General features: G+C 41.1%; 1 protein-coding gene across 2 annotated transcripts; it reads left to right on the top strand.

Moving 5' to 3' along the window:
- The first annotated feature begins 27,918 nt into the window (after positions 1–27,918).
- Positions 27,919–203,414, top strand: SMOC2 (SPARC related modular calcium binding 2). 2 transcript variants are annotated; one of them, XM_073335247.1, is made up of 13 exons: positions 27,919–28,735; positions 85,647–85,818; positions 104,080–104,186; positions 105,396–105,495; positions 116,741–116,788; positions 121,833–121,883; positions 122,676–122,750; positions 151,345–151,531; positions 158,393–158,475; positions 190,483–190,585; positions 193,922–194,169; positions 198,355–198,395; positions 201,749–203,414. In XM_073335247.1, exons 1-13 carry the CDS (start codon positions 28,661–28,663, stop codon positions 201,770–201,772), a joined length of 1,314 nt encoding a protein of 437 aa, XP_073191348.1. In that variant the 5' UTR covers positions 27,919–28,660; the 3' UTR covers positions 201,773–203,414. The 2 variants fall into 2 exon arrangements, with proteins under 2 accessions (XP_073191348.1, XP_073191347.1); XM_073335246.1 differs by having other exon boundaries at positions 27,920–28,735; positions 193,922–194,196.
- Positions 203,415–288,358: the final 84,944 nt, after the last annotated feature.

Consider the following 288,358-nt stretch of genomic DNA (forward strand, 5'->3'; position numbering starts at 1 on the left):
GGAGGTAGGCAAGCAGATGGGAAGGTTCTTCTCAGCAGCTCCATGTGGGAGATACAGAACAGTTGGTCAGAGAACTCCCTGCTCACACAGAATTAGATCCTGCAAGGCGCCGAACGCTCTGGCCTCTTCCAGTGAAGCACTTAAGTATATGCTTAATTTAAAACACAAATCCCATTGAAGTCAAGCCCACAGAGGCTATGATACAGATAGTGGTGAAAAAGAAGTGACCCTACAGCCTTCCTGGGGCAATGGGCCTGTCTGCAATTGTCCTTTTGGGTCCTAGAGTAAAACGATCACAGAGTGACCTGCTGATCAGTCTCGGGCCCAGGCCCAAGCTTGTATAGTTTGTCAGTGAGATGTTATCTTGGATGAGACAAAGTTCGGCTTGCAGAAATGTTCTCTCTTGCAAGGGATGTCACGTTGTGAATTGTTGGTGGCAAAGGGGACACTCCCTATGTTTTGTTCTCATCCCACTGTTGACATCCGTGACGGGTTTCCCTTTTTCCCTTATGCTGCTGCTCAAAAGATTCCAATCCCTGGCTCTGCACATGTCAAAATGTATTTCCAAAGCTAATGACAAATGTGAGGGGCAATTAGAACTGACACTATGGTGTCGGAGACAATATAGTTCTTGCCCTTTCAGGGGAAAAATATCCCTCACAGTCAGTAACATTAGGTAGAAGGCCAAAAAGAATTGCAGAGGATGTGCCATTTTAGGAAGCTGCATATTCAATATTCAGCAAATAAGCTAATCTCCCCACTGCTGCCCAGGACCAGTCATGCTTTGTTCAACTGAGCTTCACAGAAATTGTTACTTGTCCAGCATCACATACAGAGCCAGCAACTGAAGAGAAGTGGGCACAGAACCAGAGAGTTCCAATTCCCAGTCTCTTTAACTGACTAGACAAGCTGCCTCTGTTAGAAAACAGTTGCCCTCTGACAGAAAATGACAAAATCCCAGAAACATATTATCCAACAATAAAAAGGAGAGGTGGTGGGATCACATTGACAGACTTGTAGACAGCTTTCTTTATACAGAGTTTTATTGGATCACAGAACCAATCTTGCAACATCCACATCAGAGGTGCTTGAAAGATTTTTTTCTGAAATTTTTTTTTTTCCAGATTAAACATGATTTTTTGGCCAAATTGAAAATTTTGGTGGGAATTTTTTGGTAGGATTTTTTTTTTGGTTGATATTTTCTGTTTATATATGTTTGTATATGTACATATATGTTGGGCTGTTTATATATGTTTTTTACATTTGGCTTTCAACCCTCCCCCCCAAATTTTAAGTTTTGGTTTTTCAGTGATAAAATAGAAACATTGCACAGGAAATAAATTTTTTAAACAATATTTTCCAAGAAAAATAATTGGCATTTCCTGACTAGCTCTTGCCATTAGGAGCTTCTCATGGACTTCAATGGGTGCAGGACTGGGTTTTATATAGCTTTGTAAAAAATCAGACCATTTTGGTGTGTTTATGACAGCAGGCAAGAAAACATCTGCTGCAATGATGAAGTCAATGATAATTCACTGGTTTTGTAAAAACATTTCACTGTTTTACCCCCCTCAACCCCGCAAGCTTTTTCCTCAAAATCTTTGCACATTTTTTGTAGTAAAAATGACAATGGTTTTGAGCCAAAAAGTAACTAGACGTTTTGGTAGAAATGGAAGCACTTTGCTCAAGTCCAAAACCTCATATGCTCAAAATCCCTATCAATTTCAGATTTTTTTCCAGTGAATAATTTCATGCAGCTGTAACCCTTCTGCCCGTCAGAGTTGGCAGCAACAAGGGCCGGGTTCAATATCTAGGGGATCCATTCCAATAACACAATGCAAACCGGCTCGAGGCCCCACCCAGTGACCTGGGACAAATATATACCACCCCCGCTGGGCGCCTCCCAGAGGCAATACTTCCCCTCTCGCACATAGTCTGAGTGTAGCAAAAAGCCTTTTAATAACAGAGAGAAACAATGTGGCATTATGTTGGGGGAACACCACCAACAGGATTTATAACACAACCCATGAGCAAAAAACCCACCCCAAGCAAATTGGGGCATGCCCCTTTCCCTTTGGTTCTTGCGTCCAGCAACCCCAAATCACCCAAAGTCCCAAAAGTCCAATGACCCAAAAGTCTCTGTCCCTGGTCAGGGCAGCCCCAGAGTTCGAAAGTTTATGTGCGGAGCTTTACCTCCCAACCTGGGTAGAGATGGGACAGGGGTAAGAGGCACCTTACATGATCTGAAGCTGACCGCCCCACAGCTCCATAGGCCTCCGCTCTGCTCCGCTCTGCCAGCCGCTCCATGAACTCCTTCGCTCCGCTCCGCAGCCCACAAGCAGCTCCCGCCGTCCCACGAACTGCTCCACAATATATCTTCAGGCTCCCCCACCACTTAACACAACACTCAGTGATTTCAGCTCTTAGTCAGTTCAGCTCTTTGGTGAATTCAGCTTGTAGTAGGGGAGCCTCAGTGCTGGTGCACCATTAGCCCAAAGTGAGCTCAGCAGCCTGTATCTAGACTCCTAATGGAATCAAAATTAGCTCCGATATTCCACAGTGGAGAGAGGAGGAAGTGCAGTTAGCATGTAAGGCCCTCACCAGAGGACCCATACCACCAAATACTAACACCTGTCCCCAGCCTCTCTCAATTCACAGAGTTTTAAAACCCATGACCCTTGCCTAGCGAGTGCTACTTAGTTGATGGTGAGTCCCTCCATCATAACAAAAGGCCCAGTACAGTTCCAAGCACAGTTCCCATAATCAGCGTAACAACAATTTATTCTTCCTGCCCCAATAACAGAGACACTGGGGATCCCACAACAGCCAAAGTGACCATTTGGGCAGCTATGGCCTCATTCTAGGCGGGGTGGGTGTGCCTATGCAAATGAGATCGGCCCCTGAAGTTCTTTTCCACAACTTGCCACACCTCACCACCAGATGTCAGGGTGGAGCTCATCCTGACACTGCTTACACAGCTCAAATCAACAGTCTACATTTTAATGTATTAGCTGAAACTTTTATGAACTATGAAATATATGCTCGGACACGTCTACACTACAAAATTATGTTGACCTGATTTACATTGTCAGACAGCCGCCACAGTTATTACATCCTTGTGTGTACGCACACTACGCTCCTCGTGTCAGCGGTGCACGTACTCCCCAGGAGCACTTGTGTCGATGCACAGTGCACTGCACTGTGGCTAGGTATCCCACTGTGCAACTCCTCATCATCCAGCCCAGGGTGTTATGGGAAGTTTTTGCAATGCCTGATGGGGCCAAAACAGTCACGTCAGGGTAACTGGGAGCAAGGGGTCAACTTCCCGTAATGCTGTGTTCCCCATCCCATAATAGTTTGCACCTTCTTTTCAAAATTCCTGCAAACCCACTTGTCCCGCCTCACTGCCCGCCCTCTCTGACAGAAGCATGGAGCCTGCATAGCTCTGCACTATTGTCATGAGCAGTCCAAGCACAGGGCGCTTGACCCTGCAGCATGTGCAGAGCTGCAAGGAGAACCGCGGGGAACAGGATGATTCCTGGGAGGCTAGTTTGCTGTGACACATCGAAAGAAACAATTCAAGCTTGGTGGTGGTGTTCACGGAGCAGCTGTAGATGGTCTAGCACCGGTTCCAGGTCCGAGAAACAAGCACTGACTGCCGGGATCACACTGTCAAGCAGTTTGGGGATGACGAGCAGTGACTGTGGAACTTTCGGCTGCGCGAGGCCACATTCCTGGATCTGTGTGCCGAGCTCGTCTCACCCCTCCAGGGCAGGGACACCAAAATGAGAACTGCACGTCTTCCTCTTTTGTATGGTGATAGTGGAACAGTGAAAGCAATGGCATGACTATAGTTGCATCTTAAGGTCTGTTATCTAGTCCAGAGCAGATAGGGTGGTCATATGAATGGCTGCGACTCCTCCAGGATAAGCATGGAGTGGACAATCCTCCGTGATATGTCCGACAGTTTGCACCACACCACAGTCACAGTTCAGTTCCCTTACTTTCCATCTATGGAGAAAGTATGTGCATCTTCCATGTTGGGTGCAGTTACGGTTTAGAGCTGTCCCTGTGTTCAATGGGGACGAGAAGCTGGCATTTGGACCCTTAGGTCATTGATTACATTGGCAGACGCTGGCAGACGCCCAGGCTTCAGACCATCTTCTGCAAACGTCCTTAACTTCTGCAAGGAGGGCTGTGGCATGAGACCAGAAGGGTTTTCTTGATTTAGTCAATGGCAAGGGGCTGTGTGTTCTAGGTAATAGTGATGCATTAGTATGGTATTTGCCACAATCTTTATATACCTCCTGTCATAGTGTCTCTGCCAATACTGGCATAGTTTTCTGCAGGCAGTGGTGATTTTAGCTGATATTTCACTCCTGAGGGTAACAGAGGCAGAGACAGCAGAGCTGCTGTTGGCATCCAGATGCCGCTCAGGTTCGTATGTTGCTAGCCTGTGCACTGCAATGGAGCCTGCTGAAGTGATCAATGAACAGTGTGTGGGAAAGTGTCCTACTGCAGCAGCAGAAATAAGGCAGCCCTCCCCAGAAACCTTCGGCAGAGGATTGCACAGTACCTCCGTAGAAGTTTCCTAGAGATCTCTACAGAGGATTCAGGAGACATCCCGGTGCACATAAACAAACTGCTCCGCGAGGCTCCCTCTACCTAAATCTAGAGGAGAATGAAAAGCCGATAGCAACTCTACATCTCTTTGTTGTCCGACTACTGCTTCTAACGTAAGTAAAATACAATACAAAAGCAAAAGCAGCAATACAAAATAAAAGAACAAAAAAGCAAAAGCAACAAACCCCCAAAAGATTCAAATATCCCATTAAACCAAAATCAAACGCTGCCAAATTCTGTATCCTCCTTCCCTGGATGAAATCTGATGTCAAGCTTCATATAGGAGTGTGTCATTGATGAGGTATTAAATCATTGAATACAGGGGATGTTGACTTATCTAATCTTTCGGTCTGAGAGATCACCACAATCTTTTAAATATCATTTTGAATCAACAAATGCATGTCAGACGTGACAACTGCTCTCCGTTTTGAGTTATTTCCTACTTCTTCTTGGTTATGCTTAAGTTTTGCTGTGAGAGATATAAAACAACGGAAGATGAACAAACGAGTGGTGTGTAAAAAATACTCTCAAGCTGAGGAGGATGCAAAAGTGGGCTGCCAGTCTACGTGCTAGTAACAGCTGTGTATCTAACTCTGCAGGTATACTTCATTCCACAGCGTTTCCAGCTGTGAAGGGAAAAATTGACTCATAACCCCAGGACACGCAAACTGAAAACACGCATGCACGCACACACACACGGTCTTAATTTTTCAAATAAAAGACTATATTTAGTGTCTGTGACCTGTTTATTTGTAGCACCTTCACCAACTAGGCCATCGGAGTACCTTATCACAAATGATGGGAGCGGTAACACGTTTTAAAAGTCTGTACACATTTTCTAAAATATATTTGCTAAAAGTCATATTGTTGTGATTTTAAGAGCTGATCTCACAATATGCCGACACTAGAAATGGATGTCGTATCTCTAATTTTTTCCACACGCGTGCAGAATGAATTTTGTTATGTGCACCAATATGGAGGTGATGTGTCACACCTCACCTCCATATTGGTGCACATAACAAAATTCATGTGGTGGGGGTGGGGCTGAGGGGTTCGGAGTGTGGGAGGGGGCTCAGGGCTGGGGAAGAGGGTTTGGGTGCAGGGGTGTGAGGGCTCTGACTGCCGGTGCAGGCTCTGGGGTGGGGCTGGGGATGAGGGACTTGGGCAGAGGGTTGGGGTGGGGGTGAGGCTCCAGCTGGGGCTGCGGGCTTTGGGGTGGGGCTGGGGATGATGGATTTGGGGTTCAGGCTGCCCCGGGGTTATGGCGGGGAGAGAGGACTCCCCCCAGCTATCTCTTCCCACAGCAGCACCTGGGCTAGGTGGGGATAGGCACCTCTCCCCACCACAGCAGGTCTGGGCTGGGGCTGGGGTTGGGGTTGGGCCGGGGGTCGATCTAAATTGGGGTTGGGGGGGAGGGGCATCTTACAGGGAACTTAGATCATATATCACTGCAAGCAGAGCCAGCCTTACCCTCTGTAGGTGAGCTGTTGAAACAATATTTTACTCTCTTTCCCCTCAAAACATAAATAGCTCCTGTCCGCTGGGATGACACCACTATAAAGGGGGTCTGAAGATTTATGGGAAGGTTGGCAAGGTGATGCATTGGGGCACCCAGAGATTACTGACTTATTTGATCTGTCATGTGCCTCTAGTTTTATACACAAATGTTCATCACCCTACTTATCTGAGAAATTCCTCTTAATATAAAAAGAATTTGGAGGAGGTGAGGGCCGGAATCTTCAGGTAGCCTAAAGCTTCCTGCTTCAGGAAGAGTGCAGCCGCACTTCTTGTGCTGGGGTCTGGGCTTAACTGCCACCATTTTAAAAAGTAGTGAATGGACAATTGTCCAAAGATGCTAGGGTTGGGAGGCAGTGTTCCTCTGTCACTGGAGGGAAGTGCATGCGTGCACGCAAGTAACTTTTAGCTGTTATGCAGACCTTTACATGCATTACCTAAGTGATCAGCAGAATGCCCCTAAGAGACAGGTACACAGTATTATTACTATTGTAGAGAAGAGGAAACTGAGAAATGTTAAGTGATTTGACTAATATCTCAGAGGGCAGTCAGTATCAGAGACAGAGTGAATGTACAGTGGTCACTTGGGCCCAGATCCTCAAAGATATTTTGGTGCCTAACCAGTTGAAATCAGTGGGAGTTAGGTGGCTACATACCTTTGTTCTCAGTTCTCTGCTTAGTCCACTAAACCATTCTGAGTCCTCGTGGCCAGAGATCACGTTGTCTGCTCAGGAGAGGAGCTGTCTGGGAAGGAGCTTTCAGAGCCCCCACAGCTAATAGGGTGGCACTCCCCCCACAGTCACAAATCTGACAGTGGTCATGACCCCAAAAGCAAGCTCCAGATGGCTGAAGGTGGACCTGGAGTTAATCCGTAATCTTTCAGAGAAATTAGTGACAAACTTTCCACTCTACCCAGGGTTGGCCTTACCATGAGGCGCACTGAGGCGGCCACCTCAGGTGCCAGACTGTGTGTGTGGGGGGGCACTAGGACCCAGAGTGTAGAAAATTGTGTCTGCTGCTGGTGCATATGTATTCTCTCTGCTTGAGATGCACAGAGATGGTGGAGTGCTGTGTGGAAGATGGAGGGCACAAGAGACATAACAGGCAGGCAGGAGAAAAGGTGAGAGGGAATAACAGAAAGCAGCAGGAGCTGCAGGAAGAGAGAGGAGGAGGAGTCTCTTATGTACCTCTCTAGCACCCCCAGGAGCCTGGACTGATTACCACCAGCTTCTCAGGAAGCTTCCTGTTTCCTGCTGCTTCCCTGAACCCACTTGAGGAGAACAGGCAGTCAACTGAAGTAGCAGGAGCCAGTTAGGCCCTTAAGACGCCGATATTTTCCCTCACTCAGGCCCTGCTACCAGCCTGCTTATTTGTCCCCTTCAATTGAGTGTAGAGAGCCACTATAGCTGGCACAGAACAGCAGTCATGAGTGAAAGAAGAAAACACCCCTCTGGGGTGGCATTCCGAAAAGAAAGAAAGCAAAGGAAGCTTTTCTATCTAAGCAGGAATCATATATATATAAGGTGCTCTCCTGAGATACATGGACACAAATGTTCACGGTGAGCCTTCCGGCCCCAGTGAGGATGTGAGTGGTGAGGAGATGCCTGATCTTCCAGTTAGACAGAGTGCAGGTGACCTGGCAGCTACTGCAGCATCCATATCTCCATTTCAAATGGATGTAACCATGCACATTCCTGAAGAAAAGTGTAGATCAGAGAAGAGTGTGGTGGAGGTGCAAAAAACAGCTGCTGCTGAGTTTAGTTTCTTAAGTCTAGATGATCCAGGACTGTGGACCCATTTGAGCAGTAGCCTGAAGGACTTCCTTGTTCTGCATGGGCCACAGCAAGTGAAAAACTTCACGTTCCCCAAAGACAATGAAAATAGAAGTTTCCACCCAACACGTTACTGGCGTGAAACCCCCAATGGTGACAAAGTGGAGAGGCCATGGCTTATGTACTCAAAAACCCAGAATGCTGCATACTGTTTTTGTTGCAAACTCTTCCAGTCTAATGTTCCAGCCACATTGGGTTCTACTGGAACAAAGGACTGGAAAAATCTGGCTAGAAATCTGGCATACCATGAGAAGGCAGCAAATCACCAGAGAGCATTCCTTAGGTGGAAAGAGCTTGAGATGAGACTAAGGTTAAAGGCCACCATAGATGATCAGCATCAAGAGAAGATTGTATCAGAGTCTCTTTAGAGGCAAAATGTTCTGAGAAGGCTCATTGCCATTGTGAGAATGCTTGCTACCCAAAACCTAGCACTGCATGGCCCTTCAGATCAGCTGTATGTGCCAAACAATGGAAACGTCCTTAAAATTGTGGAGCTGATGGCTGAGATTGATGCTGTACTCCAGGAGCATCTAAGAAGAGTCACCACCCAAGAAATGTACACACACCACTACCTTGGAAAAACAATTCAAAATGAAATCATACAGTTACTGGCAACAAAAGTCGAACAGAAGATTGTGGCAGATATGAAGTCAGCAAGATATTACTCTATTATTCTTGACTGCACACCTGACATCAGCCATATGGAACAAATGACTTTAATGATGCGTTTTGTAACAACAGCAGAACCTAGAGAAAATGTCCCTGCAATGGTGACTGCCAGAGAGCATTTTCTAGAATTTATTGACATTGATGATACTACAGGAGCTGGTATGACAAACGTGCTTCTTAAAAAGCTGGAAGATATGGGAATTGCGATAGCTGACATGAGAGCTCAGGGCTACGATAATGGTGCCAACATGAGAGGAAAGAACAGAAGAGTGTAGACACAGATCCGAGAGTTAAATCCTTGAGCTTTTTTTGTCCCATGCAGTTCTCATTCATTGAACTTGGTGGTCAGCAATGCAGCATCAGCTTATAGTGAGGCGGCTGAATTTTTTAATGTAATTCAAAGCATCTATTATTTTTCTCTGCATCTACTCATCGATGGCAAATATTGAAGCAACATCCGGGAACACCCTCTCTGACACTGAAACCACTGAGTGCCGCACAATGGGAAAGTCAAGTGGAGGCGATAAAGCCTATCAAACACCAAATTGGGAAGACAGATGATGCTATAGTTGCCATTATGGAGGATAATGCTATGACACGAACAGTTCGTGGGAGAACAGTGACAGAGGGAAATGGAATCACTAGAAACATACATAACTTCAAATTTCTGCGTGGATTAGTGTTGTGGCATGACATACTGTTTGAAATAAATGTTGTAAGCAAGAGACTCCAAAGGTTGACCTTGATATATCTGGAGCAATGGAACAACTGAACAAAGCAAAGTCATACCTACAGTCTTACCAGTCAGATGAGGGATTTCAAAATGTTCTAAAGCGTGCACAGAAGTTGGCAGAGGAACTTCACACTGAAGCTATTTTCCCACCCATTCAAGAATACAAGAGTCACCGAAGAAGAACACATTTTGATTACGAGGCACGGGATAATCCCATAAGAGACCCCAAACAACAATTCAAAGTTGAATTCTTTAACCAGGTGCTAGGCTGTGCTATACAGTCAGTTGAAGAACGTTTCATGCAGCTCAAGGAACACAGCAGTATATTTGGGATGTTGTAGGATATTCCAAAACTCCTCACTATACCTGAAGAAGGCCTACACCAGCAATGCAGGGCACTAGAGACAGTGTTGACACATGATGACATGCGCGATATTGATGCGAGTGATTTAGGTGATGAACTGAAAGCCCTTGCAAGATACATTTCAGCAGGATCAGCTCCAAAGGCTGTTCTGAAATACACCTGCACAAAGAAGATGACCTCCCTCTTTCCAAATGCCTTTGTTGTTCTGCACATACTTCTAACACTTCCTGTAACAGTTGCAGTGGAGAACGCAACTTCTCCAAGCTAATAAAGTTAAAGTTAATAAAAGTTAAAGTTAAAGTTAATAAAAACACATCTACGCTCCACAATGACACAGGAGAGGCTGGTTGGCCTTGCAACCATCTCAACAGAGCATGAGCTGGCCCAGATTGTGGACCTTCAGCAGGAAGCAGTTCAAATCTTTGCAACCAAGAAGGCACAGAAAGCACCACTTTGATTATTCAAACAGATAAAAATGCCAATGTTTACTATGCAGCCAAGAAAAGTTACATTTGCTGTTTAGGCATTTGAAAGTTAAGTGTTACATAAAATTTTTGAACAAGGCATTTTAAGATGTTAGTTCTCCTTTATTGGGGTAGGTAGCAGAGGAGTAGAACAGGAAGAAGGCAGAATTGAGACCTTTCAAAGTTTCGGCCCAAGTGAGGTGGAATGGGGACGGTCATTTGAGCTCCCCACCTCAGGTGCCAAAATATTGTGGGCTGGACCTGACTCTACCAGTCAGTTCACATTTTTAAGGATAGCTTCACAAAGAGAAGGGCCAGGAACTTAGACAAAAAGCTGAAATGATTCCTGACATTTCTAGTTCCAAAATGAGATGGAAGGTGGGGGGAGCCTATGGCTGCAGGCTTCAAGAGCTCCAAAGTCTGGCTCTGACCTCAAAGACCTGGAATTTCTGCCGTCTCTAGGAGTGTAAAGTAAGTTGAGATATAAGATCTTAAAGCTGTCAGAGGTACAAGACTGAACAGTACCACTGCAGTTACTCTTCAGTCCTTGGTTTTCTCTAGCTAGTCTGCCTGCAAAGGACTTTCCTCTTTTAGCATGGTAATTAGTCTTACAAGAAACCACTGATGGACTATGCATACCAAAAAGAGAAGGAAGTGAGGCAATAGCGTAGACAAGAAGGAATGGATCATCCCAGACAACATTCCATTAGATTCATGCATTTTGGGATGGAAAGAAATAAGACAGTTGAAATAGGTATTTCAGAAAGAATGAGATTTGTCTTTTTATTACTAAAAGGAGGAGACAGCAGTAGGCTTTGAGAGGGGAAAAAAAGCCGCATTACCAGCACAGGTAACTAAGCTTAATGCCAGTCTGGAGATGCTTTCCAGAGTATTTGTAGAAAAGTGTTCCTTTCTACCTCACATTGTTAAATCTCTCTGTGTTTCTGCAGAATAGCTGTTTGTAAAGAGTCTGAGAACCAGTAGCTTACAGGCTCCTCAGAGAGAAAAGCTAAGTTCTGCCTTCTGGAAAGGCAGAGACAGGAGTGAGCAACGGCTTTGAATAGCATAAAGAAGTAACAAGAGCCATTGTGAGCCCAAGGACAACTGAATGATCCTCAAAGCTACAAGGGACTGTCCTATCTGTAAACAGCAGTTCAGTGTTTGGCAGCAGCCTTGCGATCTGATATTGAACATGCTGATGTATCACACTGACACTGCTGTGGGGACAAAGTTTACACAAGCCTTTCTTGTCTTGTGGACAACAGTACGGATGTGCTTTTTAAGTTGCACTATTTGTGGCACCGTTATCACTCGATACATCGATAGAGCAACACGCGCTCTCATGACCAAGAGACTCAGCTTTGTAATTCCCTCTTCGCAAGGCAGCTCTGTCAGCTGAATTACGTTCAGAATACGATGGTACATTTTCTTGCTGCTTTGCACTACTGTGATTATATTATGCCTATTCCCATATTCTTTATGCTGGCTTCTTATAAGGCAGCAGATTGGCTTTTAGAAAGTCGCTATTGGGTTTTAAAGACCTTGCAATTTACCCTAGTCTTTGATCATTCAAGACCTTTTCCTTGACCCTTGTACTGATAGGATTCTGGTCACTGCTGCCACTTACCAAAATAAATCACCCCATCATTGGATCAGCATCCAATCACACTTTTTCGATAGGGAGCCCAACCGCATGGAACTTGTTTCCCTGGGAATCCATGTTATTTCATCCCTCCATCATTTTAAAAAGCCTTGTAAATCTTTTTTCATTTTTTTTTTCAGAATGGCCATTTAACCCTTTCTTTTTTTTGTATTTTATTATGTTTCCATTATATGGTATTTATTCTTTGTGTATTGTATTTATTTTCCTTTGAGTTGTACAGAGCCCTGAGTGCTTTGGCAGGGAATAGATGTTACTTAAATAATAATAACACTAGTTCTATTAAGATATTGTTTAGAGTCACAAGCTCTTGAACAGAGCGGGTGACAGACCTCTGTTCAAGATTTAGGGGAAATGAATATTTCCAAATGATACAAGCTATTCAAATAGCCACATCCCTTTGTAAACAGAAGAGACCTTGTTCAGCAGTAGCTGATATCAGAAAGGGAGTATGTTCTTTGATTCAAGGGGAAACAACCATCTTTCACGAAGGCAGCTATCACCACATGAAAGAAGGAAAACCTATAAGTTAAAGAGCAGGACCATACCATCTTGGGCTAAATTCTGCTCTCAGTTATACCACTGCAATGCAATGAAATCAATGGGATGGACAGGGATAAGGGAGAGCAGAGAATTTGTTTCTCTCTCTCTGAACTGTCATTTGGATACTGGCTACAGATGGGAGCAGCTGGCTGCAAAAGGGTCTGTGAGATGATTTATTTTGTTATGTGGTTTGCCTCTGTAACTAACTTTAGTGTCAGCCTAACTCTAGCAGAGCTTGCCATAGTGTTAAACTAGGTGTGTAATGCATTTACACGTCTGATTTTTATGGTTTTCTCTCTGTTTCTGAAAAATTGTCCATAAAACTTCTTTTGGTTAAGCCAGGTGTTCTCAAAGTCTTTCAAAGGCCTAGTCAACACTAGAAAGGGTTTGCTGGTAAACTTGGGCAAAATTTTTCGACCACAACTCTTTTATTTATTTATTTGGGGGCGGGGGAGGGCAACAAATGCACAATCGGGTCGATCAAAATATTTCACAAATTTGTGTAGAATTTGCCAATTTCTTTCAGTAAAAAAGCCAGAATGGTTTGTTTTGACGTTTTCAATATGGAAATGTTTTGATTCAAAACTTTTAGTTTTGAAATCTCCTTCAATTTTATTTTTAAAATGGTTTTGTTTGCCCCAAAATAATTTTTTTTAAAAAAGAACTTGTTGGAACTGCCAGCAAACAAACAAACAAACATAAAAATCAGTTATGTGCACAACTCCATTTGCCGGTAGAGCTACGCCAGCAAACCTCCTGGCCTCAGTGAACACACAGCTTATATTGGCAAAAGACCATTTTTGCTGGCATAGCACAGACCAGTTTCCAAAATGAAATAAGCTAATCCAACAAAAGGAATTTTTGCCCATATAACTGTGTCTACACTAGGGCTTTTTGCATGTACAAAAATGTCAAAAAGTCACAGCCCTACCTGACACTGCTATAGCAGCAAAACTTTCTAGTGTAGACCATAGATTGGATCACCACATCTTATCAGAGCTATTGTCTCAGGCCATCTCCCTTTCCATGCAAGATCACCAAAGCCATTACACTAATGATTTACATGGAACAATATTAGGAAAGCATTTAATATATTTTTAGCTTCTTTTAATGCAATTTAACAGCTGGAAGCAAACAGGAGGCTGACCAATACAACCAGTAGCTCCCTTCAGACCACCATCAAGTTCTGTGTAGACCACCAGTGGTCTATAGACCACAGTTTGAGAACCAGTGGTATAAGACAAACTGAATCGGATATTTGACAATTATCTGAGATAGTTGCTGGGTCTTGCACTCCTCTTAAGGAATGAAACTATCTGGTCCCACTGGAAGAATAACATATGGTCACAGGCTCAGAGAAAGCTGTGGACTTTCTCTGAAGCAGTGACACAGAACAGAAGATGAGAACTGTTGTGAGCACAGGGAGGACCAAATGACCTCATGAATACAAGGTGCCAGTTACCGATAGTGTTTCACATTCTTTTAGAGAAAATAAATCCTGAAACTATTTTTTCCCCTTTCTTTTTTTCTATATTTCTCCCAGTGCAAAGTACTTTATTCTTCCAGTGGAAACCAAACATTTGTTAAATATTTAATGTAAGTCATCTCTCTCTCTTTCACGTGGCCAATGTTTATACTTCAAAAGCAAGAATCTTCTTTCTCATGCCATAGTCACTCCACAGAAATAAATACAATCCACAGAACACACACAAATCTTTGCTCAGGCACACCATTTTAAACACCTTATGGATTAATGTTTATGGAGCCTGTCAGAGATTTAAAACCACGAAGAGAAGAAAAGGTGGAAACCAACCTTTTGTCTAACATCAAACCAAGCAAAGAGAGACTCTTGGCAGGTTGTTTATTTAAGCAGACAGGTCCCCATTCAATTGTTTGTGACTTTTTCCCCCCCACTTACTGTTAACCATAAATTCTTCTCTTTGCTACCCTCTTTTCCCTTCACTGTGGTGTGCTTTAGAGAAACACACAGCCAGCAGTTCCCCACTAACTCAACCAATAGCACAGCAGCCAAAAACTATAGCAACTTTCTGCTCTTTGCCTTACTTTAAAACAAAATAAAGCAATAATATTGTTTTTGCTCTAAAGTGGTAAAACATCACATGCATAAATGATGTTTTGACATTACGTTATGGGTCCTATTAAAGGTCTTAACAAACCTTGGGGCTTATCAGCGTGCTCTTTTTAAAATTATGATTTGTTTTAATTAATGTAGTGATGGGGATAAAACGGGTGGCAGTTGGTGCTTGATCAAAGTCTATTGATGTCAATGGAAAGACTCCCATTGGCTTCACTGGGCTTTTGATGGGGCCCTAGAGGCTGAAGCAATTGGTTAACCCAAAGGGCAAGTACAGTTTAGGAAGTGGAAATAGAGGCTAACTCATGGTGCCTCTGGCTAACAGGCCTCTACCCTGCCTCTGAGGGGGTCACTGGCCATATATTCACTATTAATTACAGCTGGTCAAAAATAGGAAAACAGTTCAGTGAAAAATTTCAAAGTTGTTTCCATCTTGTACAATTCAAAATTGACCACTTTCCATTATTCACAAAAATCTTCTTACCCCTGTCCCCGAAACAGTAACTGAAATTTTGATCAAAATAGTTTTTCCTTTACTGAAAGCCCAGTAAGGCAATGTGGCTCCTAGTGGATGAAAAATGTTGCTAATAATTTTGAAAAGGATTTTGTAAAAATGTTGGTAAAGAACAATGTGGAAAATATTTGCAAAAAACAGAACATTTTGATAGTGATGACAACTTCTTGTAAAAAGTTTCATTCATGTAAAAAAGTCACTTTCAACAAAAAGTTTGTGTGGAAAATTTTGACCATCTCTTCTACTAATTTAGGTATATTACAATTAGTTGGAAAGAGTAACAAGCAATATAGAGCAGTGTGTATATCAGAGGAGGAGTACAGAGGCGAGTGCCACTCAGCAGCTACAGTATAGAGCTCTCACTTCCTGTAAATGTATTACAGTACTGTACATACATCAGTTCAATACCTACAATCGGCAGCTAGAGGCCTTTGCAACCATTGCACTCTGAAGGTAGGGTGCGATTTCCAAAAGCACTTAACATTGCCTTTACTCTGTTTCTATTGAAATCATTGACTCCTATCAGCTTCAGTAGGAGTCCTACCTTTAGTCCTCCTCACATTATCCTCTTGAGATTCATGCATTAGCCTCCCAAAAGAAGGCATAATTATATTGCCCTCTTCTTCATCCTACACCTCCCACTGTCATCATCTTCTCCTGCTGATCTTATACTTCCACAGCGAGCCCTTTATCCACATTGCATTGCTAGGAGCCTCTATAATGCTATATAAAAATAATAACTGCTCAACCCTTACACATTTTATACAAAGCCCCATGTACTCCATGCATCACACAGGAAAGTCCACTGCAGTGTCATTGGAATTAATTCTAAATTCCATTTAATCTCATTTGAGGGTTCTAATTAAACAGGAAATGGACAATACAATAAGTTCTGTAGACCATGTGCTATTTATCTTGCTATTATATTTATTTTACACTGACCCCATATTTTTCTTTTCATTGTGCCATCGATTTTTGAATGGACAACACACAGACGTTTCAGGGGGGAACAAGGAGGTTTGGGCAGCTGGGTAGGGATAAATTGGAATCTTTGACATCCAAGGAAGTATGGGAGGCTGTTTTGGGAACACACTATCTCTTCCTGCTAATGAATGTAAATGCAATAAGTTAACAATGCTGGCATTTAAATAGTCATCTTTAACTTTCAGAGTTAACATACAGACATCAACTGGGCACTTCACACCTCCCAGAGCTTTAGAGGATTAGATGGATTAATTTACCACTATAAGAGCTACAAACTTGCTTTAAAAGAAACAACACCTAGACTTTGTAGTACAATTCTGTCAACAGGGGTGGAGACTGGAGCAAATTCTGTGGCTGTAAAATGTACAGAACCCTAACAGTACACTATACTTGAGAAATAGAGGCCGTTTTGGTGCAAATCCAAGTCTCTCTAGCTGTACAACCCTTTGTGTTTCCTTTGGCCCCCTCCCCTTCCCACTCTGCTATTGTGTATTTTTAGAATGCTCTGATTCTAAAGAGATGTGTCCTGAATAAAATGACTCAATGGTGGGTTCACCCCCCCCCTCTTCCCCCCCCCTTCTCACTGCAACAGAATTTCTCCTAGAGGATCCTATGGAGTCCACACTGCAGCAGCAGTTCTGTTACCTTTTCAAAGGGTGCAACTTGCCATTGCCTTACATGGTCTCTTCCCATCCCTTTTCCGGCAGCTAGAACCCATGGGGACTCAGTAGAGAACAGAGTCTGCATCTCCCCAACAGGATTATGACCAGCTCATTCCTCACCACTGCCCTTGCACACCCTCAGCTGAGCCCATTGTTTGCTGGGCACAAACATGCATTACGTTCCCATCTGGCATAGCAGATTTGTTTCCACTTTGTTTGGAGAGTCTTTGAGGTCAGGGAGAAGAAAATATAGCCCTACTGTCCTGTGTGACCATATGGTTAACTAGGGTTTTGAGGGGGCAGGGCTAACCTTTGTTTGTTTGTTTTTCACACTTTTTTTCCTGCGAATTAGTATTTGTGAAAGGTGCCAGATTAACAGCCCTGGAGACTGAAGTCCTCTGTTTATGCACAGAACAGGTACAGTATGGGTAGTGGTGATGGAAACTTCCCCACATTGCTCTGCCAATGTGCCTCAATCCTGTCCTGGATTGCTCTCTAAGTGGTGAGGGTGTAGTTCAGTCCCTATGCCCGTATAGTGCTTGGCACCTGTGCTGAGATTGCAAACAAAGGGGTCAGTTGCGGTGAGAGACTTTGCAAATGTCCTTGTCCCCATGAGACTGGCTCAAGCTCATTTTACATAAGGCCAATAAACAACCATTAGATGATAATGATTTTTACTAAAGATCTGGACAGGATTTACAGATCTGAAGTAGGGACCAATTATGTAACATATATCTCAACATAGGGACTGAAAATAACAAATATACATGTACATTGCACAGCCACTTCATACCCCATGTTTGGGGCTTCAGTAACTTTCTACTACCGAAATGTCAGTGTAGTGGTAGCCATCTCCGCTGAGCCCCAGCTCGCCCCCGTACTACTCTAAAGGGAGTAACGTACGTAGGGTGCTGAGGCAGTGTACGCTTGACAACTGTCCCGTGTCTTTGCTGTGATCATCTGTACCTTTAAAATCAGTCCACTATTTACACTCCATTTAATACAAATTAGTTAAACCTATGTCCTCCAAAAGACAACCAGCTCTATGTCAGATCGATTATGATGATGACGACGACAGAAGTTCTGATAAACTGTAAGAAATCATATGAAATAAGCACATTCCACGTTGTCTGTTCCATTTTTTCTCATGTTTATATCATTATGTAACTTACCATCCGAGGGTCAGAAAGTCATCATTTTATTTTGTGTTTTATTTTTCCTCTCCCTGTTCCCTATTTGTTCCCTATGTAGATTGAGTCACTCCACTAGTGTTCAGAAAGAGTATTACAGCTAATACTTTACTTCATGTAATGGCTCTAATTTCTTGAATATTTTTGCTTCATCTTTGGTGCAAATCCAGGGACTCCAACAGGGATCAATTTGACATATTGATAATGCATATAAATACATACACAGGCATCTATTATTATGTATGTTTTAATGTGTCACCATAAATATATTACAGGAATGTACAGTAGAACTTCACTAATTATCACTTTGCTAATCCACAAATCTGATCCTTTTCAAGAACAAAGAAAAGTCTTGTCAGTCTCACCTCATTTCTCAGCACAGATTTAATAAAGGAGTGTCACAGAGATAACTCATTCTTGTAAGATTTCATTAACTTTACAAACATGCGACAGTATGTCCACTAGCAGCTAAAAAATACCATCAAAAATAAAAACAAATTGCTCATCAAAATAAGTTAGTAACCTACATTTAGGTTTGTGTATCCCTCGGTGGTTTTCTGTGTGTTATGTTTGCCCAACAGCTAATTTGTAAAACTCGGTAGTCAACAGAATATCTTGGTAATTAATGAAAATAAATTGGATTCTACAGTAGAATTAGCATTATGTTTAGACAGACAGCAAAATAAATCCCAGCTTCTTAAATTATCTCTCACTACAATTCTTTCCGGACATTTGGGTGGTTGTCTTTTTTCAAACAAACTTTCACACACTTTTAGTTCTTGGGCTGTAACAATGAGTGTATTCATTAAATCAAAAATGTGCAGAACTAGGAAAGGTATAGATCCTATTGACACTGTTAGCGTTAACATACTCATAGTCCTTATGGAAATTCCCTTTGGGGAAGGAAGGGAGCTCTGGGGTGCAATAGCTTGAGGAGAGCAGGAGTTATACTATCAAAGGGCCAGATAAGTCTGGGTAGAGCTGGGACCAGTGCAAAGATAGGCCTTTGCTAGCACAAGATATAGTGGTTCTGGGAGCCAAACTTCAAGTCACCCCCATTGTTGTTGTTAAGCAAAGAAGGCAAAGAGAGAAATTCTGCCTCTAAGAGAAGAAGAATTCTGTGCAAACTCCACAAGTGGAAACTCAGAGTTTCCTGTCCCCCATGCAGGAATACCCCACGTAGGGGACCACGTGGCCCTTGTTTAACAAACTGTTATATATTAATTCAGAGACAAGGTGAGTGAGGTAATATCTTTTATTGGACCAACTTCTGTTGGTGAAAGAGAGAAGCTTTCAAGCCACAGAGAGCTCTTCTTCAGGACCTGACCCACATTGTCTCTAACATCCTGGGACTGACACAGCTACAACAACTCTGCATACATACTAATTCAGTCATTTCCCACAGCCTTTTCATTCCACCGACCACTTCATAAGAGAGAGTCTTTCACTGACCCACCTCCCTTCCAACATTCCACACCCCCACATTTGGGTCTCAGAATGTTTCCTTGTACAGGTTACCAGCGATGTGCGCGTGGAGCACTGGTGTTCCTCAGACCCCTGTACGAGAACCACTGGTTTAACAGAAATAGCAAAATACCAACCAAACCCTCAAACAAGTCACATCTAGAGACACTGGGCCAGCTTCTCAGCTGGGTGTAACTAGCATAGCATCACTGACATCAAGGGAAATACACCAATTTACATCAACTGAAAAACTGGCCTACCTACTTTTACAGCATTTTAAACAACCCAGTTGCTGTATGCATATGAAGTAAAGTCAAATGTGTAATGACTGGGCTGGTTATCTCTGACGCACATTATGACGGAATCATAGAAATGTAGGTCTGGAAGGGACATCTAGTCCAGTCCCCTGCAGTGAGGCAGGACTAAGTATTATCTAGACCATCCCTGACAGGTCTTTGTCTAACCTGTTCTTAAAAACCTCCAATGATGAAGATTGCACAACCTCTCTAGGTAATTTGTTCCAGTGCTTAACAACCCTGACAGTTGGGAAGATTTCCCTAGTGTCTAACCTAAATCTCCCTTGCTGCAATTTAAGGCCATTACTTCTTGTCCTGTCCTCAGTGGTTTATAACAACCTCTTTATAACAACCTTTTATGTACTTGAAGACTGTTATTGTGTCCCCCCTCAGGTTTCTCTTCTCTGGACTAAACAAACCCATTTTTTTCAATTTGTCCTTGTAGGTCATGTTTTCTAGACTTTTAATAATTTTTGATGCTTTCCTCTGGACTTTCTCCAATTTGTCCACATCTTTCCAGAAGTGTGGTGCTCAGAACTGAATTCAGTACTCCAGCTGAGGCCTTATCAGTGCTGACGAGAGTGGAAGAATTACTTCTCCCATCTTGCTTACAACACTCCTGCTAATACATCTAAGAATGATAGCTTTTTTTGCAGCAGTATTACACTGTTGACTCATATTTAGTTTGTGATCCACTATAATCTCCAGATCCTTTTCTGCAGTACTTCTTCCTAGGCAGTCATTTCCCATTTTGTATTTATGCAGTTGACTATTCCTTTGCAAGTGAACTACTCTGCATTTTTCCTTATTGAATTACATCCTATTTATTTGAGACCATTTCTCTATTTTCTTCAGATCATTTTGAACTCTAATCCTGTCTTCCAAAGTGCTTGCAACCTCTCCCAGCCTGGTATTGTCCACAAAATTTATACATGCATTCTCTATGCCATTATCTAAATCATTTATTATTATTTAGAATAGAATCAGACCCAGAACTGATCCCTGCGGGCCTCCACTCAATAGATCCTTCCAGCTTGACAGTGAACCATTGATAACTACTGTCTGAGCACTCTTTTCCAACCAGTTGTGCACCCTCCTTATTGAAGGTTCATCTAGGCAGTATTTCTCTAGTTTTTTTAATGAGAAGCTCATGGTGTGACAGTATCGAAATCCTTACTAAAGTCGAGATGTATCACATCAACTACTTCCCCCTACCACAAGGCTTGTTACCCTATAAAAGAAGAGTATTAGGTTGGTTTGTCATGATTCATTCTTGACAAATCCATGTTGATTGTTAAACTTATCATCTTATATTCTTCTAGGTGCTTACAAATATTGTTTGATTATTTGCTCCACTATCTTTCAGGGTACCAAAGTTAAACTGATTGTTCTATAATTCCCTGGGTTGTCCTTATTCCTCTTTTTATAACTAGGTACTATGTTTGCCCTTTTCCAGTCCTCTGGGATCTTTCCTGTCCTTCACGAATTCTCAGAGATAATCGCTAATGGCTCAGAGATCAGTTCAGCCAGTTCTTCAAGTATTCTAGGATATATTTCGTCAGGCTCTGTTGACTTGAAGACATCTAACTGGTCTAAGTAATTTTTAACTTATCCTTTTCCAATTTTAACCTAAGATCCTAACCCATTTACACTGATGTTCACTATGTTAGTTGTCCAATCATGGCTAACTTTTTTGGTGAAAACTGAAACAAAAAGGCATTTATTACTTCAGTCATTACTGCATTTTCTGTTTTTGCTTCTGTTATCCCATCTGTTATGGGGCTTCATGACAGTGCTGTAAAATTAAATCATAATAATAAAAAAGCCTACTACCCCAAATTAACGTCCATAAATTACTTGAAATCAAGTGGGTCACGAACAGTTATGACTTTGCTAACAGGTGAACATGTTTTTCACTTTTAGCATCCTCATTATATCTTTGCTGATGACATTTAAACAAATCTCCATGTCTTAGAATAATACTCATGAGCAACAGTGAAGACTCCATCACAAATACATGCTGATCCAGGTATCATTTTCAAAATTACATTCAACAGTGCAAATTAAATGACACCAAATAAATAAATAAATTGGGCAGTGAAATTTATTTATGATATTTGGTATTTTGCACCTAGAGACTGCAGTTTTTACACATGCCTAAATAGTTAGATCTATTAGACTGGGAAACCATCTCCCAAGCAAAGCAAGCCCCTTGCTAGGGAATTTTAAAAGTAGCCTGGAAACAGCACTAGAAACTGTATTTTAGAGAAAAACCCTGCATTGACAGAAAAATGGACTAGAAATGGGTCTCCTCCATCTTTGAATTCAATGAGTAAAATCCTTGCCCTACTGAAGTCGATTGGAAAACTCTCACTGACTTCCGTTGGATGGAGATTTCACCCTATGTCATGGCAAATAAACAATACTTAAATAAATGTGATATTAAACAGAGAATTTCTGATAGCACATCCTCTGCTCATATGCCCTGTTTATACCACACATCTTTATGCATCTCATGTTCCATCAATGTTGACCTCAGCACTAAAGGAGGAGAGTGGACCAGAATGTTAAGTGTGTGGGCAGCATGGGAGGAAATGCTCAGTGTAATTGAAAGGTTTCTTTATTACAGTATCACCTTTCATTACTTTTCTGTCTGTATGAATTGCATCTGTGTGGTCCATGCTGCCAAGTGCTCCTGGCAAATTGTGTGTCTGTTGCTGTTTTTAGCAGTAAAGACACAGGTTGGTGAGACTATTCAGTAGAATGGACCATTCAAAGAGATTTGTTCATACAGAGAAGGGTTAAAGGCTGTAAAGAATGACACATTTCTTTAAAGTTTGTCAGGCAGCAATTTGAATTTGGAATCTTTCAAACAGTTCTTCCCCTACCTCCTGTCGCAGATGATTTTTAAATCATTCATTGACTGATTTTTCAGGGCCTGTGATTGACGCTAATCACAGTGAGCTTAAGTTTGCACACAGCTGCAATGAAGGAACTCTACCGACTACAAGGGAGTTACACCAGTTTTACCCTGGTATAACTGAGAGAAGAATTTACCCTATGGTGAATATATTAGCGGTGACAAAAATGCGACATATATCAGAAAAACATGTAGCAAATATCCCATCTCCCACTAGGAAGTGAAAAATAGCATCCCGCACTGTTGGCAGAGCACATATTAATAACTCTGGTGTCATATGGGCCAATCCTGCCAGTTACAGAGCAGCACCAATGAGAGGCTGTGTGCCTTCAACTCATATTGACCAAGCAGGATCAGGCCCATAGCCTTGTACTAGGACATCGTAAAAGTGTGACATAACATAAGACAACGGACAGGATTTCAACCAATAAGAATGCAGTGGGTTAATCACCTAAAATCTAATCAAAGGGTGAGAATTTCAAAAGCACATAAGTGTTTTAGCATAAGACTCTTTGAAAGTCAGTGGGATTTAGCTATAAAAGGCCTCAATCGTACAAATACTTACACAAAAGTTTAACTTTGTTTCCATGAGTAGTCCCATGAATTCAGAAGGGGTGGGAGGGGGTGCGGGCTCCGTTTGGGGGTGTGGGCTCTAGAGTGGGCCTGGGGACAAGGGGTTTGGAGTCCTGGAGTGGGCTCAGAGCTGGGGCAGGGTGTTGGGGTGTGGGTGGGGGTTTGGGCTCCAGCCGGGCAGCATGTACCTCAAGTGGCTCCCGGTTGGTGGCGCAGCGGTGCACCGCCATTCACAACCCCATAGTCTGAACTACCGGGCCGTGCAGCCAAGTCCTAAGTCCCCAGTTTTGCACTGAGAAACACATTCAGCCTGCTGCACCCTTGCAAGGCCCCAACCAAATCAATTAGATGCTGAACACAGTGGTCCATCTTCATGATTTCAGTGCAGCATTGGGACCCAAGGTATTTTACACCTGTGATTTTTAAGATTTAAGAAATGAACTGGTTCCTTTCCACAGTTGGTCTTGGTGGATTTCCCATGACCCCATCATGATCCTTCATGGAACACTGCTATAGAATTTAATATAGAATGCTAAACTTTCTATAGTCTTTTAAACCAGCCTAGATAATTAATTCCTTATTAATTTACGTGGACTAATTTAAACTTTCTATAGAAAGACTTTCATGCTCTTCTAAATCCTATCAAATTTTACAGCATTTCCTATACAATCTTACTGGTTTCTTTCCTATTACATTGCATAGGAAGTGCCATAAGGGATCACTTGTGTAAGCAGCTTGCATTTCTTTTTAACACTCACTGAATGGGCAGTCCAGAAATGACAAGAGAAGGAAAGGAAAAAGCATGGTTTTGCAGTTAAAGCATAAGCTTAGGATTTAGAGCTGTGCAACTAACTGATTTTTTGGTTCATTTTGGATTGACTGGAAAGTAACGTTTTTTAGTGAATTGTTTTCGGTTACTTATAACTTTGTCTGTTTGGGATGAAATTTTCCATGTCAGGTATCTGACTCAGGCTGAAGTTATTTATTTATTTATTTTGAAAATTTCAGCTGAAACGGCTCAGCCATTTCCAAGGATTCTGGTGACCTTGTCTTTGAAAAACTCTAGCACCTCCATTCGTTGGAACAGGGACTTGAAATTTGACAGTAGTGGCCTTTGTGTCAGGCCTTTATATCAAAATTGCAGTTTTGAACGTGCTCAGTAGACATGACTTAAGATTTTGGCAGCTAAATTCCCTGAAGATTCTGTCTGCACTGAGCATGCGCCAGCCTGGGGCTGGGTAGGAATTTCCCTGCAATTGTAGCTCCGGGCTGCTACCAGTTCTGCTGGGTCTGGAAATATGAATTGAAAGCAGAAGACCTCTCTGTCCAGGTCTCCCAATGACTGCCTGGCTGAGCCCAGGAAGTGCGAAGGATCAGGCTGTCTGATTCAAATGCAGAGGGGACAAGTGCAAGAGCGGTGGTGGTGGTGGCTGGAGTTAGGAGCTAGAGCAGTGGATTGGGACAAGAAACCTGGGTGTGAGATGGGGGGCAGAAACTGGGACTGAAGCCTGGCAGCGGGGAGAGAAAAATTGGGACAGGGAGCTACGGGAGGTGGAGACAGGGACTGCAGGCCGAGTTGGGGGGAGACTGCAACGGTCTGGGCAAGGAGACTGGGAGACAGAGAGGGAAAGGAGGAGGGGCAGAAGAGTAGGGAGATTGAGACTGGATAAGGAGCCAAAGGGAGACTGAGACAGGCTGGGCAATGGGACTGGGACAAGGATTGGGGGAGGAGCACACATACATTGGAGAAGGAGCCCAGGGAGGGAGATTGGAACTGGGAGCCAGTGCTGAAGGGGAATGTGGATAGGAAACTGGGGCTGGGAAGAAAGACGGCTTGGTTGAGGAGCTGGGAGGGAGGGAACTGGGACTTGCTGGACAAAGAAACTGGGACTGCAGTCAGAAGCCCAAAGCGTGGGACAGCCTAGGTCAGGGGTGGCCAACCTGTGGCTCTGGAGCCGCATGCGGCTCTTCAGAGGTTAATATGCGGCTCCTTGCATAGGCACTGATTCCGGGGCTGGAGCTATAGATGCTAACTTCCAATGTGCTGGGGAGCGCTCACTGCTCAACCCCCTGCTCTGCCCCCACTCCACCCCTTCCCCAAGACCCCTGCCCTATCCCCCAAGCCTGCCATGCCCTCGCTCCTCCCCGTCCCCTGCAGAGCCTCCTGCACATGCGAAACAGCTGACTGTGGCAGGCAGGAGGCGCTGACTGGTGGGGCTGCCGGCAGACGGGAGGCACTGGGGGGCTGCTGACGTATTACTGTGGCTCTTTGGCAATGTACATTGGTAAATTCTGGCTCCTTCTCTGGCTCAGGTTGGCCACCCCTGGCCTAGGTGATGAGAATGGTGTTAGGAGGGGGAGCTAGGGGTGGGAAAGAGACAGGACTGGGACCAGAAACAGGTTTGAAGGGATGATACCAGAAGGTGTCATGTTAGGGGGCAATGTGCAGGAGAGTCTGTGCCAACTCGAGCACTCCCCTCCTGAGCCTGGAATGGAACCCAAGATTCCTGAGTGTCACCCTTCCTCTGCTGTCAGCATTATCTGTGAAGCCCATTGGAAAGGTGTGCTGGGCCATACTAAGGATGATGACGTATTACTGCTATCAGTTACTCCATTGGCTTAAAGTGGCAGCGGTCTTTGTGGTTGCTCTAAAGGTTCTAACCCTGCTGATGACCCAAATGGAAGTCAAGATGACACATGATGAAATTTCTGGTTTTCAGTTTGCTCTTTAAAAACCTAGGAACTCTCACACACAAAAACTTGATTTGAAGAACACTATTAAGATTGCAAAATCAAGCACTCACAAGTTAGGAAATATAAGAATTAAGGTTGTCTATGCAACTTTAACTTAGGCCCCATGTGCATTATAATACATTCTTCAATTATATTATCACAAGCTCTTTTCCCCACAGCCCTGCCTCATTTAGTGCATGGGATGAACCTGCTCGGAGGAGAAATAAGGGCTGAGTAGTAAAAAAGGCTCTTGTCTGTAGAACCTCTGTCTCATCTGTTGCAGAAGCAGGAAGGTGTGTAGAGAATAAAGCAGGAAACTACAGGAAGGGAAAGGAGGGTCTCAAGGTTAAGACAGATGAAGGCTGCCCTAAAGAACTGAAATCTATCCCTGCCTTTGTCATAGAATTCCTCTGTGATGCTGGGCAAGTTGCTTAAACCACATTTTTCATAGATTGTCACTAGTTGTATGGGCCTCATTTTCTGGGTGCCTGACTTGGGACTCTAAGACCTGATTTGCAGAAGTGCTGAACACTCACAGCTGCAACTGAAGTCAGTGGGAGCTGTGCTTCGAACATATGAAATGGTCATTACTCTGAAAAATCAGCTCCTTAGTGTTCATATTGGGCACCTAAAATTAATGGATACTGTTTACTACAATCTTTCTATGCCCCTGTTCCCTATCTTTAAATGGAGCCAATAATACACACTCATCTCATAGGGGAGCTGTGAAAATAATTTTTTTTTGTGAAGCACTCAGATACTAGCTTAATGACCACTACAGAAAAGCCCATGAGGATATTACTAATTCTGTCGGCAGAGCAAGGTTTGAAAGCAGTAAATAAGGCTCAGGGCCACACCCTGAACACCTGGGAGAAAAAAAAATAGTGAATAGCTTGCTCATTAATTGAGCACCACCTGTTCTGTGCACTGAATGAGGCAGTGTTCTTGGGGGGAGGAGAAGGAATAGTGTGTGAAAATACAATTAAAGGTTATCATAATACCTATGTACAAGGGGACAGAATTAAATTTGCATAGGCATTCTTAATTCTGGCATTTCATAACGTTTGAGTGCCTGATTTTGCAAACTTATTAGTGCTATTTTAAGGTAGCTCTTTTGTGTATAATATGCATGTACAGTGCTTAGAATATTGAGACTCCAGATGCTAACATAATGTCAGCAATCACTATAAATGGCTTATTGTTTCAATTAGCATCCGGACCATTAAACCATGGAGATATCTGCAGCTGTAAAGCTCAGAGAACCGCTGCTTGCTATGGGATCACTCCATTAAAAAGAAAGATGGTGTGTAACAGTTTCTTGTACCTATCCTCAGTAAGGAGTCTCTCTGTTGGTTTTAGTAGGAGATAATAAACAACATTCCTTTACACGGTTCCCAAAATATAACCTACAAGAACGCAAAGCTAACGTTGTTACTTTAATTTAATCACCAGGCATTTCTTGAATACAGGCTGATAACCAAGCAGTTATACTGTATTTCCCACAGAATCACATACCAAAATCCATACAAGGCATGCTTTCGCCAAATTCTTTCTTCCCCTCTGTGGTACAAGGCCTTTCAAGTAAAATGACAGCCAGTTGCCACTGTGCTCGAAAATAGTAAAGGTTCGGGTTTATGCATCCGATGAAGTGAGCTGTAGCTTATGCTCAAATAAATTGGTTAGTTTCTAAGGTGCCACAAGTCCTCCTTTTGGGGGGGTTCGTGTAAGCCCGCCACATTCGTGTCCTCCCGCCCCCCCCTTTACAAGCCAAGGCTGAACGATTTCAGCAATGTTGCACTAAAAACGATGCTTTCCAGCGTCAGGGTGCAACGTACCGAGCAACAACAAAATAGGCCGGTGGCTCTGAACTGGGCAGCAGACAATACGCAGGACGCAACTCTGTGCTCACCTTACCCCTCTGCGTCGCGCTCATTGGGGAGTGTAAACCCACCCGCACACGCTCGCCTAGCTGCACGTGTTGTTGCACAGTCTCCAATAAACTGCTGCAAACCTCAGCGCTGAGCGCGGACCAGAAAGAATAAAAGCGACGTGTCCCCCAACATTATTTTTAAAGGCTCTGGCGGCCACGAAGATGACTGGCGTGTGCGCGCGTGTCCCCTGGAGCTAAGCTGGCTGGGTCAGTCAATCAGCGGAGGATCAGCGAGTCTGGGAGGAGAAGCTGGGGGCTGGGCGAGGGAGAAGTGAAAGGCAGAACGCAGAGGAAAGAGAAATAGAAGATTTGGGGCGGTTCACACGACAGCAGCAGCTCTCGGGCTGTGTCCTGCAGCTCCAACCCCGCCAGCTGCTGCTGCAGCAGCGCGAGAGGGCACGTGCGAGCGGTGCTGCCCGAGGGGAAGACACATAGGAAGGGGGCAGGCTTGTTGCTCGTTTTCTCCTTCCTTTTTCATTGTCCCGTGGCTGCGGCCGGCGACCCTCCGGGGCCAAGCGCAGCGGAGACGCGGGGCTGCATCCGCTCCGCTCGGCTCCAGGGAAGCCGAGAAGCGGCACGCCCGGCCCCGGAGCAGCAGGCGAAGTTTCCCTGCAGCGCGTTGCGCGATCCCAAGGGAGCCCGCACCAAGGCTGGGGAGGCAGCTCCCGGGCCAGAGGTGGGAAGCGCTCGAGCAGCCGGCCAGGGGAGGGAGCGCGCTGTCCCCCAGCCCCGCACTTCAGGGGGTGGGGAAAGAAGCCCTGGGCAAAGGGACCTCCCCGCAGGAGAGACTGAAAAGGAGCCAGAGAAGAGGGGGGGGAGGGAAGCGAGAGCCCAAGGAAATTCCCCCTCCTCCCCCACCAGCAGCGACTTTGCGGCTGTCCCGGCTCCGGATCAGGATGCGGCTCCCGATGCTGCTGCTGCTCCCGGAGCTGCTCCTTCTGGTGCCGGCTCAGAAGTTCTCCGCGCTCACGGTAAGGCAGGCGCTCCCCGCAGGTGGGCTTACCAAACAAGACAACCCTCGGAGCTCGCTACTTGCGTCCCGCGGGAGCGAGTGTGAACAGTTTGGGGGCGCGTAGGGCGCCCCCAGAAACCAACAAACCCTGGACCTGGTCTGATCTCTTCCCTTCCTCGGTCAGGCTAATGCGGAGGTTGAATGAAGCGTCCAGGTCTTGGGGGGGGGGGGGGGTGACTTAGGCTCCAGGTGACGCTGCCCATGTCGGTTCTAACCTGTTCTAGTTCCTGAGATCAAGCCTTCCCAGCCTGTCCTAGGACAAGGGCTGATGGATTGCTGTCTATTTCTGTAACGCGGTGGAGAGAGAAAAGGAGACCCCTTTCCAGCTGACAGTCAGAGATCAGGGAAGCTGACTTTAACCAACGTGGATAAACACAGCACTGCATTTTGTTCACCTTGCCTGTAACACGAGCACTGGTTAGAGAGAGACGCAAGCTGGAGAAACTAAATAAGAAACCTGTTAGTGGATGATTTGGAAGGGTAAAGTGTGCGTGTGAAAATGATTTAGTAGGGCAGTAGCAAGAGAATTCAGCACTCGAGTTTAGCCATAGATCGGGTAGGCATACAGGTTGAATGGTTGCAAGACAGATTTCTTCCCCTTTGCTTGTAATGTGCTAGGTAACAGTGCTGCTGCTGAAATGCTTTTCTGAGTCTCCCTGGGACAAGATAAAGTGATGGTGGGGGAAAGAGGAAATAAAACCTCTCCGTTTTCTTGTATCTATCTTAGATATTGAAAATTCTTCAAGGCTGTCTTTATTTGTGTGTATCGTACAACACAGAACACATAGGTAATACTCCATAAAAATGTACCATTTGCATTTTCCAAGGAAAAAGATTAGCTATTATAGTTAAATGGAAGTTTACTGTGGGTCTCCACAGAGGTTAGTTTAATATTATTGCCTTTCTTATGCTGCAGTGTAATAACGTTGCACTGAAGGCTGCATCTGGAAAGGTGTGGATCATCTTTGGTTGACTATTTATTTTTTTTAATTATAAAGCCCCATGAAACGTCCCTCCTTGGCTATTCTGAGGCCCCTGATGCTAAACATGGGACTATGTATAGGGATGGCTGAGCCAATTCATTAGGATTGCTAAATAAGCCATAATCACTTCTCTAGCCAAGACCTGAGGTTTGCAGCTAATAGCTCAGTTCAGTCTTCTTGTAGAGGTTGCAGTGTTTGCAAAACTATAATTAATGCAATCTGTAGAAATAAAAATATATTCATTAACTATATTTATTCAAGCACTCATTTAGAAACAAAGAGCAGAATACACATTTTCAGGCTAAGTGTTTTGGTAAAGAATATTCAGTTTGGAGGTTTGCAAAGGGAGATGTGTTCTATTTTTATCTTAGACTTTCAGACAATGAGTGTTTCTGTAAGATAGTAAATGTTACATAGTGATATTTTCAGGGGCTTGGGGGTGTTGCTTATACCTGAAATTCTTCATAAGAGAATTGTCTCCCTGTCTAATTTTATTGAAAATTATTTGTAGATTAGAAACTGCTAACTGAAATCACAAAGCTCACTCCAGAATTTCATAGTGTGACACTTTTGTAAGCATAGAACACATGAAACCAAGTGGATAATATCCTTTTTACTCTTGGAGTACTATAACACCACTTGGAAAGACTGGTTTTTAAACTGCTCTCTCGTGGTGAGAGGATTTTTGGGAAAAAAAATAGGACAAGGTGATTTTTGGCACTGAATTCCAAGTTTGATTTCAAAAGCACGTTAGAAGTTGAGTTAGTTGGTTACATGAACAAGGTTTACAGAAACCAATACTTTGTTTTCTTTCCTTGGCCCCTTAAACATTTTAAATGATTGTGAATTAGGCTACCAATCTTAGCTGTTCCATGTAACAGAAACTTCTGTTATATAACACCTTGCAGCCCAAAGGATCCTAAAGCATTTTATCACTACATATATATACACTGCCACTGAAATGCAGCCATCTCTGGGGAGATGGATGGTAGCTCTACTGAAGTGGAGGAAGTGAAAGTTTGGCCAAGGAGACTGGGCCAAACCACTGTCTTATAAAAATGTAATATGTCCATACAAGGCAAATATAACTTTGGTTTCACCTGAAAGACCTCCCTCCCCCAAATAAACTGTATGGCACTCAATTTATATACCTTGGAAGGATGAAGAGTTAAGTCAATTCTGATGGCATTTGAACCTGGGCTTCCAGAGGGGAATTGAAGTTTGAAACTTGATGCTTAGGTTTGATCTACACTGGGGCTTCCTCACTGGTGGCAACCAGCTCTGGTATAGCTGCAATAGTGCTAACTTCTGTAGGCAGTGAGCCTAAGCCAGTTCTTCACAGCACTCCCTGTGGATGTGCTCTCAGAGAGCTGGCCAGCAAACATGTCACTGTTTACATTAGAAACCCTTAATCCATAAAGTAGGTAATAAACACCTGGATGCACATAGTCTGCAAACAGAAAATGTTAATCTTGTAAAAATTTCCCATAAAAATAAACCTTGGCTCTTGAGTTTGGTACCACGTGGGGTGGGGGAGTGTTATTCCTACAAAATATTTGGAGACATTCCTTATTAAAATGGAAAGTGAAGCATCACAGCAACGTGTAGCTCAATACTAAATCATCCTGTATTCTTCCTTACAGTCATTTGGCGTGTAGTTCACAGAGTGTATCAATCTGAAAGTTATTTTTCTCTGGTTATGTGTTCTTCATTCCTTATTTCCTAATACATTAGGGAATTGACTTCCCTGAGGTACTAACACAAAGGGGTGCATTTTCATCTCTAACACGTCTCATAAATGTTAATAGGTGTTGTGTGTGTGAATCGAACCTGGGGTATTTGGGTCAAGACGTGAGTGGACGGGAGTGAAGGGAAGTGTGTGTGTGTATAGGTGTTTTTTTACCTGCTGCATCATTCTACAATGCTAGGTTATCTTCCCCTGCATATAGAACACCCATCTCTGTTCCCTGTGGGAAATGAGAGCTGCCCGCCAACAACACAGCTTGGAGAGTAACTAACAGAGGCCAACATTTTCAAAAGTGGCCACAGATTGTAGGTATGTAACCTGACACACCAGGGACCTGAGTTTCTCAAGAGCTGAGTACCAACAATTCAGAATGAACTCAGTAGGAACTGAGTGCGTTCAGCACTTTTGATAATCAAACCTCAGGTGTTTTAGGCAAAAAATCAGAGCATGCAGAATCAGTGGCAAGTTTTAAAAATGTGGCTCCATGGATTGGAAAACTCGCTTTCTCTCATTCACATTATGAGCAGCTCTAAGGCTCTAGATTTAGAAGAGAACTTGACAATGTTGAGGGTCAATTTTTATGTTTGGATCTGGCAAAATAGGAGTTCTGGGCTTTTTGTTTTAACTTACTTCCCTGGTAGCCCTAGAAGCAGAGCAAAAATTGCTTTCAAACAAGAGTCTATTGTCTGCTTCCATTTAATTAGGAATACATTCTTCAATTAAAATTCCCTTGGGGGGAATTAAAAGCCCAGGGCTTAAATTAAATGGAAAAAATGATTTTGCAAAACTTGAAGTTTCACAAAACCCCAAAGGGAAAAGTTCTAAAGGTTTCACACAACTCATAACTCCAGTGGGTTCGCCAGTCACTGGTAACCAACCTCATTTGTGGCTCCAGTGCTGAGCCACAACTGGCCTCTAGTCATTGTATAACTATGTGGCTTCCTACTGCCTTGACGCTAGCAGCCAAACTGATTTCTAATGTGCACAGGAGTCAAAGACTCCACCACTGCATCCAAAATTATAATCTGGTCCTTAACGTTATTTCAATCCTGCAGAGCTCTTGGCCTGTTCTCATTCTAAGACTGCCTTTGCCAAGGTTGCTCCTGAACTCTTGTCTCCTGTGAAGCATCATGTTGCAATGCCAGCGCGTATGAATAAAGGGGGGGAAATATCTATCATATTAAACCACTGTCAACTACTAGCTGAGCCACTGGGCTGGGGGGAGATTTTTATGAACAAAAGTTGGCAGCAGAACACTTTGGGAAGCTGGGGTGGGAGCTATTTCACAAGTACACTATTTTAGGGGACATCTAGATAAGAAACTGTTGAATGTGGAGGGGCTGTAGCCAATTTAGCTCCCTCTCCCTCTGTCAAACACCACTATACAAAGTCTTTACCATCTAAAAAGAACTAAATAACTTTGTTCTGGAAACAAGTCTATGGAACGACAGATGGGATTCTCCAACTCTTACAGTACATCACTAGAATATTTTCATGATGTATTACTTTTGTTACGGCACATAATATTTATTTAGCATCACAAATCTCATATCTATATCTATACCTATATCTATCTTCTTACTGAAATATATTGGTAGATGAGAGAACAGAACTTGATTGGCATGATTCCAATAAGGGAAGTCACATATTATGGATCTAGGTACTTTTGCATTGAAATACAAAGCTTAATGTACAGTCCATCTTTCTCTAAGTTTAAGTGAGACTTAGATTACTGCACTGATCCTGAACTGAAAACATGGGGCATCTTTTACACTGTTTTTAGAACTATCAGTGCAGCTTCTATCTCAGCTGGAGTTGTGTGTGTGTGTGTGTGTATATTAATAGGATGCAAGTGTTTCTTATTTGAAAACATTTGCATTGCTCCTAATGTACCACGAATATTTAATTTTATGCCCAAAAGACATGCAGAATCATGTTTGTCTTTCAGTCGAATATCAATCTTGGATCCTAGCAGAAAAGAAAATTCTTTTTTGCATCTGGAAAAATCTCTTACTGAAACGTACAGCTCAGCCTGTCAAACGTTTCTTTCATCAGATGCTGAATATTTCAAGGAACAATTGTTTTCTTTTTCTCTGTTGGCACATGCTTTGTGAGTATTCAGTAGCATTTAATGCCCTGGATAGGTTCCACAACACTCACCAGTATAAGATGGACCACTAAGGTAGTTGAGTAGAGGGAAGCTAAACACAGTCAAAGCTTTCCAAGTTAGGGACCCAGTTGAATGGCGCCTACAAAACCCAAATATTTGGAAAAGTTACTTTAATTGTGACTCAAAACCAAGACCATAAATAAAACTGTAAGTGGCTCCAGATCCTAACAGCATTGTTAGAGAAAATGGGCATTGATGCAACAAAGGGCACATCAGTTCCGAAAATAAAACATTCTCAGCAATGCTTCCCTACAATAAACTTTCAAGACACTTCTCATTGTAAAAAAAACAAACAGGGTTATTATTAAAAGGGTCAGAAGAACTTGAGGTTGTGTGTTAGAAGTCACTTTTATGCACGCAGCCAACAAACACAGTCCCATTTAATGTGAAGTGAACAATGTAGATGTCAGGTTGACAGCACACTGGGAGCGTTTTAAAACTGAAAGGGTGGGGGGGACAGAGGGGGTGGTTTACAGGAAAAAAACATACATAGGAAGATACATTTATGAAAGGCCCTCCAGCCCATTTTGCTGCCTTCATTCATTCTTTGCCCTGAGGGGTAGTCCAAGGAGCCATAGCACTAGTATCTAGTATATTCTTTGTAACAGTGGGCAAACCTCCAAAGCTTTGGAGGTTCCGTTCATTTTGGAGGAACATCCAAAAATTTAGATACTTATCCAAAACGTATCTGAACCTCATTGGTTTGGAAATCAGTCTAGAAATCTCTTCAAGCTCTGGCTTGCTCAGGAGTTTGCTAGTGTTTCCAGTATTTTGGCCAGGCCAGAGTTACCACAAGAGCAGCTGTTTTCACGATATTTTGGTACTTCACCTTTCTGTCATGCTCAAGACCTGAAAGTGGAGAGGGGCCTGAAAATTAGTAACCAACCTAGGAAGTCAAGAGAGCTATTTTTGGATTGCAAATGAAGGTTTGAGTTTGGTTCAGGTGTGTCAATTTTTATCTGAAATGCTTCATATGGGCTTGACAGAGCTGTGTGGAGAATGGTAATTGTGTTTCATGAAGGAGTTAGGGATTTCAAAATCTGTTTTTATTCTGATTTGGAACAAAAACTGAAAGTTTTGAAATTCTCTGTGTAGGAAAACTGCAAACATTTGTTTCAAGTCAATCAAAATCTTTCATTTTGATTTAGACTTTTTGATTTTATATTATAATATATAAAATAAAAATGCTTTGCAATGACAAGTAGTTTCAAAACAAAACAAAAAGAAACTTTAACTATCATGTCAGAAGAGGATTTGCAATATTGTCAGAACTTTTTTCTTCTTTTTTTAAGGGGAGGAGGCTCAAAATGAAATTCTAGCAACATTGACCCAATTTTGCAAAAGTGTTTAGATTTCAACAGAATATCCTATTCTAATGGAATATGGTTCCATCAAAGTTTCTCTGACTAGCTCTACTTTCTGACCAGTACCCACCCCTTTCATTTCACTAGCAGAACTGAAAACACCCTCCACATACGGACACTGATTATTGGCTCCAAAAAAGGAAAAAGTTGAGGAAAAGCTTGCAATCTGTTATATGCTGACATTACATGACGTAATAGGTACTAAAGACAAGGAAAGATGACTGAAAATGCAGCAAAAATTTAGAAATATTTGTGTAGATTACAGACTAGCAAACAACCCTAGCTGGCTACAAGATCAATAATGGCTGAAATGGGGGCAAATTCTCAGTGCAGACAAGGCCAGAGAGGCCATGTCTTGGAAGAGAGGCTAGTGGAATCTCCATGCCCATTCATTCCTCGGCCTTGCTGTCAAGGTTGTCCATTAACCATGTCAATTGATTGTTTTGTGTTATGTGGTCAGCTAGTCACTTGGTATTGGTCTGAGTTTCCTGACATCACAGCTCCAAATAATAAATATGCTTCGGAGAAGAATAGGTAACACAGCACCACTCGTTGGCACAGAATAACTAGGGTAAGATTCTTAGTGCCATAGGTGCAATCAGCAGCCTGAAATTTTAATCAGCATTTGGAGAATAGATTTTTATTTTTTTTGCAAACCTTAAACTTAAGTAAATAAACTGATTTAAGACAATTATTTTTAATTTTAGTTTTAAGAGATGAGTTGGTATTTTATCAGCTGATGAAGATTCAAGATAGCAGACACAGAATCATTGCTAGGGCCACAAGGAGCATAAGAACAGCCATACTGCGTCAGACCAAAGGTCCATCTAGCCCAGTATCCGGTCTTCCAGCAGTAGCCAATGCCAGGTACTTCAGAGGAAATGAACAGAACAGGTAATCATCAAGTGATCCATCCCATGTTGCCATTCCCAGCATCTGGCAAACAGAGGATAGTGACACATCCCTGCCCATCCTGGCTAATAGCCATTGATGGACCTATTCTCCATTAATGTATTTTTTTTTTTTTTTTTTTGGACCCTGGTATAGTCTTGGCCTTCACGACATCCTCTGGCAAGAAAAACACTGACTGAAGGTTATCCATGCTCGTTCACCCTTGGAATTCCCTAATGTATTGCTCTGCCCAAAAGTTCACTCAGGAATATTTACCTAATATCCACTGCAGTGGTGGGCAACTTGCGGCCTGTCAGGGTAAGCCGCTGGCAGGCCACGAGACAGTTTGTTTACATTGACTGTCCATAGGCATGGCCGCCCGCAGCTCCCAGCGGCCGTGGTTCACTGTTTCCCAACCAATGGAAGCTGTGGGAAGCAGCGGCCAGCACGTCCCTGGTGAGATGGACCAGTGAATCAAAAGCAGAGTAGCAGGCTGCAGCACAAAAGACAAGTGCATCTTGGTGTGAGGCGTGTGTCACTTTTATCAAGGAGGGAGTAATGGGGAGGGGGTTTGGGGGTTAGGCTTAGCAGAAGAATCTGGGGCTCTGTCCATATTCTGGGGGAGTTGAAGAGATGGGCAACACTTTTCTGGATTCACAACCCATTTGACCTTAATCCACATCTGCAAAGAGAAGTGAATTTACCCAGTGCACATGTACTGAACTGTCTCAGTGATGGGAAGGTGCATGTAACCAGTGTAAGCTGAGCCATATTTTCTGAATACTGGATGTACACGTTCAGTTGCCTACATACCAGAAATGCTTTGAGATTGGAATTAAAGTTCTAAAATAGGCGATTTAAAAAAGTAGAATCTTTTTTTAAAGTAAAACCATTGTAATATGTTTAATATAGACTGAACTATGCTTTGTTTGCTTTTCTCATTTCCTGCTGCAATATGAATACATCTATTCTCCTTTTTGAGATTTGGAAGTGAATTTAGTGCTTTTGAAAAAAAAAAAAAGACAGTGTTAAAGCCAGGCATGGCTAAAGAAGATACAATGGAAAGCTTTACTAGACAGCTCCAACAGTTGATTTAAATCCTCCTCAACAGCAGCCCTGCTATTCCAAGTCTCAGATGACAGTTAGACTGCCAAATACACTTTGTTGTGTAATTTTTAATTTAAAAATGCACAAAAAACTAAGATCTTGAGAGCGAAAGCACAAAAATCATTTGTTCCAGGAAACCAAATAGGAATCAGACAGTGCCTCCTAAAGTGTAGGGTTCGTTCATTAGTCTAAATGGGGCCAGATTCCAAACACATTCACACCGGTGGCCACTGTAAATCCAAAGTAACTCCAGTATATCTGGTGTATGGTCTCTGCAGAGTTCTATTTAATGAAATACTGTCCTGATGGACACACGGTGTTGCCCCAATGGTGCTTCATAGTCTTGGTCCAGACAGAATGTGCCAATTACATGTGCTGAGATTATATGTGAGATTAATTATTCTGATCATTTTTTTCAAAGTCACCATTTATCAAATGTTTAGATGAACATTATCCAATCAGTTCTAATTATAGTACATAGACTATAATAAATATTATAAAAACCAGTACCCTTAGAATATGCAGAGGGATTAAAAACACAGAGGACTTTTGTGATTGGAACATACATGTGTATGTGTTATGTTACTTATCTCTGCTATATTTGATAGGATTTCTTTTTGGAGGTAGATGTCAAAGACCTCAGAGACTAAGGATAAAGTCCAAGGGGAGTGTGATTTTTGCACACACCCCTACATTCTAAGACAACATTTCCCCTCTTCTTACCCACTGCCTCCCAATATAGCCAGGTGGTATCACTCATCTAGCATCCTAAAGGGCAGGCAGGTCTCACACATCTTCCTTTGAAGCCAACATCTGTGGCACTTCATGAATCAGCCACTGGAGGGAACCCAAGAACAACATTGATCAGCTCAGTCATCTGTGGGGGGGGGCTAACTGTCAAAATTCCTCTCTCCACAAGGCAATAGGAGTGCCAGAGACACACCTCACTGGGAACCTCAGTGCCCAGTACTTGCACCTCCACTTGCCATCAAGTGGGACACACAAAAGACAGTATCAAAGGAATCTTAAAAATGTGGGATTTCTCTCTTTAAATAGAAGATCTTCTGTAACTTTAGTGCCACGATTCCCCCGAACATGAATCATTTACAGTAATAAGAATGCTAGTGTGGCACAGGAGAATTACGGTCTAAACTGAAAGCGGTCCCTTATACTGTGCTACATTTTGAGGTGTTCAACCTACCGAAGAGGCGTTTGGCTGGCTCGTAAAATGTTTATTGCATGTATCATTTGGCGTTTGTTTTGAAGCATTTACTTACAGGACTTTTAGTGAGCGTGGCAAGAGAACGAGAACTTATTTTCCACACTGCATTTAATAGGGTTATGTTTCAAGCAGCGTCCTCTCGGGAAGGCAGGTTTCAAGCATGTCAAAATTTTTGATGGATTGCAGCCTGAGTGGATTTAGTTGCAAATCTGAACTTTGCACAGGAGGGTTTAACTTTCCATCACTTTTCCAAAGAGGCGTCATAAATTACATTTCTGGAAAAAACAAAGTCTTTTGAAAGTGGAGTTCATCTGGTAAATTCTTCCTCTAAGTTCCCCTTCCCTGTCCTGGCATGCTATGCACTACACAGATAGCGACATAAGCAGATGCTGAAGGACTCTCCAAGCAATGCCTCCGTCATTACCTGATGATAGAACTTCCTAACACAATTGTTGGGCTTAGTCAACATACAAGCATTGACTGAGCTATTTCCTTCGAAAGAGGAAAGGCAAAACTTAATGAGCGCGATTCTCCATTGTCCTGCACCTTGTCCAGTCATTTACATCAGTGCCAAATAGGTGTAAACTACTTCCACCATTCTGATGTGGTAGCATTTTACACCCACTTGGCACTGGAGCACCTGCTCACACAAGGGGCACGGTGACAGAGAATCAGATCAGGCCCTTTAACACTAGATGGCCAGAAGCAGAATTGATATCCAGGTGAAATAGTTTGAATCATCCTGTTATGGATTGGTTTGTGTCCCCCTATGGCTCGGGACAGACCCACAGAGGCAGCACTGTGGAGTTGGAAGTAGGGCTCCCGAATTGGTACAACGAATGGAGAGATTGCTTTTGATTTGTCTGCTGATTTTTGGCAATGCACCCATTTTATTTTCAACTATAAATTAATGCAAATCCCAGTCCTTATTGGTAATAGCCTCATGTCCTGGACAGTGAGGAATTTACAAGAATCCCAGTGGAGGAATGACCGGTGTTGAGGTCCCTTTTTGCAATGAGGAATGCCATTCCAGACTCCACCATGTCACCAACCTCCTGCCAATGATTGATTTCCTCCCTGCTCAAAGCAACAGAGTTGTTTTTTGGCCAAGCCTGTTAGCCACTTCTCTTTATGTCTTTTATACAGAATATGAGGTTACTTTTCCCATTTAGCAGCCATCACTGGTATTTTTATTTCCTGTGATGAAGATTTGCATATAATGTTACTGATGGTGAAATGGATTATACCATACGATAAAGAATTTATTGATGAAATACCTATTGCAGAACTAAATCTAGCCTGAGTCCCTACTAGTGGTAAATCTGCTTGGACTGGAGGGTTCAACAGCTCAAACAGCCTTTAACCTCTAATCCACTGCTGGTCCGCAGCAGGCCAGTGCAGATGAGGTCTAGCCCAGGAGTAGATAGTGGGATCCACTGTTCCAGTTCCTCTTCCAGGCAGCTTTGGTTATTGGGCCTTCTGCAGAGTCCTAGCCAGATTTTAAGGTTGCCATCCATAGAAGAACCTCCAGGCCATGGGGAGGCAGGCAGAGAGGAGTGCAAATTGCCCACAGTGGTAATTTGTCTCCAACAGGTTTGTTACAGAGTACTTGCACAGTGTCTTCTATAGCCAAAATTGTTGTCTCCTCAAGCCAGAAATTACACCTGCAGCACCAAATGCAGATGCACCCGAATAAAGACCCTCCCAAATCAGCTGGTTGATTTTTTTTGAGAGATTCAGCCCTGTGCAGACGGGTTAGCAAAACGGCTGGACACCAATTAAGTCACATTTCAGGCCTAAGTGGAACATCAGTTTTGCATTAACCTTGAGCTGGCTCCTCTGCACAGGGGCAAATTTCACTCTTGTGTTTTTCCAACTTCTGAGAGCTTGATTTCTCAACCTAATCATTGCATGGATGTGATCTGTCCGATCTCTATGAGAAGTCAGGTATTACTAAAAAGCATATCCCTTGTTCATACAAGGAGCCACAGGCTCCAAAATAACATCTGCTATCCTTTGTTTGTATGTCATCTAATAATATGTATCCAAGAATGCCATCTCCTCTCCAGGACAATGATTCCAAATTTAGGTTTGAGCATACTGTGTGTATATTTCACCTCTACATTGCTATGCAAAGTTTTACTGCTCATTTTGCTTGTCAAGAATGATGGGGAAAAAACCCACAAAAGGCTCAGAGGTTCAGTTCAGCAAAATTCCAGAATTTAAGATTTTTTTTTGGAAGTTTATCCAAATTATGTGAAACATTTTGGTCTAAGAATCTCATAATAGTTTTGATTTGACAGGATTTTGAAAGTATCCAGGTTTTAGCCACATTGGAAATACTGCAGGGGCTGCTGTATTTGGTAGTTGATAAATTTGCAGAGGTATCTGAAATTTAAAAAACTCCCCAATCTCATTCCTCCAAGCAAACAAAAATTCAGATCAGGTTCACTTCCTGATTAGGTTAAGGCAAACATTTAATACTTATTACATTAGCCTGCTTGTCCACCATCCTACATTTCTAATGAGTGGAATACCGTACATTGTTTTAATATCTGGGACAATACAATGTACAGTACCATGAGTCATATTGTAGGAATAGCCAAAAGTTTCTCTGTTTGCCTGCCTGCAAAATATATCATCCCTTGAAAGCTAGTTTGTCTCTCTAATACCCAGGGGGTGAGGAAGCTCCAAAGTGAGGTTTGTTTTACAACTGTGGCAGGAAAGAACATTTGTTTAATACAAGCAAGAAGCAATTAAAAGCTTTCATTAAAATTAGATGGGTACAAATAGGTCTAACCACAGGTGAAAACTCATTACTTTCATTAGACTGCGGTTAAATGAGTGTCATGCAGATGCTAGGTTCAGTCCCCCGAGGGGAACTTTGTATAAAACAGAGGGACATACATGGAAAAGAGCATGTTTGATGGATGGAAAACCTGAGTGAAATGTCAAGTCGTCAGCGTTTAAGAGGTCATAGTTCATATTCCATAGCTAGTCTCTGGCATGCAGGATGTGTTCTCAGGAAGAACCCTGAAGCAATCAGTGTTAGGCAGAGGGAAAGCAGGTGTGCTACTCCACTCATGTTTGAGAAAGGGAGTGCTAAGCTAATATTTACTTCCAGTGCTTGGCCTTTCTTGTTCTGAATTGCTTCATGATTTTTAAAGCTATTTGCATTTTTTAAACCTTTTTTTGCCAATGATATTGCAATTTACTGTAGCTACATATAGAAGGTTTTGCAGATGACTAATAGTCTTTTTTCAGTACTTTGTAATTATAATGTGGCCTGAAGATCTCGTATATAAACACATGCACACACCATCCTGTATTCTCAACTTGGATATTGTTCAAGACCTGCTGGTGTTTTGTGCCATGCATGTGAATGCCGCTTAGAAAGCAGCTGTGTCTAAAGTAGGAATTCTTCAACAGTCCATTAATGGGCAGTGGCCTTTTCAGAGGAATTACAGATGGAGATACTTAAACTTAAGTGAGTGCTGTAGAGTTTACACCATTGCAATGAAAATTGTTTGAGCTCCTTCCTTTTGTTTAGAATGGACTCAGCAAAACTTTTACATTAGAACCGGCATTCTTTGCGTATCCCAAATGCCCATGGAGGTCAATGAGAGTTTGGTGTGTGCAAACCCTGCACAACCAGTCCTCTGAAATGCAACCATCTAACCATATACTTCTGGATGATGGAAGCTGTCCATTTGGTAATTAACTGACATCTGAAAGCAGATAAACTTGTGAGATGATGTAGTTTTTTCCTCAGCATCAGCTCATCTTAGAGTAACTCTGCAAAGATATTAGAATCTGTAATTCAAATTGGCCTTGATATGAGAATTGTTCAAATGGACTGAGAATTAGCTGAATCAAAAGATTGTAAGTAAAAGCAAATGGCAACACTTCTGATTTTTGGGCAGGGGGTAAGTCCTGGGGTGAGGAACTGAAAAGCATAGTCATTACATTTGCAGGGTGTTACTAAGCTGGTGTGTTGGAAAGCATAGGGGACAATTTCCTGGTGCAAGTGCTAGAGGAGCCAACTAGGGGGGGAGCTTTTCTTGACCTGCTGCTCACAAACCGGGAAGAATTAGTAGGGGAAGCAAAAGTGGATGGGAATCTGGGAGGCAGTGACCATGAGTTGGTTGAGTTCAGGATCCTGTCACAGGGAAGAAAGGTAAGCAGCAGGATACGGACCCTGGACTTCAGGAAAGCAGACTTCGACTCCCTCAGGGAACAGATGGGTGGGATCCCCTGGGGGACTAACATGAAGGGGAAAGGAGTCCAGGAGAGCTGGCTGTATTTCAGCCCTGTTGAGGTTACAGGGACAAACCATCCCGATGTGTCGAAAGAATAGTAAATATGGCAGGCGACCAGCTTGGCTTAACGGTGAAATCCTAGCGGATCTTAAGCATAAAAAAGAAGCTTACAAGAAGTGGAAGGTTGGACATATGACCAGGGAAGAGTATAAAAATATTGCTCGGGCATGTAGGAATGAAATTAGGAGGGCCAAATCGCACCTGGAGCTGCAGCTAGCCAGAGATGTTAAGAGTAACAAGAAGGGTTTCTTCAGGTATGTTGGCAACAAGAAGAAAGCCAAGGAAAGTGTGGGCCCCTTAATGAATGAGGGAGGCAACCTAGTGACAGAGGATGTGGAAAAAGCTAATGTACTCAATGCTTTTTTTGCCTCTGTCTTCACGAACAAGGTCAGCTCCCAGACTGCTACGCTGGGCATCACAACATGGGGAATAGATGGCCAGCCCTCTGTGGAGAAAGAGGTGGTTAGGGACTATTTAGAAATGCTGGACGTGCACAAGTCCATGGGGCCGGACGAGTTGCATCCGAGAGTGCTAAAGGAACTGGAGGCTGTGATTGCAGAGCCATTGGCCATTATCTTTGAAAACTTGTGGCGAATGGGGGAAGTCCCGGATGACTGGAAAAAGGCTAATATAGTGCCAATCTTTAAAAAAGGGAAGAAGGAGGATCCTGGGAACTACAGGCCAGTCAGCCTCACTTCAGTCCCCGGAAAAATCATGGAGCAGGTCCTCAAAGAATCAATCCTGAAGCACTTACATGAGAGGAAAGTGATCAGGAACAGTCAGCATGGATTCACCAAGGGAAGGTCATGCCTGACTAATCTAATCGCCTTCTATGATGAGATTACTGGTTCTGTGGATGAAGGGAAAGCAGTGGATGTATTGTATCTTGACTTTAGCAAAGCTTTTGACACTGTCTCCCACAGTATTCTTGTCAGCAAGTTAAAGAAGTATGGGCTGGATGAATGCACTGTAAGGTGGGTAGAAAGTTGGCTAGATTGTCGGGCTCAATGGGTAGTGATCAATGTCTCCATGTCTAGTTGGCAGCCGGTGTCAAGTGGAGTGCTGCAGGGGTCGGTCCTGGGGCCGGTTTTGTTCAATATCTTCATAAATGATCTGGAGGATGGTGTGGATTGCACTCTCAGCAAATTTGCAGATGATACTAAACTGGGAGGATTGGTAGATACGCTGGAGGGCAGGGATAGGATACAGAGGGACCTAGACAAATTGGAGGATTGGGCCAAAAGAAATCTGATGAGGTTCAATAAGGATAAGTGCAGGGTCCTGCACTTAGGACGGAAGAACCCAATGCACAGCTACAGACTAGGGACCGAATGGCTAGGCAGCAGTTCTGCGGAAAAGGACCTAGGGGTGACAGTGGACAAGAAGCTGGATATGAGTCAACAGTGTGCCCTTGTTGCCAAGAAGGCCAATGGCATTTTGGGATGTATAAGTAGGGGCATAGCGAGCAGATCGAGGGACGTGATCGTCCCCCTCTATTCGACATTGGTGAGGCCTCATCTGGAGTAGTGTGTCCAGTTTTGGGCCCCACACTACAAGAAGGATGTGGATAAATTGGAGAGAGTCCAGCGAAGGGCAACAAAAATGATTAGGGGTCTGGAACACATGACTTATGAGGAGAGGCTGAGGGAACTGGGATTGTTTAGTCTGCGGAAGAGAAGAATGAGGGGGGATTTGATAACTGCTTTCAACTACCTGAGAGGTGGTTCCAGAGAGGATGGTTCTAGACTATTCTCAGTGGTGGAAGAGGACAGGACAAGGCGTAATGGTCTCAAGTTGCAGTGGGGGAGGTTTAGGTTGGATATTAGGAAAAACTTTTTCACTAGGAGGGTGGTGAAACACTGGAATGCGTTGCCTAGGGAGGTGGTGGAATCTCCTTCCTTAGAAGTTTTTAAGGTCAGGCTTGACAAAGCCCTGGCTGGGATGATTTAATTGGGGATGGGTCCTGCTTTTGAGCAGGGGGTTGGACTAGATGACCTCCTGAGGTCCCTTCCAACCCTGATATTCTATGATTCTATGTTCCAAATACTAGCAAGGAGAAAGAACAATTTTAGAATGGACTTTGAATTGTATGAGATATGGGAAGGGGAAAAAAATAAAAGAAAAATAAGTTAAAGATGGAGATACTCCTAGTAAGTCATCAGAGGAGAAATATCCAAAGAGACATTTAGTTGGAAGGAGACACCTGGAAAGTGGTAATGCTGAAAGAAAGAGACTAAAGAATGACAATGGACAGCAATTTTGATATGAGCTTCTAATGATATCAGCTGGGAAAAAAACCCCAGAGCAAATGTGGGCTATTTAGGCAGTAGTGTCAGGTAACAGTGTCAGGAGGTGATAGCCCTTCTATTATTAATTATATACACGCATTGATAAGACTGTACGTGGCATAATGCAGTCAGTTTTGTCACCTCTTTACTAGAAAAATTGACAAGCAGAGGAGAATTGAAAGAGGAGAGCACAGAAATTATTAAGCATATGGAAGGGTTGGCTTTTGATGAAGGAGTAAACCAACTAAATATGTGTAACCTGTTTAAACAACTCACACCTAAAGAAAGACATTTGTGATATTGAAAAAAAAATGAGGAGTCCTTGCGGCACCTTAGAGATTAACAAATTTATTTGGGCCTAAGCTTTTGGGGGCTATAACCCACTTCATAAGATGCATGGAGTGGAAAATACAGTAAGCAGGTATGAATGTACAGCACATGAAAAGATCGGAGTTGTCTTACCAAGTGGGGGGTGTCAGTGCTAACGAGGCCAATTCAGTTAGGGTGGATGTAGCCCATTCCCAACAGCTGACAAGAAGAGGTGAATATCAACAGAGGGAAAATTAATTTCTAGCATTGACAAGGTCTTTACCAGTCTCTGTGTATTATGTAAAATATAGTTGGTGGGTCTACTCACACTCATTTTCTGGAACAAAATAGAAACCTGATATCAGCCTCCTGTACTTAGATAGCTGTGAGACAATATTAGTCAACAACAAAATACTAGTCTGGCATGTACTGTATGGAAGAAGGAATCAGACTCCTTCACCTTGCTCTGTAGACTGGCATTAATATCCCGAAATTATTGATGTCCAGTGAAATACACTTTGTTTAACTCCATTCTTATATCATGTTAATATTTATCATGCGGTTGTAAACAAATAAAAGGAAATTCAATTGGTTTTCTTTTGAAATGATAGACAAACTCCAGTCTGATGAAACGACACTTGAGAATCTACCTTTCCTTCTATAATACAAATGCAGCTTACTCTACTGCTGCCCAGAGGGCCCAGATTCCACTTCCATTAAAGCCATGACTTCTAAGTTGCCCAGCCCAACTTTCAATGAAGAGCCCATTGTTGACCCCAACAGCAATGGCAGTGTGTCTTTTGGGTCATTGCCTGGCACACTTAAATTCAGGCGTGGCCATGTGTGTGCTTCAGAGTATACTGTCCACCCCAAATATTGTGAAACATGAGGTTGGTAGCTTGAGACAGAGAACAAGGGATGCTGACCTCCCAGGTAGAGCTCTTCAAAGTAAGGAAGCTGTGAAAAGAGGGGAGAGAACAGGGTCTATTGAAGGGGAAGAAGAGAGTAGCAGCCAGCCACCCCAAAACTTTGGAAGAAAGCAATCCAGGTCTTATTTTTTTCCAAAGAAGCCTGCTCATCCATAAATAAAATGAACTGATTTTTATAGAGTTTTCTTCCTAAAGTCAAACTATTACAAGTTCTTTATATTATATCAAAACTATATTAATTTCCCTAACATAAAACTTAGTTAACTTAAAGCTAAGATTGCGCAATCGTATTACATATCAATGCAATAACTAAAAAATATCAAGGAAATGACCAGTTAAAGCATCACAAACACTCAAGCAACAGCTGTTCTCCCAAAACTCCCTTATGCCCAAGCACACTCAAGACTCCTTAGTTCCATGACAAACTCCATTTTCAAACCCACTTACAACCAGCTCAGATGCAGCCATCCATTTCATGGCAATCCCACCCAAATGCATATCCTGCAATCCAGTCTGACCTAAATTAAGATATTGGGCCGACTTCTCATCAGAAGTCCTTTGAATTCAATGGAGCGATGCCGATTTATACCAGATGAGAATACAATCTGTGGTCTAAAGGCATTGATGTATGTGTAACAGTCAGCTTTAAGGTGTTGCATCTCCCACAGCTTGCTTTCCCTCTGCAACTGTACAATGCACGGAAATAACTAACAGTACATTATTTAATCTAGCAATGTAAATGTTTCTCAGGTCAATTTACTTGACACTATAATCGGTGGAATCATGAAATAGAATAAGGGAAAAGTCTGTTACTCCAAGGGTGACTCATTTTGTACTTGAAGCTCACCTCCATGAGAGCTTTGGCCTTTCCTATCACAGATATTGTTAGGGCTGATGGTTGCTTTGCCTCTCTCAAACAGCTGTACAGCATATGCTGTATTTCTGAAAGATATTAATTTTTTGCACAGCTTGCATGTCAAAGGTGAACCCTTGCACTGTTGTCTGTGCATCTTCCAGCTACAGTAGGAGCTGTGCCATGTGAATCCATTTAACTGCTATACTGAAACAGAGCTTTTCAACAGTGCTGCCGCTTGAATCAAACAGAGGCAGGTGTAGACTGACGGAGAATCCAGATGTTATCCCTCCCCCTCTCACCACCTCATAAAATTTAAATCCAGTAATTTGTAACCCTTACGATCATATACGGTCATCATTCAAAGCCATTATGGAGTGTATCCTGCCCCTGCCTCTCTGTGGCTATGGAAGCTGCCTACTGGCAGCAGATCCAACGCAGGCCTACTGTGCAAAGTAGGTGCTGAATATGGGGGAGTGCACATGCTCTGTAGACACAGAGCTCGGCTCCTCCAGGTCCTCCTGAATGCCCAAATACAGAGGATGAGCTAGGACAGGGACAGAGCCAGCCCTGTGAGAGATGGGTCTGGGTCCAGAGGACCTTTTGCTAATGGACCCTCCTGTTCTTCCCTTTCCCACTTGCATAGATCTTGATATCCTTATCCCCTGCTCCATGCAGGGGGTACACTGGGTCTGTGGAGGCTACTGAAGCTGCAGTAGTGGCCAGAGCAGCTCTGTAGCCATGTTAGGGACTGCATGCATGTCAACAACAGTTCATAGGAATAAAAAAGGATAGATCTGAATGAATGGGCATGGATACACGATTCTGACCCTTCGCCAGAAGGAGATCATGAATGACTGCCACCAGAGCATTTCTGTCCCCTACACAGGCCTAAAGCCAACTCACGGAACTGAAGCAAATCCACGGTATTGCAGGAGCTGCTTTGCCACTCCCTGCTCACTTCACTACCTAGTTTTGAATTACTTCTATTCATCAGGGAGCCAGAGGAAATGGAGTTGATTATGAGGATGCTTCTCTTGTCCAAGAGAATTGTCTGTCAAAAGATCCGTGAGACCTTTACCTGAAATACAGTGAGACAAAGCCACGGACATCTGCCATGGAATGGACTGAGCAGAGAGAGGGGGAGGGAGGGAGGGAGGAGTCATTTTAGGTGTCAAAAATACATACATACATACATACTTGAAGGATCAAAGAGTTTCACAAGAAAAACACATTTTAATTAAAATCATATACAAGATATCCATCTACCCTGGAGCTCTTTGGGGAAAAAAAAAAAGTTCACCTCTTGTTCAAATCCTGTACATGCATGATATACTCTCTTTGCTGTTTTAAACTAATCCTCTACTTTCCTGGATAAGAGGCTTTTTATTGTCCAGAGTTTAAGCATAATTGTCTCAACAACATAACAAATAGAATCTCTACCAACCAAACTGACTAGGTGGACAGGTAAATGTTTTCTTTAATGATAACAATTACATAAAACTACAGCATCAGAAACCAGATGATCATAAATGCATTGTGAACATTTTTCAAAATAGAAGACACTAGATAAGCTGGGCACACAAAGCACCTGAAGAGAAGTTCACTAGCGAAATCAATAATGGCATAGTATTGAGTATCTGTCAATTTACAGCACAAGCATCTTCCAATTAAAGGTCAAAGCCTGGTTCCTTTTTCTAAATGCAAACAAGCTTTGAACAGGGAAGAAACAAAATGTGGACAATTTTTTTTTAAAAAGCAGCATTTTCTTGAAAAAATGTGTCAAAATGGTCTTTTTTGAAATATGAAGAAAATTTAATTTGAAAATTTCCCACCAGTTTTGAAATCTGCTGAAAAAAGTAAGCCCATAATGTTGGTATTCTTCAAAAAAATAAAATAAAAATTATGTATATTGTACTGCACCCTGTAAAGTACAATCACTAAGTGTTTGTTTTAGGGCTAGTCATAAAAGGGGGGAATTTTTTTTTTAAGTTTACATTTTTTCCTCAAATTTCAACCAGCCTCATTATTTTTCATGTTTAATGTAACAAATGGACACATAGGCTACTCGTAGTTGTGTGTGTGGTTTTGTGGTAGATCAGTTACTGCAACTACATACTAGTTAATATACTTAGAAAAGTTTCATGAACTCAGACTAGTTTTGTGAACCTTTTCAGTTCAAAAAGTACTCCCAAAAATCTGCAAACCATCTTGTGTCAGTAGCAAAGCAGAACTCACTGCCAGCACGGATAGTGTTGCCTTTGGTTTTTCCCCAATTATTCTCCTTTACTACCTTCAGAGTATTCATCCAAAGTTTGATTCATGCTACCATACTGGTTTTGGATAAAACAAAGATAAGAAGTTTCTCTTCCTCGGATAATGGATTTAGCAGATGGCATAGACTTTGTTCTTTAAAAGCCAGTATGTTGAGACCATCCATACATGCACTTCAGTAGCCTCCATTTCTGAGATTTGGGGCCAGTTTTTCAAAGCTCTGTGCAGTGTGAGCGACACTCAGAAGGCGCATTCAGCTGATATGTAGGTAAAAATCTCACTATTTTGCATGTAATCTAGAGGGCTCTGTGAATAAGCAGGACTTTGTGCAGGCAGTTACCGGTCTTACATGTGCAGATGAATATTTGTGTGCATAGTTGTGGGAGTTTGCCCAAACTTCAGGTGTACATAATATTTGCATGGTTCTGCCGTTATGCAGAGTTGAAAAGTCTGGCCTTTGATATTATTTGTTAGTATTATTCTCATGATCTTAAAAGGGCACTTTTTGCTTGTTAATCATGGTATATAACATGATTATCAAATAAGACATTGGTACTTTAGTCTGCACCCTATCCTCCATTATTTACTTATTTCCTTGGTTGCAGTTCAAGATGTATAGTGTAGGATTATTGTGCACTCTGCATCCATTGGCTGAAACGAGTGAAATAAGGTTTTATTAACCTAGTGTAAACAAGATACTGGTGGCCACTGGCATACCAGTGTTTTAGCTACTGATGTCCACACCAGTTTTGAGCAGGGTTAGGCAATGTAGTGATTAAAATGCTAGCAGACTGCCTGCTTTAGTACTCCTGCCCTTGCTCCTGTCAGTGAAGCTGCAACAAAATCATCCATAGTGTAACACCAACGGTTTTAGTAGATTTACACCAGATGAATTTGGTCCAAGATATTGGACAAAGCTACACAGTTATGGGCCAGATCCTCAGCTGCACTAAAAAGTGGAGGTGGGGGAAGAAAGCCACCTTTACTTTCTCCTGAGTCTTGGGATAACAGGGGTCAAAATGGCCCCTGGCATATTTCAGAACAGCCCACGGACTTCTCTAAATTATTCCAGATGCAGGATTCCTAAAGATACTGGTCTCCTGGGTGAAGACTGACCTGAGTGCCCCTGCCGGCAACACCCCCTCCCCCAATAAATGCTTCCCCTGCCACGCACGCAGAACACAGCCCTTTATGAAAAGCAGTGCTGCCTGTCAGTCTGGTTCTGCCTGCTCCCCACAACCTTTGGGGTCCACAAAGGATAAGAGACAGAGCAGTCCCTGCACTCCCTGCAGCACAAAGACTGCAATTCTTCCCGCACAAAAAGATTGGTCTTCCCACCGAATCAGTCCTAAGCTTTTAACCAATAGTATAAACTACAGATAAATAGCACGAATGGGAAAATCCACTCCTGTGAAATAAAACCTTTCCCTTCCACTTTCACCCCTGCAAGCATTTGCCCCAAACTTGATAGAATCTCTCTTGACATTTTAAAAGGTTCTGTTAACTTGTAAACATTATTTCTTATTTTTATACTTCTCTGCACTTCCAGGGTCAGGTCTGGACTAGCAGTAGAAATGCTGTTAGAGAGGCTGTCCTGCTCCAAGTGTATAGACCCAAAACTTTTTTTTTCTTCTTTTTTTTTTGGTAGTTTGGATACAATGTGGTAATGACGCAGATTTTTTGCTCTTAAAGAAATGAAACCTCTGAGCTGCTTCTTCTATCACTAATGCAAAGGTTGTTTCACTGAATTCAGATCCCTTTTCTCTTCCCACTTTAGCCTCCGGGATCATTTTTGGGGCTTGTGGCTACAGATTATGGGGTTAGATTCTCCACTGATTTGCACCTTGAGTAGTCATTTATACCAATGCAAAGACACTGGCTGACACCACTACCCCAAGCAGAGTTTTGATCCTAGAAAGAAAGAAGGGACAGAGACTACATGAAGGCCACAGTGGCTTCACTTCTGATTTTCCATGGAAGGTGTTCAGATACTGTGGTGGTGGGCGGCATCCGTATTAACCTCTAAGATACTAACTTTGTACCCACTTTGTAAAGCTATAGGGGACAGCACAACATGCAGGATAATGGAGAATCTAGATTTATTTTTATATCACATTTAATTTGGGCAATCTGAAAGTGCTTTATTATTCATTTCATTACTGAGTGAGGACACTTTGCTTAGAGTGGTACATGCATACAAAAGGATGCAATGCCAAACTTAAGGAGCTCAAAATCAAACAAAGATAAAACAATTCATATAAATGTGCACGACCTGAGAGCAAGCACTTAAAAAAATTCTTATGGCATGCATACAAAACCTGTTGAGCAGTGTTTCTCTACCTTTTTGCGCTGGCAACTCCCTTTGGACTTAAAGTGGTGACCTCCCCCCAGAATTGCAACCCTTTACCGTAAGCTTGGGATAAGGGGCGTTAGCCCCCCCCCCCCAGGTTTGGAACACAGGGCTCTGTGCTTCAGCCCCCCTCGGGGCACGGGGCTGAAACATGTACATTAAGCTTTACAGGTGCCCCTGTAGCGAGGAGTCCTAGGCAATTGCCCTGCTTCCTACCCCTTAATGCCAGCCCTGCTTGTGACCCCCCCAAACCTCTCCTGTGACCCCCCTGGAGGTTGCAATCTCCAGGTTGAGAAACACTGCTGGATAGGAATCACTGATTCAGTGCTGGAATTCATCCACATCTCGGATGGAAGGCTGTAGCCACTTGTTGAGAATAGTCAATTGCATGCTCCAGCCTAATCAATTTCTGTAGCTAAAAAGCACAAGTCTTTGAGGGACCCTGCATTCCAAGGACCATATTTCTAAGGTACCTGTCACTGTACTGTTGAGCCATCTTAACGTTCATGACCATACCCAACGTGCTAGCTAGCATTCAAACAAGGCTCACCCTTCCACAGTTTTATCTGACATAAGCAGTGACCTACAGCAGGAAATGAATAGCTACTCTCCTCTCTTTGCAAGCTGCCCATTGGCTCCACATCCTGCTTTTCAGTTCAAGTGAATGGTCAAAGGCAATAGAGTCTTATAAATGCCTGGTGGGTTGCCATAATCAGAGAAGCTGCAGGCAGGAGGTGACCTTGTATATGTTTTATCTTATATGTGTGATGCGTAGTGGTGGCATGGGCAGGATAGATAGTCTGTGTACTGTGCCTAACGCTTCAGAAAGCCTAGGGCCAGCCTTGTCAGCATTGCTACAGAGAAGCTTTTCAAGCTGGGAAATGAAGACAAAAATGACAGGAAACACATACATACAACTTACAAAAAAAACAATTGCTTTGAAAATTTTCTTCCCGTGATTGCCTGAGAGGGACAAATTTCCAAGATCTTGAAAGTCCTCCCCAGCAGTATCTGGAGGACCACAAGCCTCTCCAGGGAAGCCTAAACTTGCAGACTCACTGAAAGATTGAATTTCATACTCACAGCTGCACTAGTGAAACAAAGTATTCTTGCCAGCACTGTCTTTTGTGAGACAACAATATGATTTATCAAGACCACTTCCTCCACCACCAAAACAAGAAAATAAAAATATAACGAAAGAAATCCTTTCCAACTTCTTGGCTTATACTCTGAAAAATATATTTTCCCACATTTGGTCTTAGATTTTCTTCTTTTTTTTCCCTGTCCTCCACAAGTAACTCTTGATATAAAACGTATTTGTATATTGATTCGGATTAACTATCAGCAGATCTGGCAGTAAAGATGGCACAAACTCAGATCCAGTTTCAGAATTTGTGATGGGGATCACCATCCATAGTTCATCTCCTGGACTCAGATTGGACTAGTAAAAAGATGGGAACGAAACTCCCAGGATTCTCCATGAAATTTTACGGGTGGGGGTGGTAGTAATTTTCTGGTGTTGTAGGCCAATGTTACCCCCCCAGACCAAAGTCTTTAAATGAAGACTGGCTATCTAAGATATGCTATAGGTCAAAAAGAGATTACAGGGTAGATGCAGAAATTACTGGCTGAGGTTCTATGACCGATGTTATGCAGGATGTCAGACTAGATGATCATAATGGTCCCCTTTTGGCTTTAAACTCTGTGAATCAAAGCACACAGTTCCTTCCTGGGATTGTCCTTGGGCAGCAGAGCAACATGCCACCCCATACTATGGACTGTGTCCAGAGCTGTCCCTTGGGTAGGGTGAATCGGGGTGACCCCCTGCCCCCTAAGCTTTGGGGGGCCCTGCACTTCGATAAAATCAGGTCTGTCCCGATATTTAGCCCTTTGTCGTGCATCCCGACGGCTGTACGACCGGGACACCATTTGTCTGATATTCAGGTGAGGAGGCAAACGGGGAGGTGAGCAGCAGCCGGGGGGAGGTGAGGAGACAGGCGGTTGGGCAGACGGCGAGGAAGAGAGTGGCGGTTGGGCGGACAGGGAGGGTGCGCCAGACAGACAGCGAGGAGACTAGTGAGGAGGCTGATTTCTCCTGGGCCCCACACCCCTCTAGGGACAGCCCTGTCTGTGTCCTTGTGACAAAATCTAGCTAGCTCCAAACCTTTCAGTAACACGTGATTAGAGCTTTTTAAATTTACCCACTGTTGGCTGACATATTGAATGGATTGACATATGCCAATCTAGGAAGATTATCGTTATGCTGCAGGTGGGGCTGAAGACAAGGGAATGGAATGACCTGTAAGTACTGAAACTTCAGGCTGCACAACAGTGTCTTATTACTGATCTATGTTACACTGTATGTGATGCTTGGAACTAAGCTCATTGAAGAGTTTCCTCCACAGCCCTGCAAGGACCAGAGAAACTAACAATTTCTTCTTTTGGCTTGAATGGGAAGTTTTTTGTGGACAAGGCATCTTATATCAACAAAGGAAGCATTTTATCCCAGCACAGTGCTTTTGGCTAGTGATTGTCATACACAAACTCTAAGCAGCATATGATCTCTGACTGCTTAAGTGTTCAGGTTAAAAAAGGAATGGAAAAAGAATGTGACTTTTAACATTTCATGTAGAAACAATAAGTAATCATTTCTGTTTTCAAGATGGGGTTCTTTTTATAGTGTGCTTAAAAGCGAAATAGGGTCCTCCAACTTCCCCCTTATTTCATTAGCCCTTCCAAGAGTTCTTGAAATAGAGCTTAGCCTTAATGTTTTTACTGATCTAGGCGTAATGGAAAGTGTCAACTATTTGCTGCTTTTGAAGGCCATTTGCACAGTCAATCTGGCCCTACTTCTGGGATGAGGATGAGCCTGCCTGCAGTAACTCAGCCCATGAGTTTTCCATATTACACTGTTAACTTATCTGCTCGTTGAGAAACTGTCAAAACTCATGGTTGCCCTGTAACGGCACCTTGAAATTTTCAGATGTTTTGTGTTGAATCAGGAGTGGAGTTTCCCTTGGAGAAGGAAAAATGGGGAAGGGACGGAATGATTTTTATTGTTAAACTCCTTGTGTAGGTAGATTCATGCAAAGATGATGATACCTTGCTCATCTCTAACTGTGAACAGTTCTCTAAGATGCAGAAAAGCACAAACCTGCAAGATGAAAAATATGGATTGCTAGTGAACATATCTGTCTGGTGGTTCTCAGGTACAAGAGGTGATGCAAATTATTCAGTCATGATTGTGTTCACTAAAGAGACAGATGCATTTCTCTTGGCGGAATCTCAGGAGCTTATGCTAACACGTAACCCTATTTAATGAGATGTGTGGGAAGATGTGTGGTTTATCTATTCTGGGCTCTGCCACTGACTTGCTCTGTGGCCTGAACATAGCATTTAAATCTCTGTTCTTTATTATACCCATCTGAAAAATGGAGAGAATACCTACCTCTCAGGGAGGTTGTGAAGCTTGCTTTACTGGGGGCTACTGGTCTGTTATCAGTATGAGTCCATGGGAGATGTGTCCCTCAGATCACAGGTTTTCTAGGTGCTGTAGCCTTAAATGGCACTATACATTTGTACATACCATTAAACCACTATCTGCCCTGGTACAGGGCTAGCAAAACTGTGCATGCATGAATAATTCATGATTGAAGAATTTTCCAGTTCAGTTATTCCTCCTCGGCCCAGTTCCTGATTGTACCAAGCAGGGTAACTCAGTGATGTAAAAAGCATCAAATTGGAAACATTCAAGCTCCCTGAAAACATGCTGAAATCCTGGCTAGGTTAACTCAGCCCTTCATTCTTCTGAGGTATGTAAATTGACTCCATTGCGCATAGGTCTGTTGTATGAGAACCTGAGTATTCATGGCCTTATCTATCTTTATCTTTGCTATTTAGTGATTGCATGTATTGAATATCTTCATGAGTATATTGCTGTAACCCTTCTCTTTCTCACCACCTTCCCGTCTCCCTCAGTGGTTGTCTTTGGGGCAGGGACTGTGCCTACCACAAGAGTAAAGCAGGTCGGTACAGGCGAGAGAGCTTTCTTGGATGGCAGTGTGAGACTGGGGAACAAACTCTCATTACAAACCTCATCACCTTCTGTGCTAAATGTAAGGCACACTCTGACCAACACAAACCCACAACAATGTGGACATATGGAAGAAAAACACCATTCCAAAACAAAACACACCACTGCATAGACAGTTATCCCTGGGGGGAGTTGATGAGAGAAAGAACCACACATGAGAAGTATTTAGTCACATCACTTAATGCACTAGCAGAAGGCACTCAGATATCATGTGATGAGGGTGATATAAAAAACAACTTATAGAATAGCACAGAACTTCACCTTCTAAGAAGCACTTAGCACAAATCCGGGTACTATAAAAATGACTTTAAAACCATGGCCGCATCTGCTTTCCATGGAGGCTAAAGATTAGAGAACTTTTCATAAGTCAGAATGCTTGGCATTGTTGTAACAATTTGTATGCCCAGAGCACTGATCGGACATTAAATCTCAACTTCCCTGTGGAGAGGTAGGTGGGTAAATATTAACTCCATTTTAGAGATGGGGAAGCTATTAAAGAATGTTGAAGTGACTTGCCCAAGGCCGTCCAATGAAATAGTGGTAGGTGCAGGATTAGAACTGTAGACCTCCTAACCCTGTTAAGGCTGGAGTGGCTTTGTCCAGAAATGCCTTTCCCCATCTGTGGTGCCGCACAGGCAGATGTGTACTTGGCTCAAGCTGCTGCCATTTATTCCCAGTCTGACTGTATTGCATTGGCACTGTATGTACACTGGTTTGTATCATTCCATCTGTTTTTCAGCAGAAATCTCAACTGAAATCCCTGGGTAGTTCTGCTGAGAAATCAATGCAATGACATGGCTCCATCCTTTAGATGCTTCCTGACAAAAACTGCTATATACACGCATCAATTTAATAATATTGGGCCAAATTCTCCTCTCCATTACACTGGTGTGACTTTATTGCAAGCAGGGTGGTTGCACAAGCGTAACTGAGAGAAGAATTTGGCCTATGGTGTCTACAAATGGCCTAACAATGATAGTAAACTGACATCTGCTATTTATTATTTGTTAGAACGGAACCAGATGCCTTTATATTAAAAGGGTATACTCCAAGGAAAACTTCTAACAGTGAATCCTGATGTACCTCCCACAATCCTCACATTGTTGTCAAATTGTTCAGCTGCAAGAATGAAATCAAAATAATAATGTAAAAACACTCTACGGCATTCTATGACAATGATTTCCCCAAACACTACAGATTATAAGGGGACTATAATGTTTGGGATCTTTTACTGTAGAACACTGAATTTTTTTTTAAACCATTTTAGGATGAAGTGTCCAGCTTTAACTGAAAGATATATTGCTTCAGGAAAGACAGAACACATTCCAGCCTGTGTTCACTGCTTTTGGGACTCACTTGCATTTCAAATGAGTCCTCTGAAAGCATCACCAGCCCCTTCAGTTACTTGGTCAGTTAAAAACACCACAGAGATGCACACTTAATTGGTGCATGAAGATCCGAGCTATTGAAAAGCAAGACCCAATTGTTAACAAACACTTTACTGACTTTTATAAACTGGATTGGATTCAGAAGTTCAGAAAAACACTAGGATTCTGTCCAGCACACTTTTACATTAGTAGAATCTAAAAGGCTTCGATACCAGATAAAATAGCACATTATGTTTTAATCTCCTGGGCTGCTGGTGGAGTTCCTGAAGTTGATATTAATTATTATTATTAATTATTTGCATTTCCGTAGCACCTAGGAGCCCCAGTCATCGATCAGGATCCCACTGTGCTAGGTGCTATGCAAACAGAATGAAAAGATGGTCCATGTCCTCAAGAGCTCACTCTAAGTATGATGAAAGACAAGAGATGGGTCAGTATGAGGAAACAACGAGACTTGTATTGGTCAGGAAGATAGGCAGGAGACTCAGCATATCAGTAGCCTAACTGTTAAGTTTTCTGTAGGCATCCTGGTAAAGGAGTTTTTTTGGGGGAAGGGGATGTTAAATGAGGATAAGGAGTTAGTTTTGCAGATATTAACGTTTGTAGCACAGTTATAGCACAAACTCAAGTCCACAATAAAGTCAAATCCAGTACTACAGTTTGCAATAGTAAGTAACCTACCCATGCTTCACAGTTGCATTATGTTTATTGCCAACAATGTTCACTGTAGTCATTTACATCTTATCGCTAATAAACAGTAATATAAAAGTGAAGAAAGGATTTTAAAAAAATACGTACAATGGAATTAAATATTTTAAAAATGAAAGGAATACTTATGAGGTGTGAATTTATAGCACAGAGAAGGACCTACTCTCAGAGTGAGAGGTTAGGTCATTCTTCATAGACATTAATTTCTTGACCTCTGTTGTGATGGCCCGCAAGGTTGCTGGCTGTGATGTTAAAACTTGTCCACCTGGACACAAGTTCATTTCTCACCAGCCACTAACCTATCATGGCAAAATGATGGCAAAAACATTTGGTGACTGATCTGGACTGGAAGATTTGAACATTTGACCTTGAAGTGAAAGTCTCTTGAGCTATCAAACCTCCGAAGCTGGGATATTTGCCTTAAATTAGTAAATCATCACAACAACATGCACCAAAGAATAAACCCGTCAATCTGGGGTGAATAGCTACTGATTCACAATGAAGACAAGTAGTCCAAAACCAGGTTAGCACAGCAGCCAGTAACCTGATCAAGCTACCTAGGCCAAAACACAACTTCATGAGTAATGGGCTCTTTTCTATGGTGCTGCTTGGGACTTTTGTATTTTGCAAAGAAAAAACTGTCACCATCATGTAAGAAGAATTAGAACTTTAATGTATGTTGTTCTGTTGTGGTATAACATGTTGTTAAAAAATTAGACCCAAAGGAACAAATTTCCAGTGGTGGATCATTTTTGCCCACGATGTTTGGCAGTGTGTTATTCAATTTTGACAAAATATTAGCTCTTTCGCACATAACAAATGCCCAAATATCTCAGATACATTTAAATCAGAGAATTCTTAACCAGATCATGACAATAGCAGTAGCCCATATTTCAAAAATAAAGAATGCCACCAATTTGGAGTAACACAGAAGGGCTGTTTCATTTCAGCATTGTATTTGTACACATGGAATACTGATAAAGCTTTGCAAAATTTAATTTGTACTCATCAATCATGAACATGGCTGGGAATCCAGCTCCCTGTTCCTGTAAGTCATCAGTAATAGACCACAAACAGGCTTCCGCTCAATCATTTACTGTTAGTGTGTGAATTTATCATTCTCGCTCCTGTCGCACAGGAATATTAAGAGTCTGCCCTCTATGGCAGATTGAAGAATCATCAAGAAGCCACTTGGATTTCCTTAACAAATGCTTATCACATTTAAACACAGAAAGAAAATTCCAAACAGCTACAGGTCAGAAACGTCAGATTCAACCATTTCCAGGAGCCAGTATTTTATCTGTGCTGCTTTGATGATGTTCTCAGTAGACATGCCCAGATTGATACTGGGCCCCATCTTGCTCCCAGGGAAGTTGATGTCAAAATTGGTGTTAACTTCAATATTGAAAGTATTGGATTTTTAATGAAATTCTGTAAGAGCAGAATGATAGTTTCAGCTCTGTATCAATCTTAGATGAAGCCAGCTATTCTTGTCTACAAGAAGCAAAGTAGCTACATGTGTTGTAATTAACCCATGTTCAATTGGCTTCTATGATTAACTCAGTTTGCTGGATTAACTGCCGGTGCAAAGCATATATCCAACAACCCCAATTCCATTATAAACACGTGCTTAACTTTTCTGAAGATCAGGAGGAACATGATAAATATGTGAAAGAAACACAAAGATTTTTTTTTTTAAATTAAATTTACTGATGGGACAAATTGACAGGCTTGGGGAGACTAAATTCTTCTCTTTAGTCATATAAAAATCACAGTGAGGATATAGTGCTTAGACAACACGATTCAACCGTCACTCAGAAGACATACCCAGTATCTGTAGTTCAGTCTCCATGCTTGCTCAGTCCTTGGCATCTTTTATGCCCCCCACTAGTGCCATTATGATAGCGTTTTAGTGTATTTCGACACCTGTGCACTAGGTTCCAGTGCAATGCAGGATGCAAGGATCAAACCTGCACTTACGCACACAGACTGATAGTTTGAGTCAATTAAAAGACAAAATGAAACATAGAACACAGCTTCCCCAATTTAAAACTATCAGCTCACTACTGCAAAAACAGACAAAAGCATCTGAAGTGACAGGTACAGTAATACTTAAAAGGCTCTGGCAAAGCAAAATTTTTTAACATGGATTAATTTGAGGAATCAGATTTAGTTTATGGATACATAGGAACAACTCTGGCTCTGGCAGTTTTCCCATCTGTATGCTCAAGGCTCACAGAACAACTCTTGCCATAAGTGTGTAAATGCAGAAGAACATATGGTTCCAGCTCATTTCCCTCCATTTATCTCCCATGCAAACAAAAAATTCGGAGGCTTGGTATTGATACATTTCAATGTTCTTATCCAACACATGTGGCTTTGGTTTTGTGCCACTGTTACACAAGCACATGGCACTTGGCAAGAGAAGAGGGAAGTCCTAATTTCTTTTAGCTTAGTGCTCAAAAACCTAGAACAGCTGGATCAACATAACAATGAATGAAAGAGTGAATGGAAACCCTTAGAGCCTCAGTCAGATTGGTCCTGATATTTCTGACTTAGATGACAGTAACTCCCACTCCTGTCAAGAGACGAACAGTTGCTGGCTGGAGGCAATGGAGCGCACCTTTCACTTAAAGGGAATGCACTTTCTTCCTAAACTTAAGATCGCAGTGTGACTTCCAGCAAAGAGAGCTCCTTCACAGAGTTAAGTGCATATTTTGGATGCAAACATTAGTCTCTCAAAAAAATGAAAGGCTAGTCCATTATATTATCAAATACCAATTACTTCTGACATCACTTGGTTTCAGTAAGCAAAAGAATGTTCTACCTAGAAGGAAAAACAACAAGGAGTCCTTGTGGCACCTTAGAGACTAACAAATTTATTTGGGCATAAGCTTTCGTGGGCTAAACCCCACTTCATCAGATGCATGGAGTGAAAAATACAGTAAGTGGTATATATATGAAAAGATGGGAGTTGCCTTACCAGTTGGGGGGTCAGTGCTAACGAGGCCAATTCAATTAAGGTGGAAGTGGCCTATTCTCAACAGTTGATTACTTTTGTAGTGCTAAAGAGGCCAATGCAATCAACGTGGACATCGCCCATTTCCAACAGTGGACAAGAAGGTGTGAGTATCAGCAGAGGGAAAATTAATTTCTGTAGCGACCCATCCACTCCCAGTCTTTATTCAGGCCTAATTTGATGGTGTCCAGTTTGCAAATTAATTCCTGTTCTGAAGTTTCTTGTTGAAGTCTGTTTTTGAAGTTTTGGTGTGGCTGATGTGGTTAGGTCCTATGATGGTGTCCCTTGAACAGATATGCGGACAGAGTTGGCAATGGGGTTTGTTGAAGGGATTGGTTCCTGGGTTGATGGTTTTTGTTGTTTGGTGTGTAGTTGCTGGTGAGTATTTGCTTCAGGTTGGGGGGCTGTCTGTAAGCAAGGACTGGCCTGTCTCCCAAGGTCTGTGAGAGTGAGGGATCGTCCTTCAGGATAGGTTGTAAATCCTTGATGATGTGCTGTAGAGGTTTTAGTTGGGGGCTGTAGGTGATGGCTAGTGGCGTTCTGTTACTTTCTTTGCTGGGCCTGTCTGTAGTAGGTGACTTCTGGGTACCCTTCTGCTCTGACAATCTACAGATTGACAGAGCCAGAAGAGTACCCAGAAGTCACCTACTATAGGACAGGCCCAGCAAAGAAAGTAAAAGGACGCCACAAGCCGTCTTTCCGATTTGCTGAAATTTTTCAGTTTTGGTTTTAACCTAACTGAATTTCCTTTTTTTTTTTTTTCCAGAACTGCCAGCAACTGGAAAAATTAGTTATTTACTCAGTGTTGGGTCATGGTAAAAGTATTAGTGCAGTAATAACACTTAACTATTTAGGGTCATACTTCTTTTTCTCTCAAGTTTATCTGTCAAAATATGGGTGGTTTTAAAAGCAAAGGCAATGAAGAGTTAGAATTGCAAAATGTCTGAAGGAAGAGGAGGAAGTAGTATCACCTCCTTTGTAACCTTTAGCCCAGTGGCTAAGCTGCTCATCTGGGATATGGGAGACCTGGTGTCAACCCGCCCCCACTTTTTCCTATGTGCAGAAGGGATTCCAACTTGGGTCTTGCGCATTTCAGGAGGATGCCCTAACCACTGGGCTAAAAGTTAGAAAGGAGCTGCCACCACCACAAGCTCCTCCACCTTTTCTGGCTGAAATTATTCAGTAAATTTGTGTTTCTTTTGATAATAGTTTTTGATTGACCAAAACTGCATTTTTTTGGCAAATAAACCATTCACCTGAACAATTTCACCCAGGTCTATAGCATGCTGAAGATCTTCACATTCTATGTTGCAATTCCCAAAGTTCAGCTGTAGAATAATGAAGTTTTCTTATTATTACGTGAAGATACGGTTGATATCTTGCACATTAGCATCCACTGTCTGACACTCCCGGTGAAGAACAGTGAAAGTTGGTACTGCAGTTGGAAATAAAAGGCAACTTCCAGTTTGACAACTCTTTCTTTTCCATATTTTTTAATCCAATATTTAGTTACTATATATTTTCCCACAACCTAATTTACCAGTTACCACAAAACCTGTATATTAACAACTTGATGTTGGCTATACAGTAGGGTATATTAATATAAATCACAGCATACTATAAATTACTACAGGGATACAGAGGTGGGTCCAAATCAAAACCCTAGAACTGAATACCCTCAGACTTTCAGAAAGTTTGGATGAAGATCCAAACTCTGTGGCTTGGACTTAATCAAATGATATTATTAAAATTCATCTTGTGTGCATAAACAAACCCAGCTGTGCAGGGAATTTCTGTGCACATTTTGGGCCTCATTCTACTCTCACAGGGGTATAATTCAGGAGTAACTGCATAGAAGCAAATGGAATTACACTGGTGTAAAAAAAAAAATAAAACAACCTGTGTGAGATTGTTCTTTATGTGATACTTTTATTAGATTAGCATACAAATGAGGCATATGCACATTATATAAAATCTGGAAGGACCAAATGTTTGTGCATATTTACAAGTAGCGTCATGGCTGGTGGTTCTCTCTAGATACTCCAGTGTGTGCAAGCCTTAGAACAAGAGTGCCAGCCTCCTGGAAGACATTTGAACTAGAGATAGATGAACAGATAGGACAAAATATTGATCTTCACTCCACAACCTCCCCTCTAAGGAAAATAAAAAACACTTTAATCAGAACTCCAGCTGAATTCCAACTTAAGTCTTTATTTAGATTCAACAGAGTTTGTGTAACTTATTTTGTTTTCCATTACTTTTGTGTGCACATCCAGTTCTGGCTGAAATGTGGCTGTTTTCATGGTATTTCTGTCCTGGCCAGAAGGAGGAACTCCTGGAAATTTTGCTAGAAAATCTTTTCTTTCAAGAGTCCCTGCCTGGTTTTTCAGACGCCCTGAAACAGAACTTTGTATGTTTTGAGATTAACATACCACTAATCACAACGTCAGTGAATTCCCTACCCCTCATTATCTCTTTACTTTGGACATAAAAGAGGGAAGTACAAATGATCAAGGAGGGGTCTTGATTCATCATTGTTAGTATAAGTAGTACAATTTGCAACCCCACGTCCCAGCAGGGAGCAGCTGCACCCCATAGGATTTCACTCTCAAGTTACAATAGGTGGACTTTGCACTGTTCCCCTTTTCTGGAGTTCTCCCAGAGGGGGACACAAGTTTTAACTTGTACCACTGGGAATCAGCAACAACGCATCTCTGATTGCACCAGCCAAAGACAATATAAAATGAGATGAAAGAAGCCCAGAATCTGTGCACTCAGGATACATTACCAGGAGTTGTTCAACAATAATATTTAGTGTGTGACTTAGATTATCATCTACAAAGGGATAATGGGATAAAACCACAGGACAGGCCACTGAAATTATTTGTTCTGGAATTTTGTCCAGGAGGAATTGGTAAGCCAAACAGCTATAGGAGGGCAACAAATACAATCAAATATGAGCCAAAGAGGTATATGGAGTTGTAGACCTTTCTTCCTCGATGAAGTATGAAAGCACCGGGACTTGGCTTGGCAACTAAAAGTCATGACTCCTCTCAGACTCGCCATTCAGATGTGTTTGTCATTTTGCACAGAGCTAGGTTGAGCTATCATGGACTCCTTTCCCTTGAGAATGGCAGATTTCTGTAGGTTGGACCAAGTGTAAATCTTTGGAGGAACATTCAGAATCCTATTTTTGTCAGTAAAATACGTCACTAGTAAAGTCTTAGGATGGCCTGTGGCGAACCTAGCACAGCCTAGTGATAAACATCAACTTTCTCCTCCATCTCCCAAATCTTGTTTAAAAAAACATCACAGGAAAGGCCAGTTCCTGGCCTCCAGTTTTTATCCTTGTTATTTTTCTGTTTCACCAGAGAAATGCTCACCTTCGAACCAATATTGCAGTTTATGCTGAAGCAAAAAAAAATTTGAACCTTGTAAAAAAAAAAAATGAAGTTAACATACGGAACATTACCACAAAGAGGGGTTTGAGCAGTAAGCCAAATGGGAAAGCTCCATAAACATCCCAGTGCCTCTTAAATTAGATGATTAATTTGTGGTAGTGAGATAATATAGCGTGCTCCCTCAGTCCAAGACTTTCTCTTCTGTGGAAATAGCTGGGTAGAAGTCTGTTTGTACTCATCCCATCAATACTGGGGCACTCCTAGTTAAATCTTATGTTAACTAAGTCCTACCTGTTAGTCAGCCAGTCAGAACACTGGGGTTAAGGTACTTATGTTCCACCTATTTTATAATAAAATTCATACTGGATATTCAAAACTCCAGCATCTGGCTCTAGTTTTGCCAAGTCCTAAGAAAAGCATCTTTTGTCATTTTCTGTGATCTTGCTTGTACCTCCCCTGAAAGAGGTTGGAACAACACTGATCGGTTTCTCAGCTTGAGAAATGGGCCCTTGGGTGAAGATCTGGTCACATGGAAGATTAAGTCCAACTTTCAAACATCATTAATATGATGTAACTACCTAGACATAAGAGAAAAGTACCATATCTGCCTGTTAGTATTGTTTTTGTGTACAGTGTGCATGGAAGGTTGACACAATATTGCAATTTCATATATGCAAGGGTGCAATGCTTTGGAATATGCTATGTCTTTTCTGGATTGCTCTTTCATAAATATTCGGAATGAAACATACTGTAGCAGAGAGCAGAGTTTTCTCTGGACATATTTAGCAGTAAGAATGAACTGTTATTTATCATATTAATTTCAGAGTTGGCTCAGGTCATTTCACCTCCCCAGGCCAACGTTGGTTGGTTAAGATCATATCCAAACCAATCATAATACACCAGCCCAAAATATTCTATTACTGATTCACTGGTGAATAAAAAAAAATCTGACTCCATGTTTAGTTTGCTTGGATCTGATTGTGGCTCAAACATACAAAATCTTCTCAACTCCAAGTTGAGTCCAGCTTCTTTGGTAAAACTTTTGATATAAAACTGAAGAGGAGATTAAGACCTCAGATAATGTAGAGCAGCATTCATCATCAAGCAGTTAGCACGAACAAAGACCCTAATTATATACCCTCATACTGCAAATTGGTGAGTAAATGGGGATTTTCCACTGTCATTTATTTTCATTAGCTAACAGGCAGTCTGATATTACAATCCAGGTGCATCACAGATAAAAGATAAAATTATTAAGTCACTGCTGTGATGGAAAAGAGACAAGGAGATTAAAGTATTTGTGCAGGCCAAAAAGTACATCTTTTGAGGTTTGAATATTTTCTATCTGGAACCATGGAAGATTCTTAATCACCTTTTCATTTTCCAGGCAGGAAAATTTATCTGAGACATAGCTACCCAGAAGCAGCACGGTACCATATACAGACAACTTTAGGTGAGCTTTAGAGCTTGGAAAAAATACTCCTTGAAGACACACCAAAATATACCTTCTGCCTCAACATTTCCATAAAAGCTGTGCAGTAGTGTTAGTTACATCGAGTCTTGTTTTTGATTGGATGGAAATATTAACAATACTGTACATTATTGTTGCTACACAGCTTTGACTCAAAGACTCCTGAGTGTTACACAAAGAATGCAACTGAATACTGAACATTTCTTAAGGCTTATAAAATCCAATAATGGAATAAAACACTGAACTAGGCTAGCACAGAAAATCCTAGTCACTTACCACTCAGCCACAAATAATCCTGACAAAACGCAAACTTCAGTCAAATCTTTGGCCTTGTCCAGAGGGTGACAAAAACTTGTGGCTTTAGCACTCACTTAAATAATGCACAGCTCTTGTATAGCATTTTTCCACGCATAGAGTTTACAAAGATAGGCAAGTATAATGATCCTGATTTTACAGGTGAGGAAACCGAGGGCCAAAAGAGGTGAACTGACCTGCCCATGGGCATTTAGGGAGTTAATAGCAGAGCCAAGAAGAGAAGTCAGTTCTTTGAGTGTTGACTCCAGTGCTGTGTTTTCTGGATGACCGTGGTTCCTATCAAGGGGGAAGTACATTACAAAACATGTATTATACATACAAAACTTATACATACACTGCTAGTCTTTTATCCTCTTCTGTGGCTCAAAAATGGAGAAACGTGTGGATGAGAGAGAACCTTGAATTGGGGACCAGGGGTGCTGGAACTAGGGGTGTTGAGGGTGCAGCAGCACGCCCAGGGTCCATCATATACAGGTTTACAGCTTGGTTCAGTGGCTTTCAGCACCCCCACTGCAAAGTTGTTCCAACACCATTGCTGGAGATGCTCCCTGAAAGAGTCAGAGATGTAAAAAAAAAAAAAAAGATAATTCAGAACACTTTTTTTTTTAAAATAAAAAATGCTTTGGCATGCAGATTCACAGCAGCTTACTTCAGTCCCTGCTTCTCCCTTGGAACTCCAGTCCTGCTCCCATGAAAAACACATTGTTGCAAAGAACGGAAAACCAAAGATCCTAATTTTAGTTTACAAAACATCCCTAAGCATTTTTTACAGCAAAATCCTTCATGCCAATTTTGAAAGAGAAACTTTATGACTCTTGCCATTGCTCAGCTTGGCTAACAAGCAGGCCTCGTCCAGCCATGGCTAATCCTTCCACAGGGAAAAACCTTTGGAGTGAGAATCTTGTGGTTAAGACATTAGATGGGGCTTCAGGTGTCTTGGGTTCCTTCCCCAGCACTGCCACAGACGTCTCGTGTGACCTTGGATAAGGCACAGTCTCTGTATGATGAAGTTTCCCATCTGTAGAATGGGGATAATGGAACTTCCTTCCTCAAAGGCAGGTTGTTATTTATTATTTGTATTGTAGTGGTTCCAGGAGCCCAAATTATGCTCCAGGACCCTACCGCGCTAGGTGCTGTACAAACACAGAACAAAAAGACAATCCCTGCCCAAAGAGCTGACAGTCTGGTAAATCTGTTAATGTTTATGAGGCATTCAGATACTATGGTAACGGTGACCATCTCAATATCTCTTACATATGTATAGGGGTTTTTGGGTGGTTTTTTGGTTGTTAAAATGCTTGGATCAAGTTTATTTTCTCATGCCCGAGTAAAAGGTAAATAATATTCTTTGATTCTGACTGATTTTTTTTTAAAAGTTGGATTGATATGAAAAGTATTTAAATCTGTAACCCATTTTCAACAGATTCTTCTAATAAATAAAGTTTACTGGAAAATACCGCTGTAAAAATGGAGCTATATAATAATAATCTGCACTTTGGCAGCTCCGTCCCTCTGAGGATCTCAAAGCATTTTACAGATGTGAATTAAAGTAGCCTCACAATAACCCTGTGAAGAAGGTGGGTATAAAGCTGTAAGGCGGGCAAACTGAGGCACGGAGTGATTAGAACTTGGCCTGTGTCTCACAGGAAATCTGTGCTAGAGCCCATAAGAGAACATGGATCTCCTTGTTTCTAGTCCTGTGCCCTATTTAACATTGTGGGCCTCATCCCATGCTACCTGTATGGCCCTGAGGATGTCACATGGGCCGCAGCTATGTGCTGATTGGGCCACAGGTTGAGAACCACTGCTCTGGACCATCTGGTGGGCCAGCATGGTTCTGCTCAATTGGATAAAATAACAGAAGTGAACCTTCACTTAAAGTTCAGACAAACCCCAAAGTCAGCCCCTTTCAGGTGTCAACATTTGATTAACTTTTCCATACAGAGAAAGACTTTGAAATGGGTGCCCCACGTCCGTTACTGCTTTGGATCAGGACTGAAAACAGAAGTACTGAACGTATTAAGAATGGGTGAATTGTACAGTGCACTTGCCAAAGAACCTGACTATCAGCCCTATTTCCCTGTCAAATATTTGTAAATATCATTCCAAAAATATTCTGCTGCTGGATATTCATCTTGACCATTCCTTAGTCTCCTGCTCTGGGGAGCAAACCTGAGCTAGGATCCCAGTTGGCCAGGCAGAGCCAAAAATTGCTCGCAGTTCTGCTTGACTGGGCACACCTCCCATATGATCTCAGAGACGGAGGGAGGGGATTGAGGGTTCTCTCCTAACAACTGCCTAAAGTTCCCGTTCTCCAGGCAACAGCCTGAGGGGAGTAAAGAATGCTTTAGCAGCTACCCTACTGCCCCCACAAGCTTCCTTCTCTGGGTTTCAGGGGACAAGGCGTGAAGGTTAAGCTCTCTAGCAGGTCTTCCAGTGATCTCCCCTTACTCTAAGGGGGTAGGGATAGCTATTAGGGATTTCAGTGCTGGCCTTTCTAACAATTACAGAATTTGTAGAAATGGGTCTGGGGCCAGTCCAGACTCCCTGATCCTTAGAGTGATTGGGGAGAGAAAATTTGGCTTCAAAAAAAGATGACTAATTTCATACAGGCCCAAGGAGAGGTAGATGTTTTCATCTGGATATTATTTATAATGGGGACGGGAGTTCAAGGGGTGGGTGTGTGTCCATGTCCAAAAATATCTTGAGTGACAGAATTCTTGAATATCAGAGCTGGTTGAATACTGTTTATTGAAGATATTTTTCAAATGTTGCCATTTTCCAAAATAATTTATTAGAGAAGCAACTTTTCTCCCCCTCCAGTGTTCAACAATCTTTATAGATATCGCAATCAATATTTTTCTGGTACCTGACCACTTCTGTTAATTATTATCCAATCCAAATTACGAGAGTTTTATCTATTCCCTAACGAAATATGAGGAGAGAAGCTGTTCTTGTGGTATTTCCAGAATGATTAGAACCAGGATGTACCAGTCAATGAACAGAGCTAGCATGAAGACAGAGTTCATAGTATATTTCCGCAGAGGTGTGTCAGTCAGTAACTCAGCCAGAGGAGATAGGTCTATTGCAGGAGTGGGTTGTCAAGGTTCTGTGGTCTGCAATGTGCAGGAGGTCAGACTAGATCATCACAGTGGTCCCTTCTGATCTTAAAGTCTATGAGTATGAGAAACTGCAAGAAGAGAAGTTGTAATCCAAAAATTTGCATCCCAATTTTGTAGAATCAAGATGTTCAGATAAAATTGAGATCAGCACCTGAGCTCTTTGAGCCCTAATTCTTCACTGCAGGGTGCAAGGAACTCCTATTACAGTTGATTACCTGTACCTTTGGTTTCAGTTTCTTTCACCTCTTGTGTTTCCAAAGTGCCTGACACGGATTGCCCATCACTAACTGAAGGTGACCCTACTTCCTTGTTTCCACAGCAGTGTTAATGCAGGAAACTGCTCAGACTGCATCTCACATCACCTGAAACCCTGTATTTTCTCACGGGGCTTTTGATACTATCAGAGGCTTCCAATCAATTTGAAATGGGCCCTCTTCATGTCCATTCTCTGCTCACACATGTTTAAAGAGGCAATAAGCCTTTTCTCCTGGAGTACAATACCTTCTTCTGTGCTGGCACTCCTTGAAGCCAGTCTGAGTCTTGTTCCTTTTCCAGTCTTTGTAGCATCTCCCGGGTTCAACCCACACTTTCATCTTCTTGCTGTCATTTATAGAACTGTAAAGCTTAAATACTTATTTTTACAGTGTTATAGGTTCTTCACTTACAGGCTGGAGAAGCTGGAGTATTAAGGCCCGCTCTTCAACCATCTTTCTGTCCTGTGTTTGTACAGCTCCTAGCTCAATGGGATCCTGGTCCATAGCGAGGGCTCCTCGGTGCTACCACAATTCATATAATAATCAACTCCCCCATATTCTATTTTTATGGGCAAGCCTCATCTGTTGTGGCTCATGATGCAAAAGGGATAGAATAGGCTGCCATGTTATGTTTCTTTCTCCTTTTTTGATGTCCCTAGGGAACACTTATGCAAGATTTCAAAGCAATATGCCAGCCTATATCTTCAAGCCTGGCAGCATGAAAAGTACAGCAGGGGAGAACTCATTTTACCAAATTAGGAACCTGTTTGAAAACAACAGAGCTGAGATTTAGAGCACAACTCAAAAACTGAGGTATGAAGTCTGGCTCTGGTAAAGCGCGAGTTCTGGCTACCGCATGTTTTTCTGTTTTGCAATCCTTAGTAGTTCTAGAAGCAGAACAAGAATTTATTCCAAATACAAGATTTTGTTGTTTTGCAAAAGCACAGGCTTCAATTTCATTAGAATTAGATGGCTTTTTAATTACTTTTCCTTGGAATATAATGGTTTAAATTACAGAGGAAAAATTTTTGTGCCACACAAAAAAGTTCCATGTAACCAAAACTTTGAAGGGAAATAAAACCACCAGTGGTTCTGCAAAACCCCAAACATGACCAGGCTCACGCATCCCTAATGGAAAGGGGTTTATGGACCAGACTACAGAATACTTATCTCCACGGGAAGAAGGCAAGCAGCCATGTTTAGTGTGGCCAGTTGCTCAATAGGTTCTGAAAGTCAGTAAAAAAAACACACACACAGAGAAATAATGAAGGATTTGTTCCTTACAATTCTGAAGCACTTTGTCCAGTCTAATTTTATTTTTCTTATGTGATGGGGCTTTCACAGTTTCCACTGGTAAGTGATTCCATAGTCCAACAGAGCTCTTCAGTAGGAAATTAGGACCAAGCCATCCCCTAAAGCTCTGTGGGAAACAAAGGCTAGCAGATACAAAGTCAGGAGAGAGAAGAAGGATACCAACCTAATCTCTTCTCCCACTTTTGGAAACCATGGAAGCTCCTGTGCTAAAACTCCATCTTCTCTGGGGAGTGGCACACATTAGTGGAGCAGGGGGGCCAGATACTTTCCATATCAGCATCTCCTGCTGGCACAATGGATTTCTGATCACAGACCCAATGGGGACACATGGCTGCTTGTTGCTAACTCTTGCTGGGTGTTGGCTACTACAGTGTTACAGGGGACTCTGCCAGTGGCAGCGTAGCACAACACTGCCAGGAGAGGTAGTAGGGGTGGGAAAGAAAGCAAAGCAGCTATACGTGGGTGAGGAGGTCCCTTCTCCATGGATCCCAGGAAACTGCTGCATCGGGGTGGGGTGGGGGATATTTCTCCTGCCTATCTTTGGGGAGAATGGTTTGAAACGAGATCTGAAAGTTGATCTTCAGAGTTTCCTTGGACATCCCGTCAGTGGATAGGGATGTTTTTGGTCCTTTGATGATTTTCAGCTTACTGTTTAAGTTGCATCCTATTACTCTTAGTTGTACCCCGTTTAGGAAAAAGAATGTTTGTGTTGGGACAAAGGAATAGGCATACAATGTGTAAATGTCGTGTTCTAATAACTGGATTTTTTAAAAAAATATTTTAAAGTAACATTTTCAATATTTTAGAAATCATTTAAACAGGCTTAGAATATCTTGATTTGAGCAAAACAGAAGTCAAGAGTGTCAATCTTCTAGAAATCATAATAGTTGGGAAATAGAGAGGCAGCATAAACAAATTATCCCACCCGTGAGTACATTTAGTTAATGGGGTGTTTGTGTGTGAATCCAGCTGTATTCTAAAAGACGGGTCAGGAGTCATGAAAAGATGGAGTGAACTAGTACGAAGACAACGTGGCCTACTATTTCTCTGATTTCTGGCATCTGAGAAGAGACACTGTAAATGACTGCAACCTGGCAAAGAAAATAAATTATGAAGAACAACATCACAAGAATGAAAGGGCACAGAATTACCAGTGATTTGGGGATTATGATTCAGTGTTAACATGACACTTCCCTTTGCTTAGAGAACTGGCAGATGATATGCAAACTAGAATACTTTCCTGTCTGAAAACTGTTTTGGCTTGAGTTCCAATATCAGTGCATGATGGATTTTTTTGTCCACAGAAGTCCAAAACCCACCCATCCATAGAAGCTATGTGGCTGCCATGATTTCATTATCCCTAAGTATTTTACTGTGATGACAATACTCCAAAACCAAAGTAAGAGTGTCACTGGTCTAAAAATATATAAGCAAAAGCTATATATTTGCTAAAGAAATAAAAAGGTCAGAATCTCTCCAATTAGTGGTTGCTTATGCATACAAAGGACATCACTCTACTGATAAAAATTGGCCTCTTTCTTCACCACATCTATACCAGTGCTGCACAGCAACACTATACTTAAGGTTCTGTCATGCTTTCCACCCTAATCCACAGTTTAATTTTCAGGCAACATATCACAGCAGGCTGAAGTTTGGCTGGCATGCCAACAGTTTGGATACAGTTTGGGTTTTTTTCCAGAAAAAATGGTGTAAATCACATAAACCAATTCTTTAAGTCACACAATGGCTCAAAATAATAAAATAGATAATACCTGGAAGGAGTTTTGATCATAGAAAAACTGAATTAGACTTTCTGGACAACACAAACTTACACTGCACAGTCAGTTTGTCCACACACTGTGCATGCTGGTATTTTTAAATAGCAGGACTCTAAAAGGCTATTTTCACCTACTGTGTACATACAAGGCCCAGTTTTCAAGTGTGGGTGACTTAATGGAATTTGGGACGCTCTGATAAGAACATTGACACATCTAACAAACGTTTAATGTGGTTATAGGTGTTCATCACATTGTGAAACTCGGGCTCCCCCTATATTTTATAACTTGTTCACTTTCAACAGTATGGGTTCAAGGCCAGCAAACATTTCACAGCATGGGCCTGATCTTCAGATCCTGTGGCTCCCATTGACTTCACTTGAAGTGGTCATTCAGAACTTCTAAAAATCATATCCTACTAGCATATGACAGGAGGCAGTTAAAGATCTTTCTGAAAGGATAATACATCAAGTCTAATCCTTCTCTCATTGAAGCCAGTAGGAGTTTTGCTATTGAGTTCAGTGAAGGCAGGAACAGATCCTAAAACTGTGCTGGTCAAAAGAACAGAACCTCCTATAACTGCAAGGACTATTAATGCACTAACTAGGAACCCAAACTTGGGACAAAATCGATAAAGGATAGTTGGGTTCTCCATTGCTTTAACGGTTCCATAGCATCTTACCATATTTCCATATATATTCCCCCCTTCAGACTGCTTTTCCACCCCTTCAGAAACAAAAGGGAATCAATTCTGCCTATACAAAGCAATAACAAGCAGATATAGAAGAAGAAACATGAGATTAAGTGGCACTTTTGAACCCTTTAAAATGTCCCAGTTCTTCCTCTGTTGCTTGTGCCACTTTTATTTTCCTTATTGCATGATCTCCCCAACAGAGACTGGGAACACTGCTAATCATAGGCCAGATCCTTGCACAGCCAAAACATCCAATGAACTCAGTGAGGATTACCACTGGAGATTTTGAGGGAAGAGGGACTGCAGGAAACTGAGTCTGGATTGATGAGCAGTTAATTTTTGTCCCTTTCTTGAATTAGGATTGAAAAAGAAAATGTCATTAGGTTTGATTGGGGCGAGGTTCTATACATCTGGTCCACATGGATAAAGAAGCCAGATTTACACATTCGTTGAACGGCAACACGGGAAGAAATGAATTTGCTGGCATACATATTAGCCATACATCCATCAATATAGCATAATACAGCTCACTTAACTAAATGCCTGTTAAAGCAATAAACATTTTTTAAAACAACCACACCAAAGCATAACATATCAATCAAAACAGAGCCCTATTTAACAATCAATTTACTGTGCTGGACTCAACAAGCTGATACTGTAGTTTAGTACGTTTTCAACACCAGAGGAATGCAACAAGCCTCTCTGGAATCCCTGAACTGCAGACACTGATGAAGTGAAGCAAAATAAGGTCCTAATTGATAGGCAACTTGGAGCTGACCTTGGGCACAGACCCAAGGCTGCTCTGCAAAACCATCTTGACTAAATGAAATCACATACTGTAGCTGGTTTATCAACCATCGCTGACACAGCTCGCTTAGAAAGAGGGCTGATGGGTAAGTCACACCTGAAGATTTACATGTAATGTACTGAGGGAAAGAGGTGTCTGTGCTCAGAGGTTTAAAAGGGCCCCTTTCAGCAACACCACATTTTAGCAAACATTAGAAAGACCAGCCCATTGACAACTTATGGAGACCCCTGGAAACCTTCTGTTAAAAGATGATTCTTCAGGAATAACAGTATATTTTCTGTTTTCCTTCTTGAGATATTAGTGTGGAAACTGATTTAATACATTGCAGTGTAGACCAGAAAAACAGCATCGTGCTGAGAAAGCAGTCTTTTTTACTTCAGGGGCTTCTTTGCAAGAGCAATGACTGAGAGGGGTGTACTACCTTCTCAGGAATAAACAAAACAGAAAAGCACAATAAGAACCAAGAATACTCACTGATTTGAGGGGTGGGAGATAACCTACAGCATTCAGATACAAAATGGCAGCTTTAGGCCTGCAGCTGCTGCTCTCTCCTGCATTTAAAGGTTCAGCTCTGAAACAAGCATGCTGGGAAAGGCTCTTATCAGATAGTGAAACCCCCACACTCCCTGAGAGCTGAGCTGTGACTAGGCAACTAGGGAGTAGCTCCTAGGGAAAGTATTGGATTCCTACCTTTCTAAGGGCTGGGGATAGCCCACATGTTAGAAAACTAGAGCTTGGTGTTTTTGAAATATTTGTGCCCTTCTGTTGTTCTCTACCAATATGTTTCTAAAAAATCTAGATCTTTTTGGACATCAGCTGTTTCCTGTGCTTGAATGTATCCCTCAAGAGCACATGATTACAATAATATTAGAAATGGGCTGAAACTGTGAGGTTCGGATCCAAATTTCCCCCAAGTTCATAGTTGTTTGGGTTGGGGATTCCAGTTCAGGACCTTTATAGAGACAGCCCTGGCCTGTGAAATCCACGGGTCTGTTTAGATATTGATTTCTGGTTTGCATCTCACTCTAGTTAGCATAGCAATACATAAGTAAGTTCTACCCTGTCCAGCTAAAGCCAAAGCCAGGACATATTGCTGTAACAGGATTTGTGTTTCTTAAGAGTTTTGCTGCTACTGCGGCTGCTTATTGTCCTTTATAAAATCATAATCATGTGCTTGCTACATCATTGGGGGGAGGGATAGCTCAGTGGTTTAAGCATTGGCTTGCTAAACCCAGGGTTGTGAGTTCAATCCTTGAGGGGGCCATTTAGGAAGCTGGGGCAAAAATTGGGGCTTGGTCCTGCTTTGAGCAGGGGGTTGGACTAGATGACCTCCTGAAGTCCCTTCCAACCCTGATATTCTATTGGTAGTTGCTATGTAGATTATTATGATGCCATAAACAGCAAATCCATTTGTGGTTCTGTAGGAGCAGCAGGAACAAATGATTGTCCAGGCAACAAGTCTTCATTTGCAAATATATCTAATAAAGGACATTAGAGGTGAGAATCTCAGCTGGTGTAAATCAGCCTGGCTCCACTGATTATTCAATGGTCTATTTTATTAGTCACATGAGTGGTGATGGGAGTTAATGGAACTATGCTGATTTACATCAGCTGAGAACGTGCTCTAATGAGAAGAGAAAAACAGAAATTATTGATCTTGGTTCTTCACTAATGCAGCTGTAAATCCATATAAACTCCACTGACTTTACAATGGTGTGTGATAGTAGCAGAATTTGGCACACTACAGGTAGTAGAATAGTTTTTAATAGAATTTCCTATGAGCTGACTTTTTATGTTCCATTGGAGAGGCATCTTTCTAAACAGGACCTCCTTACAGATGCTGTCTTATATGTGTGCATAGAGAATTGCATTATTATCTACAGTAGCTAGCTCTGAGTTTTCCATCGTTGTATTTATGAAGGATTAGCAGCTGTAGAGGGGTTGTTCAAGATCTGCTGTTCTATGGAAGATATGTTAAATCCAGCAATCATTTGGAGCCTGCATTTTGGAGTTTAACTGTGATAATGCTGCCCTAAATCACACAGTAATGAAAATAAACAGTGGTAAAAGCAAAACAAACCAACTGTGACCCTAACTCCTGTCCCTTCAGAGTGAATCCTGAACTTAGGGTGTCTGTACTATAAACAATACATTATAAGACTGTTATGGTATGCTCCCTTTCTGGCTGAGACCCATGGGAATTAGGCTCCTAAATACCTTTGAGGTTCTGGGCCTGAGATGCTACCCTATGTAAAGAAACAATCTGGGGGTTGTTTGTTATGTAAATGTGTTTTAGCACTTCATCACTTGTCTGGTGAGTGATAAAATGGAGGGCTTGTCCACATGAGGAAAATAAGTAGGTTTTAGGCATGTGAGCTAAAACAGTTCCATGGTCATATTTTGCCCTAGAATAGACCATGACCAGCAGACGTTTTAAAATAGTACTGTCTTCGTATACACTGGAGGCCAAGTGGTGTTTAGCCTTAGCATAGAGCCCTGATTTCTATCAGTTTAGAACACATAGTACAAATACAGATCTCCTGTGCATGGAGTGGAGAAGTCAGAATATTCCATTCAACATCCCACAGTAAACTGATGCAGGATAAAGAAATTTCTTTCAAAACTTTACGACAAAGTCATACGCTTTTCCAAGGAGAACAGTGGATTTACTTCTCTCTCTGTCATGCTTGGTTCTCATATTTTCTACTTGCAGACAAATTGCCAACCTTTTGGTTAGGCATAATTGAATTGTATTTTACCCCTTAAAGGACAAAGTCAATTCCATATAATTGTGCACTTTCAGCTCTCTGTTTCCCCAATGGACAGGCTCTATCCTGTTGCCATTAAAGACAATGGGAATTTTGATGTCAGTGAGAGTGGAAGCTGGTTCTGTCTAAGGCCTTGCCTACATGAAAGGCTTACTTTGAGGTGTGCCACTATAAATCCTAATGAGTTCTTGTGTAGCCTGTCCACTTTAAGGGTTTAGGCTGGTGTAATTAAATCACTTCAGTTAAATTGGTGCACATTTTCTTAGGGTAGATAAGGCTTGAGAAAAAAGACATTCTTCTCCCCTGCCTAGCTCAAATTAGAATCAGACAACAGCAGCTCCTAAACCCAAAGGTACATATTTTTCCTAAGATGATACAAAATACATATTGCATTATTTCACATAACGTAGAGTAGAATTTTCCCAGTTACAATTTAAAACATTGAGCCAGATCCCACAGCTAATCTTTACACTTCAGTTTACACCTTCCTGTTATTTATCCTGCCCTGACCTACAAGATGCAGAGGATCATGCAACTGCCTCCATGTAATATTGGCCGTGGCCTCTCTGCCACCTTGCACATGGGACTTTTGACAAGCGGATGCACCTAGCTGTGGACTCATTGGCCGTATACCACTTCTCCACCCTCTACAACCTCCCCTCCACTTTACTCAAGTGAGAGTTGCTGCATAGCATTGCCTTGCAGAGTACAAGGTGTGTGAAATCTCCATGCTTGATCTCTTTGAAGCCTGCTCTCATTGAGCAGTGGAATTGTAGTAACTCAGCTGCATTTGAGTACTTTCTGGGCCCAAGAGGTGAGGTGTGGGCAGGAGGTGTCCCCATAGGAGTGAAACAGGATTCCATCACAAATATGGAAAATCTAAGCTAAATAGAGGATATGCATGATGAGACACCAGTCACAGTTAATGAGTTTAAGAGAACTTGTCTCTTGATGGACAGTTAAATCACACAGTCAAGTAATAACCTAATGCCTATACTTAAGGTATTGGAAAATCTTTCTAATGGACTGGCGTGCTGCTTGTGGTTGAGGAAATAAGCATCTGCACCTTCCAAAGACCAGCTGTGGGACCACTGACAAGCATGGGTTACAAAACCAAACTGAGAAACAAAGCAGAGCGGGAAATGCAGATGTAGAAATAATTTTCTCAGTTTAAAGTACGGTTTCGTGTATCTGCAGTTCCATAATCCTGCAGTTCTAATGTTACTGAATTACAGCGGTTAAAGAAAAAAAAAAAAGAGAAGAAACATCACCAGGACTGTGTACACTGGAGGAGAGCAATTTACAACCAGCATTAAGAACCTTTTACACAAGAGACAGTGAGAGAGTTCTATTGGAATACCATGTGCTGGGGTTACAAGATGGCAAATAATGGCATTTCATCATTGCTCAGAGATTTACAAAATTTTAAACTAAAATATCACACTCTGTGAGTCGATTTATAATGGAGACCATCTGTTGTATTAATTGAGGTATACTAAGAGACTCAAGACTTCTCCAGATCTAGTACCATCTTCATCATTACTTCTTTGTAGCAAATGCACACTGTAGAATATTTGTATACTTGGCGATGTTAAGTTGTAAAATACAATGTATTGGAAAGGATGAGACACTATTTCCCTGAAGATTCAGATACAAAGGTTTTATTAAAAAAACTTTCATATTTTAAAATGGTTTTCTTATGTTGCTAGTTTTTAATTTAAAATCACCCTCATTTTAAGGAGTCCGATCTGTTAACCTACAACACAAATAAGCTAGAAATAACCATTCTCAACACCTATTGCTGGAACTTGGCTACTGCTCACTTCCACTAACATTAGCAGGACACAGGCTCTATTAAAATTCCACCCTGACTAGTCATCTTTATAAGGAGAGATTAACCATAGTCACCAATCCAAAAGGATTAAACTCCTCCTCTCATTGGTCAAAAATAACTGCGCTTCAATTTAACCAATCAAACAACAAGTGGCCACTTAGTCACCCACATTTTTAAGAGGGGTGTGAGATTCAAAGCTGAAGTTCATATTGCCCACTTCAGATCCTTTATGCATAACATTCTAATACTCAGTTGCCCACTTCAAGTGACCACCTTCAACGTGTTGCCCCTTTTGCTTAACAATCTGTCCCAACTTGTACTTAGCTCAGATGCTCTGCTTCCTTGCCCTGATCTGACGAAGAGCTCTGTGTAGCTCAAAAGCTTGTTCCTTCCACCAACAGAAGTAGGTCCAATATAAGATATTACCCTAACTACCTTTTCAGGTACAGAAAACCCCAGTGGTTGACCATATGTGCTACTGTTCTAGAAAGCTCTATTGATTACCCTGCATGTCCTTGTTGTTTAGTTTCCTATATCACTCGTGGCTCTGTTGTTGCATGAGAAAACACACAATTTATAAATAACTAAGATAAGCAATACAGAATGAGATAAAATAAATACATATATTGGTACACGTTCCATCAAGCCCCTGTGGACTATATAATATAGTAGTATCTATATAATCAGTCTCTTTTCATTATCCTTCTCTAGACATATCAAGCAGTTCCTTTTACAGGGAGAGTCCTTGCCACATGGTAAAGTTTGCATGTTTCAGGATTACTTCAGGTTAAGAAAAATGAAGAAAAGTCTGTTGGTTATCAAAGAAAATTCCTTTCACACCCATCCTACCATGATTTTTTACCCTCCATATTGGCAGTGACTGTATTTTTCACATATGTTGCTATGCAACCAGTCAGTACATGGATCATAATATTTAAAGCAAGAGTTTAAGTTGTGCATCATCTGTGCTCAACAAATGATAACTAGTAATAAGTTATAAACAGTTCTTATCAAACTAGCTAGCGTCTCCCATGCCTCACAGGATGCAAAGAAATGTCAAAGTATTGCAGAGATTATTGTGAAGGAGTCAGAAAAATACAGTGACACATTGTCTCGCCGAGCAAATTCCTATCTCCTCAATCCCTTGCAATCTGAAATGAAGCAACAGAAAACTGTTGGAACTCTACAAATATGGCCAATATATATTCTGAAAACATGAACTTTTCTTATGAAGAAACTGCCACAGAATAATCCTTATTTAAAATTATGATTTTTCACAAAATGTTATTTGAGGCTTGTCTTTCAGTGCATCACATGATTTTATAATAACTGTTTTGGTTTCAAATTATCTTAAAGTTAGCGGTAGATGATCCAGCTGCCTCCAGTTACTGCCAGGAATCTGCTTAGGCCACATTCTGGTTCCCCTGCTCATGTTTAATATCACCTTCCTCCATAAGGTGTTCCAATGAAAACAGCAGGACTGCTTATAGAGTACAACTCGAGATAAGAGTACACAATTTAGCACTTTGCACATAAATATGGTACCAGCTTCTGTGGTACTGTCTCACCCATTAAGACAGGAAAATGGGCAGAAATCTTAATTTAAGGATGGATCTTCTAGCCCTTACTCAAGTATTTCTGTTGGGTTCAACAATATTTATTAACAGTATTTCTATTGGCTTCATGTGAGCAAGGGATGCAGGGTTGGACCATCCTGCGCTGCTATAGTGTGTTCTGTCTAATTCTGTGCATTCCTTTTACTCTTTTTTTCAACAGACCATAAGTGAACATACTAATATGCCTCCTATAAGCTATCTTTTCTGGCAGTTGTTTGTCGTTTTGTCTTCCCTACTCTTAAATCCCTTAGCTTGCTAGCTTGGTGGAAACTGTTTAAGTGTACAACACAAATTCTCCACTGAGGTTTGGCTACCCAACAAGTTATTCAAGTGGCTTTGTCTCATGGGGTTTCTCTTCATCCTCTGCTTTTCCAGGTTACTCCAATATCCTTGAACCTATAATTTATCATAATCTCATCTAAATGCTTTGAAATAATAAAGAGCTTAAATTGAACTTTTTTGGCTGAATGCCCTCCAAAATGTAACTTCATCAGTGAACACTCAGTATTCCAAGAGGGTGGGTTCTGTTATTCAGAGTTTAAACAGCCTTGGAGATTTTCAGTCTAGTTCGGTGTTGTGAAATTGATGTCTGCCTGCTGTAATCAGGCATATTGGCCTTACCTCTCTCAACAGGTTGGTTGTTTTGGTCTGCCTTGACTTACTTTAAGATACAACTTTCCAATGACACCAAAGTAATTTGCTCTCAACACATTTACTTTGGCAATATTACAGAGATGGATTGTGATGGTGGTGTTGGGGGAATGTTGTTTTCTTGGTTTATTTCTAAACTTTCGTAACATGACAAAAGACAGGGAAGCTCAAGAAAAAAATCAAGTGACAAGTCTAGAAGTTTTCACATTTCACGTTCCAAATGAATTCAAAGACTGGTAATGGCGAAAAAGGTTTGGCAAAATCTTGCTAGAAAGACTTTAAATGATCAGTGTCCCCACTACCTTGAAATCAAGGCACAGAAAGTACATTAAAACATGAGCTGGGGCATGGAGAACCTGGGGAATTGGTGATGAGATAAAAAGTTACTGGTTCAAAAGAATAAATGGACACAAATTGGACCTCAGGAATGGTAACATACAAAAGCCAGTGGGAGAACACTTCAATCTTCCTGGACATTCTATAACACATTTGGAAGTAGTTATACTTGAACAAAAAAACTTCAGAAACAGACTTCAAAGAGAAACAGCAGAACTAAAATTCATTTGCAAATTTAACACCATTAATTTGGGCTTGAATAGGGACTGGGAGTGGCTGGCTCATTACAGAAGCAGCTTTGCCTCTCCTGGAATTGACACCTTCTCATCTATTGTTGGGAGTGGACTGTATCCACCCTGATTGAATTGTCTCTGTCATCACTGGTTCTCCACTTGTAAGGTAACTCCCTTCTCTTCATGTGTCAGTATATTTATGTCTGCATCTGTAATTTTCACTCCATGCATCTGAGGAAGTGGGGATTTTTACCCACAAAAGCTTATGCTCAAATAAATCTGTTAGTCTTTAAAATGCCACCGGACTCCTTGTTGTTTTTGGTTCAAATCCAGAGCAGGTTGGAAGTGACCAAAATTTAGTGTAATCTAATGGCTGTTCAGTGGCCATTTCAAAATGAGTTTGGTAGTCTCAGTCCAGTTACTAGTGGCCAGGATGTCCTCATTGGTCTTGACTCTAATTTTTCCCTTTGTAGGCACTCTCCACAGAGAGATCAATGATTGAGGGCCTGAACCAAATCATATTATTTAATTTATTTATACAATGGCAGGGCCTAGAGACCCCAGCTGACATGAGGGTCCTGGTGCACTGGTTACTAAACAACCACACAGTAAGAGCCCCATAGGGCTTACACTCTCACTAGAAAACAGAGAGAAAGAGTTGGAGAAGGATGGTATAGTTGTTAGTGTGGTACTTTGGATTCAGTTCCTTCCTCTGCCATAAGTTACCTGTGTGACCATGGGAAATCACATGGTTTCTCTCTGGCCCAGATCCACAAAGGTACTTAGGTGCCCAAGTCCCAGTTATAGGCTCCACCGCGATCTGCAAAACTCCCACTTGGGTGCCTAAGGTCACTCGGCAGCTAAGTTTTTGCAGTAAAAGTTTCCTTTTTGCCTAAGCTTCTGCCATTGGGCACAAACATGGTTGCCTCCCTCTAAGCGTCCAGACACCTATCTCCCATCTAAGCCTCAGAGCAATCCACAAAGTGAGGGAAGATACGTGGTCATCCACCAAACTTGCATGCAAGGTCTGGACCGTGGATCTCCCACCTCAGTGCCCAAACCATCAAGCTTCAGAGTTGTTCTTGCCCTCTCTCTGGGTCAGTGACTCCTTCATTGTTTATCCACAGTGCTCAAATCCTTTCTTTCCCTATATGTAGAGGGGGAAATTACACCCAGGTCTTCCATGTCCCAGGTGAGAGCTCTTACTACTGGATTAAAAGATATAGGCTGGGCATCACTTCCTCCTCTGGCTCACTTATGTAGAGCAAGGCAGGTGCTTAGCTCATTCTCCCTCCCAAGAAATGAGTTAGGTGCCCAAGCCACCAGTCGCCAGAGGAGGGATTCCTGGCTGTAGATCACTGCAGCCCAATCTTCAGTGCCTATTTCCATCAGCGGGGTGGGGCTTAGTAAACTCCCTTCTCATCAGCATCTCCCATAGGCTAGCTTAGGCAGTTCCCATCTCATGTGCTGTCTTTTGTGGATATCATTCTTAGGCACATATCTCCCCATCCATTGTGTAGGTAGCTTAGGTTCCTAACTGAGGCTTTGTGGATTGTAGTGTTGTTCCTGTGATTTTTGTAGGCTCCTAAAAGTTAGATATTGCTCTGGATTGTAATCTCTAAATCCCTTTGTGGATCTGGGTCTCTACATCTCAGTTCGTAATCTGTAAAATGGGGATATAGCACTTTCCTATAATGGGGGGTTGTGAAGATAAATATGTTAAAGCTTGAGCTGCACTCAGATGTTACAGTAGTGGGGGGCATGTGAGATCCATAGAGAAAAGAAGTACTATCATCCACATTTTACATATGGGGGAACAGCGTGACAGAGATTTACTGTGGCTTTGCCAAGGTCACACAGGAAGTCTGTGGCAGAGCAGGGGCTTGAATCCAAATCTCCTGATTCCCCTTCAAAAGCCCCAGTACATTCTTTTTCTCTTGGGATGTCTTGTCATTGACTTCAAGGGATCAAGTGCTGGATGAGGATGGAGACCAAATTACCCTCTCATCCGTATTCTCCTCAGGGTGGACGAAGATTGCATTACCACTGTTTTTTCTGTTAGTCAATAAAGTAAGATTAAGTCTCTACAGCTCCCACTTTATTTATCTAGGTATTTATGTAGCTCTTCCTGTCATCATAGTATCTGAGCACCACTCCAGAGAAAAAAACACACACACACAAATGACTATGAGGGGGAAGAAAATCATCGCTAAAATGCAGACACAAGGCATAGATTTTTCTCTGTCAGTTGATGCATCTGCTGCTGAAGCTAATTACTATTAAAAAGGAAAAAGCAAAACAAAAGAGTGTTGTCAGCAGAAAAAGAATGCTTTTATTGTTTGTGAAAATTACAGTCAAATTCCAACTATATGAATATTAGGGTTTTTTGTTTTTTTAAATGGAAGCTGTGAGGTTGTCTCTCCATTTACAGAAAATGATAATTATCATGTCTTACCATAAGACATCTGCATTTCCTACTTTAAATGCTAGGAAATGCAAACAAACCACAGTTTAAGCATGAAAACTAAGTGGATTTATGACTGGGTTTTTTTTCTTCACTAAAATAGAGGTGAGCTATATACAGCCAACACTTTCCTCCAGAAAAGGGAGGTATGCAAGTCTGGAGGCTTGTGTACTTTGGATGCACAAATTCTGCTTTTATTTCTCTTCCTTGTTCAAAGCTTTACCCTCTCATTAGCCTACATACATAACCTAAAGCTTTAAACTTTGCTGTATCTGACATTAATCGTAATAAAGCATCATTGCACAATTTGTAAAACGAAGCCAGCATTTCAGCTGGTTGATGACATTTTCTAAGGTCCATTTCTCTGTGACTTGTAATGCCCAGGAGGGTGATTATCTCCTGGTAACTACATGCCTTTCATACCTTATTGGTTATTCAGAAAACAGTAAAATGATAGAGAAAATTGTTTGAGGACTTAATGGTTTCATCTCCCTGGCGGCACCAGCCCTTTTGATGCTTGGAAAATAAAATGCCTTAGTGCTCATTTCTGTCTGAAAGTGGCATAAAAACTAGTTAGGGTTAGGGAAATGTGTTTCAGTGCAAGCAGATCCTGCTTTTCTCAATTCCAGGAACAATGGTAAGTGTATATGCACCTGATAGGAGACTAAAATCCAAACTGAGGACCATTTAGCATGTTCGAAGTGACTCGGGAATTAAATTAGAGAGAGAAATATTTTTTTCCCTCTAACCTGTTGTGACTCCTAGCTAGAACAACCTGACAAAAGACTTCAACCATGGCCTATATTTGCTTCCCTCTACCTCCATTACTGGAGGAGGTTGGATGACACAGAAGCGGGGATCAGATGTCCTTCTTTGTGGTCTCTGTCCCAATGTGCCTGCAGAAACCACTCCAGTCCAAATCTGTGGGGGGGAGGGTGAGTAGTCTCTGCAGAGCAGGAAAGGGTATGCTGAGGTTGGGGATCATGGAAGAAGTCACAACCCATAACATGCCTCTTTCCAACCCTGGCAGATATATATCCTGGAGTTTAGGCAGCATTAAGTAGCCTGACATTTTACCCTGGGTGAAATTCATCTCTGTGCAGTAGGGCCAGAAAAAGACCCCTGCATGCACCACTTAAGACTCACATAACCCTTTTGAGGAATTAAGTTGGATGTTGCTGGCATATGGGTCTGTGCTGGCTGCTCTGCACAGAGATGAAAGGATTTTGCACAAGAAGACCAGTCGCAACAAGGCTCCCATGCTGGATGGAGGCAGGTCCAACCATTATCAGTCAGATACACCATTAGCTCATTATTGCAGAATGAAGCTCATGTTTTATGTAAGTACCCAGACTGAATCTGAACCTTTCAAAGTGTTGCGGCTCACCCATGGCTCCTATAAGTAGCTAATGGATCACAGTAAATCCTCATTTCTGTTTTGAAGGGGGTTTCAATTTTCCAATATCAGTATTTTTGCCTGTAAAGGCTCTGAGCAACCTCCTTTCTCTCCAGAGTAATTGTTTAATGTTCAAAGTTTCCCTAACTAAAATAATAAATTAAGTATGCACTGCAGAGATGTTTTAATTGCTAGTATTTCACATTAACGGCTGAACCATCCAAAACCAGGACACACCAAATTATCTATTATTTAGTATACAATTAAACATTTTTTGGAGCGCACTTGGGTATATTCTCTGGCGTAGGTGATCAGGAAGTGCTTTTCATGCCATTGATGACCACTGACTGTTGGAGTGAACTTCCCAAAGTCTCATGCCTTTTTGGTTTTGTTTTTATTTTTAGTTTTTGAGAGTGGACCAAGACAAAGACCGAGAATGCAGCCTGGACTGTGCAGGATCCCCTCAGAAGTCACTTTGTGCTTCTGATGGTAGGACTTTCCTGTCCCGTTGTGAATTTCAACGAGCAAAATGCAAAGATCCTCAGTTGGAAATTGCATATAGGGGCAACTGCAAAGGTAAGCACTGCAAAGCCTGGTGTGTTCAGTATGTAGAAAATTAAACTAAATTAGGGGTGTTGTACTCTGATAATCAGCAGGAACAGTGGGGTTTTCAGGGAATGGTTTCAACCCCACTAGACAAGAGTTGACCCAAATATCTCTAAGTATGGTAAGAATGGGAGGTCTAGATCCTATTCTAAACTCTGCCACTGGGAGATGGGGCCTGATGCAAAGCCTATGAAGTCATTGGCAGTCTTTCTGTTGATTTCAGTGGGCTTTGCATCAGGCCCATTCTATGGGATCTGGTTCAAGTGTAGCTTGGTTTTCCCATGTGACAGGTTGGTGGGGGAAGTTGGTAAGGTGATGAGATGCTCATCGGAAAGATACGCTGTTCGGGCAAGTTATTATATATGAAGATACATCAGTCAGTGCAACAGAAATAAAATAAACCCAACTCCTTACAAAGCACCTGATTTTTATTTATTGCTTCAGAGGGCTAATGTGATGTTTGGTCTGGATTCTGCAAGCTGTCCTTTGCAAGTGCAGATGGCCATTCATACAGTCCAACTTTCAGGATCAGACCCTCTGTACCAGTGTTTTACTGGCTGATGAGTCTTCACATTAATTGTGCTACAGTGAAAAATTCACTAAGGACCATTTCCATGAGTAAATATTTGTCTGAAGCAGCCACTTGAAAGTATCCCCCAAAGTTTCCAATACAAAATGATTAAATCTTGAGTTGAGAACCTTCCTCTGCTAGACACCAGTATTTTGGTGATTTCCCCTGACATCTCAAGCATCCATGTGTTTGGCTGGGCTGAGCATCTTTTTGTTTAATAAGGAAACTCAATTTTGTGAGATTAATTCAAATATCAGGTTTCAGAGTAGCAGCCGTGTTAGTCTGTATTCGCAAAAAGAAAAGGAGTACTAGTGGCACCTTAGAGACTAACCAATTTATTTGAGCATAAGCTTTCGTGAGTCCCTCACGAAAGCTTATGCTCAAATAAATTGGTTAGTCCCTCACGAAAGCTTATGCTCAAATAAATTGGTTAGTCTCTAAGGTGCCACTAGTATTCCTTTTCTTAATTCAAATATGTTTTTCTTAAAATCCCTAATTTTAAGAGACAAAATTGGTTTCTTCTAGAACTGGATTTGCAAAAGTGTCTAAATAAGTTAGGAGCATATATCCCATTGAAAACTTAGGAACTGCACTCCTAAGTCACTTGCGTGCTTTTGGAAATACCACTCATAGTCCCTATGTGGTCACTTCTTCATCTAGGGCCTGCTCCAACTTTCATTAACTTCAGTGGGAGTTGGATTGGATCCTCACTGTTACTTTCTTTGGCCTGATGCTGCTATTTATTGTGTGTGGGTGGACTGCCATGCCTGGAAAGATCCCTTTTGAAGTCAGTAGGGCTCTGGGTAGGCGCAGCAGTTTGCCTGTGTGCAAGATGTTGTAGGATTGAGGCCTTTGTTTATTTCCCTCCAGTTCTTTGCAATTTCCTGAAGCAAGTGTTCTTACGCCCTTTGCATATTTATTTAGACACATAACTGCACCTCTCTTGAAGCCTGATTCTGTGAAGTGATGAGCACTCACAATTCCCACTGAAGTAAACGAGAATGGAGACTGACCCAGCCCTTGCTGGACTGGGTCCACAGTTAGGATTTTCCTGCGTGTTCCTCAGAAATAGGAACCAAACAGATTCCTGTCTGAGGCTTCCTGCCTACTGCCTTAAGTACTTTCCATTGAGGCGGGCAGGCTCATTCTTCTACTTCTTAATTACATTCCTTTTGCTAGAAAAAACATGTTTGTTTTGATTCAATTTAACAAACAAAAATAATCACCCAGGAGGTAAATCCATGGGTTTAAATGACAAGAAAGAAGTCTTTTAAATTTGTGTTCATTTTGAAATCCAGTGAAATAAGTTTGAGATGGTAGCAAAACCTCATTCTCCTTCCCTAGTTCCTTCATTTGTTCTATCAGTTCTCCTTCTCCCCTAAGTTCAGAGACACTGGGCAATGGGATGTCCCAACATTTCAGTTCTATTATTTAGTGATCTAAAACATGCACGTGCTGGTCATAGAGACGTTGGGCTGGCATGCTTAGAGAAATGATGACATGCTTCCTCTCTTAAATGCAGGGCTTGATTTCCTTCTCAGTGCTCTATTTTATTTATTTATTTATTTGTTGAATATAAGTATAACAGTGATCACAAAGACTTACCTTCCCTTACACTCTAATAACAACAACAAAAAGTTTGAGACCACCCAGACTCAACCTCTTGGAGACAATTTTCTACTTCATCTCTCTCTATTAGCTCCGACAAGCCTCTAAAGCACCCAGATTGCTCTAAGAGACATTCTGTCTCCTCCTCCCCCTAGACGAAACATCATGCTAGCATTGTATTAGCTGATGGACCTACTTCCTTATATGAACAAAGAAAACATAATGGAGTGACTTGAGCCCAAGTGCCTGTTGCTTCCACTAACCACAGGAAGAATTATTGTAAACACTTCGTGTTGTGTACTCTGCATATTTAAAACACTGTGCACTCTGTGAAGTAAAATGTTTTTGCATACTTTTTTCTTCATTATTTCTCCATGCAATTTACCAAATGCACGGACAATGGCAACTACAGAATGCTTCTTTCCCCCATAAAAATATGTAGAATTTCCCGATGCAAAGCCTGTGGGGATCAGTTCTAGCAATGCTTGCAAATTTTTGCAGCAGTTGGTGATATATCAAAGTTTGTGGAAGTACTTTATTGCTGTGTACGTTTTCACCTATAGCATTTTAGCACAATTGTACTCCTGGCATCTGACCCCCCAGCTCTACTTGGGCAGCTTAAGTATTACCGCTAGTTGCCACACACAGCTCAAGGTAGTGCTTTTTGTCTCTCAGCTCAATGAGCACTAAATTCACTCAACTTTAAATTTTATTTTTCTATATAGATGCTATACTGCTTTGGGGCATAAGTGCTGGTTGTACTCCTGATGAATATCAGTGAGAAAGAGACTACTCCTATTTTCACTTTTAATTTCATATTTAATTTAATCTAATCAAAACAGCCTTGGGGTGTTCAGTGACATGCCACTTCACTCCTGCCCGTGGCAGCAATCCTCTGAACTAACTCAAGCTGCGCAAACAAGTTGGTGCACAGAAAAAGGGAGGCCAACTGGTCTCACTGCAGTTTCAATCTTTGCCTCCCACCTTGCTACACTGTCACCTTTGATAACCCCAATCAAACGTTCTACTGAAGGTGCTGAGACAGACTCCACTTCATCCAACGGCCAATGAGGAGCGGAGCTTGTTGTTGCAGGTGATGGATTGATTAGTTAAAGAGCAGAGATTTTTAGTAGAGCTGACTGAGAACATTTTCATGAAAATTGAATTCTGTTTACATGCCTGTTTTTGGACCAAAACCTGAGAGTCTCGATTCAGGAACGGGGGGGAGACTCAGGTTCAAATCCATACATGCCTGATTCCGAGCGGAATTTTTCATCCCTGATTACTTTGAATCCGGCAAAGCAGGGACTTGAGCCTGAGTCTCTCTCTTACCTTCTCCCCCAATAACTTCCCAACTAAAACTTCAGCAAAACTGATACATCTCCATGAAATATTTTGGCTTTGATGCAATTTCATTTTTGTCCAAAATGCTGTGACCAGCTCTGGTTTCAGGTCAGCATCCACACTGATCTCTTGTGGCCGTCTCTGCCATCTTGCCTCTCTGAATAACTTGTAGTCAGTATTTTCTCTTAAGCCTTTTACATGCCTGTTTACACAATCAAAACTGGGATATTTTACATACACAATAAAGTTTGAATCAAATTCAAATTAATGTCTCCTCACATTCTTTTCTCCAAATATTAGCCCCAGACATATCTCTCCTCCCGCAAAAGCCAAGAATTCACAGTGACTTTCTTCTTTGTCCAATTCTGTTATCAGTATTTGCTTGATATATTTATTTTGAGACTGTCAAAAGACTGGAATTACAGAGATACCGTTGTCTTAAAGAACTTATTGTTTTCTCTATTGTTTTTGTTAATTGTTTAGGTTTCATTTACCAGGAAAAGTTAACATTTAAGGGAATTCGTTAGCACCATGGGGGAAGCTATTTTTAAGTTTGGATTTTAAGTGAGACAATAAAACCTATTGACAGAACTTTAATCCCAGTCTCCTTTCTCCCACTTCTGTCCCCTGTGCCCTCATGCCTGTAACAGGCACTTAAATAGCTGTGTGTGAATTTTTGTTTTTTAAGATAATAAAGTAAAGGGAGGATGAACTGGTCTGAAATGAGGTACTTCATGAGCCCCACACCCACCTTTGACCAAAATTAGAACTTGCCTAATGGACTCTTTTAATGTTAAGAAAAACAACAACCCTGCAATTCATTTTTCTCTCTATTATTTTTCATTTTTGTGCACTCTTATGCTTCCAGGCAAGGCTGGAACCAGATGCTGAAGTGCTGGAAACGTTATGAGAAGTCTGATTCTTGTAATATTTCCAGCCCACTTTTGTAGCTTCAAGAGGTTCAGCTAGTTTGAATAAACTTTAGATGAACAGCCACATTTTTGGATGCTTCTCCAAACCAAACCTAAACTCTGAACTTCCCTCACTAGAAACAGACATTTGGTTGTGCAAGAAAATTGGTGCGAGCTGAGAAGCATTATTATTTGTGTTACAGTTGAACCAAGAAGAACTAATTGTGATCAGGGCCCAATGTATATAGACATAGAAGGAGACAACCCCTGCCCTGAAGTGTTTACAATCTAAATAGACAAGAGTGGGTGAAAGGAATAACAATAGTTCCTATTTTACAAATGGACCACTGAAACACAGTGAGATTAAGTGACTAGCTGAAGGTCACACAGGAAGTTTGTCACAGAACCAGGGATTGCACCTAGATTTGGGACAGTAGTCCAGGGCCTTATTCACAAGACTGTCCTGGTATACTTTACTTAAACCTACTGTTATAACCAGTATAATCTGGAACTCTACTCTATTTGAGGCTTGATCCTCTGAGGTGTTGATCCTGTGAGGTTGACATGCCTCAACTTCTGTTGAAGTCAGTGGGATTTGAGGAGTCTTGGAACCTCGAAGGAGTGCTCCATGCTTTTACAGGATTGACTCTTGATGCTCTGTAGGTAAATATGAACCATCTGAGCTAAAATTTCCTGACCCTGACCAAAACGAGTGCCTGAGTACACCCAAATATGGCACTTAAAAAATAATTTGAATAGAAAAGTCACATAATTGTCTACAAACAACCTCGAGATCCTGTCATCTGGACCCTTGAGTCATGCAGAGCCCCTTTATAGTTAGTAAAAAGAAAAGGAGTACTTGTGGTACCTTAGCGACTAACCAATTTATTTGAGCATAAGCTTTTGTGAGCTACAGCTCACTTCATCGGATGCATACTGTGGAAAATACAGTATGCATCCGATGAAGTGAGCTGTAGCTCACAAAAGCTTATGCTCAAATAAATTGGTTAGTCTCTAAGGTGCCACAAGTACTCCTTTTCTTTTTGCGAATACAGACTAACACGGCTGTTACTCTGAAACCTGTCTTTATAGTTAGTGGAGCTTTGCTCAGCACAGGAATCTGCTGTCAGGATGCTGCCAAAGGGTACAATCTTGTAGTTAATGGGAGTTTTTCTCAACTAAGAACTGAGCCCAGATCATCCCTTAAGGTTTGCACTTGTGGAGGGATCAAAAGTGGCTGGCCTATGTGGAAGTGGGGAGTTGCACTGACATAATCTTTAATCCCCTCATAAACTTCCCAAAGACCTTGTGTTGTCCTTGGAGCTCTATGGTTTCTGAGGAGTGAAAATGTGGGGCGGAGGAAGGTCATAGGGTGATGTGAAACTTTCTCTCCAGGGCTTCATACCCTACCAATCCTGCCCAGAACTCCTCTGCATTTAGATTGCATGGATACTTTCTCCACCCACAGAAGCCCCCCGAGAGTTGCAGGTGGGGTTGCCATGGCATCAGAAATCCACCAGAGCCGTGCTGCCAGGGAGGGTGAGGAGGGAGCCTGGGCTACCCGCCTTCTACGCTTGCCCACAATGAGACACCTTTCAGCTTGTCTGACCCCTCCATTTCTCTCCCCCAGTCTTTTCTTCACATAACAAATGGACATGCAACGTAAATGTGTGTTGCCTCTTATAAATCAGAAAAAAAAAATCATAAATCAGGGGAATGTAAGTGACTCATGATAGCGATGGATCTCAAGTGCTGACTTCTGTTCAGGCTGCTAGGAGAGGACCTATTGCTCTAATTCTGCTTTGATCTGATCAATGGCATTTTCACAGTTGAAGCACAAAAATCCTGAGATTTTTTTGAGGCAGGTTCAGTTGGAGGAGGAGGGATCCTAAAAAATCTCATGAAAGGCTGACGTTAGGCAGTAATGCCTTCCTTCCAATTCACACTGCTGTGTCGGTTTCTATCTGGTGCTCAAGTACGCACTGCACTCCAGCCTTTGGAGGCCAAGCTTTACATTTAACGGAAGGAATATTGTCTAGTAATTCGAGTGTGGGACTGGAGATAAGACTTCTGTGTTTTATTTCTGGCTTTGCATCTACTTTAAGTATGACATTGAATAACTCAGTGTGTCTGTCTCATTTACCCACCTGTACGATGGGCACCTAACAGTACCTAACACAGATATTGTGAGACTTCATTAGCATGTATAAATTGTTTCGAGAGCTTTGGATGAAAGATTTTGTATAATAATAATAATAATTAATAATGGGGCATAACCTGAACTTTTTAGTCCACCCTCAGGCAAAACTTTCATTGCCTTAAGTGAATTTTGCCTAAGTAAAAACTTGATGATTTCATCTTCAGAGTCTGGATAGCCAGGCCCAGAACCAGCCAAACACTTAATCACATTTTTAATTGTAAGCATATGAGTAGTCCCTTTGGCTTCAGTTATACTGCTTCTATGCTTTAAGCTAAGCATGTGCTTTGCTAGATCAGGGCCTTATTTCTTATATTTAATTTGTATTTATTTATTTATCTGACAATACATAGGGCTGTATATTTGTGGCAGAAACTGTGCTGTATAATAAAATCTGTGACAGGATTTTTTTCATAAAAAAGTCATGGCCTTTCCCTTTGGACTTTTCTAAATTTTCTGTAGGTTTTTAGAATCATCCAGTAGCATTTAGTAGATAATCATACTTCTGCAGTAAAATTCTATTGCCTGATTCAAAAATATATACAAAAGTTGTGCAAATTCTCTATTAGATTTTTTAGGGGTTTTAGAATAATTTCTATAGAATTATTGGTTTCATCTCTATAATACTGTATAGGACTTTTGCATTAGTCTTATTACTCTGGTTAGCCCATTACTGAACATGGCTCCATCCATGAATTTTGAAAATGTGGGTTTATATGTTTCTAGTGTCGTGGTTTTCAAACGGTTTTAGGTTTCAGAGTAGCAGCCGTGTTAGTCTGTATTCGCAAAAAGAAAAGGAGTACTTGTGGCACCTTAGAGACTAACCAATTTATTTGAGCATAAGCTTTCGTGAGATGAAGTGAGCTGTAGCTCACGAAAGCTTATGCTCAAATAAATTGGTTAGTCTCTAAGGTGCCACAAGTACTTCTTTTCTTTTTGCAAATGGTTTTAGGTTACTCAAATAATTTGTATTGTAAAATTATATTATTTGTTATAATTTTCCATGACAAACAATAAATGTATATTAATATTTAAACTAAAATTTGGGTGGGGAGTGACGGTTTCTGCTACAACACTTTCTTTTTCCATTTTTTGGAGATGTCAAACAACCATCCTTAGTCAAAAGTAGATTAGTGGGAATCTTGCTCTGTTGTGAGAGGATCAATAATTTTTTTTTCCCAGAGACCAGAAACTGTTAATGTCAATTGAAAATGAACATTTTAGTACTTGACGGACATCTCTTTATCTCACACCTCAGCTTCTTCAAGTATCAAGTCTCCAAACACTGTCAGCCTGCTATATCTTGTCTCAAAGTGAGCAGTATCTAAAACAGAAGTGTCCAGTGGAGAAAAAACAGGTTTTTCTTTCTGGTGCATTGTCAAGAGAATAATGAATAATTGACAGCAGCAGTTCATTTTTCAGTTTTACTGATGCTATAAGGGTGGATTGAAACAAGTAGCACTCTGCTTCAGCCTGCATCAGTTGAGTGTTCTTTAAATATTCAAGGTCTCTCTACATAAGTTATTGGAGGTTCAGGCAATTGGGCATAAGTAGGGCCGTACCAAATTCACGGCCATGAAAAACACATCACAGACCATGAAATCTGGTCTTCCCCTCCCCAACACCCTACCATGAAATCTTGTCTTTTGTGTGCTTTTACCCTATACTATACAGATTTCACTGGGGGAGACCAGCATTTCTCAAATTGAGGGTCCTGACCCAAAAGGGATTTGCAGGGGGGGGGCACAAGGTTATTTTAGGAGTGTCATGGTATTGCCATCCGTAGTTCTGCACTGCTGCTGGCAGAGGCTCTGCCCTCAGAGCTGGGCTCCCAGCCAGCAGCCGCGGCTCTCCAGCTGCCCAGCTCTGAAGGCAGCGCCGCCGCCAGCAGCAGCAGCAGCGCAGAAGTAAGGATAGCAGTACCGCAAGCACCCCTAAACTCCTTTTTGGGTCAGGATCCCTACAATTACAACACTGTGAAATTTCAAATTTAAATAGCCGAAATCATGAAATTTACGATTTTTTAAATCCGGTGACCATGAAATTGACCAAAGTGGACCCTGAATTTGGTAGGGCCCTAGACATGAAGAAGCTGAAGAGAGTAAGCGATGTTTGCTTTTGAATTCTGGACACCATGAGAACTTTCAGTTTAGTTGTCAGCGATGGTACACACAAGCTCATATGGGGCCAGGTCCTGGAGTGCTTACTCAGACAAACTCTCATTGCCTTTAATAGGCGTCTGACTTGAAAAGGAGCTGCAAGATTTGCAGTTATGCACTCAAGATGATAATTATTTGTTTTTCAGTAATGGCAAGAAGATTATTTTTTTCCTCTTTCTATTTATTTTTAAGTTAATGTGGCAGATAGTGATTGACTAATAGCCTGTATCCATTACACAAGTTCATTCTGGACAACGGCAAAGCAAGTGTGCCTACACAATCCTGCTAAAGTGCCTCAGCTCTGTCCTGGAGTTCTTCAACACCCATGAGGTGGTAGTTTGGGCTCCAGGCATAGCACGTATAGCTATATTCATTCCTTACAATTCATTCCTCACTGCTAAATAAGCACAACCCAGAGAGCCACCACAAATAATATTGTTGCTATTTCTCTGTAATGATGTAGATCCCTTTCTCTATGGGAAACCCTATACAGCTTATGTTTAGCTTAACTAATTTATGGTATCTTAAAGAGCCTTACTGTTTAAAAATGCCCTCCTTTTATGGGCTATCATAGACATAACAAAAGGTACTCTCTTCATTTTCAGATTCACATAAAGAATTGAAACACACATAAAAATGTGTGGAATTTCACATAAAATAGTTTGCTATTTTCCCAGAAAGAGGGATATACAGCATTTCAATAACACTACAAGAATTAAAGTTCCTGGCAGTGGTGAAAAAAGTTTGTCACTCTTACTTATTAGTTGTAGAATGCACTCCTTGCAAGTCTCCAAACACAGGGATATTTACAGCATACACTTCAGTAAGGTAAACTTTTCTCTTCAGATTCTAATACTACTACTCAACTGTGACATTCCCTACATGTAGGAAAAGCAGGATATCACTGCTGAGTGTTTCTCTGAGGATGTGAATTTTTTGCTACTGCATTAACATTATGAAAAATAAACTTGGGCAGAGCCATCCAACTTTACCAATCCTTCACCTTCTGCTAACAGCCTGACTAAAAAGCTAGAACTTGCATGTTGGCTTGGTAGGTCAAACAAGTCAGGCTTTGTTAGACCAATGGGGAGAATTCCAAGGTTGATGGCCCTCCAATGAAAATACTTTGTAGTCCTACGACAATCAAATGTAGGAACGCTTAACTGAAGTGATGCTGTTGCCTGTTAGCTGATGAACGAGCTAATAGGAAGAGCACTGGTCTCCGAAGATCTTATTCTTTTAACGTTTAACTCAGTAGACCGAGGACTGGGGCCAGATAGGGTTTTTGTAGGTTACCGCAAACACCTGGTATATCAAAATGGAAGCTTAGCATATTTTCCCAAGCATAAATGTACTATACTTCACTTCTTGCATTTTTTCTTCCTTTTCTTTTCCCCTCCATTCTTTTTACTTGTTTCTCTCATCCTTCTCCCACACCCAGCAAGTTTTGGGGGGAAAAAAATCAATTTTTGAAAATGACTGGGGGGAAAAGGAAAATCACAATGAAAAAAATTAACAAAAAATTGAAAAGACATTTTTGGAAAAAAAAATCCATTTTTTTTAAAAAAGGATATTTTATATGAAAAAAATGTTGTTGGCCAGTTCTTTCTAGAAGTATTTTCCTATTGGAGGTAACTTTCAACTGTAAGTTGGTGGCACATTACAGAATTCCGATCCTGATTCAGATGCAGCTCTAAACTTCTCTGTATTCTGTTATTGGTCCATCTCATTCTCAAATGTATCATCTTTTTCATAATGCTATAACTTCATGCAAAGATTGTTAAAGTCAGTCAGAATGCACAGGACTAGGGGGTAAAAAAACCCTCTCCTTTATAGTCAAATGTACTTTCAGCCATAGCCACAGCTCTGCAAAGTTCAACAGTTCCACTTAGTAGAGGTTTGTGCTAATACTGGCTATTGATTTCAATCCATGTCATTTCACTTTGAGTTTCTGTTTCTGTACAAAATTAAAATCTCAAAGCAAAACTAAGTTGAAACGACCAGGACTGAAGCCCCAATGCAGCAATGAAGACTTGAAAGCACACGTAGTTGTGAATTTTTCCTGATTTTTGATGTAGAATCATAGATGGGCCCATATTCCTATTAACCTGGTCAGGCTCATTCAAAACCTTTGTGCCCCTTTCAGAATGTCCGGTCTGTGTTTTGGGTTTGTATTTCTGTTGTTTCAGATTTTACTATGAATACTTGGTATGCCTCTAGGCACATTGTATCAAGTCAAAAGAAAGAGGAATATTTTTGTGCCAAGGAGGATTCCAGCCAGCATTCCTTGTTTTATCTTATAGCTTAACTATCTAAGTTGCTGGGTGGTTGCAAATGTGAAAAACACAGTGCCTGGCTCCATTAGATGCCAAGAGAAGAGGGTTTCAGCTAAGATAATGCTGCCTTCTTGTTAAGATCCAGAATGCAGCAATAAAAATGAAAAGACAGAAATCATCGGGTGATCATTACCAGCAAGTACAAAGTCTTTATGTTGCAAATGTGTCATGTTAAATGTCTCTGCAGACATCCACCCCCCTCTTCACTCTCAAAATGTGGATGTGTCTTCAGATCTTTGAAGCAAGGAGATTCAAGCACAAGTGACTTGATACATATTTCCTATCACTCTAGAATACTGATACATATGTCTTTTAGCCTAGTGGTGATCAGCTCTTAGAGCTGTATACAGCCTTAGATCCAGTGTCAGTGGCGATTCCTGCATGGACTGAGGGCAGTATATACCCTTACACACCAAAGACAAGCCTGTTACATTGAAAACACTTTTAGCACAGAAATAATAATTTTATCAAGATAATGTTGAAGTAAAAAGAAAACAGTACAGAGTTTAAGCATAGAAGTTTCTGGTTATCAGGGAATAAGGTACAGATTATCAAGGGGTGCGAAATTCGGTTTAGGAATGGGTGGCGAAAGGAATGCATAATCTGCAATCTCCCCGATTGGGGGTAAAAGTTTAATGGGTCAAAGTACAGACATTGAGATATGGGGGTATGTTGTCCATATAATGGCTATGTTCAGGTGTGGAGTATAATGAGTGGATACAATGATGAGGATGGCTCTACCCTCGTTTGGTGGGATTTAATGTTCAGTGAGTTTATGGTTCCAATTCATATGGTCCACTGGAAAAAGTCTCTCAGTCCCTTTCCCATAGTTGATGCACGATGTCGTACCGGCTCACACCTCCTGGTACTGTCGGTGGCCGATGATGTGTTCGATGTAGATGTCCCTGGACCATCGGATGGTGTCCGAGACCATGAGGCGCCGCATGAGCCGTGCGTAGCGTCGACTGATCCCACAGGTCCGCAGCACACGCACGTTGCAGGGGTCCCAAGCGCCCAGGGCTCTGACGATCAGGGCATCCATCTGCACCTCGTAGTCCTTCGCTCTTAAGGTTTCGGCCAGGGGGGCATATTTTTCCAGCTTACGAGCTCGGGCTTCGTGGAAGGCCGGGGTCCTGTTCTCGAAGGAGACCGTGAAGTCGACGAGGATGATCTTTTTCTGGGCCTCGTCAGTGACTGCCATGTCAGGTCGCAACTGGCTGTCAGTACCGGGGATGGCGCAGTTCACGGCAACCTCCCCCAGGCACGGTGCGATGGCTTTCACTAGGCGGTCCTGGATGGCCTTGTGGCGCAGCTGCCAGGCTCTGGAGTGGGGCTTGCAGCTGCACAGGATGTGGGGCAGGGACTTGTTGGAGTAGCCGCACTTCCTGCAACGCTTGTCTTGGTTCCCATGGCGGACGGCTCCGCTGAGTGGGACGCAGTTGAGCCGGGTGCGGTGGATGAACCGCCAGTCGGCGAAACGGGTGAAGCCACCCCCGGCGAGGAAGTGGTTGCTGGCGTCCCACTTGCTGGTCAGTTCGAAGTCTTTACCCTGGTCTGGTTTACGCTTCAGAGTTTCCATGTACAGTGAGTGGATGGCTGCCTTCAGGGTCCTCTCCAGCATGCCCCTGGCGCTCGGGGTGACGATGGTATTGTCGTCGGACCTGATCTGCGGCACCAGGACTCCCAGCTCCTGGCGCTCCTCGCATCACTCCCAGCGGCAGACGATGCGCTTCCCCAGGCGACGCGTGGCATATTACATTCACTGATTAATGCATGTTCTTCCAAAATTAGAAGTACACCAGATGCACATAATGCATGCGCTTACCAATTAGTAAAAGAAACAGGGAAAGTAACAGGAAAGAAAAATGAAAAGAAATAACATCTTCATTCCAGCCCCAATTCAGCGAGATACATAAGTATATGCCTAACTTGAAGCATCTGAGTAGTTCAATTAACTTCAATGGGCCTATTCAGATGCTTAAAATTAGGCATGTGCTTAAGTACCTGGCTCAATCAGGGCCTCAGTTGCTGCTGATGTCTACACAGTGTTATACCGAACACTTCCAAATGACAAACAGGGGGTGATTTAGGGAAAAGTCAGATTATCCTGGCACTCTGAAAGATAGAAGGAGCCAGAAATGGGAGCCTTCAGTAAGAGTTAGAGTTATCTAGATTACATGCTATGCTAAACTTGCTTGTTCAAATCTTCATGGATTTAGGAAAGCTTTCTGTTCAGCACAAGAACAGTTAAGCATCTGTGCAAAGCCCTCAGGGTTTTTTTTTTTAATTCAAATAATTAAGTTTAACCATTTTTTAAGTGGTCTTAACAAAGTGATAAATGTTACTGTCTGTTCAGTGGGATTTTCAATCTATAATAAAATAAATAACTAAACAAACCGTTATACTATTTTATGTATAAATATGTAACCTATGTCAAACACAGTCAGCGCCCCTAAAAGTAAGTGAAGCTCAGTGGATTGGGAAAGTAAAATTTTTGTTAATCTTACTTAACACACATATTACCATCCAACAATGAAGAAAAAGTATAGGATTGACTAAATCAAACCCCATTTGCAGAACATGTATTTATTTACTTATTTTGGCAATCAGTTTAATTTCCAATGAGAGAATTTGGATTAATCTTCCCGTGGAGCCCAAAATTTGTTGTAAATTTAATTCATATTGGATGTAGTTATAGAAATACGGTTTGCATCCCGGTTAAGATTGTGTCATTGTTTCCATTATAAACCTAATTTTTTTTTCTGCCAGGTTTTTTCTCTCCATGATACATTATAGCAGAATTGCCAGCTGTATTAAAGGTTTTTTCCCTTCCTCTTAGACTGCAGGCATCAAACACTGTTTTATTGGAGGCAGGACAGTGGATTAGAAGGGGGTGGCAATCTGTTCCAGTCTGGGTAATTCCGCTGTTAACTATAAGGTTGATCCTACATTAATTTCCTTGCATACTTCAAATTCTCATTGATTTCAGTAGTATTTTGGTTGCACAAGGAACGAAAAATAAGGCCCTATGTTTCTAATTTTCAAAAATGTATTAGAATTTGGTCCCAGATCCTGTAAATATGCACATGCTTTCCTTTACTCACAGGAGTAGCTCCATTGAACCCAGTGGGTGAGATTCTATGCTGTGCCTTTAGGGGTATGCCTACACTGCATTGTAAACCAGAGTCTGTGGGACCTAGGCTTGTGGACATGGTGTTTCCAAGCCTGTGCTTGAGCATCCACTCTGCATTGTAAACCTGGGTTAACAATTGCTAGACCTGGGTCTTAAAGCCATGCTTATGCGTCCATATTACACTACACATCTGACTCGGGTCTGCAGTTTGAGCTGTGTCCACACTGAAAAATGGCAGGGCTTGAACTTGATTCTCAGCAGGACTTGGGCTGTGACCCATGCCCCTACCAGAGTCCCAGGACCTGGATCCTGAGTGCTTGCTGACCCTAGTCAGACTGATCTGTGTGTGGATGAGAGGGGGACTTGGGCTCAAACCTGAGTCGGAGCCTGGGCACTGCCCAGAATCTCTGCAGCACTGTGTGCTGCTGCCCACTCCCAGCCTGCCCCTCTTGCTCCCCACCATGCTTGCAAAGGAGTGCTCAAAGGACAGCCTGCTGCTGTCTTTCCCAGTTCCTGTGCCAGGAGAATTCTTCCCCGGCCACAACCAGAGCTTTTAGGCAGCCTTTATGGTGCTCCAGCCCATGTACCTCAAGTACAGAGGCCAGAGCAGAGATAAGAATCGTACCCAATGACACAACTCACTTGATTTAAAATTACATGTGTGCATAAACTGTTTGTGGGTATCGGGGTTTCTATTGTCCGAATCTGGGCAGATAAGGCCTCAACATTTTACAGGGGCTAAACCCAAATGATCTTTCACCCACTCCACATACTGAACTCCACCTTGGGCCTGTCTACTACTATTGGATTGGTTCCCAATCCATACATGAGACAGGAGCTAGACTGAGTTCAGTGGGGAACCACTCACAAACCAGCAACTGATTCAGACCTTTAGTGTTGAGAGGATTTGTCATTAAATGTTTTCAAAAAGTTAAGTGAAATCAGATTCTTTTAAAAAATGTTTCTCTTTGTAGAGCTGGAAACCCAAGTACAATAGCATTGTGAGGGTGCAAGATTTGTCTAAAAATGCTACTTAGCATTATATGATGCTTTTCATCTTCCACGTGCTTCACAGACATTGACTTGATGCTGATCTCACACCAGTAGGACACCATTCACATCAGTAGAGTTGTTCCTGATTTACACCAGGCATAGCAATGATTAGAACCAGGCCCATGAAGTAATTAGTCCTCCGAACACACCTGAGAGATAATTACCATAATATTTTAACCTAAGTTCACAGTCCAAGATAGGTGAGTGTTTAAATCCAAAATCACCCTGTTTTAGCTCAAGCAAAAGTATGATTTTGGGTTAAAGACACTGGACGAGTGGGGTGGGTGGAAAGGAGACCTCAGCGCTGCTACAAACTTCCTGTGTGAGCTTTGACAAATCATTTGACTTTTCTGTGCCTCAATTCCCCCTCTGTAAAGGGGCTAAAATACATCCTTGCTCCCACTCTTTGTCTGTCTCAAGTATTGCCCTTCTGTTTCAAGGCCTGCCTCTTGTTATGTGCGTACACAGCACATTGCACTACAGGACCCGCTTTTTGGCTGAGGCCTCTAGGCTTTTCCATAATAACACTTTAAAAATTGTGTAATAATATGGCTTCAATGAAGTTGCACTTGGGATGAATTTAGTCCATCTGTTTTGATAATCGAATGTGTCATTAGTATTACAGATATGATATTCTGATATTTTTATCTCGCCTATCCTTTTATAGTTCCTCACTTTTATAAGTTTGTATCACATCCCCAGCTTTAACTGAATCACAGTTCTTCCATGTGCTATTGTAAATCTTGATAAATGAATAAAGCAGAATAATTTACAAGGATGTATCTGGAATAATAGTTTGACTGTTTCCGCTGGTTAACTTGATAAGAGAGCTTTCTACCAGGTTTGCTTTGGGGTTTAGAGAGGCACTGTAATTCCATGCCACTAACCTTCAAATGTTTCCTATAGCTAAATAATCCAAGAAACATTAGACTTCAAACTTGAGTTTTCTATTTCATTAAAATTGATCACTGTAAAGTCTAGGAGTATTAAATTGACTGCAAATATGAAGGCTTTAGAAGGCAGAGATGTTCAGGAACAGGGTGGCAGACAAGGTGTTTGGAGAATTTATCTGTCTCTGGCATGCTTTTATGATAATTCAAATATTGGAGATAATTTATAACTCTATCAGTATTGTAGTAGAGACCTTATGTGCTGGAATTTATATCACTTTTCCTTTTAGACATTTAAACCACATGTTGTGATAAAAAAATGAGGACAGAATTCCACCAAAGGAGTGATTTATTTTCAGTTTAAAACACTGGCTACATTAAAACCACATGTAAGTAAGTACTGTATAACCAAACCAAGCTCATAATAAGGCTTAAGACACTGAAGGTAGATTAAATATTTTTGGTTTTTAACTTTGGCAGAGCATGGACTAACATAATCTACCTAAGCTACACAGTACATTAACCAGAATGGAAGTACAAGTTCCCTTGGTGAAAATCTAAGAAATTATTAAAGTACATATACAAAACAATTTAGCCTCTTGTTAACTAAGTTTTCCTATGTATCTGTGAAGGGTGGAAGGTTTCTGTCCATTTGCTAGGTGACATATTGGGTCTCTGCAGATGTCCCTTCTGAAACATCATAATGATTCAATGTTTAATCTTAATACTTAACTTTTTATAAAGTCATAATGATTTTCACTTCTAATAACTTTACAAATTTGATTAATCCTCTGAACACTCCTATGAGATAAGTATTATAATTTCCACTTTACAGAGACGTAAACTAATGCATAGAAGTTAAGTGACTTGTCCAAGTCCAGAGAGGAAACCAATATGAGAGCAAAGATTAGGACTAAGGGACTCCTAATTTCTAGACCAGCACTCAGATGATAACTAATATTACTTTACACTTATTTAGCACTTTCGAGGCCAGATTCTCTGGTCCTTTTACGTCAGTTTAGCACTAGTATCATAGAATCATAGGACTGGAAGGGACCTCGAGAAGTCATCTAGTCCAATCCTCTGCACTCATGGCTGGGCTAAGTATTATCTAGACCATTCCTGACAGGTGTTTGTCCAACCTGCTCTTAAAAATCTCCAATGATGCAGATTCTATAATCTCCCTAGACAATTTATTCCTGTGCTTAACACCCTGACAGTTAAGAAGTTTTTTCTCAGCACAAAGCTTCCCTAAACCTGGTGGATGTTGGCCAGTGAAGAATCTGACCTGTGTTCAGAAATCGTGCAGTTCCATAGAGCCTGCATAGTGGCTCTAACACCATTCCCCCACCCCCAGCCTTTGGCACAGAGGGTGGGGTCAAGGGAAAAGGGGGCATGGCTGGGGAATCCAAGTTTGCCAGAATTAAAGTATGTTTCAGTTTTCTCGAATCCCATAAACCACAGCTGACTTGTTAGCTATATTTTTAGCATCATAGAAATTAGAAATAGAAAAGATGTATTAATTATTATACACACTCCTTGCAAGTGAAATAATTAGTCCACGTATTGTACAGTAGATTATTATTAATTTGTATTACCGAAGCACCTAGAGATGCCACTAAGAGCAAGGCCCACTTGTGATAAGCAATGTAGCAATGTGCAAACACAGTGTGTGAGAGAATCCCTGCTCCAAACAACTTGCAGGCTAAATAGACAAATGTTGGGAGGAAAAACCTAATAGTAAGTGTACTGCTGGTAGACCTACTACACTTAAAAGAAAATAGATACATTTATTAGATGTATATGCAGGATCGTACCAAAGAGAAGCAGTGATGATATAACTTCTTTGATTTTCTTTAATTTTTTCCCTATTTCTAAATACTCAGGTAACAATACATCATCAGGAATGAAAGGATCCAATTCTTTATTTGGGTCTCTGAACCTTCTTCCTTGTTTATACTTTGGGCTATCACCTATACTCTCTTTAATGTTGCATCATTCATCTTGTTTGTTTTCTCCCTTTCCTTAGATGTTTCCAGGTGTGTGGCAGAGAGGAAATACACCCAGGAACAAGCCCGCAAGGAGCTTCAGCAAGTTTTCATTCCCGAGTGTAATGATGATGGCACATACAGCCAGGTTGAAAAGTTTTGGCTCAGTATTTTTATGTCTTGTTGTTCAGCATGCTTGTGTGTTTGTGATGCAGCGAGGGAATTCCATTAACACTGAAGTTTAGAAGTGGGAGAATAGTTCACGTTTTGTACCAATTTAGTCCTTGGCCTCTCTTCAGAAATGATCAACAAAAGAGCTGCATGTGATGTTGGTTATTGTGATGTGCACCCCATTCCACTAGGGTGAGACAACCAAGTCATTTCTCATAGCTCTCTGACGAGTCATCAGCTGGTAAAATGTGTATGATTTCTGTCCTGTTCCTGATCCTAACCAGTAATCTTGTGGTAAAAGAGTCCATATTCTATTGCCAAAGACATGAGTCATAGAGTAATCCTCCCTAACCCCTGCTGAATCTCTGTTCAGGCATCATGGACTGAGACTGAGTTACTCAGGCAAGGACTTCGAATCCAAGAGGGGTACAATTTGAAGCTTTTATCACAGTCAGATACATACTAAGCAGGACTGTCTTCTGCTACCATTATAATAAGCTTTAAAGGTAGAGTCATGTAGAAAGTTACCGTAGTCATTTTTAAGTGTAGCTAATAGTTAACATTTACCATATAAATATCAGTATGGTAGAGAAAGTGACATTAGACTCCAGGAGAGATGTTAAGATGTTGGGATTTATAAAGCAATTAATGTAAAGTAGGCATTCCAGTAGTTTGCTCTCTGAGAGCTTTGGGCATGAATAATACAGGAAAATGTGCTGTATCCTGTTGTTACTGTGCGTGAGATGATATGTTGTCTATCTGGAAAAAAGCTAGAGGGGGCTTACCTCAGGAACAGAGATAGTCAATCCACGTGTCCCCTCGGGAGCTTCTGTGAGCTTTTCATAATGCCTGTATCTTATTCTTTCAGTATAGGACATACTACAAAACGAACACACATTAATAGCTTTCTCCTCAGTTCTCCACTGAAGCACCTACTGTAGAGTGCTTGAGGGAAGCTCTGCTTTTATGCTTTAAGGATATTCATCAGACTTGAATTATGGTCTATTAGTGGATTATCTTACTAGACACAGAAAAAGACATTTGATATCTTTAAAATATATTCTACTGGAGGACTCCATTGTACTCAAGAGACATATATAAATATAGACTCTATGTGCCATGAACATTTCAATATGGTCAACATATGTCTCATAGATTTCTCTCACTTGATGTAATTTCCTGACAGGTTCAGTGTCATAGTTACACAGGATACTGTTGGTGTGTCACTCCCAATGGACGTCCAATCAGTGGTACAGCTGTAGCACATAAAACTCCACGATGTCCAGGTAAGTAATGATTTAGTTTATCAGTGACATCCATCCATTTTCTCTACCTGTCTCAGTTTTTAGGATTTTGTACAGTGCTCATTAACATGATACTTATGTGCCAACATATGGTGTCATGCAACAGCATTGCTGAAATGATTATTTCTGTATCTTATAATTTTCTTCCTTGTAAACTCACTGCAAACATTCCATAGAGTTTTACTTTTTAAACATTTTAAGTATTAAGAAGAATTAAAAAAAACAACAACACTGTCCAAGGTTTGGTATTGTGAAAACAAATTCTCACCAGTAGCCAAATGGGGGGGGGGGCAAAGTGTGGGGGGGAATCACCACACACCCTGTTCAATAAAGCTAAAAAGTAGCATTAACATCAACGTTAAACCTTTGTTTGTAGAAAATGAACAACAAACAAAGACTGCAATTCCCACAAGTTTTTATTTTAAACCAGTGCACATGAACAAATTAACCAGTTTTTAGAGACTGCCTTTTAGCCTCATTTCAAACATGTCAAAAATGTATGGTAAATCAGAATTGTACAAGCAACTGTACCGATTACTTTTCCAGGTGGTTTAGGTCAATACAACAGCTCTCTGTCTACAGATATTGAAGCTTTGTGAACTGCAACAGCAGTACCCCCTGCACTTTAAACTTCTTGTAGTGGAAGGATTAATTGACACCTTGGCTCCCTGGAAGATAGTGTTAGGCAAAAAGATTCTTTCCCCCAAGAATCAGGCAAGCCCAGACAATGCTAAAGGAGGTTTATTCATGGTACCAGGAAGACTGATAAGCAGCTTCCAAAATATGGTGCTACAGTGGCCTGTTACATACATTCTTTTATTAATTTAGTTGCATTTATTTGTATATATTGTTACAAGTTAAAAAAAACCCTAAACAAAAATAAAAATAAAAACAGTACATACGTATAGAGGTCATCCTAATTGCATTAAGCATCTATGTCTACCTTGCTGGGGGGGGGAAAGGCGGGGTGAGGGTGGGGTAGGGATGAGTGCTTACAAATATCCGGTGGGCTGTGAAGGGAGGGTTTGTTCTGTTTTAAGAGTTAAGTTACTGGGCAGGCATTTAACCATATAAGGTTATTAAGTGTTTACATTTGTCAGTGCCCTTGGGCTACTGAAGCATTTCTGCTTGATCTGTGGTTTCTGTCTTAGTTGTTAGCTAAATTTTAATTTTTGCCTGACAATAGGCAGAGTTGAAGAAACTGAGATATGGCTTCTGGTGGGGCTCCCTTACCCAAACCTTCCCTATAGTTAAGCAATATTTTCAGAGCAGAAACCTTTATTATTATTATAATAATTACAAGAAGGGAGACGACCAGAGAAGAAGTGAATATGTAAGAACAAAAGAACTGCTTTTAAAGCCCTGTGTGACTTAAATGATGTGGAGAGCCTTCCAAGTGTCTGTCCTATGGTAGTTGTTACCCCAGGATCCATAAAGTTCAGTTTAGTTCAGTGATCTAGTCCAATCTAGCATATATGCTGAAGACTCACTTTGGAGTCAGACAGAGTTGCCAAGAGCCACATAAAATGTTCACAAGTTTTAAGATTTAATAATATATACAGAAGTGTATTTTAATGTAATGATTGATAAAAACTCTGACCCTGATTCAGGACCATATTTAAATGCTTAAGTGTTATCCTAAATAGGGATGTAGTTAAGTGGTGCTTAAGTGCCTTACTTAATTGAAGCCTCCATCAGGAGTTTTGCAATATCAGTGATCATGAAACCCAGTAGCTCCCTCAATTTCACTAACCTCAACAAAAAAGGATTATGCATGTGCTGAAATCTCAATAAATAATTGTCTAATAGCTCTGCCAAAGTGCGTGGCATTAATTTCTGGTCCACGGTTCTGCTGAATTATTTACTGGACAAGCAGATTCATGGGATTTTTCATGTTCATTGTAATCAAGAAAAAAATGTAGTTAGTTTCAGATGCTTTAACTGATTAATCAAGACACAAATTGTTCAGTTTCTTCACTTACACCGCTAAAGTGTTTGCTTTGTTCAATCAAAGTCATGATGTGAGCCGGAATATAGCCACAGGAAACCCATCTTTCTTCTATATTCAGGACCAAGGCCCCAGTTTTGCAAAGACTCATGCATGTGCTCAGCTTTACACACATCAAGTAGTCCCACTAAAGTCAATGAGTCACAGTGCATAAAGCTAAGCATGTGTGCAAGTCTTTGCGGGATCAGGGTCCAAATCAGTGCATAGGACCCGATTCTGCACCACTAAAGTTAATGGTTGTTTTTCCATTTATATCAGCGGATGCAGGACTGGGCTTGTAATGTCTCAAATACCTAGGAGAGGATTTTGAAATGCTGTGATGAAGAGCTCAATGTTACTTAAAGAGGACTACACAGCCACCTACTACCATACGAGAGACAGTGCTACAAATTTTACAAGAAGTTATGCAGTGAAATAACACAATCCCCTGTGCTAATTTTGCAGAATGACATTCTTGCTGAAGCAGAGCTGCAGCTGTAGTCTGTTTCCCAGTCTGTTTCCAGGATCACCATCTGTCAGGACTGGAGAGATTTTTTTTCCAGAAGGAACATTGAAGTTTTCCATTACATCTACTATTTGCTTTTATCTTTTTTCCCTTTTCTATCATTATGCCCAGGAATGATGCCCAAAATATCATTACTTACACAGAGTTCATACTTGCTTCTTTCTTAATTAGTTCTTTTGGGATATCACAGGCTCTCAACCAAGCCAAACTGATAAACTGTGCCGTTTCTGGCCTATTCTCAAGAATTCCCTTGCTGTTACTTAATATTGCAAGTGCACATCTTACAGCAGTGGAATCTGAAAACTGAACGGTCATGTATTCTTCAGTTGCCTATGCTTTTCTGGAGACAGAATGTAGTGGTTAGTTACAAGGAGGTCATTGATTATTCCAACATTTACACATACAGTTTCATCACCTTGACTTTCATATGAATGCTTGCATGGCACCACTGTTATCTGCTATCTCACATGGCTTACTTCATGGAACTTTTGCTAATAGATGTGTTTCTTCTTTATTTAAGGGTATGGATTTATTTGATATGTGGATTTACTTGCACACGAATATTTGGCTTCCAAACAAAAATGCTTAATATCAAAAAGTACATCTCTCTCTTGGGTTGATCTTTTGTGGTGGGATATTAGATGTGGAGTCCTGAACAAAAGAACACTTCTTTATCCATTCCTTAGAAAAGGTCTTGCATTCCTATTCCTATTTATATTTCTTCAAACTGAGCATGGATTTTGAAGTATTTGATGGTTGCTTTTTCACATTGTGATTTTTTTTCAGCTTCTGTTTACATGTTCAATCAGCTCATAAAATAACAATTATAAGCAGGGAACTCCTTACTCAGGCCTGTAGTATTCTAGATGTAGCCTTTGCCAATCCTGAGCCTTTTCTTCTCTCTTACTTTACTCAAATATATAACACATATTTATTGCACTTCTTTTTGGTTCTTCCCGATGGATCCCCTTGTTTTGTATGTAACAGTACAGAGGATCATCTTCCAGTCCTCCATCCTTCCTGCCTACATTTTTGCTCTTGTTTCTTATTACATCCCTTTCCCCCTTCACTCCCTGAATGAGTTTAGCCTCACTGATCCCTTCATTTCCTTCTCCCACACTCCTCTGCATTCATCAGTGAGTGTCACCAGTTAAATCTGGAACACATTCCGTATCACAGTGCTCCAGGGGTGCACCCTCTGCATTAAAACCCTCCCTGAAAGCTTACTGTACTTCTTCCCAAAAGCCTACAACTCTAATCAACACCTCATGATACTGCCATCCCCACTCCTCTCTGTAGCTAGTAAAATTATGCTCTCACCAGCTGAGACTCCCCATGGGCTCTTGTCTTATCCTTGTATTGACTGTAAATTTCTTGGGCAGCTACTATTTTTTTTTTCATTTTTTGTACAGTGCTGACCACACTGTCAGTGTAATAACCCCCACCAGTTTACACCTGTGACCTTTGACACTTCACTTGAATCCAAAGTAGACACAAATCCTTTAAGCAGATTCATACAGAAAGATGCTTGCTCCCATTCAAAATCCCATTGACTTCAGCCCTTTAGACTTCAACAGAGCATGGTGTGGAAGTGGGAGTCTGCCTTTACAGATCAAATAGCACGGTCCTTAGCCTTAGTTAGTATTTCACCCTATTTAGCGGAGATTTTCCGAAACTCCCTTGGCTATGCCTGCTACCATGATGGTAGAGTCTTTTTCTGCACTTATATTTTATTGAGGCAGCTACTGTTAAGCCCATTTAGTTTATAGTGGTTCACCCATGATGCTAGAAAAACACAGTACCGGAAATTCCGAATAATACCTAATAATACAAGTATTCCTAATATGAACAATTAAAAGTGTAGCTCTTGAGAACCTAGTGGCAGTTTGCTGCTCAGCCATTTATTTTCTGTTTTGGAGGCTTTCAAATCTGCATGCCAGATTTGTGATGTCAGATAGTTTTTCTCTGGCAAATTTCCTTGTCTAAACTTCATGTTGAAATGGCCATCAGTTCAGTATGGTAAACAAGACTTTTGATGCAGTGATTCACTTATTGAAATCCTTATTTTAGATCAACAAAAACATTCTGCAAGATTTTTTTATTTAATTTTCATTTTAATTCTCAGGGAATTTAGCACTTCTGAGGGGAACGGAATTGAGGCAAGCAACTCATTTCACATAGGCTGCTGAACAATTGTCAGGTGTAATGGTTTTTCATTACTATCAACCTGGGTAACAAGATCTGAACTGGTGAGAAGTGATAGGCTTTATATTTCTTTGACAAAGCAGATTGAGAGGTGACTTGATCACAAAGTATAAATACCTTCCCGGGGAGAAAATACTGGGTACTAAAGGGCTTATTAATCTAACAAAAAACAACAGCTGGACATTAAAGCCGGACAAATTCAAATTAGAAATAAGACACACACATTTTTAACAGTGAGGGTGATTAACCACTGGAACAAACTACCAAGGGAAGTGGTAGATTCTCCATCTTTTGTTGTAGGTTCACACTGTACTCTTCTTTGGGTGGCCGGTAGAGTACATACTCGCATAGCCCCCTTAGCAAGGGTATGAACAACACTGTGACCAGGCAGGCACAGCTTTAGGCTAATAGGGTAAAAGATGAGACTGAAGGGTGTGAGGATGTATGCAAGTACATGCTCTCTACTCACCCAAGCCATGCCTCCCTGTCTACACTGCTGTTTTTTAGCTGTGTATTGTCCCATTGCCTACCTGAGCTGAATCCCCAAGAGGAGAAAGACTATGGCAGGTGAGAGGCAGTGGAGAAAGGCGTAGGCAGCTACCCACTGTGTAACCTTTCTCTGCCACAGGAAAAGGTAGAGGAAAAAGGCTTTGCCAGCTCCCCACTACTAGAATCCTTCCCCTGCCACACAGAGAGGCTCCAGAAGTGGGGAAAGGCTCAGTCAGGCTTGGATGCAATGTGGACGCAGTCCGCTTTTCTCTGCGGCATGTAGCTACAGATACACTGATGTAGATGTATGCTTGACGTCTTCAGACCAAGACTGAGTGCCTTTCTGGGAGATATGATTTACCCATACACAAGTTATTAAGCTTAACATAGGAGTTACTGGGTGAAATTTAATGGGCTGTGATCAGATTAGATTATCTACAAGAGATCAGATTAGATTATCTAAAAAATTTCTGGCCTAAAAACCTATGAGCAAACCTCAGAGCTGTGTAATCCACTTCATATTGCTTTTTGCAATCACAGTAGCACCACTAGTAATAATTGCTAGAAACTCTAGCTGGGATTTTCAAAGACGTCTAAGAGATTCAGGTACCCTACTCCCATGAAAACTGAGTAGGATTTCGACACGCAAATCCCAGACTCCAGTCTTAAAAAACAAACAGCCATTAACATAAATCTTTCTGAAATATGATTAGATGGGCATCACATATGGACTAATTCAGCATCACATTCTATTGCTTCAGAAAGACTGCATTAATTAGAGCTCTTGGTCTTAGGTTTGAAATGAATTTGCACAGAAATTCGAGGTGATTGTGAAAAAAAGTCAACATTAGAACTGGTCAGAAAAAGTTATTTTACCATTGAAAATTTCAATGAAATTAAAAGTAATGATTTTGGCAAAATGTTCCACCAAAAAATTGACTTTTTGGCAAAAAATCTAAACTTGACAATTTTTGGCTGAAAATTGTTAATATTTGGTTTAAAACTTTTAGTTTAAAACTGAACATTGCTATTGGGAAATGCCATTATGACCATTTACACCAGCTGACATTCTGCCCCTAGGGTTGTTATAATACCCCAAACTGGGCAAAAATCATCTTCTAATTTTGGGGTTTCATTGGTATAAGTTTCCAACTATTCCACTTTTCAAGGCTTTTTATTACCGATCTATAATAATCTGTCTATAGTTTCTGCAGTATGACTTGCTGAAAATGCACAGTTTCTCAGTGTTTTCTGCCAGGTGATAATACAATAGATATTTAAGTTGCTAAATCTATCAAATCGTAACTTAATTTAAATTGAAGTTGTCCCCATTTTGCATAACATTCTAACATAATAATTCCTCATGTTATGATAATGGCTCTTCATGAACTGCTCCATTTCTTGTTTTTAATGTATATTCAGTCTGATACCAAGAAAAAGAAATCAGATTAAACCCTCACTTTATTCTGAAACTATTTTTATAGACGAGCAATAATAAAGCATTTAGTAATTTTTGGCAAATGTTTAATGAATGATAAGTTGGCTCAACTAGGGCATGATTCAGAACTCTTTGAATTAATTGGATTTTTTAAAAAGACTGTCTGTTTAGTTTAGGGTTTTTAATGCTGCCCATCCCTGTAGTATCTAAGTACCTTCCATGTAAAATCAATAACAATTGAAAAGTCTGAAGTGGACGTCATGGAGCTTCTGAATCGCCTCTCTTCATGGTAAAAACTGTACTTAGGGTATTTTTGTTTGCTTGCTTGTTGTTTATTTGGCTTCTCTTGGTTAATTTGTTTGTGTTACAGGTTTTTACTTCTATTTTTAATTTTAAAAAACTGGGGGTGGCTGTTTATTTGGGTAGATGGGGCTGTCACTACTGTTAGTGTCATTCTTGCTGTGGTGGAAAGGCTTTTTCAAAGAGGAAGGACTTGCAGTGTTTCCTAAAGATGATCAGATTATGTATTTACCTAATGTGCTCTGGAAGTTCGTTCCACAACCGGATCCCCTTGACCAAAATTGTGTTGTCCCCAGCTCTCACATGCTTTATGTTGGGCTTTTTGAGGCGGAAGTTAGGTTTTACACAGGTCTGCTCTTAATTTCTTAGAGGACAGAGCCCTTTTAGAGGACAGAGCCTCTGTTAATGTCAATGTTTATCGATGACACCACACTAATCAACAGGTAGGAGTAACAATTTTGAGTTGTTTCGTTAATTACTTGAAGTTAAATGGGAGTGACAGAATTTGCCTTACCAGATCACGTACAGTCACTGGGATACCCTCTCTCTAGGAGCGGTCATTATCTGATGTTTCAGAGGAATCTGGAACTGTCACCCTAATGTGAACATGGCCAACTATAAAAGGTTGTACATGTGTATGTGAAAAATCCCTCCTGACCTCTGTGGCCATCAATTAACACTCTGGAGCATGAGATTTATCTTTATCTTAGCCTCCATAGTAACAGATGTTACAACTGGTTATAAAATTTCACAGCCACAGGATCTGATTACATTTCTTTTACTTATGTCATACATTTAAAGGGAAGGGTAAACACCTTCAAATCTCTCCTGGCCAGAGGAAAAACCCTTTCACCTGTAAAGAGTTAAGAAGCTAGGATAACCTCGCTGGCACCTGACCAAAATGACCAATGAGGAGACAAGATACTTTCAAAGCTGGAGGGGGGGAGAAACAAAGGCTCTCTGTCTATGTGATGCTTTTGCCAGGAACAGAAAAGGAATTGAGCCTTAGCACTTAGTAAGCAGTCTAGTTAGATATGCGTTAGATTCTGTTTTGTTTAAATGGCTGATAAAATAAGCTGTGCTGAATGGAATGTATATTCCTGTTTTTGTGTCTTTTTGTAATTTAAGATTTTGACTAGAGGGATTCTCTATGTTTTGAATCTGATTACCCTGTAAGGAATTTACCATCCTGATTTTACAGAGGTGATTATTTTATTTTTTCTTCAATTAAAATTCTTCTTTTAAGAACCTGATTGCTTTACCAAAAGGTAAAATAGTTTGTACCTTGGGGAAGTTTTAACCTAAGCTGGTAAAAATAAGCTTAGGGGGGTTTCAAGCATGTCCCCACACATTCATGAAACCCCCCTAAACTTATTTTTACCAGCTTAGGTTAAAACTTCCCCAAGGTACAAACTATTTTACCTTTTGCCTTTGGACTTTATTGCTGCCACCACCAAGCATCTAACAAATACATAACCGGGAAAGAGCCTACTTGGAAACGTCTTTCCTCCCAAAATCCTTCCCCCTTTCTTGGGGAAGGCTTGATAAAAATCCTCACCAATTTGCAGAGGTGAACACAGACCCAAACCCTTGGATCTTAAGAACAATGACAATAGCAATCAGGTTCTTAAAAGAAGAATTTTAATTGAAGAAAAAAGTAAAAGAATCACCTCTGTAAAATCAGAATGGTAAATACCTTACAGGGTAATCAGATTCAAAACATAGAGAATCCCTCTAGGCAAAACCTTAAGTTACAAAAAGACACAAAAACAGGAATATACATTCCATTCAGCACAGCTTTTTTTATCAGCCATTTAAACAAAACAGAATCTAACGCATATCTAACTAGATTACTTACTAAGTTCTAAGACTCCATTCCTTTTCTGTTCCCAGCAAAAACATCAAACAGACAGAGAGAACCTTTGTTTCTCCCCCCCTCCAGCTTTGAAAGTATCTTGTCTCCTCATTGGTCATTTTGGTCAGGTGCCAGTGAGGTTATCCTAGCTTCTTAACCCTTTACAGGTGAAAGGGTTTTTCCTCTGGCCAGGAGGAATTTAAAGGTGTTTACCCTTCCGTTTATATTTATGACAACTTATGATTAAGGTTATGGTATGGGTATTTTAGATTTCTCTGAACAAGTTATTTGCAATATTACATTTTAAAAGATGTTAATGTTATTTAGGTTGTTATTAAGTGTGCAAAGTCAAGCACTCAAAAATTAGGAAATGGTAGAATTAAGGTAGCCTGTGCAACCTTAATTTCCCCCCTTGTTTAAGCATTATGGCAGTCTATAATTACATGATAGCATACTATTTTTCCCCAGCACCCATGCCTCATTCAGCTAGCAATGATGCTTAGTTACTATCAGCCTGGGAGAGATTTCAACCATTAATCTACGGCAGTGGTGGGCATTAGGGCCCATCCACCCTGATGGCCCATCAGGGTAATCTGCTGTGGGCCACAAAACAATTTGTTTACGTTGACTGTCCAGAGGCACAGCTGCCCGCAGCTTCCAGTGGCTGCGGTTCACCGTTCCCAGCCAATGGGAGCTGCAGGAAGTGGTACGGGGTCGCCACCTCTTTCCACAGGTGCCATTGACTAGGAATGTCAAACCACAGCCACTGGGAGCTGCGAGCGGCCGTGCCTGCGGACAGTCAATGTAAACAAACTGTCTTGCAGCCCGGCAACGGATTACCCTGATGGGCTGTGTGCAGGCCGCAGGTTGCCCACCACTGATCTAGTGTGAGCAATTCATAGATACATAAATTCATAGATTTTAAGGCCAGAAAGGACTATCAGTTATCATTCAAAGTTTCCATATCTCATTAGCAATCAGTTCTCCAAGCCATCCAGTGCCCCTATTTCTTCTTAACGGGCAGGACTTCCTCTCATTTTTATTACATGGATGTTTGATAAAAAGAACTTTTGCCGGTTTTAATCAACCAATTTTTCAATTTTATCAAAATTTTGCCATCACAAAATTTCCAAGGAATTTCATGACAAAGCTCAAGAATTGTACTCGAATGTAATAAGCCTAAACTGGAAATTAAAGTGAACAAATAAAAGTAGTTGCAACATAAAACAGATAATTGTGCAATACAATTTGCTGTTTCCTATTTTTCAGTTGTGCAGATAAATACACTGTGATCCACCAAACTATGCAATTTGCAGTCTAAATACTAAATGCCACAACAATGAACAAATCTTTACAAATATTTTGTAAAAATTACTGTATTTAATTTTTCATTTTGTTTCCTCTTTTACATATATTAAATGAGAATTATTTGAAGTATACAACTACTGTCAATTTGGGGTCCTGGATTCACCAGTCCATCAAATTCACTTTGTGATGCCTCTGCCTTAAATCAGCCAGAGATTTGCCCTAGAGAGTTCCCCCTGTGTAGGGGGAACTGATGTAAAGCTAGTGGAGGTAGCTGTGTTGAGGGGAGGGTATGTTGGGGTCAGAGTGGCAGCAAGGCAGAGGGGAAGAGAGATGGTATGGTGAAGCAGTGCTCTGTTATGCCCATTTCTCCATCAGCATAAAGTCCCGGGAGTGGGGGCTTACATCAGTGATATAAATTAAAGCTGTCTCCTGCTACTTTAACATATGACAGCACTGGATAAATGAGATCAGAGAGCCTTGATTGGCTCTTATCAGTCCCCCCTCTCTGCTGTGTCCAGGAAGATCTGAGAAACCATGGACAACAAATTATCTATATGAAGTATCAGAGGGGTAGCTGTGTTAGTCTAGATCTGTAAAAGTGGCAAAGAGTCCTGTGGCACCTTGTAGACTAACAGACGTACTGGAGCATAAGTTTTCTATAAGGTGCCACAGTACTTTTTGCTGCTTTTATCTATATGAAGGGTTTGATCTTGCAAATGGAGCCAGCGGGACTCCTATACCCAGGCAGAGCCCTATTGAAGTCAATGGAGTTTCATACAGGTGTAAAAGTCTGCAGCATGGATCTGATTGCAGGATATTGGCCTATGACTGTGACGTGCATGAGCATGTTTTCTTGCATGTGTATTCATCTACTGTGCCTGGGTTCTCTTTGACTTAGGTGCGGTGGTGACCAAAAACAAACACCTCACCCTAAGTTGATCATGAGCAAATGTCAGTACCGGGCCAAGCCAAAATCCATTGGCTTACAAAGGAAGAAGTGTCTGGTATTTATGGCTGACAGAAACAGAGGGGAATAATTTAGACTAATGTGTGTCACTACGAAGGTGAGTGGATAATGAAAATAATTTTTTTTTGGTTTACACTTTTTTCCACTTCCAGGGTCTGTAACTGAGAAGTTGCCACAACGAGAAGGTGCAGGAAATACAGGTAAATGTCTTAGAATGTTGTGAATTTTTTTTTAAACTATGGAAACTAGTAAACTTGCAGGATTTGAAACCTTGATCTTTCACAAGTTTGAAATGTCAGTGCATGTTTTTTTTGTGTTTTTGTTTTTTTTTAACTTGTCCAACCTCATTCCTAGAGATTTTGCTGCATTGGGCTAACTGGAAAATAAACTCCCTTCCCAGCCCATTGCTACCCTCCCGGTAAACAGCTGTTAAGTCTTTTATTGCCCCTAATATTCTCTAGCCCTGGGTGGCAGCCTGTACTGTCTGTCTGGTAAAGCCAGCACTGTCTAGCCCCAAGATCCAGGGAACTGGTACGATTACTTCATCTCCATTGCAACCTGGACTTGACTCCTCTGAGGCCTGGCACTTTGTTCTCTACAGTGATGAGTTCAACTGATGACTCACATTCATAGCCAAAGAGTTGCTGCTATTAAAGATACAACCTCATGTATGTATCCTATAATAATTCACGTTTCTGGGGCAAATTTTTATGTGATGTGACTCCACCAAGGTTGGAGGAGTTACACCAGGCATGAATTTGTGCCCTTGACTTTATTTAAGATAGGACCATGCTCAAATAAATTGGTTAGTCTCTAAGATGCCACAAGTACTCCTTTTCTTTTTGCGAACTAACTAACTAACACGGCTGTTACTCTAAAAGAAAAAAATAGTAATTCTAAAGGCAAATGAAAATATTTAACCAAATTATACTCTCTGTAATGCTGGTTTAAATGGGCTTTAAAGGAGTTACTCCAGATTTATGCCAGCATAAATAGAAAGACTATTTGGCCCCATGTAGTTATAGTTGACTTATGATTTTGCAGGAATTTTAGCAATTTTATATTGTACCCTGATTTTAGTTTGACCAGTGTAAGTGGTGCTATTATGTTGAGAAAATCAGTAGCTGTTCGAAAGTTAGTTATTAAAAGATATGTTAATGAGCAGGGGAAACCGTTCCTTCATGTGTTTACCAGATAGCCTCTGGGCTCCACTGACCTCCAGTTATCCTGCTACGGATCCTGCTAGGGAAGCTTGCTGTGGGTCATGAATTTTATTCTCAGCTGTGAACTACATTAACTGTACCATGTAAAAAACCTGTCTGGATCTTGGAAGCCTTTGTTTTTGTCTTTGAGCCTTTCTTCAGAGAGCTGAGCAGTGGTGAAGATTAAATAAATTAGCCTTCATGTCTACATTCAACTCTGCTTGATATATATGGGCTGAAACCAGGCATGAAGGGAAATGTTGTAGAACACTGAAGCATCCAGTTGTGTTCTTTGCTGTTGAGGCCAACCAGCTGCCAGTACTTATCTGGCTAAAGATGTCAGACTCTTTTTTAGTTTCCATGCCTTATTACAGACATACCTTGGGGTCCTATTTCTCAATCATGCCCAGAGTGTTCTTAATCAACATTTTCCATATTTTAAGATTTTGTATGAGTATCTTCATCTTATAGCCAACAAACCTTGCAAAGTCCTCTCAGCATGAGAGTGAAATTTCCCTTCAGAGATGAACTTATTCTCTTTCTGGCTCTGGTGGGAGGGGGGAGGAGAAAAGTGTGTCTTCATCTGAGATGGGTATTGATCTGCTGATACACCTTTGTTGTATATTATTTAATACTTTCCTCAAAACCCTAATGCACTCATGGGTATTATCATCACCTAGGAGATGTTCTGTTGTGAGGTGGCAGTCAGATTTTAAATTCCATAAAGCCAATGCCGTAGAATGCCAAAAGCCTAATGATTATTGATGAGGATGTATGTGAGAGCTGAGTTATTTGCAAAGCCCGAATGAACAGCATCTATATCACCAGGGGTCAGAGATAAACAGAGTGCATGTGTTATGTAGCCTTCTTCATCAAAAATGTTTGCTTTTGACATTACACAGTTACTGTTGACTTGTGCCTTGTTTTTATTCACCAGCACAACTGCAGCACAAAGTGTAGATGTCCTGTTTCCCAGGAGGTTCCTGATTCTTCCTTTTCAGTAGCTGAATCCTTCCTCCCCACCAACCCTTTCTTTCAAGCTTGCATTTTGCATTAACTAGCACTGTCAAAAACATCAGAACAGATCTTGGGAGCACTACATAACTGTACTACCAGATGAGTGACAGGAATTTCAGATCCATCTTTGGTTTTACAATTCATACAGTAGAAATATTTTATAGTTTAAGAATACAATAGGACTGGAGTCTCTGAGACACTCCCTTCCTCCAGGAATTCCTTGAAGAGTCAGAATCCACAGAATAGAATAGAATAGAATAGAATAGAATAGAATAGAATAGATAGCTGACAGGCCATACCTAGATGGCCAGCAAGATTCCTATGTTATTTCTAAGTCCCACACGAATGAAGCTTGTCTTCTGCTTTGGTTATTCCAAGAGTAAAGCACGGCGGGTGCAAACTTTCAGGCCTTTGAAAATTAGGGTCTCTACGGGACTGAAGCTGTGCTGCTGCAGTGCTCTTAAACTGTGGAGGGAAAAAAGGCTTCAGGGACATTTCCTAATCCACTTTCCTAGTGGCCCCACAATCCAGAAATTTAACCTCTTTCCCACTCAGGAGAAAAAAAAAAGCCTGTCTTAGCCACAAGTCCTCCTGTTCTTTTTGCGGATACAGACTAACATGGCTGCTACTCTGAAACCTATCTTGGCTGAAGAACACTGTTATCTGAATGACGGCCGTATCCCCATCCTCTGATTTTAGCCAGGGGCATGGCAATGTTTTGAATAAGTGAGATCTGAGTACCAGGGCTGTGTTTAAACATACACATTCAGTGTGATCTGCATGAAATATTGTGAATTTGGAAAACCAGTTCAATTAGAACTGCTCTGATTTTATATCTTGATGATGCCATATTGCTTCTTATTCTGAACAGTGAATTACTGTATATCTTCTTCCAAACACTAAATGTTTTTTCAGAAACAGGTGGATCTGAAAGAGCAAAAACAGGAAATTACTGATGCCCCAATGGGATTCTTCCCTTCAAGTTAGGTATGCCTCAGGTGTGCCTGTTGCCCTGACCCCACTTCTGTGGAGAGCTAATCTTTTTCAGATTATAGGGATATCCTCAAATCAAAGATCTGATTCATTAATCACCAGCAACAAGCTTCTCTCTCTTCCCAACCCTATGCCAATTTTTGGACAAGGCCTTTTTTGCACCTTAGCTCCTTTAAAAAATATTGTTATGGACTAATGTTAAATGCCACTTGAACAAAGATATTCATAAATGGAACAAGGCTGCCACTAGAATATTTTTCACTGGGCTGCTCGTCTGTAAGGTTTCCAGTAATATAGCTGAATTCAGACCATATCACTTCCAAGAACAAATGCCCTATCTAATGAAAGGGTATGGGGGAATACAATTAGAAAAGTATAATCAGATTGAATTTATTTGTATTATTTATTATTCACTCACCCCCCCCCCCCAAATCTGGAGATTTTTCTGAATCAGATAGTGGTAGACAATTTGATAGTAAGTCTTGAATTCATACATAATTACATGTGTTTGGTGTCCTCTCTGAAATGAGTTGGTGGCTTCAGTCCACTTTCCAGAGAATATTACAAAAAACACTGGTCAAACTGACAGTAATGTGCACTCTTGTCATCCATCTCAACATAGTGACCAAATATTAAATGGATATGGAGAATGAATGACTTGCTCATCTAAACAGGAAGTCCCCCACAAGTTTAGATTGAAGCATATTGGTTGGGAAGTTTCCACTGTTGCTGCTTTGCTTTACCTGTTCTGCAGAGAGAGGACTTTAGGATAGCATGACTACCCGTCTAGTATTTATCAGCAGTACTATGTTCCTGAGGAATAAATTGTGGTCTCGTATTGGGAAGACAGATTATTTCTCATTCCCTTGCATGATCTACATAAAGGCAACATAGTGGCAGCCCGTGTAGTGGGGACAAGGGAGCAGGCAGAGGCAGCTATTGAGTTGCAGTGGCAAGGAGGTGGATGGTATAGTCCATTTTCACTGTTGCCTGAAATCATCCTAGTAAAAATAGGTACATGAAAAAGCTATATTCTGTTATAGCTTCTATGCAAAATATTGGGTAAACAATCTGGAAACGAGATTGCGATCCAGAAGTGGTAACTTCAAGGAATTCTAGCCAAATCCTGCACAGAGGCTATTGTTTCTGGTGGGGCATCATAATGTTGCAGGCAGTTCTGTTTCACAAGAAATGCCAGCAACTGGCTGATATGGACAATTAAGTTATGTTGCATACTGTGGCTCATTCAGCGTATTAAAACATATAAACAGCCCACCCCTTTAAATAGCTAAAAAATGGTCTTTGGATTGAAAATATGTACTACTGTTTCCCAGAGATTGCTCATTTGAACAATTTTTTTATAGTGAGATTTTCTAGCTACATGTATTTCTTGCAATGCTTTTGAATAAGTTGAAGATTTATCCTTATCTTTACTGTATTCTTTCCGGTACATTTTACTCCCTCTTCTCTTGCAGTGGTGGTTGGTTGCAACGCATGGGGATGGCTGACTGAAGGATGATAGCAATGCAAATGATTATCTGGTTCTTTAAACTAAGGAACTTGTTTGTGAAAAGAGCTGGCGTATCAAATGAATTTTGCTGGGCCAAAAGAAACCCTGGTTTTGTTTTAGGCTGGAGAAGGACTACATCCACTCACTTGCCCAGATTGCTTTTGCTTTCACAGGGCTTACCTTTTCTATGTCTATATCAATTTATTCTTTTGAAAATATTTGTTTAATTAGTTATGTTCTATAGGAATCAATGCATAGTATTTTTTTTTAATCCCTGGCAGTGTATAACTCACTGACTGATGTCTCAAAAATCTTGCACTCAGGTCATTCATATATATAAACAGTAACCTTGAATGCTGTAGATTTATAAGCTGTAGTTTATGTGTGTGATATAATACTTATGGTGTTTGTTAACCGGCCGGGGCTATGTGCAAATCATTAGCATCAACCATGTATGTACACTTATTTAATTTACTCTCATAATTGTAGTCTCCTTGCAAATCTTTTCCATTCTGAATTCAGATGATGCCTCAGCTCCTGCGCTGGAGACTCAGCCTCAAGGTGATGAGGAAGGTAAGCATTTTTAGGAATGGTAACAGAGTAATGCCAAAATGACATATTATATACCATATACTGTAGCATAACTGTTACCTTAGAGAAAGGGCTCCCAAACGTTACAGGATTTAGCATGCTTTTGGTGATTTGCCAAGAGGCTGAAAGCTTCCATACCTGTTTCCAAGTGGGACAGCCAGAGTACAGCAATCTTACTTGTAAAAAGTGAGCAAATTTCATAGGGACCTCATGGAGACACAACTATGGAATCCCATAATGCCAAGTTCACAGTCATTTTTCAAGTGAAGATGCACTTCAGACTTGAGCTGTTAATTTTAAAGCGTAAAGGGCCAAATTAAAATGTTAAAGACCAAATTCTGCCCTCGTTATGCCCCATACATCCCCTCTGACAACAGGGTAAGGTCCTTATTCTGCCACACTTCCTCACATTAGGTGATAATCAGCCCTGTGCTGAAGGCCAATACAATGCCTACTTGCCACATCAGCCCTATTTTGCTGTATTGGGCCTACACTCAAAGTCAGTTATTACTCATTGTGCGTAAGGATGGCAGAATCTGGTGTGAAAATATTAAAACATAGGTGCCAGATTGTACCATATTTTTTCACTGCTGCTAAGTGCATGAATGTAGCTGTTCTAAAGTGCTGCAATGTGTCCTTTTCTTTGTTAGACACGTACCATAATATGCTGTCAGCCTTATCTTGTTCATTGACCACTTAATATTTGTTTGCTACAGATTGTTTTAGTTTTTAAGATTATAATAATGTAAATTTTGTCATGCTTGATTTTTCTAGATATAGCTTCTCGTTACCCTACATTATGGACTGAGCAAGTAAAGAGTAGGCAAAACAAAACCAATAAAAATTCAGGTAAGATTATTTGGTCTCCTTGCTTTGCAAAGTTGCTTGGAAGCGATTTATTAATTCATATTCAAATTGCAGTTGTGGAAGCGAAAGTTATTTTTATACACCAAAACTTATACTTCCATCTTCCCACCACAACAGTGGCTTAAAGATTTGTGATGAAATGTAGAGATTATGTAATATGATTATTATATTTTCCTTTTTTATATTTAAATGTTTTTGGCCAGCTCCTCAGCTGGTGGAAACCTTTGAAGTCACTGGAGGGAGCCATGACAATTTGAACAGCTGCAGATATGGCACATTTATTTTTCTCATCTACATGAATACTTTGGTTTTTTTGTTTGGAACATGTATTTTTAATTGATTTGGTACAATATAGTAAGTATGTACTTAGAAAAAGATGGTGTAGGGCATATGTGTGAGGGGAAATCTGGATGAGACAGATCTGAAAGGGAGAAAGAAATTGCTTGTCCGTTCAGAGAAAACTGGAAGGACAGATTTCTCAGTTTTTCTTTCTTGTTTTATAAATGTGCCCTCTGCCAAATTATGATAATTTGTGTGTTAATTGTCAAGGACTAATTTAAAATGGGTTTGATGACATGGATTTGTATTTTATTTTTAAAGTTTTGACCTTACTCTGTTTGTTAGTCTATCACAAGTGAGCTTTCAGAAGGGTGGAACTGGGCTTCTATGCAGATGTCTAAGACTCACAGTGAAATCTCTCAACTGCTGAGAAATCTGCTGCTTCGGAGAGCCATAAATCCTGCCCCCACGATAGGATGATCTGTAGAAAACTCTCCAAGTAGAACCTCACTGAGTTGCGTGGCCCTCATATGTTATTTTCCTACTTCAGCCATTAACTGAGCTCCTATGTCAGGTAATGTCCTATGCATGAATAAGAGATAATAGCAAGGGATATTCAGTTGGTACAAAGCATTTATACAAAACTGAGGTATTGTTAATAAAGCCCCTGATTCAGCAAAACACTTAAGCACATGTTTAAGTCCCAATGGAAATTAAGCATTTCCTTAAAATTAAGCAAGTTAAAGTGTTTTGCTGAATTGGGGCCAAAATGGATATAAGAAGATGAGCAGTGATCAAAACAAAGAAGGGTATATTATTGTAGGGCCCCACAAATCTCCACATGTTAACTCTATGGTTTATTCATAGCACCAAAACAATACTTTCCAATATTTCCCTTTTCCCTCCAAGAGAGTATCACAAAGACTTAGAAAGGAATAGGCCTAAAGAGAACCTTCAGGGGATGTTCTAAGCCAGTGGTGTATAAATTGGGCGGTCATGCCCCCTCAAGAGGGTGCAAGAGTTTCCCGTGGGGGGTGAAGAAACTTCAGCCTTTTGACCTTTTAAAAAACAAACATACAAATAGAAGTGCAGGCTGGGTTATTTTCAACAATTTGGTAAGTTTCATAACTACAGTAGGCCTATGATGCCTTTCAAATGAATTTTGATTCTCATTAATTTTAAAACTCATTTAATGATTAATAATTGACATTAAAAGACCTAAACCGGCAACATATATAATAATAGTTGAGAGCCCAGGACCCCTCAAGTGAGTCAGATGCTCTAACACTAAACCAAAGGAATGAATAGCCTCATCTCTGTTTCCCCTCCACCATCCAGTGCGACCTTCAAGTCTAGTGCGTGCACAATCTACTCAGCAATGCACAGATTATGATGCCATAAAAGGTGCCAAGCAAAGACTCTCGGACAGTCAGTATCAAGTGAACTGTTTATGTGTATGTTTGCACTTTGTAATACTTTGTGTTTACTACTTCCTAATAACTTTTACTAGTCTTATAAATTTAGTAATAAATATACATTTTTCATTCCTTCCACCAACTTGCAAAAAAACACAATTTTTTTTCCAGATTACATGTAATGGAGGGAGGGTGTGACAAATTTTGTGAATGGTATGGGGGAGGGGGAGCAACTGGAAAAGTTTTCACACCACTATTCTAAGCAAATGCTTTCCATGCTGGAGATTTATTTTGTTGTTTCTCTGTGTAACATCAGCCAGAAAGAGCAAAATTCTTCTGGAAGTGTAAAACAAACAAAAAAATCCAGTCTCTAGAAGTACTTCATTTTTAGGGGTATTTATTTCATTTTTATGATATTGGAGACCAGTTTGGGCCAAAGCAAAAGTGTTACTGAGTTTGGAACAAATAGGAGTGATTCAAGATTCAAACATGAAGAAGCATGGGAATTCACAAAAGAAAACACTGATGAATGTTACTGGCTGTTAATGAGTCCTTCATGAACAGTGAGATCCAATACATCAAAATTAGAAGGAAACACAGCTATCTCTGTTGTTGCTTCTATTACCTGTACAATATGATCGTACTGATGGGGAAGCTTCAAACTGTTTAAAATTAGCATACTTATTAGCTGTGTTAAGTATTGTCATTGTCCTAGCCTCCACCTATGCACAGCACAGCACAGCACAGCACAGGTATGGCTTCCCTGCAGCATTAGTCTGGGCTATAGATTGTGTGTTGCCCCTCCTCACAAAATATTCTCTAACCTGGGTTTGAGGGTACATTGTGCCCACGCCAGCAGACAAGGCTGTGGGTATAGGATGAGCACAGGTTTCACTTCAGCCTGGACTAGCAACCCACCTACTTGCAGTGCTGTTGGTCCTCCAGTCCTATCCCACAATTCCACCTGGGCTTTATTTCCTTGTCTTACTCCTCCCTTGTTTTGCATTGTGTTTGAGCCCCAAGTTTGGCTGCTCCATTTCTTCTGTACTTCCACAGCATATGAACAAATGTCCTCCAAGAAATCTCTTTCCTGCGCTGCCAGTTGGCCAGAAGCTGACACCAGCTGTCTGGTAAAGTTGTGGTGTACCCACAGGAGCATTTCCACACAGAAATCCTGCAAGGACAGACACATTCTCCCACAATACACAGCAAATGAATTCAGAAAGTGGCCCAGTTTAATGCATGACTAAGAATAATGAAATATCCTGCTAGAAAGTACCCACACTTTTGATGGGTTAAGGACTACAAATGAATACACTGTATTTATTGTACCTCACCCATAACGGGCTTGTAAAATATTTGCTGTTCTGTAAGTGACCTGTCACTTATAATTAGCCAATAAAACCTGTGTTGGCTTTTAGTAACTGCAAGACTGAAAATAATGGCTCAGGAAATTCCAGTTTATATTAGTTACCTAATAATTTGATTTTAAAAAGTCTAAATGAATTTAGCACAAATAACTGGAAGATTTACAGATGCAGAGCATGAAATTGCTGGATTACATTTCAGTATTATATAACAATTTCTGGTGCACCTTCAGTTTGTTGGTTTGGGGAAGTAGACCTTCGCTGGTTAAAAAAAGGTGTTTGAGAAGTAATGTTTAGTCTATTAACTTTTGTCGACAAAATGTTACTCCTAGCAGCAAACCATTACCATCAGGGCTTATGATGACTGCAATTAGAATGATTTCTGCTGTTAGAAACATCTGAATATTTCCATTTTAGTTGTGTTTTTATGTTGCAAATGATTTTCAAAAATGATTTTCTTCATAATTTTCCTGCCTGGTGGCATTTATCTAACTTTTAAAAAAGTTTGTATGTGCTGAGGTTGTATGTTTTTCAAATTTCCTTCTATGGCCTTATAAAAAGTCCAAGAAAAGGTCTTTTCATGTGTTTTTTCTGCATTTATTAAAATAATGTTTTTTTTCTATGTGAGATTGACCAAAATATTAAAGGTCAGATGTAAAGCTGGTGTAAACCAGGGCAGCTCCACTGAAGACAATTTACAATAGTTGGGAACCTGGCTGACAATATTTACTATAGCTATTCATATTCTATAATGTATAGCTGTCAAACAGCATATTCCAAGACATTTTGGTCAGATTCCCAATTGGTGTAAATCAGAGAAGCTCTATTGACTTTTTATGGAGCTATGCCAGTTTACATCAGTGGAGGATCACAACCTTATTGTAAATTAAACAAAAATCACACTCCTTGTGTGTGTGAAGTATGTAGTTTTGTATGTCAAAATACAGGAGAAGGAAGAGTGACTGAAAGCCTATGTGAGTAAATAAGTGAAGTTTAGCATACACCTGGTTAGATTCATGATTCTTGTTTAGATTTCTTTTAGTGGGGAAAGATTTTCCATAGTCTGTTTTGGGAACACTTCTCTGGGAAGGGGGATTTAACTGAGGATATATTACTAATGCTAGAAGAAAAACCCTCAAATTATTAAGTAATTCAGGTGCACTCTACCATATACATACAAAAGTAAAAATAAATGACCCCCAACTGCATGTAATTTCACAGGCCCCAATTCAGAGCCCCCCTCACCCTGAATAAAGAATGCACTTAAGCTCATGATTATGTTGTTTCCTGAATCCAGACCATCAAGAGCCATGTACTACAAATTGGAAGAGTCAGACCCAAATAATATGTCTCCAGAGTCCCTAGATACAAAACCACAGTCTTATAAACGTATAGGTTTAATTTTATGTATGTATTAATAGTAATAACTTTGTATTGGATTTCATTAAGAAATAAGTGATTTATTGTTAGCATAGGCATTTAGGTGTACCTTAGTCAATAGCATAATACAGAGTTTTTATAGAGTGATTTTAAATTATTTTTGTTCATAACTTAGTACTATCAACAAAAAAAGATGCCTGAAAGAAATTTTAACATTTCTTCACCCCTTAATGAACTTGATATTGATTTACATGCCTAACTTTAAGCACATGAGTAGTTTCATTGACGTAATGAGTGAAAATGTTGGCCGCATTTAAATCAGTGGCAAAACTCTAATGTAATTCATTGGAGCAAGGATTTCACCCAATTTGCTTAACTTGGGGGCATTATTAGTTTTACATATGCACAGGGAGGAAAAGACCATGTTTGACATTTGATTTCATTTTCTGAAATAATGTATTGGTATTTGATCAATACAGTTTAAGATTACATTGTCAATTTCAAAGCAATAGACATCTGATATTTATAAATGTATACCCCAAATTAAAAAACATAGTAAGAGAACCAAAAAATGCCACCGTGGCTAAAAAACAAAGTAAAAGAAGCAGTGAGAGACAAAAAGGCATCCTTTAAAAAATGGAAGTTAAATCCTAGTGAGGAAAATACAAAGGAGCATAAACTCTGGCAAATGAAGTGTAAAAATATCACTAGGAAGGCCAAAAAAGAATTTGAAGAACAGCTAGGCAAAGACTCAAAAAGTAATAGCACATTTTTTTTAAAGTACATCAGAAGCAGGAGGACTGCTAAACAACCAGTGGAGCCACTGGATGAGCAAGATGCTAAAGGAGCACCTAAGGACCATAAGAGAAACTAAATGAATTCTTTGCATTGGTCTTCACGGCTGAGGATGTGAGGGAGATTCCCAAACCTGAGCCATTCTTTTTAGGTGACACATCTGAGGAACTGTCCCACATTGAGGTGTCATTAGAGAAGGTTTTGGAACAAATTGATAAACTAGACAGTTATAAGTCACCAGGACCAGATGGTATTCATCCAAGAGTTCTGAAGGAACTCAAATGTTGAAATTGCAGGACTACTAACTGTAGTTTGTAGCCTATCATTTAAATCAGCTTCTGTACCAAATGACTGGAGGATAGCTAAGGTGACACCAATTTTTAAAAAGGCCTCCAGAGGTGATCCAGGCAATTACAGGCCAGTAAGCCTGACTTGTGTACTGGGCAAACTAGTTGAAATTATAGTAAAAAACAAAATAGTCAGACACATAGATGAACATAATTTGGGGAAAAGTCAACATGGTTTTTGTAAAGGGAAATCATACCTCACCAATCTACTATAATTATTTGAGGGGGTCAACAAGCATGTGGACAAGGAGGATCCAGTGGATATAGTGTACATAGATTTTCAGAAAGCCTTTTACAAGGTCCCTCACCAAAGGCTGTTAAGCAAGTAAGCTGTCACAGGATAAGAGGGAACATCGTCTCTTGGATTGGTAATTGGTTAAAAGATAGGAAACAAAGGGTAGGAATAAATGGTCAGTTTTCAGAACGGAGAGAGGTAAATAGTGGTGTCCGTCAGGGGTCTGTACTGGGAACTATTCAACATATTCATAAATGTTCTGGAAAAAGGGGTAAACAGTGAGGTGCAAAATTTGCAGATGATACAAAACTACTCAAGATAGTTAAGTCCCAAGCAGACTGCAAAGAGCTACAAAAGGATCTCACAAAACTGGGTGACTGGGTAACAAAATGGCAGATGAAATTCAGTGTTGATAAATGCAAAGTAATACATATTGGAAAACATAATCCCAACTATACGTATAAAATGATGGGGTCTAAATTAGCTGTTACCACTCAAGAAAGAGATCTTGGAGTCATTGTGGATAGTTCTCTGAAAACATCCACTCAATGTGCAGCGGCAGTCAAAAAAGCTAACAGAATGTTGGGCATCATTAAGAAAAGGATAGATAATAAGACAGAAAGTATCATATTGTTTCTATATAAATCCATGGTACAGCCACATCTTGAATACTGAATGCAGATATGGTTGACCCATCTCAAAAAAGATATATTGGAATTGGAAAAGATTCAGAAAAGGGCAACAAAAATTATTAGTGGTATGGAACAGCTTCCATGTGAGGCGAGATTAAGACTGGGACTTTCCTGCTTGGAAAAGAAATGACTAAGGGGGGAATATGATAGAGTCTATACAATCTTGACTGGTGTGGAGAAAGTAAATAAGGAAGTGTTATTTACTCCTTCTCATAACATACAAACTAGGGGTTACCAAATTAAATTAATATGCAGCAGGTTTAAAATAAACAAAAGGAGGTATTTTTTCACACAACGCACAGTCAACTTGTGGAACTCATTGCCAGAGGATGGTGTGAAGGCCAAGAATATAACAGGGTTCAAAAAGGAACTAGATAAGTTCATGGAGCATAGGTTCATCATTGGCTATTAGCCAGGATGGGCACTGATGGTGTCCCTAGCCTCTGTTTGTCTGAAACTGGGAATGGGCTACAGGGGATGGATCACTTGATTATTACCTGTTCTGTTCATTCCTTCTGGGTCACCTGGCATTGGCCACTGTCGGAAGAGAGGATACTGGGCTAGATGGACCTTTGGTCTGACCCAGTATGGCCATTCTTATGTTCTAAGGCAATATCAATCTTCTATTGAGGGCTCAATCCTACAGCAGCTTCATTCACAAAACTCTATCACATAGTACAGCTACAATATATGGTACATAAAAGATGTGGTACCATTTCTATTGTAAATGAAGGTTTTACATGTAGAAAAATAACAAAGTGTTTTTAACATAAGTTGATGCAATTAAATATATATAATATTTAATTGGACAGGCAGGTAAGACAAGCAATTCTCTTACTCAGTGTATATGTATATATAGAGTAAGATAATTATCTTAAATTGGACAGGCAGGTAAGACAAGTAATTATCTTATCTATCTATCTATCTATGCCAGTTCTCTTATATTTCATTCAACCTATATATATATATATACACACACACACACAGGGTAAGATAATTGCTTGTCTTAGACTCAAACTGGACAGGCAGGTAAGACAAGCAATTATCTTACCCTATACAGTATATGTGGGTTGAGTGAAATATAAGCGAACTGGCTAATGTGCACACATACTTTTGGCACTTGTTTTTCTTTCTTACAAAATGTTCATGACATGTTCTGCTTTAACAGCACAACTGTGATCAAGACTGAAATTATTTTAAATATATATAGGGTAAGATAATTGCTTGTCTTACCTGCCTGTCCAGTTTGAGGCTATCAGCAGAGGCTGTCAGTGAGTGTGATTAATGTGACAGATGGGTATTACAGTGTTTGTACAAAGTTTTCCTTAACTGGTAATTTCTCCAGGGTTAAGTAACACTTATGCAACTGGTTGCCACTGAATTTTTTGGTGGTGATATTATTACAGAAAAGCCCAAAGGCCCTGATTCCACAGGTAAAATTCACTCCGGTACAGATGGCCCCACAAAACGTATGCTACATTTATGTTCTTATACTTGCCCCTTCTGTATGAGGCTAAAACTTTCAAAAGGAGTTTTGCAGGTTTGAGGGCCCAAACTAACATTTTCTTTCCTTTGAAATTAAGAACTTGTTTCTCTACCCCATCTAATCATTTCCACTGGCCACTCCTCTAGAAACATCAGGAAAATAAATAACTAGTAGACGGGAAAATGAAAAAGAGTTCTGTGCCTTTTTACTCCTTCTCACATATTGTTGCATTTTCCAGATGTGGCTCTTAATATTAATTCAAGAGTAGTTTTGTGCAGCTAATGATGTGAGACTTAGCAAAAGAAAACTAAGACCCAGACAGCTGAGTACTTCCAGTTACAGGTGTCTTAAGAATTCATTATGAGTGTTCTTAAATATTTAGAATCTAATATATTCAGACTCACTTTGTACTGTGGAGAATTTAGGTGTGTAACTCTTGTTCATGTTAGCACATATTAGATATGCACATCCTAGTGAACTGATATTAGAACACAGAAAGGACAGGCGAAATGGAATGTTTTCAAATCAATAGATTACTTTAAACATTTTTTTTTGAGTTTCCAGACAGTTACCTTACTATAGAAGTGGAACCCAGCTGCAGAGTTTGGATCCAGATTCTACCTTCCCTCAAATGTGCTTGTATTCATTGTGGTGGTTCTAGTTTAGTTGACGTCTACCAGAATACACATATGACAGGTTTCAGAGTAGCAGCCGTGTTAGTCTGTATTCGCAAAAAGAACAGGAGGACTTGTGGCACCTTAGAGACTAACCAATTTATTTGAGCATGAGCTTTCGTGAGCTACAGCTCACTTTGAAAGTAGCTCACGAAAGCTCATGCTCAAATAAATTGGTTAGTCTCTAAGGTGCCACAAGTCCTCCTTTTCTTTTTGCAAATACACATCTAGACTTAAAGGGCTAGATTCACCAGTATACTGGGGAAGCTTAGTGCAGATCCACTGAGACAAAGCAGCCATAAATCTAGTTTAAAAGACCAGAGTTAAAGGGATTCGCATAGCTGCTTTACACCACTGGAGCAGTGCAAAACAGTCAGAGTTGTCCTGGTGAATCTGGCCAATTAGTTGCAAAGGAATGTATTTTGAATGTAAAATCAATTGGGTTTTTTCTTCTTTGCCAATGCTTGGATTTAGGACCTTGGTTTTTTGTGTTTCCTTGCGTCAGCTGAAGACATCACTGACATCCGAAGCAGGGAGTTGCATTCCCTATGCTGCAGTATAAGTTAGTGATGCCATCAACTGTAGCAGGAGAAACTTAGAACCTTGAGGGCCTGAATGCAGGTCTTGGCAGGTAAGTAGAAGAAGGAGGTACTTATTTTAAACAATTTCCTCTTAAAACATATTTATTTGTCATTTTTAGCCCGCAGATGTATCCCATTAGTGGGATCTCAGTCTATTAGAGATGAACCTGAGCCTAAACCTAAACCCAGAATCCAAACAGTGCCAAACTTGGGAAAAGTTCAGATCCAGAAACACATCTGAACTCTGAAGCTTGGGCTGATCTCTAATTTAAACCACACACACACAAAGCATTTCTATTTTCTACATGACATGCCAGAAATAAAAACGTTTTGTGACTGCCACAAACCTGGCTTTAGTGACTGGTGAAACTCATGGCTATTATAAGACCATGGATTCATGGAATACATTGCTTGGGCAGCCGCCAGTGGGTGGAAGAGGGAGTGATTTTGAGGGGATCTGTGGAGGAGGAGAAGTTGAGATGATGGTGGACTGGGGGCTTCCAAGAACAACTGCACTGGAGCCTCTCCAAATTCCTTATGCTGGCCCTGACCTGTAACTTACAGCACAGTTACCTGTATTTAACTGATCTACTTGGAGTATATTATAATTTATGACTTTTATTTTTTGTAAAGTCAGCATTGTTAAGAAACTGTGGTGGCATGTAGGAGCCACCCTCATATCTTATTATACCTCAGACCTTATTATATATTTTTACGGTGAGTTATTTTGAAATTCTGGGGATTTTTTTTAGCCTTCAGTCAGGAATCAAAAGGGTTTCAGAATCAAAAAGTCCAATTCCAAGGTATGTCCTGCCAGCTGAAAGGCAAGCTGTTTGCTAATGGTTTGGGAATGGGTCAGCAGAAACTTCTGACCTAATATGCCATTAAGGCAAGGCAGTAAATTGGTCACCATGGGTTCTTAATGGTACACCATTATCCCAGTTGCCACTGGCAATTTTTAATGCAGCCCTAGCTTTCATTTTGTTATTACAGAAATAGGACATAACGTTCTCCAGCTTCCTGATCAGTGAAGACAACTACTCTTTGTCCTTTTTTCTGTTTGTTTTTTTTAAAGTCCTAAATTGGTAAAGTAAAATCAGTGTTTTCTTTCTTCTCTCTCAGCCTCTTCCAAGAAGATAAACCTTTCCAGACCTCCCCAGAGAGCTTGTATATTATGACACATTCTTAAATTACAGTCTGCTGGATTATACCCATTACAGTATTACCCTATCTTTAATAATCCTTCTTTTACAAGCATTTTCATTTATCTTCATTTTAATTTTACATATTAGCTAAAAACACGTATAAGCCCGAAGTTCTGGCATCTCCAACTTCTTCCTCCCACCATGGAGAAAGATCCTCCCATCCTAAACTATTAAAAAGAAGAGTTCTGTTTTATATCCAGTTGATATCCTTTATGTTCAGGATGTTCCACAGTTTTATTGGACCCCCACAGTGAAAAAAAAAGTCTGCTTTATGCAAGGTTGATAATTTCTGTTTTACTGCAAATGTTAAAGTTTGGTGCCAAAAGATACTAATCTTCACTGAACTATTTTTAATTATGTCATATTGCTTTCTGCAGCAACTAATGACAAAACAGCCATGTCTTCGTTCTTTCATTTTCAGATGCACGTCCGTTCCACCCCCACCCCGGCCCTGCACAGCTAACCAGACATCAGACGGAATAATCATAAAAGCCTTGTTAGGCAACATAAATCCAACCTGCATGTCAGTCTAGCTGTTTATGTTTTAATAGAGAGATAGAAAAGGCATGTGTTAATGCAGAGATACGTATTTATTCATGGACTATATTGTATCCAACCCTGGCTCTGCTAAAGATTTGCTGTGTGTTCTTGGGCAAAAGACGTAGGCCAAAATTTTCAAACTCTTTGAAACAGCACTATGTTAAAGTGCTTCTAGTGAACACCAGCAGGGTCTATACTGACCAATTAGTGTGCAACACATTAGTGAGCTTTAGGAATCACACCTCTGTAGTGTGCATTGCTGTAGTGTGTAGACAAGCCCTGAAACTGTATCTAGATCTTCAGCTGGAAGGTGCTAGATACGTGCTAAGTATCATTATATTATTAGTGGCCTTCTTTCTCCTCCACTGAACCCACTCCATCTCCCTCTTTTCCTTACAACTGTGTTCCACGTAAATGCTAGACGCTGCATTGCCCCTGTAGTCTACAATGCCTGAAAATAATATTAGCTGCCATTTCCAGGTTGCACTAGATTTTTGTTACTAGAGAAAAAGCAGAGACTGAAGAGTAAAGCTAGTGGTTTTCATTAAGCTGTTTCTGGTATCTGTTTTAGTTTAGAAAGGGAAATCCAAATTTCTACATTCAATGACAAATAAAGTCATGTTTAAAAAAGAATAAGAATGTGAATTAAAATTCTGGTCTTAAATTCTGCAGTACAAAACATAAAAAGGAAGAGAGAGAGGGAGGACAAAAACTAATATCTAGAGTTGGCCAGAATTCCCCTCCCCCCCGACTTTTTGGCAAAAAAATTAAAATACATTTTCAGCTGAAAATCTACATTTTTTTAGCCTGAAACCTGTCAAAATGATGCCTTATGGGAGCTGTGGTTTGGAAGTCTCCTGCCTGCATTCTCCTCTATGGGCTGGACTATTTAGTTGGACTACATCTACCATGATGCATTACAGTTTACAGCTATAAAACAAAAACTTCTTGATATGTTTGATATATGTATTAAACTTGTCAACAAAACTGAACTCCAATATTGGAGTTCAGTTTTGTTGACAAAGTCAATTGTTTTCATAGAAAGCAGACACTTTTAATGAAAAATATTTAGTTGAAAACCCAATTTTTCCATTAAAAACAGTTTTGACAAAAAAATTAAACGAGCCTTATTAATATCATTAACAATTTCTGTGGTGTTTAGGAGAGATTATCAACCCAAATAGTGAAATTTCTTTGTTTTGTGTGGGTTCCAGTGAGAACTTAATGGTTAATGTTATTTAAAGTCTAGGGTAATTTTTCACTTCCATTGCTTTTTATTAAAAACTTCCTTCTTGGGGTCTGAAGAGAGGCTAAAATGTAGCCTAAGGTGGATTGAAATGAAAATACAAGCCCACAAATCTATACGATCTTAAACCATTAACAGAACACATTTGGAAACGGCGCCATAGTATGATATTTTATTTGAAAAGAAAGCCAAAAGGTTTTATTTATCTGCTAATGCAGTTCTTGCATGTTTTGGAAGAACTGATGGTGTCACACAAGCAACTCAAGCAGCACCAAGAGCTGCTTTCTTTACCCTGCATCCAGTGTTTGTAACATTTACCAATTCTTTCATAAGAGAAGTAGGCCCTGAACCGAGGTTGCTTTGTGACATTCCACTGTGGCAGCCATAAAGGCAACATGTGGGGATCCTCCAGTGCTGCAGAACTGATACTGTGGCTCCTACAGGATTCTCATTCCATGTGGTTGGCACAGTGGGCATTCCTGTGACCCAGTGATCTCTGGCAGCCGTAACTGCCCCCCTCAGATCCTTGCCGGCGAGCAAAATTTAGAAGTTATGCTGAGCGACTGGACCGGTGTATGACCAGTCCGGGATCAAGAGAGTGTCCAGGTGAATTAAAGCCTATTCTGAGGTGCACTTAGCACTTCTCAGCCACAGCCAAGGACCTGAGCCAGCAAAACTGGAACTTCAGTCCTGGCAGGAATGTACAGGAGAAAATTATTTGGGACCCAGTCCTGCAGGCCTTACTCAGAGCCTAATCCTGAGACGTGCTGAGTGTCTGCAACTCCCACTGGAGTTAAAGGCTAGGTTCAGCTCTTAGGCCTGGGATAGAGCTATGGGCAGTGAGTAGCTGTGCTGGAACAAGAAGAGCTCTGCTGGGGGGTTGTGTCTCAAAGAGGTGTCCGTACTTCCCTGCTGCTTCCTTTGTCTCTGGACAACTAAGGCTGTGTCTACACTGCGCACCTTTCAGTGGCTCAGCTGGGCCTCTGCAGCCATGCTGCTGTAAGGTGCGCAGTGTAGCTACTCTTTATCGCTGGGCGAGAGCTCTCCTGCTGACAAAATAAAACCACCCCCAACGAGGGGTGGTAGCTGTGTCAGCGGGAGAGTGTATCCCACCAACAAAGCGCTGTTCACACCGGTCCTTTTCATTGGTAAAACTTTTGTTAGTCAGGCGTGTGGTTTTTTCACACCCCTCACTGAAAAAAGTGTTACTGATGAAAGTACAGTGTAGACATAGCCTAAGTTACTTCACCCCATTTCATAGGCTGACCAGGTGTCCCGTTTTTAAAGGGACAGTCCCGTTTTTTGGGACTTTTTCTTATATGGGCGCTTCTTACCCCCCACCCACTGTGCCGTTTTTTCACAGTTGCTATCTGGTCACCCTACCATTTCAGGATGCAGCTTACTGCCCCTAGATTCCTGGCCAGCTACTCCAGCTAGTGAGGGGGTTTGGCTGTGGAGCCAGTGTGACTCCCAATCTGCACTCCAGGCTGCCACTTCCCCTCCTACTTGTTCACAAGGGATGGTACTGGGCATATAACTTCTGATCTCACTTCCCCCAAACTGGAGCCACTATCTAGGTAGCAATTACGAACAAGGGGGAGCCTTACTCCCCACTTCTTGTGTGGATGCCATAGAAAAAGAGAAGAGCAGAAGATGTCAATATGAATATCAGTTGTTTGAAGAGTTTCTTCTTCCCTATCACTGAAGCATCAGAATGATGGAACACGGCCCTTTAAAATAATCACACATCCCATAGTTTATGCTCTTAAAGTAAACAGTTTAATGTAATAATAGAAAATGACTATTAGAGGGGACTGTTTAGTTTCAATGGGCTAGATTCTCTTCTCAGTAATACCAGGGTAAATCAGGAGTAACTCCATGGAAGGCAGCAAATTTATTCCACTGTAAAACTCATGACATGGGAAGAGAATCAGGCCCAAAGCTTTTGTAATTTCTGTTTGCTTTTCCTTTGAATAAAGGTATTCAAAATATTAGGTATTATAATATTCAACCCACTCCGAGTATTACTTGGTGCTACCAAAATGCATATTGAGTAACCTGGTTAATTTGCAGCCTGAGAATGTTTGTTGCCCAAGTACATTTAATAACATTTTGAAGATGTTTATGAACCTGCAGATTCCTTGAGCTGCAAGTTTTGCATTATTAGGAGCAATTAAGAAGCATTCAACATCAATGCTTCAGGTAAAAAAAATAAGAAATTGGTGGAACATCACCACTGTTAGGAAGACAAGAGCAGACCTGTGAGAAATAAAAAATGTATGCTTCTTAATGATTTTTCCCTTTGTCCCTCAAACATAGTCAACCCAGTTTCCCTAACTCAAGCATCTAATATGTGATATATTACTCTTCTGGATCAGCAATGGTGCATATCCATAGCCCAGTCCTGCACCCACTGCATAGACTCAATTCCTTTTGACTTTAGTAGGAGTAGTGCCTACGCTCAGGTCTGGTCTACACTAGATGGGCGGGGGGGATCGATCTAAGATACGCAACTTAGCGGTCTAGACTGGACACGATAAATCGACCCGTGCTGGATCAATCACTGCCTGCTCAGGTACGTCTACATTCCCCGCTGGATTGACGGGCAGCAATCGATCCCGCGGGGGTTGATTTATCACATCTAGTCTAGACATGGTAAATCGACCGCCGAGCACTCTCCCGTCGACTCCGGTACTCCATCAGGGCAAGAGGCGCTGGCAGAGTCGACGGGAGTGTCAGCAGTCGACTCACCACAGTGAAGACACCACAGTGAGTAGATCTAAGTACGTCACCTTTAGCTACATTATTCATGTAGCTGAAGTTGCATATCTTAGATCGATCCCCCCCACTCTAGTGTAGACCAGACCTAGTTTGACCTTTAGCTTGTGTTGCCAACAGAAAGAGAGAATAAAGCCTGATAGTTTTCTCTTTATTGCCTTCCTGAACAACTTTATCCTCTGAGGTGTAATAATGTGGAAATACATTTTAAATATGCTTGGATCCTTTTGCCCCACCTCTGTGATGTTATTTTTTTCAATTTTTCCACATGTAACATTTTTTCGGTGCTGATGGTTCTTGCTCTACAGCTGTCAGTGTGAGTAGAACTAGTTGAAAATGTTTTGATGTAATTTTTTTCTGTCAAAAATTGCTGGGTTTGTGGGAGTGTTTTTCAGAAATGGATCAGTTTAAACAAAAGTATCTCTCAGGCCCATGATTTTTTTTGCGGGGGGGAGGGCAGGGACAGGGTAGGTGGAAGGGAACAGGGTACAGTGTGAGAGAGGGCAGACCACCTCCTCCCCAGTTCCAGTTTTGGAACTGCCCAATCTTCTAATAGTGTAATGTGCTTTGTGTCCTGAATTTTCTCTTATTTTTAAACAATCAAGCACTCTTTAATCTCCCCAACTAGCAAAGTGGTTAGGGTTCTCACTTGGAAAAGGAGAGACCCCAGTCCAAGTTTCTACTCCATTTGAATCAGTACCTTCAAATTGTAATTTTTTCGGGACAATGACTGTCTCTATTTATACCTGTAAAGTGCTTTGCAAACTTTTATGATGTCATATAAATATGAAATAATAATAAAATTAGTAGAAATGCCCATCACTATCACATCTTTAACATATATCCTGTGCCAGTTTTTCTTCTTCAGGAACTCATTGATGAGAAAGTTTAAGCAGCTTACAAAGCATGGTATGTGAAAGCATCTGACATTAACTACTGCAGAGAAGCAGTGTGGTCTAATGGCTTAAGTTGATGGCGTGTAGCCAGCCACTCCTGAGAGCTAATCCTGGCTCTACTTCTGGGAGCGCAGCTGGAGTTTGGACAGATTGATAAAGGCATGAGTAAAAGTTTCAGCAGAGGAGTGGTTGAGATAATATCTGGTACAGGAGATGTATCAAATATAACAGTAAGCAGATTTACAAACCTGGATGATATTGGAAGAACAAGAGAGTTTGAAACTGAGTGAAATGTCTAGGTTCCGAGCAGTAGAGAAGACTGTGAGATCTGATCTGAAGGAAGTAATTGTGTTTTGGTTGTGGATGCTCTTGGACTTTCTAATTAACATGGGGGGGGGGAAGAGAGGAGAATATACCTGTTTCTCCCTCTTTGTGTCTCAGTTTCAACTTCTCTCATCTGCTGTTTCTCCTTTTCGTCTTGCTTCTTTTGTTATATTCAGATAAATTATGACACCGTGTTCACCCTTTTTCTTTGCAATTGACTGAGTGCTTCAAAGAGCCCACCTCCAGAAAACTGCATTTAATGTAGTGTAAAGAGAGGTAATAGATACATAAGGCCAGAGACAAATCAGAGGATTGGCTGTCATGTGAAAGAGAGCCTTTACAAAGGCTCTCTTCTGTGCTGTCCCCTTCTGGGTAAAGTCAGATGAGTATGACACACTCCCAGATAACCCATGACACTGGCTGCAGGTAGAACTGTTCTGTAGTTACCCGCAACTGGGACCAAAGGCAAGCAGGTCTGCAAATACACAGGTTTTTCTATCCCACTTTGGGCTGATGGAAATAGTCCCACTGCTAAAGGCTTTTGCAAGTTTAATTAATTCTGTCACTGGCTGATCAGTCTGGCACACACGCCTTTAGAACAATATGCAGGTTTAATCTGCAACGGGCTCTGGCTTCAGAACTGCCCAACCTCCTTGGAGCCTCATGTGCAGCGTATGCTTTGTTTTTTGCCTCTTATTTTCAAACTATCAAACAACCTTTAATCTTCCCAAATGAAACAGAAAACAGCACACAGAAAGTAATTGATAGAAAGAACCACAGAGCTGCCTTCACATAAACTGTAATAGAAACGTTACCTTATTAGGGGACTGGAGGCCAGCATCACTGCTTCCTGTGATGCTGGTTATCTGGCAAAGTTAAATATTTAGAAGCTGTTTTATTTGAAGAGTTCTGCCAAAACCATCCCTTTGGATTTTCTCTCCATGTCACAAAGGGCTTCAAACTAAACACATGACTCTGAGTTCTGGGGTAGGTGGCAGTGGGGAGGAGGGACGGGGAGAGATGAAAACATTTTTGGGAAATGTGCTCAGCAAACACGTATAGAAACATAGCACTTTCTGAAATATGCTCCCTACCCTCATATGCCATGGATTATTAAGAAGGATTTATTTATGTAGGGTTTTTTCCATTGATATAAGTTATTTCCGTGGCTGGTTAAACACTTAAAAGTAATTATCCTCTGAGCGGTTAGTGTAATCATATGAAACACTGAGCTGTAAAGGATTAAGCATAGTGGTTATACATCCTTGAAAACTATGATTTAACTGATTCAAGAAGCCTTTAACCCGGCTACCATGTCTGATCTCAGACTCCTTTGAGAACTCGTTCAGTGCATGCCAGGGGCCAAATTTTCTGCTGGTGCAAGTTGGCACAGCTCTATTGTAGTCAATAGAGTTTCAACAATTTGCATCACCAAATGTGGCCTAAGATCTTCAATAGCTTAGTGACCTGACATCCTTCAAAAGGATGTGGGGGTTTTACTGATGCACCAAGTTTGCTGGTCAATACTGACATGTACCATACTTGTGCATTTGTGAAACTGCATGGACTACAATGGAATGTTCCTTCTTTTCATCAGTTAAAGATGAAGGTGTGGTGGGTTTTTTTTAATTTGCATTTCCCTTGTTTTACTCACAAAGTTTTAAGATAGAGCCAAGCCAAAGGTCTGGCTTTGTTCAAGAAACCAAAACACAAGACGAGCCATTTGAGCTGACTGTAAACATATGAAAAATAGACTGCGTAAAACTATATAAAACCTTGCTGGAGCTGAAAAGAAGTGATTTTAGAATATTCTTACTGACTTTGCTCTTCTGTGGCTCATCCCTGTTCCTGGATACAGAACTCTGCCAAAATCAGTCGCCCATCCTAACCTGGTTCCAGCTTGTGTTGGTTTTCCTACCTCTACAGTTAAGATTACTAACTTCCTATGGTCTAGACAGTGCACTGTGGGTGAAATTCATCCCTGTGCAGAGGGCCAGCACAAGACCTCTGCAGGACTTAATTTCACATAAACCTTCACAGTAGGATTTAAATGATGCATCAGACTTGTGCTGGCCCTCTGCACAGAGACAAAATTTACCCTATATACAGAATCCCACATTGTGATAGTGCAGTGCTTCATGGGGAGTGTTGAGAAGCACTGTGCCTCAAAGGGAGACAGTGCCCCCCAGAGCTCCCTGTTTGTAATGTCCAACTCCTGGCTTCTCATGACAGCAGTCACGATGCCCGTTCCCCACAGATCTGAAGTCCCCTAGAGAGGAGTTAGGCGGCAAAGCACTCCGAATTTCCACTGCACCAGGGCCTTCAGCATGCCAGCATAGCCCCCAAAATGTGCAACTCTGGGCAGAAAGAGTATATAGGCAGAGTGTACATGTTGTGTGCTGAACCAATGCATCACTTAGATAGCCTCTGCCAGTGGTGGAACTCCAGCTACAAGCTGGAGCTGTCCTGCCTGCCACTTGGAGAGCCCATGGCAAAGGATGGAAATAAAAACACTGCCTGTCCTCCCCCAGGGCTCACTTTGGGGTGCCGGGGGATTTCTCTCTTTCATGTCAATGCGAGAAGTGAGTTGAGAGTGTAGGTTCTAGATTGTCCTGTCTGACAATCCAGTATATAATAAATTGAAACAATTATTATTTTAGTCCCGTCTTGCATGCTGAATCAGTAACTGACTGTCTGGAAGAGCTGTTGGCAATGTCCTTGGAAAGCCAGTAGTGGTTAGAAGATAAAATGTAGATGGAATGCTACCACCTTGGATTAGAACTAAGCACGAAGGCTGGAAAACATTGGGTAAGGCTGGGATCCTTAGCATTGTAGCGTGATGGCAGAAATGTGGCACCAGCTACAGTAAGTGGTGCTTCTAGGCACCTTTGAAATTAAAATAATTTAGGTGCCTAAAGTTAGGCCCCAAATCCATATTCAGGCACTTACGTGTCCTGATTTCCATTGATACTGGGTCCTAACAACTCCTTTTGTATTGAATGGAAGCTGTGGTTACTCAGCATTCCTGTAAGTTGAGTTGCTTGGGTAAGTGCCTAAATATGGCCTGTATTTTTTGGTAGAGCAATTCAAATAAATTCTCACCACCAGCTCACCTGGCAAAGAATTCCAGTTTCACAGGTTTGTGGAAAAACTGAAACAGTTGTCTTGAAAATGTTTTGAAAATGAAAGAGATTTTCCATTGACAGAAAACTCCGAAGTTTACTTGTCAATAGACTTGCAAAGTAAACATGGCTGTCTTGCACAACTTTGGTTAATGAAGGAGCCTTTAGATTGTTATGGGCAACTAAATGGCCAGCTAGCTATTGTGTTCGGAAAAAGTCAATCATTTTCAGTTGTAGTAGTTTTCCCAACTGGAAAGCTATACGGTTGCTCACTTTGGGAAAAGTTATACAACTATAACAAGCAACAGATAGAAGCCACCACCTCTCCTTTGTTATTTGTTCAATGGGATACTGGGTTTCACAAAATGAGGGAAATTTTGCTCTCACTTTTGCCCGTACAAGTCAATGGTGTGGGCAGAATTTGACTTTACTTACATACTGGGGTCCACAGAACTCATGATGTACAAGAGCACCAGGAGACTATAATTCCCTCCTTCCTTATCTTGGGTCTGATCTCACTGACTGAAGGGGATTGAAGACACTCATCTTCTCACAAGAAAGAACCCTTTGTGATGAGAGCTTTTCAACTACTTTGGATCACTATTGAGCCTGATGTCACATCATTGACCAATGGCCTAAAAGAATGTATTATCATTTTGATGATTATTTTATTTTGTATTTTGGTAGCACCCCAGGGTCCCGTTGTGCTGGTGATATGTAAATACACAGCCTTTGGATCCAAAAGTTTATAATCTAATTAATATTCATTCATTTCATCTGCTTTACCAAGAAAGCTTTCTTTAGTTTTCAATTTGTTCTTACAAAAAATCAAACAAAAAGAGATTTGGCAAAAATGAACTACTGTCTTTCATTTCTGAGATGTTATATGACAAGTTTGATCTCAGATCTTCAGGACATAAGACTTACTTTAATGCAAAATGGCTATTTGAAAGAGATCAGATTTATAAGCCAATTTATAAACACTTCCAAGTTTTCAACGATTGTATTAAATGATAATCTTCCAAACCATCAGAGCCAAGTTAGGCCACCCTCTAATGGGGTATATAGATCCCAGATGGATGAGGAAGCTGGCAGAGAGGCCTTGTGGGTAGGGCTAGCCCCACCATTCCTGCTCTATCAATCATATATGATAGGGAAGAGACCTTTAAAAGGGAGGACATTGCAGTCAGCGGGGGGTGTGGAGAAGCAGGATTGCCTTAAACAGCAGAATACAAGGGTGACTATTGACGCTATAGAGGGAACTCCCAGCCCGGAGACTTCTACCCTGACCCTATAGAGAGTGTAATGAAATCCCAAAATAAGCTGGACTGACTAAGCCTGACTCAAAAGCCCAGCCAGGGAGATTTCTTAAAACCTGCTATGTAAGTGCTGTATTGTTGGCAGTACTGTGGACTCCCCCACACTTTTGAGGAGGCCTGGGAAGAGGGTATCCTTGAATGTGTTGGGGTTTGTGACTTTCATTTTGATCTGCCATCTGGAGAGACTTAAGAAAGGCCCATGAAGGGCAGACCCCTCTTACAAGGAGTAAGGAATTGGGGGGTGTGCTGGAGCCACCCAGTGCAAATAACTGAGCATGATCAAGTTTTCCCACCATCTGGGGAAAGAACTGCAAGGGACTCTCTCACGTAGCCTTACTCTCACTGAGTAGTAGCTTATTTTGAGAGTGGTTCCATCATTTTCAGTGGGACTATTTACAGAATAAAGATTCACTCAACATAAATAAAGATGGCAGAATCTGGCTTTGATTTTTTTTTGTTTGGTTTAAGAAGAGAGTCAGTGTAATAGATAATTTGGTCTCTTACAAATTGTAATAACATACTACAGTGTGAAAACTTCCGGAAAAAATAGCAAGAAACCATACTTTTGAAGGGAAGTGCAGTTCATTAAAATTATTATTTAAATTAATGATAGCTGGTGATAGACAAACTTCAAATGTTTATCCTAACTTTATCCTAATATCTTTGATTTAGAAATAGAGCTGGAAATCTCTCAAAAACAGGGCTGTACATTAAATTTTACAGTGTTCCTAGTTCCCTCCATTTTGGAAACATTACAATAATAGCCTTTCTCACAGTATTTCTGATATTTCAACTTTTGGCTGAAATTTTGAATTACAGTTGCGTTCAAAAAAGAAAACAATAGGTTAGATGAACCCATTTTTATATCCCTATAGAGATGTGGGATTGGATTATGGACACATTTGCTTATTCTCATTTAAGATTTCTGTCTTAAGGGCCCCAAAAGTTTTGACCATGGGTAGTACAGGAATTTATATAACATGAAAATTTTGATTTGACCTACTGCCATTAAGTACACACACACACAAAGTTACACTGGCGATAAACATAGTTTATATAGGAAGTCACCCTGTGGGGGTGATTATGTGATGTCAACAAGAGGTTAATGTGGGTTATGAGTATCCTGCTTTTAGCACTTTGTGTAGGCTCAGTGCCTTTCCAGATGATCAGCCTTTATGTACTGCAATATCACTGCATATGAAACCGCATAGATAAATGACATCTGTATGTGATTTAGACCCCTTCATTCAGTGGAGTGAAGTAGTACATAAATTTGCCTTCAGGGCTGTGTTGAAGCCATAGTCCACAAGCATGCACATAAGTTCAAAAAGTACAAAATAGTGACCAAGTGTACATGGGAAATACCCTGCAGACACAAACAACAGGACCTTGAATGTTTGTTTCCCATGCGTTTTCATGAACAATAATGAGCATGGGTAGGAAAATATCCAACCTGATACAAGACTGGATGGATACACATTTGTGTTGAACCCCACAGCTGATGTCCCTTTGAACATGGATGTAAATCAAAACGTGGTGCCATATGAGTATTCACACTGTAATTCAGTCTTAGAATTTAGCTTGATTGTTTCATCTATTTGTCCATTTTTTAAAAAAGAAATGTCCTTCACAGTTGACATTTGATCCATGTACAAATACAAGGCCTGATCCTGAAAACACTTATGCATGTAGCTTTACTCACTTCAGGCCTGATCCAATGACCACTGAAGTTAATAGGAGCTATTCCACTGACTTCAATGTGTAATAGATTGTGCCCATGAGTAGTCCCCATTCAGTTATAAATAAAAGGTTTCAATGTAGTTCCAGTAAGGACTGTTCATGAGAAAAATTGTTCATTTATTGGCCGCATTGGGTTGCACTGAGTTCCACTGTAGGCAATTGTATTTTCACATGGTCATAAGGGTTGATGCAAGCAAATGCTTGCAGAATTGAAGCCATAATTCTTAGGAAGGAGGTGGTGCAAAATGTCCGTATCCTGGCCAAAGGTAGGTGGCTGCAAATTTTCCCTGCATAAAGGAACTCTGCACTGGCATGTAGTTGGCAGAGGCATGATAACCACCTCTTACACCAGCTGTCCCCTCCACCTCTGACACAGGAGACACATCAGGGGAGGGAAGGGGCATGCTGAGGGTAGGAGTGGGTTTTGGGGAATGGAGGTACACCTATCCTTCACTGATGTAAGATCATTTAGGGACCTTATCCTATTACCATAATTTAGGGCAACTCCTCAGCTGCTCTACCCTATGTCAAGGACACTGTTTTTGGGATATGCAACTGGCTGAGTTGCAGGGGGGAAATCTATACTTCTATCTTGAGGAGACATTTTCTGGAGTTAGGAATAACAGTTGAGGAAATTATCTGGAGTGAGAACCCTCTTTCTCTCCCAGATCAGCAATCCAGTCAATATAGATTCACCTTTAGGAGGACTATAGTTTGTATACAGAGCATATTGAATCCAGTTGCCCTCCTGAAGTGAACATTTTAATTAAAGATAGAAATAAGATCTGGAAGATTAAGGTATGAAATGGAAATGTTTCATTGAATTCAGGAATAACATGATAAAATCAAATTACATTGTAATCAGCTTCAGCAGTACATGTTAGCTCCATCAGTTCAGAGAAGATTAATTATAACTTAATAAGCCATTTTTTTGTCCCAGTCACAGCTGACTGCAATAGAGGCTACATTGGCATAAATGAGAAGATTACTTGGCCCATCATACGCAAAACTTCAGAAATATACTAGCATCAAATCAGATGTAACTAGATAAAGTGTACTAAAATGTTTAAACTAAATTAGGTTTAATGAACTGGAATATTTTGATTATTTTGGTACCATTTTGAGTAGCAGAATTTAGCTTTTATGCAATTTGATGAGACTATGTACTGAAAATTACCTGTGAATACATGACTTCTGTATATCCCCAGGGAAACACCAGAGAACTGCAAAACTCACTTTCTTGAATGCTAGACGTACTAATACTGCACTACTCAAGAGTGGTTAACATATATCACTTTGCAGGGCATTTTTGTTCATGGGTTTCTTGTTAGTGACTTTATGTGAAGCGCATTGAGCTTCAAGGCCCAATAAAAGATCCTTTTTCTCTGGAAACCAGCCCTGTCTAATTGTCCTTTCATGGCCCATTACAGTAAAGAGAAAGGGCGGGAGGGGGTATCAACTGAAAATAGAATTTCTTGATGTGGATTCCATTTATCATGTATATGTTGTTGGGGTCAAAGAAATTGAGAGGAAGTGTTTATGTAGCAGCAGGAAATGTAAAAGTAGCACACAGGCGCCTTTGTAATTTTCTGCAGATTTGACAACTCGTTTCTGCAGGAACACACTAAACTCGAGCATATGTGCATACAGCATGTCACGTTCAAGCAGAAGCAAACCATGCATGTTTGCAGCTGGGAGAACTCTGGTGGGAGAACATGGGGAGAACATGTTTGCCACTGTGAGAACTCTGGTGGGGTATGGTTCATCGCCAATGAAAACTTAGGAAGTGAAGGATTGAAATACCCAGTGTTACAAAGCTAACATGATGTGTTATGTAAACATCTAGATAATGCGGTGATAGGGACTTCAGAACTACTAAAGACTGATGGACAGATAAGCATTTCTCCAGGATTGATGCACTCAGAAATGATGCACTGCTCTTTTCCCATTTTAATATCTGAGCCTGCAAATATTTACTCATGTGAGTAATCCTTGCTTACATGAAATATCCTCATTGACTTCAAAGTGACTAACTCACTTGAAAAAAGGCTTTCCAGGATCAGGCTATGGAGATGTTTGCATGTGAATGCTGATTGCATTAATTTGACTGCATACTGCTTTTAGGTGTTTGAAATAAATAATTGGCAACAAGAACAGACCCATTTGACATTATCTGATTTATTTCCTTCTCCCTCCCCCGGTTTTTCTTCCAAAACAAAATTCTGGCAAAATCAACCTGCTTTTGGTAAAGCTTTCAGACTCAACACAACTACATATTCCAGAGGAATACAGTTCTGTCAAAGTGTCTTTGACTAGCTCCAATAATGATGCAAATATTTATATTGCTTTTGCTGTGGTATAGATTTTTTTGGTGATGTTCTTTTTATGACTTTCTGGCATCCATCTGTTGCAGGCCCTAATCCCAGTAGTTGTCAGATTGTTTGGACAAACCGTCAGGAGCTTTGTAAACTACTGACATTTATCACTGATCCTGCTAGCAAACTAAGGGTTGTTGACCATATTCCTCTGATACTATGACAAGAATTATTGGAAATAATGTTAATTATATGACAGAAGCCCTTAACCAGTCATGAGAATGGAGTGGAATCCTTCAAGTACTCCTGTTCTAATAGCTAGAGTAATTGAAGAATGAGTTTGGATGGGAAATGAACAGTTGCTTCAAAGAGGAAATTAAACTGAGGAGTAAAACTATGGTCTTGGGGAGAAGGATAATGGGTGAAAATTTCATGGTGCTATTGATTTCACTTCTGCAGCACTACATGGTGGGAGGACTGGTGGAATAGAAGGAATAATGGTGGCAACAAATTCCCTTGAGGTGTCAAAGCTACCCAACCAGCAGTGTTAGAATCTGTCTATGGGACAGTTGCTCCCCAAGTTGCTTGATGGCTGATCTGGCCTTGTGGCGGAATGTAGTCAGGCAGCTCGTAGCTTGGACTTGTCCGTCGGCTCTGCATGTCACTCATCCTTGAGTCTCTTCCAGAAACCCCACTCCTGAGCAAGGTCATTGTTCCCTGCGGGAATTGGGTTCCCGGGATCCTTTCTGAGCCTAGTTACTTCTGGTCCCTGGCACTGCTCCTCAGATCCGGCTGCAAGGTACTGATGGAGAGCTGATGCCCGGAGCCCCTCTCTGGGATGCAGTATCTCTCTGCCCTAAACGGGGGTTGGAGGGAGAGGGAAGGCTAGTTGCTGCCTTGGGCTGGGCTGCCCTGGCTACTGGGCTTCCTAGCAGTCTCTAGCAACCTCTCGTCTTGGGCAAACTTCCCCCACGCTGTGGTCAGCTTCACCCTTTTAAATTCCCCTTCTCTAAGTAGAGCATGCTCTTCAGGTGTGCTTAATTGGCACTGTCGGAGTGCAGGGCTGCTCCTTAAGCATGCTGTCAGTGGGTTGGTGGCTTGTCCCATCACGGGGAGACCAGCTCTTATATAAGCAGAGGAAATAATATTTCTAGGGCATTTGGTAAAGGAAACTGAACTAGGGCAGTAGATTTGAAATATGGTTTAGCTATCTAATAGAAACAGAAATGACACCACCAGAATCCTCCTCCCATGTAATAATAATATAATAATTACAAATTGTCCAACAAATCATTAAGAGCACTGACTGGTTGAGAAATAGGAGACAAAGGGTAGGAATAAATAGTCAGTTTTCACAGTGGAGAGAGGTAAATAGTGGTATCCCCCAATGATCTGTATTGGGACCTGTGCTGTTCAACATATTCATGAATGATCTGGAAAAGTGAGTGAACAATGAAGTGGCAAAGTTGGCAGATGATACAAAATTATTCAAGATAGTTAAGTCTAAAGCAGACTGGAAGGAGTTACACATGGATCTCAGAAAACTGGGTCACTGGGAAACAAAATGGCAGATGAAATTCAATGTTAAGTGCAAAGTACTGCATACTAGAAAAAAACAATACTAACTATATATGTACAATGATGGATTCTAAATTAATAGTTACCACCCAAGAAAGAGAACTTTGAGTCACTGTGAATAGTTCTATGAAAACTTCCACTCAATGTTCAGCAGTGGTCAAAAAGGCTAACAGTGTGTTAGGAACTATTAGGAAAAGGGTAGAAAATAAGACAGAAAATATCCAAATGCCAGTACATAAATCTGTGGTGCACCCACACCTTGAATAGTGTGTCCAGTTCTGGTCGCCAGATCTAAAAAAGGATATAGTGGAACTGGAAAAGGTTCAGAGAAGGACAACAAAGATGATCAAGAATATGGAAAATGGCCTCCATACAAGGAAAAAACTAAAACGCTTACCTACTACAAAGCTTTTAAACAGACCCTCCATCCACAGTATATAGATCCTCTAATTATGGTGTGGTGTTCAAGTTTCAAGATTTTAAAATCTTTTTAATATCATTTTATGTTAGTGCTTAGACCTAATAAAGGAAATGCAAAACTAATCAGGGCACCGGCAGCCTTCTGTTCTCCGGTTGACATGCTATACACATCTAAAGGGACCTTGACCACAGCACTAAAATAAACATCAGTGCTGTGCAATCAAATCAGCAGTTTTAGCTTTTCACATTTCCTGGAAACTATTCACAGTGATCTTGGAACATGGCCATCTCAAAGCTAGACTTGCCTGCTATTTAGGGTATCAAGGTGAGATATGAACAGAATTTACTGGTTTCTTTTTCACCATGCCAAAGTATAGCTTGATGATGTCTCTCAGTAGCAGGAGGACAGTGATGGAGCTAGAACAGCATTTTGAACCATAGGTGCCAACTTTCTCTAGACTGTGCCTCCAGTGATAAAGCATTTCATTCACACAATGGATGACGCTAGATGAGATTAGGTTGAAGCCATAACCCATTGTCGGCGGCTTGAAAATCCAGTCAAGGATTTAATTACAGCAGTCACAGGTTAAATTGTAAAAAATAGTGAAGTCTGCTATAGTTTCAAAAAAAGAGTTGTGCCCTTCAGTCCTAATTCACTTGAAAAAGGAAAATAATTTACTATGTATTACATTTCTGCTGCCACCTAGAATAGAGACTGGATATTTCACTGGACATGGATAGTTTAGGATTGTTAGAATTTCAATCTATTTTATCAGGAATTCCTATGATTGTAGTGCATTTACTATATATGTCATTAGTTTCTAACCTATTCATTGTGTTTCGTTTTTGTTCACTAGATTGACAGGAATATCACAGAACTAATACTTTATTAACCCTTTAAACATTGTGAGGTCATGCTCCCAAATACAGCATGATTTTAAAGCTCCTGGAGGACTGAATTGGTCAAGTTATTGGCAATGAGATATTTTAATTTCTCAAGTCTGAATCTGGACCAGTTTGGTATTGATCAAAAATTATCATCATCTAATGGCTCTGTAATGGCAAATGTGAAGTAAATTGGTGATATCAGTTCATTTCCTAATGAGCAGCTGTTCACAAACCAGACCCATCTTGGGCCCCCTTGTTCACAGTTGCAGCAGGAAGGCCAAGGACTGAATGGGCATGAAGACAGAGCTACCCTCATATTTCTCCAAAGTGTGGACCCTCCGGAGAAGAACTGTTGTTGGTGCAGTGTGGGAGGCTTTTACTGCCTCTGCTTCCTATGTGGATAACCAGAGGTCTTTGGTCTCCAGGGCTGCTAATACATCACTTTTCATCAACAAGAAAGAAAAAAAAATCTGAAATGTATTTTAAGTGTCTCTTTTCATTCCTTAGCCTAAAGCAAGGAGCAGAATATAAAAGTACAAAGAAGTGAATTCATGTACGTGGAATTTTAAAAATTGGATTCTGGCACATTTCCCATTGATCTGTATAAAGAAAGTTTTACCCACCTTCACTCCCCATCCCCGCAAAAAACATTCCAAAAAGTGGCAGTAATTGGGTATCTAAAAATTCCCCCTGGCAAAGGAAAATCCTAGGGTAGTGTAGAGCTGTCGTGGTTTGGGCTGTGGAGAGGGCATGCCGGGGTGAGAAGGGGCAAGGGAGAGTACATAATGCAGCTGAAATCTGAGTCCAGTAAATGTAAAGTATTATTGCAACAAGACTTATCAAAGTCCTTACATGTAATAGCACATAGCTAGGGGTTTATCTATCCATCACTCCATTGATCCTGAGAGTGCTTTCCATATCCTCGTCAACATTTCATCTATTTCTTTCTGACAGCATCGTCATGTGATCAAGAACTTCAGTCTGCACTGGAGGAAGCTAAACAACCCCAAAAAGACAATGTGTTCATTCCAGAGTGCGCTCAGGGTGGCCTTTACAAGCCCGTGCAATGTCATCCTTCCACAGGCTACTGCTGGTGTGTTCTTGTAGACACAGGACGTCCCATCCCTGGTACATCAACTAGGTAAGGCATTAGGAGTTATGATGTTTTCATACATCCCCAAATAGGCTTATGGGGCCAGAAGCTCAGCAGGTGTATATTGGCATAGCTCCAATGGCAATGGAAATAGACTGATGTACACCAGCTAAGGATCTGGCACTCTGGATTAAGAGCTGTCAGAGCATTAGACTAGGTGTCCAGCTGCTGACTCTGACTGCAATGTCGTGGGCAGCATGCGGGTATCTCCGATCTTCCCTTCCCCTATGTTCCTCTTAATTCATGCTGAGAAACTACAGGGTGGAAGCTAGGAAAGAGTCAGCACAGAGCAAGCCCCACTTTCTTGCAGTATGATGATGAAAGAGCCAGTTGACATTGTCTATGTAAGAAACCAAAACCAACATCAGAAATGTTTCTCCAGAAGTCCCCACAGCTATTTTCATCGGACAAGCTTCAATGGAACAATTGCCTTGAAACCACTAGACAGAGGAAATATCATTTTAGTATGTTATTAATAGAAGCTTGGAATTCACTCCTCTTAGCTGAGCCGAATACATGGTAAAGTGTTCTGAGCCACATTGAGCAGATACATTCAGGATGAATATCGGATTCCATAGGAAGTTATTTAGGCCACTTATTGAGGTTTGGCTCCTGCAGGAACACTACAGAAAGCTCATTTAAAACCAGGGCAATGTGTACAGCCTGATGGAAGCATTGACCTTTTCATGGCTTGGTCAAAAGTTATTTTTTGACCGTTACATAAGATGTGTGGAGAACAATGTTTAAGAAACTGATTGCTCCCTAAGAATGTAATGCAGTGCAATCTTTTGTCTTCTTGGAGCATTGATTTATTGACAGTGTATAGAATTGTTTTGATGTCTGTTTATGCAATAGACTAGACCACGCCTGCACTGTGCAGACACTTAGCTTACGTAGGAGGAACCTACGGTCACTGGCAGTCTCCTATTTCTTATCCCTTGCAAGCTACAGTCCTTAAACTGTCAAATTGAATTACCAAGATTGCCCTTAAACTGTATGATCAGCACTTCTGATGTACTACCTGTAAACATGTAGTCTGCTCAGAAACAGCCCTGCTCTTGGTCTCTCTCTCTCTTTGTTTCTTGTTAAAAAATCATTTTGCCTTGATCCACTTGTTGGTGACATTTCTGTTTTGTTTTAACTTTGGGGCCAGTGCAGTTTTCTTTGCCTCAGCTCATACGTACAATCCATTTCCGAGGACCTTCTTTATTGCTCTCTCCAGTCAGAAACTGAAGTTTCTACACAGCTTCAGGTTGGATTAACCAAACCTAATCTTTCCGGGATCTTTCTGCTAATGCTTCATGTGACTTCTGCTTCACAGGGTAGCCGTTACATTTTATTCATATTGCTTCCTTTCATATTATATTTTTCCTGTAGCCAAACATTTCATGCAAAGCTCTCCTCTCCCGACCCATTGGTACAAAATGTGCCTTTCATATCTTTGGATGTTGGTCCTATTGCCTCTCTGGAAAAGAACGGAAGAGCACTAGCAGAACTGACGGTTTGAGCGATGGGGATCCTTTTCCTCCATTAGTCTGGGGAGTCTTTAATGAAGTGAGCACTGTGCACAATCAGTAAGAGCTGGACAGTAGGCAGCTTTCTTTATTCCATGATTTTCTTTCTATAGATTGGAGTGGAGAGGGGGAGGGAAATCAATGTTCTTCTGACTCAGGAGCTCTTTCCTGAGGCATGCAACTGGATGGGTAGTAAGGACTTGTGAAAAATGGTGCATCTGATCTTCCCATCAAACCTTTCCATTGAAAATGCAAATCAGAGGAACAACTTATAAGAAAGAAAATAGAAATCCAAGACAAAGGGCTAATACCAAGGACAGTATGCAAGAAAGAAAAACACTCTTTGAAAATCTGTAGAGTTGTTAGTAGAGAATAACACAGAATACACTGGAGCTGGCAGTTGTTGGCATAGCAATTTGATGCTGTACTTGTTTGTGATATGAATACAAGAGTTTGTGAATGAGTGCTTCAGTGTTTCACTTCTAATGCACCTAGAGTACTTTGGTCACCACAGTAAATAATAGTCTCATTAAATCTGTCAGACAACATGAAGGGATGGAGTAAGTGCACGTTACCCCCAACGATTGGCTGCCCCCATCATTTTGAAGCCAAGGAATGACCAGTTGTCAATGAAAGCGTTCCAGAAAAGAGGTAGCATTGTTGAAATAAAACAAAGATGGTGGAATCAGTGGTGAAAAAAGTAGGTAAACTAACCTACCCTAAAATGCATGTTCTTCAAATGCAAATAAAGGGAGTTTATCCATTTCTCATTTACCCTTCACTATGTTAGTGGGTGGAATGGGAAATTAACAAAAGAAATTAAAGACAAGAGCTTCCTGGCAATAACATTAGTAAGTCTGCTGCAAAGAAATGCAAAGGACTCAGTGAGGCTGAACACGAAAAACTTGCTAGGACAAAACCTAAGACCAGTGGAAATGTCTCTGGTTTAAAAATTAATTAACCAAGTGGAAACAGGGTTTATAAACAAATAAACATTCCCTTAAAGTTCTTTCAACCCATTCACTAAAAAAATTGTGCTAATACTTGAAATGAAAGGAACTAACAAAAGACTGTAAGCAAATAGGAAACTGACTACACTATTACATTTTCTACATTGCGTTAAGTTCACATAAAAGAAAACAAATATCATAAACAGTGAAAAAAGGCCTTGACCCAGCAAACACTTACTTAAAGTTAAGCATGTGAGTAATAGAGTAGTGCATTTTAATTTATGACTTTTAACCTGGCAATGTCCCCTTTCCAATATAAACCTGTCATTCCATCCCTCTGCCACCCTGTTGTCCCCAGCTTCTGGTATTTAATATCTTCTTTCATTGGGTCTCAGTGCAGCTACTTTTCTGTCAGCTCAGCTGGGACATTTAGTGATAGATTGACAAAAGAAGGTGACAGTTTTATTGCCTTTTGGGGTTAAAATCAGACCTTTCATGCTACAGTATTTTAACACTTATTTTGCTTTATAGATTTAGATTATATACGATGTACTGCATTTGTATTTACCATAAACCTAAGCCAATAAGGCAAAAGTGCAGATGGCAGAGGAGAAAGTAGGCAAGGGGGAGGGAAGGGGAGGGAGGAAATGCAGAGTGGGCTATCAGATTAATCAGGGATCAGGCTAGTTGCCAGGTACTACATTAGCGTACACCACTCAGAGATTTCTCTTTCACTCTTTCCCTGGCTGATTGAAGAGGTCATCCATCAGATAGCTGAATTCTACCTTGCCATCAAAGCAGCTTCTATTCCTGTTGTTCAGAAAAAGGGCCTTTTTCACTCATAGGAGACACACTCACATGGGCATGAAATCGCATTGCACCTTCCTGGAGCAAATGCTTTATCTGATGGGCCACTAGACAATTCAATAAACTTTCATCAGACACTGTGAAAATAAATTAAGCACTGAAGGGGAAAAAATCCCTCACTGTTTCATCCTGTCCTGTAATGCAGAGTCAGAATGTTTGTGTGGTGTTCTCGCAGCTAGCAGAACTTCAGGATGTTGCAAAGTTTGTGATGCTTTTAAAATGAACAGTTTGTTGATGAAAATCAGATAAATGCATTTCAATTAGACCTTTTAAGATATGACTGGGTTTATATGGTCACTGGGAGCATGTGTAACGTGGGTATTTCTTATAAGTTGAGCAACCATATGTAGCATTAAATCTAAAATGTTAGAGAGGCAGAATGAGTGTGTGCAAGTATGGACGGGGAGGTAGAAGTGTTTTTTTTTCAAAGCCTTATTTAAAGGCACGCTTGTTTGTTTAGAATTTAAGCTTTCCCCTGACGTGCTGTAAATTCAGACGTTGCAGGTATGAACTAATGCATGAGAATCTGAAAGTATAATTCCCCAGAAATAGCCCTCATCTAGTTTCTCTGAGCTGAGTGAAATGTAAAAATTAAACATAGAGCACACAGTAAAAGATGAAAAGCATACTAGATTTTAAAAAGTAATTGTAATCTATGAGCTTATTAGTAATAGAATAATAGAATATTAGGGTTGGAAGAGACCTCAGGACGTCATCTAGTCCAACCCTCTGCTCAAAGCAGGACCAACACTAAATAAATCATCCCAGCCAGGGCTTTGTCAAGCCGGGCCTTAAAAACCTCTGAGGATGGAAATTCCACCACCTGCCTAGGTAACCCATTCCAGTGCTTCACCACCCTCCTAGTGAAACACTGTTTCCTAATATCCAACCTAGACCTCCCCCACTGCAACTTGAGACCATTGCTCCTTGTTCTGTCATCTGCCACCACTGAGAACAGCTAAACTCCATCCTCTTCAGAACCCCCCTTTCAGGTAGTTGAAGGCTGCTATCAAATCCTCCCGTCTACCTCCCTGCCATGCTTCTCTTCTGCAGGCTAATGATTTTTTTAAACTATGACCTTTAATCTTACCATGTCCCCTAAAATACAAAGTGAGATGGATGGGATATAAACTAACAAAATAATGGGATTTCTGAGTTAAGGCAAAGCAACCTGAATATTAACCTAGTTTTGCCTTGTCATTTCAACCTATGGCCTTGATCCTGAAAACACATAAACCTGCTGGCATTTACTCACATAAGTAATCCTATTGAAGTCAATGGGACTTTTCACATGTGTAATTGTGTCCAAGATTGAAGCCTATAACTATTGAGGACTTCAAACACGATGGAAAGATTTTACCAATTCTAGGTAACTTTTAAACAACTAGACTATAGTCAAACGAATCTAAAAAAGCGTTTGTGGGTTCAATTCAGAAAAGCAGCAAAAGGTTCTTTGATCACCAAATGGTGCTGAAAATCTACTGAGAACATGCAATGTTTCAGTACAGTAGAAACTACTAAAATGTCAACACGTGCCAGCTATTACACATGTACTAAAGGTGCCTCCCATATTGACTATGTTGAACCAATGAGGTGATCTTAGACACATGCAACTGCTATAAATGCTGATTCTTTTTTAAAAGAGCCTTTGTAATTCCTCCTCCATGTCCCAGCTGAAACAAAGAAGTGGAGAGGGACACAGAAATGAAAAGAAAGCAGCCATCTCTTGTCACACCTCACGTTTCTTGGATTGTCATTCGTGAAGGGGGACTAAATCTCATAGTAACTGCTAGTGAATCAGGTCTGACACTGCTACGTAATCCACAGCCAGCAGTGTGATCAAAGCCCCATTTTCCTACATTGTCTGTGAGCTTTCATTTGTTGGGATTCCAATGGCACTTCAAGAGTTAAAGACAGGTAAAAGGGAAGCAGAAAGAGATCCTCTTTTAAATAGAATTTAGATAAGTTTCTTATCCGCATTTTATGTTTAAAATGCGTAGGACTGGAAGGGAACTTGAGAGTTCTTCTAGTCCAGTCCCTGCACGCGTGGCAGGACTAAGTATTATCTAGACCATCCCTGACAGGTGTTTGTCTAACCTGCTCATAAAATCTCCAGTGATGGAGATTTCACAAACTCCCTGTTCCAGTGCTTAACCAGGCAATTTGTTTCAGTGCTTAATCACCCTGACAGGAAGTTCTTCCTAATGTTCAACTGAAACTGCCCTTGCTGCAATTTAAGCCCATTGCTTCTTGTCCTGTCCTCAGAGGTTAAGTAGAACAATTTTTCTCCCTCATCCTTGTAACAACTTTTTATGTCCCCTCTGAGTCTTCTCTTTTCCAGACTAAACAAACCCAATTTTTTTTAATCTTCCATCACAGCTCATGTTTTCTAGACCTTTAATCATTTTTGTTGCTCTTCTCTGGACTTTCTCCAATTTATCCACACCTTTCCTGAAATGTGGCGCCCAGCACTGGACACAGTACTCCAGTTGAAGCCTAATCAGCGCTGAGTACAGTGGAAGAATTACTTCTTGTGTCTTGTTTACAACATTCCTGCTAAAATACATACTCCTACACTGCAGGCTGTGTCTGCTGTAACTGTGCTAATAGATTGGTAGTAGCAGCAGGAAGCATCAAGACTCACAACGTGTTGCATCTGAAGATGGGGATGGGGCTGTAAATGCAGAATAGATATACTTCATCATATAGCATCTTTTACAAGACCATGGGGAAGACAGCACAGTTGGTGGCATTTGATAAGTCTACTTGCAGAGACAATAGAAATAGCACAGGGTTTTCTGCTACTATCTGTGACTCATAGACTTTCCTTAATTAAATGTCTAAGAAAGAGACAAGATATATCATGTATCAAGCAGTAACTGAAGATCAGCTGAGTCCATTCCACTCTCCAGTTCAAACCATCTCCTCGTCCTCCAGACTTTTCTGTAATTGCTGGTGATTAGTGGTCAGCCTTTTTTACATAAGCTAATGTTTGTTCCAGTCATAATACAGTAATACACAATTTTAGTACTGTAATATTTACCAAGCACAATATGAGGTTGTTGGGGAGGGGAGGGGGTAAAATTGTTTTTCAGAAGCATCACAACCTGAACAACATGCCAGCTGCCAAATGTGTTATATGGTTTACAGCTTTCTACACCAGTGTTCTGGTAGGTGGGAGGAACCTAATTTTCTTTTTGTATTGGGTTTCCTAATGTTTCTTCACTGCCTTGGTTCCTCAGTTTCCCTATCAACATAATGGGCTCACTAATACTTTTGTGGTGTTGAGGATGAATGAATTAATATTTGCAATGAGGTCTTTGGAATATCGACACTATATGTCTCATTTCACTTCTGTCTATATCCTTGTGTACAACTGTAATGAGAACAAAATTACACAGTTTAGTCTCTGAACAAATGAGGTATAATTTCAGTGTAACCATATAGAGTTCGAAAGAAGAATAAATCGAAATTAAGTTGATTTCAGTTTGTTTGTTTTCTCTTTGCTTTCCCTGTAGGTATGAACAACCTAAGTGTGATAACAGCGCCAGAGCTCATCCAGCCAAAACAAAGGATTTGTACAAAGGACGCCAGCTTCAAGGTCAGTGTAATAGATGAGTTTTGCAGCACATGTTTCAATGGTGTTTAAGAACTGGAATAACTAGGGGGAGTTCCTTACCATTGGCCTAAATAAATGCCAGGGTGTTGCTACATTGGTCTGTCATTGACTGAAGCCAGAGAGTGGAGGTTTGAATTGAGGTGGCTGTAAATAAGGGGGTAGACATTTTGTAAGTTGCAGTAAGATTTGCTTTCTCAGGTCCTGATTCTGTGGACACTGACATCAATACAAGTTTTTCCACCAATTCAGGATCAGGCCTTTGTTGTATTTGTGTAATATTAGGTCAGACAACTGGGTTTTGTGATATCAGCTGCTGTAAAAGGAAATTGTGGATCATTCTAAAGTAGGAAATCAGAAACAAGCAAATCATTTGGGGGATTTATTTTTGTGTGTGCTATGGGAAACTTCTCCGTTCACCATTCACAGAAATTTCAAAATGCTTACTGTGTCAAGAATGTCATTCAATGCTGAAGTTTATCTTCATTAAAGTGTGCGTTAATACTGCCTATCTAGAAAGTAAATGTAATTGCAAAGTATAATTTGAAAAGAAATAGACGCAACAAACGCAAACTGTATCTGGTTAGACTTTAAATAATTATATGTTATGCTCTTTATGGAAGAATGTATATAATGCATGCTCTTTTAAAACATTCATGGTATCTCTCTATGGTACAAAAACCTGATTTGCAATGAAATTTGAGCCTGGAGTATAATTTCATGACTCCTTGCAAAACACCCTTACTCTGTTTCTTTTATGAAAATGGGCATGCAGTGTTCAGGTTTTAGATGGGAGCGTTTAAGTGCCACATAGGATAAACATTGAAATTCAGCACAAGGTCCTCAAATAGCACTTAAATGGCGAATAGGTCTTGGGCTAAACCTACTGATTTAGTTGGGGATTGGTCCTGGTTTGAGCAGGGGGTTGACCTCTTGATGACCTCTTGAGGTCCCTTCCAATCCTGATATTCTATGATTCTATACTTCACAGTCGTGAATTTCACACATAGGGCCACATTCATCCAGGGTGTAATTCCACTGAAGTCAATAGTTACTCGGGGAATTATTTTGAGCCATAACTCACTAGCCTGCCCCTATTGAAGCCTACAGAAGACTGGTCATTGACTTCAGTGGGGCCAGGACACCAATTACTCCAGTATTTAGTGACTCCCAAGAAATTAAATTTGAAGTAACAACACTCTCACCTTCTGCTTGTAGGTATAAAACTTGAATAGTTAGTAGATTGTGTGTCTTTTGCATATTGTGTCTGTGTGTAAAGAATATATTCTGGATAGCTAAGCTGAAGAAATTGATTTTATATTTAGTTCTGAATATGGTGGCCTCTGGTCATTCTGATTGCTAGCAAAAATCTTTGAAGAAACTTTTGCTCGGGGGGATAATGCCGGCTTTCACACTTCTCTTCTTTACCCAAACCGGCAGTGTGTTTACGCAGTGCAATAATGAAGATTTGACCAAAGACAGGAACTTTCTGCCACTGAGACTATTTAAGAGAGCTTTCCATGCTGTAAGCATCTACCCAGTAATTTCATTTTGGTTTAGTAGGCAATGAGCTTTTGATTCTTTCCTTCCACCCTACAGTATTTTGCATTCTATCAGCTTTAACCCCACAAACCACTGCTGCAATGTCAACTCATAATTACTATGAATTCTGTGTGGCACAGATTTGGTTGCCTATATTTATGTTGTTTACCCTTAAATAACCTTTGGCTTTCAAGTGCTTTGTGCTATAAGACAAGGAGTCCTGGTGAAGTCAGTGCAACTACTCACAATATAAGATTTTATCAGCTGCATTACTATTTATTGTTTCTCTACATCTGTTAGAAACAGTTGGCCACCTCCTCAGCTGGAATAAATCAGGATAGCTCCATTGATGTCAGTGGAGGTATGCTGATTTACACCGTTCCAAAGCAGGTGTTGCCTCAGACTGGCTAGGCATGCAACAGAATAAGGCTGATGGTATCTGGAACCAAGGCTTTAAACTCATGCTTTCCTAAAAGAATGCCAGTTTTTACATGTCAGCATTTTCTCCACCCACTTTTAAGGAGCGTATGTAGTATACCTTGATTAAGCATAGAATTTGCTTAGGCTCAGAGTTCATGTAAACAAGGAAGTGATGTCATCATTGAAATTACAACATAGGGCTAGGTTGGTCAACCGACGAGTAGATACCCTTGCTGTCCCTAATCCATTTCAGCAATCAGTTTCAGTAGGTATAGTGCTCCACAACCCCTAACACTGAGAGACTCTCATGATACCAGCTGCCCCAGCGATGGCTGCTCACTTTTGCCAACCCTCCCAAATTTTCCTTCTTATATAGCTGTCTGTTCATAATGCTGGCCCTGTCTCTGCTCCTACCACCCTGGAAGAAAGTACTTAGATGAGACACAAACTTGGATCTAGTAGCACATTGAGCTAGTGCCAGATCGCTGCAGGTAGCTGGCCTTTAAGGGCCTAGTTCTGCTCTCCTTTCACTTACTGAGAATTTACACAGAAGTTTACTCCCACTGAACACAGTGGAATTATTCATGGAGAAGAGCTACTCAATTAGAGTAACAACAGTAGAACTGGGCCCTTTGTGAGTATCAAAGAAACTCTGTAATCCTGTGTACAATTTTATAAAATGTATTATAGCTTCTTCCAAGAATGTTCTGCCTTTACATAACTTGTATTGATGTCACAGGGGCAAAGGACAGGAAGAAACCTCCTGGCTCACTGAATCTAGTCCCCTGCTTGTCACAGGCAACCTCATTGTATAACCCTTCATAAACGTATCAAACTCTATTTTAAAACTAGTTAAGTTGTTGCTCCCACTATTCCTACTGAAAGTCTGTTTCAGAATTTCACTCCTATGATGGATAGAAGCCTTCTTCTGATCTCTAGCTTAAATTTATTCATGGCCAGTTTATATGTATTTGTTCTTATGACAACATTGTCCTTCAGCTGAAATAGTTCTTCTCCCTACCTGATGCTTGTCATTACATAACTCAAAGCCTTTTGATACATAGTTTCCAAATGTGACAAGTTAACATTTCAGAGTCTGATAATGAAAGAAAAAGAACAAATATGATAACCCATATAGATGTGTTAACTTGCTAATTCATTCAGGATGTTTTCCTTGAGTGATCTTATGAACTAGTGCAGCAGCAGTGCTGTAACTTTCTATACGTGGAAAACCCATTTCCAGAGTGTTCTTCACAATATCATAGGAGTTGCAGGGGTGACCACATTTATCATTTATTGGAGCTGGGAAAATGGTTTGAGCAGTAATGCAAAGCTACATCAAGAAGTTGTGTGGCAGATTCCAGTACCAAATATTCTGGACTATCAAAAGTTGGCAGTTGTGTGACATTACAGCTGAGTGTTGCTGTGGGGAATGAGCACTCAATATGCTCATTTCCAAAATGTGGGTGGCAGGAGCCTTTTGGTTTTAATGAACTTTGTACAGAACTCAAACTTGAGGTGCAGTAGTCTTGCCTATCTGCCAGTCTCAACATGAGGTCAAGCTTTATCTCATACATGTATCAACACGCTCCACATCTTCATATGGACTTATGTAGGACATAAGATGTGCATAGTCCTTGTACTGTCCTCTATAAAGGAGCAAATGTACCCTGTGTGAACACATGTTAACTTGAAATACAATACATGATGGTGTGGAAGATGCTTCTGAACACAGCTGATGGAAATTTTCCACCAACACTTTTTTTTGGTCACAAAATTGGGTCTGACTAATATTTCCCCCCAACCACAAAAAGTATCTGCTTTCTGTGGAAAGTGTTTTGACTTCATCATTGGCACCTGAAAACTAACAAGCAAGAAGGTACACCATGAGAGAGACTGTCTGGCTCAGGATTACATTTCTTAGCTAGAAGTAACATTATCTTGTGAAGGAAAAATAGTGAAGCACACAGTCATGAACTAAGAAATATAATTAACCTGGATTTTCAGATTTAATGCTTAATTTCTATGGTTTTGTGGCTTTAAATAAGACCATTAATATTGTTTACATTTAATTTTGGTTTGCTTAAATTTCCATTTTCTTTAACACTGTTTTTAAAGTTCCTATAGCCATGATACTTCCCCTCATAGCAAGGGCTAATTTTGGGGGGGATTTTAGTTTGAGAATTACCCTAACTGTAATACAATCTACTGGTTTGAGTTCATATGCAGATGTGGTAAATCCATGTGCTAAAAAAATCCTGAAGGTGCCTTTCTGATTTGTGCTTTAATATTTTAATCTAATTCTTCATTTCCAAATATTTCCTTAGGGCCAGATGATGATCTCAGTTACACCAAGAAATCAAGACTAGCGCACTAACTTCATTTCAATTATTCTTGATTATTGTTAGTTTAAATGAAATCAGTATTTCACCTGTAATAGTTTTACCCTTCCTGGCTGTACCTTGGCTCTCCTAAAAGACCAGTTCCAGATGCTTCCTGCTAGCATATTGGCTCCTGATTAGGTATCAGGTTAGTTTGAAGAAAGGATCCTATGACACTCCTCAGAAAAGACCAATATTTGTCTCTAGATATAAGTGGATTAACTGGCACCTGAAAGGTTTAGTGTTTAATATGTGGAGTTCATGCAAAGTCACAGCATAAGAGGGATCTGAGCTAGTAAAATTTCCATTAGATTTCTAAAAGTTCTCCCTTAGATTAAATTCTGAATTCACAGTTTGGAAGTGAAATATGGAGAAGGGAACAGTATGTTCTGATGAGGGCCCCAAACCCGTAGTTCATATTAATTGAAAAGACAACTCTTGGCATACAATTTTTCACTGGCTCTACTGGTCTAATGTGAAAAGAAAAGGAGTACTTGTGGCACCTTAGAGACTAACAAATTTATTTGAGCATAAGCTTTCGTGAGCTACAGCTCACTTCATCGGATGCATACTGTGGAAAATACAGTGGGGAGAGTTATGTACATAGAGAACGTGAAACAATGAGTGTTACCATACACACTGTAACCAGAGTGATCACTTAAGGTGAGCTATTACCAGCAGGAGAGCCGGGGCGGGGTGGTCGGGGGGGGGGACTTTTTGTAGTGATAATCAAGGTGGGCCATTTCCAGCAGTTGACAAGAACGTCTGAGGAACAGTTGTGTGTGTGTGTGTGGGGGGGGAATAAACATGGGGAAATAGTTTTACTTTATGTAATGACCCATCCACTCCCAGTCTCTATTCAAGCCTAAGTTAATTGTATCCAGTTTGCAAATTAATTCCAATTCAGCAGTCTCTCGTTGGAGTCTGTTTTTGAAGTTTTTTTTTTTTTTAAGTATTGCCACTTTTAGGTCTAACGTGGTGCTTCAAGTCCTAGCTCTGAACAGCTTATACCATGCAGAACAAAACTCATGATCTGAGTTTTGGAATGCTGCATAGCTAAGTACAGCTTTTTTTGGTTGTTGGCAATTTGTTTTCATCCCATAGTTTCACAGGGATAAGTTAGTCTTCACTTTCTTTCCATGTAGAATGGTGCCAGCATTGAGTGGCAGTCAGTCTTCAGACACATTCTTAAGTGTTTTAATGCTTAATGCTTTGCTTATTTTTAAAGGCATTAATTAAGTGAATATCTCTGAACACGGAGCATATTCCTATAAGCTTCTGATTGTCATGACAATTGCTCAATATGCACACTTCTTTCTCCACTGAATTGTGAATTTAAGAGGATTATATTTTTATGATGTAACCAGTGTTTTCACTGACTGAGCTAATATTTTAAATATCCCTTTCTGTTATGAAGTCTTAAGCTCTGAGGGGCCAATCTAGAAGTTATCTGGCAAAACAGCCAGTGAAGTTGATGAGAGTTTTGCCTGAGCTCTATACCTATCTTCCTGAGACCTATACCTATCTTCTTAGCAAGACAGGGAGGGATAGCTCAGTGGTTTGAGCATTGGCCTGCTAAACCCAGGGTTGTGAGTTCAGTCCTTGAGGGGGCCATTGGGATCTGGGGCAAAAATTGGGGATTGGTCCTGCTTTGAGCAGGGGGTTGGACTAGATGACCTCCCGAGGTCCCTTCCAACCCTGATATTCTATGAAGTGTCATCTTCTATGAAGAAGAACCAATAACTTGCATAACTGGTAAATGCTGTCTGTGATTGAGATGAGTCTATTGATTTAAAAGTTGGAATCCACAGCTATAGAATGTAGTGACAGCTCTACCCTTTGCACACACTAAAACTGGGTACAAATGACATGAACGGCCAGTTTGGAATAGAACACTGAAGAAAATAGGGGCAAGATAGGTATGAAATATGTGGTTTGGTTGCAGAGGCAAATGAGGATTGTGGAAATTCTGAATGCAGTAGAATAAATGTTTCACTGTGCCGGGTGGGGTGGATGTGGAGAGTCTGCACAGAGCAGCCATACTTCCTGGAGAGTACTCTGAGCATTGCTCAGCCAGGCTCCGTACATTATTTGTGGAGGGGAAGAAGTAGGCTGGAGACAGGTGGATTCACTGGCCAAAATTCCCGATAGTGTGGGAGTGAAGCAGCCATAAGTCCTGCATTTTCTGAGTCTGCAATAGTAGCTCCAGAGCAACTGAACCTGGGGAGAGGATTCTAGCCTCATCAGCCTATGCCTGTTTAGCTGGGCTTTGTACTGGGAAGAGGATCTGGCTCTAATCTCATTAGCTGATCGTTATTTTCTTGATCTTACCATGGGCAGATCAAGGAGGACTACATGAAGAAGAGAGAGAACAGAAAATACAATAACAAAACAAGATAGAACAAAGTGTTACTATTTTTTTATACAATACCTGGATTGTAATAGCAATATAACACAACAGGCTTTAGGTTATACAGGAAGCCAAAGCCTGTAGTTATTTTTCAAGGCTCAGTAACTCTCATTCAGTATTCTTGCATCCTGGATGTCCTGTCCTGATCCCCTTAACCCATGCTGGCCTGGCCATATCACGTCATAGGCACCAACTCAATGAGTGCTCTGGGGCTGGAGCACCCATGGGGAAAAATTAGTGGGTGCTCTGCACCCACTGGCAGCCAAGCTCCCCTCCCCTCCCCGCCCCACCTCACCTCCGCCTCCTGTCCTGAGCGTGCCGTGTCCCCACTCCTCCGCCTACCTCCCAGCGCTTGCTGCTGCCAAACAGCTGTTTGGTGGCGTAGCAAGCTCCGGGAGGGATGGGGTAGGAGCGGGAACACGGCACACTCAGGGGAGGAGGTGGGGCCGGGGCAGGGATTTGGGGAAGAAGTCAGAATAGGGGCAGGGAGAGGGCAAAGTTGGGGCAGGGATTTTGGGGAAGGGGTTGGAATGGGGGCAGGGGTGGAGTTGGAGCAGAGGCGGGTTGAGCACCCACCGGAGCAAGTAGAAGTCAGTGCCTGTGTCACTAGTGATTTATCTCAGCCCCACTTAACATTCATTGATTATTAAAAAAAAATCACCAAAATCCTAACTAACTCAAGAGCTGTTTAATGCTTCCAGTTTAGTGACTGTTTGGTCAATAATACAACGTGAAATTTACAGTAAAAGCAATTCAGCTAGCAGTAAAGCACCATTGGAAGACAGAGCTGTGCCAATGGTAGCAAAAGAGTAAATCTGGCTAATTAAAATGTGATATTACTGGCTTGGCCACAGCGTTTCCTTCACTGTTCAGTTAATAACCTTTTAAAAGTGTTACGTAAATTTTAAAAGGGCTAAATTGGGAGCAATAAATTCTCACTGCATTTGCTTTTCAGCATATTTTTAAAAACTGTATTTGTATGGAGTGAGGCAGCAATTTGTCAATTCTTCCCTCCCGCCTTCCCATAAGAGCTTTTCATACTGGACCTCCTGTTGAATACGGCAGTCTTCCCAAGTGCATGCTGTTCTGTTCCATAGTTAATGTGTCTGTTTTGGAGGACAACTAATATAGTTTCAGGAAAATGACCTTACAAACAGATGAGTGCTAACACAGGAAGCCTTCAGTCATTTATTTGTCCTTAGAATGGAAGAGTCTCCCTTTAAGTCTACAGCTGTGATCCCTCATATCATCCTCTCTCCCACCCTCTGATAAATGAATTTCTGGTTGTATTTTTGGTATAATAGCCAAATTATGGTTAAGTAAAAGTGTGTTAGTCCTGGAAAATAAAGGATCAAACGGACATCACTGAAGCTCCATTGAAGTAAATGGAGCTATGCTGATTTACAGCCATTGAGGATGTGGACCTAAGGAGTAATCCAGGCCCCGCTGAAGTCAATTGGAATTTTGCCATTGAGTTAAATGAGGCCAGGATTTCACCCCTAATATTTCTGGGTGGGGAAGATGAGCTAATAGCTCTGAACTTCCATGATAAAGGTCTTGCAATAAAAATTTATAGCATATTGCTATTTTTCCTTGGTGAGAAGCCTGGGCTAAACCAAATGAAGCCTCTTTCGCAATAAAACCAAAGCATAAGTGCAAAAAACAAACAAACAAAACCTCACCACCAACACACCCTCCAAAACAACAAAAAATAATTCTGGGAAATTTCTGGGTGGATGTTGTGATGGGTTTGGTCACAGAGACCCCCTTGGGACTGTCACCTGATGTGCTGGAATTACCTCTGAGCCTGTTTTTCCTGCCAGCTTTGGACTTCAGAACCCTGCCTTGTTGAGCCAGACATGCTAGCCTGCTTCAACATAGACCCAAGTCTGGTCCACACCCGCAAAGCTGCAGACTTTAACCAAAAACTGCTCAGCAGGTCACCTATCTCCAGCACCCAGGCACCCAGCTCCCAATGGAATCCAAACCCCAAATAAATCCATTTTACTCTGTATAAAGCTTATACAGGGTAAACTCATAAATTGTCTGCCCTCTAGAACACTGATAGAGAGAGATGCACAGCTGTTTGCTTCCCCAGGTATTAATCACTTACTGTGGGTTAATTAATAAACAAAGTGATTTTATTAAGTATAAAAAGTAGGGTTTAAGTGGTTTCAAGTAATAACAGAGAGAATAAATTTCAGAGTAGCAGCTGTGTTAGTCTGTATTCGCAAAAAGAAAAGGAGTACTTGTGGCACCTTAGAGACTAACCAATTTATTTGAGCATAAGCTTTCATGAGCTGTAGCTCACTTCATCGGATCCAATGAAGTGAGCTGCAGCTCACGAAAGCTTATGCTCAAATAAATTGGTTAGTCTTTAAGGTGCCGCAAGTACTCCTTTTCTTAGAGAGAACAAAGTAAGGCACTAAGCAAAATAAAGCAAAAACATGCAAGTCTAAGCCTAACATTAAGAAACTGTTTACAGGTAAAATCTCACCCTCAGAGATGTTCCAATAAGCTTCTCTCACAGATTAGGCTCCTTCCTAGTTTGGGCCCAATCTTTTCTCCTGGTGCAGTCCTTAGTTCCCACAGACATCTTAGGTGTTAACTAGGGGCTTTCTCATGACTGGCAGCCCCCTTTGTTCTGTTCCACCCCCTTTTATAGCTTTGGTACAAGATGGGAATCTTTTGTCTCTGTGGATCTCCCTCCTCCTTCTAAATGGATGGATTCAAGGTTTAAGATGGATTCCACCATTCTTCCTGGGCTGGCTTACGCGAACACAGGAAGGCTTGCAAGTAAACAGAGCCATTTACAACCAATTGTCCTAGTCAGTGGGAGCCATCAAGATTCTAAACCACCATCAATGGCCCACACTTTGCATAATTACAATAGGACCTCAGAGTTATAGTTTATATTTCTAACTTCAGATTCAAGAATGATACATACATACAAATATGATGAGCACACTCAGTAGATTATAAGCTTTGTAATGATACCTTACCAGAGACCTTTTGCATAAAGCATATTCCAGTTACATTATATTCACACTCATAAGCATATTTCCATAAAACATTATGGAGTGCAATGTCACAGATGTCACATTAAATGTCTCTGAAATGTCACATTAAATCCAGAAACTAGAAAATAGTACAGGAACAGATTTCTTGTTGTTAGCCTGTACAAATTTAAAATGATATCCTCCTGGAAAACAGGATGGGGATTTCCATTTTTAGAGCTGGTTGAAAAATATGTCCATTTTTCCCTGATTTTTTTGAAGGGGAGGGGGGTAGTTGAAATGTTGAAACTGTTCAACGACTTCTGTTAATTTGTGGTTCATATTCTGCAGCTACCTACTTACATACACTAGAATCATGTTGTAAGAATCAGTTTGAGTAATCTGATTTAATTGTGACATCTGAATGAGCACTACCATCAACATCCAAATCAGACAATGGTATAGAAGCATTATAATGCCATGGCAAGTCAGTCAACAACAACAGGCTGTAACCAGCAACTCCCACAAGCTGTACCACATTGTACATTACCGGCTTGGCAGCACTCAAAAGGGTCTGAAAATACCCATGAAACGCATGAAAAAACAAATGATATTCAAGAAAAAGAGAAGGAAAGAAACATCCTTACCCACTGAAAAGGGGTGAAAAGGAACTTTCAGTCTATGTAAGTGAATGATCACTAGAAGTGGAGATCATGAAAACTAACTTCGCTATACACCACAAAAAGTGAGAAAGAGAGATGGTGCTCCTCCTAATATCAGTGAAGCTGAGTGGGAGCTGGATTGAAGCCAATGTCTCTTCTTCCAGAAGTCCAGTGATGAAAAGTGAACAACTAGCTCACCAATGGGGGGTTTTTAGTGGAGAAATAGTTCCAGTAAACCTAAAGAAGCCATTACGGTTTACTGGAAAACACATGAATATAACTGTGGCTCTTTTGAAAAAAAAAGCATATTGCCTACACTGTGGTTATGGGGGAGAGGGAAAAAAAGAATAATGGCCCCAAGTACCATTTAGTCTAATGAAGTCTTGGGTTTCACTCCCCCCAAACCAGCACTTCTTGGAACCGACTTGGCACTGTTTACTGGTGACAAGTACTGAGCCTGTAGAAATACTGTTGATTTTTTAAAAGATTCCTGTTAGTCAGCGTTGAGCTGCCTAAAAGCATGGAGCACTTACCTCTCTCTGGAGACAAAGAAGCTTCAGAATTCAGGACAGTGTCCTGCACATTAAATTAGTCATCATTTGCTATAATACAGGAAAAAAGGAAATGAAATTGTGCATACTATTTCTATAGGGGAATCTAAAAAATTATTAAGGAATCCAAGGAGGATTGAAAGATGTGTGTTTGATTTTTTTTTTAAATGTGGACTCAGAGGAGGTTATGGGGAAAATCAAGATGGCTCCTTCCTTTTGAAAGAAGTCTGTATTAGAGAGTTAAAGGACCACAGAGCCCTTAGAAACAGCTGCTTGGAAATATGACTGTAGATACTGGGGTCTTGTCTGTGCTGGGCATAAAATCCTAGTGCAGAGTGAACCCAAAAGAGATTAAAATATCTCCCCCCCCCAACAAACTTTGACACTCTTTCCGCTAAGCTATTAAGCTTTGAGAAATGCAGGAAAAACAGTTGTAATTTCTGGTACAGTGAAGACATGGGAGAGGTATCTCCTAACAACCAGGGGCAACTAGGGTGCAATTCATGGGTGAGGGGCGGGGAACAATAAAAGCTAAAAAGGTGATGCAGTCTACATTGAATGTTTGCTGCCAAATAGATTGAAATGTTTATCAGCTGAATCTGGAGGATGGCAGGAAAAGCTTGAGGGGAAAACTTGACTGACTTGAGGGGAAAACACAAACATTTCAATCAACCAGTATGGTAATCATTATGAAAAAATGACACGAAGCCTTTTTAGAATTTCTTGGGAGTCACACAATAAGATGTTGTTCCTTTTAAGAGGCTTCTCCTTTATACCTCTGATAGGTAATTATAATGTGCTCTATAAAAATAAGCCATTAATTGATTTCCAAGGCTGTTGATCAAATGCTTTGAATTGCCTTGTTTTGATACTATAGGTCCTGCTTGTTGTGGCACTTTATCTGTACCTAAAATTAACCTTCAGCTAAACTGCTTATGTAAGTGTTCATCTTGCATCCAAGTTTGAAAATCTTGGCCCCATTTTTTTTTTTGAAACATTGAATCATGGCATGAAATTTCACTTCACTGACACTTTGGGTAATTTAATATTTAAAGCTAAAATGACCTTGATTATGTCTGACTGACATAAAATGTCATGCAATGAGGTTTGCAAACTCCATGTTAAGAGAAATTAAGTAGACCATATCCGAAGTAGATACTCTGAATTCTGAGCATTAAGTGTATTTTTCTAAATGAAACATTTGGATTCTTTCTTGTTGTATTAATTGTTATGTGCATTCATAAGACATCCATAACTGCAGTTTTTGGAGCAAAAAGCATTTTCCCAAAGAGAGGGAGTATATACAGTGCTCCCATTCTCTACAGATCAAAACAACTAGATTGAGAAGACCAGTGATGGATTTGTGATACAGGAAAGCAGCCTGTAGACTGCATTGCCATAGATTCCAAAATCTGCAGTTAGTGCAAAGACTGAACAAAAAGGTATGTGCTCTCGCTCTAGAAGTGCCCACACTCAGATGCATTATTAGCAGGAGCAATTTCCATTGGTAGGAACCCACCATTGAAAAAGCTTTGATCCAGTACCTAAAAGTCCCCCTTTGGGACAGATCACCGAAATGTTCCTGCAGACGCTGTGGCAGGGCATGAAGAAGAGGTAGGCCTGAAGATACCTGACCTAGACCATCTAGGGATTTATAGATGGTAACCAGCATCTTCAGTTTCTCTAGAAAGTGAGCTGATAGCCAGTGCAGAGTGTAAAGTACGAGTGTCCTGTGTTCTCATTGTGGTCAACCTTATTCAGAAAGTGCATTTTGTGTTAACCAGAGTTTCCAAATGAAGTTTAAAGGTAGCTCCAGGTAATACTTGTCCAGCCATGGCATGTTTGACCATGCAAAGTCTGCCCCTGTGAGGAAACTTTGCAATCCTTTGACCAGCCAAGATAAGATAGCGTATCTAGCCACCATTAGTATTTGGAACTTTGAGAGCAGAGATGAATTTAGGAAATCTTTGTGATGATTATTGATATTACAGTAATTCCTAGGGACCTCAGCTACAGACCAGGACCCCATTGTGGTAGGCACTGTACCAGTACATAATAAAAAGACAGTCCTGGCTCTGGCTGAGGCTATGTCTACACTACAGCCTATGTCGGCATAACTTAGGTCGCTCAGGGGTGTGAATAAGCCCCCACAACAGTGACATAAGTTACACTGACATAAATGCTCTTGTGCACAACACTATGTCGGCGGGAGAACTTCTCCTGCCAACATCATCTCCACAAATGGCAGAAGCTGTTTTATTATGCCAACAGGAGAGCTCTCCCCCATCAGCATAGAGCATCTTCACCAGATGTGCTGCTGCAGTGCAGCTGCATTGGTTGCAGCTGCACTGCTGTAGCGCTGTTTGTGTAGACATGCCTTTGCAAAGCACTTGGACAACAGGTGGACACAGGTCCTCTGTTGAAGAGGCAGTGAAAGTTGTGCCAATTCCTCAAAACATTTGTCTGCCAACGTGTGTCCCTCTATTTTACCCAGATTGAGCCTAAACCACTGGCTTTCATCCACATCTCTCTCTGCATCAGGTATTTGGAGAGCAGGGACAGTGTTCTGTCTTGGTTTAGTGAGAAGACATAAAACTGAGTATCATCATGCATATGGAAACCCTAACCTAGTTCCTCACAATTTACCTCAGTGGCTTCAAATATATGATTTTACTCCTCTTGTTCAAGATACCTCATGGGATTCCACAATGTTAGATGGGGTGGGATCTGAGTTACTACAGAGAAGTCTTTCCTGGGTATCTGGCTGGTGAATCTTGCCCATATGCTCAGGGTTCAGCTGATCGCCATATTTGGGGTCGGAAAGGAATTTTCCTCCAGGGCAGATTGGAAGAGGCCCTGAGGGTTTTTTGCCTTCCTCTGTAGCACGGGGCCCGGGTCACTTGCTGGAGGATTCTTTGCACCTTGAAGTCCTTAAACCATGATTTGAGGACTTCAATAGCTCAACATAGGTCAGAGATTTATCGCAGGAGAGGGTGGGTGAGATTCCGTGGCCTGCATTGTGCAGGAGGTCAGACTAGATGATCACAATGGTCCCTTCTGACCTTAATATCTATGAATCTATGAACTGATAGACTTAGAGGTGGGTAGAGCATTTGCTCAATACAAACGTCTAAGAACTTTCTGAAAAGTTTCAGAGCACTGCACAGGATTCAGAATGCTTCTTATAACTCTGCAGGAATGCTCCTATCAAAATATTCCTAATGTTAGTGTATAGCAGAAATCCATGAATTAATATGGACAAATAGCTTATTCAGTGCATTTCTCCCTTTTCTGTTTGTGAAAGTCTTGTATTTGTTCATTATCTAGATATTTCTTCTGTGAAAACTTCTTGGCCAGCAGATCATTTGTGAGCAGTTCAGTGTGAATGTTCATAAATCAAAATCCAGACCTTGTTGGGCCCTGATCTTGCAAACACTGATGCACAGGCTTAATTTTTCTATCATGGGTAGTGTTGTTGAAATCAGTGGGTCTGCTACTCATGGTAGTAAAGGTAAACATAGGGGTAAGTGTTTGTAGGATCGGGGTTGTGCTGGTTACACAGGGCCTGATTTTTCATAAGCATGAGGTACTTTTCAATGCGAGTTGTAGCTGCTCAGCACCTGTGAAAAATTAGGCCTATCCAGTCACACGGTATTGTTTTTGATCCCTGATTGGTTGTTTTTATGTAACTAGTCAACAGCAGTTTGAATTTCAGATTGTTTGAGTGTATAATTCACAGTTGCTGGTTAATTAGGCAATTTTAAATTAGCTTTAGGAAAATATTCAAATGAAAATCAAATACTAATTAATCAAATTCATTTAAAATTTGGAATAGGCTATTTTTTTCCATTAGAGGCCCAGCTCTGCCATAGTTTTCATGATGGTGGAAGGTACCAGTGAGCATACCAAACCTAGATTTTATAGCAGTCCAGAATTATGATAGGGGGATGTAAACTTGAGCTGGGCAAATTTGTTCACACAAAATAAGACCGTGAACTTATTAATTTTTAGCAAATATTTCAAATCAAACCTTTGTGTAGAAAGCAAAGTCTTTATATAATTCTTATTGCTTCTGATTATGTGTTTCACTATATCACATATGAAGGTGGTCGCAGTATAAAAAAATTGTGGAGCCATGTGATAAACTGCATTTGTTCCAAACCTCTGAGCAGTTCACTGGCATTCTGGCCATTATTAATCTATTTCTCCCTGGATTAATCCAAATTTTCAACCCCCTGAGCTGCTTCAAAGAGTTCCCAAAAAAAACCTTCCACATCACACACTACCAAAGAATTCCTTCCCACCCCCAACTGGGCAATATTCAACCCTGCATTAGTGACAGATAAAAAGTCTGGTTTCAGAGTAGCAGCCGTGTTAGTCTGTATTTGCAAACAGAAAAGGAGTACTTGTGGCACCTTAGAGACTAACAAATTTATTTGAGCATAAGCTTTCGTGAGCTACAGCTCACTTCATCGGATGCATTCAGTGGAAAATACAGTGGGGAGATAAAAAGTCTGATAATTAACTGGAAATGGGAGATTCTCGGCTTCCCAATGATGCAAACTCCTACCCCTGGAAGTCCTCAACATATTGGACAGTGAAGACATGAAATTTTTAATGCATAGAAAAGCTATTGTAAGTCAATTTTACATGTTACATTTATTAGCTATGCTTTTTCTCTCCCTCTGAGCTCTACAGAGTTGAGCTCACAATAACAAAGAAATGTTTTTTTTTTCAAAAAGTCATAATAAAATGTTTTAAAACTCTCTCAAATATTTATACAATAGTTTTTTTGTGCAAAACACGTGGCATGTACACAGTATGTGAGGATGGTCTGCACTGTTGACTTAAAACCTTTATACCACACCATACATATCATTGTGTGTGCGTATATGCCTGTGTATACACAGGCAGACAAAACTCACACACAGCTTGTTATACGTCCTAATTCATCCACAGATGAAAAGATGCTGAAATTCTTAAACCTATTCTGATAATCCACAAACATAAATCAGCCCAATAAAGAGAAATTTTCTCCTGGATTGGGCAGAATTCAATGTACTGTATTAACTGATCTACTTCTATGTACTGACCTATGACGAAAGGTTTAAAAAAAAACTGGATATGTTTAGACTTGAGAAAAGAAGACTTAGGGGATCTGAGAAGTCTTCAGATATGTTAAGTGCTGTTATAAAGAGGACTATGATCAATTGTTCTCCATGTCTACTGAAGATAGGACAAGAACTAATGGGCTTAATCTCTCGCAAGGGAGATTTAGATAGTTTTCCCTAATATCTAACCTAACTATAAGGGTAGTTAAACGCTGGAATAGGCTTCCAAAGGAAATTGTGCAATCCCCATCACTGGAGGTTTAAAGACCAGGCTGGACAAACACCTCTCAGGGATGGTCTAGGTTCACCTGATCCTACCTCAGCACAGAGGGCTGGATCTGACCACCTCTCGAGGCCCCTTCTAGTACTACATTTCTATGATTCAATGTTATTTCTCCCCTTTATCAAGAACTGTGACATGCTTTCCAGAAACATATCTACAGATTTTCTTTAATCTTACTCAATTTATTAGTTGAATGTATCCATCCAGATTTACAACAGTGATTTTGCTACCAGCTTTTTACAAAATGTCTTATATACGGGATTTTTTTCCTTGTCAAGCCTTATTTTGGAATACAAAGAAATAGACGCTATTTCCTCCAAATCTACTTAACATAATCCACTTCATTTCTCACATCACTTCTCAACTCCTTTTCCCATTTTCATAGGATCAGTGTCCATGATTTTTGCCACTCCTTCTGGTCCATGGCATGAGTTCGTAGGTCTTAGAATTCCAGTCCTTTTCTCTTTAAACTTTTCTTGACAGAGTTTTTCAATCTTATTTTTGGTCTTCTATGCCCTTTCTTGATGTCTTCTTCCTTCCATGCTTTCTTGGCTCTTCATTTTTCTCCCATTCTTATCACATGTCCAGTCTACCTCAAATGGGCACTCTGCAATCTGTCACTCAGAGTTCCAAGTTCATCTTCCCCCTAATTTCTTCCATGCATACTCTGTCAACCCTCTACTTGCTTGCCATTCTTCTCAGTATACTGTTTCATGCTACCGATATCTTCTTTTCTTCCATCTCCTTAAAACCCACCATTTTCAAACCACAGAGCAGGCAGGGACAAATACTTTACCTTTCAATTTGTTACTTAGTTGCAGGTGTCACAGTTCTCCTGAGACCTTTTTCACTGCTGCCCATGCACAATCCTCCAGATCTCTCTCCGATGGCACAAAGTGTACTTTCCAGGTACACACTTTTTTCTTTCTGACTCAGCTTCTCTCCTGAAACTTTAATCAAGAGCTCTTCTTCCACCTTCCCTATTTGCACAAGTTCAGTTTTCTTTGTGTTTACCTTTAAGCCATGATCTTCAAACACAGATGCCTACTCAGATACCATATTTACCTATTCCTCTTTGCTGTCAGCCAAAAGGGCCGGATCATCAGCATACATTAGTTTTCTTATTGCCCTTATATAAATCCATGGTACACCCACATCTTGAATACTGCATGCAGCTGTGGTCCCCTCATCTCAAAAAATATATACTGGCATTAGAAAAGGTTCAGAGAAGGGCAACTAAAATGATTAGGGGGTTTGGAACGGGTTCCATATAAGGAAAAGTTAAAGAGACTAGGACTTTTCAGCTTGGAAAAGAGGAGACTAAGGGGGGGATATGATGGAGGTATATAAAATCATGAGTGGTGTGGAGAAAGTGAATAAGGAAAAGTTATTACTTGTTCCCATAATATAAGAACTAGGGACCACCAAATGAAATTAATAGGCAGCAGATTTTAAACAAATAAAAGGAAGTTCTTCTTCACTCAGTGCACAGTCAACCTGTGCAACTCCTTGCCTGAGGAAGTTGTGAAGGCTAGGACTATAACAGAGTTTAAAAGAGAACTGGATAAATTAATGGAGGTTAAGTCCCTTAATGGCTATTAGCCAGGATGGGTAAGAAATGGTGTCCCTCACCTCTGTTTGTCAGAGGGTGGAGATGGATGGCAGGAGAGAGATCACTTGATCATTACCTGTTAGGTTCACTCCCTCTGGGGCACCTGGCATTGCCCACTGTCGGTAGACAGGATACTAGACTGGATGGACCTTTGGTCTGACCAAGTATGGCCATTCTTATGTTCTCTGTATCACAGCTGTCCTACTTATTAACTCCATTCCAAGATTAAAGAGAAGTGGACTCAGCACATTGCCTTATCTCAAACCCACCGTCACCTCAGAATTCTCAGAAATTCCATTTATTGTTACCACTTTAGCTGGGCCCTAAATCCAAATGATTATAAAATATATGTAGACAAGTGTGTGAATGTGTGTATATATATATATATACTCTCTCTCAACAGTGGCTTTGTAATCAGCTCACTAGATATGGGTTTACTGGTATGCATGGTAGTTACTTGCTTCCAACTCGCTTTTTATTTTATATAATCCACCCCATTTGTATAATTATCCTATTCATTTCCACAGTTATAGAAATGTAAAAAGTATGGGCTAAATTCTGCTTCTGTTTGCATTTCTCTGAATTGAGAATAATTCCATTGTAGTCAGTGAAGATGCTCAGGATTTGCACTGGTGTAAATGAAAGCAGAAACTGGCCTAGTATATGCAGCCCTCCCAACAAAGATCCAGTTATAAACAGTGGAGGACTCTGTTATATTCACTGTATCTGCATCAATTTTCACAGTGAAATATTCACAGAAAGCCAGGAATAAATGGGATCATTTTGTGAACCTCCAATAGCACAGTTTGTCCAGAATTAGAAGGGTACAAAGCAAACAATGCCTCAGAAAAAGGCTGCTAATTTTTTATTTTATTTATTTATTTGCAGTGGTGGTGGTGGACTTTGGAATATCTACGTTGAATTTTCCAAGATTTAAATATACTGGGCCAGGCTCACTCTGTGGGTTCTGCCAGCTTGTTTTAGCAGAGATCAGCTTGCTGGCCTCGAACAGTGGAAAGTTTGCCTGCAGTGGGATTATAGAGGTACAAGCCATCCACAGCTCCTGTTACAGCAGGGGGCTTACAGCCAGTCAGCACTTGCTCCAAATATGGCTCAGGCCAGCCTGGGCATGAGCAAGGCCAGGTTGGCTGAGAGCTGTACTGATCTCTGTGTCTTCCGGGGAACCTCAACCAAAGGGGCTCCCATGGAGCCCCAGATGGGAATTTAAGATGCTTCCCCACTAGGGAAGGCATAGGAATATTATCTATAGGCACTGTGTTCTTGTAGGCACCATTGGGTGCACGTTGATGTTTCTGCACTTGTTTCTGCAGGCATGAATCTGTCCCAGTAGTGTTTATCCGCCACAAAGTACAGCTTGATTGGTGGAAACCAATTAACAAAGGCCGGCATATTTAAGTGTGGAGGTGAATTTAACATTCCAGTCATCACTGTGGCTTTCCAACATTTTTGTTTTTAGTTAGAAGTCAGGAACCTCTCTTCCTAAAAATATGAGCTGAGGCTTCTAATAATAATCTGTGCACATGGAAGGAAGAACGTGTGTGTACAACATGAGGCCTGGTAAGCTCTTGGCACTCAGCTAATTAGGAAGTTTCTCAGAACTCTAACCCGCCCTCTTTAGTCATTTAGTGGGATCAAAGGTTTCATAACTGCTTGAACAAATCCTATTTCAGTACCATTAGAGCGCCAGCTGGAATCCTAGGGACTGAGATTATTGGAACTACATAAACAGCACCTAAGGAGAGTCCATGCTCTAGCTGGCATTGACGTGGCCATATTGATTTTAACCAGAGTCACAGATAAAAATAATTAGCATTAAATATACAACCCTGATGTCAAATTGTCAGCTTGATCCAGCTCCCATGGAAATCAAGATACGTTCCTAGGCTTTCCTGCCAAAATCAGTTTTTGTTCCCTTAATTCCTTTTTTCTCTTCTTAATTTTTTCAGGAAAAAAAACCGTTTTCTCACTCTGAACAGTGGGGTTGACCTATTTACTATTTTTTGTGGACAATAAATTGTAGTGACAGTTGTTGAAATATATATTTTTATGTGCCAGCAATCCTCCTCTTTCTGTGACATGCCCTTTGAGGTAATTTTTTGTCCTTAGTTTTCTTCTCACTTTGTTCTTGCTGCTGCTGCTTCTTTTTTTTAAGAATCAGGGCAAACAGAGCCATCAAACTTTATGTGGCCAAATTGTTTACGTGGCCAGTTCATTACCTTCTAGTATTCTGCATATCTAATTTACATGAATGTTTTAGAAAGGATCTATACATGTTTTATGGGCAGGGTTGTGCAGATTGAGCTCACTGGATATGGAAGATTTTGTTCGGGAAATATGTTGTCCTTGGGAAATGTTTAACCCAGTAGGGAATACACAAATTATTTGTCTGAAGTATCCATAAGAAGGAATCTTTTGAAATATACATCTTGACTCCTATATTAGCACTACACACAGTTCTATGGGAGTGAAATTGCTGGATCAAATCCTGTACTGCACAGACATACAGCTAACTTGGCAGCTGAATCTATAAAAAGATCAATGGACGATACAGCGGCAGTGAATGTAAGGTCCAGAAGCCATGTTTTTACGTATAGCTCTCTTTATGGCTTGTTTAAGAAAAAATGCACTACTGTGGTGCTGGCATTTCCAGTGTTTATAAAAACCGGGCTTGCTGTTCATCTCAAGTTGTATTTACTTTTGAAGTTCATTAATTTCCCTGACAGAGGCAGGTGGCTTGGTGAAACCAGGGTCATTTGGGAAGCGTGAGTGTTCTGGGAGAATAAAAACTGGCTGCTTATTCTACAGTGAAACCTTGTTTTGTCAAATTCCTCAGCTGCTTGTGCTTTGAGCTTAGAAACCTCACTAAGCATCTGGGTGAATGCTTTATTGTTGCCAGCTATCATTCATCTCGAGCTGTGGGGTGTCGCATAGGCAGACTTCACTTAATAGTCACTTCATGTGGAAGGTTGGAGGGGGAAGAGGCAATGTGAACAGATGCACAGTGATCTGATTCTCTAAGGTCAGCCCATGCAAAATCTCCCCTGGAAAGCAGAGAATAAAACCACAGTATTCTGGAGAAAAGAAACATGTATTTCTTATCATAATACTGTTATCTGAATGGTTTATTAAATCTGGACTCCCAATTCCAAATAAAAGCGTTTCGAATCAGGATTAAACTTCATGAAAAATTTGACCATTGGGGCCTGACTCTATAAAGCTTTAGAAATTCCTTAATGCAAAAGGACTGTTTGAATACATACAAAGCTAGCTCACTGTACATTAGGTAAGGTACAGTAACTGCCTTCCCCCATATGAATGTATTTGAATACAGACATGAAACCACACCAAAAAATTGTGTACTGAGAACTGTAGCAGCCTGGAGGGGAAATAAAGATGGTACAAATGTGAAGGAACACATTCCCCTCATCCCCTCCAGTAGTTGTGCCAATGAATATATCGATTCTTAAATGTCTGGGTGTAAATGTATTTTTTATTTAATTTAAAAAAAGGACTAACAGCACTGGCCTGTGCTATACTTGGTATAGGCAGGCATGAGGCAAACTTCCCCGGTGTCTCACATCTCACGTACTTATATAACTATCTATTTGACTGCTGACCTTTTCTTGAGCAGAGACTAGCGATACCAAATTGTGTGGGTCTGGGAGACACTGACAAATGGGAATTAAGATGACTCAGCTGGCTTGTGATCAAAGCAAAATTTGAACTCTGTTCTCCAGAAGTGAAAGACTCGTTCACCAACCGCCCACCACAGCCACCCACAATCCCTGTTTTATCTCTATTTATATATAAGGCAGACCACATTAATATAGCCAAGATAGAATGGAGTCCCATTTTATACCATGATTAATACAATATGATTTACCGGTAAATAGGTAAAAAGTTTGTAGAACAGAAGAGTCATTTTTGATTAAGGTCTGCTTTAGAAGATATAAAGATACAGCTCTTATATAGTGTTTTCCTTCTAAGGATTGCAAAGCACTTCACAAATATTAATTGAACCTCTCAAACTCTTGAGAAGTAGGTCAATATTATCCTTGTCACACAAATGAGGAAATTGTGACACAAAGAGACTTAATTACCGTACTTTTCCCCAAAGTTGCTAAGAAAGGCACTGGATGAGTTGGAGGTAGAACCTAAGTCTCCTAAGTATCAGTCCTCTGCTCTTGTTACTAGAGCATCCTGCCTCTACTTTTATATGCCCCAAAACCCACACTGGACTCTAATCCAGCAAAGCAATTAAGCTCATTCATTGGAACTACTCATGAGCTTAATATTAAGCATATGCTTAAGTACTGTGCTAGATCAGGCCATTTAAATTCAGGATGGGTGAAGCTTATGGAGTTGCTGTTTGCAAAACCATTTTTTCCCTGAACTCTAAAACCATGAATATTTTTCCAAGCTTGATTCAACTAAATAAGGCCAGAAGGGAGTACAATGATCAGCTGGTCTGACCTCCTATATAACACTGGCTGTAGAACTTTCCCAAAATAATTTAGGAGAACATCCAAGCTTGATTTAAAAATTGTCAGGATGGAGACTCCACCACGACCATTGCTAAATTGTTCTAATGGTTAATTACTCACTGTTAAGAATATATGCCTTGTTTCCAGTCTGAATTTGTCTAGTTTCAACCTCCAGCCGTTGGACCATATTATACGTTACTCTACTAGACTGAACAACCCATTATCAAATATTTGGTCCCATTTAGGTACTTATAGACTAATCAATTCACCGCATAATCTTCTCTTTGTTAAAATAGACTGAGCTCCTTGTGTTTGTCACTGTAAGGCATGTTGTCTAATCCTTTAATCATTCTTGTGACTCTTCTCTGAACTCTCTCCAATTTTTCAACATCCTTCTTGAATTGTGGACACCAAAACTGGGATCAGTGTCAAACCAAAATACCTATAATTTCCTGGGTTGTCCCATTTCCTTTTAAAATATCGGCACAACATTAGCTTCCTTCCAATCTTCTGGAACTTCCCCAGTGTTCCAAATCTTATTGAAAATCAGCATTAATAGTCCAGTGAGCTCCTCAGCCAGCTCTTTTAACACTTAGCTGCAAGTTATCCAGACCAGTTGATTTTTAAAATTTTCTAACTTTAGTAGCTACTGATTAATATCTACCTTAGATACAAGTGGAATGGAAAGAGTGTTATCATGACTACATCTTCTGTTTTCATCTTAAATACAGAAGAGAAATATTTATTGAACACTCCTGCCTATTCTGCATTATTATTGATAATTCTACCTTTTCCCTCTGGTAATGGACCAGTACCATTATTAAGACTGTTTGTTTCTAATATACTTAAAAACCTTCTTCTCATTGTCCTTAACTCTGCTTGCCATAGATTTCTTCTTCTGTTCATTTTTCATCCCTTATCAATTTTCCACAATTCCTACCTTCTGATATACGTTCATTTCTATCAACCTCCCCTTTCTTCCATTTGTTAAATAATATTTATTCTTTATAGCTGCCTTCCCTTCCTCTCTAAATCAGGGGGATGTTTTTTGTTCGTCTGTTTGTTCTTTGACCAATATAGCTTTCTGGGCACCTAGTAAATTGTTCTTAGACAATTCCCAATGATCATTCACATTTTTCTGATTAAATTCTTCCTCCCAACTGATTGATAACATGTTAATCCCTTTAACTCAATGGCCGCACTGCCAAGGGTGTCTGTATTAGAGCACAGAATGTCTTTCTGCTGAAATTCGCTTGGAGCATGCAGTACTTCTCTACCTTTTTTACTCCTCCCTCTTGCTTTCCGTGCATGGCCTCTCCCTTTTCTTTTGTTCCTTTGTCCTCCTCCTTCCTCCTCTTTATTCTCCGTCGTCTCTCTCTTTCATCCTCAGTTGCCACACACCGTTCTTTCCCTTTTCCCCTTAAATCTTTGGACTTGTCTATACACAAAATTTGCACCAACTTAATGTAAATCTGTTTACAAACAAATCTACTTAAACCCTAAGCAAACCCTTTTTGAACATTCTTATATTGGTTTAAACCTCACTTGCCCCTGTAATTAGCAGGCACAAGCTAAACTGAAACAAGTCATGCTTAAACATGTTTAAAGGTTTAGGGGCTTTTGCTGATTCTCTATTGCTTCTGGCAACTTCAGTTTTTGACCAAGGAGTAGATTAGCTTTTGACATTCCACGACCTTGTGTGTAAACATTCACGGCAGTTTAAACCTGGCTTGTATTGGTTTAGCATGCGCTTGTGATTTAGGGCTTAAGTACATGCTGAATGGAACCAAAAATATCAGTTAAAATTTCACACCCTGAGTAATTTCAGTTTAAATCTGTGTGGATACCCTTATTTTGGTATTAAAATGCCTTTATATTCATTAGTTAAGTTGATAAAGGGTCAATGTTAACTAAATGAAAAGCATTTTATACCAAAATGAGAGTGCCACTCTTTCATGATTTCTCTGTCCTCCACCCCCACACAGTATGCACAACTCAGTTTTCTCCTTTCTCTCTTTCTTCACTTCCTTTCCCTCAGTGCCGTTGGATGTTGCCCCTGCCCAGCAGCACTGTGTTTGAAGGTGCTACCAGTTTTAAAACTGCTACTGTTGCTGAAGGTGTTGGGAAGGTGCTATTGTGCACACATGCAGGAATAAATGCAACAATTGGTATTTCTGAAGGACGTTCCCACTGAGAAGATGCAAGGAGCCACAGTTAACCTAACATACAGATTAGTGGTCCAATGGAGAAAGCATCCTAGTAATCCATAATGGATTGCCATCATGTAATTGGATCATCCTACTGTAATACTATCTGAGACATTTAATAAACAAACTGCACACCGTAAATTACTTCACATTAAGTCAGCTGCACTGCAGACTGGCAGGCATACACTTTAGAACCATAATTTCATTCATCTCCATCTTTAATTTACCTTAATGTGCTTCTGTCATTGCAGGATCTTAGCTGCCAAATATTATGTATCCATTTATTTCATTCTTATTGCACAGTAGCCAGGTTAAGGACAGTGTCAGATTTAACTCTGAATTTCCCTGCTTTTTGTGGGTAAAAGTCAGACACCCAATGTGATGTAAACATCAGTTCATTGTTTAATAAAGTACACTATATTGTATTTGGCTCCAGGGATCCATTCTACACAAATGCCAATTTTCAAAGGCTAGTTTGAAAGCCCAACACAACCACCCAGACCTCTGTTAGTGCCCTGCAGTAGTTATTTAGATGCTGATTAGTTAGTTGATCTTCATTTTTTTTAAATGAATTCTGTCTACTGATGTAGTCCCTGATCCCACAACATGCCAAGGCACCCTCAACTCCCTTTGACCTCAGGGGGAGCTGAGACAGTCTCAATACTGCATAAAATCACATCCTGTAAAACCACTGCACTGAGCAATTATAGGACTTTTCTTTGTTCCTTTGTTTTAGTCATTTCACAGTTTCTTTTCTTTAACTAAAGATTAGCCACTGAGACCTGAAACCACAAGCTGTCAAATTTAGCAACAGGTATCCATGAAGGTAACACAAATGCCAGCTCCAAGCAAGGCTATATCAACACTTCAGATTTCCAAGGATTAGCCCGTTCCATGGTAAAGTAACATTTTAGCGGTTCCTGCTAGCTCTTGCTTTAGCTCAGTTTCTGTCAGCATTTCCATTTTGTAAACCCCCATCTTAATCAGTGCTGCAAAAACTCACTATGGATTAAAATTCAGTCTATAACTCACTGGCCTGGGAGCAGTGTCCCCCTTCCCCCGTGCTATGATTGAAATTGGTGGGAATTAAGTTTCAGATGTCTTTTGGTCTGAGAAATGGTTTCAATTTTAAAACATGAATTTGAGGAATTGATTCATAACTTTGGCTATTTTAAACATTTTAACATAACTTAAACAGAAAGTTGGCCAGGGTATTGAAGTTTATCAAGTGGATGATGTCTGTCCTTCCCTTCTCCCACCCCCAGGGCACTGTGTGGCTCCCACATACCTCTTGTCTCACATTTGTCTCCCCAACTCACCCTACCCCATTCCTAACTACTCCTGTCCAATAGCGTGTTTGGAATCCACATGGCACAAGGTGTGAACACTTTCTTTGTTGACTCCAAACATCCTGCTTCCACTTTAGCAGCAGAATTGCACCCATTTTGCTGCATCTGTGGAACTCCCCATTTGTGGTGTGGGGCAGGGTTTGCCCCATATCTGATTTGCATTCACAAAAAAGGCAGTTCCTAAATGGGTCTGAAAACATCCATAAAACACCCCCCCCCCCCAGCCTGCTGAGGTATCACAAGCATTCTTTAAATCGTGGCTGATCTGACATGCCACACTGTACCATGCTGCAACACATGGGGATCATAGCTAGTAGGAAGGCTCAGCTTTCACACAGGACATGTTTCTAGACCGCACATCTTGAAAAACAGCTACCATCTATGCAAATGTGTCTGGGCTGAATCAATTTGAGAACCTTATTCTGAGCTTCCTCCATTCTGTTGGTTTAAAGGCAGATGATTACCAGTATCTGAATACAGTCTTTTGTGGCTTGTGTTAGCAAAGGGTGGGTGCAGCTGGGATTCTCACGTCTGCAGAGGAAAAAGTCTTGCTTAGCCAGAGATATCCAGGGAGGTAAAAGTACAATACCAGTTTGCAGCAAAGACCACATTTTCCCTGCTTAAGTAGTCTGCTTAAGCTAATTAATGAATGTGGTCGACATCCCCAACTTCCATTTTTGCATTTCCCTACAGAACTGTGCACCTTGCTACTCACGTCATTTCCAGAATTACGAACTGTTTTGTAATTGCTTTTTTTCCTTAATGGATATTTAAATTGTTGTAATTTAATGTGGTTATTTTATACTCATCTCCTAAAAGGAAATAGCCACATGATGAAAATACCTAAGCAACTTAAAAGTAGTAGATTGTTTTTAATTGAAATTTAGTCGGTGTGTTGCAACGCCCAAAATAACATTGACATTCATAACAATTGACATCCTATGTGACAACACAGAAGATCAGCTGGCTGTGGTGCTTTTATTAAACTGAATTTGACAAGCTATTTAAGAAAGTGTGGTTATGGACAGGAATGGCACTTGCATACTTCAGTGACAGGTGATTTTGAAATACAGTATATCCGACAAACGTAAGCCTGTAAAAATGGCACCTCATTATTTTTCTTTCCTGGGCCTTATGATTCTTCTGTATCACATTTGCTTTGTTTACTGACCTACTCACCATGCTATAGCTTCAGAAAAATAAACAGCAGTCCCAGTCCTGCAATTGGATCCATGTGGATATATTGCAGTTTATATTCCATTTAATGCCGGATGAACCTCAAAAGGTCATTTTGGGGTCATTTTGGCTAAACATAAGCATTCAAAATATCAGATGCTTCATCAAACTATCCAGACCACTTAGGACTGCAAAACTGGGCTGGAAATTGTGTAGGAAGGGACTCCCTCAAACAATTTCCAAACCCCCCTGTTTCCAATCAGGCGCAGAGTAAAGCAAGAACAGTGTTTCTTCTGAGTAGGTCAGTGCTTTTGCTTCAGTTTCCAGCTAGAAGCAGGAAAACAGAAGTGCTCCACACACACACAAAAAAAAAAGATTTACAAATAAAGTCTGCCAAACTTCTTCAAGTTTTGCTTTGAATTTAACATGACGGTTGAGAAACTTCTTACATTTCAGTCCCATTCACCTATGCTCTGTCCTCAAAACTACATCCCTGAAAAGTCACAGACTGTAGCATCACTCACAACACCACAGAAGGCAAGAAAACAGTTTTTCACTTTCTTTACTTTAGGTTGTATTTTAATGATTCTTCTTTTATTGCATAACCAGAATAATAATAGTGCTAAAATATCCTCTCAGCAAACTGCTTGTGCCATTATCAAAAATGTCTTTGTCCAACTTCAACATTTCATCACTTGCAAAAACTAATTAATTGGCTCAGCTCTTCTGTTATGCACATCACCCCTTAATTTTAGTGTATTCAACCATGTAAGTAACATCATAGTCTGCATCTAATGAACTTGGACTAACAACATTAGACATTATATATATCCCAAGCTCTAAATATTTTGGATTTTAATATGTGAGCCTAACATATATTTCTTTTACTACCTCTTGCTTACTATTTGCTGTGATCTTCTTAAATTAAAACAAAGAAAATTCACACAAAACCCCCAAAACACAGGTTTAATGGAGAGTTGAAATCTACATCCCAGTCCAGGGTTATAAATAGCAGCCTGGACTGTCTGTTGCTACGTACATGAGATACTGGGGCCACTGGATTTTAAGGCATAGTGGATCTATAGCCCTTCTCTGGCTCACCCCCATCCTATCTCACTGCATCCTTATGCACTGGACCATGCAGGGCTGGCACAGAGACCCTCTCAGCAGTGCCCAGCCCACCTCTAGTGTGGCCCCTCTGCAGGGTTTAAGTGCTGAGGATGACCTTGCCTGGCCCTCTGCACTACAGGTGAACTTCACCAAAAGGGAAGAAGGATGGGTTTGTGGTTAAGGCATTGGACCAGGACACACAAAATTAGGAGGTGCTCAAATACCACAGGGCTACAGGTCACACAGAGTTCCTAGACAGACAGGAATTTTCCATTACTTACCTGAACAAAAGCAAACCTCCAGACTTTTATATAAAACTACCAACAATAACAAGGATGCTCTTCTGAACTTTGCTCTCCATTGTACTTGTGCAACCCCACTGAAGTCAAGGGGGCTACATAAGTAGAAGTGACAAGACACTATGGCCCACTGTTTAAATCTTGTCACATGGAAAAGCATCTATAATCTTCAAAGGAATTTCAGTGTCGGGTACTAGCTTCTAGGGACAAGATTTAGCCCTATGTTAATACTAGCAAACAACAGGGAAGTAAAAATGCTCATGCTCAAGTTAAGTGCTATCAGACTTAAGACAAATAACTCAAGAAACAATTTCCTCGGTTGCTGATGCAGCAGGAGGCTTAGTGTGAATACAGCAAATGACTCCTCTCTCTAATTATCCTTTTTTTTTTTTTACCATTTAGACATTTTTACAGCAGTGAACACACACACTTTTCTACTCATTCCTGTAAGTGTGCTGCAAAAGACTTTCTTTTGAGATTGAAAATACTCTACTTTGGCGCACTAAGACTGGTGCTCCACAGAGCTAATTCTAAGGGGAGATATATTTATATAAAGATGTGTATATGTGTGCACACACGTGTGTATGCATAAATATAAAATAAATTTTGCTTAATTGCTTTTATATTGTTGTGTTTCTAGTGGAAGTGAGGTGTTTGTGTGTTCCTCTCATGTGTGGTATGTATTTGACGGTTTAAGGTTTCTAAGGACTATTCTATATTTGACTGGAGAACGTAATTGTGGGTAAAACTAGCCCTAAAGTAAACACTTAATTCTGTGTTACATCTCTGAACTCGTCTCCAAGGCCTAACCTTGGAGTGTAACACCATGTGGTTTCAAATTCAACCCTTTAACAACAAATTATTTATATAAGCTGTCAAACCCACACAATATAGGCAGCAGTACAAAAAGAAATTGAAGCAAGTATACCATAGTAAAAGCCATAAGACCTTCAAAACAAACTAGCCTTTCCCTTTCGGCATGCAGTCCACTGAGAGTGAATTATTCATTACAATCCAACTAAATGTCCCCCTAGTTCTGCCATTTTACCCACAAGCTTGTGGGAAATTAAAGAACAGCATGAGGCCCCCAGAGAATTATTCTGAGTTGATAACACCTGCAGAGAACAGAGGTTTCACTATATTGTGATTACCATGTAACTGCCCTCACGTCAGCAAAAGTTATAATTGGGAGAAACTGAATATTTGCTCTGTGCTTAAGTGGTGAGGATTTTGTGTGGTTCCAATTCATGTTAAGTAGCAGAGTTATAACTGAGAATGTTTCAGAGCAACAGGTTATTTGTTTTAACAGTAAGGTTTTTTCTTTACAAAGATTACGGTCCAACTGCTCTCGCAATTTTATGAAACACACAATTAGGAACCCCAGTTCATTTTAAGCAAAATTGCCTGTAGCTGGCCTGTAACTATGAGAATTTTTTTTTTTTTTGTAATTTCTTGTGAATTAAGACATATATTTATTTTCATGTCTGGCTTTGCCTCACATGAATTGCTAACGTCTGATTTTTGAATTTTTGTGTGCACATTGTATGTGTCTGACAGCTGGATGGACAGCCACTGGAAAACATTCCTAACTATAACCTTTGTTTCTTACAGATGTGTCAAAGTTGTTACAAAGTGATGTGAAAAAATTGAAAGGTAGCTCCTAAATTAACCAATTTGGATATTAAAAATAAGTCAAAAAGAAAGAGAGAAGAGGTCAAGTCATCTCAAGCTATTGTTTACCTTGCTAATTTTTCTTCCTTAGTGATTTTATTTTCCATAAGCGCTGCATCAGTTCTTAGATTGTGTTCAGTGGAAAGTGGAGAATGATTAAAGCAAAGAGGAACTCTTGTAAGAGAGTCACATTTGGTTTCAGATATGTGCCTTTAGTATAACGGAACTTGCTTTAGTTAATTCCTGTTATATGCATCTTACATGAACAAAATAGCCCCAGTACCAAGGGGAAATATATAAGACAGGGAATTCGTAACTGCATAAATGTATCACACATAATATTCAGTGGCTTCTGTTGCTGCACACAACTGCAAAACAGCTTAACCCATTCTGACTGTGCCACACAGGGCTAATATAACAGCAGCTCATTTCCTTGTATCAACATGGGACATATTAAACAATAACTTGCCAGGCAAGGTTGAGCTTTTCAGTCTTTTTCAGATAATTCCACCTCCTTCTTGAGGGGCCGTTATGAAGTGTAATAAAGTAATGAATGCCTACTGATATACTAATCTTCCTTCCCCACAAGCCTTCTACACATTCCCCTCTTCTGCTTTGTGGAAGAACACTAGAGTAACTGAGCCTCCATTAAAGTATTTACTAGTAATATACTAAAGATAAGTTTGAGTTGCAAAATACGGATTTCAGTCCCCTGTCTCCTCTGCAAAGTCTGTGGGTATTTGGCTCATGCTGGAGTTTAGTTCAGTCCTTTACAGAGATAGGGGAAAGCATGAAGTTTGGATCGGGATCCTGGGAGTGGGGGAGGGCTGGGGGATAAAACAGGTGGATTGTGTAAGTGAAAAAATCAATCTGTCAACAACTGTCAGATTATCAGCTGAATCCCTATGCTCTAGAGGCACTGTTTTGAGATTGGATTTTCCAGTGTATATTTGTCCCATGAAATATGCACCTGAAGTTCTGAACTGTGCTGTCAATCTATTTTAGAGCATTAGCTCCCTGAGGCAGTGACTTTATTATTATTAAGTAGTATCACAGTAGCACCTAGAAGTCCCAACCAAGATCAGGGCCCCATTCTGCTAGGTGCTGTAAAGGAGACAGTCCCTGTCCCTGAAGAATTTACAATCTAAATAGATTAAACAGGCAAAGGATGGGAGAAAAGAAGTATTATCCCCATTTCACAAATGGCAAAATGAGGCACAGAGAGATTAACTGCAGAACACAGTGGTGGTGATCAACACATTTAAGAGTAGCGAAAGGGGGTATCTAACACCAAGGTCATGCTACTTGGCTTGTACTCTGCATTGTCAAACTGTCTGATAGACAAACATCAAATGACTGTTTTTTTCAACATATCACACCAACAGAAAACTTATGTTACAAAGCAAAACAAAAAAAATCTTGAGATAAAAGGAGATGCATCCAAACCATGGGAGCTAGCTCTGAATCCAGACTCCCCTGACTTCAAGGGTCATTAGACTTGTTTTCTGGTTCTGATCCATCATATAGAGATGGGCCTGAGTCTAGAAATTTGGACCTAGTCCAGGATGTGAACTTGCCCAAAGTTTGTGGAGAGCTTAAATATAGTATTCTGGTTCAGATCCATCTCCAACAAAGAAATATTTTTGGAGTTAAATTATTATGTGGAAAACGAAACACAAGAAAAAGGAAACTCTGTTTCCCTCCCAGGTTGTCCAGGGGCCAAGAAGAATGAGTTCCTGACCAGTGTTCTGGATGCACTCTCCACCGATATGGTCCACGCAGTCTCCGATCCATCATTGTCTTCCAGCAGGTGGGTTTTACTTGGGTGATTGGAAATGGATCTGTAGTGTGTGCCTTTAAAGAGTTCTGACTGCCTTTGGAAATTAAAAAACAAAACAAAAAAACTCTTTTAAACAGCAATTTTATTTCTACCTCCATGAAGTGCAAACAGATTCCATTAGAACTGTTAGGGAATATCTCCGCAAAAATATCATGGGCTGTATCCACCAGACAGAAACTTAAAGCCTTTGTTGTTGTTATTTTGGTGTCTGAATTCTCACCAGCAGTACAGCATCAGGTCAAATAAGTCACCCCAGTCCTGATTTTTGTTTTCTTACTAAACTTCACTTGAAGAAAGTGGGCTGTTTTCCTGCTTTCAATTTTGCCTGGTTTCTTCAAAAAAAATAGATGTCTGCAGCTACTGTAGCTAGGATTTAAAATGCCTAAGTACTAACAATCTTCAGGCTTCTGGGTACAAGCTGCTTACCTACCTGGGGTCAGGAAGGAATTTATAGTATTGCACTAGTCAAACACATTATGGGGATTTTATGCTTTCTTTAAAAATGTCCATCATGGGTCACAGCTGGAGTCAAGATACTGGACTACACTGACTGTCTGATCCAGTAAGCCATTGTGTTTTGATGTTCTTCTCCTTTGCATGGTGATATCCTTTACCCATTTATGTCTATCTTCAGAATTTCCTTCATCTACTTTAGACTAAATTAATGGATTAGGACCATATTTCGCTCACCAGAGGCTCTTAAGTAAACTAACCAGTCATGAGATAAGAGGGAAGGTCCTCTCATGGATCAGTAACTGGTTAAAAGATAGGAAACAAAGGGTAGGAACAAATGGTCAGTTTTCATAATGGGAAGTGGTAAATCGTGGAAATGGGAAGTGGTAAATGATTTGGAAATGAGGATTAACTGTGAAGTGGCAAAATTTGTATGCAATACAAAATTACTAAAGACAGTTAAGTCCAAAGCTGATTATGATGAGTAACAAAGGGACCTCATAAAACTGGGTGACTGGGAAACAAAATGGCAGATGAAATTCAATATTCATAAGTGCAAAGTAATCCATGTTGGAAAAAATAATCTCAACTATAAAGTAAAAAGTGATACAGTCTAAATTAGGTGTTTCTACTCAAGAAAGAACTTGGAGTCATTGTGGATAGTTTCCTGAAAGCAATGTGCAGTATCAAAAAAGCTAACAAAAAGTTAGGAACCATTAGGAAAGGGATAGATGATGAAACAGAAAATATCATAATGCCACTATGTAAATCCATGGTATGCCCACACCTTGAATGCTATGTGCAGTTCTGGTTATCCCACCTCTCAAAAATATATTAGAATTGGAAGAGGTACACAGAAGGGCAACAAATATGATTAGGGGTATGGAACAGCTTCCATAGGAGGGGAGATTAAAAAGACTGGGACTGTTCATCTTAGACGAGTGATGAGTATGGGGTGATATGATACAGTCTATAAAATCATGAATGGAGTGGAGAAAATGAATAGGGAAGAGTTATTTACCCCTTCACGGAACACAAAAGCTAGGGGTCACCCAACGTAATTAGTAGGCAGAAGGTTTAAAACAAACATAAGGAAATGTTTCTTCAGAGAATGCAAAGTCAACCTATTAAACTTGTTGTCAAGGGATGTTGTGAAGGCCAAAAAGATCACTGGGTTCAAAAAGGAATTAGATAACTTCATGGAGTATAGGTCCATCAATGGCTAGTACCCAAGAGGGTCAGGGATGCAAGACCAGGCTCCTCTGGGTGCCCCTATACCTCTGATTACCAGAAGCTGGGACTGGACTATAGGGGATGGATCACTTGACATTGCTCTGTTCTTTCCATTCCCTCTGCAACATCCGGCACTAACCGCTGTCAAAGACAGGATACTGGGCTAGATGGATCATTGGTCTGATCCATCAGGCAGTTCTTATGTTATTGGTTATACCCTGGCTACTTCATTGACTTCAATGGAGCTTCCAAAATGTAACTGAAAGCAGACTCTGACCTTCAGCCTAGAATTTAGCATTCAGCATGTTGAAATAGCCATGAGAGTGGGAGATGCTAAAAGAATATAATGGTCAAAAGCAATAAGGTCAGTTAATTAAGCACCTCATTTGAATCTCTGCAATGGGAATTTTTAAATAAGCCATGGGAAGGAAAACAATAACTTCCATTCCATTTCTCAGTGTGGAGTTTGTAAATGAGAAGTTTCAATTCATAAATCTTAGAAGTGGCTTTTATGCCAAGTAGAACACTGTTTCCTTTCTTTTAATACAATGTAATGTCCTGCCATCCATACAGCTCAGATATGTTTTTCAGCAGAGCAATCATGCTGTGACCATTCCTCTTCTCTCTGGAGAAGCCAGAGGTATTGCTAAGACACCATGGCTTCTAGCCTCTGGATTCCCCAACACACTCACTCAATATTTTTCTGTGGTAACCATGTGTCTTCTGTGATTGTATACTTAAATCACAACAGAGACAAGAATTATTAATTCCTGTACTTCCCCTTCTTTATGGCAGGAAGATATTTTAGCATCATCATCTTTACCAGAGAAACAGGAAACTGTGCATATTTGTCTTTATTCTCATCTGCCTATCTGCATTTTCTTTCTGACGCTGGCTCTCGTCAGCGTCCTTGAATCATGATTGGTTTTGTGTGTATTTGTGTGATGGTACCCTCTAGTTGCTGCATCACAGAATATGAGGGGCCTGCTATTGTTAGCCTCTATGGCAGGAGTTCTCAAACTGGGGTTGGGACCCCTCAGGGGGTCATGAGGTTATTACCTGGGGGGTTGCGAGCTGTCAGCCTCCAACCTAAACCCCACTTTGTATCCAGCGTTTCTAATGGTGTTGAATATATAAAAAAGTGTTTTTAATTTATAAGTGGGGGGTTGCACTCAGAGGCTTGCTATGTGAAAGGGGTCACCGATACAAAAGTTTGAGAACCACTGCTCTCAATCTTCTTTAGTTTAAGTGGCAGAGACTTGGAATTTGCAGCAGAACCAGAATTCCTGTCTCAACTCCCCAGTGGTAGGGATGTGTGATTTATAACGGTCACATATAAAATGTTTGCACCGATATGAACATTTTTACTGATTCACCATTTTAAAACTTTCAAACCACCAAAAAAATGTAAGTGCGATCACTGTATAATAATGGCGTTCATTTACAGCTCTTGTAAAAGCTGGACTTCTCAGGACTTCAAGAATTAGTCACAAATGATTTCTCAAGTCACCCTACCTCACTAAAATACCCTTATCCACTAGTACTAATCTAATGATTCATAAGTAACATAAGAGGACTGTGTGATCAAATGTAAAGCTTAATGTTCTGTTTGCATTGCAGGCTTTCAGAACCTGATCCAAATCATACTCTGGAAGAGAGAGTGGTCCACTGGTATTTCAAACAACTTGATAAAAATTCCAGTGGTGACATCGGCAAAAAGGAAATCAAACCGTTCAAGAGATTCCTGCGAAAAAAGTCTAAGCCCAAAAAATGTGTGAAGAAGTTTGTAGAATACTGTGATGTGAACAATGACAAATCCTTATCAGTTCAAGAATTAATGGGTTGTCTGGGAGTAACAAAAGAAGAAGGTAAAGCAGACACAAAGAAACGCCACAGTAAGAACTTTTTCTAACTGTCCTTTTAACTAGATTTTTTGATCAGGCAGACATTAATGTTATAGTTGATAGGCCACAGCTTTGGAAATCCTGCAAAAGGTATAAAAACGGTGATGGCAACTATGACTAGCTAATAAAGGGGTTTTTCAGTTCAAGTGGTAGGGTTGGTGCTTTTGTATCAGATGGCCAACAGTTCAAGTCCCAACAGAGGCAACAGCCTCACTCTCTGATCACCAAATACTATCCTGGTGAAGTTAGTATTGCATGATAGGAAGACAAAGAGGGTAAGTTAGTACGGGATTCCACCAGAAGGTCACTCCAGCAGAACACCATGTTCTGGCTATGATGAAGACACATTTGCTTGTTCTTTGGTGTCTTGCTATGGAGGGAAGCAAACTACTTCACTTTCTAATAGCTACTCGAGCCATTTCTAGAGCACCACTCAATGGCTCTGAAGAATGTGCATCCATCCCTCCATTAGGCAGGCAGAATGGTTGCTGGTACACAGAGACTTTGAGAACTGATGGAGAGGGAGTCAAATAATTGAAGATCCTTGGAGCACTGAGGAAATCACCCACAGCATCCCTGAGAATGCTGGAAAGTGGGAGAGAAAGTCTCTTTTGATACACTTCTTTTGTATTATAAGAGGCTGTAATTAAAATGTGAATGTAGAATAGCTGTACAGTTTGCTTAATATTTTTAAGAACATAGAAGAGGGACCCCAGTCAAAGACCAGTAAACAAAGCTATCACAAGTGTGATAAGGAAAGAGAGGGAACATACTGACTGGGAAACTTCTGTCAGAAACAAATTGTTCCCCATACAGCTTTTATTCATGACCAGATATTGTAGGTCAGAGAAAATAGGATAACAGCAGTAGACTGCAATCATAAAGGAAACTGGCTATTAGCAGACTAATGGATTTTGTAAAACATATCTAATCCAGTACATTTTCTGTGGGTTGAATAATAATAATACTCAGTACTTTTCACCTATACAGCAGATCTAAAAATCATTCAGCAAAGGTACAGAAGTATCATTATCCCCACTTACAGAGGTCAAAATGGAAAGTTAACAACCTGGTTAAAGTCAACAGCCTGATTCTCATTTACACGAAGGCTACTATACACTCCTCTGGCTGTGTACAAAGGTGCAAATGTAACAATTTACCCATCTATATCTACTTTAAGGCCCCATTGCACTGCCAGGCAGTGCACAGCAGTCTTAGTTTAAATGAGGACCAGGCCCTAAGGCCAGGTCTACATTACAGACCTATATCAATATAACTGTGTCGTTCAGGGTTATGAAAAATCCACACCGCTGAGCGATGTAGTTATACTAACCTAGCCCCGTGAAGACAGTGGTATGTTGGCAGGAGAGCTTCTCCCGTCGATATAGCTATCGCCTCTCAAGCAGGTGAATTAACTACACTGACAGGAGAAGCTCTCCCAAGTGTAGGAGTATCTTCACCAAAGTGCTACAGCTGCATCAGGGCAGCTGCACCACTGTGGTGCTGTACGTAAAGACAAGCCCTAAGTGATTTGACCAAGGACACACAGCAAGTTAGTGACCGGACTGGGACTAAAACCCAGTTTTACTCACTCAGTCTCCTATACTCTGCCCAATGGACAACTCAGTGGATTTTGGTTGCTGGAAATTGAAACTGCTGGCTTTCTGTCAAATCAAAAATGTCAAAGAAAATTTGACAAAAATAAAAAAAAAAAGCCACTGAAATTTTTTTGCGAGGGAAAAATAAGTTCCCCACTAGCCCTAATCATTTTAAGGTGTGTTTTGGGGTTTGGTTTGTTTCATTTTTAAAAAGGTTCCTCTTTAAAATTTGGGGAACGTGTCCTGACTGATGAGCCGGATTCTTCTCTCACTTACTCCAGTGTAAAGTGGGAATGACTTCACTGAAGTCAGATTTACACTGGTGTAAGAGAGGGGAATTAGGCCTGATGTGTACAGGTGATTCCATAATCTTGAATGGGTGCTACCCATGCCAGATGGGCACCATTTCTTCTATCAACAGATATAAAACCAGAGAATCACAATTCCTACCTTGGTTCCCCTTGGCTCCAGCAGAAGGCAAGTTCCAGCAGCCATTTACAGGGTACATGTTTCTTCCCCCATTGCACCAGCTCACTCTGCTGGCCAGCATCTTGGGAGTCAAAACTAAGGTTCCATCTGTTCCACACCTCCTCTCCACCTACTCACTACCAAGGGCAGGGGGAGTTGAGACTCCATGAAGCCTGCTTTCCTCCCTGCATTCGGATATGCTTCTGCATAGCCACTTAAGGGCAAGTGACAAAATTCCCCTTTATACATTAAATCATAATGATCCCTGCTGGGTGGTGGGGCATACACTGTGGTGTAGTGTTCAAAAATAAAAGGAAATGCCTCCAGACAGCCATCCGTTTTCCATGCTTTTTGTTCTTGAGGGAGATTAGAATAAAAATCAGAGCAATAAATAAATTAGTTTGAGATGTCCAACATTAATTGAATACATGACAACACTCGCTAAACAAATGTCAGATATTTACTGGGAAGGAATCCAGTTATTCGACTTTCAAGTCACTCCAATAAAGAGGCAGCTTTGTTACTGAGAAGGGGAAAGAAGAAAATGCACGTTTTAGTGAGATGTTTGAAATGGAGGATCTCACTTATGAAAAAATATGAAGTTCTATTGCTCCTAAGAATGACATTTCATAATGGGGGCTTCCTGTTCTCTAGAATGTTCTTATTTTTGCCATAAGCAATACAAGTGAAAATATACTGGGCAAACCAAAGGGAAAATATTTTCATGTAACCTTATTGAACTAGCCTAATGGAAGTTCATTAATCTAATCCCCATATATCTGGAACTAAATGTAACCTTATCACTAGTCGTAGTATCACAGACAAGAGAAAAAGTCACCACATAATGCTGTTGTTTAAAGAACACTAAATGACTTGTCCAAGGTCACACAGAGTTGATGTTACAGTGGGATTAGTAATCAGGAGTCCCCTGCTGCTGTCACCACATTGCCTCTCTGTCAAAGTCCATCTTAACAGAAAATTAGTGATCAAGTCTGTCTTGTAGGCAAAGCAATCGTCTAGCCCCATGGAAAGTTTGTGATGCAGAGCATTTCATTAATGATTGCTCATTGCTTATAAACACCCAGAATCATGGCCCATTTCCAGCAGTTCCTGTCAGTTAAAACCAGGATTTTACACAGGTTTTCTAGGGTCTCTGAGGAGATGCTGCCCCCCGCCCTTTGTCTGTGTTACTGGGTATTTTCATAGTGCGGCCAGTTTAGATAAGACATTCCACTGCATTTTGGTTTCATCATTGGGTCCTGTTCATGTATTCCAGTTGTGCCATTGGCATGGACAAGAAATGCAGATTTGGTCTAGATCAGGGGTGGCCAACCTGAGCCTGAGAAGGAGCCAGAATTTACCATTGTGCATTGCCAAAGATACATCAGCACCCCCCCATCAGCTCCTCCATGCCCCCAGTAGCACCTAACCTTCCATCCCTGTGCCTCCCGCCTGCCGTGATCAGCTGTTTTGTGGTGTGCAGGAGGCTGGGGGGGAGGGGACAGGGGAGGAGGAAGCGCAAGGATGAAGCAGGCTCATGGGAAGGGGTGGAGTGGGGCAGGGCCTGTGGCAGAGCCAGGGGTTGAGCAGTGAGCACCCTGTAGCACATTGGGAAGGTGGCGCCTATAGATCCAGCCCCGGAGTTGGCCCCTATGCAAGGAGCTGCATATTAACCTCTGAAGAGCTGCATGTGGCTCCGGAGCCATAGGTTGGACACCCCTGATCTAGATGCTTCAAATGCAGCAAGCAGCATGGATACAAAATTTTGCACTGTGGTGACTTTTCTTTGATCAAATTTACATTGCTGTACACTGTAGGCAGACGGCATGGAAAAATTTCCATTCCACTTCAGCTGCATTCTCCAGCCCTTATAGAGCAACCATTGCAATATTCTGCAGTAACGTGTAGCACACTGCTGATTACAATATTACTGTAGTGGTTTTAACTGGAAAGCACTTTAGGATGTTATTTCTGTAATAGGGAAACATTGTTGATCCACTAACAATAAGAAAAATGTACTCAGTATTGTACAGAAACAACATGCAAGCCATTCTCATGACATTTTTCCCCTCTCTTCCACCAGCCCCCAAAAATAATCCTGAAAGCACTTCCTCCAACAGACAGGTGAGTACTGGAAAGGCCTCTCCATCCTGTATTTTTTAGCTGTTATAGTTTCAGCCTTAAGGCTACCCATACTCGTCATCTGACATTGTGACCTGGGTGGAAGGATTCCCCATGGAACTGTTCAGCAAACAGCCTGTTTATTCAGACCAGTTGAAATTCTCACTCATGCAGAGGGCCCACACAAAGCCTATGCACCTCTTACGCCCCACTTAGGGCTTTCTTCACTAGTGCAGTGATGTGTTTTTAACCCACCTAGAGTAGCCCAGGCAGTTGTAGTTTTAACACATTTGCTGGTTGAGGTAAACCTTAGTTGGCAATCTAGGGTTTACCTTGACCAGCTGACACGTTATAACTACAACTTGCCTTGTCTACAGCAGGATTATAATAAATGCCAAGAACACTCTTCTTTCCTAGTGAAGACAAGACCAGTCAGGGTATAAATGGGGCCTAGATCGCTATAGTTATTTATTAGAGTTAGTGTGCTTGGTGCCATACAGGACACAGTGATAGACTCCCTGCCCAGGAGACAGACATTGAACAGATAGGATGCACTGGGAAGGCCAGCGGAGGGAGCTGAAGGTGACTTTCTTTGGTGTGGATTTATATTTATATATAATTTTAAATTAACAATTCACTTCTGGAGGGCATCAGGGATAGAACTGCCAGTTACTTTTATATCAGGTACACCATAAGAGAGACGCCATGTAACCATTATTAATGCACACGAGACAAAAGCCAATTCATCACCTGCTTCTAAGTTACTAATGAAACTACTTTATTTAAAGTAACAATCCAGGGGATTAAATAGCAGCATTAAATGAGACAGAATGATCATTGTGCTATGAAAGGGACATAATTGTGGTTAATTAAACACCACTTCCTATCTATTGGAGAGCTAAATTTGTCAAAAAACAAACAAATACAGGGTGAAATTGCTATAGCATTCCCCAAAGCTAAGGCAAAGCTCTTTGATTGCTGCTAGCCAATTTGTTACTTATTTTATCTCTTGATTTGTTTAATGTTGGGTGCACACTTCCTAATGCAAGCTTTGTATTTGTTGTGGGTTTTACCAGAGCTCTCCTACACACGCCTTTGATGGAATGTAAAACGTTCTCACAACTACAGAGATGTGATAAATTTTCCTTTGTTTAAACAAATGTTCATAGTCTTAACTTTTCAAATCCTGCCCGCAAATCACTTACACTTTAAACAGGGCAGCCTGAAAACAATGACTATGGCGGAACTCAAAAAATGTTCAAAGAGTTATTTTAATTACATAATAGCAAATATTGGCACATGAGTGTAACGCTCAAAGCATAACATGCCCCCCCTCCCCTTTTCCTGTAATCTGATTCTAACATGTAGCATCTATAATGAAAGAGCCTACTGTTTCTATTTTAAAAAGAAATCTTTACATATTTTTGCTGACTCAGAATCCATTATTTTAAAAGCTGTTGGAAAGAAATGACAGCCTTGAATCTTAAAAAGTTGGCTGTGCAAGCCATCTGTTGGCAGTCACACTGTATAACAATGCAAAGCTACAAATGTCCCTCATATGCAAAAGGTGGCTTTCATCACAAAAGCTTGCACTTGAAAGGAAGCCATTGGAAATTAAGTAATCTGGTTAGGAGCTGCTCAGAAGAAACCACCTGCCTAAAAGGGAATGATCAAATCAGCCACTTTAGAGATGGGCAATTGAACGAGAATCATCATGGGAAGGACCACATCATTTTCCTTAGTAATTCTTTTTTTAATTGGAAGAGTGAACAAAGCATTACCCCATATTCAGTAACATAGATTGTGTGAATATATAGATACAGCACATACACCAAGTCCATGTAGTCTTATGTGTGACTTTTCAATCTGAAATAAAATATGAATAGAGTTCAAAGAATTAGGTTAGTGGCCACATGCCACTTGCTTTACTCAGCTTTCTGCTACCCATCTCTCTCTCTCTCTCTCTCTCTCTCTCTCTCTCTCTCACACACACACACACACAGAGCAAATATTCTGGGATGTATTAACAGGGATGTAATTTGTAAGACATGGTAACTGACCTGTTCTACTCGGCACTGATGAGGCCTCAGTTGGAGTATTATGTCCAATTTTGAACAAAAAAAATATATGGATAAACTAGAGAGAGTCCAGAAGAGAGCAATAAAAATTATTGAAGGTTTAGAAACTCAGCCTATGAGGAAAGGCTAAAAAACAACTAGATATGTTTAGTCTTGGGAAAAGAAGACTGAGTGCAGATCTAATAACAATCTTCAAATATGTTAAGGACTGTTATAATGAGGACCATGATCAATTGTTCCCCATGTCCGTCCACTGAGGGTAGGAGAAGTAGTAATTGGCTTAATCTGCAGCAAGGGAGATTTAGGTTAGATATTAGGAAAAAACTTTCCAACTGTAAAGGTAATTAAGCACTGGAGATTCGACAAACACCTGTCAAGGATCGTTTGGATATATTTGGTCCTGCCCCATCACAAAGGGCTGGACTAAGTAACCTCTTAAGGTCCCTTCCAGATCTACATTTCTATGAGTCTATATCAGTTAGAGCCATATTGGGAAAATATAAAAATTGTAAGGCCATATTTTCTTTAAAAGGACACATGCAGCCCAGAGGAATGTACAGTGAAACTACAACTGGTACATAAGTCATTTGCCAGTGGTCTATTTCCTATGCGGCACATGCCATAGAAAGCATATTAGAGGGTTCTGCAACTTGCATAGATGGGAAGATTAATTTCCAGTTTGTAGTCCTGATTTACTACTATCTCAGAAGTCAGGTCCTCTTCCAGTGTGAAGTTCACTGATCCATAAAGCTTAGAGAAGAAACTTAACTCCATAGCTGTCGAAAAGGCAGCTCAATATCATAGATACAAACAAATACTAGAAAACAACCAAGACAAGCTCCTAAGAAAGAAACCCAACAGCTCTCTCATTCCCAACTCTTGCTGCATTTGCTCAGAAAGGAGTTCCGAAGAACTCTTTGCGAGAACAGCACGCCCTTAAACATACAGTATCTATATAAGGACCCAGATTTATCCCACCACGACAGCTTTTATTATCTAGAGCATTGTGTTTCACAGAACCCAAGGATGCCATAGGTAGAAGGTTGTAAAGATGTTGCTTTTGTCAATCTATATGGACAGCAAAATAGATTGTTAACTCTTTGGGCAGTAAGGTTTGTTTTTTATGTGTGTTTGTACAACATCCAGCAAAATGGGGCCATTATCTTGATTGGGGACTATGGACAGCACTGGAATATAAATAATAAGTGTTGGTATGTGAATGAAATTACTTGCAGGCATCACTAATAATAAAACCTTTTTTAAAAAATATCTTTTCAGCAAAGCTCTAAGAAGCAAGGATGAACAGCTTACATATCCAAGCCAGATCTCTTTGACATGTGGGAGATTTCCTCACCAAAAGGCAATAAAAAAAACAACCATAGTATTTGCACTTTGTACTTTAAAATGTAAATTCACCTTGTAGAAATGAGATATTTAAACAGACTGTTTTTTTAATCTGTGAAAATGTAACAGCTAGTTTTGAAAAATTATCACATACAATGTATGTGCCTTCTTTTGTCGTATGAAATCTGTACGTGTTGGAGATGTAAAAGTTTGCATTTAAACTTTTTTTAAAGCAGCTTTCTTGCAAACATTAATATAGAAACCTGCCTCTAAGTATCTTGGTTTCAATAGTATGCCTTGTTTTTCCTTACCAATACAGTCATTTAAACATAGTTATGCTGAAAAACTGCTTAAGATCTACTGTATTTACAATTTTGTCAAAGCAATGTTGGAGATTTTATGTTTCCAAGTCCAAGGGAAGTGTGAAAATTGCTGTTGACTCATTTTTGCAGCCTCTGATTGAATGGATATTTCCCTGTTGGTGACATTTTGATTTTATTATTTTGCTTTCCAAAGATAATGCAGTGAGAATGCAACCACTAAAGGATTCCAACAGCTATTCTATGGTTAGGGCTCTTGTAGAAAAATGTATTTTATCCATTTGAGGTGCCTTCCATTATAAATTTTACTAAGGTTTTTTGTTTGTTTGTTTTTGGGTGCGTGTGAGGATGTGTGTATCGTGTGGGGGGGGGAGGGTATGCCCTTTTGCCTGAATTAGTCATGCAACTAACTGAAAAGCAATATGATGGATCATCATATCACTCAAATTAGTTTCTGTCAAGCCCTAGAGCATTTTCCTGCAGTAAGCATAAGGCAGCAAAGGGACATATCTGTTCAGTATTGTAAATCTAATTATGAAGAGACAAAGAAGGCTAAACAGTCTTGTCTGTCTTTTGTTTTCCCTACACTTAGCTGAGCCCCCATCCATTCCTGGGGGTGCCGCAGGGTCTATGAGAAGGTAGAGCTATCACTGAACAAATTATGAATAGTTGCCATAAGGAGGTGTAGCCAGAAATCCCCCTGCCTTAGGCATTCTCCTTGCTCTCTGGGAGAAGTTCCTACAAGTTTTCATACCTTTTCTGTCATGTTTTCCTCTCTCTCTTTTCGTTCTCTCTTTTAGAGTGCCTTAAGGGAACAGGAGCTTGCAGATGTGAACTAGCAGGGAACTTGAAAAAAGGTTCAGACCTTGAACATTTGAATTGATCAATGCAGAGATCAATGGACTGCTGGCATCTAAAAACCCTAACATGTGGGTGGGGGGGGCACGTTGCAATGAGCAGCAGTTTTATTCCATGTTGTTAAAATAAGTTGTATGGGACCTGCCTTTGGAGCAATGTGTAGATTAGCTAGTCAGAAGGATGACCTGGCTTAAACTCGCATATGAAAAATCTTTGTTACGGAAACAAAATGTTTCATTTAAATTCCACAAGTGAATATATGCTGAAATATTGCTATGAGACTGCGCATATGTTGGAATTGTTAAAAAAAGAACGTGCCGAGGTGTTGTTGGTTGTTGTTTTTTTTGGAGGGGGGGGCAAAATGCAAATGTGTGTTTTCTTTGTAAAAGCATCTTTTATTCAAAATTTGATACCCTTTTATCATGCTAAACTTTGAATTTAATTTTTTTTTAGATTAAAGCTTAGTATGCTATCAAACCTGTTCTGGTTGTTTTTCTTCTATGACGTGAATAGCCTTTAAGAGACAACAGAGGCTAATGAAGGAAATCATTTCCAGTCTTTCCTCCAACACACTTCTTTTCCAGCAGTGACCCACACGCTGTACCTACCGGTCAAGGTTCTTAGACAGCCCCCATCTCTCTGGTTTCCACACACCTCCTGAGGCAGCTTAAGAAGAACATTTAATAAGGTAACAGGAATATAGAACAAACCCAATGATGTGTTTGGTGTGTCTACAATCAATCACAGGGACATTATATCATTTCAACCTCCTTTTGTTCCCAGGTTCCTTGCAGACTGTTATCTTGCCCTATATTGGTTCATGTCTGTTCCACATTGTAAATTCTTCGAGATAGGAACTTTGGGCCAGATCCTCAGCTTGTCTGTAAAATGCACAGCTGAGGTGGGGTATAAGTAAAAATAATAGGCTCAGTGCTGGAAGGTGTTAAGTACTCAACACCTCTCAAGAAAGCCCAGCAAGACTGGGCCCAATAGGATTAACAATAGCATTTGTAAGAAGGAATCTGACTCGACATCACTGTGCTCTTCAGAAGGGATGTTACGTGTATGCAATGGGAACAATCTTCCATGGAAATGTCCATGACACACACTTTTTTTTTTTTCAAAAACAAGGGTAAGAATTTGTCACTAGCCATTAGAATCAGTTTGTTTGAAGAATAGTCTTAGGTGCTTTTAAAGTCTTCAATCAATGTTATGACCATTATCCGAACTATCCAAAGAGCAGTATGGGATTTAACAACATGGCTCTTCTGAAAGTCAATGGCTAAATCCTCAGAAGTTATTTAAAAAATCTTAGGGATTATAATCATGTAAATATTCCCCTGCCACAACCATGGTTTGGTTTTAATGTCCTGCAACTGAGCTATTATAAATAATACATTGTTCTTAAAACTGGATTTAGAGCTGAGCCAAAAGCAAAACCCCTGATAACATACCTGGTCATCAGGGAAATTCAGTGCTGGCCCATATATCTATTTGGAGACAAGCTTAGACCCTTCATTTCTACATCCACAAACTGGAGAAATGCAGATGTAGCTTAGGCCCTCTTTCTGTAACCAGACACGTTCCTGATCCTACAAAGGGAGCTATGTTGATAGACCCTTAGGCCCATGCAGAGTACCAATGACTTCTTTGGGACTCCCTGTAGGTCTAAGGGTATGTCTACGCTTTGAGCTGGAGGTATAATTTCCAGTTTGAGGAGCAATACCTGCGCAACCTCTGATCAAGCTTGTGGTCTAAAAATAGAAGAGTAGCCCTCCGGGGCAAGGGACTAGCTTCCCAAGTACATGCCTAGCTTGTTCGTCAGGAATGTATTTAGCTGCCCCAGAGTTAGCCACCCGAGTACGTACCCATCCAAGATGCCAGGCATGTGCTCAGGAGGCTAGCCCCTCCCGCCATTCGCACCATGCCAACTGAGTACATACCGTGTCCAAGATGTGAGGTGTGTACTGGGGAGGTATTATGTAACTAGATTTTATATTAAGAACTGGTGTCAGGCTCTTTAATGTGGGAAGTGAAAGGTTTATTACTTTTGTTTTCTCTAAGATGGCAAATTGATGTCATTTTGGAGTAATTACTTTGACATTAAATGGAAAATAATTAAGTTTATTGATGTCTGAAGCATTAGACTGATTACAGTAAATTAATGATACCAATTGTATTCTTTGCCCTTTTGAATGGTTTCAATTCAAGTGAAAATATGTCCTTTGTTTAAAAAGCTCCACTATTTGATGGTATTTTTTATTAAATAAAAGTTTATGTAGGAAGCATTCAGCAAACAAAGGAACATCTTTCTCTACCTCAAACTACAGAGCAGGGAAAAAAAACTTCAATTTTTAGCTGTAGCAGAAACAAATATATTTGCACAATGACCCCCTCTCAAGTTCTTTCTTCCGCATCTTGTCACAGGTCCTGTCCTAGGTCTAGTGTCACTGCTGAAATACTACACGGCACATGTAAAGAGTGTACATTGACAGATGAATCCATTGCAAGCATATGAACAATGCAATGCTGCCCAGTAAAATAGTCAACTACCAGAGAGCATCTTTTTTCTTGATATTAGTGCTGCACATAAAGTTTCATACTGATTTTTGTGTGTTGAATGACTCTTCGCTCTGATGTAATGTCCGCTCCCTCATGCCATGGATACTCTGAAAGAACAACTTTCCTACAACTCAACCCAATAAATAAGATCAATCTATTTCAAGGGAAAGGCTGCAACTTCATTAAAGTGTAAAATTTTGAGTATACAACGTATAAAAGTATATCAGTATCTCTTAAACTATTTTATAAATAAAGGGTTTAACTCACTAGCCTGAGGTTCACTCCATCATTAAAAGTACAACCATGATTACGCCTGTCTTGCTAGCCCAAATACTTATATGGCCCTTATTACTCTCATATCTGAGCACTTCACTATCTTCAACGTCCTTTTCCTCATAACAGCCCTGAGAGATAGGAAAGTGCTATTAGCTTCCTTTTACAGATGAGGAACTGAGTCACAGAGAGACTAAATGACTTGCTCCAGGTCACACAGAATTCTGTGGTGCAGTAGGGAATTGAACCCTGTCTTCCAAAGTCCAGGCTAACACCCTAGACACTTTACCAACTTTCCCCTCTCCAGTCAGACTTTTTCCAGGCTATTGACTGCTGTTTGACAAACCCTTGTCTGTTCACCACACAAAGGAACAGTTCTCCACCTCTTAACTCAAAGCTGATCTACAGGCAGTGTTTCTGTACCCAGGGCTTTACACTGAGGCCAAGATGTGGGACCCAACAATAAGGGACACAGGGAAAACAGTGCAGGAATCTGTAAACGGGAGATTACTCCATAGCATGGGTTCTCATCATGGGAGCTTGTCACCCAGAGGAATCACAAACAGTTCAAATGGAGGGGCAGGGTGGGATTTGCAACCACTCTTCCCTTCATAGAATATAGAATATCAGGGTTGGAAGGGACCTCAGGAGGTCATCTAGTCCAACCCCCTGCTCAAAGCAGGACCGATCCCCAATTAAATCATCCCAACCAGGGCTTTGTCAAGCCTGACCTTAAAATCTTCTAAGGAAGGAGATTCCACCACCTCCCTAGGTAACGCATTCCAGTGTTTCACCACCCTCCTAGTGAAAAAGTTTTTCCTAATATCCAACCTAAATCTCCCCCACTGCAACTTGAGACCATTACTCCTTGTTCTGTCATCTGCTACCACTGAGAACAGTCTAGAGCCATCCTATTTGGAACCCCCTTTCAGGTAGTTGAAAGCAGCTATCAAATCCCCCCTCATTCTTCTCTTCCGTAGACTAAACATCCCCAGTTCCCTCAGCCTCTCCTCATAACTCATGTGTTCCAGTCCCCTAATCATTTTTGTTGCCCTCCGCTGGACTCTTTCCAATTTTTCCACATCCTTCCTGTAGTGTGTGGCCCAAAACTGGACACAGTACTCCAGATGAGGCCTCACCAGTGTCGAATAGAGGGGGACGATCACGTCCCTCGATCTGCTGGCAATGCCCCTACTTATACATCCCAAAATGCCATTGGCCTTCTTGGCAACAAGGGCACACTGTTGACTCATATCCAGCTTCTCGTCCACTGTAACCCCTAGGTCCTTTTCTGCAGAACTGCTGCCTAGCCATTTGGTCCCTAGTCTGTAGCGGTGCATTGGATTCTTCCGTCCTAAGTGCAGGACTCTGCACTTGTCCTTGTTGAACTTCATCAGGTTTCTTTTGGACCAATCCTCCAATTTGTCTAGGTCCCTCTGTATCCTATCCCTACCCTCCAGCGTATTTACCTCTCCTCCCAGTTTAGTGTCATCTGCAAACTTGCTGAGGGTGCAATCCACGCCGTCCTCCAGATCATTTATGAAGATATTGAACAAAACCGGTCCCAGGATCAACCCTAGGGGCACTTCACTTGATACCAGCTGCCAACTAGACATTTCTTTGTGGCTAGGTAGGAGTGGGGTCCCAATACTTTGTTGGGTGCTTATGGCATGGAAAAAAACTTGAGAACTACTGTTTTGTAGTATAAGTGACGTCTAAACTCTGAGTTTCATGACTCCATATTTTTGATCCACAAGATTTTCAATAGAGGTGACAGAACTCCAGGCTTGAATGGATTGGAAGTAAATACAAGTCTCAGATGATGCGTGTTTGAGAGGTACCATACATGTTCTGCCGCTCTATCAACAAATGCACTCTGCTCGTGTCAGACACTGAGCTATCCTAACAGCTATCCTGTCTTCACAGTACCCTCTGCTTCAACACCATCAGCACAGAATACCAGTCTTTTCATATCCCACAGCTGGGAGCCATGTTCCCTTCTGTCTATATTACATATTTCCTAGTGTTACAGAGCTAGCACTGAAAGCAGGGAGAGGGAGCTCACTCCCTAGCCCAAGACACCACCCAGCTTAATCATGGAGCTGCTGCATTTCAAAGAGCTCATTGTTTTGGAATTGGTGGGGGTGGTGAAATCAGAGAGCAATGGGTAAAGTGAATGACAAAACAAATGAGAGCGACAGAAACTAAGGGAAAGGTGGGAGAAAGGTTTAGAGAAGAGCTTAGACCCTTAGAAAAAGTCTGGCAGAGAGACATGGAGCCCAGAGAGGGAAAAGAACACACAGCCAAGTGGAAAGAGGAAAATGGAGACCAAGGAAAAGAGAGAGAGAGAGAGCCAGAGTGAGAAAAACAATGGGTGAGAAAGGAAGGGGATCAGAAGGCAAATCATAGGGGAAACAGGGACCCAGAAGGCAGAAAATAGAGGAGAGAGAAAAAGAAAGGAACAAAGAGGGAGAGTAAAGGGGAGAGCAAGGCAGGGAATAAAAAGAGGCAGTAGAAAGAGCAAGAAATAGAGCTCCAAGAGAAGTACAGAAAGTGCTAGAGACTGATAGAAGCAGAGAAGGGAAAGCAGGAAGAGAGGACAAGAGAGCGACACACACATATAAATGGGCTGAATCCCAAGAGTTTACATCTCCTAGGTCCAGAAATTTGTTCAGTAGACCCACATCTACTTCCTGATCTATCCTAAAGGGTCCAACCTGACTTAACTGTCAATACACCAGGGACAGATTTGGCCCCATGCGTTACAATTGGCTGTGGCTCTTAGTCTGAAGAGACCTTTGTACTCATGGCCAATCCTGAGGCCATCCCTGGATCCAGGAAGTCTGGATCCAGGAAGTCTAAGCAATATTTAATGAAAATCTGAATGCAGAAACCAACATATATTTCTAAATTAGGAGCAGATTTGGACAGGATGAGGAAATCCTAACCACAACAAAGATTATTTTCCTTTTGTATTTTTTATGCAGTAAAGCTTTAAGCAATATGTAATTAGATTTTTTTATTTCATTCATTGTGCCAATAGATCGTCTCATGGCTTGGCTGATACCCTACAGTTTAATATTTTCTTTAATCAACACATTGACGGCAACAGATTACAACAGAGCATTGGTGTTTGTGGTTGCCTTTATGTTCACTCTTGGGGTGCCTGAAAACTAATGATTTAAAGACTTTTCAAAATCTTTAATCTAGGGATTGTGGGTTCAGAGCGTGTGCACAAAATGTGTTCAGGGAACCTTTGAAAGCATCAGAGGCTCCAACTGGAACTCCCTGGAAGGCAATGTATGCTGTGATAGTTGGATTGCACCAGATGGACCATGATGTCTTTCGCTGCTGGCACCATGCAAATGATCATGAAAATAGCTAATACTAGGAAATGCTTCCCACTCAAGATTTTCAATAGTGCTATGGAAGGTGTGTGTGATCTATAGCAGACAACACATGCAAGTCTCATGAAAATAGTACGCTGAGTTGTGTAGATGCCAGTGTGTCAGAAGTATCTGGGAGAGGGCCGGAAGGGGAAAGGCAGGCCGGGGAATGTGCAGAGAGAAACACACACCCCTTAAAAGAGGATGAGGTAAGAGGGAGAGACCACTAAATGTCACTAGTTGAGGCTATCCTTTCTAGAAATCTCAATCCAACCAAGTTAGTTTCCAACCTTACATTTCATTTTGAAAAGAGATTTTAATTGCATTCTGATACACTGGGGGAAAAAACACCATCTCAGAGACAAGGTGGGTGAGGTAATATCTTTTATTGGATCAACTTCTGCTGGTGAGAGCGACAACCTTTCCAGCTTACACAGTCTCTCTCTCTCTCCAATAGAAGTTAGTGCAATACAAGATATTTCCTCACCCACCTTGTGTGTCTAATGTCCTGGGACCAACGTGGCTACAACTCCACTGCATATGATACTTTATCTTGTTAGTTTCACTGAAAATCTTGCTGAAAACATCTACAGTACCAGTTAGAACCCAGAAGCTTTTCCTACTAAATATTTATATCCTGGCAGTGCCCAAAAGCCCTAGCTTGGATTGAGGCCCCATTGTGATGGACACTGTGCAAGCACAGATCAGAGACAATCCCTGCATTGTGGGGCTTCCAATCAAAAGAGATTAAGGGATGTGGATATCACCCACAAGTGAATGAGTATGGTAAATTGGGGCAGCTTTGTTAATTACATGTATTGTCTGGTTGAGTTTGTTTATTTTATTTGGGGTTAGAGGTAAGGAGGAAATAAAAAGAAGACAGCACACCTTGTCACCTCTTCAGCTGGTCAGCCAGCAGTGTTTTGTAAGCATCGTGGCAGAGGTGAGTCCTTAGGAAGAATCTGAAGGAAGGTAAGATGATGACTGTTTGAGTTATCAGGGAGTTTCCTCCATGCATTGCTTAATTTGTGCCAGGGCTTGTTTGAGCCCTGGCACCTCTTTCATTACAACTTAAGCACAGAAAGGGTGGGTTGGTTAAGGAAAAAGCTGACTGGTGGCCAGTAAAGGCAGGGAATATTGGAAGAAAGAAGATGGGGGGTTAATGTCACAATAGGTTACTCAATCAGCTAGGTGGGGGGGCTAAGCAATGAAGAGTCTTAAAGCAGGAAGCTTGTTTTTTATGCAGTGATGCAGGGGATTCAAAGAGGTGATGTGATTAGAGCGGTAAGCCAAGATGATTTTAGCAGCAGCATTCTGAATACACTTGAAGGGAGCAAAGTTGCGGTAGTCAAGGCCAAAAAGTGGTAATAAGAAAATAGAAGAAAAGGAGGACTTGTGGCACCTTAGAGACTAACAAATTTATTTGAGCATAAGCTTTCATGAGCTACAGCTCACTTCACTGGATGCATACAGTGGAAAATACAGTGGGGAGATTTATATACACAGAGAACATGAAACAATGGGTGTTACCATACACACTGTAACCAGAGTGATCAGGTAAGGTGAGCTATTACCAGCAGGAGAGCGGGGAGGGGGGAACCTTTTGTAGTGATAATCAAGGTGGGCCATTTCCAGCAGTTGACAAGAACGTCTGAGGAACAGCGGGGGGGAGGGGAGGGAATAAACATGGGGAAATAGTTTTACTTTGTGTAATGATACATCCACTCCCAGTCTTTATTCAAGCCTAAGTTAATTGTATCCAGTTTGCAAATTAATTCCAATTCAGCAGTCTCTCGTTGGAGTCTGTTTTTGAAGTTTTTTTGTAATCGAGTGACCAAAGAGATTGAAGTGTTCTCTGACTGGTTTTTGAATGTTATAATTCTTGACGTCTGATTTATGTCCATTTATTCTTTTACGTAGAGATTGTCCAGTTTGGCCAATGTACATGGCAGAGGGGCATTGCTGGTACATGATGGCATATATCACATTGGTAGACGTGCAGGTGAACGAGCCTCTGACAGGGTGGCTGATGTGATTAGGCCCTATGATGGTGTCCCCTAAATAGAGATGTGGACACAGTTGGCAACGGGCTTTGTTGCAAGGATAGGTTCCTGGGTTAGTGGTTCTGTTGTGTGGTGTGTGGTTGCTGGTGAGTATTTGCTTCAGATTGGGGGGCTGTCTGTAAGCAAGGGCTGGCCTGTCTCCCAAGATCTGTGAGAGGGATGGGTCGTCCTTCAGGATAGGTTGTAGATCCTTGATGATGCGTTGGAGAGGTTTTAGTTGGGGGCTGAAGGTGATGTCTAGTGGCGTTCTGTTTTCTTTGTTGGGCCTGACCTGTAGTAGGTAACTTCTGGGTACTCTTCTGGCTCTGTCAATCTGTTTCTTCACTTCAGTAGGCGGGTATTGTAGTTGTAAGAACGCTTGATAGAGATCCTGTAGGTGTTTCAGATAGGTCTTCATCCTTCTCTACCTCTTACACACATGATTTTCTTGCTGAGATCTGTGGTATGTGTGGCTTTCCAGGACTATGCATCTGCCCCCGTGTGAGGAAGGGCCAGAGGCATCAGGAACTATGTAAAGATCAGGTCATGCAATCCCCACCACCTAAGTAGATCTTTGGGCATAGCTGGTTCGAATGCCACTGACCCTAAGCCAGCATAACTGAGCCAGTGCCCCCTCCATGCATTTCTTGCCCAGACACCACTCTGACTCTTATTATACATCAGAAGTTTTCAGAGTATTTTTTAAGAGATTTGAAAACACACACAGTCTATGCATTCCACATTTCTCCTACAATAGAATTAAAGAAATATTGCAGAAAGTGGCCATTGAAAGACAACAGAAATTGTTTTACAATGCAACTTGCCCTTTAACCAGCAACGGATATGTGATACCCAAAATTAAGAAGTGTATTATCATATTTTCCTTCTTAATCCTAGCATAATTGTGGATGTTATTTGTTTTAAGAAATCAGCCTATATTGCATGAGTGCTAGAAATAAAACAGTAATGATGTCTGCTTAATTCCAGAAATATTTCCACATGTGTCTTGTTTTAGTTTGAATTGGTTCTCCAGTGGAAAATGTAGATACTGTCACAAGGGAGATACATATGCAGCATTCATTGATTGCATCCATCAGTGCAATTTTCCCTAACCTCTCCCCACTTCTCTCCCTCCACCCCAGTTTTCCACTAGGGTCCTGTAGCAGGGTAGTTACCTGGCTCCTGGGGAAAAAGGCAGGCTGATTGGGGAAGCAGCCACAGCTGTGGCCACACCCAATCAGTCCACAGCTGGCCTTGATATAAGGCTAAGGGAGGAGCTGGGTCAGTCTAGGGTGACCAGATGTCCTGATTTTATACGGACAGTCCTGATATTCAGGGCTTTTTCTTATATAGGCACCTATTACCCCCCACCCCCGTCCCGATTTTACATACTTGCTATCTGGTCACCTTAGGTCAGTCTCACTCCAGCCTTGGAGTGGGAAGGACCTAGCTGCCGGGGAGAAAAGGGTACCTGAAACAGAGCAGTGCTGGGGAAGGGCAAGAGGAGCTGGGGAGCTCCAGCCTGGCAACTCTGCAGGCTGAGGCCTGGTTAGGGACCTAAGGAGGTACTGGGGTTGCAGAGGTGCAGCCCGGGGATAGGCAGAGGCAGCTGGTCCAACCCCCTTGCCAATGATGAGCGGCCATTACAGACTGCAGTTTGCCCCAGTGAATGGGGGCTAGATGACGACTGGCAGTAGCCACTGAGGCAAGATGGGCATAGGGGGAGGGGAGACCCAGAGTGTGGGGGCGCTGCTGGGGGACAGCACCCCAAGATAAGAGGGCACCGGGGTCCAGGAGGGACACGGGGGCCTGAGGCAGGAGGGACACTGGCCCTCAGGAGGTGCTCCGAGGCTGGAAAGAGCTAATTCCTGGGAATGACCAGCAGGAGGCGCCATGGCAGTGGGTGCTTGAGCTGCTACAGGTCCAAAAAGAGGCTGTGACACTATGGAATCTGAACTTGTACCAGTTGCTGCCTAATGAATAATGCTGCCATCCTCCTTTGGATAACAGAAAGCAGAGATGGAAGAAACCTATTAAGCTATCTCATCCATCCCTTTGAAGATGCAGGGTTGTTCCTTCCTGTATACTTTTGGCAATGCTTTGTGGAGTGTACTTTTACTTTTTATGCTTCATGCATGCATAATATTGAGTTTCAATTATGTTTCTAACAATCACTTTCTTTTAATTAGAGGCAGAGGAAAACCAAAGGAATTCCCTTTGTTCTAGGAAGGCTAACAGTCACATTCTGCCTTGAAAGTGTTCAGAAAATCCATATCCTGTGAAGTCCTATTGACTTTAATAACACTCTTCATGCACTTCCATGGGCAAAATTTGGCCCTAGCTGGTTAAGATGTATTCCGGAACATCACAAATTAGCTTTTCACCACTAGAGAGTTTCTCTATAAAGGCAAATGAGTTTACTGGTTTCATCCTAATCCCCGTTTGCCCATAACATCACAAAACCATGAGGTAATTTGCCATAACTGACAGCCTTTGCTTAGAAGACACAAAGAAGTGGAATACAAATGGTGTTGTAGATCAAGGTGGAAGTTTCAGTGTCAGAGCCATACTTTGCCCAGTGCCGCCCAGTGCTATTCCTGGCTATAAATGTTCATGAGGGTAAACCCCATTTTTAAAGCAGTTCTTACATACTAATTGTGACAAAGTGGGAATTTCCTGTAATATTGTTATGAATCCTATGTGCACCTCAGTTTCCCTCTGTACTTGGCATTGCTACTCAGTGATAGAAAAAGCATCAAGTCCACTCTTGAGGCAGCGCAGGAGACACAAGGTGTGTCTCCCCGGCAGTCTGGGCTGGAACGAATGGGTCATTCAGAAACTGGCTGGAACCTGCTGAAAGTGACCCAGATCAATACAGAATCTGAAAGACAATGGGAAGCCCAGATGACCAGAATGTTCACACCCAGCAATCAATAATTAAGAGGAAGAATGTTCCCAACCCTCTCTCCCTACCTCTCATTAGGGAAGCTGAGCAGAGGCCAGATTGAGAGCAAAAGACTGAGAAGTGACTGGCAGGGGATAAAGGGTCGGCTTCTGGAAGAGGCTGCTTGTTCTCACCTGGGACTGACAAAGGGTCAGAAATGGAGTCTGGGTGAAAAGGGTCAAAACCTGAAATGGAGTCCTTTACAGCTCAGTTGGTGGATTGCTCTGGCTTGGCCAGATGGATGACGTCTTAACGCTTATTTATCTATGCTAATCTACGGGACTTTCAAGGCTGTGTACCAACTGACAAATAAACCCTATGCAGTTTTGAATATGCTGCTTGGTGTCACTGCAAATCTTTGCAGAGGTTCATTGGTCCCTGAAGAGTGTGAAAGTCTTTGACTAGGCATCAGTCTCTGATGGACTTACTAGGCAGAGCTCATGGTGTGAAGCCAGAGGTGCTGGAGCTCAGAGGCTCAGTTCTGGAGATGATGAGACCACATGGCCTACCCTGAAGGAAGAGTGAGAACCCTTAGAGGTCTGGCACTCTGACAGCGTTCCTCCAAAAGACCGTTTAAAAGCTGGGGCATAGCACAGATCGTGTGGACCTATGATAATAATATGTTACATTTATCTTAAGACTTAGTTAATAGTCAAAGGAAGACATGTGTAGATATAAATATCTATAAAAATGTCCAATTCCCCAATATCTGGGATGTACTTCCCTCAGTAAAAACACACTTAGAATTGAAAGTAATAACGTTGTGTCAGAATCAGAACAGTCCCCAGAATAATTTCCCTTCCCGAGTATCTGTACCAATCCCATAAAACAACTTTTTACTTCCAGACTGGGACAGGTAGAGACATGAGCAATCAGAGGGGCCTTACTCTGTACTTCAAAGTTGTTAACAGAGTGGAGACAAGCGGTTGGCCACCACCAGGCTTCTGTGATTTACACCAAAAGCCCAGACCAGAGGATAGCTGGCCCCAGATACAGGTGTACACATAGTTATGCTTATTAGCTGATTTCCTGGGGGAATGAGAAATATGTCTGAGGTAGAGATTTGAAGGACAAGACAATAGTCACTTCAATGACCAGATTTTTTCTGTAAGAAGGGAGAGGATCAAACTTCCAATATGTAATCCAGACATCAGTAGTGATGTAATGGTCTGGATTATCATCAGAAGGAAATAAATGTGGATCCATATATTGTGAATAGTCAGCAGGTTGGCTGCTTCTGTGAAGGATGAATCAGGAACAAGTTCAAGATCCAGAATATAAGAATTAAACAACTCAGTATACTGGGTATACTTATATACTTATAAGTATACTTACACTTATGCTTATACTGGGTAAAAGTCACTGCTATGCAGAGAGCCCATATAAGATATAGGCACCACATGTGTGGGCTCACCACACAGGGAGTAAATTTCACCTTTATTGACCATGACTTCTGAAGACCTGTATCTAGTAAGGAGCAAGGTTGGCAGCAGAGACTATAAAAGCAGGATTCTGACAAGCCCACCGTTCATACCAGAAAGCTGTGGTGTGCATGTGTGTGTTCCAGAAACCCATAGGCAGTAATTGTGAAGAGAAATGATTAGTGTACATCAACTTAAAAGGGATTTCCATTTTAATTTAGTTATTTACTTCAAAACTAAGATTCAAACAGAAGTCATAGATAGAAGTTTTGAGATTGAGGGCTTGCCAGTGAGAGTTCTGGCCTGTGAGTGAAACTCATGTCGCAGGAAAGCTAGTTATCCTTTGCTCATCCATTCTAGGAGTGACTAATGCAAGATCCATAGCAATGAGTCATCTGTGGCCATACAGATGGCAAGCTGCGGTACACTGTTATTGTAAATGAAAAGTAGAGGACAAGCTGTGTACAGAAAACAATTGCCGCAGGGAAATCCTAGCTAAGAGATCGACAGACATTTTTCCTGGCATAAGACTTGCTTTTTAACCTAGTGACTCTGTATAAAACCATCCTTCTTATCACAGCGGCTTAGTAATTCAGAAGGTAATTCAGGCTGTAATATTTCCCTCAGTTACACTAAAGCCTCTTTACACTATGAATGGAATTTACTCCTACTTGAAGATACTACTATTATGCTGCCAGCGCAGTGTAAATGGGCCTCCGTACCACTCAGAATCAGGCCCCAGATCGAATTTTTCCCCATGGGCTGTGTCAGTTTTTAAGCAGAACTTCCTGGTGCTTACATATTATTTCTTTTCCTCATCCATTGTTATCTCTCCTTTGATTGTATGCACTTTGGAGCAGAAACTGCCTATGACTCACTTTGTGCAGTTCCTAGCACAATAAACCCCCACATGCTACCGCAACACAACTAACAACCACAATGCTTAATGCTACCAGTGGCTACATTGCCACTCATTTCCATTTGATCATTTTTATTTTGTACTTTGTACTCATTTCAAAGTATTTATGTACTTCTAATGTGCTGTGAACTTTATTTGAAAGTATGCTAACATACTTCAGGTCTACTTTCTCCTCACCTACAAAACATTGAATCAGCTGTTCCTCATACAGCCAAGCCAGTTTGCTTTCTTGCTTTATTATAGCAACAGATGTTGGTTACTGCCAAGATTACAACCCATACACTTAGTCTCAAGCGACCTCTTGTCTAAATAATGCATTACTCAAAGCTCTGTATTGGGACTGCACCATCAGCCAGCATAACTTGGGATGCCTAATACAAAGATACGCAGACAGTGTCATGAAATACCTCTGCCACATTCAACTTTACTACTTGAAACTCGTCTCAGTGAACAGCTTAGCAAATTTACCCGAAACAGGTACAGTTTTGGTAGTAGGGATGTGGTGGAGCTTTGATATTTTCTTCAATGTGGCCCGGGTTTCACCCTTTACATCAAGATTGTTTTTTTCCCCCTTATGCACTAGCTCAGCCAGAGATCTGGGTTTGATGCAGGAATTACTGGATTTCATTCTGTGGCCTGTGTGATACAGGAGGTCAGACTAGATGATCATAATAGTCCCTTCTGCCTTAAAAATCTATTAATTCTAAAATACGATTTTACATATACAAGATCGCTTTTGCACAGAAGATGAGGGAGGGAGGTGGATTAATGCAAATAGCTTCAACTGCACCCCTAGCTGTAATTTTAAATGGTAAATCAGGCCCGTCTCTAGTGTTCAAATCTACCATTGGATGCGAACATTGCCAAAGTGTATTTTTTTCTTTTGTTTTGAGGAGTGGGAAGGAGGGTGGGGCAATATTTGTATGCAGGGGTTTAGTTCAATCCATGATAGAGATTACGAGCTCAATTTAGATTTCAGATCCAAATTTCTCCGATCTTTAGTTAAAGTGAAACAAAAGTAAAAGTCAGCACATCCTCTCTCTTAATGGAGGTATTTAAGAACAGGTTAGACAAACATCTATCTGGGATGGTCTTGGTTTACTTGGTCCTGCTAGATGACCTCTTATGGTCCCTTCCAGCTCTACATCTCTAAGATTCTCTTACTGTGTGATTCTATTGTTACCATAATCTAATAAATAGCATTCACCATCAAGCTAAAAACCAGGAGTCCAAAGGTACAAAGAGGAGGAACATAAGAATGGCCATAATGGGTCAGACCAATGGTCCATCTAGCCCAGCATCTTGTCTTTGGATAGTGGCCAGTGCCTGATGCTTCAGAGTAAATGAACAAAACAGGGGAATTTCAAATGATCGATCTCCTGTTGACCAGTCCCAGCTTCCGACAGCCAGAGGTTTAACGAAACAGGAGTATGAGGTTGCAACCCTGACCATCTTGGCTAATAGCCATTGATGGACCTATCCTCCATGAATTTATCTAATTTTATTTTGAACCCAGTTATACTTTTGGCCTTCACATAGCAATGAATACCACAGGTTGACGGTGCATTGTGTGAAGAAATACTTCCTTTTGTTTGTTTTAAACCTGCTGCTTCTTAATTTAATCAGGTGCCCTCTAGTTCTTGTGTTATGTGAAGGGGTAACAAAAAATAAATAAATCTACATTGTATGTTGAACTTTCACAGTAAAGAGATTGCACTACAGTATTTGTATGAGGTGAATTTAAAAATATTTCTTTTGTTTCTTTTTTACAGTGCAAATATTTGTAATAAAAATAATATAAATACACTTTATACAGAATGCTCTATACACTTTGAATTCTGTATTGTAACTGAAATTAATATATTTGAAAATGTAGAAAACATCAAAAAAATTTCAATTTTTATATTCTGTTATTGTTTAACAGTACAATTAAAATTTTGATTAATCACAATTAATTTTTTTAATCAAGGTAATTTGTTTTGAGCTAATTACTTGAGTTAACTGTGATTAATTGACAGCCCTAGAACTTTCTATCCATAGAGATTCTATGGTACAGTTTGAGTCATTTAAGATTTTTACTTTATTTGACTGTGTGCTTTCTTTCTCATACAGTGCCACTCCCCCACCAGCACAACCTACTCTGTCATTCCTGTATATTTGTACCCTAGTATTACCACATCCCATTGATTATCCTAATTGAACCACATTTCCATGATGCTTATCATATCAATATTCTCATTTAATGCCAGGCACTCTAGTTTGCCCATCTTAGTATTTAAACTTCTAGAATTTTACATAAGCACTTGTACATTTTGTCAATATTCAGCTGCTTGTCTTCATGTGTTATAACAGAACTTCAGAGTTACAAACACCTAGGGAACGGAGGTTGTTTGTAACTCTGAACAAAATGTTATGGTTGTTCTTTCAAAAGTTTACAACGGAACATTGACTTAATACAGCTTTGAAACTTTACTAAGCAGAAGGAAAATGCTGCTCTCTCTTTAATATTTTAGTAGTTTACATTTAACAAGTAAGACATATACTCTTCATCATCCGAGAAGATGCCCCTGTGCCTAGCTGGTAGCTATCTATGGCCTCAATTCAACACAGCACTTAGGCCCAGATTTTTAAAGCTGTTTGGTCATTTCTGTGCTCAGCATCTCAACTCCTAACTAATTTAGGAGCCTACATTTCATTTTGAAAAGGGATTTAGACAACAGGTGAGATTAGACTGCTAAATACCTAAATCCCTTTTGAAAGTGTGATGGTGATGGCAGCAATGCCTAAATCTCTTTAAAAATCTGGTCCTTAGACATTTACTTAAGTGCTTTGCTGAATCAGGGCTTGAGTCAACATGGAAGATCAATGGTTTCAAAGTTAGTCAGGCCCTATAGCTGTACTCAGTGGAGCTATACCAGCGTACACCAGATGAGGATCTGGTCCAGCATGTAATACTCCTTTGCTTTCGCCATTCCCCACATTTGAATGCAGAATATTCCTGACATTTGACAGTGAGGTGAAACAACTTTCATGATGCTACTGAGATAATTATGATAAAACACAGAATTCAGATCAGCACTGGGAGGGAAAGGACTAAGGAGAAAGAAAAAAAGAAAGAAAAATAATCACATGCAGGAACAAAGGCTAAAGTTTTCAGACTTGGGTGCCTGTAGTTAAGCACTTCAATAAATGGTCCAGTATTCAGAGGTTAAACCATATGCACTGCCCATTAACTTTAATGGAACAACACAGTACTGGAGCTGGGGAATTTTTTCATGTGAATAATTTTTGGCAAAAAAAAAAATGCAGATTCAAGTCCACCGACACAATTCATTAATTGGGGTCAATTTCAGTGAATAGTTTCAATTAAATAAGAACACTATGGAAATGTCAAAACAGTTTATTTCAGAACTTCTGAAATGAAACACTAATGTTGCAGTTTGGAAAGCTGTTTTGTTCCAGAATTTCAATTTTATTAAAAACATATTTTAAAATAAGGTTAAAAAAAAAACCCTCAAAAATAAAATGAAACATTTCATTTTGGATCAACCCAAAATATTTTCACACATACCCCCACTCTTTCTTCCCCCACCATAAAAAGTGACAAGGTTTTGTTTCTGACTGCCCTAAACCAAACTTTACTTCCATTTTTTGGCTTAGCCACCAAGTGGAAAAATTGGTTATTTGCACAGCTCTACTCAGCATCCCTAAATTCAGACCTTTAATTATACGCCTAACTTTAGGCACACAATTTTGAAAATGCTGGCTTAAGACTTAACTCACTGATCGATTTTGTAGCAGTATAATATTACTCAAATAGTCATATAGTGCTAATAACAACATTAGTAATACTGACTTCTGGGACCTCCTTCCAGCTGAAGTGTATGGCTTTTTTCTTAGTCCTAATGACCATAACATAAACCATCAATCACAGGCTCTTATTCTAACATATGAATTTAATAGATAAAATACATATAAACCCTGATTCTGTTGGGGTTTAGATTATTGTTTTAGTTATTGGTATTAAGTGTCATTTCCCAAAGAGGACTATGAAGCAAAAGTGGCTGGGACACTGTACTGTTTGACATATAATTGTTAGCGGATGTTCAAATGATAACAGCAGTTCCTCAAAGTTATCTTTAGTCAAACTGCGCAGGCTCTTTTACATTTAGCTTATGCTATAACTGCAGCGAGTTCTTTAAAGATAACTAATGACTTTTTGAAAGTTCTGGAAGACATCTTTAAAGAGAAAACTGCACTGCTGCTGTTTGAATCGTGGGGAGCTCATAAACTGCTTGTAATTTTTTGTTCAAGGCAGTAGAGCATACTGTACCTTATGATTTTGCTTAAAAAAAAATCTATCTTTCCCTTCCCCCCCCGCACCACATACTACCTCCGCGCATACACCTATAAATTTAGATTTGTGACAAATTCCTTCCCAATTTTGTTTAACCCCTTCATCAGAATTTCAAAAACATCTCTACAGTCCAATGTTACATTGAAGTGATTTGTGAAACTCCTTTTCAAAGACTGAGGAATTTCACTCCTTTTCAAACATCATGGAATTTCACCTTGTGGGATAAACGGCCTGATCCTGTTCTCATTAAAGTCAATGATTGACCACTGGTTTCAATGGGAGCAGGATCTGACCCCAACTCCTACTTGCCTTGCTCATGCAATGCAGTCAGTGGGGTACTTTATGTGACTAAGGTGAGCATGTTTTGACTGTACATGGTATTTGCCAGTCTAGCCATGACATTTAACAAACAGCTTTTTATCAAAGCGATTTTGCACACTTCTGTCGTGTTCACCTGCACATACTTCTTCCAGGCGCAGTTGCAGTTTCTTGTGATGCCTGAGCATATTTGGTTCCCCTCCACACTTGAAAATGCAATAAACATTTAATAACAATTAAAAAACCAAGAGTTTGAAAGTAGCTTTTTTTACCATTGCAGTAAAATGGAAATTTTCTCTGAACAGCTTATGAAAAGCCATCTGTTATGCCAGTAACTGAAGAGAAGCTGCTTCGCTAAATTAAATGAAACAAACAAGCTACAATGGTATTGTTTTAATTAAAGATGCTGAATCAAGGATACAGCCCTCAAATGCAACATAAGGGTTTTATTCATTTGAAATGGTCCATGGCCTTCCACTCAGCAGAAGGGACTGATCTCAGTTACATACCAATTTATTTGACGTTGAGCTGGTCTCTTGTTTTCATTTAAACTTGAATGGTGGCCCACTCACCTTTACCCGATTCATTCATGAAGACAGGATTTCCAACCTCGAGAGATCAAAAATCACGAGTCGGACCCTCACGAATAGTGAGATTTTGAAAAGATCACACCGTGTGTTTGATGATTTCAGGTGGAAAAAGCCAACCTTTAATGCATGCAAAAATGCACACTTCTCCCTGGCTGCTCATATGGAGATTCTATGCACCCCATCCTGAATCCTATGGTATGGAAACTGCCATCCATTTCCTATTACTCTCTTGACCCCCAATCCTTGCCCCCCCCTCGGATTTCTCCTCTTCCCTGGACCCAGAAACAGCACCTCCCCAACTTCGTTGCCTCCTCTCCACCACACGGCTTCTCCTCTGCTTGGTTCCCAGGCAGAGGAAAAGTCCCAAAGTAGCAAGAGGTCAGGAAGTGTTGCTGCAGCAGTGGCTTTTCCCCAACTCCCCCTCCACTGCATCCTGGGGCCCCAGGACCCTCTCTCTGTTCTAGAGACATACATGAAGGCAGGGCTCAGTGGCAAGGCAGGTCTGTGTCCTCAGCACCCGAGGCTCTTGTGCAGAACATTGGCAACCCTGAAAAATCACAGGAACAGAGGCGCTTCTTGCATCACAGCGCCAAAATCCCCTGACTCATGATCAGTTCCTGAGAGTTGGCGATACAGCCTTACCCTGGGTGCTAGGATGAGATTCCTCTTCCCCCCCACAATGGCTGGAAGAGCTGCCATCCCATCCCATCCCCTCCATCTCCCACCCGCACCCACTGTGCCCTCCTCAGCCTCCCCCCGTCTCCAAATTCCCCTGCACTTTCCAAATCTGCCCCCTGCTCCCCTTCATACTCTCCATCCACATTCAGTGTGTATGCTGCTCCTCACAGTCCTGCCTAGCCAGCCGGATCATGAAGTGGCAGCCCTTTTGCCCGTGGGTGTGCCTTCAGTCTCACTGAAAACAGCAGGAGGAGGCAGCCAGTGTCACAAAGTGCAGTCTCACTCCCACATGCAGGTGGACAGTAGCCATCTTGCTGGCTTGAGCCCCACTGACAGCAATAGGCGATGGCAACCATTTTGAATAATGGAAAATTTGTGAGTTGGCACCTTTCGTCATATTTTCATGAGACAGGTTACAAAAAACCACAAAATTACTAGAGTTGTGATAAAAATCATGGGAGCTGGCAAAACTGTGAAGGCTACAACCAGGCCCTCTAGCTACAGAGAAGTGCTAGTATCCGTCTGCACAAGGGGGATTCCAGTGCAAATGAAAGTATTTATATCTGAAAGTCACTATGACTTAAATAGGAGCTTTTTGCATGAGTAAGGACTGCAGGATATGGAGCTTTCCTGTAGGTAGACTGGATACATACATAACCCTCTTCCCACTAATAAAAAGTGTTTCCTTAGCCTCCCTTCCACAAGGGAATGAATCTCCATAATAACCTACAAGTCTTGAGAGCTTTAGAGGACCAGCATGTTCAACCTTCAAGGAGGGGTGAAGAGAGAGCAACTAACACTGTTCTTGGACAAACTTCTCTTGCCCAGGACTCGTGGCATGGATAAACCTCAGAAATAAGCCACAACAAGACCTCCTCAGACAAAGATGATTGGGATGGTGCTATGAGGAGCATGGACCAAATTCAGACTTGGTGTTAACTGATACAGATCTGCTGAAGTCAGCTGAGAGGTGCATCCCCTCACACTGAAAATTGACCCATTGCCTTTTAGATCAACTGAGCCCATCTAAGCTGGGTGAATTTTGCTTTTGTTTATTTATCCATCCCTCTTGTAGGAACACTAGACATGTATAATAAGATTTGAAATTCTGCAAGGTCTCAAAGCCCTTGACAACACACCTTTAAGGAAAGTAAGTAGGATTGCACGCATCCTATGGATGGGTAAACAAATGAAGAAGCCAAGAGATTGCATGTGGTACAGTTGGGACTAAATTGCTGGTTCTCATTTACTTGCGCTAGCCATTAAACCACCCTCCCCACATCCGTTGATCAACTTCTACAATGTATTTTGATACTTGATTTTGTCTGGGTTTGGGATCCCCCAACATACACAGTGTTTTTGATATGCTGTTATGAACGCTGTGATGTTAGCTTTTGTATTGTGCACAGAAAATATGACACACAAGTGAAAATAAATGTAAAATGATGCATAATAAGTCTATGGAGGACATAGCACATATACCCTCTTTCCAGCCAAAATAAACCATAGGAAATTGTATAATAAGTTTATATTTTTTGAGGCAGATGGCAGACAGACAATCAACTTAACGGTTCTTTCCCAAGCCTCAACACTTTTTTTCCCAGACCTTGTATCAAGCAGCTCTGGTAATTCCCAAATTATTTTTTTAAATACAACTTCTAAAAATGAGATTAATTTAGTGCTCAAAAAATGGAAAGGCCTGTTTGCATTGGTGACCGCAAAGAGCCTGTCAAAGCATTGACAACGCTGGTAATCTTTTCCTATCTTTGCTGAATATAGGATCTCAGAGGTATTTGTATTATGCTAATTGTAATGTTTTTCTATTGTGTGTGCTCTTAATTTTCAAGCCTGGATTCCATAAAATATATTGAGTTGTATTCATGGGCTGTGTGCTAATCTATGACTTATTCTGCCAAAAAATGTTCTGTCTTTACAGTGTGGCTATATGAGGAATGCAGACCTGGAATAACCAGGTGTATATTATGAACATGTGGTGCTCAACCTTACAAGATTGATTACAGCTGAGACTTCAAAACCAGGCTGGTTTTCAGTCACAGAACCCACACTCATGATCAGTAAAATCTGAATTTTGCCAACAAAGACATCTACTTGCAGGAAAGAGGTTGCTCTGCGTTTTGATAGTTTAAAAAGTCAGCCAACTGCAAACAGTATTTAGCGTGAGTTATGGCAGTGTTAGTTACAAATGGAATAACACCTGACTCCCCTTCCTATTCTTAAGACTTATGTTATACTAGATAATGTCATTACAACTCAAGCATGGAAGAGGATGGCTTCATTGCTGAATTTAAAAATCTTTCATTGTTGATTTCCTGTGTAACAATCCAAACATTTGCAACTCATGAAACAAGGCAAAAATCCAAAGGAGCTGCAGTAAGCAAACAAATATATTACCAAAAGTATAATATCAGACAGAGCTCCGTTTCCCCGTCCTAATCCTCCTCTCCCTGCGGAGGTTTGGCTAAACCTTGTGCAATGTTCTGAGTGTGCTGGGAATGGAAAGAGAAGAGGATGCAGACTAGACCTATGCAAATAATGAATACTTGGATTCACCTATTTCTGAAAGAGAGAGAAAAAGTTTCATTTCAGGTTGAACAAAAAAACAACAAAACACATTTTCAAAATCATTGATTTGAAAAGTAAAAAAAGCTATTTTGATTTTAAGCATTGATTAGTGCATTAACAAAATAAAATTAAAGGTCATTTCAAACAAAAAAATCTAAGCATTTCATTTAAAAATTCCAAAGTAAAATTTTGATATTTTTTGGGGGGTATTCCCCCCCCTCCACAATTCAAATTTGACAAAAGTGACACAAATTTGGGAAGGGTTTCAGTGTCGCTGAATCTGCATTTTTTACCAAAAAGATTTTCAGTTAAAAAATTTTACCCCGGCGGTGTGGAAACACCTCTTTCCACCTACCTATGAATTCATCCAAACAGAAGTAGGGCAGGATAGTCTAGGCCTCTGTTAGAGTACTAGGAACAGGACTGAGATAACACATTCCTAGTGCTCCACTGTCATTAAAGATACTGCCCACCAGTACAGCTCCCCCCTTATTTTTATCCACATGAAAAATTGCAATGAAAAGTTTTCATGTGAAATTTTTCCTATTTATCTGAATTTTTTCACAATTCTGTTGATGAGAGTGGCAAAGTGACAGTGCTACATTTTTCCTTTTGCTACTCTCTAACCTTTGGAGAAGGTGAAGAAGTTTTGAAGACTTAGAATGATGGGGTACTAGATGGGGAAGTTTCTGAGTTACTACAGAGAATTCTTTCCAAGTGTCTGGCTGGTGGGTCTTGCCCACACGCTCAGGATCTAACTAACCGCCATATTTGGGGTTGGGAAGGAATTTCCCCTCAGGTCAGACTGGCAGAGACCCTGGGTGTGTTTTGCCTTTCTCTGCAGCATGGGGCACAGGTCACTTGCAGGTTTAAATTAGTGTAAATGGTGGATTCTCTGTAACTTGAAGTGTTTAAACCATGATTTGAGGACTTCAGTAACTCAGCCCGAGGTTAGGGGTCTATTAGACAAGTGGGTAGGTGAGGTTCTGTGGCCTGTGATGTGCAGGAGGTCAGACTAGATGGTCATGATGGTCCCTTCTGACCTTAAAGTCTATGAGTCTTAAAAGAAAAAAAGAAATAGCAGGTGGTGGTGTGATGGTCTTACCATACTGGGGCTCCCCCTTATGGCTCAGTTGTAACTCACCATCATAGAGCACTTGTCTTCCATCTCATGCAGTGGTGTACTTGGCCCTCTACCCAGATCTCTCTGGTGTCCCATCTCTTTCAGAGCACCAGTGTCCTTAATGTCCTAAATGTTGTCCGTCACCAATATTAAATGCAGGTCTTCTGCCCTCCCTAGGGACTTAGTTCCAGTTTCTCTATCAAGTGATATCACACAAAGCAAAGCAAAACCCAGGACACGCCAATCCCTTCAGTTTTGATATTTCAGTCTCTCTCCTGGTTCCCCTTTGTCTTCTGTCTTATTGTCAAGATACCAATCCACAGGGCCATTTCCCTTAAGTCCTGCCCCCCTCTTTAGGGACCCATCACAGAAGCTAAACCTGGTTCTTGTAGCTTATTCTTCTCTTCCCCTCTCTGTCTGGGTCCTCCTTCAGCCTCTCCACCCAGAAGAGAAATTCAACCCGGCTTTTCCCCTAGCCCTTTTCCTTAGGAGGGGACATAGGGTCTCCTCACCCCGCTCAATTTCTCCCAACTACTACCCTGGGCTCCTTCCTTAACGGCAGCCTGCCAGATCTTCCTCAGCTGGGTCTGAAACTGAAGTAACCCTGAATGTCCTCCAGGTGCATTAAGGTAGGCTAACTGGGCTCTCAGGATCCCCCAACTCTTTATTAGCCTGTGTGGCATTTCTACACCCTTTCATATGCAGAAAAAAAAACCCCAGTCCTTGACTGCATTCATTGTATTGGGGTGGGGAGATGGGGGAGCTCATAAACATCCACAATTTTGAATATTTGAGGTTGTGGGGGTTGAAAACTAAATAAAAAATTTGTTTCACTGAGATTCTCAGAAATAAAAAAAAACTGAAGGTGACATTTCAAGAAAAGTGCTTGACAAAATCCCATTTCTTTTTTAAAAGAAAGATGTCAGTCACAAGATTCTTAAGGTGTCTCCAGGCCCAACACTCTCTTCCACACAGAGTACTGCAATTAAGAGCACATACTGCTCCTTTTTGAGCACGTTCTAGACTACATTCTCCCATTGGCAGCTGCTCTAGGCTCGCAGGATGGCTCAGGGACATTTTATTGAGCCACACTGTCCTCTCTCCACACTTTGTGTCTTTGCCAGGATTCCTCCCTCCCTCTCCCCCAACACTGGGATCTGGGAGAGTTGTTTTTCTGTAAGTAGTTAGGACAGAGAAATTCTCTTTGTGATTCTGCTACTAACTCCCTGTATGGTTGTAGGCCTCATCCAGTACAATACTTTTTGTACCTATCCATCTGTGAAATGGGGAAAATAAGTCTGATGTACTACACAAGGCCTAATAAATTCATGCTTTTAAAGTGCTTTGAGATGTTCACCTGAAAGTTGATACTAAGAATATTTTACACCAATGCGTTACTCAATATATAAAATTCCTGAGTAGCAAACTCCCATGGGTAATCATGAAATACCACACAAGATCTGTACAATAGGTATAATTCTGGAATCCCTCAGAGCCAGAATCATCAGGCTTTGTACTGTTGTGCTGCATAGAGTTTAGAAAAGTAAAATTTACTCCTAACATGGGGCAGGCTGCGTGCCGAAAGCTCAGCTCCTTCATCCCCCTAGCATCCACTGTCAATACATTAACTCCCCTGGTCCCTTTCCTATTTCAGCAAGTTGGACTTTAGCCTTCAAACGAAAGGAGAAGTCTTCCCCTTAAGAGAAGCAGAGAACCAGCCAGAGTCCAAATGAAAAAAAGACAAGCAAGTCTATCAGCCTGCATTTTCAGGGCCTGTATAGTCTGTTCTCTCCCACAGGGCAGGGACTCTTCTTTCCTTGTAACAGGTCTATCTGTTCTTCACCATCCTTAAACTAAGTCCTTCCTCTTACCTTGCAAAAGTTTCCATAATCCTTTCTGTTACACAGCACCACCTGTTGGAGGCACCAAAGCAGAGACCCTCACCATTCTTCCACTACACACTCCCACCCTGGGAACCTAAATAATCTACCTTAATCCCCAAACTACCTTCCTCTACTGTTTCCCAGGGCTACTTCCTACAATTTCAGTCCCTCATCAGGCCTTGTCCCTGACTTTCTCAGGCTTCCTGAAGGAGAAGCCAAAGCCACAGCCACAGCTCCCTATATATCCCAAAAGGCCTAGCTCTCAGTGACATGCTCTATCACATGATCCCTGCTTTCCAAGTCCTGTGACCTAGGAGGAAACCAGGCACAGGCCACATCTGGCACTTGAACCACTTAAAGGCCCAAGCTAACTAATAAAAATGAGTTTAATATAGACCACATATGCTCAATATGCGAGAAAAAGTATCACATGCCTAGAATTTACATGCATTAAATTCTATATTAGAATTAGATGCAGAGAAAAAACATTTAGACCCTGTCTACTAAACAATTTCACTGAATAGCTTTCAGAATTATGATGGATTCTACAGTACATGTAGTAAAGTCAAACAGAAACAAGCAGTCTTCATACTGGAATGATAAAAATAAATTAATATTTTACAGTCACGTCCAAAACCTAGACAAGGTTGTAACTTGCTTCCTGGCTGTAGATCACTAAATTAGATGAGTATAGTTTTAGTGTTTCCATGTGTGGCAGCAACCTGGGAAATATTATACTTAATTAGCGCGTCAGAATACTCAGCCTTTGAATACACTTCACTTTCACTAAGAGTACTCAATCAACCTGACCCCAGTGACTCCCTGATGCCAATGCTCTCATACATAAAGTCTTAGAGACGCTTCAGATGTCCACGGAGCACAGTGAGCAACGAGCCTTCTTTTGCATCCTGTTATGGCGGTTAGGTTTGCAAATCAATGCATCTTTTTGTAACATTTCTGGCAGAAAAAAATCCCAAGGACATCACCTCTCAGTGTATTTCTTAGCTTCAAGTAGATGGTTTTTATTTGGAGCTCTTACGAGAACACTGCTCCTCTCTGTCTTTCCTAATGAGAACCACATGCTGGTAAATGGGATCACTATGAGAACAGGACTTACAGTTTCTGGCTTAGTATGTTTGGCTGTTTGCATTGACAGCTATCTCAGGGGAGCCTGAGAAGGAGCGAATGACAACTGGCGAGCCACAAATATTAGGTATTTGGGAAAGAGTTTGGAGGGGAACAAAATATGCAGGAGGAAGAGAATTCAAGCTCTTTTAAAACTACTTTTTGCTTCAATTATGAGCAATCAAAATATATTAAATAGACGTACACCAAAGCATTGTTTTCAGGGTTGTTCTAGCCATGTTGGCTCCAGGATGTTAGAGAGACAACATGGTTGAGGTAATATCTTTTATTGGACCAACTTCTAATCCTGACTCACCTTGTCTTTCTAATAGACCAAAACAATTATTTACATTCCAAGTATACAAAATGTCCACTCAGAGGTTCCATTCCCAATCTGATTTCCTGCGTGACTGGGGGCTAGTCATTTCACCTCTCTGTATTTGACTTTACAGATCTGTAATAGTTTTTTTCATATGTAATTTCCTAGATATTTCTTAAAGCACATTGAAAACACAGAAATACCATCATGTGGAACTATGTTGACGACCCCCCACACCCCATAGGTGATCAGCAGAGATGGAATACAGGAACTTTAGATCCACAACACAGACCTCAGCCACTTGAGCTAAGGAGTAACTGGTACCAGTAGTAGTCTGTTGTTTTCTATGTGGACCATCCCCTAGAGGGGGATGTGACAATACCTTACACCACTATTTGCTAGACAGCAGAGGAATGTTGGAAATCAGTAACCCTTGTTTTTATTCCTGGCTCTGAAGAGGAATGTTGCCCATTGCTTTTTAGCAGTGTTGATTTCCTTAAGTGAATACATTATAAAAATTACATTTATACAGCAACTTCCACCTAAGAACCCAAGTTCACTTTACAAACAATTAATTTAGCATCACTAACTCCTGCGAGGCTGTTATTAGGCCTGTTTTACAGATGGGAAAAGCTCAGAAATAGGCTTGCTCACAGTTTCATGGGGAGGGAGATGATATTGATGCACAGAAGGCCCACCAAAATTCAGAGAAAAAATGTTGTAAATGAGTAGGGCTGGTAGGAAATTTACCTTCAAAACTGTTTTTCAACAAAAAGATAAGGGGGGGTGAGGTTTGATTAAATGACATTAAAACATGGAAAATAGAGACTTTTCATCAAAAACCCCAAACATTTTGGTTGAAACCTCTAAAGTTCTGATTTGGAAATACCACTGTTGTGCTTTGTGGAAGTTATAGCTCAGGTGCCTTTTGTCCCCATTCTACTCGATGGGCTGGGTTTCCTTGCAGACCACATCTTCCATGATGCACCATGACCAGGGATTCCCATGATGCACAACAGTGACTTTATTAAAAGGGAAGTCCGTGTGTCACCATGGCAGACAGAGTTCAGCCATGGAGATTGGCCTATAGAGTAGACAGGGACAGGAAGCACCCCAAACTACACCTCCAATTAGGCACCAGAATGGTATTTCCAAATCAAAGTTTTCAGATCAAAATTTTCTATTTCTCATTTTTTGTCCAAAAAAAAAAAATTCTATAGCAAGTTTCTACAAACACCATTTTTTTTTTCATTTCATCAACATTTTCAACAGAAGAAAATCCCAGTTTCTGATCAGTTCTAGAAATGGATATAGCTCTGCACCCTTCACAAGCAAGAGCACCAGTAGCTTTTAAAAAAACTCCACAGGCAACTGGAGACAGCATGAGCCCACATAATATTAGGGGCCCCACTACAGAGAAACCAGAGTATGTTACAGAAATCTCCCCAACTGTCCTGCAGATGATATGGAGCTCCTGACCATGCTGACCAGGAAATATTGAGCCCACAGATATTAAGCTAACTAAGAAAGAAAGGTAAGGGAAAATCAGTTATTTACTATTCAGTAGCTGATCTGGAAAATAAATGATGTGTGTTAAAAAGAAGGGATCCTATGAGAGAAGCACGTTTCAGGGATCAGCTGACAAGTGGCCAGTAAATTCCTGTATTAACAAATATGATCCCACAGAGCTATGCCCTGTCAATGGGCCCAATAGCAGCCCTCACTGGGCTGGTATCATCTATGCCATGGAAACTTCTGGAAAACACACAAGACACAAAAATGGCACAATAAAACTTTAATTTAAAAAACAGACACACCAGAAAACAAATAAACATTGAAATGTAAACAGGGAGTGTGGAGTTTCCTGTTCCAACAAATCCCCCATAATGTTATAAAACAAGAAAGTAAAAAGGCAATAGGAAACAGAAAAAAATAAAGAAACAGAGAAAAAAAATAAGCACACAGTCATCGCGGTCCTGGGGGGCAGGCTTGGCATAGACATCTGGGAGCTGCCTTAGGTGAAATCCTGGGCACCACTGAAATCAGGGGTATATCTCCCATTGACTTCAATGGAGTCAGTATTTCACCCCTAGATTCTGGGCACCTGTGGGTGGAGAACAACACAATACTCAACAATAAAAGATATGTTAGAATGAAAGCATCTGAACAATCACAAAAGCAAAAGATGTGACAGTAATTAGGAATTATAACTCCAGTTCAGACCAGTGGTCCATCTCATTCAGCTTCCTGTCTCAAACTGTGGCCAGAATAAAATACTTCAGAGGAAGGTGCGTGAAACCCTGTAATAGACAATTATGGAACAATTATTTCTTCCAAAGCCCTTACAGTTAGTGATTGACTAATTTTGAGAAACATGAGGATTTATATCCCTTCTACATTTGTAATGTTTTATTTTCTCGTATGTAACTGTAGGTGTTCTCATTATCCATATAAACGTTCAATCCTGGTTTGGTACTGGTAAGCTATTTGCCTCCAAGATATCCTGTAGAAGGGAGTTCCACAGGAAAATTGAGTTTTGTGTAAAGAAGGATTTTCTTTAAATTTGTTAAAAGAAAAGGAGTACTTGTGGCACCTTAGAGACTAACCAATTTATTTGAGCATAAGCTTTCGTGAGCTACCGCTCACTTCATCGGATGCATACTGTGGAAAGTACAGAAGATCTTTTTATACATACAAATCATGAAAAAATGGGTGTTTACCACTACAAAAGGTTTTCTCTCCCCCCACCCCACTCTCCTGCTGGTAATAGTTTATCTAAAGTGATCACTCTCCTTACAATGTGTATGATAATCAAGTTGGGCCTTTCATTGACTGTTCCCATGCTTTTATGTGATAAGAGAAGTTACATATTAATTCAGCTACACAGTCTATAATAATGTCTGATGACCTTAAAATCTCACAGGATGTAGTAGGCTGATTCATGACTAGTTTGTTTCCACTTGCATATAGCATATTAAGTCCATGTATGCATTCATTCAGAGGGATGGATGCAGACCAAGTCATGATATAAATTTTACAGCTAGCTGATGCAGCTGCAAGGTGGAGCTTGCTTTCATCTGTAAGAGGTGTGATTTTGGTGGCCCCATTTAAATTGGAAACACTGAATTTTATCACTGTCAAACATAGTTGCCTGGTGGTTTGCTGGCCAACAGTATGATTTTCCATATAGATCAGACCAAAAGCCAGGAGCCACATCTTTAAGGGGTAAGCACCATTTCTTGCAGCATAGGAACAGTGGTCCAGATCCACAAAAGGAATTTAGGTGTTGTGATGCTCAGCATTGTAACTCCTTGCTTTAAGATGCCTAGAAAATCACAGGAACACGACTGAGATCCACAAAACCTGAGTGGGGCACCTAGACTCCCTACACAATGAACAGGGAGAAAAGGCACTTTAGAATGCACTCCACAAAGCCAGTGCACAAAGCTGGAATAATCTAAGTTAGCCAATGGGAGACGCTGCCCAGAGAGGTGGGTGCTAAGCCCTGCCGTCTCTTGGAGTTCAGCACCTAAGGGCTGGTCAACACTACAAAATTAGGTGAGTTTAACTAAATCACTCACACCTGCATGTTTTAATTAAGATGAACTAAGCCATGGTGCAGACACTGTTATGTCAACAGAATATTTCTTCAATCGACCTAGCTTCTGCCTCTCGGTGAGGTTCCTCTGTCACTTTAGTAAGCGTCTACAATACATCACTTCACTCTGCTGCTGTAGCATTTCTAGTGTAGACGACCTTAAGTCTGGGCTGCAAGGAGGCACCTGTCTCGGCTTGCGATTCATGAACTGGGGGAAAAATAGGTGTTCAGCCACTTAACTCGCATAGGGGAACCTGATCCAGTACGAGTGCTCAGAGGCTGCCTTGCCCCTCCACAAAACAGTTGGAACAAGGGGAAGGAGGACCACCTCCCTTATTCACTTGTACCCAGGCCAGGTGCACCCTATTGAAAGATCCATGAGCTGCATTTTCATGGCCATGTTCCAAATGAATCCCCTTTATGTCAAATACAATACTGAACACCAGCAAGTCACTTATGCTGCAACTGCACCCTTATTTGGAAATACTCAGGATGTGAAAAGTCCACTAAAATGCAGTTATGCGGCATGCAACTATTGGAAAACATAGCCCTGAGTGACTTGTCACAAAAAGGAGGTCCCAGATGGGAAGAGAAGCAAGGTATTCTCATTCTGAGTTCCCCAACCCACGCAAACCTTCCTATCATCTCTGCTTTAATAAGGATTGTCTGGCGGTTTCCCACTGGATGGGTTACCCCCGTTCAACTGTTCAGTAAGTAAACTGCAACCATCTTAGCAAACAGAACTGCATAGTAAACGCTTTGTCTTAACAATGAATGTTGTTCTTGAGGCAGAGAAAAGACAATGAAAGTTGGACAGGAAAAAACAACAGACCGCACAAGATGAATATTACAGTCTGCTCTGTACTCAGCATATTGGCTGCTGCTGCTGCTGGAGTTTCAGATATTCCTCTCTCTTTTTGGAGGGAGGGCAGGGGTGGGGGAGACTCCTATGAAAATATAAAATATTTCATAAATAGAGACACCCACAGATATTTACTAAAGTTGATAAACAATGGAAAACCAAGGGAACAATCTCAGCTTATTTTTATAAAAATAAAAAGCTCTCCATGTTTGCCATTTTGGGAGCCTCAGGCCAGCTCAATTAAAGTTAACAAAGGCATCATCAGGATAAAGGCACTTGGAAATGGAGTTTCAAGACTTGACTACACAGCAACTTATGCCTTTTCACTAACAATATGATTTTTAAACCACTTTAATTCAACCAGTGTAAAAATCTATGTGAAGCAAGAAGCAATGGTCTCAAGTTGCAGTGGGGGAGGTCTAGTTTGGAAATTAGGAAACACTATTTCACTAGGAGGGTGGTGAAGCACTGGAATGGGTTACCTAGGGAGGTGGTGGAATCTCTGTCCTTGGAGGTTTTTAAGGCTCAGCTTGACAAAGCCCTGGCTGGGATGATTTAGTTGGGGATTGGTCCGGCTTCAAGCAGGGAATTGGACTAGATGACCTCCTAAGGTCTCTTCCAACCCGAAGCTTCTGTGATTCTATGACACTTATTTCACAGCAGACAAACAACTGAACATGAGCTCCCAGGGCAATGCTGTGGCAGAAAGAACTAATGCAATCCTTGAATGTATAAAGCAGGTAGTAGTGAGATAATCTGACACCTGCATTTAGCACTATGAGACCAAAACTGGACACAGTCCTCTAATTTTGGTGTCTGTAGCTGGGCAGTTACCCTGCTCCTAGAAAAAAGGCTCAGCTGATTGGGGAAGCAGCCACAGCTGGGGCCACGCCCCACTCAGGCGACACCTGGCCCTGTTATAAGGGCTCAGGGAGGCACTAGGTCAGTCTCTGTCTAGCTGTGGAGAGAGAGAGACAAACCTAGCTGCTGGGGAGAAAAGGGTACCTGGAGCGGAGCGGAGCAGGGCTGGGGAAAGGCTAGAGGAGCTGGGGAGCTCTAGCCTAGCAACTCCCCAGGCTGAGGGCTTGGTAAAGGCCTATGCAGGTACTGGGGCTGGGAGGTGCAGCCCCAGAGATAGGCAGAGGCAGCTGGTTCAACCTCCTTGCCAATGATGAGTGGCCATTATGGACTGCAGTTTACCCCAGTGAATGGGGGCTAGATGATGACTGGCAGTAGCCACTGAAGCAAGATGAGTGTAGAAGGTTGGGGATTTCCCTGGGAGGGGAGACCCAGAGCATGGTGGGGTATTGCTGGAGCAGCACCCCAAGGTAAAGGGCACCAGAGTCCTGGAGGGACATGGGGGCCAGTGGCAGGCAAGACACCGGCCAGTAGGAGAGCTACTGTACCCTGGAGAGCTAATTCCTGAGATGACCAGCAGGAGGTGCTGCACCAGCGAGTATTAGCTTTGCTACAGTGTCCATATTTTAAAAAAGATGCTGAAAAATTGGAGAGCCACATAAATAATTTGAGGGCTGGAAAAATACCTTACAGTGAGAGACTTACCTAGCCCAATCTGGTTAACTCTTCAAAAAGAAGATTGAGGTATAACATGATTAGAGTGCATTTATCTTTACAGGGAGAAAATACCACATACTAAAAGGCTGTTTAAATCAAGCAGAGAAATAAGGCATATGTTTTTAAGAGTGGTGTGACTAACCATTGGAACAAACTACCAACATAAGTGGTGAATTCTCCCCCCTTTGAAGTCTTCAGAGCAAGACTGGATACCTTTCTAGGAGATATGTTTTACTCATGATAAAATTCTATGGCCATTGTTATACATGAGGTCAGAATAGATTATCAGATGGTCCCTTCTCGCCTAAAAACTATGAATCTATTATTGTTTAAACCAAGAGTATTTTAATTTAGCTTAAATCAATTAGGACTTTTCTACATTAGGAATGGATTTAAGCTAACCTGAAATAAGCATCCATACAGGTGTTTGCACCAGTTAACTAAACTGGTACAAGTTTTGTACACCTGTGGCCTCAGTTATGTTTTAGGCTAAAACCAAAAGGCCTGCCAGGTGACCTGTCTTAATTTTTACTGTGACACATTCTCTCCTGTCCCCTAGCACAAGAATTTTAGCACCAGTGAAGTGAAAAAAAATTAAGCTTTTTTTTTTTCCTGTATTTTTGATTTGTTTACATGGTGCATGTGACAGAACTTTATAAGTCAGTTTAACAGTTTCTCCTGAATGGTCAATTAGTTATTTCTCTCTTTTGGTTGTGCAGATTTTTCATTCAGTACAAGAGAGAGGAATTTAACAGTGTCTTCTTCTTTCCAATAAGAAAATATGATTGTAAACCCACAAAATTTGGCAGAGGAATTCTGTGTAATACCTGAAAGTATTTCTAACTCATATTTTCAGTGTGACTAGATTTCAAATTGACCCTGTCCCTTTAATCAACACTTTTGGGAACTTCAAAAGTGTTTATGGTTCAAGTCTGAGTTTTGACGGCAGCGAAGGTTAGTTCTGGTTGTATCTGAACAAATTCATTTTCCCCTATTTAGGCCCCCGGTCCTGCAACTGATTCCATAAAGATGGATGGGTCCAGAGTCAGTTGCAGGATAGATGCTGTAGACTTTACCTACAGCACCACTTCTAAATGTCACCAGTGCAAAACTTGCTAAGAATTAGTCTACAACACTAGGTTCTCTCTAAAATTTCCTCCTCATTTCTGCTATCGATGTAACCGTAGCAGTGCTGGAGTTTTTAATATCTGTCATCTATGCTTCCTCTGAGCAGGGATAGACAATATGGCAGCCGCTTATCATCTACACCACTGCTCCCATGGGTGCTGGCCTCAGTTGAGCTAAACCAGCGATAGCAATGGTGGGAAATGTCAAGGGGGGAAAGTACTTGGTTTATATGCACTGCTACCAAACTTACGGCCTTCATTTTCCATGATAGCTATTTTTCATTGTAATTAGTTCTTTTGTGGGGTGGGAGGGAAGAGAAAATATCATGTTTCCCCAAAATACAATAAAGACTTTATTTTGATTTATCATTCATTTAAAAACATGCTCCAGAAAAGACTCAGGACAAATGAACATGTTTCAGTGTCATCCCCCCAAATCTTAACTGTTCAAAGTATATTTTGATATGTGGAATCTGTGTGCAGGGAACTACCCAGATCAGTAAAATTGCCTGGGAAAATTCCATCCAGAATTAAGAAACCTGCACCAGCACAGTGCTTAATATAAAATCGTGCCGGCTCATTCAGCTAGTTTGCTATGGTTGAGAGGTAGTGGTTTGACTTTGCAGAACTCCCACTTGGTTTGGGAACATGGGATCTACATTTCAGCGAGGTCTGTTTCCAGAAATAAAAGAGTGAATTACTCAGGTGCACACATTTTCCCCTCATTGGCCTTATGCAAGGTAGCCTCATAAATGGTACAGTGCACATAAGCTTACACAATGCATTAGGCAAACATGTAAACCCAAACATGGGTCCAATAATTACTGCTCACATGTTCATGCCTGGAATTTATATGAAACCATGTGACATTTAAGTGTGTGCATTCAAATTCTGAAAATCCCGTCATTAGTTTGCAAAACTGCCTGAGACAATTTCTATCACCCTACTCATCTTCATATCTGGAGCCTTCAGAGGGTTGCCTGCTCCCACCGGGTACACAGTCAGCAAAATGAGCTAATATGGAAAGTAGAGCAGGGTCCATACCAGCACTTAAGTCAGCGTAACTTACGTGGTTCACTGGGATAGCTTATTCACACCCCTGAGCAACATAAGCTATACCAATGTAAGTGGTAATGTAGACATAGTCTAATACCTGGCAGGAAGAGATGCTGCCTCAACCCCCAGAAGAGAACACAAAGTAGTTCCCACTAGTGTCTAGAGGTTGATGTTTCACTTCTGCTTTCCTTTTAAGAGGCCAGTTTCTTCCCTACTGCCTCTTAGTTCTGTTGACCTCCCTTAAGTCTGCTGTAACAGCTGCCTAAAGTGCCTGTGGCCCCATGCAACACAGGAGAAGAATCTTAGTCCTGATGCCACTTGAGGGGAATCTTAAGGGGGCATTACTGATATAGTAAACAGTTGTGGGGGACATGTCCCCCTTACCCCTGCAAATGGTTGCATCCATAACACTGAGTCAGGACTGAGGCACATTGGCAAGGCAGTGTGAGAAGCTTGAGATGTGCTTGGAAACCATGGTGAAATGGTACCTTGGATTGTTGATGCTCATCTTGCACCTGTTTTGTACTTCTTTTTCCAACTCTGTCAACACTTCCCTTTAAAAGTACTAAGGGCCAGATTTTCAAAGGTATTTAGGTGCTTAAAGATGGAAATAGGTGCCTAGGTACTTTTGAAAATCCCACTAGTTACCTACCTAAATGTATTCAAAATGTCAAAAATACATATCAGGCATTCCCACCCCCATCAGCACCATATTGTATGGGTTAAACACCTCAATGCCCACATATCTTGCCCAAAGTCATTTTTAGTAGGACTATTTAAAAAAATCCATTAAAATGGCTTTTTGACAGAATTTGGATTTTGCCTAATTTAATGTATTTTGGGGAAATGTGTCCACTTTCTGGAGAAATATTCAATTTTCCATCAAAAATGAATGACTGAAAAACAAACATTTTGGTAAAAAAAAAAGCCAAAATATTTCTTTCAGAAATTGAAATTCCAAATATTTCTATTTGGATTTGTCACCACTATGCCTCATATGATTGTTCTCCTCTATGGGCTGAACCCCAAAGGGTTCTGATGGTGCATTGCTTCTCTTCACCAAGAGAGGAGACCATGGTGCATCATGGGAGAAGGAGTCTAACCAGGGAACCTGACCTATAGAGGAGAATGGGGACATAAAAGACACCCACCCTATCATGTCCATGAGATTTGGGTAACAGATCTTCCCAATAAAAATATTTTGGGTTATGACCAAAATATATTTGATTTCGGTTTTCAATATTTAACAAAAACAAACCCACAAAACAGTTTTTCTGTGTGTGGGAGAGGGTCAGTGGGGAATTTAAGCACTTCTAATATTTTAGCACACTCCTAAACCAATTGTGCAAATATGCATACAAAAAGGCATTGCTGTCCGACAATGAAGATTTCAGTGTAGTTGTAGCAGGGTTCGTCCCAGGGTATTAGAGAGACAAGGTGGGTGAGGTAATATCCTTTATTGGACCAGCTTCTGTTGTTAAAGGAGTTTTCGAGTGCCACAGACCTAGAGAAGAGCTCTGACTCACTCAAAAGCTGGTCTCTTTCAACAGCAGATGTTAGTCCAATAAACGCTATTACCTCATCCACTTTGTCTGTCAAGATACGTCTACACTGTAAAGAAAAACCTGTGATGCCAAGTCTCAGAGCCCAGATCAATTGACTCGGGGTGTGTGGGTAAAAACAGCAGTGCAGACATTTGGGCTGGGGCTGGAGTCTGGGCTCCAAGACCCTCCCCACATGCACGATTTCCAGCCCAAGCCCTATTTTTAGCCCCACAGCCTGAGTCCCATGAGCCCAAGTCAATTGACCCGGGCTCTGAGACTTGGAGCCATGGGTTTTTCTTTACAGTTTAGACATACCCTTAATGAAAATTTCATTGGAGTACATGAAGCTTGTCTTTAAGATAGCTGCTACTTTTTTAAGATTCAAGAATGTCCTTTAGGTCAGTGGTTCTCAAACAGGGGTACATGTACCCCTGGGGGTCCGCAGAAGTCTTCCAGGGGGTACATCAACTCATCCAGATATTTGCCTAGTTTTACAACAGGCAACATAAAAAGCACTAGCGAAGTCAGTACAAACTAAAATTTCATACAGACAATGACTTGTTTATACTGCTCTATACACGACACACTGAAATGTAAGTACAATATTTATATTCCAGTTGATTTATTTTGTAATTACATGGTAAAAATGAGAAAGCATGCAGTTTTTCAGTAATAGTGTGCTGTGACACTTTTGTATTCTTATGTCTAATTTTGTAAACAAGTAATTTTTAAGCACTTGGGGGTTCGCAAGACAAATCAGACTCCTGAAAGGGGTACAGTAGTCTGGAGAAGTTGAGAGCCACTGCTTTAGGTGGTATTATATCTACACTGTGTCACTTTGGTAGCAAGCAAAGAATTCAAAATCTTGAACATAAGGGGGTCTCCTTTAAGATCTATTTTAGTTTTTCTTGCCATGCTGAATTGTCTTTTCAGGTTGCAGACTGGAATAAAGAGGAGGCCCATCGGGGTAAGCAAAATACCTTTTTATAAGAAATGGGGTTGTTCATTTGTGTTAAAGAGAAATGGTAATAATTTTTCATTCCCAGCAGACAGCCTTGGAACTTGCAAATTGAGTAGGGGAGGTTTGCAAATAACCGTCTAGCAATCGCTGATCAGATTCCACTTTAACCACTGTAGTTTGCAGCGTTTAGCCATACTAACAATTCCTCCCCCATTCCAGCACAAACACGTTTGGTTTACCTAATGAATTCAGCAATGCTCATGCTCTGAAAACCTCCCATACATCTTTTCTAGTGTTGCAGAATGAAGGAAGCATTGTGAACACATCGATTTTTGACTTTCTGGGATCTTGCATTGAATGCTGCTTTGTAATCCTTTCGAGAACAGCCCACTTTAACATATACTTAACATTCATGGTTGCAGGAAAATCTTTTTTTTAATCTTTGTCACTCCTTCAATGTAATGGGCTGAGCACCTACTTTCGAAAATCTTGGCCTACACGTTTAGTTATTTTCCCCTTCTTCCCACCCCACCAACATTATTTTTCATTTGTTCTTGTCTCACCTGTTTCCTAGTTCCTAGCACAACTGAAATTCCACAAGAAAGGCTGTTCATTCAGCATGTTTTTCAAACCCTAGGGTGTTTCATATTAGCTAGTTTGGATAAATATCTGGGGTGAAATCCAGGCCCACCAAAGTCAATGGGAGTTTTGCCTTTGACCTCAGCTGGGGCAAGATTTCACCCTTGACATTGTAGTTGTTTATACAAAGCACACTTAATGTTCTTTCATTTAAGGTTCACCAATCACCCCCACAGATTTTCTCCGTTTACATTTACTGTACTGGTTTGGGAAAGTTACTCTTTGCGGAGCGGAAGCATGGTCGAGGGGATAGAGCACAAGATGGATTCAGGAGACCTGGAACATCTTCCCTGTGTCTAGGACTGACCTGGGCAGTAGCAAATTATTGATATATACATCCATATATAATACAATCTCACAATCATTTTGTACAGCTATGGTTCTGTAACAAGCTTGTAGGTGCCCTTGAAGAAGATGGTCAGATTCCTTCTGATCAGTTTTAAAACTTTGAAGAGAAGTAAAATCTCACTGTACTACAAGTGATTGCAAATCATCTTCATTCCAGAACACAGACACACTACATTTTTCATCTTCAAACTATATTTTCCTTATTGCCTTAGAAGCAAATTCCATACTATACATTTACACAATAGTGCAGCATGGTACATATAGTATGTTTTAAGTTGTCTATTAAAATCCATTTGGTATGATATATTCTTTGTCAGTTGTATAATAATATACATAGAGAACATATGTTAAAGCATATAAAAATGTACTGCTAACAGAGAACCTCCAGCAGTTGGAAGGTCAAGACATACTAATGGGTCTTTTCCTTATCCAATTTCTTTGATTGTATAATTCATAAACCATTTTTGCTAAAGGTACGTCTACAGTACGAAATTATTTTGAAATTATTGTATTTGAATTTTCGGAAGCTATTTTATACATTCGGTCTTCTGTGTCCCCACTAAAGTGCGTGAATTCGGTGGAGCGCGTCCACAGTACCAAGGCTAGCATCGAATGTTGGAATGGTGCACTGTGGGTCGCTATCCCACAGTTCCCGTTGCCCATTGGAATTCTGGGTTAAACTCCCAGTGCATGATAGGGCAAAAACATTCTCACGGGTATTTCTGGGTGTGTTTCGTCAGTCGCTTCTCCCTTCGTGAAAGCTACAGCAGACAATCGTTTTGCGCCTTTTTGGCGTGCAGACACCATACTGCTTTCAGCAGACGGTGCTCCACTGCTCTCCTGCTACTATGAATCAACCTCTCTTTTCCTCTCATCTTCCTATGTAATCTCTACTATCTACTCTTTCTCTTCCTCATCAAATGCTTCCGCTGCCAACTCTGCTCGGCCATCGTGAACCGAGCAGCACAGCTTCCGCCACCAATTCTTCTCTCCCGCTATTGCCGCTACCAAGCTTCTCCATGTTGTCTGTCCTGGGCTCCCGCCTCCGTGAAAGCTACAGAAGACAACCATTTCCCACCTCTTTTCGGCTACTGTGAACCGAACAGCACCTCTTCCACTGCCACTGTGCTCTCCTACATTTCACGTCCTTTTTCCAGGATTACTTGTGCAAGCGCCATAGCCATGGAGCCCGCTCAGATCTCCACTACAGTTTTGACCATTGTAAATACCTCGCGCATTATCCAGCAGTATGTGCAGTACCTGCAAAACCGGGCAAGGAAGCGACGACAGCGCGATTACAATAGTGATGAGGACATGGACACAGACGTTCCTAGAAGCACGGCATGTGGTGATTGGGAGATCATGGTGGGGTTGGGCCAGGTTCATGCCGTGGAATGCTGATTCTGGGCCCGGGAAACAAGCACCAACTGGTGGGACTGCATAGTGTTGCAGGTCTGGGATGATTCCCAGTGGCTGAGAAACTTTCGTATGTGTAGGGCCACTTTCATGGAACTTTGTGGCTTGCTGTCCCCTGCCCTGAAGCACAAAGACACCAAAATGAGAGCAGCCCTCACAGTTGAGAAGCAAGTGGCCATAGCCCTGTGGAAGCTTGCAACGCCCGACAACTACCGGTCAGTCGGGAATCACTTTGGAGTGGGCAAATCTACTGTGCTGCAAGTAGCCAACACAATCAAAGATCTGCTGCTATCAAGGGTAATGACTTTGGGAAATGTGCAGACCATTGTGGATGGCTTGAATGCGCTGGGTTTCCCTAACTGCGGCGGGGCGATAGACAGAATGCATATCCCTCTCTTGGATAGGGAGCAGCCAGTACATAAACGGCAAGGGGTAGTTTTCCATGGTGCTGCAAGCACTGGTGGATCACAAGGGAGGTTTCACAGACATCAGCGTGGGATGGCCAGGAAAGGTGCATAAGGCTCTGAGCAGGGATGAGCCCTTTAAACTAAATGGAAACAGCCCAGCGTGGCTCCGATGAGGCTCTGAGCAGGGATGAGCCCTTTAAACTAAATGTGAACAGCCCAGCGCAGCTGGGTTTCCCCCCACCGCGTGGCTCCGATCAAGCTCTCACTCACCAGAAGTGCCTTCTCCAGGGTCATGGGCCGGGAGCATGCCTTGGGAGTGGGGGGAGGCTATTGGCTCCAGTGTTAAGAATAGTTCCTGGCTAAGGGGGAAAACAGATTCCCCACTTGTCGCCTGTGCACTCTCCTCCTCTTTGTCCTCCAAAAACTCATCCTCCTCACTCCATGCTACTCCCCCCTTGCAGGTGTCCATGGACAGTGGTGGAGTAGTGGTGGCGTCACCCCCCATAATTGCATGCAGCTCACGGTAGAAGCAGCACGTGTGGGGCTGTGACCCAGAGCGCCCGTTTGCCTCCCTGGCTTTTTGGTACGCTTGCCTGAGCTCCTTGATTTTTGTACGACACTGCTCTATGTCCCTGGAGTAGCCTTTTTCCGTCATGGCCCTGGAGACTTTAGCGTACGTATTTGCGTTCCTTTTTTTGGAACATAGTTCTGCCATAACAGATTTATCTCTCCAACATGCAATGAGATCCAGTACCTCCCGTTTGGACCGTGCTGGAGCTCGTCTGCGAACCCGGGACTGCGTGGTCTCTTGTGATGGTGGACTCTGCATGGTCACCTGTCATGGTGGACTATGCTGATGGTCACCTGTGCTGATGGTGACCAAACAGGAAATTCAAAAGTTCCCAGGGCTTTTAGTGCCTACCTGGCTAGTGCATCAGAGTTCAGAGTGTTGCCCGGAGCCATCACAAGGGAGTATTCTGGGATAGCTCCCGGAGGCCAATATCGTTGAATTGAGTCCACAGTACCTGTAACCCAGAACTGCAATCTCGATTTTAGCGCTACTCCACTTACCGAGGTGGAGTACAGAAATCGGATTAAAGAGCCCTTTACATCGAAAAAACTGGTTTGGTTGTGTGGACGGAATCAGTTTTATTTTAAAGTAACTTGGCTAATTCCGAAATAACTGCGTACTGTAGACGAGGCCTAAGTCATCAAAAAAAGGAAACTGTGGACTGAGGTGACATGAACATGTGACCCAATGACACACACATGGTAGAGAAATGTATATGTGGCTAGTCTTAGATTATACAGTATTCTGGGGCAAGTCTAACCCAACCCCTCATTCCTGATTCCAACCCCCCCCCATTTTTACCACAGATTTTCCTGCCACAATCTGACTTACAGTCCATGTTATCTATCTGGTATCGTTTATCCACAGGTTTATAGCCACCTTTGTTTTGTTTCAAGGTAGCATTGAAGCAGAAACTCTGGGATTATTCAATACTAAGCAAATGCTGTGCTTCCTTCCCAAAACCTTCCATAAAAATCCATTACATTCCCACTGGAGACTGTCTGGTTTCTCTATCACTAAAACCTGGCTCTCATAACATGTTATATCTTGCACTCATATAGCACTTTTCACCTAAGGATCTCGGCACTTAAGTAAATACTGTTATCCTCATTTTATAGAAGATCAAATTGAGGCACATAGAAATTATTATATGAATTGTCCAAGGTCAAAGAGCAAGTCAAAATAAGCAGAAAAATAAGTAGAACACAGGTTTCCTGACACATACTGTGGCCGTGTCTACACACAGTTTGAGAGCTGGTTTAACTAAATCAGTATAGAAAACAATTTGTGCACCCTCCTACTGTGGATACTTACCTTAGATTAAGAGTGCCCTATTTTTGATAATGTTTAAATTGCTAAGGAATCAGTTTAAAATCAGATTTAAATTTGAGATTTAAGGTTTGAGATGAGGGAAATTGACCAGAAGAGCTATTGTATGCAGTGTTGTTGTAGCCATGGTGATCCCAGGATATTAGAGATATAAGGTGAATGAGGTATAATATCTTTAATTAGACCAATTTCGGTTGGTGAGAGAGACAAGCTTTCAAGCTACACAGAGCTCTTCCTCACGTCTAGGAAAGGTACTCAGAGTGTCACAGCTAAACTATCTGTTTGATCATAAATAGTTAGCAGCACATATTCCAAGGGGCGATTCAAGGTGAACTAGTCTTAACTATTGTGGTTTCAAGGCAGCTGATATAAATAAGGCTGCAGTTCTATGAGAGAACTTCTACATGTGGTGTTTTCAGGCCTGTTGGGAAGCAGAGAGTGCTTTCTCATGAGAAGGCTTATTCTGATGAGATTTCCAGCCCAATTCTGCAGACAAGAGGTTTAGATAACTCAGAAAAGTTTCTTTAAACTTAAAAATGTTTAGAGCCCTTATTCCAATTAAACCTGAATTGCCAAACCTTGTATTCTCACCTATGTGCGAGTTCCAACTTATTGTTTCCTCTTGATTTGGTTGGTGGCTGGGATTTTCCCCTCTGTGGAAGAAGCCGGAAGCTCTGGAAGAGTCACCCCTAAAGCTTGAGAGAGCCACAGGAATACAAGTATTCCTTGCATTTTCTCAATTACCAAGCCCCAATTGCTCCTGAAGAATAGGTGTCTTACATGAGGTATATTTCCAGGAGCAACCCTAAACATCGGTGTCTTACATGAGGTATATTTCCAGGAGCAACCTTAAACATCGGTGTCTTACATGAGGTATATTTCCAGGAGCAACCCCGAGTCTCATAAAGGGAGGTTCTCAGCATGGATGGAGAAGCCAACACACATTGTTAAAGCCTCAGCTGGCTCCTCTGCTTTGCCACCAGCCTACCCTATCCTGGTCCACAGAGGCTAAACCTCACAGAACCCAGAGAGAGGCTTCTGCAAGGTCCAGTAGGAAGGGGAAGCATGAGAACTAGTCAGAACTTCTCCCTTTAAAGAGTGCAGACTCTCCTCTACGAATGAGCATAGAAGAGAGCAAGGACACAGAGTAGGATGGGCCTCCTTCCTTCCAAGGTTTCACTGCTTGTTGTGCATCGATAACCCTGAACAGTTCCACATAAAATCTATTCTCTAGGACATCAACCAATCCTTGGAAAAGGTGGGGAATCTGGTAGAAGATTTACTCTTATGATACGTAGTAGTTATATTATCTGTATTACGTAATAATGCTAGTCCCAATCCAGGAACCTTTACTCAGATGAGTACTGTAATCCCTGGTCATGTGGTTAAAACCACGTATTCAACTGGATTAATTGGAAGAGCTACTGCTGTACGTAAAGATTTGCAGAATCTGATTCAGAGAATCATCTTTATTAATGACCTGGATGTAGGAATAGAGGACTACTGATCAAGTTTGCAGATGACACAAAGCTTCGGGGGGGGGGGGGGAGATTACCCTCCAAAGTGTTGGCAGAGCTAAAATTCAGAGGGATCTTAATAAATTGGAGAACTGGGCTATAGACAACAAAATAAAATTCAACAAAGACATGTAAGGTGCTACACTTAGGGACAAAAAAACAAGTGCATGAATACAGAATGGGGGAAAACTGGCTTGGCAGCAGTACTGTTGAGCAGGACCTGGGAATTGTGGTGGATCACAACCTCATTATGAGTCAGCAACTTGATGTTGCAAAAAAAAAAAAAAAAAGGGAAATGCAATTTTAGGTTGCATTGAACTGTCATTGCATGAAAGTCGCGGAAGATGATAGTACCACTTTACTCAGTAATGGTTAGACCTCAGCTGGTGTACTGTGTCCAGTTTTGATCACCCATATATAGAAAGGATGTAGAGAAACTGGAAAGGATCCAGAAGCGAGTGATGAAGATGATCAAAGGGATGGAATGCAAGCCGTATGAGCAAAAGCTGAAAGATCGGGATATGTTTAGTTTGGAAAAGAGAAGATTTGGTTCCATTCATAATACCAAATCTTGGACTTAGATAATTTGTTTTGAACACATTTTAACACTTAGTAAATAAACAAAAGCACTGTTTAAAAATTTCATTTATAAAGAAAGCAAAGCTAAAGTATTTTTTAAATAAACCAAAACAGTAATCACAACCAAATTAATTTTGGTTAATTAATTTTTCAAATCACAACCAAATTAATTTTCTTTCTTTCAAAGAAACCAAAGATGAAATTGCCTGCAATGAAGGAAAATCTCCTAGGAGCACAACACAAGTGCAAGCCCCTGAAGAAAGGGGTGCATTGCCAGAAAAAGCTACCTTTGAGCCAATCCAGCAACCATTACAACAACATGCAGAAACCAGTAAGAAAACAAATATGGACAGTATAGTGTAAGGAAAAACCTCCAGAGACACAGAAAAAACAAGAGTATAAATAAAACAAATGACAGACTAACTGGCATTTTATAAACCACTGTGTTTGAGAGGAATAATCAAAGGTAACAGCTGCTAACCATATCTTAACATAAATTAGCCCCTTGTTTGCAATCCACTGTTACAAAAGACATACAGACAGTGTCTAACATAATTCAGAGAAGGAAAGAGCAATATATTTAGTCCACAATCCTGCAACTGCATACACATTACTGGATCACTATGAAAAATCCCACTGAGTTGCACTTGTGTCCATAAAATTGCATGTTTGGGATCATAGGTAGATACCCCACAAAGGATCAGGTATTTAAATAACCAGCAAAGCCCTATCTGGTACTAACAGCTTCTGATCTTATCGGCAAATAGATTCCAACTATGTCTGCATGGCTAAGTATTCCCTATGTCATACCGGACCCGCTTTTGGCAAATGCATGAATAACCCACAAAATAGCTGAACATTATACATCTCTATGTTGACATGCCTTATTATGATATATTGTTAGAAGGTGGTCCTTCTGGGAGGTGTGCAACCTCAAAAACTTTTAACCAGCACGTCTGATACTGCAATCGTTTAATAGCATTGCCAACTCTTGCAGTTTTATCACAAGTCTTGCAGTATTTGGTGTCCTCAAAATTAGGCTGGAAATCTCATGAGAACCAGTTCTTTTGTGAGATTATTAATACTTCCATTTGGGCCAGAAATATCACAAGAGCAGCCTATGCCATGGTATTACAGAACTTCCGATACCAACCAAAATCTCAAAGTGTGAAAGTTGAAAATGAAAAACAGTAACAGAGGAACTCAAACATCAAAACTGGTTCCAGCTCTCAAACACCTGAATGCTCAGTGGTCTTCACAGGAGGTATTTGATTCCAGTGGCTACCATTATAGGAGGTGTTTGAATCTGAGGATTGGCTTAGGTCTATATCTAAAATTAATTGATTCTGAAACTCCATAAAATTTAGTTCATGTTTTTGGTTTGCAGGAAGGTTTTGGAGATGTCTAATTTTAATCTAAACTGATTTGCCCATCTCCACTGTGAATAGAAAATATTTATTACCTATAGATTAGAGCTGTTCAGAAGATGGGTTTCTTCCCCCTACCCCATGGAAGTTTTTGCCTTTCTGGTGAAAATAGAAAATTTTTTTGGATGAAACTGAAACGTTTTAGGTTTTTTGGATTTTCAGTGAAAAAGCAAATTTTTATGTGGAAAACAGACTCTCTGCAAAATGTGTTTAATTAAAAATCCAATTTTCTGTCAATCAAAAAGATTGATGGAAATTTTGACCTGTCCATATTTTATATATTTCAATCCCTAAAAGAAGATCTGGAAGCATATGATGAATTAAAATCTGAACTATGTTTGAATTCCTGACTATAATAAGTAGCCAATTTAGCTGGTTTTAGAGAAAATGTCTATTGACAGGTGTGGAGATTTGAATGGATTAAAGTCAGACACAAGATGGTGAGGGTGGGAATACATTGAGGCTAGATGGAACCTTCTTTGTTTTCAAATGGTATCATTTAGCACATTACTATTCAAAAAAGCTGCACCTTTAAAGCATCTACTTCAAATCTCTCCTCACCCTTCTAGTCAGTTCTTTTTAAACCCGGGGATTAGGAGGCCAGCAATCTCCTGGAATGCACTCTAGAATGCTATGCTGACAAATTTGCTGTGGCCATCTGGCCCTTTGGGCAGGTGCAGTGGGCCTTCAAAAAATTAAATAAAGTCTGTTCATTGTTCACTTTGATTAAAAAAAAGACATCTCAGTTTTGCAACAATAAAAGGACTGACAGGTGGATAAGAATAAATGTTCTGTTTCATGAGATATGGCAATTTTTTTGTAGTTGGAGGGCACTTCAAGATAGAAATAGAAACACAATCAGCAAATGACAGAAGTTCAAATGACTAACACCTGGAGAAGCAAATCAAGTCAACTTTGAATTTACTCATCTATGTATTGAATACATTTCTCTGTTCCTGCTGGAGGTTTCTATAGACAGATTTCAGGGCAAAGCATATGGTGTGAAGCAAAAACTTCTATGCAAGTAGATAATACATTTGGGTTTGGAAATCAGTTGTTTAACTAAAAAGAAAAAAAAAGAAAAAAATTACATGCTCCCATGTAAGTTCCCAGAGATGCTGGGTCTGCCAATCAAGTCAGTCTTGTAAACTAACATTATTTAATCTATGAGGTGTGTTTTAAGCCATGGCTTTTCACCTTACTCTGCAGCATCAGTTATTGGCCAGCACTGGAGGCGAGATACTGGTCTAGGTGAATTCCTATGGACTAGATGATCTGATGCTTCAGTATGAATTATTTCTAGATCAGTGCTTTGCATTCAAATCTGAGCTGATCTCCCTACATATCTCTCCCTCAATCCATCTACTCAGGGAGTTAATATCTTGGTCCAGCTTCAGATCTGAATATGATCTGAATCCAAGTATGAAATGAATACAAGCAAGGTGGAAATACATTTTTAAATAAGAACACATCAAATCCCTTAAGGAAAAGTCCTGTATGATTTAACAGACAGCTAAAAATTTTGAAAAGTCTTTTTGAACTCTCCAATATAATGTAATAAAGAATTATACCCCTGCAATAAAATTCTATACAATGGTTTAAAACCCAAATCTTTAGAAAGAACATAATTTTCTACTAAGTTCTATACACTTCTCTGTACCTGGGCTATCTATATGGATCTTGTAAGCCCTTAGAAAGTAGGAACCCCTCATATTAGCTCTCAAGGAGTATATTATACAATAAGGAAAAGGATAAAATGGGGGACAAAATAATAGTTTCCTTTAAATGTAGCAATTAAAAACCTCATCATGACTCTCATATTTGTACTGATTTTTAAAAAAGTATATTTGGGTGGGGGAGGGAAGAGATGTGGTAGAGACCCCTATGTTTAGGTTGCCTAATACTTTCCAGTAAAAAGGAAAAGAGGTTCTTGTATTTTTAAGGCATTGTAACACCTACAGTTTTTGCATCAGGCCTATGAAATTCAGCAAAGACAAAGTCCTGGGCTAGAGAAGTGTTTTTGCTTTATCCCATGAAATTCCATTCACGTTTGACTGAGCTATAAACTATTTGAAAAAGCCACTTCTGTCACTTGTAATGTAAAGCCCTGGCTTGGATGATTTAGTTGGAGTTGGTCCTGCTTTGAGCAGGGGGTTGGACTAGATGACCTCCTGAGGTCTCTTCCAACCCTAATCTTCTATGATTCTATGTCAGCAAAAATTTGGTAGCGTGACAAAACACCGCCACAAATATTCTAAAGCTGGGCCTACTCTGCCCCACTATGCAGCAGCATAACACTGTACCAGGAAATCGGGCAGGCCTGCCAGAGCAGTTGTGACAGCACGAGTGGGGTGGAAGGATGGCAAGCATTGATCTCAGCTCACACCTGCAACTCTGTACGCTGTCTCAGTGTCCTATCCCCCTCTCTGAGCACCAAAGGTAGGAACATCCTTATACTCCCAAGGATGGGATGGGAAAAGAGAGAGAAAGCTGGTTGGGATTCCCTAATCAGCCTCCTGAACCCAGCATGTAACACTTCTGGGCTATCCACATTCTCCTGCTGCTAGTTAACAGTTAGTCTTAGAGCTTACATGGTAATAGCCTGCGCTGAAGGTGCAAGGTTCAAATCCTGCCGAGAATGCAGGATGGCTTGTTACAGTTGATTTGCTTTTTACTATTTTTCCTAAAAAACAACACACTGTTCAAAGAACACTAATTAGGGTGCAAAGTCAAGAACTCTAAAATTAGTGAACAAACCTGCCCCCTTGTGTGTATGCATGCATTACAATACAGTCTTTATTACGTGAGGGCATGCTATTTTTTTCACAAGACCCCACCCAGCTTCATTCAGTACCCAAGATGAATACACAAAGCAGAAGAATTCAGGCTGCACAGGCACCTGTTAATCTGTCATTTCCTATGTCACCTATTGCTCACAAATTGCAAAAGTGTTGCATGATCTAGCTGTTCTTAAAATAACCCACCATCTTCTGAGTAAAGAGAGAGAAAGCTGGTTGGGATTCCCTAATCAGCCTCCTGAACCCAGCATGTAACACTTCTGGGCTATCCACATTCTCCTGCTGCTAGTTAACAGTTAGTCTTAGAGCTTACATGGTAATAGCCTGCGCTGAAGGTGCAAGGTTCAAATCCTGCCGAGAATGCAGGATGGCTTGTTACAGTTGATTTGCTTTTTACTATTTTTCCTAAAAAACAACACACTGTTCAAAGAACACTAATTAGGGTGCAAAGTCAAGAACTCTAAAATTAGTGAACAAACCTGCCCCCTTGTGTGTATGCATGCATTACAATACAGTCTTTATTACGTGAGGGCATGCTATTTTTTTCACAAGACCCCACCCAGCTTCATTCAGTACCCAAGATGAATACACAAAGCAGAAGAATTCAGGCTGCACAGGCACCTGTTAATCTGTCATTTCCTATGTCACCTATTGCTCACAAATTGCAAAAGTGTTGCATGATCTAGCTGTTCTTAAAATAACCCACCATCTTCTGAGTACAGCACCCTGCTGTATACAAGTATGTAAAATGTCTATACATTGCTGTGGTAGCAGTGACACATATGCATTCACTTTTATTCAAAATGTTTGGAATAACTCATATATGCCAGGGTTTAGACCACCCTGGCTTTTTATCCGTTTCTGTAACTTTGTGGGGAATATTAGTTCCAGTGTATGCGGTGCCGGAGACAAAAACGTTTCGGTGAATCATGGGAACTGTTACAGCACACAAGAAAAAAAATATTTATTTTCTTCCCCGTCTCTACCTCTCTAATTGTCCCAACATTATTGTCCCAGTCTGATTTCTTTTTACATAAACAGAAGCTTTTGCGTTGGCTTGCCATTCTTGTTTCCAAACATTTTTCCTTACATTTATGGCCATATAAAGGGATGTAGCCTGGAAAATTAGAAGGATTTTCTAAATAATTCCAGCATGTCTGGTGGGGTGGGGTGGGAGGGGGATAATCATTCAAAAACCAAGAACTTTGTTTCTTTTATAAGTTTTAAAAGCTACCTATTGTCATCATAAATGAGGACTTTACAGACAGTATATCTAAGGACAGTTAGAAGCAGGGAGAACTGTAGATTTTCTTTGGATAACTCTTGATTATTGAAAGTAGATTTCCCACCAGATATTTTTGTCTGTGATATATATTGGATGGGGGATTTACACACACACACACAATTGTCTCTGAAGAATGTAGGCGTTGTATAATGTTGATACTCATCCGTTTAAAAAAAAGGAGTATCTGTTGAGGATAGACAAAATGAATGGCTGGTTTCAGCAGGTTTCACCTGACTCGAGGTATGGATCTGGTATTTTGCTGTCTTCTCTACTGACAGTATAATACCAGTGGCATCTCCAAGATTAACATTACAGCCTGCGAGTTGCTATGCCAACAGCATAGGAAATACTGTCACCTTGTCAATCAGCTCGACTTTGTGTTTTCCTTTCATCTCCTTTGCAGTGGTCTTTGAAAATAAAACCCAATCTCTCGTTCATGATTCACAGAAACGGATTATCTCTGCTGTGACAATGTGTGAGTGGTCTTTTGGATTAATCAGTCAATGGTAGACCCCACTCCCATAGCTACAGCAGAAGCAGCAGCCCTTTGGGACTTCCAAATAGACCAATGTCTTATCTACACTTTCTGAGTAGTTGAAGGAAATCTCTTGTGCGTGTGATGATTTATGGAAGATAAAGACATTTTTCGACTTGGAAGCCTCCTAAGAATACGCACCTGACACTCTTACTGGATGCTAAAAGAAAACACAACTAACGACAAATATGTTGTGTAAGCAGTAACGATCAATTAAAAATCACAACTAGCACAGTAAGCATAGCATTTATGCCATGTTAATAAGACAGAACACCATACATCTATTTATGCAGTTCTGCTCCAACACCCACAGTCTCCTCAATCCCTTGTAACTTTTCCTTCACTTTATTAACAATGAAAAAAATATGCACATAAATAACTAGGAAAATATGGTGGGAAAATTTGCTCAAAATCACCAAATTTTACATCTGCAAGAAATTAGAAAAATCTGCAAGCTCCTTTTGGTTTCTAAACAACATCTCTCTTTGTGTACTTAATCATGGCACAAACTGAGAAAGGGGCCAGGCCATTTGCAGAAATTGAATGGTTTCAGTAGAGACTGTATTATTGTATACATACTCGTAAAAGAAAAAACTAATACTGGGCATGAAGGAAAACAGCCAGTCCTTTCTGGCAAGATTGTTATCCTTTCATAGGTATGTATGGATCCAATTTCCAGCAGCCTACCACTTTACAGATGGATTATGCACATTGTATAATACCTGTATTAAGGTGGGGTTTGATTCACAGGATATAAACTGTTAGGTTAATATCACTTGGCTCATCTAGGGGAGAGGAAGACATCTGAAAAGAAGTAGAAAGCTAAAAATATCTAAGAATACTAACTCTTTCAGCATAAGGGAAAAAAGAATATTAGCAGGGAAGAAAGTAAATTTACTAAAAATGGGATGTTAATGTAGTCAGTGGCTGCACTGGAAGTGGTTATTAACAGGAGAGCTGCACTAATAAGGGATTTGTTTGGTTCAGCCAGACAACTGAAAAGTCAGGGGAAATATTTGGCTTGGTCCAAAAGCATTCAGAATTTGTCACCAAACTGGAGAAGTCCATTTCAGGCCAGCAAACTGTTTTTCTTTAGCCCCTCCTTCATAACTTTTAGACTAGTGGTTAGGGCGATTGTTTGGGATGTGGGACACCCACTTTTGAATCCCCACTCTGGCACATAGACTTGAACTCAGGCCTCCCTGGACCCAGTTAAATGTGCTAGCCACCAGGCTATAAGGTATTCCAGGGTTCCATTTTATATACATACTTAAATATTCTTTGGGCCAAAGAGCAAGTGAGAATGACGCCAACATTTCCTGAATTAGACAGAAGAAAGACTGTTGGTCTCTCTATAATATGCTATTTATCATGGCTGAAGATTACTAGAGTGCAAAGGGGCCAGAACACATCGTATGTATTAATTAAGACCCCTTTCAAGCCCTATTTCCAAAGCAAAAGTAGGCCTTAGTTGGTGAATAGCTTTCGTCTATGCAAACCGGTGAGATATATTACTCCTGCAAGGAAAGCTGTCTGAATGAAAAGGGAAATGTACACCTAGCCTAGATATGTCTCAGTGTTTTGCTTCCTAAATTAACTTTAAAAAAAGTATAAGAGAAAGTTCAACAATTCCATAAGCTTCAATTATTTACTTAAGAAATCCCTCTTCAGTATCAATTTTTACATCATTATATACTTGGATATTAGAAGCAGAATTTGTCTTTTTCCTCTCTAGAATTACTGAAGTGGATTTCTAAGGCTGACACCATTTATTTGTCAGCCAAAAAAGGACTTGGGCACTTTGTCCCTCCATCTCTCTCTTTCTGGATAATCTATGGTTAAGAGTTTCAAAAATGGCTGGTGACTCCCTTCCTGGGTCCTCAAAAAGAGGGTGCTCCTGGCAGATATCAAGCTCAGCACCCAAAAGTTCTAGTCATTTTTGAAATTCTTCGTATGTAACTATATCTTGTATGTATGGGGATACACATATATGTGTCTGCACATCTGTGTGTGTGTTCAGAGAGAGAGAGAACACATGATGGTGTAGCACAGTATAAAGGTTTTAATCGGCTACATTATACAGGCAATATAAAATGAGAACCAATAAGCGCTTTATATCACACCCGCTGTCACAACCACTATTTATGTCATTAAAAAAAGAAATGTTTAAGTGTGACAAAAATGTTTTTAGTACAATTTTCCATGTCTCTGCCTATAAAGCTAGGGCTCTTAGTGTTAGTACCGTAGCCCTCAGTCCAAGCCCTGGAGGGAAGGGAAAAATGATAACTAAGTAATCTAGGAAATAGATCTTGGCTGTGCTCCAGAAGAAAGAAATTAGTTATAACTCTCTACATTAGGCAAAAAGTGAAATAAATGTGTTTCATTTAATCTAAACTATAAAGAGGTGAAGGAGCTATCTACCCACATGTGGTTACCTAAAAGGAAAGGAAATGTGCTGAGCAAGTATTTTAGTATATTTTCCTCATTGCTCTAGTGGTCTAAGTATAAAGTTTTGCAGGGATGACTGGGGGTTCTTGCTGAATTTCCAGTGCTGTCAATCTATGGGATATCCATATAGTCATAGGAAATTTGTGAGCCATAAAACTGTTCTGCTCAGATTGTGGCATTGGCTTGGTATTGCTTTAAGGCAGAACGCTGAGTAAAGTGCATTGAGGCATGTTAGTGATTATGCCATTCACACATGTTCACCATGGCTGGTTAGAAAAAGGGAAGAGGTTTTAAAAAGGAGGAAAAATTTGGAACGCACTCCTGCAACTTTCCCCTTAGGGCACTGAAGGAAACCATGGTACCAATGAAGGCTGGCAAACTCGTTTGGAAAAGTGTGAGAATCTGAAGCCTTCATTTGTCCTCCAGATTGTATCCAGGTGTGCAGTTCTGTGCTGTGCTTTAAGAGGTGCAGCACAAAACGTCACAGCACTTGGGAGTGGGAGCTAAGGTGACATATAAGTCACCTTTGTGCTCATCCAGTCTTGGGCTGCTCTGGGGTCTTTAGCTTAATTTAGACAGCCCTGGGGGCCTAAATTACAGCAGCCTCCCAGGGCTGTCCTAAGGGTCACAGTGCTGCTCAGAAGGTCTGTAGCACAGCCTGCTGCAGCCCTGTCCCTGACGTGCCTTTCCTGTCCCAACCCCTGCACCCAGCATGCCCCATAGGTATGGGGCATAGCCAGGGTTTGCAAAAGGGTCCTCAGAAGGAAGCCTTACAGCTGTCTTCTGCAGTGCCTTTGATATGCACAACCATCCATAGCTGGAACTGTGGCTTTTAGGCCTCCTTTACATCACTCTGGCCCTTTTACATCACATAAAGGCGATGGTGTTGCAGTGGGAATCTCATCTCCAAACCTTTTGCAAGTAGGAATCCAGCTCCCTGAATCTCTCCTCTTCCTATGATTTCTTTACTTTTGTGTAATTCTCTCATTGCCCCCTCATTTCTATCAACATTTTTCTGACTTGCAACTTTCTAATAGGTTCTTTCCCTCGCAACTCTCCAATAAACCCAGATTTTAATCCACCTGCAATTCTTTCACCTCTTCCTCCCCTCACAGAGAAAACTACTCAGTGTTGTAAGATTTCTTGAAGAAAAATTTAGTAGTTATATATATTAAAAAAACCTCACAAAATATTTTGATTGATGAAATGAAAAACGGGGACATTTCAGGTGTTGTGAAAATGTTCTGGTATCACCAGGGCATCATATGAAAAAAAACAGAAAATATGGCCCATTTAAGGCTGCCTCATGTTAAAAATGATTTGTACGGAAGTTCTGTCCCATTTATATGAGTTAGTGTGCAACAGGAATGCCCACCTGGAGAACAAAAAGGTGAACCATTGTGCATTGGCATGGGAATAATAAAATGAAATAAATAATATCACTGCTATCTGAGGATCTCAAGGTGACGTCCTTATCAGGTTCCATTTGTGTTGCTTTTATAATAGAAGTGCAGGCAAAGAAAAATATATAGTTCTTCCACTGTGATTATAATGGCTTCTTTGGAGAAGACTTGATCTCAAATGGAAATCTATAAGACATTTTCATTATAGTAGAATCACAGACATTAGAGATGGAAACAAACTGTATAGGCCATCCGATACACCGACCCGTGAAGTATGTAGCATATTTTCTGCCAGTTTGTCCTTTCTCATTTCTGAACTCTCTGGGGTTCAAGCCCTTGGGTTTCCACCATTTCCCTTGATACACTAATCCATGATCTACTAGGTCTCCTACTGAGGAAGGTTCCCCCCCCCCCCAATATATAGTCCAAGCTATCTACAGAGCATTGATGAAGACTTTATGAGCCCTTTAGAAGCTATCTTTAAACTGTGCTTATTTAGAAAAAGTAGTCACTGCACAGAAGTGCATGAAGTGCTAGTTTTGGTACACCTAATTGCCTAATCAAGCTTTGCAAAAAACCAAACCAAAACAACAGCAGCAAGGAATTCATTTTTTTCAAAACATCACACAAAACATTTTTCTATTTCAAGTGATTTTGCTCCTCTCAGTTTTGCTTTACCACAGACACTTTGTGGCAGAGGAACAAAGGTTATTAAATATTTAATTATTGGGAAGGCACAAACGGCTGATGGATTCAGTAGGACCAGCCAAGCTTCATGATTTCACCACACTGTGGCTGAATAAGATTGACATTTGGCTTTCATTCAATGTTTTTCATCATTCCACCAGAAATAAACACAGTGGGGCCTATTCTCAATATGTTTATGCATCAGTAACTTATATTACTTCTGGAAACTGTGAAATTTATGCCAGTTGGTTGTAAAAGAGAGTACAGTTTGCCTTTTCTCCCCCACTATTCCCACAACCCAGAATCAATATGTGTGCAATTTCCCTCCTCCTCACACCACATGTTATTCCAGGGAGCATAGTCCAAGAAATAAATGGACATACACCCTCACCCCCCAATACAACTCATCACCATAATGGGATTTTCTGTCTCATCTGTACAAACAAGAAATGGGCCTAGTAGCAAAATTCAGATGTAACTCTAAACTTGATCCAAACAAAATGTTTGTTAAGATGCAGCATTTTGGTTCAGTCCAAGATAGAGATAGGGCCCTGCCTCAGCATTTGGATCTGGATTCAGATCCGAACTTTCACAGAGTATGGCGATACTGAGACCCAGGCTTTTGGCTAGCACAAATATAGCTGAAATGTTTTCATTATGCGTTTGTTAGCCCTAGTTTTTAGAGGGCTAGCATTTCCGATTGCAATCTTTGGTAGACTGAAAATTATTAAGGCTACGTCTACAGTGAGGTTTTCTTCTTCAAGTTTCCTGCCACTGGACTATCAGCACTGCAGCTCTGCCAATGAAAGCACAAGTAGGAACAGTAGTGTATACAAGGAAACAGTGGTCACTGACACTCTTTCCACTACATCATCTAGACTTATTCTAAGGAGAATTAGAGCAAACAACATGGTGGTAAAAGTACCAGTGCCGTACTTACACTGGAGTTCCCATGATTGCGATCACGGTGAAGATGTGCCACTGATGAAGCAACCGGGGAAATTTTTAGGGGGAAAAAAGCCCTCAGTGTGTTTAGTACAGTTCACATGAAACAGGTTTTGAGAACAATTTGTATCATAATGAATAGTGTCTATGAAACCATTTTTAAAAGTGGCTGAGCTCACTCACACGCCTGCTTCTTCTCCGCCGAGCAGTAGTGCAGAAAACCCCATTAGAGACGTACATTTAAGCGGAGAACTTTTCATAGGATGGTTTAAATGTGGTAGTACAGACAAGGTCTGATTCTTCATTGAAAAGAATCCTTCTCTGAAAAGACAGACATGAAAAACCTGAGGACTTTTACTGTGAAGGTTATACTCATGTTTTCACTTTATTCATTTCTTGAAAGCTGAAAGGGGTCTACTGTATCCCACACACTTGCTAGTCCCTGATGAGATGTATGCCTATGCCTGTTCTGGCATAACGAAGTAATTTCCATAGCTGCTTGATCCATTTACTTACTACTCCCAACTGGCATCCTATCTCTGCATATTGTTATTGGAACTTCTCTGACAAACTTATGAATATTGTGTGTTCTGCTTGTCTAAATATTGAGCTGTTCGCTGTATGAGTATAAGGAGTTAATTCAAGAAGGGTCTGGCTGCACCTACTTGCAGGAAAGAAAACAGAGGCCTGATAACACCTGATCCGCAGATACCTGAATCAAGGCAGAACAAATGGCTTCAAAGGCTATTTTTGACCCCGATGTGGCACCCAAACTGGTTTAACAAGGCTAAAGAAACACAGGAGAGAACAGAGGACTTTGGCTGGTTTTAAAAGGCGACACACTCCCTGACGACGGAGACGGGTTGGAGCTAAGCTGAACCCAGACTCCTGGAGTTAAGGGTGTCTGGGGTAATCTAGAGCTGCCTAGGCCTATAGGTAAGGAAGATATATATGTATAGGCCCTTTACTGTGTTAAAAAAAAGTATCTCCTATACTTTGGCATATCCTTACTGTTAAGATTAAAAGCTGGCTGATTACTGTATTAGCCACTGGTCACAGCCGCTGCCTCTGGTTATGACAACATATCACTAGAGTTCTTGAAGCAACTCAGGACTTGTGCTCACCAGTGTCTGGCACAGTTTTTCATGTGAGTGGTCCGTGAAGAGTGACTTCCAAAGACATGGTGAACATCAAAAAAGTCATTGCTCTCCTGAAACCAGGGAAAGACCTACATAATGTTGCAAACTATCAACTGATATCTCTGTTAAATATGCCATTCAAGGTGCTGGAGTGTCTCATTCTTCAGTGCATCTCCCCAGGAATGGAGTCAATGCTCTGCATCAAGCAAGCAGGCTTTTGAAGAGGTTGGAACACCAGTGATCAAGTTTTCACAACATTAATCAAAAATGGTTTTCAGAAAAAAATGAAGACGCGAGCAGTATTTCTGGGTCTGACAGCAGCATATGACATGGTCTAGCACACAAAGCTCTCAGTCAAATTGTCAAGAGCAGTCCCATCATGGGCAATCAATGTTGCTGACCTCCTCCTCCACAGCAGATGTTTCAGAGTGTACACGGGAGACAGAGTTAGTGCATGGAGAAGACAAAACCAGGGTCTACCCCAAGACTCTGTGCTGGCACCAATGCTTTTCAACTTGTACACAAATGGCCTTCTGCTCACCCAGTCCTGCAAGTTCACATATATAGATGACATTTGTTTAGGCATCCAAGTATAGTCATTCCCAGAACTTGAAAACACACTAAATGTCACCTTGTTTAAGATGGCTGAATACTGTAGGCAGTGACATTTACAACCAAGTGTGACCAAGACAATTTCAAGTGTGTTCCATCTTTACCACACTAAAGCAGACTCAGAACTGAATATCTTTCTCAGCACATATTGCTTGAAACATGAATCCCACTCAGTCTCTCTTTCACACACTTTAACCACCTGAGGAGAACTGCAGCTAAGGTGAGGACATGTAACAACCTTCTAAGCAAATTGGACAGCATTTTATGGGGAACAAACAGTCAAACTGTCCATTATCCAGTTAAAATGTCTGTTACTCTACAGCAGAATATTATGCTCTAGTCTGTCTTCATTTGTCTCATGTCAGGTTGGTTGACACAACTAAATTCAACCGTCTGCACTGTAACTGGAATGATTCGACCCACACCAGTACTGTGGCTCTCTGTGTTAAGCAACACGACTCCTCCACCCATCTGTTATGAGGAGGTTACAGCCAGAATGGTTGAGAAGATGAGGGTAAACCCAATCCTATTGGTATACATTGACCTCTTCAACCACCCCCGTGCACGCTTGTCATTGATTCACCCACTCTGGGCCCATTGCTCTGCCCAGATTTCTCTGTGATGTTGATGTGACATGAAGAATGGTCTGCAGCTGACATTAGAAACCAGTCTCTCATAACTGACATGACCATGTGTGTGTGACATACCAGGGTACAAACCAGACTAATGAGTAGCTGTGTCACCCCTGCCTTCTAACCTGGGGTGCCCTTTACAATACTTTGCTACTGTAACCTCCAGCCTGGACTGCTCATAAACAGCTCGAGCATGCAAGTCACTCCTAGCTATGCCTGGGTGTGTGCTGTAGTCAGCCAGCCACACCTTGACTCTTACCAGCCTGGGTTATATTGCAGGGTGACCCGAACATACCCCCAGTCTTAGCTTTTCCCCAAAGATACATATAACATGTACTGCCAAGCCCTCTCCTGGACAATACAAGTTTTATATAAAGTCAGTTATTTCTTGGGCTAGCTGTTCTTCATATTCTTTTTTGGCCTTCCTAATTAATTTTTACACTTCACTTGCCCGAGCTTTTGCTCCTTTCTATTTTCCTCACTAGGATTTAACTTCCAGTTTTTAAAGGACGCCTTTTTGCTTCTAACTTCTTTTACTTTGCTGTTTAGCCACAGTGGCACTTTTTTGGTCCTCTTACTATGTTTTTTAATTTGGGGTATACATTTAAGTTGAGCCTCTATTATGGTGATTTTAAAAAGTTTCCATGCAGCTTGCAGGGATTTCACTTTTGGCACTGTACCTTTTAATTTCTGTTTAACTAAATTCCTCATTTGTGTGTAGGTCCTCTTTCCGAAATTAAATGACTGCTCAGGTGCTTAATGTGCATGTATGTAAGTGTCTGCAAGTTCATAGCCTGAGTCAGTCATGTATTAGTACAGTGCTCTTTGATTTAGGTTTCTAACGCTGCTGAAAAATGTTTAAAATCTGTTTCCATTGATCTTATTGAAAAAGCCAACCACGAAAACATGTGTTATTACAATCAAAACAATTCTTTCCCTTCAAAAAAATATGCATTTTTGGTCCTGAACCATTTGATGGCATATCCCCCGCACTAAAATAGTGAAGTGATAAATAAGAACAGCTGATACTACGTCTTGTATTTAGTTGCACACACACTTTAAGGAGGTGCCACTAAGCCTCAGCATTTATAACTAGGAAATAAATAAAAAATAAAAAGCAATAAACACAGGATGGTCTTGAAACACGAATTTATTACAGCAAAGAAAACTGTAGAAACTAGGACTGTTAATATTTTAGGATGCTTCAGAACCTAAGCGTGGCTCACAAATGCAGGAAGGGTGTGATAATCAAGGTGCTCCAGGTAAAAAGTGAGGAGTGAAATGTCATGGTAATGCTCATCTTTGCATTCCATGTTTGACAAAAGCAGTGATATTAGACAGCAAAACTTCATGCAGAATATACTTTATGTGCGTCGAGCCTTTGTTCCCACAGCTTCAGAAGTTCTTATCGCTACAGATTTATGACATGTTCCAACTTGTGTTTCTTGCCCCATCTCAGGCCATGTTGCCTTTTTTTTTTTAATAAAAGAATGCCACCATTTCAAACTCGCGCTCTCTCTTTCTTTCTTTCTGTCTCACACAAATATTGGGAATAGCAAAGGTTCAGAGGCATGCCACTAATGTAGGGCAGCTGAGCGGGACACTATGGAAATGGAATGCAGGATGAAACAATATATCCCCAAGATATTAACAAAAAGAATTGACTAGTTTGTTTGTTGTCCCGGCTCGTTCTTTTCCCGATACCTGACATGCTATGAAAAGTTCAATTAATGACAAAATGCTAACTTTATTTTAAAAAAAAGTGCGATTCACTCATTGCCTCATCACCTCTTCTTTAAGCAGGACTGTTCTTCACATAGAACCTATTTTAGTTCACAAAAGATAATATGCGAATCTACAGTGCATCCATTGTAATTTTTTAATGAAAATACCTTCTTTTAATCCCTTTCTTAAGATTTCCATTGGATCACTTCTCTATGCTAGTTCATAGTTTTAGTAATTTTCTAGAATTATATTAAGAGCCAAAGGAGTCTCTTTGGGGACACAGTTCTTTATTCCTCACAGTTCCATGCAATGCAATGGGCAAAATACTAATATAATTAAGGGCCTCATTCCACCCATGCCTCTGCAATAAGGATCAGTATGAATATTGCCCATGTTATTTAATTAACTTAATGAATTTTTTATTATTTTGGATACATTCTGAGAAAGATTTGCTAAAACCTTGTGCATCACAGTATCATAAAAATGGGATATGAGAAGAGCTACTAGATCCCCAAGTCCATGTCCCTACTACTGCAGGACTGTTACCTCTAATATATACTTCTACTGCTTGGCCAAATAAAGTTTTAAATGTCAGGGGTGGGGTGAGAGGACAAGGTAATATCATTTGATTTGGGAAACAATTCTGTAATCTATCAGGACTCTCAGCTGTGGAACCTAAATTGTCCTTTTTCAAATTTCATCATCTTACCATTTGCCCCACTCTAAATAATTCTTCTCCATTTCGGGGTATGGAGGGAATGGGTGTGACTGCACACACATCCTTTTAGGCATCAATAATCATGTTTCCTCAATCCTTCCTCCTAAGTATATGGGAAATCCACAATTTGTGAAACAATGTCCATTGCTTTGGGGTCAATTGTCATTTAGAAAAAAATCAGAACATAGGGAATAAATCACTTTAAAATATATCTTATGGGTTACTGCTAGTGACTACCAATCATTTCCTGCAGTGATTATTGAGGGAAAAATAGAAAGCTATTTGTCACAAAATATTTACTGGAAATCTGTAGAATGCTGAACCAGTCAGGAAGCTATTTCTTAACTTTTATAACTGCTTCACTGGTAAGACTACTAAATGATTTAGGGTAAGTGCACAATGGCTTTATTTATAACCAATAAGGCGTATATGGTTATTTAAAATTTCCTTGAATTCCTCTTCAATTTGCATTCACTGAAGCCATTGAGAAGAAATAATCAAACATACAAATTCTTCACAAATATCTTTTTTTGTTTAATGTTGCTTTCCTTTTCTATAGTCTTCTATCTGGTGGCTGAACTTTGTGACTTTGTCCTCACACACAATTATTTCAGATTTGGGGACAATTTATACCTTCAAGTCAGCAGGACTGCTATGGGTACCTGCATGGCCACACAGTATGTCAACATTTTTATGACTGACTTAGAACAGCTTCCTCAGCTCTCATCCCCTAAGGTCCCTACTCTACTTGCGCTATACTGATGACATCATCATCATCTGGACCCATGGGAAGGAGGCCCTTGAGGAATTCCACCAGGATTTCAACAATTTCCATCCCACCATCAACCACGGCCTGAACCAGTCCACACAAGAGATCCACTTTCTAGACACTAGAGTGCAAATAAGCGATGGTCACATAAACACCACCCTATACCGGAAACCTACTGACCACTATATTTACCTACGTGCCTCCAGCTTTCAACCAGACCCATCAACGATCCATTGTCTAAAGCCAAGCTCTAAGATACAACTGCATTTGTTCCAATCCCTCAGACAGAGACAAACACCTACAGGATCTCTATCAAGCATTCTTAAAACTGCAATACCCACATGGTGAAGAGAAGAAAGACTGACCTAGCCAGAAGGGTACCAAGAAGTCACCTACTACAGGACAGGCCCAATAAAGAAAGTAGCAGAACACCACTAGCTGTCACCTACAGCCCCCAACTAATCCCTCTCCAGCGCATTATCAAGGATTTACAACCTATCCTGAAGGATGATCCCTCACTCTCACAGACCTTGGGAGACAGGCCTGTCCTTGCTTACAGACAGCCCCCCAACCTGAAACAAATACTCACCAGCAATTACACAACAGACAACAAAAACAATAACCTAGGAACCAATCCCTGCAACAGACCCCAGTGCCAACTCTGTCCGTACATCTATTTAAGGGACACCATCATAGGACCTAACCACATCAGCCACACCATCAGAGGCTTGTTCACCTGCACATCTGCCGGTGTGATATATGCCATCACTTCAATCTCCCTGGACACTCAATAACTGACTTAAAAGTGGCAATTCTTCAACAAAAAAAGTCAAAAACAGACTCCAATGAGAAACCTCAGAATTGGAATTAATTTGCAAACTGGACACCGTCAAATTAGGCCTGAATAAAGACTGGGAGTGGATGGGTCACAATAAAAACTAATTTCCCCCTGTGGATACTCACATTTTCTTGTCAACTGTTTGAAATGGGCCACCTTGATTACATTGGCCTCATTAGCACTACAAAAGTGATTTTTCCTCCCTTTGTATTCACCCCTTCTTGTCAACTGTTGAGAATAGACCACTTCCACCTTAATTGAATAGGCTCATTAGCACTGATCCCCCACTTGGTAAGGCAACTCCCATCTTTTCATGTGCTGTGTATTTATACTTGCCTACTGTATTTTCCACTCCATGTACCTGATGAAGAGGGTTTTAGCCCATAAAAGCTTATGCCCAAATAAATATTAGTCTCTAAGGGTACATCTACACTACCCACTGGATCGGCGGGCAGCAATCGATCCAGCGGGGATCAATTTATTGTGTCTAGTCTATAAATTGACACCCCCCCGAGCACTCTCCCATTGACTGCTGTACACCACCTCCATGAGAGGCACAGGCAGAGTCGATGGGGAAATGGTAGCAGTTGACTCACCATAGTGAAAACACCGTGGTGAGTAGATCTCAGTGTGTTGACTTCAGCTATGTTATTCACGTAGCTGAAGTTGCATAACTTAGGTCGATCCCCTCCCCCCCCAGTGTAGACCAGGGCTAAGGTGCCACAAGGACTCCTTGTTACCACAAGAAGACCACTTCAATAACTGGAATATATCACTATGAACAATTATCTATAGCACAAAACTCTGGTCAACTCTATAGCTTTAAAAATAAAGGACACATTCTGCACTACGATGGGTTTCAGAGTAGCAGCCGTGTTAGTCTGTATTAGCAAAAAGAAAAGGAGTATTTGTGGCACCTTAGAGACTAACAAATTTATTTGAGCATAAGCTTTCGTGAGCTACAGCTCACTTCATCGGATGCATAAAGTGGAAAATATAGTGGGGAGAGTTTATATACACAGAGAACATGAAACAATGGGTGTTACCATACAGACTGTAACAAGAGTGACCAGGAAAGGTGAGCTATTACCAGCAGGAGAGCCGGGGGACGGGACGGGACGGGACGGGACATGACCATTTGTAGTGATAATGAAGGTGGGCCATTTCCAGCAGTTGACAAGAATGTCTGGGGTGGGGAGGGGGAATAAACATGGGGAAATAGTTTACTTTGTGTAATGACCCATCCACTGCCAGTCTTTATTCAAGCCTAAGTTAATTGTATCCAGTTTGCAAATTAATTCCAATTCAGCAGTCTCTCGTTGGAGTCTGTTTTTGAATTTTGAAGAATTGCAACTTTTAGGTCCATTCATGTGCTACGTGCTACACAAGTCTTCAAAACAAGGTTTAAGTGGTGAATAGGCCTGGAGCTGGACATCTAAACAGGGTAAATATTACTGGAAGTCCCAAACTTTGCAATACACTTATAGTAATTCCAGAGACGCAGTGAACATCCACTTAGAATGAAAAAGTTCTGTAGAAAAAAAGGACTTCACTATAAATCAGTTTCACTATTGTAAACCATTGGAAAATTTCCAGTGGACTTCAATGGGCTTTGGTTGATGCCCTCAGTGCACAGGCTAGACAGTGAAGGCGGCAGGCTGTGGCTAAAATGATCCTTGGAGGTTACTCAAGTTAAATTTAGCAAACTAAGGAACAGGTGTTTGGGAGAGATGTGCTTGACCCTAAACAAAATCTGAACACCCCCCAACATGGCTGAAGTTCACATCCAGATCTAGCTCCTGTCTGTGGTAATAGGTGGCAGTATAAAACCATAAGATATGCATTCTGGTGCTTAAGCATAACAGGAAAAAGCTAGGACAGACTGAAATCCTCCTCTCCGATTTCCTCGCATTGTCAGTTCAGATCAAAATGAGCAGCACCAACCCTGTAGCTCTTACTCATGCAGGGTTTCCCTTTGAACTCTATTGAGTGACTTACACGATTAAGGCCTGCTTGTGTGACTAGAAGATGGCAGCATTGCTCCTCCATGGTTTTTATATTTACTGCGGCATTTTGTAGCTTTTCCAAACTCTCATTTTCCAAGTCCCATCAGCTGAGGAGACAGGTACCTAGCGCTAGACGGGTTCCGCCTGCCCAACTCCGAGCCCACCCTACCACTTGCGCACACTATCCTGCTTGCAGGCGAAGCACTGCCTCCAGTAGCACCAGCCTGGTGCTAAACTGCCTGGCTACCCCGCAGGAGGTGGAGTCCCTAGGGCCCAGTGGCAGATAGTGAGGTGAGTCCACAGGGCCCTGGCATTCTGCTACAGGGAGAGTCTGTTCTGTGAATGCCAGCACCCAGTAAGTCAGTCCCGTCTCTGGTGCGGCAATGGCAAATCTGTCCTTCCCTGGAGCTTTTCAGCATAGTTGGAGCTAGGGCCATCAAGGAGGGGAGGGAGCAAACAGAGGAAAGGAGAAAATAGGGGGAAAGGACTGGAGAGGAGGGAGCCAGACAGTCACAGCCAGAGGGTGGGGCCTGACAGTTTGATTCAGATCTTCACAAAGAATGTTTTCACCAGTCACTTATATCCAATCAGCTAGATTTTGTTGTTGTTGGTGAATATAGTGCTAGAAGTTCTCCTTAATGCTAAGCACAGATGTTCCTAATGGCTGATGAGGATATTAAAATTCTGGTAAAACCATGCTGACATCCTTAGTCTCTCACAGAGGATGGTCACTGATTGGTGAATCCTGGCAAAGGTGTAAACACTGTTGTGGTACATCTTTATTCATTACACAGTCTGTTGCACTTCCATAGCCCCCCTATTTACCCAGCTGTTGGTACTGGATCCAACCACAGTCTCAGCTGGTACTAATTTTCAGGTTATCCAAAGCAGATGGAAAATAGAAAATGAAGACACAGACTTTAACACCCACATGACGCCTAACACAGCCCAGGAATCTTATTGTGGCCATATCCGTGTATGCACATCATAATTGCCTTACCAGAACAGACCTGTGGCCCATCTAGTCTGGTATCCTGTCTCCAAGAGCAGCCAAAACCAGACACCTCAAAGGCCTAAAGCCCCCATAATGCACTGAATTGTGCAACATGCTATACTATAGGGGAAAATTCTTCCTGACTCAGTCTATTCTTCAGTTATGTCCTGAAGCATGAGTAATAGCCCTAGTGGGTTTTTTTTTGTCCTACCTTGAGTAATTGCTGCTGCTGCTGTTCTTCAGGTAAATACATAATCTTTCTTTGAACCTCATTAATATGTTGCAATAACAAGCTCCATAAGATAATTTTACGTCAGATAATTTAAAAAACAAATTCCAACCACGCTCCAGCCATGAGCATCAGATGTTAATGTCATCAAACATTTATGGTAGAACTAAAAGTATTTAGGGGGTAAAGTTAGGTGTCTGATTATTATTCACTTACTGGTTTATCCATTGCCCCTGCCAGCAATTTACTGAAAGACATATTCCACTCCGTTTGACCTGTGCAACTCCACTATAGTTAATAAGATATCTCACCATGAATGCAAGTGAGAACAGGCCTTGGTCAAAGATAGTTAATTTATATCGCTAATATTATAATAGTAGATCGCACATGTAGTGTATGCCAACTTATGCCTATGATAATACAACACGCTTTAATTTTCTGGGGGATGGGACAACATTTAGTTATTTTTAAATGTATATATAAACATATCTTACACATATCATAGCATATCATAGCATATAAGCCAAATTCTGCTTTCTTTTCTGTCCAAATATATAGCAATTATATTGTACCCATTATTGTACCATCTGGATACTAGAGTAGAGAAATTTATACTAGCATATATTTGAATACCAACCCTGCTTTTTCTCTACGCAGGTTTTGCCATATCAGCATGAGCTATTTTATTTATTTTACCCCTTTTCTTCCCTTCCACATGGTTCTTCTGATTCCAGAAAGGCAAAGGAGGAAGGTTTGGCAATGGAACCTGACAACAGTCTAACACTCTGCTAGATGTAATTTATTATTTAAATTAAAGTAGCACCTAGAGACCCAACTGAAATGAGAATCTCATTCTGTCAGGTTCTGTACAAACATGGTTAAAAACAGTGCCTGCCCAAAGAACTGAGTTGAAATGCACAAGACAGACAAGGGTTCAAGGGGATACAGAGGAAGTGAAAAGAGCTGCTGAAGGTCAGTGGCAGAACTGGGATCAGAATTCCCAGACCAGTGCTGTATCTATTGGAATATGCTGCCCCTCTAATTTGAAAGGGCATTTCTCAGACCCTGGTATTCCTGCTCCCTAAAGTTTTCCTCTTGAGCCCCAATAGCTCCAGCTTCTCTGATGAGCACAGATGTCTCTATGGGCCATAAACAAGGAGCTGGTCTAGGATATAACCTAATGTCAATTGAATTAGGGCTTTAAAGATCATGACCATAACCCTGAATTGGATTTGAAAGGTTAAAAGGAAGCCAAAGGCTGCAACCGAGCACTGGCATGATATGTAACAAGCAGCCCTTCCTGTTCAAGAGGTGAGCTGCCACATGCTGCTGTGCCATTTGGAGTTTGTGTTCCTTCACCTAGAGAGGACTGTCAAGGAGCTGTCCTGAGTAATCCAGCCCTGAAGTGACAAAGGAATGGATCATGTTGATTAAGTCTTTGAGATGCCACGGTGTAATTGTCTGGCAAGAAGTCATGTTTTGATACTCTTTCCATCAGTTTCATGGAACAGTGAAGAATCCAATAACTCCAGGTTTCGTACCATCTGGAGCCTCTGTCCTGGTTAGCTCCTCAGAATGTGTCCCTCTTTCTATAAGCACAACTTCTATTCTCCCTGGGTTTAGCTTGATCTATCTAGTTTTCATCTAGGTGTGATGGTGTTTACGAGGTCTTCACAGCTTTTCCACAGAAGCTGGGTTTTGTCAATACCTTGGTAGCATTTGAGCCTGTATAGGTTTAAAAGGCACAGACATAGATCAATCCTCTGTGGACTATACATGTGAAGATATTGAGGATAAGCAGGATCCCCCATCACCACCATTTGGGATCTTTTCAGAGGAATGAAAGAACTTCGTTCAGTGGCACTCCATCCTCTCCTATCTCTGGTTGATAGAACTGTGTCAATAGCTGATCACAGGTTGAGCATCATGAAGTTTGTCTTTTGTCTATAGCCATAAGGACAGAATCCAACAGTCCATCCAGGATTATCTTCACGCCATGATCTAATCTGAAACCCAATTGTGAAGGGCTCAGTATTTTAGCTGATGTGTCATTGGAGTTTGATTATCCACACTTTTTCAATTTATTTGTTTGGGAAAAGGAAGTTTAAAACCAAATGGTAGATTTCAAGAGCATTACTCCTGCATCTCCACTGACTGTGTTGAATTCCAACTGTGTAACAGAGCAGAATTTGGCCTAGTGTAGGCAATATGTAGAATTAAATCTATTATGGAGCAGTAGCAGCCACTCTATAGTTAAGGTACAACTGGGGTTCAATAATAAGCCAAATTTTTGTATCCCTTCTAAATCCCACAGTACAGATCATAGCTGCAAACTTAGTAAATTAGGCATAGGGTCAAAACAGGCTTTTTCCACCAACTCTGAATTGGACAAGGAGTTCTGAATAATTATACCAAATAGTGGTGTTCAGTAGACTTCAAAAAATATTTTCCCCACTTTAAGCAAAAAACAAAACTGCTAGACTAACTGATGTGCAGAGCTCAAAAGCAAACAGTGATTTATTAGCTCTAATTTAGAGAGTTCTTAATATTAATATTTTAAATAGGACTGTCTTTGTGGATCATCATCTCAAACAATTTTAACAAATGGCATCAAACAACTGCTAGAGATCCAAGATTTCAGTTAAAAAAATGTCTCTAGCTATTTACTTGCAGAGACGACCTCAAAATGTAAACTTGACAATGGAAATAAAAAAAACTTTCCCACCAAAACTAAATTTAATCAGACAAATTAAGACACATTAAAAAGTGGTACTCACTACAGTTAGAACATTCTTATGGCATTTCTTCTTTCCTTTCTCTTTTTTGGAGGGGAAGCGGGGGGCTAAATCTTAACTTGAGAGCAGACAGTGGAAGACAATTGAATTAAGTTTATTGGATTCATATATTCTAGAGGGGTGCGTTGGATGGAAATGCATCCCCGTTCTGGTGCATTATTCCCAAAGCTCCTACTCTGCTGCAACTCCTGCATACATACGCGCACACACTCTCTCTCTCTACTGCGCACCTCCCATGATCAACAGAAAGCAACCCTAGCTCATCCAACCTTTAGGAGATCAGCAGTAGCATGTGTGACAAGGGAGACTGGAGAAAGCAGGGGACTTGGGCTAGGAGGGAAGATAATGCCCTCCAACAACTATAAACCTTCTGAGAACTCCCAGCAAGCCTTAGGACATTCATTAGTACCAAGTTACAAGCCTTAAGATACTCATCTGGGACCACCCATGCCCACTCACACCCAGCAAGTTTTAATAGGCATGGAAGTCCCACAAGAAGCTGGTTCTAGTTCATCAGCACCCTGCCGAGTCTTTTATATAAGCAATATTTCCTCTTTCGCCTCAGCTCCTTTCCATGCAGTGAATGGCTTTATGGTTAGTTTTTGATAAGTTCCAGAACATTTCACTGCTAGATCTTCAAATCTTCAGATAAACATGCTCCATTGTTGTGTATGTAAATATAAATTTAACAACCAACCACCACTATCATCATAACATAAGCCGAATCCTGAAGTCTGTCTTTCAGTAGATGATCCAATGTTAATAAGTTGGCTATTCACAACTAAGGCAGAGGAGGGTTTTCTTCCCCTTTTTAACAACGTTTAAATAGAGCCATTTTCAGAGGTCCACACCAAAATAAATAAATAAATAAATAAATAAAATCAGCAGCTATCAAAAACTTACCACAGAACAGTATCTGAGACCCCAAAATTATTTCCTGTTCTAACACTAGTGAAAGTATGACAGCATCTCAGATATCAAAGTCTGGTTATCGTCATTATGCTCACCTTTTAGTGGTGACCGTTATACACAGGGCCTAGTGCTGTAAAGTTCAGTGCAGGCAAAACTCTATTGACTTGGAGTGGTTTGTTGACAGCAGAACTGAGCCTAAAGAAGGGGAAAAAGCTCGTTTTCCTTTAGGCAGAGGTTGTTGTATATATGCACACATTGCTTGTACCAGGTGAAGTTCTATTTCTGAACCCATTGAAAGCACAAACAGATTTTTTTAAATGAGCTTGTTCATCTAAGTAACTGTCCCCAACAGTTCTCTTTAACAAACTGCAACAGAATCAAAAGAAAGAGCAAGTGTATCCCCCACAGTACAGCACTTTTGTGTGTTCCATTTTGTTCAATGGATTTTCTGTTTCTTAAAGACAAAGATCTAATAGTCCTGAGTGACTTTTTATGGATGTGTTCACACGCTCGGTATGCGATCTCCTGACAATACGTGGGCGTCCTTTTCACTACAGCCAAAATCCAGACATTTGCTTTTTGTTCCTGTATGGTCAGATGCATAAGCTGGACATTTGCAGTCTGTAAGCCATCTTTTCTATGATAGTGAAGAAGGCCTCAGTGAAGGACAAGTATAAACAGGCTGTTCTATTGTCACATAGGTTAGGCTAGTATACGTACTGTTCAATATTCTCCTACTGTGAATTCAGGAGGAAGATGCCCCCCCCCCAAAAGCTTCAGATACAGTGCAAATTCAGCAGCACAATGCATCTCTTGCGCTCAACTCCCTAGATGTTCTCTCCTCTGCTAGATCTTTCTCCTTCTGTTCAAAAAACATAATTCGTTTAGTTCCTATGTTCCTTGACCTTGTTGTTCCTGAACATGCTAACTCCTACTACTCCTGGCACTTGACCACAGCTCTGCTGACACTAGAGTAATCACTGGTGTTTAACAATCATGACATCAGAACAGACACTAGACTTTTAGTTTATAAAGCGGTGGTAATCCCAACTCTCCTCTGTGAGACTTGGGTGACCTATAGAAAACACCTGAAAAACCAGGAATGCCAGCACCAGCACTTTCTTCGGATGATACTCAACATAAAGTGGGAAGATCGCCACACTAATGTCACTGTCCTCACAGAGGCCAACACTTCAGTATTGAAGCCCTAATTATCCAGCACCCGCTGAGGAGGAGCAGGTACTGTGTGCGCATGCCTGATGTACGCTTACCAAAACAAATGCTGCATGCTCAACGCACCAAAGGAGAAAGGAAATGGGGAGGCCAAAAGAAATACTTAAAAGACACCCTCAAGATAAACACCCAGAGATATGGCATAGACACCACACACTTGGAGACAATCATCCAGGATAGGGATAACTAGCAAAGACTTGTCAGAGAAGGAACGTCAACTTTTGAGGAAAATTGCCTTGCCCTGCTTGCAGAAAAATGCCAGAAAAGAAAGGACAGACAACTGTCACGCAGCAATCACGGCCCAACCCTGACTTTCAAAACCACCTGCAACGTTTGCCAACAAGCCTGTGGCTCAAGGATCAGACTCCTCACTCACCAAAGGACCCATAAAAAAAATAAAACCCGTGAAAGGAATCATCCTCAACCTCAGGGGATCATCACTGTCGAAGGCCAGTAAGGACTTCCCTGTTGCCATTGATTTTACATGAAAGGCGCTTAGATCCTACAATGGCAGTCACCACTATAAACCTCTAAGGTACAGATTGGCTATAAAATATACCTTTGAAGATTTAAAACACGTTGATTACCAAACAGCTCATAGTGACAGTCAGGGCGGGCTCTACTGGTTTTGCCGTCCCAAGCAGCGCGCCGAATTGCCGCTACCGCGAACGGCTGAAGAGAGAAGCTGCCGCTGATTTGCCGCCGCCGGCGACTGAAGAGAGGGGCAGCTGCAGAATTGCCACCGCCGCGGAAATGCCCTAACGGCACACGGACTGCTGCCCCTTGCGGATTGCCGCCCCAGGCACCTGCTTGGAATGCTGGTGCCTGGATCCGGCCCTGGTGACAGTGATACAGAAAGCTGAATTTGATCTTTTCCAGATCAGATCACGTGATCGACAAGCCTGAAAAGTTTCATTTTGGAGACGCACCCAATTGGTTGCAAAAGTGAGGTAGAAATGTCACAAGAAGAAACTGTCTGAGAGTTCTGGTACTTCTTCTTTCTCCTCAGGCAAGGAAAATTCTATATAGATTTTTGTACACCCATCCATCACTACCCATTTTTAACAGATTGGAATTAGCAAAGGCCTTTGTGAACTTCATGGAGTCTCTGGCTCTTCCCCCCCCCCCCATTTCAGATTATAGTACACTCTGCTGGGCTTTTTTTTTTTTTTTGTGGGGAGCACAGAACAGGGGACAGTTGTTGTAAATGTCATTCTGGTTATAGCATAACATAAGAATGGCCATACAGGGTCAGACCAAAAGACCATCCAGCCCAGTATCCTGTCTGCCGACAGTGGCCAATGCCAGGTGCCCCAGAGGGAATGAACCTAACAAATGATCTCTCTCCTGCCCATCCATCTCCACCCTCTGACAAACAGAGGCTAGGGACACCATTCCTTAGCCATTAATGGACTTAACCTCCATGAATTTATCCAGTTCTCTTTTAAACCCTATTATAGTCCTAGCCTTCACAACCTCCTCAGGCAAGGAGTTCAACAGGTTGACTGTGCGCTGTGTGAAGAAGAACTTCCTTTTATTTGTTTTAAACCTGCTGCCCATTAATTTCATTTGGTGGCCCCTAGTTCTTATATTATGGGAACAAGTAAATAACTTTTCCTTATTCACTTTCCCCACACCACTCATGATTTTCTATCCCTCTATCATATCCCCCCTTAGTCTCCTCTTTTCCAAGCTTAAAAGTCCTAGTCTCTTTAATCTCTTCTCATATGGGACCCATTCCAACCCCCTAATCCTTTTAGTTGCCCTTTTCTGAACGTTTTCTAATGCCAATATATCTTTTTTGAGATGAGGGGACCACATCTGAAGGCAGTATTCAAATGTGGGCGTACCATGTATTTACATAAGGGCAATAAGATATTCTCCATCTTATTCTCTATCCCTTTTTTAATGATTCCCAACATCCTGTTTGCTTTTTTGACTGCCACTGCACACTGCATGGATGTCTTCAGAGAACTATCCACGATGACTCCTAGATCTTTTTCCTGATTAGTTGTAGCTAAATTAGCCCCCACCGTATTGTATGTATAGTTGGGGTTATTTTTTCCAGTGTGCATTACTTTACATTTATCCACATTAAATTTCATTTGCCATTTTGTAGCCCAATCACTTAGTTTTGTGAGATCTTTTTGAAGTTCTTCACAGTTTGCTTTGGTCTTAACTATCTTGAGCAGTTTAGTATTATCTGCAAACTTTGCCTCCTTTCTCCAGATCATTTATGAATAAGTTGAATAGGATTGGTCCTAGGACTGACCCTTGGGGAACACCACTAGTTACCCCTCTCCATTCTGAAAATTTACTATTTATTTCTACACTTTGTTCCCTGTCTTTTAACTCAGTCCATGAAAGGATCTTCCCTCTTATCCCATGACAACTTAATTTATGTAAGAGCCTTTGGTGAGGGACCTTGTCAAAGGCTTTCTGGAAATCTAAGTACACTATGTCCACTGGATCCCCCTTGTCCACATTTTGTTGACCCCTTCAAAGAATTCTAATTAGTAATTAGATTAGTAAGACATGATTTCCCTTTACAGAAACCATATTGACTTTTGCCCAACAATTTATGTTCTTCTATGTGTCTGACAATTTTATTCTTTACTATTGTTTCAACTAAATTTAGTGGAAAGGAGAGGTCTTTCAGAGTTATCTAAGATTCTGGATTCATGTAATCCCATCCATTAACTCACAGTATAAAATGTTTTACTCATGATATTTCAAAATTTCTGGTTTCTGTCTAACCCCCACCCTGAAATTGCCAAGACACGTGGAAGTGGAATAAATGGAGGTAATAACACTTTCTTTCTCCCACCTTTGGTCCGTCTTGTCTATTTACATTGTAAACTTTTTGAGATAGGGACTGTATCCTATTACTCTATATACAACACTCAGCATGATGAGGCCCTGATTTTGGTTGGCTCTTTACATGCTACTATAATATAGATAATATTAATAGTTGAGAAAAATAACCAAACTTTTTCAACTCTCAGTTAAGGTCAGTTTTGGATGATGGTTCCAGATGTTCTTGTATTCAGTTCCAGGTGTTCATATATCCAATTAACACATTCCTAAGAAATTGTTTACTTGCCCTCTAGAGGTTAGTGGTCCATACTGTAAACACCGAATTGCTGTCACAACAGGCCAAATGCTTCTCATGATGATCATACATCACTGCCTTTTGAATTAAGTGGGAATTTTGTGTGTATACAGCAATATTCTAAGAATGGAAGAAGTTGAGGTCCTTTACTGACCATATGTAGTCCTTGGTTTGGGCTTTTCATATAAATATGAAAAAAAACTGATATTAAATCAAACAGTGATTCAAAGATAAATGGTCACTTTGTTTTTGTTCACTATCTTTGGCTAAGTATATTTTAGGATAATATGCAACCCATCTGTTAAAATTGTCCATATCCAGGATATAATCCAAGCATCTGTGCCTGTTTTCCTCACTAGTTACATAACTAAGATTATTGAAACATGTTTCATCATATTTATTATTTTTTACAGATTCTAAACTTTAACTATAAAGCCAAATGGCCAGTCAGCTTTCCAAGTATGAGTCTAATTGATTTTTGATTAGAAAACTCTCTGGACTTTGAGCTGCTTATACTGAAAAGCTGGATTTAAAGGACCAGTACTATATAGTTTTAGGTACCAAAGAGCTACATAACCTAACCAGAGAAATTCACACCTGTATAGAGGGTTACCACAGGATCTTCATTTCACTTACAACTAGAACACTACGGAAGGTGAATTCAGAAATTGAGCAAGAGACGTGATCTTTTTTCTAGTGAAAAAACGGCAAAGCATCCATTGACATCAATAGGAAGAGTCCTAAAAAAAGCTAACTGCTCTCTGGAACTTTAAAAGAGCTCTAGGAAGAAAGGACCACATGTAATTTCCATTAAATTCAGTGGAAATATAGTAGGGATGCATGAGGCCCAAAGTGTTTAATTATCACTATTTATCAAAATCTTCTTTTGCCCATGAAAGAGATCAGACGGCTTTATTATACAAACAGATTAGGTACTATGCCCCGTAAAATAGTAGACAACTCTGTGTATAAAGTTTTTTCCACCTGAAATTTAAATTGAACTTATTTTTTTAGGTTAGGACATGTATTTGCTGGAACTTAGTATATTGTACAAAGCTTCCCTTCCCCACTGTATGCGATTTTGCAAGCCTCAATAAATCAGTGGAACCAAAGGAGAAAATGTTCCTTCCAAACTTCACTATAATATGATTTGTTATTACTGTAATATGCATCCATTTTTCTTTGCTTTCAGGATCTCCTCATTTATATAGGCATAAGGATTATACATGGAAACATTTTATAAATGGTATGAAAAGCCAGGTTTTATAGTGGCATATTTTAAAACAGCTAAGCCGATGTGTAACTAAAACTACCCCAAAAAATCCCTTTGCAGGAAATACTAGTTCCTGGTATACCACTTGAGCATATATGCAGTCCAAGGCACAGCTCTTAAGAAATTGTTTAATGCAATGATTTTCAAATGTGTTCAGTTGCATGTCAGATACAGATACTAACTGTCCACAATTACTTCTCTGTGATTTTTATCCTACTGTCTAACCCAGAGATTTCACATATCTAGGCACTCTGGGAGGAAGACCCGGCGTAGCCTAGCTCCTATGAAAGTGGGGCCTGTGGCTACTGTTGATTTAACAGTTGTGAGCCATATCATCCCCTGCATCCCCACAGAGAGAAGAATGAGAATTAGTGTATGGACAAATAAGAGGGCAGTGCTGCCCTGTGGCATCATTTCTTCTATCCCCATAGAAGCCACTCCACAGAATTTGAGCCTTTTGACTGAAAAAGGTCTGGGTCCACAGGGACTGTTGCTCTTTGTAGCTCTTAAGGGTACATTCAGGCTGATGTCAGCATTAAATTACCAGAGGAAGAGGGAGGCTGAAGCTTCATCCCTGAAAGGACCAATGCCAGAGAAACAGATGGGAAACTTGTGGTGTTCCCCAGCACCTTTCAGTAGGGACTGCCACCTCATGGATGATCTGGTCCAAAGAGTTCTGTACCCATACACATTCAGCAAGGTTCTTAAGATGTGCTTGACTTTAAGCACATGAGCAGTCCATTTAAGTCAAGGGAACTATGCACATGCTTAAAGGTAGGCATGTACATAAAAAACATGAAAAATTGGGGTCACAGGAACTACTAGTTTCAGAGTAGCAGCTGTGTTAGTCTGTATTCGCAAAAAGAAAAGGAAGACTTGTGGCACCTTAGAGACTAACACATTTATTTGAGCATAAGCTTTCGTGAGCTACAGCTCACTTCATCGAATGCATGCAGTGGAAAATACAGTGAGGAGATTTTATATACTCAGAGAACGTGAAACAATGGGTGTTACCATACACACTGTAACAAGAGTGATCAGGTAAGGTGAGCTATTACCAGCAGGAGAGAAAAAAACCTTTTGTAGTGATAATCAAGGTGGGCCATTTCCAGCAGTTGACAAGAATGTGTGAGGAACAGTGGGGGGCGGGGAGAAATAGTTTTACTTTGTGTAATGACACATCCACTCCCAGTCTTTACTCAAGCCTAATTTAATAGTGTTCAATTTGCAAATTAATTCCAATTCAGCAGTCTCTCGTTGGAGTCTGTTTTTGAAGTTTTTTTGTTGAAGAATTGCCACTTTTAGGTCTGTAATCAAGTGACCAAAGAGATTGAAGTGTTCTCCGACTGGTTTTTGAATGTTATAATTCTTGACATCTGATTTGTGTCCATTTATTCTTTTGTGTAGAGACTGTCCAGTTTGACCAATGTACATGGCAGAGGGGCATTGCTGGCATATGATGGCATATCACATTGGTAGATGTGCAGGTGAACGAGCCTCTGATAGTGTGGCTGATGTGATTAGGCCCTATGATGGTGTCCCCTGAATAGATATGTGGACACAGTTGGCAACGGGCTCTGTTGCTAGGATAGGTTCCTATGTTAGTGTTTTTGTTGTGTGGTATGTGGTTGCTGGTGAGTATTTCCTTCAAGTTGGGGGGCTGTCTGTAAGCAAGGACTGGCCTGTCTCCCAAGACCTGTGAGAGGGATGGGTCGTCCTTCAGGATAGGTTGTAGATCCTTGATGATGCATTGGAGAGGTTTTAGTTGGGGGCTGAAGGTGATGGCTAGTGGCGTTCTGTTATTTTCTTTGTTGGGCCCGTCCTGTAGTAGGTAACTTCTGGGTACTCTTCTGGCTCTGTCAATCTGTTTCTTCACTTCAGCAGGTGGGTATTGTAGTTGTAGGAATGCTCGATAGAGATCTTGTAGGTGTTTGTCTCACCCATTGTTTCATGTTCTCCGTGTATATAAAATCTCTCCACTGCATTTTCCACTGCATGCATCCAATGAAGTGAGCTGTAGCTCACGAAAGCTTATGCTCAAATAAATTGGTTAGTCTCTAAGGTGCCACAAGTACTCCTTTTCTTTCTGAGGAATTACTGGCTATCAAGACCTATTTGAAGCCTTTTTGTGTTATATTCATTACTGAATTTTGAATGGGGTATGGCATACTGGAAAAGTACAAGAGGCATAATGGAGGATCAAATAGCAGCTCAGTAGCACAAGAATGGCCATACTGTGTTAGACCAATGGTCCATCTAGCCCAGTATATCCTGTCTTCTGACAGTGATCAGTGCCCAATGCTTCAGGGAATGAACAGAACAGGGCAATCATGAAGTGACCCATTCCCTGTCATCTAGTCTCAGCATCTGGCAGTCAGAGGCTTAGGGACACTTAGTACATGGGGTTGTATCTCTGACCATAGAATCATAGAATATAAGGGTTGGAAGGGACCTCAGGGGGTCATCTAGTCCAACCCCCTGCTCAAAGCAGGACCAGAACCAACGAAATCATCCCAGCCAGGGCTTTGTCAAGCCTGATCTGAAAAACTTCTAAGGAAGGAGATTCCACCACCTCCCTTGGTAATGCAGTCCAGTGTTTCACCACCCTCCTAGTGAAAAAGTTTTTCCTAATATCCAACCCAACCCTCCCCCACTGCAACTTGAGACCATTACTCCTTGTTCTGTCATCTGCTATCACTGAGAACAGTCTAGATCCATCCTCTTTGGAACCCCCTTTCAGGTAGCTGAAAGCAGCTATCAAATCCCCCCTCATTCTTCTCTTCCACAGACTAAACAATCCCAGTTCCCTCAGCCTCTCCTCATAAGTCATGTGTTCCAGTCCCCTAATCATTTTTGTTGCCCTTCGCTGGAGGTTTTCCAAATTTTCCACATCCTTCTTGTAGTGTGGGGCCCAAAACTGGACACAGTACTCCAGATGAGGCCTCACCAATGTCGAATAAAGGGGAATGATCACGTCCCTCGATCTGCTGGCAATGCCCCTACTTATACATCCCAAAATGCCATTGGCCTTCTTGGCAACAAGGGCACACTGTTGACTCATATCCTTCTTGGCAACAAGGGCACACTGTTGACTCATATCCAGCTTCTCGTCCACTGTAACCCCTACGTCCTTTTCTGCAGAACTGTTGTCTAGCCATTCGGTCCCTAGTCTGTAGCGGTGCATGGGATTCTTTCATCCTAAGTGCAGGACTCTGCACTTGTCCTTGTTGAACCTCATCGGATTTCTTTTGGCCCAATCCTCTTATTTGTCTAGGGCCCTCTGTATCCTATCCCTACCCTCCAGCATATCTACCTCTCCTCCCAGTTTAGTGTCATCTGCAAACTTGCTGAGGGTGCAATCCACACCATCCTCCAGATCATTAATGAAAATATTGAACAAAACCGGCCCGAGAACCGATCCTTGGGGCACTACACTTGATACTGGCTGCCAACTAGACATGGAGCCATTGATCACTACCCATTGAGCCCGACAATCTAGCCAACTTTCTATCCACCTTATAGTGCATTCATCCAGCCCATACTTCCTTAACTTACTGGCAAGAATACTGTGGGAGACCGTGTCAAAAGCTTTGCTAAAGTCAAGGAACAACACGTCCACTGCTTTCCCCTCATCCACAGAGCCAGTTATCTCGTCATAGAAGGCAATTAGATTAGTCAGGCATGGCTTGCCTTTGGTGAATCCATGCTGACTATTCCTGATCACTTTCCTCTCCTCTAAGTGCTTCAGAATTGATTCCTTGAGGACCTGCTCCATGATTTTTCCAGGGACTGAGGTGAGGCTGACTGGCCTGTAGTTCCCAGGATCTCCCTCTTCCCTTTTTTAAAGATTGGCACTACATTAGCCTTTTTCCAGTCACCCGGGACCTCAAAAGATAATGGCCAATGGCTCTGCAATCACACCCACCAACTCCTTTAGCACTCTCGGATGCAGCGCATCCGGTCCCATGGACTTGTGCTCATCCAGCTTTTCTAAATAGTCCTGAACCACTTCTTTCTCCACAGAGGGCTGGTCACCTCCTCTCCATGCTGTGCTGCCCAGTGCAGTAGTCTGGGAGCTGACCTTGTTCGTGAAGACAGAGGCAAAAAAAGCATTGAGTACATTAGCTTTTTCCACATCCTCTGTCAGTACGTTGCCTCCCTCATTCAGTAAGGGGCCCACACTTTCCCTGACTTTCTTCTGGTTGCTAACATACCTGTAGAAATCCTTCTTGTCACCCTTCACGTCTCTTGCTAGCTGCAACTCCAGGTGTGATTTGGCCTTCCTGATTTCACTCCTGCATGCCCAAGCAATATTTTTATACTCTTCCCTGGTCATTTGTCCAATCTTCCACTTCTTGTAAGCTTCTTTTTTGTGTTTAATAGTCATTGATGTACCTATCCTCCATTAACTTATCTAAATTATTTTTTTAATCAAATTGTAGTTTTGGCCTTCACAACATCCCCTGACAATGAGTTCCACAGGTTGACACTGTGTTTTGTGAACTAGTACTTCTTTTTGTTTGTTTTAAACCTGCTGCCTATTAATTTTATTGGGTGACCCGTGGTTCTTGTGGAAGTGGTACTTCCTTATTCACTTTCTCCACACCATTCACAATTTTATAGACCTCTATCATATCCCTCCTTAGTTGCCTCTTTTCCAAGGTGAATAGTCCCAGTCTTTTAATTTCTTCTCATACAGAAGTTGTTCCATGTCCTTAATCAATTTTGTTGCCCTTCTCTGTACATTTTCTATTTCTAATATATCTTTTTAGAGATGGGGCAACCAGGGCTGCAAACAGTATTCAGGGTATGGGCATATGATGGATTTACAGAGTGGCATTACAATATTTTCTGTCTTATTTATCCCTTTCCGAATGGTTCCTAATTTTTTTAACTTTTTGGAATGCTGCTGCACATTGAGCAGATGTTTTCAGAGAACTATCCACAATGGCGCTAAGATTTCATTCGAGTGGTAATTTAGACCCCATCATTTTGTATATATAGTTGGGATTATGTTTTCCAATATGCATTCCTTTGCATTTATCAGCATTGAATTTCGCCTGCCATTTTGTTGCCCAATCATCTATTTTGTGAGATCCCTTTAACTCTTCACAGTCTGCTTTGGACGTAACTATCTTGAGTAATTTTGTATCCCTTGCAAATTTGGCCACCTCACTGTTTACCCCTTTTTCCAGATCATTTATGAATATGTTGATCAGCACTGGTCCCAGAACAGATCCCTCTGGGGTTGGGGGACACTGCTATTTATTCCTACCCTTTGTTTCCTGTCTTTTAACCCATTACTGATCCCTGAGAGGGCCTTCCCTCTTATCCTATGACAGCTTACTTTGCTTAAGAGCCGTTGGTGAGGATTCCTGTCAAAGGTTTTGTGAAAGTTCAAGTACACTATATCTACTGGATCATACTTGTCCACATATTTGTTCACCCTCTCAAAGAATTCTAATAGACTGGTGAGGCATGATTTCCCTTTACAAAAGCCAGATTGACTCTTACCCAACAAATTGTGTTCATCTCTGCGTCCAGTAATTCTGTTTTTTACTATAGTTTCAGCCAATTTGCCTAATAATAAAGTTAGGCTTACCAGCCTGTAATTGTCAGAATTGCCCCTGGAGCCTATTCTAAAAATTGGCATTATGTTACCTATCCTCCAGTCATCTGGTATAGAAGCTGATTTAAGTAATGGGTTATACACTACAGTTAGTAGTTCTGCAGTTTCGTATTTGATTTCCTTCAGTACTCTTGGGTGAACACCATCTGGTCCTGGTGACTTATTACTGTTAAATATTTCATTTTTTTCCAAAACCACCTCTACAGACACTCAATCTGGGACAGTTCCTCGGACTTGTAATAACTACAGAATGTCAGTCAAAGTGTTAACACCTTCTCAGGGCTTTCAGTTCTGTGAGGGGGAACAAAGCTACTGGAATGATAGCTATTAAAAAGGAATCCAGCTGTTTAGACCCACAATAAGTTGAATACACCATCACCAGTGGCAATGCAATCCCTACTGGTGTTTTCTTATGACCAAGTAAGAGGTGCCACTTCGAGGCATGGAAGAAGAGTTTATTTTTCAATCCCATTCAGTCTGTAGCCTTCCTGCAGACAATGACAATTAGCAGTGCTGGCAGCCCTCCTGATTGTATTGCGAGTCCTACAATATTTGGTGTTTTAGTTAAAACCACATTTCCTAGAGACACGTGAGTACAGGAGAATCTCAGCTTTCATTTTTTTAAACAGCTAAGTTTCAAGCTCCCATGGTTGAGGAGAGAAGGTTAAAAATTCAACCCAAGGGAACCCTGAAAACCAGAAGGTACAAAAGGAACCCCAAATGCATTTGTTTTTTTAAAAAAAAATCATAATGTTTAAAGAAATCGCTTGATTTTGGGGGGCCTGACTCATGATTTTTGAATGTCTGAGTTAACAACAATACCAGACTGCATGGGCAGCGGGTATCAAAGGCCAGGGGAGGCTAAGTCTCCCCTAACCCAGGCTGTGGCCCTGCCCATGCTCTGCCCTGAGGTCCCACTCTTGCTTACACTCTCCTCTGAAGCCAGTGGGAGCTCAGCTTCAGCTGGAACCTGGAGCTTGAGACTTGGGATGGCAGCCATGGGCTCAGTCTTAGGCTGACCAGCGGCCTGGTGCTTGGGCTATCCGGCAGTCCAGGGGTTGGGCTGGCCAGGCCAGCGGCTCAGGGCAGGCGGGTCAGGGCTCCTCCAGCCATGGGGAGGAGTGGTGGGAGGGCTCAGGGCTCTGGCCGGCAGGGCAGGCCTTGGGCAGAAGGGGTGGGGTCGGTTGCTAGGCTTCAGAAAGGGGGGATTCACCAGTTGCCAATGCCAGATTGGTTTAATTCTATTAGTATTTTTTGTGATGTAGACACCTGGTTCCTAGAAGCTGAAATCACCCATTTAGCTCTCATAGACCACTGACCAGTAATGAGGTGGCCATGATTTTTGGTCACCACTGGCCTGGGTTGGGGATTCAACTTATTGCCGAAAGGAGATGCAAAGGCAATGGAGGCTACTTACCGTAACTGGAGGGTCTTCAAGAAGTGTGGTCCCTAACTGTATTCCACATGTGGGTGTGCACATGTGCCATGTTCCCCAGTCCAGAAATTCTTCAAAGCAGCGTCTGTCTTTTTCCTTGTACTCCCAACTGAGGTATAAAAGGTAGGCTGATACCTCTCCGGTTCCTCCTCTTACCGCATATCCAACAGGATCCAAAGCTGAGGGGAAAGACTGCAAGAAGTGGAATACAGATAGGGACAACCCATCTCAAAAACTTCCAGTTACAGTAAGTAACTTCCATTTCTCCTTCGAGTGCTGGTCCCTGTGTGTATTCCACACATGGTTGACTGGCAAGCAGCATTGAGACTGAAGGAGGGTGCAAGGAAGATGGTAGCAGAGATTCTTGTTGTATTGCCATCCTTACGGTTGCAGCTTGAGTTAGAGCACAGCGCACCGCAAATGTGTGGACAGACCTCCAAGTTGCCACTCTGCAAATGTCCTGTGGCGGAATGTCTGATAAGGATGCTGGGGAGGCTGCTTGTGCGTGCAGAAAGCTTGTCACTGAAGCCCGCAAGCCTGGCAGAGGTGTTCAAATCTTATTTTGCTAATAACCCTTGGTAATTAGCTAAATGAAACTGGAGACTACATGTAGAGTAAGAGATCCTCCTACTCAGGTGGTCCACGGTCTTTGGGCCCTTCTCTGCCAGCGTGACCAAGTTCTTTCCATAGCCACCTGTAACACCAGCAAATTAGGGGCAGGATTGGAAAATAAAAAGTTATCTCCTTAGTTAGGAACAAAATAATGTCTTTCAACTCTTTTTGGTGTAAAGGCACAAGATCTGGTGTGTGCCTAACCACTCTGGCTGGTTCTAATACAGCCTTGCTAATCTGGTCAGTCCTTGTGGTTGCAAAATGCCCAGGAGCTGGTGTTGAGGGTCCTGGACTTCTTCCAGTGGGATCTATAGGTCATTAGCAACCCTTTTCAACAATTCCTGATACTGAGGGTGGATATCTAGCAGAGAAGACAACAAAGTAGCGATTGAGTCATCCAGAGGTGATGAGGAAGCCTGTGTCAGAACCATCGGTACCTGTCCCAGCTCTTCCTCCTTGGACACTGACAGGACTGGCTAACAAGAGCAGGAGGAGTGGTACAACTCTTGAGAGGGATGTGGGTGCCTACCATAGGGCTTCCAAGGTCCCCAATAAGATCAAAAGGAGGATTCCATCAGTTATGGTGGCCCCCAAGGGAATCAGTACCAACTGTCCCTGGGGGGCGGGAGGGGTTCATATCCAAAGGGATGGTAAGCATAGCTTCTCAACTGTCTGTTGAGGCTCCTATGACTTTGTTGAGATACTGGTGCCACAATCTCCTCTGATTCCACGGATGGTTCCATGGGTAGCAGTGGTACCTGCCCGATGGGTTGAGATGACACTGCTCCTGAGACATCGGTAGTGATTCCTCTTCCAGAGTAAGGACATTTCTCAGGATGGCAGAGCCCTAAAGGAGCAGAGACTGTGAGTAGGGGGAGGAATATATCCCCTGGTGTTACACAGATCTCCATACAGCCCAAAGTCCAGGGAATTCCCATGGAAACACCTGAGGGAGCTGCCTCATCCGTCACAGCCAGTTGGTCTTTGGATAAATGAGGCGGTACTGACAATGAGGCTGCACCTGCACTTGTAGATAGGACTGGTGAGCATCTCTCTCCCCGCTTCAGTCCTGTGTTCATTGCTGGAACCGGGTGTGACTGCGCCCCCCATAAGGCTTTATGGAAAAATGCTTATGAATGTAAATATGACATAATTGGAATAAGTTTTATGCTACATATGTCATGTAACATATCTCTGCAAAGGTTAGGATCTACTGAATACATTCATCCTATTTGTATGCATTTATCATTTTTGTATTTGAAGTTATGAATATTGGCTGTGTACTTGTTTGATTTTAAGTAGCCTTAGTAAGGCATTCGGTCAGCTTCTTTAGAAAGGAATTTTCAGGTTAGGTGCCCAATCAAGAAACACTTAATGGACAATGCATCTTGGAAGACTCCAATCCACATGAGAAGTCTACCTGAGGACACTGAAGGTAGCATGTAAACAAGCATGTAAACAATAGCTGCCCTTATAAGGAACTGAGTCATGCATGGACATGTGACTTGCTCATGTGGCTCCAAAACTCCATCTTGTAGCTGGGATTCTGCACAGCGGGAGAGAGGGGTGTCCACCCACAAGAGGAAGTCTATTTAAGCCCCTGGAAACCCCTCCATTTTGTCTCCAGCTGGCTCAAGAGGTAGCCTCTCCACCCCCAAAGGATACCTGAAAGAAACTGGAACAAAGGACAGTAACCACAGGGGGTGAGTGATTGCTGGACCCAGATTAAAAGGAGGCTAGTCTGTAAAAGAAGTTTAATGAGCGTGATATTTCATCTGTAATCACTTTCTTACTGTATTAGGTTTAGATTTGCATGTTTTATTTTATTTTATTTTATTTTGTTTGGTAATTTACTTTGTTCTGTCTGTTACGACTTGGAACCACTTAAATCCTACTTTTCGTATTTAATAAAATTACTTTTTACTTATTAATTAACCCAGAGCCTGGTTGGAGGAGGGAAACAACTCTGCATCTCTCTCTATCAGTGTTATAGAGGGCAAACAATTTATGAGTTTATGCTGTATAAGCTTTATAGAGGGTAAAACAGATTTATTTGGGGTTTGGACCCCATTGGGAGCTGGGCATCTGAATGTTGGAGACAGGAACACTTCTTAAGCCGTTTTCAGTTAAGCCTGCAGCTTTTGGGGGACGTTGTTCAGACTTGGGTCTGGGTTTGTAGCAGGCAAGTGTGTCTGGCTCAAACCAGGCAAGGTTCTGAAGTCCCAAGCTGGTAGGGAGAACAGGTTCAGAAGTAGTCTAAGCATATTAGGTAGAAGTCCCAAAGGGGTTTCTGTGATCCAACATGTCACATGGCGGAGCCCTCTTTTTGCGCACCATATCCTCCAACCTAGGAGTCTTCAGTGGAACTGGTTCCATGAGTTCCATAGGTGATGTCTCACCTAATCAGGACTGGCTTGGGGAGGAAAAGCAGTTCTTATGGACAGTCCTCTTCAGGGAACTATCCTTATGACCATGAGAGTTCCCTTAATTTCCTGGGGAGCCCTGTAAGAAGCATCCTTGGGCTTTGGTACTAAAGGCTCTGTTCCAAGGCTAGTGATTGGAGGGGCACTGCTGGTTGGTTTCGGCCAATTTACAGGGCAATCTCCCAGGCCCAGGTCTGGGAAGAAGGATCAACAAATACTGCACCTTGCAGAGATATGTGCCTCATCCAGGCAACATAGGCATCTTTGATGCTTATCACTGATGGAGAAGGAATGAGGGCAGGACACTCAATTCTTGAACTCTGGACATAGTCTCGGACCTGGATTTTCCCTGAAGGGGAGGGGAAGTGTGTGGGGGGAGGAAATAAACAATCCTATGCTAACCATATGCTCTACTAACGACTAAGTTAAGATATAAAAACTATTTACAACAAATTTACTTTACAAGTTATGCATGGAGTGAAAGAAGACGCAATTCTGACTCAGGCCATGCGACAGTCAGAAGGAACTGGAGAGGCACTAACCTGCCCTACATATTACACCGTTAATTGGGAGCATAAGTGCACAAGTTCAGGTAAACAGATACTGCTTTGAAGAATTTCCAGAGTCAGCATACCCATGGCTGGCATATTATACATAGGGACCAACACTCGAAGAAGAAATACTTAAGTCTACACGCACA

This window comes from Lepidochelys kempii, chromosome 3 (assembly GCF_965140265.1).
Source record: "Lepidochelys kempii isolate rLepKem1 chromosome 3, rLepKem1.hap2, whole genome shotgun sequence".
Classification (NCBI taxonomy): Eukaryota; Metazoa; Chordata; order Testudines; family Cheloniidae; genus Lepidochelys; species Lepidochelys kempii.

Bases quoted from the DNA above. Each gene is read 5' to 3' on its own strand.
- SMOC2 (XM_073335246.1), top strand. From the start codon at position 28,661: ATGCGGCTCCCGATGCTGCTGCTGCTCCCGGAGCTGCTCCTTCTGGTG. The intron at 105,496-116,740 runs GTAAGTAATGAT...TTCCACTTCCAG, and splicing joins TAAAACTCCACGATGTCCAG to GGTCTGTAACTGAGAAGTTG. The intron at 122,751-151,344 runs GTAAGATTATTT...TCTTTCTGACAG, and splicing joins CAAAACCAATAAAAATTCAG to CATCGTCATGTGATCAAGAA.